Genomic DNA, 288,358 nt, shown 5'->3' on the forward strand with positions numbered 1-288,358 from the left:
TGATAAGGCCACCATCATCGGTAGGAGCTTGACCATAAGGACCGGCAGGTTGCGTAAGCATGCTTGACTATTAAGGCCACAATTGATGGAGTCACTCACTCATTCCAATGGGTGAGGGTGTGTTAGCACATTCGACTATTAAGGCTGCCATTGGCTCGAATGCTAAGGAGAGGGAGAGGAACTTTAGTTGCTCAACTGATAAGGCAACCATCATTGGTAGGGTGCGTAAGCATGCTCGATTGTTAAGGCCGCCATTGGTTCGACTATTAGGCTCGTGATGCTGCCATTTACCTTAGCAGGTGAGGTTCGTGATGCTGCCCTTTAGCTTTCATCATAGTTTTGAGATTGAACCAAGTTTTGGCAGCTGGAGTGGAGTGCAGATGTCAGTGGGAGACAGGCCTAAGTTCCTTAGTTCAAGTTTTCCATAATGGTATGAAGGTGGTTCCTGCCACCCAGTAGGATCGTAAAATGATCCCAACCATTTTCTCCGGAACACACTCTGTTTCAGAGTTGACGCGAGGGCCCATCTCGCATTTGTGACTATGTCTTTGCTCTCCCACCCATGAAGCATGGCTTTGGAATGCCATTTAGGTGTCAGGGTGTCCCCTCTCAACAATTGGATAAGCGCCATTTAGATTTCCTTATACACTCACTTATGTCGCCAAGATGAACCCAGACCTTGTTTCGATGTTGAAGGTATTGATTCTTCGACGCTTCGTGGAAAAGAAGGGAGGAAGGGAAGAGAATGAGAGAGATTGAGAGTAGATATGGGCATATGTCATAATGGGTTTGGTTCTCACCCATACCATGCTCTTCGAGTCTCGCTTCCCTTTTAGGTAGATAGAATGCTAGGGCTGTTTACGTCAAAATGTCAAAAAATAGAGTGTTATAAGACACTTGGCTTTAAAATCCTACAAAATGTGTAATAGAGTACAAGAGCTATCAAACTACGCGGTGCTCATTGTAGCATGCGATTGCTTTGATCACTTGGCCTAGTAGCCGATGCAGTGTCGTAGAGACTCCAGCTGTATGTCTCTGCCAACGCAGTAGAACATCGTTGATGGTGGCATAATCTGGAACCCCTCAGGTGATTGCCTCCAGATTGCGCTCCATCTCGGCTGAGGGGTCAACCCCTTCCTCGTAGTCTGCAGCCACTATCAGATGGGAAATAAGCCGTGCTATTGGCGACATGCCTGGTGGTCTCTATCGACCCACATCTACACATTTATCATAAGTTGGAGCTTAGATTACATTCTAATAAAAATCATAAAAACTTGAAAAAATTCAAAAAACAAGTTCTTACCTGCATTGGTCCAATGTTCGCCTAGTGGTAGAGGTAGATTTGGATCCCCTTTGAAATCCATGCTAGCATAAGCATAGTCATCCACAATAAGTAATTGTCGTTCAAGCCAAGTAAAGAACTATGGTGGGTAGTGCATATGTTGGCCCATGCCTACTCGAGGCATGAGATTGCTCCATCTCATGAGCCTCAGATCTTGGGGTGCAGGATGTGGTACTTCTACCCACTGATACCAAAAGAGCAGTATTTGCTCCAAGAAGAAGGTCACTAGTATGGAACCAAACCCAAACTACTTCAGGTGTCCATGCTTACCCTTGGTCAATTGTTGCTTCATGTTCGCCAAAAGACCTCCACACCAGTTGAAGATAATGGGGTTCAAACAAGCAATAACATACTAAAACTGAGACTTGGAAACCTCATGAAGGGCTTGCATGCTAGATAGATGTGCCATGGTGAACAATATTGTTCTCAGAACGAGGTTATTGGTGATTTTTGCAATATTCACCTTAACTTCGTTGGTTATCTCGGCTCCAGGACAGTATCTATGGACTAGAATACTGGTACTCTCACCTCTTTAGCGAGTTCCAAAGAGTTGAATGGCTTCTCCTTGACAAAACAATCCTGTGATGAAATAAATGCCCATTTCATCCAGTTCTAGTTCTTGCCCTTTGATGATGAAGATATCTTGATCCACATCCCAAAGGCTGATCAGATAAGGTAGCAACTCCATCTGTGCCCTCAACCCTGTGGTATAGAAGAATTTCAGTAGGCCACAATCCCTAAAATCATTTATGCATGCTAGATCTTGAGATGCTTGGTGCACCTCGGTCTCATGTCCTCTTTATTTTCACTCTAGGAACATATTTCTCTTGCAAACAACATTTAAACACTTTTTAATGCTTTTTCCATGGATAAAAATAAACTTTGGTTGCTTTAAAATTAGGTTTTAATCTCCAAAAATTTCTCTCAGCACCATCGCGTGAGCCTTTGGGCTCAAGCATGACCATCGCAGGTCTAATGACCATAACTACGATGGTCACTGATGACCTAAATCTTAAAAATACTCTTTCTAGCTTAAAATCCACCGTTAAAATTGCATAAAAAGGTAATGAAATGCAATAGGAGGGATGAGGCTCTTACCTTTCGTAGATGGATCGTGAAATGGTACTCCAGTTCTCCTATAGAAGCCACTAGAAAATCAAGGAAATTAGGGCACAAAAACACTTTCAGAGATTAGTTTGGTAAAATGGTAAAAAATGAAATTACTTTTTCTTATTTATAAGTTTTGAAAGTTTCACAACTTATTTATAAGTTGTGAACATTTTTGTAATATTTTAGTATTTTCTTAATATCAGTGATGTGTGCATTTGTTGTGCAGTTACAGGTGCCTTCAATGTGAACAGTGATCATTATTGACCGATTCTAGGAGTTTTATTTTATCTCCTTTTTGGACTCTTTAAATAAACGTAAAAGGAACCCCCCTGGAGTCATCTTTTAGCTCATTTTTGACTCTAAAAAGTGGAAAAGATTACCGATTACTTGTCATTTTGAACTCGTTAAAGTAAAAGAATCAATGTCACCTCAGTATACGTTTACCCCTTTTTTGTGCTGATATTGACTATTTATGAAAAAGGTACACCTTGGTTAACATGGTCAAGAGGTTCCATCGGATATTGTTTTCTACCTTTTTGGGTTCGAGGGACAAATTACGAAAAGGGACATGATGGAGTTTTCTTTTTTTGTTTCTTTTCCAAACTCTCTAAACATGAAAAAGATACCGATTTATTCTTACGTCAGGTTCGTTAAAATTTTGCGATGAAAGGCTCGTCACCATGACAGGACTGAGCTTCTCCTTCCTAGGGCTTGTAAAACTTACTAGGATGGATTCATTCGAAGAATGAACTTACATAAGAAGCATATGTTATCCCCTTCAAGCTCATGATAAAAAATAATTGGGGTACTTGCTAGAAATAGTGGGGGAAAATGAAGATGAGACATCCTTTTTATAGGCAGCATGACCATCTTGAACATGACACTCTTCTGCTCTCATGTTGGGTTTGGGATATCCTCACTTAGTCACTTGTCCTCCTGGGTTTGGGTGATCCATATTGCCTCTCATTTGACTATTCCACACCATCATCATGACCTTTAATCATGTGTTGAGTCAGATGCTGCCACACTTCGAAGTCATGTCACCAATATGTTCAAGAGAAGTCTAATCTGCAGTTATTTACCTATACATTGTTTGAGTCATTTCTATAGTTCTGAATATCATTCCAATTTATTCCTTATTTCGTGTCGATGACGGGGGATTCATCATTACCCTCCTTCGACGGGTCACTTCTTTTCAACTTCAGTTCACTATCCAGGAAGATGACTTAGGAAATCACTTTTAGTACCTTAGAGTTGGCATGCCTTAATGGTCAGTTCTTCGCATCCAATGATAGGTCTTCATTGTTGGCTTTCGCTCGGGTGATTCCATGAGTGTTCGACCTCAACTTCATGATCACATTCAACGATTGTATTATTGTACCTTGAGGGCCATTGTCATTATTGGTGGTTTCTCTCATGCTTGTTAATGGTCCACATCATTGGTCATTAATCAGGTGGATTTCTAGCATGTTTGACTTCAACACGTTTATTTACATGCTGAGATTCATACAATGATCGGGTCGGGATGGAGCGTGTTATCACTGTAAAACTTCCTTAAAACATTTGGACAACTTACATGGTTTCTCAATTCTTGTATCAGTCATAGTCAAGTCATGGTCAAGTCATTTTTATGTTTTAGAGTCTAAGTCATAGGGTTAGAGTCTCATGTCCATCTTCAAATAAAGTTTGACAGCCTCATTCCATGTCCTAGAAGCCTCACCATGTGTTTAGAGGTCATATCTCACATAATTTTGGAGAAATTTTGAAACTAGCTACGAATCCATCTTTTCATAGCGCAAAAAGTGTAAAAATCCTATTTTGCGCTTCGAAATCGGTGTTTTTGTAGCGCGCTACGAAACCCCTGAAAAAGCATGTTTTAGCACAAAAGTCTCTGTTTTCGGCTTTTACTAGTCAACTTCCAGAAGGGTTCCTGAGGAGCTGAGAACTCAATTTTGAAAAATGAAGGAGTCTTTTCTTCCTAACATTCCAAAATAAAAAATCCTCCTTCCGTTTCTTCAAATTCGTTCTGAGGTGGGAGGAATTTATGGTTAAACTTGCGCTACGAAACTGCTGAAAGTCAAGCTTGGTCTTCTGGTTTTAGCAGTATTTTTCAAGATTAGTTTCTGGTTACAGGAAACGTATTGTAGAATTATGAGGGAGGTTTCTCTTCATAAAATCTCCATCTACAATAACCTATCTCACTTTCTCTGTAAGTGTTTTCAGCTGGGAGATACTAAGCTTTAATTGAGACCCTAATTTTAGAAAATGGATTTTTCCTGTTTGAGACGTGTTTTTCAAGGACAGATTCTGGACAACTAGAGGAATGTTTTAAAAAACCATGAGAGGTTTTTGTTCTAGACAATGGGCTACCAAAAAATCTTTCAGTTTTGTAAAACTTCCTTAAAAATTTTTGACAAAAAGGTACACCTTGGTTAATTGGTTAATTGATACTAAGCTTTAATTGAGACCCTAATTTCAGAAAATGGATTTTTCCTGTTTGACACGTGTTTTTCAAGGACAAATTCTGGACAGCTGGAGGAATGTTTTAAAAAACCATGAGAGGCTTTGTTCTAGACAACATGGGCTACCAAAAAATCCTTCAGTTTCGTAAAATGTGTCATGGGCGAGGAGATAAAGGCTCTGTCCCACGTGCCAATTTTCAAGGATCTAAACCTAAAAACAGGGAAACATGTTCCCTAATTTCTAGGGTTTGTCATCAGCAGTTGGGTGACCACGTGGGAGGCTTCATAAAATTCGACTTCATGAGGTTTCAGCTGTCAAAGAATGCATTTAAATTTTTAGATAGGGTTTTTGTAATCATAATAAGGAGTTACACTCCTAGTTGTATTAGGTCTCTAGGACTACTAGTTAGCTGTCAAATGCATTTAAAGGTTTGTTTTATGGTTAGAATAGGTGTCACTGATGGAAAATTCAAATTCTCTTGATGAGGGATTGTTGTTGGGATATTCCGACACATAGGATATAGTTAAGTTCAACTTGGTCTAGTATAGAGTTAGGTTAGAGTTAGGTAAAGTGTGTTTCTTTACCGTTGTACATTTTGTAACTTACAATCCGACGGTCACGATATGTAGTGATCCGACGGTTCACTCTCACCTCGGTATTACCGACACTTGATCCGTGGCTTGACACCCGATTGGTCCATGAGTTCTATTTAAAGCGCATGGAGGGTCATTGTTCGGGTAATCCGTGCATGAGAGAAGCTTATGTAAATTTTCATTCTTTGATTAATAAATTGTCTGTACCCACGTTGGGACAGGCCGTGGACTGTTTCCCTCCTTGCACTCTGAGGGTTTTAACCACGTCAAAAATACTGGTGTATTGATTTGAGATCTGGTTGTGAGCGGTGTCCTCTTGGTATTCTTTCTGAGGAACTTACCCTGTAAATTCCTACATGGTATCGGAGCTATTTGAGGGCCGCGTCCGTTGGTGATCCAAATCTGAAGCCGGTAGAACTGCATGCGGCTGTCGTTTCCTAGATCTGCTGTTTCTGACTGCTTTCGGGCCGAGAGGACTGCTCTGTTGCGTTCGGAGCATCTGTTTTAGTGAGGAACCCCTTTCGTTTCACGCGAAAAGGTTTCCGGTAGCCCTAGCTGCGTCATTTTTCAGATCGGGAGGTATACAGTGTTTTTTTTGCAGTTTACTGTCATTTTCTCTCTGCTTATTTCGGTTTCGGTTTATTTAGCCTTTTTTTTCCGGATCTATACCTTTCATTTCTGCGTATGCTCTTTGCCCTGCGACTCTGTGCGATCTGGGCAAATCAGAAACAGAAAGAAAGGATTTTTCTCATGCGTATGCTCTTTTCCCTGCACCTTAGTGTGATCTCGGAAAATCAGAAACATTGAGAAAAATATTTAGTTTTTCGGCTAAAAGCTAACTTTGAGATTTTTTTTTAAATTTCTAGTTTTTTGGCTAAAGCTAACTTCGAGCCGTAAGGTTCGTTTTTCTTTGGATATTCGTGTTGGGTTTTGTGTTTTGTGTTTTGTAGGGGAAAAGAGTCTTCCCAAGGCAAGCACGCAAATCGAGGGCCCCCCCCCCCCCCCCCCCCCCCCTCTCTCTCTCTCTCTCTCTCTCTCTCTCTCTCTCTCTCTCTCAAATATTTTGTATAGATCAATTGGTTCAAAGACCTTTTAAGAGAGTAGAGGTCTTGGGTTCAAGTCTCCATTTTGTGGGGGCGGATTTTTTCATTCCCGCACATTCGCGCACTTTGCCGGCAACGTCAACAATTTTTTTTTCAAAAAGCCATAACTTCTTCATCCGGAAGCCTTTTTCAGAGCCGTTTTTTTTAAAACCGCCTATTTTTTCGAGATCTATCCATTGGACCACTTACTTTCAGCATCTTCAGCTTCAGTTGTTTTTCAAAAAATGGAAAGTCCATGCCAAGTCATTCTTGACAGCACTAACTACTTCCAATGGGTAGCCTACATGGGAGATTTACTTAGAAGTAAAGGTCTCTTCAGAATAGCCACAGACCAAGAGAAGAAACCCAAAGATGAAGACAAGGCCGAAAAATGGGAAAATCGACAAGATCAAGCACGTGGTTTGATAGGAATGTCTGTTTCTCCTGATCTTAGATTCCACATTGCAGAAATTGAAACTCCTCATGAAGCATTAGAAAAACTTGCTAAAGTTTTTGGGATTAAAAATGAAATTAGAGCCCATCAACTTGAGAATGAGTTGCTTACTTTGGATCCTAATAATTTTTCTTGCATTGAAGATTTCTTGTCCAAATTCAAGACCCTTAGATATCTCTTGGAAGGTGTTAAAGTTAAGAAAGAAGATGGTAACCTTATTTATTCCATCCTTACTAAGTTGGGACCAGCCTACTCTGTATTTGTTTCCACTTTCCATTCTACCAGGGAAGCTTTCATTTGTCAAGGCAAAGACTACAAGCCCCTTCCTTTGACTCCTTTTGTGATTCCTTAATAAGAGAACAAGAAAAACTCTTACACCTTGGTCTTCTTAATCTTGGAAACTCTTCCTCGAAAGCGTTAGCCGCCCAGCAGCAACCAAATTCAAAGAATCCTAAGAAGTCTTATCCTCAAAGGAATGGTCCTAAACCAACTCAGCCTCAAGATGAAAGATCATTTCAGCAATATGACAAGACCAATAAAAACAAATGGAAGAAGACTGACAGACATTGTAACTTTTGTAATCGAGATGGCCACTTAGAATCTAAATGCTTTAAGAAGATGGAAGCCTTGGAAGCCGCAATGAAGAAACATAACATCCATCTGGAGCCTACTTCAACTTCAACTTCCGGAACGGCATTTTCTGCATGTCATCGTCAATCATCTCAGTCTGGTTATGCATTAAATGTATCTTCTTCTTCTTCTCATTCTCATGAGTGGCTCATTGATTCTGGAGCCTCTTGTCACATGGCCAAAAACCAAGCCATGTTTTCTTCTTTAAATGATTGTAACACCAAAAATATATATGTTGGTGATGATAGATCTCTTAATGTTGTAGGGACTGGAACTGTTCATCTAGACAATGGTCAGTTCAATGATGTATTATGTGTTCCAAACTTATCCTGCAACCTTCTATCTGTCTATCAGATAACTCATTCAGGTGAAGGTAAAATTGTTGAATTTTCACCTCATGATGTTGTAATCAAGGATCTAAAAGATCCTAAACAGATTCTAGCTACTGGTCTTGCTGATGATTCCAAAAGGTTGTATAAGTTTCACAACTTTGGGTCATCCCATCTTCCCTCAGTATTTGTTGCTCATAATGATGAAGTGAGCAAACTTTGGCATGAGCGGTATGGTCACTTAAACTATCGCTCCCTTCAGCATCTATGTAAAGAAAATATGGTGACAGGTCTTCCTATGGTATCTTGCAAAGATGGTGTTTGTTCCGGATGTGTACTCGGAAAACATCATCGGGACAGTTTTGACAAACGTGCCTCTTGGCACGCCTCAGCCCCTTTACAGCTTGTGCACAGTGATTTATGTGGTCCTCTTCCTGTTGCTTCATTCTCTGGCTGCAAGTACTTCTTAACTTTCATTGATGATTTCTCCAGACGCACTTGGGTATACTTCTTAAAACTCAAGAGCGAAGTATTTACCACCTTTTTGGCCTTCAAAGCATTCGTTGAAAAACAATCTGGACATCAAATTCTTAAGCTAAGAACTGATAATGGTGGAGAATATGTTAAAAATGCATTCATCAACTTTTGCACCGAAAATGGAATTCAAATGCAACATACTGTTCCATACACTCCACAACAAAATGGTGTAGCTGAAAGGAAAAATCGCACCTTAAAGGAAATGGCTAATTGTATGCTGCAATCTAAAGGACTCAGTCTTAGTTTTTGGGCCGAAGCAATTAATTGTGCAAATTATATAATCAATCGCACTCCTACTAAGGTTCTAGAGAATATCACTCCAGAAGAAGCTGGAGTTCCATTAAACCAGATGTAAGTCACTTTCGTGTGTTTGGAAGTGAAGCATGGGCCCATATTCCAGATGAAAAGCATAAAGCCTTAGAACCTAAGAGTGAGAAATGTACTTTTGTTGGATATTCTGAAGATGTAAAAGGCTATAGACTTATTCCATTTAAGTCCAAAAATGTTATCATTAGAAGAGATGTAAAATTTGATGAAAATAAATCGGCCTGCGAGCCTAGTCCGGCGGATGTGCCACCTCTTCCTATCTCTTCTATCTTTGAAAACATTTCTTCTTCTGATGATGAAAGCGAGGATGATAATCCTTCCCCACCTTCTCAGGATCCTCAACTTCCAAGATGGGTCCGTGCTACTCGGGATGCAGCAGGTGATCTTGCCGGTGATCCTACAGATCAGCGACGTACACGTTCTCAGTTTGAAAGAGCCTCTTCTTTACTGGCTCAAGCTCCAGTAAATCATGATCCTGACACTTTTGCAGAAGCTTCAGGCCATCCACATTGGGAAACAGCTATGAATGAAGAATATCATTCATTGATGACAAATGATACATGGGATCTTGTTCCTCTACCAAAGGGACGCAAACTTGTTAGATGCAAATGGGTTTACAGAACCAAGTATGGACCAGATGGGAAAGTTGATAAACATAAAGCTCGTCTAGTTGCTAAGGGCTTTTCACAGGTTGAAGGCATTGACTACACTGAAACCTTCTCTCCAGTTGCCAAAATGAACTCTATCCGCCTTGTTCTTTCCCTTGCTGCCTCTTTAAAATGGGAAGTCCATCAAATGGATGTTAAATCTGCCTTCTTGCATGGGGACTTGCAGGAAGAAATCTATATGGAACAACCCATTGGCTTCATACAAACAGACTCCAGCCTCGTTTGTCGACTTAAGAAATCCCTTTATGGCCTCAAGCAAGCTCCTCGAGCTTGGTATGCCAAAATGGATAGCTTTCTTTTAGAATCTGGCTTTTCTAGGTGTCATTCTGACAATACTGTCTACACCAAGAAAGTGGGCAACTCTCTCATCATCCTTGTTCTTTATGTTGATGATCTTATTCTTACTGGTAGTGATCCCAACCTTATAAACCATGTGAAGTCCAGCCTTAAAAAGAAATTTGAAATGACAGACTTAGGACACTTACACTATTTTCTCGGTCTTCAAGTCTTGCAATCCCAAGAGGGTATTTTCCTTTCCCAGTCCAAGTATGCTTGTGATATTCTTCGTCATTTTCACATGGAAGACTGTAAGCCAGCCACTTCTCCCTTTCAGTCTGGAGTCAAACTTTCAGTCTCTTGTACTTCTCCTGAAGTTGATGCTACCTTATACCGTCAACTTGTCGGAAAACTCTTGTATTTAACCCATACTCGTCCTGATCTTTCCTTTGCTGTTGGCCTTGTTGCTCGTTTTATGCAAAACCCCCGTGAAAGTCATTGGAAAGCAGCTAAAAGAATACTTCGTTATGTTCGAGGTACAGTACAGTTTGGGATTCATTACAGTGCCAAAGCAGCTCCTCTGTTAGTTGGTTTCACTGATTCTGATTGGGCTGGTGACCTTGATGATCGGAAGTCTACTGCCGGTTATGTCTTCACTCTTGGTTCAGGACCTATTACATGGGCTTGTAAGAAACAGGCTGCCATTTCTCTTTCGTCAGCAGAAGCAGAGTATCGTGGTGCCGTGGAAGCTAGTAAGGAAGCCTTGTGGCTTCGTCAGATCCTATCAGAGTTTGGCTTTGAGCAGCAGCATCCAACCACACTTTGGTGTGATAATCAAAGTGCCATTCAGCTATGCAAAGATCCAGTCCAGCATCAGCGCAGCAAACACATTGAACTACACATGCACTTCATCAGAAAGCTCATTCATGACCATGTTCTTGAAGTGCAATATTGTCCAACAGATGATCAGGTTGCAGACATCTTCACAAAGGCTCTCACAGAGGCGAAGTTCACTAAACTTCGATATATGCTTGGAGTTCAGGAAGTTGTCACTAAGGGGGGATAGGCTCTAGTGCCTCCTTCCTTCTCCTATTGTGTCATATTTGTAAATCCTTCAATCCTATCCCAAGTTGTTCTTAAGGGGGGATGTTAGGATATTCCGACACATAGGATATAGTTAAGTTCAACTTGGTCTAGTATAGAGTTAGGTTAGAGTTAGGTAAAGTGTGTTTCTTTACCGTTGTACATTTTGTAACTTACAATCCGACGGTCACGATATGTAGTGATCCGACGGTTCACTCTCACCTCGGTATTACCGACACTTGATCCGTGGCTTGACACCCGATTGGTCCATGAGTTCTATTTAAAGCGCATGGAGGGTCATTGTTCGGGTAATCCGTGCATGAGAGAAGCTTATGTAAATTTTCATTCTTTGATTAATAAATTGTCTGTACCCACGTTGGGACAGGCCGTGGACTGTTTCCCTCCTTGCACTCTGAGGGTTTTAACCACGTCAAAAATACTGGTGTATTGATTTGAGATCTGGTTGTGAGCGGTGTCCTTTGGTATTCTTTCTGAGGAACTTACCCTGTAAATTCCTACAGGATTGTTGTTGGGAAAAGTATCCAGTTCGGAATGCCCCTATCCCACTCTAAGAGGTGATAGTGCCTTAGCAACAAACAAGGAAAGCTATCTGAGTATTCTTCTTTATGAGATGCAAATAGAGAAAGAAGGATGTAACTAACCGGTGTCTTCCGCTAGTTTGTCGATCCAATCTCTCTCTCTTTCGTTCGCTTCCCGCTGCCTGCTTGTATACTGGTCCAGCTTCACACAGTTCCTGCAAGATCACAAGAGAGGAAAACTACACGAAAGATACAGATTCACATTCATAACTAGTTTAGGATCAGATATAAACTAAATATGCAAATACAACAAAACATCATTGAAATACAAGCATATAGGAGAAACTCAAGTAGCTTTATTGATATGATAACAAGGTTCAAGAGGAGATACAACCAAGTGAGTCCCGATCTAGCATCTACCTCCCAGAAAAAGAATCCCTTCCTCTTCTCCAACAAAGCATAAATCACCCAATGTACTAATCTCAATCTCAAACCAACAACAATTCTCTGCAAATACAAAATTCTAGCCTCCTGAACCTCTGGGTGAGAGATCCATATATAGATGTGAGCAGAGAGGATGAGTCAGCTCATGTTTTGACTTGTGGCTTCTCACTGTCAGTTCTTGTTTCCACTTGGAGGTTGAGAACCTCTTACTTATCACTTGGTCGAATTCATTGAAGCAAGTGTTATTGAGGAAGATTCTGGAAGCTTCCAGGGTCTTTCCACCTCGTTGAATGAACTTTCCATTTGTCAATTCCCGCTCAGCGCACCCTGGTAGTGCTTCTACCTGCGTTGCAGTGCAAGTAGCCAGTGTAACCTCTGCATTTCAGCGCAGACAGCTAGTGGAGCCATTGAATTGATCCTGATTTGACCATTTCTGAGTTGTTTTTGGTGAAGAACTTCTGGGAGAAGCTGTGTTTTGTTGACCTTGTTCCTTTAGGGGTAGGAACAACTCTTTTAGGGACTTTGGATCCCTTGGATTATTGACATTTCATGCTCAATGTTGTAAGGCACAAAAATGTCTATAACAGTTTCCCCCTAAAGGATGAGGCCGTTTATCGGGTGAAATGCTTTATTAGGAGGATCCGAAGTTATTCTAATGCTAGGAGGAGACCTGTAATAAGATACAATACAATACATTATTTTTCATACTGCTTTCATGATCTAGCTGAGGCGGGCATTCCCATGCTCAGCTTTATAAATTCATTTTTCTGTACATAGAACAGACAACCGTCTAATGGTAGACTGATGATTTTGGCGAAATCATCATCCTTTTGGTAGGATGATTATCTGCTGCAATGCTGTACATGTCAATGTCTTTATTTTTCCTGAATATATATCGCAGCCCGGATGGATGGAACTAGATCTGGGGTCTTCAATCTCGTTCGATCTTCACTCGAAGTACAAGTCGATCCATGTGAGAAATGTTCTGAAGTCGAACATGGAAAGACATCGCTTGATTACCAGTCAATGATGTAAACTGTTAACAAGCGCGAGAGGAATCACCGATAATGATAATGACCCTCAAGGTACTGCAGTACAATTCACGTGGTGTGAATAAAGGACTTGGCGTCGAACACCACGCAAAATCTTTCGGTCGAAGGTCATTGATGTATACCTGTCGCCGGAAGTGAGAAACTTGCCATTGAGGCATGCAAGCTTCAAAGTACTGAAGGGGGTGTTCCTAGATCAACTTCTTGGATAATGAGCTGATGTCGACAAGAAGCGATCCGTCAAAGGAGGGCCTTAATGTATCCCACATTAGTGACACGGAACGGAGCAAATGATTTTGATGGAGGTGAAAACAATCCGATGATATATGGTTCAGGGTGGCGGTCATGAAAGGATGAAAGACAATGTATGGTAGTGGATGGGACACGGTTGACTTCTCTGGATGACTTCTCTTGAACATATCGGCGACACTTGTGTGATGGATTGGTAGCATTTACCCCAATGATGGATGGTATGGTGAGACCATGGCGATGTGACCGGTGAATGAAACAACCCAACCCGACTCAGGCACGGAGTGGAAGTGTCATGTTCAAGAGCGACTTGCTACCAATAAAAGTTCCTTGAGTTTCTTCCCAATTTTTCCCCAGTCATTTCTGACCAGTACCTCTTTATTTTTGTCAAGCTTGAGGAGGATAACATATGCTTGTTCTATAATTTGCCCTTCGGGGAAACCCATCGCTATGTTTTAACGAGCCTAGCGATAGTGAAACTCATTCTCGTCTAAAGACAAGTTTGTCGCTATTAATGTTTTTTAACGAGTCTAACAACAAAGATAACTTGGTCCTTTTCAATTTTAGAGAGTCTGAAAAGGTATGTAAAGGTAACTCCAAAGATCCTTTTTCGTCATCTAATCCCTTAAGTCCGAAAAAGTATAAAACGATACAGAAGGGATGAGTTTTCGATAGTTTTAACGAGCCGAACCAAACAAGCGCTCGATCTTTTTGTGTAATAATCCCTCAGGTCCAAAAAGATTAAAATCTAGAGGAGGGATAGCACTTTCGGTCGCTTTAACGAGCTGGAAGGCCAAAACTCGGCAATCTTTTCATGTTTTATGAGTCAGATGAAAAGAGCTTAAAGAAGACTTGTCTTTTGAGGAATGAGTGATGAAACGGGTTAGCAGCTGATTCCAGGTAAGCTTTGGAATTTTCCAATCACGGAAGTGTCACAAGGATGGCTAGTGAAATCACTCTTCGCAGCTGTTCCTCAAAATGGGTAAACAATCAAATGGAGATGAATGATCGGCCAATGGAAAAGTGGAGGTGACGGTGCAAACACGACGAAGGCTTTAATGGCTGATAACTCTACATTCGCAGTGGTTATTTACTGGGTAGTTCATTTTTTTAACGAGCTTAAACACGGGTTGAAACACTTGCTCGATCTTATGTTTATTTTTTAACGAGCATGAACTATGTGCTAAAACTGCTCGATTATCCAGTCATATGGTAAGAATGTCTCATATAAAAATGACAACTTTTAGATTTTTGCCCCACATCCTTTCTTTATGCAAGTTTGGAAATGACTAATCCTACGAGTTTAAAGGGTTAGACCTACAGGTTTAAAGGGAGGACCTAAAAATTTAAAAAATAAATAGCCGCCCCTTACTTGCACTCCAAAAGGTTTGCATGCCCCTAGGCATAAAATAGAGTTTCGAGGTCTCCCTCTATTCGAGCTGACAAAACATTTGTTTTATCAGGAAGGGTCACCCTCTATTCGAGCTGACAAAACATTCGTTTTATTAGGAAGGGTACTACCTCTTACAGGTTACCCAAAGATTGTTCTATCCGCAGTGAAAACAAAACATTTCTTCGGCGATGCCTACCGAAGCAGACAAAGGTGAGTGACTTAGCTCTGCCAACCCACATAACTTTGACAAAAGAATCTTATTCTAGAACAACCCCTCTTCCAATCACGGACGGGGTACGGACTAGTCATATTCTCCCGCGGAAACCTATCCTATACCCAAAGTTTTCCTGCCGAAGCAGACCAGGACGCATGCCCCCTGGGTTCCAGTCATATCCTTCTGAATCACTCGCGCTCATCGGGAGGATGGACTGTGGGTTGAGACATTTCTTGTGTGAAGAGACCATTTAGGGATGGTATATGACTATTTGCGATGCGTGATCCGAGAAATGAAAGTTGGTCCACGAGCTTGACCACTCTTCCTTCGTGCGGAAAACACATTACTCTAAAGAGTGAGGAGATGATGGCTCCCATGCAATATATATAGTCTCGTCCAAGGAGTAGGTTATAATCCAAGGGTCCTTGAATGACCATCACGTTCATTTGAACAGTCTTCCCTTTCAATGTTATGGGCACATTGGGGAGGATCCCTAAAGGTCGACTGGTTCCTTTATCAAAGCCTATTAGATTTCTCATTTCAGGCAAAAGCGTTGGCGAACCAAGCGCTTTCCAAGCAATAGAGGAAAGGATACTCACAGATGCCCCCTCATCAATGATGGTGCCGGCCATCACCATTCTGTATATTTGAACGATAATTCGGAATGGTATGCTGGCTGGAAAGTGGGGTCTGCCTAGTTGGTTCCAGTCGAAGGACACAACCGGGTTGCTTGGTGGTGGGACCGAGTAGATGGCCGGATATCGCTCTGATGAACTTCCTTCCTGCGATAAAGGAATGGGTGCATTGCCCCCGTGTTCGCCAGAGTCTGTGTTGATGAAAAGAATCTGGATGGTGTCATCCTTATCCTCTTCAGTAACTGTATCATTCGAAGATAAATCCTCTGAAGGCAAGACCGGGTCAACTGCCGCCTCGACCTTTTGACTTTTGTCTGGTATGGATTCAGTCAGTTTATCCTCAATGATAGACGCTTCAGCTGACCACTTGAGTGGGCCAGCTGGATTCTCAACTAACGAAGGACTTGGCAAGAGTTTTTGATATCCAGGAGGGAGTCGTAACGGTGATACCGGACGATCTTCCAAGACTCTTTTAGCCTCGTCTAAGAAGGGACAACGGTGGAGGGCATGGTTGCCTTCGCACAGTCTACAGGGAGGTCTAGCCCTCCCTTTTTTTCCAGGGACTTCACTTTCGCTAGTTGACGGTGTACTTTCAACATGGCTATCGGAGGTTGATGACACCGAATTGTGCAAACGGGGAGACCAGTCCCTTAGTATCCGAGGGATGCAGGGACAATCTCTATGAAAGTGGTCTCCCTTGCAGATGACACATGGTGATTTAGGCTTGGTCAGTGCTGTGTGTGGATTTTCATCAGACGACACTTGTTTTCCCTTATTTGCCTTTGGCTCCATCTTCTTTTTCTCTTTCTTCTTCTTTTCCTTCTTCTCCTTAGGAACTTGGTTTTTAGTCTTACCAGTTCCGTTACGCGAAGAGGAAGGAAGAGAGGAAGAATTATAAGAAGTAGAAGGTTGGTAGGAAATTCTAGATTCGTCTAATTGTTGATTCGACTGTTCAGGAATAGTGGTGTTCTGAACGACATTGGTTGAGAAAATCCAGACCGGTAGACCAATTGTCAGTCCTGGAAGCAACAATGTGGCCATATGGGGCGCACCAACATCTCCCCAAGAGGAGAAGGGACTAGGATTTCCACCAAGGGGAATTCCTTGGTTGGTGGGCTCCATTTTCTCAACCTAAAGATCAACGAAGGAAAAAGGGGTGATTGTTCCGTTTAAAATAAATTTTTAACGACGCTTAGACACAACTTGCTTTTTCAATTTTAAAGAGTTGAGAAAAAGCTAAAGATGACTCTAGTCTCCTTCGATGTTTTAACGAGTCCGAAGTGACAAATGCTCGGATGGACTTTTTCTGTTATAGAGTCTAAAAAAGGCCAAAAGGAACTGTTTTGGAGTTCTAGGTAGAGGGTGTGCCAAACTTTTCGCAAAACCGCAGAATACTTTTTAGGGTACGGGCGGTCGATCTTCCTGAATGCTGTGTTCAGTGCATTGCGATCAGTAGGGCGGCCGACACGGCTTCCTATGGATAAAGGTTTTATTCCTATAGGGGTTTCCCAATATATACGCGACGGTACGTGGGAGCACAATCCATACTGGCACTTATCGTCTCTCAGGAGGAATCACCCAACCATCAGTGAGGCCACCAGTGACCAGGTTTTACGACGTCGAAACACGTCTCTAGCCTAGACCTCTATGTTGTGCGTTATGTTACAAAGCGTTGTTAAGTTCATTCAATTTATTTTAGGTTGATCTTTTTTAGAAGTTTGCCTTTTTGGATCACCACGAGATGTATGATACAATTCCTAAATGCAGTCTAAAGATGATAAGCAAGCTTTTATATCTTTTCAACAATGAAAATCCTAGCTACAAGGGGAAAAGAAAGACACCATCTTTTCTCAAGGAGCATAGAGCACACAGTAATGCACTTTTCCCTAAATCAACATACAAACTGTCAAAATGAAAATGCACATATGCATGTATTTGTTTTCGCTTTCTTAATATTGATGCCTAAAAAGAAAGCTGTTATATAAATTTGAATTCGATTTCAAGTGAAAACACAAACAAGTTCCTTTTTCGAAATAAAAAGGACGATTACGACACTTTATGATTTACTTGTTTCGACACTTTGAAATGGATAAATTCAAACCAAAAGACAAAAGTAAAAGCTAAATCAACTGTGAACAACAAACAAACTCACTCCTAAGATCAAAACGACACTTATGACAGGTCTAGATCTAGGGGCGACAGTATGACTAGTTTACTTTTGTAATGGGAAACTGCAAATGATGTAACAAATACACAAAGAACAAATACAGTTTCTTTATATAACTGAGGCGGAATTGAGGCAAAGAAAAGGGGTTTCAGATAGGTACACTGATTGATAACAGGCTGCAAAAAACAGAGATAAAACTGAGCAAAAGGAAGCAGGGAACCACAATTGCACAAGGCAAAGACTGATCAGCGCACTCCCAACACAGAGGTTTTGACATTCAGCGTAGGTAGCCTTCACAGGACCTGCGTTGAAATGCAGAACCTCTTCACAGAGTCTGCACTGAAGCAGAAACGAGAGTTGTTTCTGGGTTCTGGGTTGCGGTTTGCAGTTTTTTCTACAGTTTTTGGCCTGATAAAAGCTATCAATTAGGTACAATTAGGAGGACTAAGATCTATCACAAAGGGCTGTTAGAGCACTTGTGGATCAACTTCTCAGATCATAAACAGGCCCAGTGAGAGGGCTAGAGTAGCTGATCTCTACTTTGCATTTGTAAATAGCAAATGCAGTTCGATTCGACACTCTTGAGTTTATGAAATGAATAGCAATAGAAACACAAGTAAACTAACAAGATACTGTCCCCAGCGGAGTCGCCAATTTGTTGTTGGGAAAAGTATCCAATTCGGAATGCCCCTATCCCACTCTAAGAGGTGATAGTGCCTTAGCAACAAACAAGGAAAGCTATCTGAGTATTCTTCTTTATGAGATGCAAATAGAGAAAGAAGGATGTAACTAACCGGTGTCTTCCGCTAGTTTTTCGATCCAATCTCTCTCTCTTTCGTTCGCTTCCCGTTGCCTGCTCTTATACTGGTCCAGCTTCACACAGTTCCTGCAAGATCACAAGAGAGGAAAACTACACGAAAGATACAGATTCACATTCATAATTAGTTTAGGATCAGATATAAAATAAATATGCAAATACAACAAAACATCATTGAAATACAAGCATATAGGAGAAACTCAAGTAGCTTTATTGATATGATAACAAGGTTCAAGAGGAGATACAACCAAGTGAGTCCCGATCCAGCATCTACCTCCCAGCAAAATAATCCCTTCCTCTCCTCCAACAAAGCATAAATCACCCAATGTACTAATCTCAATCTTAAACCAACAACAATTCTCTGCAAATACAAAATTCCAGCCTCCTGAACCTCTGGGTGAGAGATCCATATATAGATGTGAGCAGAGAGGATGAGTCAGCTCATGTTTTGACTTGTGGCTTCTCACTTTCAGTTCTTGTTTCCACTTGGAGGTTGAGAACCTCTTACTTATCACTTGGTCGAATTCATTGAAGCAAGTGTCATTGAGGAAGATTCTGGAAGCTTCCAGGGTCTTTCCACCTCGTTGAATGAACTTGCCATTTGTCAATTCCTGCTCAGAGCACCCTGGTAGTGCTTCTACCTGCGTTGCAGTGCAAGTAGCCAGTGTAACCTCTGCATTTCAGTGCAGACAACTAGTGGAGCCATTGAATTGATCCTGATTTGACCATTTCTGAGTTGTTTTTGGTGAAGAACTTCTGGGAGAAGCTGTGTTTTGTTGACCTTGTTCCTTTAGGGGTAGGAACAACTCTTTTAGGGACTTTGGATCCCTTGGATTATTGACATTTCATGCTCAATGCTGTAAGGCACAAAAATGTCTATAACAGGGATGAGGGAATCCTAATTGTAAATGATATATATAGAGAAATAGGTCGAATTAGCAAAGGGCTGAAGACTTTTTGGCCTAGCTGCTGCTTTATGCTATGAACTATGATCAATAATGCAGAGAGGTTTTTCTTAATAGATCTGAGTTCTCATGGGGTTAATGTTGTCTTGATTTATATGTTACTTTGAATCATTTGCATTAGATCTCATTGCTATTACTTAGAATTCATAACTATGTGCTCTGACTTCTTTTAGAAATGAGATGACTGTGTCTTTTTGCAGTTTGTGAGTAAACAATCTTTGAACTACTAGCAGAAAGTTTCATTACCATTACTCAGATTACATAACCCTATTCTCTGACTTCCTTTAGTAATGGAATTGTTGTGTTTATGTAGTAGATCTCATTCCTATTACTCATAATTCACAACCATGTACTCTGACTTCCTTTAGAAATGAGTTGATTTCATCTTCTACATTTTGTTAGTAAACTATCTTTGAACTACTAGCGCTAAGTTTCGTTACTATTACTCAAAATTCATAACCATATGCTCTCACTTCCTTTAGTAATGGAATTATTGTGATGACCTATTTCCTAGAGTGAATTATATTTGTTTGAAAACCCCATTTTCCTCAGCTTTCATGTCAAGAAACCTTGCCACTGAATTTATTGACTTGTTGACTCCATAGCCCAATGGTAGCAAGCCTTCATCTTTTCAACCTAGAAACACACAAAACCAAGATAGAGTTAGCCATCTATATTATCATCAATCAATATCATTAATACTTTGAGAGAGCCCTCTCAGGTTGAGGAGGCTAAGCCTTAGCTAAAAGATTGGTTTTAAATTGTTACACTAAGATAGTCTGATCAGCAGCCTATCAGGGTCCTATTTTGGTGATAACAGAGCGCAAGACCCTAAGTCCTGTCTGTTATGGCTTAGGCTGTGTGGAGTTTTCTGTTATTCATGATTGTACACATGTTTCTACTATACAGATGGTTGTGACCATACCAAAAGACTTAATATTTATACTGATCCTTGTTATCTGGATGGCTGCACCCATACCATGGATCTTTTATATAGTCTTCATCACTTGGTTGGCTGCATCCACACCATGGATTCATGTCTTGATCTCAAATATGTATATGTATATGCATCCTTGATTTTTAGGTATCCTAATAGTGTGTGCCCTCATCCTTACCAAAAGCTCATAAAGAATTTTAGCCATCACTCCTCATTCTACCTTCACGCTTTAGGGGGCATTTGTTACACAATATTTTTTCATGCCTCCTTCACTTCCCTGTGAAATAACATGAAGTGCATGAAAAATGATCATTATATAGTATACTCATCAATGTATACAACTCAGATCCCTCCTTTAACTTTTCTTGGAAGATATCTAGAGCTTTCCCTAAAGAAATGGCTCATGAAACCCTAAAATGAAGATCATCGCCCTTATGAATCTAAAAACCGCGATGATCGCCTGTTGCACCTTGTTGAGCCAGTGATGGCATCACTCTATTTTCTCTCATACCTGTGATGGTCTTAAAAAGGAATTTTTCCCAAAGAGGATGAGAAGCTTGGTGATCTAGAAGCTTCCAGAGCGGCGATCTGTAGGTGGTAGATGAGGTTGAATCCTCCTAATTTGACCTCTTGGTCTGATCCCTATGAGCTACCTCCTTATGATGTGGGCGTAATCCTATCTTTGGAGGAGGTCTAACTCTCTCTCCCAAGCTATAAATTCCCCCTCTACCATTCCCAAATCATTGATCTATGTCCATTTGCACCCCTATGTTGAGCTCGTGCTTAGAGGTTATTCATTAGACTTAGAGAAGGAGTGTTGGAGAGTTTCTTGGCTTGGACTAGGATTTCCACTCAAGGATTGCCTTTAAATATCAAGGCTATGGTTGTAATCTTCCCCTTTATTCTCTAAATAATAATACAACTACTGTTTCATCTTCCCAAAATATATATGTTCATGTATGTATTGGTTTGGCATTCCTTGAATAGCTAAATAGATGATTATTGGATTTTCTATTAGTTTTCGCATGCTTTCTTGTCTCTTGGTTGTTTGTGCAGGTACATAAGTGCTGAAAGAAGTAGGGACAAGACCTTGACAAAAGTAGTTCAAAGATCTCAACAAAGGAAATTGGATTAGCATCAGAGCAAGGTAGGACTTCTCTCTTGTTCTATTTTTCAATCATGATCTAGGAAGATGTCTAGTTGATTGTCCCTTCAGTTACTAGACCCACTCATTGGGCTAGATGGATCATCTTTGGCCGTAGAGAGGATTAACCTTGTCAACAGTTATTCCATCAGTCACTCTACTATGTTCCCTCATGCCTTTGTTGAGGATTCCTCATTGCCTTAACACTAGCAAGCTCTCTTTTGTTGACCTCATCACATTTATTCCAAAAGAGTAGTCTAGAGGGCAGTGTACCTTGGTTCCAGCTTTCATATTTGTTCGGTGCCCCAGATTAGGTAAAGGGACTCATTATTTCCTCTTGACTAGGTTGTTTCTCACGTGCTCGACATTAGCTCCTTATCGCACGATTGAGATTCACACGCTTGATGGTTTGGTGATCCAAACGATTGTCCTAGTGATTCCCAGGTGTGTGTGAGATGTTTCAGACCTCATGAGGGCGTGGCCCTTCAGGTAGCCCCTGACACACATGGATGTAAACAGATGTTGATACATCCTTTGACCCAGTTCTGCAGATTTGATGGGTTTGGTTTTCGACGCTTGTAGTTCCCACAATGTGCATGTCTCCTCCAGATGATCCATTCAGATTTTCAGAGCCCTTTCCTATTCAGCAGGGCTTCCTAGGTTGTGATCCCCCCTCCCTATATGTAATATTCCTAATTAGCCATGGCTAATTGGAATATTCGATTTTTCTCAATTTTGCCTTCTATAGTTATTTATAAATAAAAAGGTGAGGAAAGGGGGACATAACTCACTTTTTGAATAAAGTCACTCCCTAGTAGCACAACATTGTAACTTAAAAGGGGAGCCAAGGGGGCCAAAGGACCATGTAGAGAAGGGGGCCCATGTAGACACTTGGAGGGACTACGCAGATGGAGAAGGAGCACATGGCAAGAGAGAGGCTATGTTGGAGGAGGTGGGCCTTAGGGTTTTGAGAGAGGCCAACACTATATAGGAGAGAGGAGCCTCGTCATTTGGGGGGGATTATGTTTCATTTGATCTAGTCACTTCGACTTAGAGCATGCTGGATGTTTATCCTGTCTGCAGCATTGTTTAGTGCATCGAGTGTCTCTGTTCAGAGATCTCACCCTTAGCCCCGGGGGACTTCGAGTGCCTACTCGGGCAAGGTAGTTTCATTAGTATTTTACAGGAGGAGCGATCTATGGAGTTGAGGAGGAAATGAGCATTTTGATGACTACACAGTCTTGAGAGGGGAGGACACAATCTCTTTTGGTAGGAGCTCCAGATTGGGTTTATGTGGAGGATTTGAGCTTGGAGATTAAGAAAGGGATCAACCCTTACATATTGGAGGATTTTGGCAGAGTATCGGGTAGAGTTTTGGAGGATTCTCTTCACAGGTAATGTAGAGCCTTGAGGGATAGCGTAGATCCTCAAGGGGGAAATTTTCGGGGGTTAGCTATTTTAGAAAAGCTTTCTGGGCTTTTTTGGGTTTATTGAGCAGCGGTTGATTCTAGAGTTTCAACATTTTCTGAGGGGGGTGGGGGGGGAACAACCCCAAATCCTCACTTGATTCCAGCAGTAGCAGCAACATAGCAGTTCTTCAGCAGCTTGGACGCAGTTCAGAGAGAGGCCATTTCCTTACCATTCTGAGTGTATTTCTTCACTTTCCTTGTGCAAGTCAAGGTGCTATCTTTCTGATCACCTCTTGTACTCTTTCCATTACTCAGTATAATAAAATGGCTTAGCATTTCTCTCTGCATTTCTCGAGTATCTACTTATCTTCCATGTATAAATTATTGTATGTTGCACTACTGTTATTTTTTTTTTTATCTCTTTGAGCTCCCCGATTACAATACCACTTGTGTGTTTTTCTCCTATACTCTTAGACAGAGTATGGAAAGGGCCAGGTAGCCTCCAGATTTCGTCTTCTCTTCAGAGGCGACATATCTGGTAAACACTGTTGGGTCCCTATAATACTAGTGATTACCCCATTACTATTGTAGTTGTACCCCTTATTAATATTTTTATGCCTCTATTGTACCCATATTATTATTACTGTGCCCCATAGAATCCCTCTATTGTTATTTTTGTGGCTTTATATTATTATTGTTAGGTCGGCTGTGTTATATCGTGACTCCTTAGACTCCTATATATAGAAAGGAGGTTTTGTCATTTGAATCATCCAAGAATTGTTCATTTATGTAATGTAAAGGAGGTTGCCCCCTCGAAGAGGCTTAATTCTAAGGCGTTGATCTATATTTTCTATCTTTTTGTGAGCTGGTTTCATAATAAACACCCTCCCAGTTCATCTCTAGTTGGAGTTTGCTTATGTTTGAGGGATACCCCTAAAAAGCGATATTACAGTGGTATCAGAGCATAGATCTGGCTCAGCCTATGGAGCTAGCAGTCTATGAAACTGAGGGAGAAGCCCTACATCCGTTACAGAGGTAGAAAATACAGAGATATTGAGTGTAGGTTGGAGAACACCTATGAAGAGGGAGACTATGTTTGGGTGGTGGACACAGAACAGGAGGAGCCTTTGGTGGATGCAGAGGAGGAGGATCCGATGGCAGATGAGGACTGGAAGAGATTTGCGGACATCCTCCTCAAATCAATGCAGGATCTGTCAAGGCAGATCAAGGTGATGGGGTAGAGATTCATGGCGATGGATGCTAGACAGCGTGAGAACCCATGGGTTTTCCAGGTTGGTGAGGGATCGGGTACATCCCACCATTTGCTAGAGCAGGTTGCCATTCAGCGTGAGACTACTCAACAGATGGCCTCACATGCCCCTACACGCTCTACCATGTTGACTTTCCTGGGAGCAGACATGGGGGCCGGAGCCCAGCAGGAGGTAGAGCCCAGTCATATGGGTGATTATTTTGCAGAGTACCAGGTCTATGGGTAGGAGTTCAGGGATGCTCTCATTCAGAGACTTTGTTCAGCTCCAGTGGGATAGTAGACCCCGTGACCATCACAGAGGATACTGGCATCATCATGATGGAGAAACCCACCGCATAGCTAGTAGATTCCACTTTCCTACATTTGATGGCTCATCAAATAGTTCAGAAATGTCTTGGGTGGAGAAGCTGGACATCTATTTCCAGCTTAATCAGATGTCGGAGACAAAGGCCATCAAGGTGGCGACATTACATTTTGATGGTGAGGCCCAAGACTAGTGGTTCCATGGGATGGTTACACTTGGACACTCCACAATGATGACATATACCGAGTTCACCAGGAGATTGATAGAGAGGTTTGACTGGAGGGATCCGGAACAACACTTTGTTGAGCTGACAAGGCTCAAATAGACCGGGAACCTAGAGACCTACATTGCAGAATTCTTGAGGGTTTCAGTGATGGTGCTAGATCTATCCACGGCATGGAGGATCTATATGTTTTTTGAGGGGTTAGCAGAGCCACATCGGGGTCTAGTTAGATCCACTAGACTAGCCACACTCCAAGATGCTATTAGCAAGACCCGGGACTTATAGGATGCCTTACCCAAAACCCGGACATCTCACCCCCAGAGACAGGCTTTCCAGCCTAAGCGGAAGGATGTGAGGATTCCACCTCCAAAGGGGAATCCAGGATGAGCATAGATTGATGATGATGCTAGGAGGGAGCTGAAGAAGAAGTAGTTGTGCTTTACCTGTCAGGAGCCATGGGCATCGAGACATAGATGTGTTGCTGGCAAAGCACATTTTATTGAGGTCTTCTCTGAGAGTAGTGGGAAAGAGGATGAGGAGGATGATGTGGAGGCAAGAGATAGTCATGTCGTGCAGGATCCTTTTCCACCTCCACCAACAACAGCAGGTGGTGCAACTTTTGCACCTACTGGAGGGGCCCTTGCAGCATTGCGAGGAGTTCCCAAGTATTTGATGTTGCACGTAGGGGGGACAGTACGTGGCCAGGGAGTATCAATTTTGGTTGATAGTGGGGCAACCCACAACTTCATCGATGCATAGATGGTTGATTGGAGAGGTATACAGACAAAGAGCTTCGATGGCTTTTTAGTTTTGGTCCCAGGAGATCAGACCATGGTGTGTGCTCGTTATGTCCCAGAGTTATCAGTGACAATGGGCACCTACACACAGCCTGACCACTTTTTCCTGGTTAATATTCTGGACACCAACATGATACTGGGTGTTCAGTGGCTTATTACTCTAGGGAAGGTCACATCAGATTGTAAGGCTATAGAGATGGAGTGGGATGATGAGAAGATAGGGAGGCATGAGAAGATACGGGGACAACACACATATCCGCTTCAGGCTGTTTCGGCTCATTGGATGGAGGTAGTCTTCCAGAAGGGAGACATAGAGTGGGCAATGGAGCTGCGTGAATCAAAGGTAGGGACTACAGGGCAGATGGTGCACCCAAAGATATTGTCCATCCTTAACCAGTACGCCATAGTGTTTAGGGAGATTCTGCCAGGACGGCCACCGAACCAGGGGTTTGAGCACACCATTGAGCTTGAGCAGGGCATACAAGTAGTGATTACTACCCCCTATAGGCATCCCAAGGCCTATCGGGATGAGATCGAGTAGGCCATTCAAGAGTTGCTGACTCTTGGGCACATTCAGCTGAGCATGAGTCCTTTTGCTTCTTCTGTGGTGTTGGTGAAGAAGAAGGATGACACATTGAAGATGTGCATTGGCTATAGGGCCCTGAACAAGAAAACCCTGAAGAATAGGTACCCCATACCCAGGATCGATGAGTTGAGAGGAGCACAGTTCTTCTCAAAGATTGATTTGAGATATGGGTACCATTAGATTCGCGTGAGAGAGTAGGACATTCCCAAGACCACCTTCAGGTGTCACTATGGGCACTTTGAGTTTTTAGTGATGCCCTTCGGGCTAACCAATGCCCCATCTACATTCCAGTCCTGCATGAATCAAATCTTCCGCAGTCACTTAAGGAAGTTTGTGTTGGTGTTCTTTGATGATATTCTCATTTATAGCAGGACTTGGGAGGAGCATCTCCAACACATTGAGACAGTGTTGTGCATCTTGGAGGAGTAGTAGTTCTATGCCAAGCTCTCCAAGTGTGAGTTTAGGTTGATAGAGATGTTGTACTTGGGACACATCATAGGGGTGGACGGAGTGAGAGTCCACGAGGAGAAGATCAGGGCCATCAGAGACTGGCTGGAGATGAGGAACGTGACAAAACTTCTAGGATTCAACGGCATTTTTACTTACTACTGGAAGTTCGTCAAGAGTTTCTCACAGCTTGCTACACCCCTGACAGATTTGATGAGGAAGGGGGCATTCAGTTGGTTGGATACAGTGCAGTGAGCCTTTGAAAGGCTCAAGGAGATTATGAGTAGCTGCCCAGTGCTTGCATTGCTAGAGTTTTCGTAGCCATTTGTTTTGGAGTGTGATGCATCAGGAGAGGGGATCGACATAGTGTTGATGCAGGGAGGTCACCCTATAGCCTTTGAGAGCCGGAAGCTCCTTCCGCATGAGAGGTTGTATTCTATATATGACAAGGAGATGCTGGCCATTATACATGCATTGGCCCAATTCCGACAGTATTTAGTGGGTAACAGGTTCAGGGTGAGCACTGATCACAATAGCCTTAGGTTGTTTTTGGAGCAGAAATAGCTACAGGAGAGGTAGCAGAAGTGGATCAGTATGATCCAAGTGTATGACTTTGACATTGAGTATATCAAGGGTAAGAACAACGTGGTAGCAGATGCCCTTTCATGTAGACCAACCACGTTGTCTCTTATGAGTTTGGACACAGATTGGAGGGCTCGACTCTTAGTAGAGTACTCCAAGGACAGATTTGCATGTGAGGTTCTGAATGGGCAGGTGGCGGATGACAGGTACAGGGTAGTCGATGAGATCATCTATTATAGGGACCAGATCTTCTTGACTAAGGGATCTCAACTCAAGAAGAAGATACTTCAGGCATCACATGATTCACCATTGGCCGACCATCAGGGGTTTACCAAAACCTACAGGGCCATTAGAGAGAGGTTCTCATGGAAGGGCCTCAAGGAGGACGTACTCCAGCATATTTAGGAGTGCGATATTTACCAAAGGAACAAGGGGGAGATGAGCCATCCCGTGGATTATTGTAGCCTCTTCCCATTCCGGAGGGGAAATGGGAGTGTATTTCAATGGACTTCATCACAAGGTTGCCCATGGTCCAGGGCAAGGATTGTATCTTTTTCGTCGTTGCTCGACTGACAAAGTATGCATACTTTTTTACCATATCCGCACACTACACAACAACACATGTGGCTGAGCTATTCTTCAGAGAGGTCTTTAGGCTACATGGTCTTCCTAAGACCATCATCAGTGACAGGGACAACCGTTTCATGGGTGGGTTTTGGCAGGAGCTTTTCTGGTTGGTGGGGATGGAGTTGACACTGAGTACTAGTTATCACCCATAGATGGATGGGCAGACAGAGATAATTAAGAAGTGGCTGGAGGGCTACTTGCGTAACTATGTCAGTGGGAAGCATCAAGCATGGCTAAAGTGGCTGCATCTGGGGGAATACTGCTACAACACTACACATCACATGTCCATTGGTATGTCACCATTCTATGCTTTGTATGGATATCATCCTTTATCTTTTGTTGACGTGATGTTTGGTGCTAGCTAGGCTCCGAGAGCCAAGAATTGGATCCAAGAGAGTTAGGATATCCTTCGTGCTCTCAAGGATAATATGGCTACAACGCAAAACCACCAGAAGTTGTATGCTGACAGGGGTTGGGTGGAGAGACAGTTTGAGGTAGGGGACTTGGTCTACCTACGATTACAACCATACCGATAGTCATCACTAAAGCAGAAGGGAGCTGAGAAGCTCAAGCCCTACTTTTATGGGCCATATAGGGTGATACGCATGATTGGACAGGTTGCATATGAATTGGAGCTACCCCAAGACAACAAGATTCATAACGTTTTTCATGTATCATGCCTGAAGAAGGCATTGGGGTAGCAGGTGATAGTGACAGATGAGCTACCACCCACGGATGATGAGGGGCATTTGGTGTTGCATCCAGAGGCTATTATTGATACCAGGGAGAGGTAGTTGCGGAGCAAGATGGTCTGGGAATTCTTGGTGAGGTGGAAGAATTTACCAGATGAGGATGCCACTTGGGAGAGTGAGAAAATTTTGCAGTATCCATTACTTCAGTTGCTTGAGGACAAGCAACATTTTGCCAGGGGAGACTGTAATATTCCTAATTAGCCATGATTTTTCTCAATTTTTCCTTCTATATTTATTTATAAATAAAAAGGTGAGGAAAGGGGGACATAACTCACTTTTTGAATAAAGTCACTCCCTAGTAGCACAACGTTGTAACTTAAAAGGGGAGCCAAGGGGGGCCAAAGGACCACGTAGAGAAGGGGGCCAATGTATACACTTGGATAGACTGCGCAGATGGAGAAGGAGCACATGGCAAGAGAGAGGATACATTGGAGGAGGTGGGCCTTAGGGTTTTGAGAGAGGCCAATGCTATAAAGGAGAGAGGAGCCTCCTCATTTGGGGGGGGGGATTATGTTACATTTGAGCTAATCACTTTGAATTAGAGCATGCTGGATGTTTAGCATGTCTGCAACACTGTTTAGTGCATCGAGTGTCTCTGTTCGGAGATCTCACCCTTAGCCCTGGGGGACTTCGAGTGCTTGCTTGGGCAACATAGTTTCATTAGTATTTTGCAGGAGGAGCGATCTATGGAGTTGAGGAGGAAATGAGCATTTTGATGACTGCATAGTCTTGAGAGGGGAGGACACAATCTCTTTTGGTAGGAGCTCCGGATTGGGTTTATGTGGAGGATTTGAGCTTGGAGATTGAGCAAGGGATCAACCTTTACATATTGGAGGATTTTGGTAGAGTCTCAGGTAGAGTTTTGGAGGATTCTCTTCACGGGTAGTGTAGAGCCTTGAGGGATAGCGTAGATCCTCAAGGGGCGATTTTCGGGGGTCAGCTATTTTAGAAAAGTTTTTTGGGCTTTTCTGTGTTTATTGAGTAGAGGTTGATTCCAGAGTTTCAACATTTTCTAAGGGGGGGATCATACCCAAATCCTCACTTGATTCCAGCAGTAGTAGCAGCATAACAGTTCTCCGGCAGCTTGGATGCAGCTCAGAGAGAGGCCATTTCCTTACCATTCTGAGTGTATTTCTTCACTTGCCTTGTGCAAGTCGAGGTGCTATCTTTCTGATCACCTCTTGTACTCTTTCCATTACTCAGTATAATAAGATGGCTTAGCATTTCTCTCTGAATTTCTCGAGTATCTGCTTATATTCCATGTATACATTATTGTATGTTGCACTACTGTTATTTTTTTTTATCTCTTTGACCTCCGCGGCTACTATACCACTTGTGTGTTTTTCTCCTATAGTCTTAGACAGAGTTTGGAAAGGGCCAGGTAGCGTCCAGTTCTCGTCTTCTCTTCAGAGGTGACATATCTAGTAAACGCCCTCCCAGTCCATCTCTGGTTGGAGTTTGCTTGTGTTTGAGGGATACCCCTGATAAGGGATATTACACCATGTCAGCTTTAGGGGCATTATATCTCATGTACTTAGATCTTATTATATTCAGTCTTGACCTATGTTTTTTCTAGGTGCATATTTATATGGGACCCGTTGTATTATTTTCTAGGCCATTGATGCTAGTGTATCATTTATCTTATATCATGTACTTATAGCTCAACCCCACATTGCTGGGCTCATCATTTTTATTTGTACTCAGTTATCTCGGTGGGTATGGATATGCCTCCCCTGCCTCATTTGAGATAATGTACTACGACATAAAAGGAGAATTCTATCAATATTGTAGGTCTCGCCCCCTCCATTATTTGTCCATCCTTGACTTGCTTCAAATCTCTATGTCTCTCTCTCTCTGACTCCCCTTCTGGCATCTTGTGAAAGTGTAATTTACAATGTATTTTGGTCATATGATTTTCGCCTAACATTCATAGATGTGGGGACGATCTGTTATCACTAAAAAATGATCACCTAGCCATTTCTAACTAGGTGAATCAAAATAAACAATGTAGATTTAATTTCACCATAGCAAAATCACTTTCACTATGGAAAATAATTTAATAACCCACTTTTATTAAATTATTTTATGATTTAAATTAAAAAACCCCATGAGAATAATTAGATAAATAATTAATTATTTAATTTTCTCTAGGACTGATTATTAAATCATTATTTAATAGTTACTCCTTGCCACAATTGACTAAATCCCTTAGGAATATTTAAATAAATAATTATTTATTTGAATTTCCTTATTTCTATTATTAGAATAATTATAAAATCACTATTTAATAATTATTCTGATTTCACACCTTTCATGTTTCTCGTGAAATAATTAATAAATCAATTTATTTTTTAATTATTTCTAAATAAAGGTATTTAACCATTTTAAATACTTTTTCCCCCTCCAATAAATATAATAAAGTATTCCAAGTAGTTAGATCTGAATTTGGTCAATAATATTTTATTATTCTCCATTTTTGAGATTAACTCCATAATTTTCTATATAAAGGAGGGTTTTTCGTTCATTATTCACCATGATCATTATCATCGTCAACATTATCATCATTTTTCTTGAGCTCCCATTTTGAGTTCTTCACTTTTGTTTGGGTTTTTCACAATGAGAGAGAGAATTGATTTTCTGAAGTGTCAAGCATATCAAAGGACCCGTCCCATGGAGGGGAACTTACAGACCAATATGTAGATATCCTTCACCAGGTGTTATCAATAAAATATTAATTCATTTAAAATTGTATTTGCAATTGGGTTATTATACTAGGTTCTTTATATTACAGCCTTTTGTTTTGGGTTATATCTTCTTTTACTCCATGTTTTCTATTTGTGTTTCAGATTTAAGATGACAACAACCATCATCTTGTTATTAAGGTCACTTGTCACCTAGTGACTTAAGTGAAGTATTTTTTATACACCTTCAATGAATTTTCACACTAACACACGAGGTAAGCTCTTAAACTCTTTTAATCTTTGGATTAAGATGTTATTGTGTGAAAACAAGATTCTATGAATGCAGTCAGATTAATGTTTGGATGAACAAGAAATAAGTTTGAACCAATGTCTACACGAAGTGGAAAGTGACATACAATAGATCCGAAGAATTTTATTGAGACTGACTATTGCTCCTTATTAGGAGGATTTGAGACGAAGAAGAAATAAGTAACCCTTGTTGGAAATACTATGTGGGGGGTGAATCAATATTCCATAGCAATTAACACATTTAAATCTTTTCAAAGCATTAGTTAATCCTCTATTATTATTAATTTTTATGCAATAATAACAATAAAGAAAAGAACATAGTAGACACAAGAATTTTAGGTGGAAAACCCCCTCTGGGTCAAAAACCACCGAACACTTTTCTAATAAATTCTTTAATCTTCAGCCCCAATTGAAATGAAAGCAACAACTTCCTAGAATTCTAGAAAATCATTCTTTTGTAGCTCCCACTGGAAAGATGCCCCAACACCCTGGTTTCTTTAGTAGTCAACTGAATGGATGGTCCAACATCCTAGACCAACCTACCACCCTGAAGTGTTCACAGGCTCCAACCTGTAGGTGACTTCATGCACCAGCCTAGCACCTTCCTGCCACCCTATAATGACTGAAATGAGACACGAGTGTGGATTGCTGTACTAGGGACAACAATCCACGATACAATATGATTTACAATGATTTTGACTGAACACCCAATCACACTATAACCTGCAACCCAATCATGATATCATCCTTACAAAGACTCCTATACCTCCCAACAATGCCTTTTTGACTCTAGGCAAATTGACTCTTTACAATAATGACTCTTCCAATGATGACACTTTTACAAATGATTCCTTTACAACTTTACAATTATGACTCTTGGCCTTGACACTTCTTCACAATATACGGATGGTTGTCATGTCTTTAAAGGATGTCCCACTGCAATTCTTCCTTTGATTTGAAACTTCTACTCTTGAATTCTTGCTTGAAGTTTTTGAAAAATGTGCAACAAGAAATGCTAAATTTAGAATGTGCTAAAAATAGAAGTTCTAAAAATAGCATGTCTAAAAAATAGCAGTTTGGCTAGTGAGGTCATTGGCCACATTAGGTGAGAGGTGAAACTGCTAAAAATAGAAAGTTCTAAAAATGGCATTTTTTGGTCCCTTCCTATTTTTAGCAGTCCCTGGTCTAACTATAGGAAGTAAAAACAAATTTGGTCTTACCAGCAGTTTAAAATATTAATTAATTAATCTCCATGAGTTAATTAGTTAAGGAAAAACAAACTTGAAGTCTATGTGAAGACATGCAACAGTTTATCTATTAATTGATGAATTTATCCATCAGTTAAACAGATAAGGATGAGTTGTAATTAGTTGGCTCAGTTAACTGAGTCAAGTCCAATTAGATTAATTTAACAAGTTGTTAAATTAATGAGATTCAGTTTGTTAATGCTTGCATGCATGTAACAACTGGTATTTTCAGATAACTGAATATTATAGCTTAAATAACTCATGCATGTCAGTTCAGATAGAGACCCAATTGAGATCAGAGAAAGGACAGTGTACTATTAGTTGGATGAATATTTTTCCTAAAAAGGAAGCTCATCCATGATGAGGATTAATCTCCTTCAGGTTTGTGCAGTTATTTCAGAGGTCAGTGTTGTGTGTGAGGTGAGAATCACACAGGTTGCAGCTGGAGGACCCAGGAAAACTATGTATAGAAATAGGAGGCTTGGAGGGTAGAGGAGAAGGTTTGTGAGAAGCCTTTAACTGTCTATGAGCAATAGAGGGATTGTATTGAGAGCTAGATAGCTTTCGAGCTAAGGCTTTGTGTAATTCAGACTATATTTCCACTTGTATGATAATACAGAGATGGGGTTTTAGGCAGGTGCTTTCCCTGTGTAAATTCTTTTGTGTTATGTGTGATTGATTCCTTCTTATCAGTTATATGTGTTCTTATTGATGATGCTCATGGTTGATTAAGCTTTTGCTAAATTGTTTGTAGAAGTAGATCAAGTGTTTTGCTTTAGTACATTGCATTACCAGGTGATCTACAGGTGGGAGATTTCTACATGGTACAGAGCTAGTTGATTTGTAGAAAAAGTTCTACATGGTATCAAAGCTAGCTGATTTGTAGAAAAATTCCACAAAATTCTACATGGTATCAGAGCACAGGTGATCAAGCAAGAATAGTATACTAGCAGGAGAAATTCGAAGTTTATTATTCGGGATATAGATCTCAAGTTCTTATCACATGTATTTCATTGATGGCATTCTATGGTTTGAGGCTTGAGTATGCCCTTGATGGCAGCTCAAACTATATAGCTTGGAAGGATCATGGAGGCAGTTTTGGAAGATAATGGCCTTAAGGATTTCATTGATCAAGAAATTCCTAAGCCTACTGACAAGATTGAGTAGGTGGAATGGAGGAAGTGTGTGTCTAGAGCTAGGAGAGTTCTCTTGGAGGGAGTGCAAGATCACATTGTCTCGAGCCTCCGTGGGAAGGAGACTTCGCATGCAATGTGGAAAACATTGAAAAAATTATATCAGAATAGCAGTGATCAGAGGAAGTTGGCACTGAAGGACAAACTTCGAAAGATCAAGTGTGGGATGAGACGATCTCTATGTATCTGACCAAGCTCATCACATGCAGGGATGACCTTGCAAGTGTAGGGGTCATGACATCAAATGAGGATATGGTGAGTCTAGAATTCCTTGACCTTCCCAATAGCTAGCATAGCTACCACGACTCGGTGAATGGAAGGGAGAAACTGGCAAATTGGGAACGAATATGGTTGGATTTGATGCAGGAGGAGATCAGACGGAGCATCAGAGACAGTTCTTCATCCATGCATGATGAGGAGAACTGTGCCTTAGCGAGTAAGGTGAAGAAGGGGAAGGAGACAGTTTCTCTTTTTGAATTCGGTTCTTCTAATGATGGGAAGAAGGTTGAAAAATCGAAAGTGCGATGCTTTTTTTGTCATGAGGTGGGCCATTATGCTACAAATTATCCATGGAGGAAATCCAAGAAGGGATCCGTGGAAGGATCTGAAGGTGAGGCACTTGCTTCACAGTTTGAGTTGGATTTCACACTCTTCGCATGCATGGTTTCATCCATGGTGGGAAGTGGTTGGTTTCTTGACAATGGAGCTTCTTTCCACATGACCGACGAGAAGAGTTTGTTCAGTACTTTGGAGGAGAAAGATCTCCAGATACTCATAGCAATGGGTAATGATGAGACGTATAATGTCTCAGGTGTAGGCACAGTTATTTTTCAGAGGGAGCTTGGAGCTTGCCTTACCTTGACTGATGTCAAGTGTGTACTAGGATTGAAGAGAAACTTGATGCCAATTGCAATGCTGGAAGATAGAGGCTATGATGTAGTCTTCAGTAAGGGAAAGGTTTTCCTTAGACACATCATCACTAGATAGGTGAAGTAGATTGGTTCACAGGTCAAGAACCTGTATGCTATTGAGGTTCAAGATGCATGCAAAGCCTTGAGCAGCAAGGAAACTAATGGAGACTTGGTGGTTGAGAGGGAGGGTATATTACCTCTCAACATGCAGAGCCGGAAGAAGTCTCAGATGATTGTGAAGGAGCCATGATTGGTGCAGCAGCTTCAGGAAGTTGTGGAGTAGCCACAATAGGGGGAGTGAGTGGAGATCGAGTAGAGACATCTACTCATGCAAAGACCTCCAGTAGGGGGAAACTTCGAGCTAGGTGGGCAGAGGGATCAAATGTAGCCATACCTCTAGGTAGGAGGTGGGGTGATATAGAGTGATCGTCCCAAGGAGGAGGGGCAGGATCCTTGAGGTACCAAACCTCTTGGATGAGACCTTGCTACAGGAGCCCCGATGTGGAGTAGCAGGAACTGAATGATTGGTTAGAGAAAGATGCAGATGGAGTGGCAGAGAGAGCGATAGTGCAGGGAATCCTAGGACAACGCATAGCTAGCAGGTTATAGCAATGCGAGAGGCACAAGTGTTTTACACAGTGCTAGGTGGCACAGAGAGGTGTGCAATGGTGTGAGATGCATGGAGATGTTGCAATAATGCAGATGTCAGAGAGGGAGCACTTGTAAGCAGCAGGTAGAGTTTCAATATCAGAGTATATTCCTAGACCAATAGAGTGGTCAGTTGGGAGTGTTTTTGTTCCAAGTGTTGTTAGAGCAAGTGGACTGGGTAGATGTGTTGCATGCAGAACATTCCAGAGTTACAGGATCGAGTTCGAGAGGAAGCCTTTCTTGTTGAGAGGGAGTGTTGAAAAATGTGCAACAAGAAATGATAAATTTAGAATATGCTAAAAATATAAGTCCTAAAAATAGCATGTCTAAAAAATAATAGTTTGGCCAGTGAGGTCATTGGCCACATTGGGTGAGAGGTGAAACTGCTAAAAATAGAAAGTTCTAAAAATGGCATTTCTGGGTCCCTTCCTATTTTTAGCAGTCCTTGGTCTAACTATAGGAAGTAAAAACAAATTTGGTCTTACCAACAGTTTAAAATATTGATTAATTAATCTCCATGAGTTAATTAGTTAAGGAAAAACAAACTTGAAGTCTATGTGAGGACATGCAACAATTTATCTATTAATTGATGAATTTATCCATCAGTTAAAGAGATAAGGATGTGTTGTAATTAGTTGGCTCAGTTAACTGAGTCAAGTCCAGTTAGATTAATTTTACAAGTTGTTAAATTAATGAGATTCAGTTTGTTAATGCTTGCATGCATGTAACAACTGGTATTTTCAGATAACTGAATATTATAGCTTAAATAACTCATGCATGTCAGTTCATATAGAGACCCAATTGAGATCAGAGAAAGGACAGTGTACTATCAGTTGGATGAATATTTTTCCTATAAAGGAAGCTCATCCATGATGAGGATTTATCTCCTTCAGGTTTGTGCAATTATTTCAGAGGTCAGTGTTGTGTGTGAGGTGAGAATCACACGGGTTGCAGTTGGAGGACCCAGGAAAACTGTGTATAGAAATAGGAGGCTTGGAGGGCAAAGGAGAAGGTTTGTGAGAAGCCTTTGACTGTCTATGAGCAACAAAGGGATTGTAATGAGAGTTGGATAGCTTCCGATCTAAGGCTTTCTGTAATCCGAACTATATTTCCACTTGTATGATAATACAGAGATGGGGTTTTAGGCAGGTGCTTTCCTCGGGTAAATTCTTCTGTGTTATGTGTGATTGATTCCTTCTTATCAGTTATATGTGTTCTTATTGATGATGCTCATGGTTAATTAAGCTTCCACTAAATTGTTTATAGAAGTAGATCAAGTGTTTTGCTTTAGTACATTGCATTACCAGGTGATCTACAAGTGGGAAATTTCTACATGGTATCAAAGCTAGCTGATTTGTAGAAAAGGTTCTACAGGGTATGAGAGCTAGCTGATTTGTAGAAAAATTCTACAAAATTCTACAAAAGTTATACTTGAATCTTCTTCTACTTGCATGCAAAATTTTCCCAGCGAAACCAATCCAAAAAAAAAAAATACCCTTCAACTTACCTCTGCTTGAAAAACACATGTAAGTTCATAATAATGAATAAATACAAATGAAAATTACAATGTGTACCTGAAGTGTGCTTGTCACTTTTGTTGTTGACTTGTTGCAGCAGTAGACAAAGAATCCCACTCTTGATATATATGCCTGGACTCTATGCAAGACTATATCCAAAACTAACCTAAAGATATATACAATAAAAACTGATGATAGACCCTAGACTTGTGATGGACCAAGTGCTAAGTACAATAATAGAGACCACTCCATCAAGTATGAAAAGACAAGTAACATGAACTTACATGATCTAAAAATGGGGCACTATAGGCTTCTTGTGAGCTTACATAACCTCTCCCACTTCCAAAGCTTATATATTCCCAAGATTTATTGATTAACCAATGCAGAAATAATAATGTGCTTCAACATAGGTGTATGCTTATATTTGTTTTAAAACTGTTATGTACTGTAAGTTCACTTGCTTATGCTGGTATAAAATACATATGACAGTAAGTAAAGTAGGAAATAAGCAACACATGCATATCAGCAAGATGCAGCAATAAAACGACACACATAACAACAATATTAGTTTGGAGTTCACCCAAAACTCTTGGGCTACGTCTCCTTGAGCTCTAGTCAACTCGACTAGGCTCTCTGGGATTATGGCAGCAGTTATTTTACAAGCTCCACACTCAACTCCACTGGTTTACATAGAACACAATGGGCTTAGAGCACCATCTCATCCCTGACTCTGAAGCTCTCAGCTTTCTAGCTTTGGCTCTCGGCTTTGGCTCTGGCTCTGGCTCTGGCTCTAGCTCTTGGCTCTAGCTCTGGCTCTGGCTCTTGGCTCTGGCTCTGGCTCTGGCTCTGGCTTTAGCTCTAGCTCTTCGGCTCTGGCTTTTGCATGCCTTTGTAACTTGCTTGACCTCTAAGCGATTCTTCAGCAACAACTCACTATTGTCAATTGAGCTCTCTGGTTCACTCAACCTCTAAGTGGCTCTTGAAACTCTCTGCACTGCCTCAACAATCGTGCTCTTTGGCTTTTGTGAGGCCTCTTTCAGCTCTGTGGCTTCCCCAACCATTTCTCTGCATGTAATCACTCCTCTACAGCTCTGCGACTTCTTATGCTCCTTGTCTCTTCGATTGGCCATCTGGTTCTGTGACTTTGTGGCTCTCTCATCATTACAAATGCATCATTTCCTATAAAATTCCCACTTGTAGCATGGCACAATGATCAGGGGTAGTTACAAAGGAATCGGGGGCCGTTCTTTAGGTGAAAGCTCGAAAAAAACCCATATTTCCCAATACACAGAGATATATTGGAAATACATAAAAAAACGCCTTATGGATGTTTAATCGGACTTCAAATATTATTGAATCACCCCTAAAAACCCTTTTAGGTCCACCTTTTATGGCTATCGCAAGCCCACCATTGATCTGCATGATCGCTGATCCAACGACTGACAGTCCATTTCGGGTGGCTTATGTGCACGGAGGTTACTTGCCCAAAAAGGCAGTTTTCTCTCTCCTTAGCCCTGCTACATGTCGGCCAGTGTATGGGTTCGAGATGTGCCCATTCAAAACCACTTACCACCCGAGGCCCGATCGAAATCCTGCTTACCACAGATTTCAGAATTTATAGGGTTGCATTTATAAACCTTACAGGTCCTCCATTCTATATATGGCCAAAACCCAAATATATGGGAAATACATTGAAATTATGAAGTTCTCAGACTTGAAATTTTATGCTATCGGGTCCATAATCCTTATTGGGTCTGGGTCCTGATCGCTAATCACAATCGCAATGGCGCGGGGGTCTGCCATTTGGGTATGCGAACCGCCGATCCACCGATCTATTGATTTGTCGATCCACTGATCGCCCCATTTTCCAATCAACAATATCGAACCTCCCATATCGCATTGGCAAGGGTCTATGCCTTCTGCCCCTCCGATCACCGATCGGCCGATTGCTTTGATCGCCAATATCGCAATGGCATTATCACATTATCGCATTTCACCTTGTCTAGGGTCCCGATATTGGGTGAAGGCCTACCTTCGATTCGATATATCGAAGATCGCTGATCGAGGGTCCTTCCCTTTGGCCTTTTGCGATGCGATTTCCTTAAGGAGCCTGTTGTCGCGCAGATTGACACGACAACGCTCAGACCGGGGGCTGTCACTCTGATCCCCGATCCCTCCGTTTAAGCCTGTCTCCCACGGCTAAGGGGGGTAGACCCTGTGAGATGATGAAGACCAACTGTTGACCAGCTGGTTGGGAGACACGATAGGATAAGCACTAGATGGATTTAGAAGTTAAAAAGACCAGTGCCTTAAGAGATTGTTGTTAAAATGATTACTTGTTAGATGATATAGAAACATAAACCGTGAACAGCAATCATTTGTCATCAAAAGGTATCAGCTAAATCACAATGCTCTTAGAATGACCAAAACGATATCCAGCAACTGAGAATTTTGAAAAGATGAATGCTTTAAACCACCACGAGAATCGTAAATCATTAACCAGATATCATATTCGTATCTTGACTTGAAAATTTAGATCTCAGCATGAAAGATATAACATGATAATTCCCGAAAATAACTGAATCCGACAAAAGAGAGAATTTTCCATTTTTTTTTTTTTTTTTTTTTTGAATCTAAAGGAAAATGAAACTTAACCAAAAACTCTAAATATTTTTTGTTTTTTGTTTTTTGTTTTTGTTTGTTTGTTTGTTTGTTTGTTTTTATTTTTTTTAGGCCATTTTTTAGAAGAAATCCCTCATTTTCCAAAGGACAAAGGCAATCTTCTTTCTGCGATAACTTCTTCATCGAAAGTCCATTTTAGCCCATTCAAGTTGCAGTAGATTCAAAATGAAAAGATCTATGCAATGGGACTATTTTCAAGAGCATCCTTGGACTTTCATTTTCCTCTGTGAGGAACACCTTAGACTTAGAAGTCTATCTTAGATCCATTTTGGATCATACCTTCCCACTAAAAGAACTTTTGGTCTCCAAAAGACTGACATCCTAATCTAAACAGTAAATGAGAGTAACAACACCCTCTTCTTTCAGCCTCCATACACTTGCCTTGCATAGTGCCTCTGAACCAAAGCCTTTGACCGCTTTCATTCCTGGATGTGCTGGTCCTCTTGGGAAGAACTGGTTTCCTCCTTGACTTCATGCAGAACTCCTACTGAGATGGTCAAATAAGGTAGTTTGAACTTCTCTGCCTTGATCATTGATCCAAGCTGTCTCAAACAAATTTGAAGTTCATCTGCTTCACAAAATTCTCTTTTTCACCTGTTTGACAAGCTGTCAACAACAACTGTTAACAACAATAGAGATATAGACAACAACTGGATGGCCTAAACTCTTGCTTCAACAAAAGAAACATATTTTCACATTTTGTGAACACCTCCATGTCTTACATCTGCATACAAATGATGGACTAGATAACAAGCCCACAAAACATGCCTTTAAAACAAATGACCCTTCAAGTCAAGCATGTAGAAAAAGACCTCTAGGACTCTTTTTCAAAGATGAAACACTTCATCATTATCTCCATCTTGGAGACCAAGTTAACTTCTCCCAAGTCAACATTACATGCATGTTTACAACAAAGCAATCAACCCTTCAAGTTAATTACACATGCATGTTCAAATACAAGGAAATCATCAACATCCTTGTGTTCATGCACATCAAGCTCATGTATGCATTTCATCTTTCAACTTTCACTTAAGCACACTGTACTTTTGAATATGAAATGAAATATAATGTTGCAACAACAAAGTGAGTCTCCTACTCAACTTATCCATTCACCTTCTTGGTAAAATCCTTCAACTTGCATTCCATTAACAAAGAAATGCAAATAGATGCATCAATAGACATGCAATCTTAATTAGATAAGAACTCTAACCATTTCTTACCAACCCTTTTCAAAGGGCTTTCCTTTGTCTGCACATCAACATCAACATGTGAATCATCCTGAAACACATAATTCATGGAAACTTCCTTCCCATTTCTGCCATCTTCTCTTTCCATTTCTTAAGCTTTTGTGGAAGCATTGTTGGATTCAGAGTCCAACATTTTGCAACAAGATGTCCTTGATTATGGTAGTAAGTGCAACACATGTGCATCCTCTTGATAGCATGATTTTCCTTGTCCAATGGACCTTTGGCTTCTTGATTCCTTTCCTTCAAAAGTTTCCTGTATGTGGCCATTCTCTTCCAACATCTAGAAACATTATGGTTATCCAAACCACAAAAGGAACATGCAATTATTTTCCCATATCTATGTGGAAATTTACCATGTTGAACAAAATCAAAAGGAATATGGCGAGAACCAGATTTATACCTTTCTCTTTCACCTTTATTGCCTTCATGAGGAGGTGAATCAAATGAAGAAGTGTCTCTCTTTGGAACACCATCAATCTACTCAAGGCTATTAGAGTTTCCACAAATCTCTGGTTTAAGTGTGTGCTTCTAAACACTTGCGTCCTGCAAATGATGTTTCAAGCTATTCCATTCCTCCTTAATACAATCTTCACACTTGTGAGGTAGAAGACCTGCAAGGAAACTCCTTCTTGGAGCTATTTTAATGGTCTTCATGGCAACTTTGGAATTCTCTCCATAAGCTTGTCCATAGCCAAGACCCAAATACTTAGGCCTTTACTCAACTATTATTGGCTCAAAAATACCTTGTGCATGCTTACCCAAGCCTTTTCCTTCATAGCCCATCTTGGACATTAGCTTGGAACCTATGCCTCTGGTATGTTTTTCAAAAGAACCAATATAAGAATTCTTAGAATAATTTGAAGACAAACAAGAACTATTTACCTCTTCATCAAGCCGATACTTGACCAAGACTTCTTGTGCAACAAAGATATATGCCTCCAACTCTTGCATCCTTTCTAGGTTCATATTTTCAATATGAAGTTGCCTCTCCATTTCCTGCAATTTGTCAAAAAGAAACTACTTCTCTTCCTCCACGGAATTCAATTTCTCTCTAAGTATGCTACTCTTCCTTCCATCCTCATACATTTCTCTTACCATATCCATCATGGTGGACAAGTCTTCCTTCATGTATTCATCAAAGACTCTTGTGAAGAAAGAAGAATTTGACGATTCACTTGTAGAAGTAGTCATTATGCCAATGAATAAAATAACTTCAAACAAGATTAACAAAGAGCTTATTTAGCAACCTTTTGCAAAAAACCTCTTGTGCTTCAAGGATTGCCTTGAGGTCCTTTGGGATAGGAAGAATGCCTTCAGCCCTTCTTTCTTCTTGTCCTTCCTGGACTGAGCTATCAATAAATTTTCCTTCACCTTTGCATACTGAAACAATAGTTAGTTAGCAAACAAGCATACAATCAACCTTTGACTATTTAAACACCCTTCAGACAAGCAATCTTTGCTCTGTCAATCAAGCATTCTGATATAACCTTCTTTGAAGTTGGGGTTAATCAATCTCAAGCTTTGATACCACCTGATCTAAAAATGGGGTGCTATAGGCTTCTTGTGAGCTTACAAGAACCTCTCCCACTCCCAAAGCTTATATATTCCCAAGATTTATTGATTAACCAATGTAGAATTAATAATGTGCTTGAACATAGGTGAATTCTTATATTTGTTTTAAAACCATTATGTGCTGTAAGTTCACTTGCTTATGCTGGTACAAAATAAATATGATAGTAAGTAAAGCATCAAATAAGCAACACATGCATAGAAACAAGATGCAACAACAAAAAAACACAGATAACAGCAATATTAATTTGGAGTTCACCCAAAAATCTTGGGCCACGTCTCCTTGAGCTCTAGTCAACTCGACTAGGCTCTCTTGGATTATGGCAACAGTTCTTTTACAAGCTCCACGCTCAACTCCACTGGTTTACACAGAACACAATGGGCTTAGAACACCATCTCATCCCTAACTCTGAAGATCTCGGCTTTCTGGCTCTGGCTCGTGGCTCTGGCTCTTGGCTCTGGCTCTGGCTCTGGCTCTTTGGCTCTGGCTTCTGTGTGCCTCTGCAACTTGCTTGACCTCCAAGCGATTCTTTAGCAACAACTCGCTGCTGCCTATTGAGCTCTCTGGTTCACTCGACCTCTAAGTGACTCTCGAAACTCTCTGTGCTGCCTCAATAATCGTGCTATTTGGCTTTTGTGAGGCCTCTTCCGACTCTGTGGCTTCCCCAGCCATTTCTCTACATGTAATCATTCCTCTGTGGCTTTATGACTTCTTTTGCTCCTTGTCTCTTCGATTGGCCATCTTGCTCTGTGGCTCTCTCAGTGTTACAAATGCATCATTTCCTATAAAACACCTACTTGCAACATGGCGCAATGGTCAGGGGTAGTTAAATAGGAATCAGGGGCCTTTCTTCAAGTGAAAACCCGAAAAAAAAACCATATTTCCCAATACACAGAGATATATCCGAAATACACAGAAAAACGCCTCATGGAGCATTTAATCAGACTTCAAATATTATTGAATCACCCATAAAAACCCTTTCATGTTCACCTTTTATGGCTATCGCAAGCCCACCATTGATCTGCGTGATCACAGATGCAATCATTGACAGTCCATTTCAGGTGGCTTATGTGCACGGAGGTTACCCACCCGAAAAGGTGATTTTCTCTCTCCTCAACCCTACCACGTGTCAGTCGGTGTATGGGTTTGGGCCGCGCCCATTCAAAATGACTTACTGCCTGAGGCCCGCCTGAAATTCCGCTTACCACAGATTTCAAAATTTATAGGGCTGCATTTATAAACCTTTCAGGTCCTCCATTCTATTGCAAATCGCTATCGCATGGCGTAATGGCCAAAACCCAAATATATGGGAAATGCATTGAAATTCCAAAGTTCCCGAACTTCAAATTTTATGTAATCGGGTCCATAATCCCTATCGGGTCTAGGTCTTGATCACTAATTGCAATCGAAATAGCCTGGGGGTCTGCTCTTTGGGTATGCCGACCATCGATCTGCCGATCCGCTGATTCGCCGATCACCCCAATTGTCGATCACCGATATCACACCTCACATATCACATTGGCAGGGGTCTATGCCTTCTTCCCCTCTGATCACTGATCGACTGATCGCTCCGATCACCGATATCGCAATCACATTATCGCATTATCACATGTCACCTTGTCTGGAGTCCCTATATTGGGCGAAGGCCTACCTCCGATCTGATATATCAGAGATCATTGATTGGGGGTCCTTTCACCTTTGCGTTAAGTCCTTCCCTTTGGCCTTTTGCGATGCGATTTACTTAAGGAGCTTTTGAGGTCATATTTTAGAAGAAATGCCTCGTTTTCCAAAGGACAAAGGCAATCTTATTTTTGCAATAACTTCTTCATCCAAAGTCCAATTTAGCCCATTCAAGTTGCTGTAGATTCAGAATGAAAAGATCTATGCAATGGGACTATTTCCAAGAGAATCCTCGGAATTTCATTTTCCTTTGTGAGGAACACCTTAGACTTATAAGTCTATCCTAGACCCATTTTGGATCATTACAACACCATATAGGTTTAGCAAAATTGTTGTAGCATCAAGAATATGTAGCACAATATGTGTAGTATTAAGAATAGGACATCCAAAAAACTAATTGTGACATATAGAGACATAGAGATATAACCGAGAGACTGTATATACTTACGTTGTCCTGCAAAAACATATGTCAGAGATGATACTCAAAATTCAAATGTAAACACTAATCATACATACCTTGCTGTGGTAACCCTCTAAGTCCTCTTTCCAACCCCATAGGTCTGATCAAGAATGGAGTCTTCCATAAAGAGTTATGCCCAATCTCCCACGATGACCTGATTATAGAATGGTCCACTAGAGCAAACTTGTACGAAGTGCCACATCATTGTTGCGATCTTAGGTCCAAAAAATTCTAATCAACAAACTACAATCCATTCTATTTTTGTAACTATTTACGAAATTTGAATCCAATGCTCAGAGAGAAAGTTATGAAGATTTTCCCAACATTACCTGTTTGCAATGGAATTTGGGAGCCTGCAAAAACCCTAATTTCCTCATATCATATCTCGAAAAATATAGAAAAACAAAGATCAGAAATTTAGTCATCAGGTTCATCAAATTTCAGCTCAAATGGGTTTTAATGTCCATTTCTAAAGCTTCTCACAAAACCAGTCATAGAGAAAATTCCACAATGGCCCGTTTGAAGCCACAAAATCCCTACTAGAGGAGGATATGAGGGTCATTATTTATATGAATGTCTTGAGTTGAGAGGGTCCTCAAAAATTTAATTTTGGAGGGATTTTAGGAGAAATTTTATTATTATTATTAATTATTGACTATTCAATGCCCACAACCAATTATGAGTGCTATGCCACAACCCCATAGGGTTTTATCCCACTAACTGGGGTTACTACTTCAAACATGAATATCTCTCAAACTGTGAAGAATTACTTGGCATGCCACATATCAATGGAAACATCTCGATGAGTAGAATCCATAGAGAAGATCCTTGACTCATAATAGAGTAAGTTGTCAAGTTAAAATTCCCATGCAAGATTAGGGTAGCCCCTGGTGCTGCTTGGGTTGACATCAATGGCAACCATTGATCAACAATCTCCCCCTTTGGCATTGACGGCAACACAAGTACTCCCCCTACGATCATGACAACTCTTCCTACTTCCTTCTCTCCTACTTTTTCATCAATGGTAAAGGGTAACTCCCCCTGACAAATACCCTCCTGTGGACCTGTACACACCTACACTCCCCCTTTCTACTCGAGTAGATAAGAGGGAGAGTCTAATGAAAACTTGGGAGAATCCCAAGCTTTTCGCGAAGATACTCAAATGCTTTTTGAGGTAATGTGTTGGATTGATGGGCCCTGACCCAGGTTCAATGTTAAGTAGCCAAGCAATTCCCTACACTACTGGCCCTTTCGACATCAATCCGCGGAGAGTGGACTAAAGCCTCACTCGAAGCAATATGAGGGGATGCAAGAACCAAGTTTCCACACCCTGAGATAGTTGTGACGTTGTTTTATACCCTAACCCTTCCTTCGTGCAGACTGATAAGCCTTTTAGGGCTTATCAATGCACTTCTCTTATTTGGCTTTGAAACCTTCACGAAGGTCTGCGATCGTCCTTCACGGACCTTAAATAGGAAATTCAGATGCTTAAGTGCCTATGTAATTACTCTTACTTATGTGTCTACCCAGACTAGCTTAAGTATTGGCTAAATTCAACATGCAATATGATTATCTTCGCGTAAACAGATATTCTTACTTGCATTCATATGACAAAGTAAAACACATAGATTCACGCATCAATATATCATTAAATCATAAACCTAGTATTCAACATAACGTAATCATAAACATTCATAACAGAAGTAAAATAGCTCATACATAGATATCTCCAGAACAATTCTCTTTACTAATGGTTCAGATCTCCAGTACAAACTCTAACTTCCCTATGCACACAGCTGCAGGGGTCTGCGCACTCAGTGGTGGACTTCTACCCTAGGCCTCTGTGCACTCAGCTGCAGAGCCTCTTCCTATGCTAAGACTCTTCTCTCTTAGCTCTCACAGGCCCATTACATTAATCAATTACCAGAAACTTACTAAGAACTGAACTACCTTAGATTTTTCTAAGACTCCTTTTTATACATTTCCATGGTCCGCGGACCAAGGGTGAATCTCATCAAGCCGATACAAGCTATCTAAAATAAGGGCGAAAACCCTTTTTGACTATTTACATGTTCATGCTCCACGACCACAAAATGCGGATAATTTACATTCTTTATACAAAACTTGGACCTTTAGCCCCAAAAATTGGGCTTTTAACCCCAAAATTGACCCTAGGGGACCCGTTCCCAACAGGCCCCCAACAAAAATTTGGTGACTCAACCCGAGTCACTCGATCGGTGTAGAGATCTTGTTGCAAGGACCTCCCAGCTCGACCTGTACGACTGCAACCTTAGAGGTACACTACATCACTACCTGCTCAGCCTGTTCGACCAGCTGCTCCGTCGTTGGTTCTGTGCTATCTGCCTATATTTTCTTTAATGGAGGTAGTGAGTACATAGGCTTCCTCTATCCATGGCCCCAATCTAGCCTTCAATACTGCCTCCTTGCGCTGAGCTGCATCCACCTGTTCCTTTAGTGCCTTCGCTTCCTACAGCTTTGCCAACCTTTGTGTGATGGTGACGGTGCACACCATCATTTTGACCTCGTCGTAACTTTGTTGCAACTCCCGTGCCTCAGTTTCTAGTCTTTGTAGGTTGGGATTTTCCTACAGATTGGTAAATACTTCAAGCGCCTCCTCGAAGAACACAGTGCAATCCTTCACTGCAGTGTCGATAGCTGCAATGACATATTTGATAGCAGTCTCGCGTTGCTCTCTGACTTATGGTGGAGTCGAAGGCTGGGCCCTCAACTCAAGTTTCGTAATTTTAATGTTTAGTTCAAACTAAACCTTAGCCAGCTTTGTTCATGCCTCGCGCACACCTGTAGTGAGCTTCTGTATCCTTGCATCGACTGGTGCATCTTCAGGGATGTTCCACTATGGAACAACCTGGCATGCCTCAGCCACCACAACTATTTTGCACTTATTCTTTTCTGTGATCTTCTTAAGAAGATTAATCGTGGACTATTTTTTGACGAACATCTATGCATTTTTCACCTTCTGCTTGTTCATAACGTTCAAGGTGCACTGTTCCCGAGCCCATATTTCATGATCACACCATCTAGTAGGGTGTGAAGGGCTTCACTTGGAAGCGCGACCAATTTTAACCCAACTTTCTTAATGGTGCTAACAGTAGCCCTGTTAGCCTCCGTTTTTCGGTCAATGCACCATCCAGCAACGTGACAGCTCGAGGATCCATTGAATGGACCATCTCTACTGCATCTGAGGTTCCAGGTGCCAAATTTTTTGATGCCACGTTGCCCCGCCCTACAATGGTCTTCCCATGAGTAGCCTAGATCTGCTTCTCATGTAGACCCATTTGAATGTTGACCAAGGGCTGTTTCTGCTGCTGCTCAAACAGTTGCAGTAGTTCCGTTATCACGTCCCTCACTATTTCACTGATATCATTCAAATCACCCTCTGTCAAGGTGATTGGGTCTAGGGATGATTTTCTGGCCTTGGACTTCTTCCGCGGCCCTACTTTCTCCTGCTCCCTTATGCACTTAACCCAGAATGGAGTAGTCTTTAGGTTCCCTCCTCCCTGCTTTGAGCGCTACTCCTCCTCGTCTGTTTATGGAGAAGGCGACTTCTAACTCCAATCAGAGTCATGGTCATCCTCTTCCTCCTCCCCTTCTACCTGCGTTTTAGCTGCGCGCTCTACTTTGGCTTTGTCTTGAGGTTCCTTCCTCCATTTTTTGGCCAACTACTCCATCTTTAACCTGACCTCTTCTTTCTTTTGCTTCGTGACAAACTTACTAGACCCAGGTGATAAGTCTAAGGCCGTGCGCCATTCTGTCGGCTAACTCTCCAGAACTGCGGCGATTGCATCATCCATCTATAGGTATGGAAGATCATACCATTTTTGTGTAGGGTCCTTCCGTGTTCTGATGGAAACATTATGGAAGTTCACCTTGAACTCCACATATTCAGACAACTACTCAAAGACAATCAGTGAGAGCCATGGCTTGCAGTTGATTGTAGTGCAGATGCTTGATTGCATGAGAATCTAGAATATATTACTATCCTTGACCCTTTGGGGGTCCTTCATGGCCCAGAGTGAAGAGAACTTCGCTGCTTCTAGCATCTTTGGTGCATTCAAAGGAAACTAATTGTCCTTTAGTAAGTCCCATGCAACCAGTACAATCGACAACAGCATCCATGCATAGTGAAAAGTCTTGCTTTGATATTACGCTTCTCTGTAGTTCACGAGGAACTTATTGCAGAGGTAGCGTGCCCAATTAAATTATACGCCCTCCGCGCACTGGGCCGCTAAATATACCACCAGTGCTAACACTTCATCTATGTGACACTTCCTCATAATTTTCCCTACCAAGATCTGGGTGGCTACTTTAACCACAGGGTCGGTTATGCTAGAGATGGAGTAGCCACGTGCTTCTTGGAAATCATGAAATTGTCCTTCATTCATTCGGAGAAGTCATGCTCAACCATCTTTCCAACAAATATCATGGCCAGATTCAAGCTTGAGTACGGGAGCAAAGTGATTGTGTGGATCAGCATGTTAGTGATTGGTATCAGATCTCCTAACCACAAGCACCCATCGTGCACCAACCATAATAGCTACTTGATCACTATCAAAGTTATGGGCAACAGTTGTAATGCGATATCCATAGCAGGTTCAATAGTCCTACCTTATCCACCCCTTTTATCCATTGTCTTGGCTCCAACGTGGTCACACCAGAGTCTTTATAGAAGATGCAGTGCATGAATGTATCAATCGCCAAGTGGGGAAAGTGCTCTGTATCTGCCAAATCCCAGTCCTCTAGTTTCAAAAGGGGGATCCACGCCAAGCACAGTCCTTCAAATGCGATTTTGTTTGGGAGAAATGGGGTGAAAAGTGTGATTTTTTTCTCATCGATGTCCTTTGGTACCTTCGCCTTGCCTTGGTGTGGAGGGACATATGGTGGCATCTTGAAAATAGGTTCTTCCCCCTTAACGTCAATGACTTCTACTCCCATGTCAATGTCTTCCATGCCCACATCGACGTCCTCTATGACCTCCTCAGGTTCTAGGTCTACTACCTTGCGCTTCTCTTATGCAGTAGGCTTTTCTTTCTTCTGGTGTTTCCTTGGCGACTCACACACCGACTGTGTTGCTTTCTACTTATCATTCTTCATTTTGGGACCCTCTTTGGGTGGCGTAGGCCTCAGCCTGGGTGACTTCAAGGATTTGGGTACTTCTATAGGTATCTCTACACTCGCTATCTCCAGGGCAGCTCCCTTAGCTGCCATCACTTCTCCAACACTTGTACTCTCCATGAGTGCTGACATAATGCTAGATTAGAGCTCTTGAGTTTCCTTCGACAATTTCTCAAACACTGAACTCACTACCAAAGCCTTGAAAAAATCAAGGTTCATGCACGCCTGATAGCTCAACACCTCAATTCTAAAAATGCCAAGTGTTTTTCATTGGTCGACCATTTGTAATTTATATGAAATCTCGAATTTGAATCCGACCGCTCCCCCCAAAATCGGTTCATAAATGCTAGAGTGGCGATAGATTTTCAAAGATATTGCTCTTAAATTCTGACTTAATTGCCAACCCCCCACTCCATTTAGCCATTTTCCCATTGTCAAGTCATGAACAGTGACTATAATGGTCACTTTTTGGCTGCCCTGTGCAGTCTCTCCTTCAATAGCACAACTCCCCTCGCACTTCTACTGACACTGTGACAATCCTCCAATCCGTGCAATACCCCAACCATGTAGCTCTATAACCTAGGCAGTGTAGTTTATAGTCTTGCACCTCCTTTCAGCTGTCTAGAGTGCTAAGATTTTTCTTCCTCCATATAGTCATTTGGACAGATCCCCGGTGTTTGGCTTCAATCGGCTACCATTCACCTTCCCCGGGAATGGCTCTCCATTCAACTTCACCAATTGAACTACTCCACCATCGGTAATCTTCTTGATGACATAGGGCCCCAGCCAATGCATCCAAAATTTTCCTAGAAATTTATCAAACTTTCTGTTATATAATGACACTAAATCATTTACCTTGAAGGTGCATAGTTTGATGTGCTGATTGTGCCATGCCTTTTCGCGTTCCTTTTGAACTTGTTGATGGAATCTAGCCAGAAACCTATATTCTTCTATTTTTGCCAGTTGTGCGAGCCTTTCTTCCATGGCTCTATGATCTACCATTCCTATGAATGCCGCTATCCGCAGACTAGGTACAATGTATTCCATTGGTTTCATAGCTTAAATGCCATAAACCAGCCTAAAAGGTGTTTATCCAATTAGCTTCTTACAAGTTGTTCTGTAAGCCCATAGCTATTGGAAATAATACTGAGAGGGGGGGGTGAATCAGTATTATCACATTAATAAAACTTTTTCATTTCCATAATCAGATTCATATATGCTACTTCCACAACTTCTTATGATTAAGTTAATTGATCTTCAATGAGTGCATTAGAACATTATCAACCATATTATCAGATAACAGATGCCGTAATAGAGAATAGATCATCACACATAAGGCACACACATGAACACCATGATATAAGGTGGAAACCCAATGCGGGAGAAAAACCACCTGTTGCAAGTCATCTCAATCTTCTTCTTAATAAGAAAATCCTTTTACAATATTTGTACTAGTGCAGTCTTATACCAGTACGGGAGCTACAACCCCCTTTGCTCTTGTACTAGCCGATCCATTTACTAGTACGCAGGCTGCTACCTGCTACAATGCTCCAAAGATCTCCCTTAGCTTTTGTACTAGCTTAGATACTAGTACATAGGCGCTGGCCTACAATCTTCTCTCCTCCAGGTACCATGTTTCATCAATTTTCAGACTGGATACACTGAAGCACAACACATAATCTGAAAGGCCACTTTTCATCCAATTTTCATACTGGACCCAACAACAACATTGAAGCTCATAATCAAACAACCTTCTGAATCACCCAATCACTAGATCCATACATATACAATGATATTATGAGAGTTATCAACCAGATCTAGTACATAAAGATAAGTCATTAATCATGCTGTTATCTGAACTCAATACCAGTAACCAAACATCAGTTATACACCCAAAACCCTGCAGAATAGTCAAAGGCAGTTAAAACAAATTTTAAGCAGGGATCGCAACTTCACTGGTATAGATTTGCGGATATCTGTACTACCTCCGCACCTGCGCCTTCTGTGGTGCCGCGACCACCGCACCTGCGCCTTTTGTGGCGCCTCCGCACTGTGCCTTCTATGGCGCCTCTGTGGCGTCTCCGCACTGCGCCTTCTGTGGCACCTCCGCACTGCGCCTTCTGTGGCACCTCTGCACTGCGCCTTCTGGGGCGCCTCTGCACTGCGCCTTCTGTGGCGCCTCCGCACTGTGCCTTCTGTGGCACCTCTGTGGCGTCTCCGCACTGCGCCTTCTGTGGCGTCTCCGCACTGCGCCTTCTGTGGCGCCTCCGCACTGCGCCTTCTGTGGCGCCTCTGCACTGTGCCTTCTGTGGCGCCTCTGTGGCGTCTCCGCACTGCGCCTTTTGTGGCGCCTCTGTGGCGTCTCCGCACTGCGCCTTCTGTGGCGCCTCTGTGGCGTCTCCGCACTGCGCCTTCTGTGGCGTCTCCGCACTGCGCCTTCTGTGGCGCCTCCGCACTGCGCCTTCTGTGGCGCCTCCGCACTGCGCCTTCTGTGGCACTCGAGAGATCACCCTTCACAGATTCGCTTTCAACTTCCCTTTCATAGATCAAACTTTTAAAACAATAACCCAATATTTCAGATCTTAAGATATTCGATTTGCAAGAATGAATTAGCCAAGTGATCTCGTTTGCTTTATATAGGCTTAGGCCTTTCACAATACCACGGGCCAAAACCATAGGATCAAAAAACTGTTGGACTAATACCATGAACCAACCATGAAAGTACGTGAGATCAACACTTTTGATGAAGTACCATGGTCCAAAACCATAGGTTCAAATACCAAGGAATAACTACCATGGACCAAAGGTAAGTTCTCCAACATATACGCGCTTTTCCTCATAGGTTCAAATACCAAGGACTAACTACCATGGACCAAAGGTAAGTTCTCCAACATATACGCGCTTTTCCTCATAGGTTCAAATACCAAGGACTAACTACCATGGACCAAATGTAAGTTCTCCAACATATACGCGCTTTTCCTCATAGGTTCAAATACCAAGGACTAACTACCATGGACCAAAGGTAAGTTCTCCAACATATACGTGCTTTTCCTCATAGGTTCAAATACCAAGAAATAAACTTTTCTCTGCATAAAAGTGTGTGAACTTTTCTCTACATGAAATAAACTTTTCTCTGCATAAAAGTGCGTGAACTTTTCTCTACATGAAATAAACTTTTCTCTGCATATAAGTGCGTGAACTTTTCTCTACACTATAATTTATTATATGAGATGAGTGGGTTGCCATCAAGTACAACATATGTATCATAATGCCAACAATCTCCCCCTTTGGACTTGATGGCAACAACAACCAATCACTCCCCCCCTTTGACATCAAGGGCAAAGGGTTATGCTCCCCCTAAGAACATGCTCCCCCTGACTATAAACCGGATCTGCAAAGAAGAACCATAATCCATGACCATGAAAGAGATAGATTGCAGCAATAATCAGACCAGCATCCAAGATCTCCTTCTGTACGTCCTCCATAATGCCAAAAATGCATTATAAGCTCCCCCTGAGTACCTGTTGAAATCTCTGAATGAGCTCCCCCTTTGTATATGTCATGGTGCACCAATCTGATCATGCTCTTTCTGAGAACAAGCTGAAATGTCTGCTCTGCTATATAGTGCTGTTCATGCTCAGGCTCCCCCTGACTGTAAGCAAGGTCTGCAAAAGGATGTTCTACATCACAAATGACCTTCCTAAAAGATTCAATACATACATCCATCACCCAACCAAGTGGGGATATATCAGAAAAATGAAAACCAAATACATTACATCTTCATCCCAGGCATAGTGGGGAAACCAACATAGGTTGTTACATGACCTGAAGAGATGACACTATTACATCATGAGTCTTGATATGACATCACCTAAATAAGATGAACATCAGCAACAACACTTTATGATCTGCTCCATAGTATCTGTCAACAGCAACTAGACCAGCAACTTGTATTAGTGCATGAATCATCAAGGTATGTCCGCATCAACATAATTTCACATTCTATGTGAGAAACATCATAGCCATCCAGATCTACATGAATCAAGTATCATCAATTGGGAATATATGCATTAATCAACATATGTATGAAACAATCCTATCATCATATAGATAAGAGCTCATTATCATCATGTCTCCAACAATGCAACTTTTAATAATCATCCATGTATCCAGCCAACAATCCTCATCCATTTGTGCCAAGAATGAAAGGAATCATAACTGTAATATATGATCTTTATGCATATGATGACAGCAGCATATGAGTGACTCAACATCAAGAAGATGTGAATTCAAGCTAAGTGCTTCCCATGCAAGCATCATTAGAGAATCAACCATAAATCTGATCCAAGAACCATGTGAACAACTCATAACCATAGCAAGATGAATCATTTATCCATATAAGTATCATCACCAAGGACTATTAACCATAATGCCAATAATGCATTAAGTCCATATGCTCCCTCTAAACCTGTGCCATCTGTCTGATCATGCATATCAATAAGAAGTATCAAGACATCATCAATATCAAGTTAGAACCAAAACACTTCTAACCATCATATCCACACATCATTATTATTAACTAGAGCAAAACTGATCCTTCTCTTGAATCTGTCCCTACTGCCTTTCTTCAAACAATCATATACGCGACTGTGCAGTAACTAACTCGCGTATATATGCAACTTTCCTTTATGGAGTTTACATATGAGATTCAGGACACTGAAGTTTTGTACTTTCAGCTCCCTCTGATTCTGGTATGTCTGTACGTTGTGCAGTGCCGCCTTTTTCTGACTGTACTTCCTTTTTCCTCCATATCTTCAAGCATGATGATGACATTTTCTCCTTTTGATATGGTGCCCACACTTTGTTCCTGCATTCCTTAGCTATATGTCCAAGCTTGTTACATGCATAACATCTTACATGTTTCATATTCCTCCTGTAACAATCAGCAGCTTTGTGACCAAACATATTGCAAGAAAAGCAATATCCATAAAAGTACCTTGAATGTGATGATCTTTCTGCATAATGGTCTTGAACCCTTCTTCTTCTACATCTAGCTGCAACATGTCCAAGATTATGACATACATAACATTCAACATTATTCATAGGAGGAGTAAAGGATTTTCTTTGAGGAATCTCTTTTCTTGGTTGATGATGAGATTGATCTTTCATTTCTTCGTTGATCAATTTAGATTTCTCTTTAGAGTTCCTTGCCTCACCTTGTGAACTAGATTCACCTTCAACAGATTCATGGAAACCAAGACCAGTCTTTATAGCAGGAGACCTTTGACTACTAAGAATATCATCCAAGACTTTAGAACTATCTTGAAATCGTAAAAGCTTATCCTTTTCTTCTAGTTTACCTTTCAAGATATTTACCTCAACCTGAAGCTGTTCTTCCTTTTCAAGAGATTGCTTTTTCAAATCTTCTTCAGCTTTCCTTCCTTCTTCCATTTGTTCCCTTAGTTTGAGAATCTCCTTTTCTTGTTCTTCATTCAGATCCTGCTGCATTTGACGAACTCGGAAGGCACATTCTAGTTGAGATTTTAAGCTGGTGACTTCATTTTCTTGTTTTGCAATAGCTTGGAGTAGATCTGTATTCTACTTCTTTGATTCTTCAAGATCTCCTTTTAGTGAGAGGATGGTAGCTTCAAGATTTTCATAGTAGCTGGATCTATCTTTCAGTTTCTTGATGGTTGTGCTTCTTTCGTTGACTTCTTTTCTTAATGATGTCACTTCGTGCTGCAATTTTTGACATTGGTCTTCCTTGTCCTTGAGTAGCTTTCTTACCTTGTTTCCTTCTTCTAGTTGGGCCTTTAGTTTGGTAGCTTCTTCTTTGAAATCACATTCCCTTTTGTTCAATAGATCTTGTTGATCTCTAATTTTGTCTGTCAGCCTTTTAAATTCTGCCTCTATTTGATATCTTTCTTGTTCACCCATAAGAGCAAATTCAGTAGTTTCGCTATCACCTTCATCTCTTCCAAAAGGAAAGATAGCTGGAACATCAGAGGATAATATATTCATACCTGATAATGATTCTGAATCTGATTCTGAATCTGAAGAGCTTCTTATACCTAATCCCCAATCGATTCTCCCACTGTCATAGCTCTTCTGAGATGACTTCTTTTTCTTAGGTGCTTTCTTCTTAAGCTTCTTTCCCATTGTTCCACGGATCTCCTTCAAGCAATCAAGCTTCTATCAAAGGACCTGCTCTGATACCAATTGTTGGAAATAATACTGAGAGGGGGGGGGGGTGAATCAGTATTATCACATTAATAAAACTTTTTCATTTCCATAATCAGATTCATATATGCTACTTCCACAACTTCTTATGATTAAGTTAATTGATCTTCAATGAGTGCATTAGAACATTATCAACCATATTATCAGATAACAGATGCCATAATAGAGAATAGATCATCACACATAAGGCACACACATGAACACCATGATATAAGGTGGAAACCCAATGCGGGAGAAAAACCACCTGCTGCAAGTCATCTCAATCTTCTTCTTAATAAGAAAATCCTTTTACAATATTTGTACTGGTGCAGTCTTATACCAGTACGGGAGCTACAACCCCCTTTGCTCTTGTACTAGCCGATCCATTTACTAGTACGCAGGCTGCTACCTGCTACAATGCTCCAAAGATCTCCCTTAGCTTTTGTACTAGCTTAGATACTAGTACATAGGCGCTGGCCTACAATCTTCTCTCCTCCAGGTACCACGTTTCATCAATTTTCAAACTGGATACACTGAAGCACAACACATAATCTGAAAGGCCACTTTTCATCCAATTTTCATACTGGACCCAACAACAACATTGAAGCTCATAATCAAACAACCTTCTGAATCACCCAATCACTAGATCCATACATATACAATGATATTATGAGAGTTATCAACCAGATCTAGTACATAAAGATAAGTCATTAATCATGCTGTTATCTGAACTCAATACCAGTAACCAAACATCAGTTATGCACCCAAAACCCTACAGAATAGTCGAAGGCAGTTAAAACAAATTTTAAGCAGGGATCGCAACGTCACTGGTATAGATCTGCGGATATCTGTACTACCTCCGCACCTGCGCCTTCTGTGGCGCCACGACCACCGCACTTGCGCCTTCTGTGGTGCCTCCGCACTGCGCCTTCTATGGCGCCTCTGTGGCGTCTCCGCACTGCACCTTCTGTGGCGCCTCCTCACTGCGCCTTCTGTGGCGTCTCCGCACTGCTTCTTCTGTGGCGCCTCTGCACTACGCCTTCTGTGGCGCCTCCGCACTGCGCCTTCTGTGGTGCCTCTGTGGCGTCTCCGCACTGCGCCTTCTGTGGCGCCTCTGTGGCGTCTCCGCACTGCGCCTTCTGTGGTGCCTCCGCACTGCGCCTTCTGTGGCGCCTCCACACTGCGCCTTCTGTGGCGCCTCTGTGGCGTCTCCGCACTGCGCCTTCTGTGGCGCCTTCGCACTACGCCTTCTGTGGCGCCTCCACACTGCGCCTTCTGTGGCGCCTCCGCACTGCACCTTATGTGGCGCTCGAGAGATCACCCTTCACAGATTCGCTTTCAACTTGCCTTTCATAGATCAAACTTTTAAAACAATAACCCAATATTTCAGATCTTAAGATATTCGATTTGCAAGAATGAATTAGCCAAGTGATCTCCTTTGCTTTATATAGGCTTAGGCCTTTCACAATACCACAGGCCAAAACCATAGGATCAAAAAACTGTTGGACTAATACCATGAACCAACCATGAAAGTACATGAGATAAACACTTTTGACGAAGTACCATGGTCCAAAACCATAGGTTCAAATACCAAGGACTAACTACCATGGACCAAAGGTAAGTTCTCCAACATATACGCACTTTTCCTCATAGGTTCAAATACCAAGGACTAACTACCATGGACCAAAGGTAAGTTCTCCAACATATACGCGCTTTCCCTCATAGGTTCAAATACCAAGAAATAAACTTTTCTCTGCATAAAAGTGCGTGAAATTTTCTCTACATGAAATAAACTTTTCTCTGCATATAAGTGCGTGAACTTTTCTCTACACTATAATTTATTATCTGAGATGAGTGGGTTGCCATCAAGTACAACATATGTATCATAATGCCAACAATAGCACTGTGGGTACGTGCACATCCCAGTCATTTATTTATGTATTACAAACCTTCATGAGTGCGTTATCCAATATTTTATTAAATGCTTCTACCGTGCAATTAGCTTGCGGGTGATATGGTGTGCTCTTTTGATGGTAAACCTGAAATTCCTCCATCAACGCGCTGATCGTTTCATTAGGAAAATGCATACCACAATCGCTCATTAAAATTTTTGGACAATCAAACCTTGTCAACACATACTCAAAGATGAATTTTTCTACTCTCATACTTGTACAGTCCTTCACAAGATGTGCTTCCACCCATCTGGTTAAATACTCAGTAGCGGCGATGATGTACCGTGCACCCGTGTTCTTTCATGGAGGCTGAATTGGTCCCACAAATTCAATCGCCCACTTCTCGAAGAGTTGTAATGATATTTGTGGATTCAACAGAAGCTCATCCCTCCACGATGGTTTGCCAATCCTTTGGCATGCATCACATGCCCTACATTATGCTTTTGAATCCTTATGTAGTGTCGGCCACCACAACTGAGTGCGTAGAATCTTCTGTGCTATTGGTTTGCCCACATAATTTCCTCCCACGCCTCCTCCATGAGCCTCAACGAGGATGCTATTTTGTTGAAATTCTAGCACATAATGTTGCATTATTTCATTTGATCCCATTTTATACAAGTGCCCTTCAATGACAGAAAAGTCTGCCACATGCACCACCAATTTCTTCTTTTGTTGGCTAGTATATCCCTCTAGAGCCATTCCCGTCATAAGGAATTGTATAATATCTTCAAAGTGACTATTTGTGACATGCACCACAAATATCTATGCGTCAGATAGTCCTTCCTCCAAATTAGCAGGCTCCTCTCTTGTCTCAATGTGTGACAGATGATCCAGTCTGGCATTCAATAGTCCTGGTTTCACAATAACTTAAAAATCATATTCTTGAAACAACAACAACCATCTGCATATTCCCCCTCAACATAGGATTTTTCACCAAGTACTTCAATGCAAAATCATCTATATACATCTTAAAGTGTCCACCTAACAAGTAGTGCCTAAACTTTTGAAGCGCGTATATAATAGCCAGACCTTCACGTTCTGTCATTGAATAATTCTTCTCAGACTTAGATAGCTTCCTACTTGCGAACGCTATGGGATGATCCAATTCTCCCTCACCAGCCTGTGTCAGTACTGCTCCCAGTGCAATACATGACGTGTCCACATGCACATGAAATTCCTTCTTCCAATCTGGGAAGACTAGGATCGATGCGGTGACCATTTTCTCTTTGAGCACATCCAAGCTCTTCTGACATTCCTCATTCCAGTAGAATGTAGCATCCTTTTTTAACAATTTCTCCATTGGTGCGGTGATCTGGGCATAGATTTTGATGAACTTTATATAGTACCAGGTATGCCCCAACGTTGTGCGTAGATGTTTCACACTTCTTGGTGCCTCCAAATTGATTATAACTGTGATCTTCACAGGGTCTACCATCAAGCCTTGTCTGCATACTATGTGACCCAGCAAGATCCCAAAAGCGACACGGAATAAACATTTCTTCAGATTAAGTGTGATCTGGTACCTATCCCATGTATCTAACATCAAGCGCAGACTTTCTATGTGGCGCTTTACTAGTCCAAACACTGTCCAATCGTCAAAGTATATCTCCAGAAATTTGTGAATGAAATCTTTGAACGCTGCGATGAGTATGCATGAGAATATTGCCGAATCCAGCACCTCATCGGTGAACGAAGTTGGGAAGGGATCATGCACACAGGTGTCATTCAGCTTCCTAAGATCTATGCATATCCTTATCTCATCCTTCTGTTTCTTGTCCTAAACTACCATTGGGCTTACCCAATCAAACTCGATTGGTTCAATGATGCCTACTACAATCATTTTATCCAACTCCAAGCAGACCCTTTCTTTATACTTCAGATTGAGGCGGTAAGGTCTTTTCTTAACTGGCTTCATGTTTGGTTTTAGAATGATCTTCATGACACCCAAGTCCCCTACTATCCCTTTCAGATCCAAAAACTTCGTGGGGAAAAGATCTTGATATTTGCAGAGTAATTTGATGACCTTATCTATTGTCGCGCCTTCCTAGTAGTCCCCAATCTTTGCAAACTTTGGCTCTGCCTCCTTGCCAATGTTCACCTGTCTAGTTTTGATTGGCTCGGTGATGTTCGGATTCTCTACTTGTGGTCCTTCAACTTTGTGATGACCTTTAGTCTCTAGAATATTAATCTTCCTCGGGTCTTCGTCTTCTTCTTCTATTGTTATATTGTAGCACTCCAGCGCATGGCTCAACTGAGTAGCCCAATCAGGTTGAATCAAATATAGAGGATCCTGTGGTATCCTTAAGATCGCTGCCTTAACCACCTGCAACGCTTTGTCAATACATTCAAACCTATCCTCAAAGCTAAACGTCATAAAAAATCCTTGGCACAAAACATCCCATTATTTAGTGCCATGGGGGAGCTCTGTCTCCAAGTACCAATTCATCATAATAACATCCAAGGTATGAAAAACAGAAGTACCCACTCTGGCTGAGGCTCCGCTCCATACACTTCAGGCCATTTGGTCAAATGGTTGCGCAAGTCATTCCTCCCATCATATTTTTCTATTAGCCACACTTGTGGGTGACCAAACCACACTCTCATCATTTTTCTGTATACGCTCTAATCATCAAAATTTTCCTTGTGTGTGGCCCACCATCACGCAGGTGTAGCGTGCAGCCTAGTCCAGGGCTTGGAAGCAATGCTTCTCTGGCACTTCTCTCTCAAATTCATCCAAAAAGTGATCAAAATCAGTTAAACCATCATAGTAACGTAGATTAATTTCCTCTTATGATACACAATGCAACGAGTTGGTCAACATATTACAACGCAACATAGATACTTCATGCAGTCAATTTTTCCAGTGCTCCAGTTCTTCATCTGAATCTAATGTGAAGGAACTTTTGTAGTCCCATGCAATATGTCGATCTGCTGTCGGATTCACCCAATGCTGATCTCACGCTGTTATCTTGTAAATCTGGTCCAAATCGTCATCACTTTCATAATCGGAGATCGATTCAGTATAATGTGGTCCTTCTGCAGGGTCTAGGGGCACCACTACACGAGGCGATTTCTTCTCAAATATCATCTTCAGCTTCTTCAAATTGATTACCCCATTCATGTCAGTGGCCCAATCGATCCCAAGGAGTGCGGGGTAGGGATTGTTGTCATCCATAATCTCTATCACTTCAAAATTAGCTAGTGCACTTGTGCCTTCAATATCAACCGTTACCCCTTGCAACCTCCCCATTGGGATGATTTTCCACTAATTTTCCATCCTTAACTGAATTAGAGACCACTGTAGCATAGGTCTCCCCATTTTCTCCCATGTATGTTTCAGAAAAACATTCACATTCAACCCCAAATCTAAAATAACTTGATCCATCTCATATTCTCCTATCAATGCAGTAAGCCTCATCTCACACCCCGTTCTCGTCTTATTCTTACCAATCTTTCTGACTACACACAATTTGTCAGTAGCATTTTCCTTCCCAGTGGACCTATTGATTAGCTCTTGCAGTCCCTTCATAGCCTTGCTATCGCACAACGGTTTCATGCAAGTCTCCAAGAACGTGGTAATCATGGACGGGTCCATTTCTTTAGTCAACTTCTCCTGACTCCCTGAGGTAGAGGCCTCAAAGAAGCTTTTCTTCACTTCCATAAATGTTTCTTTTGTGCATTCTAGATCAAAGCTGGTCTCCTTTTTCTGGCTCTTTGTGGACCCACTCATTCTTCATGCTTCTTCCCCTTATCTTCGCCAGTCGTCGCTCCACTCCGCAACACAATATTTACCTTAGGATCTTCCTCGCAAGGCTCAGCCCTCATCATCTGTAGGTTCTGAGTCAGCTATTGAGGCTACACCCCCTTTTCTCGTATCTTAGCTAACAGTATAAGGAAATCCTTCATTGCATGGTGAAATTGAGTACAATAGTGGCATGATAGACACGTCGGATTCGGGCAGTCTCGCACGTAGTGTCCTGGTCCCCCACAGTTGTAAAAAATGACTTTCCCTCGACCTCTACCAGGTCCTCCTCCACCTCGGCCTCATCTGTGCCCTTGATACTTGCCTCGCGCTCCTCTAATGCCTTGGTTTAGAGGCCGGGTTGGTTTTCTATCCATCATCAATTCGTAACTGCGACAGTTTCGCTCATCATGACCCACCGATTGACAGAAGTTGTAGAAGAGCTATTGCGGTGTCTGTATGAATTTCTGCAGTAAATGGAAATTGTCTGTCGTATGCTTTCTAGATACTTGACAGATAGCACAGCATAACACAGGCCTCGTACTTGGCCCTGTTGGAGCTTCTGACCTCAGAGGCATTGGTCCCCCTGCTACAACATAATTTGCAAAAACCAGACAATGATCTTTGTCATGCCCCTGACTTTTGCACTTCAGGCACCAAACCTCTTCGTGCACCTCGGGCCGAGCTGTTCTATCTTTCTTCAGACTCGGTATTTCTAGGAAATGGTTCTGCAACTGCGAATGAATTTGCTGAAACCCTATATTAGCATCTTCCATAAGTGTCTCATGCAATCTCATCACAATTTCAGAGCTTCTGCCTGGGTCCCAATCTTTTGTTGTGATAGCGCAATGCTTAGATGAGGCAAGAGCGAAGCCAAAAACCATTCGTGGTAATACCCATCAGTCAGATTCATGTTAGCCTCATGGATCATACACTTCAATCTCTGATCCAAATCCCAGGGTGTATCACTAGGCTTCATCATGATCTCTTTGAATCCCACAATTGATTGCACTTCAGACTTAGGTATACTGAATTCCTTATTCAGCGTAGTCTGGATATCTACCAACACAGACATCAAATTATCAATGCAGTACTTAATGTACCATGTTAGTGCGCGATCATGAAAAGAACTAACCAACTTTTATTTATTCATTTGATCATTCGTGATACCCTGAGCTTCCCATACAGCCTTTGCGATGAACCAAAACTTGTTCGGATCTTCATTTCCCATTCCCTTGAACACAAGTAGCTTTATGGAGTTTTCCATATTGAATGGTGGCAGAGGTGGCAGTGGTGTAGGCAAAGGCGTATGCGGCGGAGGTGAAGATGGAGGCTATGTGGGTGGATGGGGTATTCATGGGAATCCTTGCTTTATTAACTAAACAATGGTCTATGGAGATGCCTATGCTGCTTCCTTGTTGTCACTCAGAGGAGGTTTAGTTAGCAGACTATATTCAGGGATTTCTCTTCCCTTGTTCCTAAATGCCCTTCCACTTCCCGTAGCCCCAAACATCAAGGTGGTTGCATAATATGCTTTTCACACAAGAGCATATTAATCCAAGTATTTAATGATTTTAAATACTTACCCTGCAGCCCCTTGAAGAAGCAGCGCTCTGCTTCGCTGTAACTCACCAAGGTATCGACCGCGAACTCTATCATGAACCCTCCTATGATACAATCGAGCCAATGATCAACATTGTGTGCGATTTTATCTTCAGAGGCTTCTAATCCCTGCACTAACTTCGGGGTCTAGACTATTGGACCGTCAAGCCTCCACCTTCGTTGGCCATCTGCCAATTTCGCGATCCACTCATACAACTCGACCGAGAAGGAAGATAAGATGATCTCATGTGTTTTCTGTGTACAGGTATCTGTCCAACCACTATTATTTCATCAATCGCGGATTCATGTTCTCTTGCGCTGCGAATTCATGGATCTTTCTATCCAACCAGTCTTTGATCTCCTTATTAGTTGGATTCCAATGATGTGACATCACACATCTCATTATGCAGATCTCAGTCCCATAAATGGAACCATTTTTGGCTTGATGGGCCCTGACCCAGGTTCAACGTTAATTAGCCAAGCAAATCCCTACACTACTGGCCTTTTCAGCATTAATCCGTGGAGCGCGGACTGAAGTCTTTGCCGAAGCAGTACGGGGGGATCCAAGAACCAAGTTTCTGCACCTTGAGATAGTTGTGATGTCATTTTATACCCCAACCCTTCCTTCGTGCAGACCAATAAGCCTTTTAGGGCATATCAGTGCACTTCTCTTATTCGGCTTTGAAACCTTCGTGAAGGTCTACGATGGTCCTTTGCGAAGGTCTGCGATTGTCCTTCGTGGACCCTAAATAGAAATTTAGATGCTTAAGTACCTCTATAATTACTCTTACTTTTGTGTCTACCCAAATTAGCTTAAGTATTGGTTAACTTCAACATGCATTTTGATTATCTTCACATAAACATATATTCTTACATGTGTTCATTTGAAAAAGTAAAACACATAGATTCACGCATCAATATAGCATTAAATCATAAACCTAGTATTTAACATAACATAACCGTAAACAATCTTAACAGAAGTAAAATAGCTCATACACAAATATCTCCAGAATAATTCTCTTTATTGATGGTTTAGATCTCAGGTACAGACTCTAACTTTCCTGCGCACACAACTACAGGGGTCCGTGCACTCAGCTGCAGACTTCCACCCTAGGCCTCTGCGCACTTAGCTGTAGAGCCTCTTCCTACACTAAGACTCTTCGCTCTTAGCTCTCACAGACCCATTACATTAATTAATTACCAAAAACTTACTAAGAATTGAACTGCCTTACACTCTTCTAAGATTCGTTTTTATACATTCCCATGGTCCGTTGACCAAGGGTGAATCTCATCAAGCTGATACAAGCTATATAAACTAAGGGCAGAAACCCTTTTTGACTATTTACATCTTCACACTCCGCAACCATAAAATGTGGAGACTTTACATTCTTTATACAAAACTTGGGCCTTTAGCCCCAAAACTTGGGCTTTTAACCCCAAAATTGACCCTAGGGGACCCGTTCCCAACATAATGGTTTGATAAAGATGTTAGCAATTTGTTCCTTTGTGCCAACATATTCAAGATTGATATTCTTTTCAATGGCTTGCTCTATAACGAAATGATATTTAATCGGAATGTGCTTTGTTTTGGAATGCATCACAGGATTCTTGGAGATATTGATGGTGCTAGTGTTATCGCAAAAGATGGGAATATGCATATCAAACTTGACATGAAGATATTGCAATGGGAGGAAATGTTTCTTCAAAATTGATTCCTTCAACCTATGCATATCCTTTGTAGACTAATCTTGCCTCGTTCCTAATAACTTGTAATCCTTCAACTGTTTTGCTCCCCCTGAACCTATGTTAAAATTGGCAACTAGGGCCAAACTCCATGTGGGTCATATTATTTATGGCAACTGATATTTTTATTGGATCCCTCTCATTGAGAGGTGTAGGATTGATCTAAAGATCATCTGATTCTGATAAGTATTTATGAAGTTATGAATTTATTTATGTTATGGACAAATTGTTAAGTTGGCCAACAACTTATGTAGGCTTAGAAGCCCAACAGTCATGTCTATTCAACCTCTATGTTCTAGTATAAACAGAAGAGGACTTCAAGTCATTTATACCCACACTTGGATCTCTTCGTCTCTCTACTTGTCTTTGGGTTTTAGTAGGAGGAGAGATCCTAAGGAAAAGTTGGAAAAGCTGAAAAAGCTGGAACTGCCGGAAAAGCCAGAAAAGCTGGAAAAGCTGGAACTACTAGAAAAGCCAGAATAGTCGGAAAAACCAGAAAAGCCAGAACTGTCGGAAAAGCTAGAAAAGCAAGAACTACCGGAAAAGCCGAAAACCCGGAAAAGCCAAAACTTCTGGAAAAGCTGGAACTGCTAGAAAAGCCGGAAATACCGGAAAAGCCAAAAAAGTAAGAAAAGCTGAAAAAGCCGGAACTGTTGGAACTGTCGGAAAAGCTAGAAAATCCAGAAATATCGGAAAAGCCAGAAAAGCTAGAAAAGCTGGAAAAGTTGGAAAATCCGGAAATGCAGGAACTGTTGGAACTAATGGAAAAGCTGGAATTGCCAAAAAAGCTGGAACTGCTAGGAAATGCCGAAACAGCTGGAGCATCTATCTTCGAAGGATGGCAACATGATGTATGAGATCATGGGTAGCATAATAAGCAACATGATGATATGAGCATGGGCCGCATAATGATGCATGATGATATGAGCATGGGTAGCATAATGATGAATGAGATCATGAGCATGGGAAACTTAATGACGAATAAGACCATGGAAGATGCAGCATGAAGATGAGAGCAACTCAGTCATCAAGGTTCAACACATGTGACAATATAGCAAGGTGACACATGGTAATGTGCAGTAAATAGACGAGATGCAACATTATGATAGGTGAAAAAGTCACCTTAGAGAATCAGTTGAAGTAATATGTCTTCAATTGATCTCATGCCGATATCAAAAGTCCAAGTGATTGACTTCTATTGCAAATGTACTATCTCTCTCACTTTCTCTGCTGAACTTTGAAGAACATAAAAGAAGAATTGATCAAGGGTTTCCCCACATTGGGGTTTGTCCCTAACTAGCGCCACATCTTGTGTCCTCTTGTCTTGGCTTGTCTTCTGCAATTTATATTTATGTTCTATCTGCAGTTTACTTTATGCTGATGTGATTGCTAATGTGGAAATGAAATTGAAATAAATTGCTCTAGCGTAGAACATACCTAAAATTTAACATGGGATCAGAGCTAAGGTGAAGACAATGCCAAAGCAAGAGTGAAAGAGCAATCACCAAAGACAATAGGGACAAGACAAAAGGATCAATGGGTTCCACATCTATCTTCTAAGTTCATAAAGGGTGAAGTCAAAGCAGAACATATTAGCAAAATGGCATAGCGGAAGTTTCTGATGGCCCATCTAAAGATCACTTCATTGGGAAGTATGGATCTAAGAGTGGAAGGAAAGGCGGATGCCTTGGTTGCAATAAGTTCGGCCATTATGTGAAGGAGTGTCTGAAGGTAATGCAGGTCATCAAGGAAATGGTCAACTCTTTAAAGAAAGCAAGGAACCCTGAATCACTTTTATGTACTCGATCGCAAGAAGAACCCGGTGTCCATCTCAGAAATGGAAGTCAAAGGTTTCAGGGTGGTACTCATTGATGGAAAGGTATGTGTTTGGAAATAGAATTTTCAAAGATGTTTTTGAGTTCAGGGTTGTATCAAATTGCAGGAAGTCCACTGGGGACCATGTCCATTGTCACGTAGCATCGAAGGTCTGTGAGTCAGATGGTGACAAGGATGCCTGAATTCAAAAGGAGCATGAAAGTACATGTCTGATATGTACCGAAGGAAAATCTTACAAGGGGACCATTCCCCTAATGTAGCAAGTCCACAGGTCTGCAACAACCCAAGGGGTCTGAGATTGATAATTAGGAATCTCGCATATGCAGGTGGAAGAAAGACCTCTATGGCTTGAAGCAAAACACCCTGGGCATAGTATGAGAGGATCGATAGCTGTCTGATAAATTTGAGATTCAGTAGGAGTGAAATGGATCCAAACCATTCGAAGGTTGTGGATGATAGACCTCTCATACCAACACCTTATGAGTACAACCTACTTCTAACAAGTGTAGACCCTCTCATTTGCAGAAGTAAGAAGGAGTTGGATTCCAGATGTGGAATGGTGAACTGCAAGCCTGTGACTACCTCAAGGATCTTAACTTTCAGAAGTTATATGGTAGTGATATTGGACCAGATTTGGGAAATGCCTCTGAATCTCATAAACTCATTTGCGTTGATGTTCTTGGTGAACTTCCATCCGGACATATGTTTTGTAGTTAGCATGGTGAGTTCATATTTGGTTGAACCTCACTGGATTGGTGCCAAGAATCTTCTGAGATGTATTTGGGGCACAATCTCTCATGGATTGAGATACACTGGCAGAAATATTAAACTGCATGATTATTCGAATGCTGATTGGGCAGGTAGTGTGGAGGATCACTAGAGCACTTCTTAGTGCTGTTTCTCTTTGGATTCTGCTTTGATATCATGGATGAGCAGGAAGTAGAAGCCAGTTGTTATAAGAACCATTGAGACTGGATACATATCTACGAGTATGATCTCGTATGACGCTGCCTGGTTGGGGAAGCTCTTCAAGTGAGCTGTTTGTACCACTGTGATTCTCTGTGACAACTAGAGGTGGGATTAGATTATTGAGGAATCCCGTATTCGATAATTGCTCTAGTAGATAGACATCGGGTACTACCTTATTTGGGATATGGGAAGTCTATAAGCAAGGAAGCTCCATCGCTATGAGATGATGTACAGGTCGCTACTCTTTGTCTAAGCCCCGGGGGAAAGATCAAATCTGTGATTTTCCCAAACGACTTGGAGTCGTCAAAAGACCCTTGTACAAGGGTCTTGCATGTTGTATACATTGAACTCTGGGAGCTCTGGGGGCTTGTGGTTCTTACTGGAGCAACATACAACCTCAGGGTGACTCACCCTCCCATAGTGGTGTGCACTGGGACAGGATGATTCGCTCTCCTATGGACAGGATGATTCACTCTCCTGTGGACAAGATGATTTGCTCTCTCATGGGACAAGATGATTCACTCTCTTGTGGGATAGGATGATTCACCCTCCTGCGGACATGATGATTCGCTCTCCTGTGAACAAGATGATTCGCTCTCTTGTGGGACAAGATGATTCGCTCTCTTGTGGGATAGGATGATTCGCTCTCCTGTGTAGTAGGATGATTAATTCTCCTGTGAGGTCTGGATGATGTGTTCTCCGTGACGATTGTGTAGCAGGATGATTAATTCTCCTGTGAGGTCTAGATGATGTGTTCTCCATGGCGATTGTGTAGCAGGATGATTAATTCTCCTGTGAGGTCTAGATGATGTGTTTTCCATGACGATTGTGTAACAGGATGATTAGTTCTCTTATGAGGTTTGGATGATGTGTTTTCCATGATGATTGTGTAGTAGGATGATTATTTCTCCTGTGAGGTCTGGATGATGTGTTCTCCATGGCAATTGTGTAGCAGGATGATTAGTTCTCTTGTGAGGATAGGATTGATTAAATTCTTCGGTCGAGGCATCCTACTCATGCAGTCTAGGACTCATGGGAAGTACCTCTCATCTGATCAATGAGCAGGGCAATGAGGATAGGGACCATAGTAGTACCAATGGATGCATCATTATATCTACCATACTCCCTATGCTAGGATGACCTTCATTGATCTGGGATCAATGATACTAGTCTAGGACCAGTGGTAGGAGTTGTACCCACTATGACAATGACTTTGGGTTGGTTTAGGACTGGTCTAGGACCAGTGGTACATACTCTGAGACTGACTTCGAGTCAGTATAGTACTGGTCTGGGACTAGTGGTAGGAGTTGTACCTACTATGACATTGACTTCGGGTGGGTTGAGGACTGGTCTGGGACTAGTGGTACACACTCTGAGACTGACTTCGGGTCAGTAGAGAATGGTATGACACACTCTCGATCAATTCTTCTTCTTCATGGTTCAGTAGAGCTAAGTTGAGTAGAGTAGAGCTAGCAGAGCTGAGAAGAGCAGAGCAGAGCCAGTAGAGCTGAGTAGAGCAGAGCAGATCCAGCAGAGCTGAGCAAAGCCAACATAACTTGTAGAGCAGAGCAGAGCCAGCAGAGCTGAGCAGAGCATAGCAGAGCGAAGAGAGCTGAGCAGAGCCAGCAGAGCTGAGTAGAGCAGCGCAGGGCACTGATTGCAGAGATAGTATAATTGGACATATGGATCAATGGATGGAGTTCTCCATAGTTGAGTGGGAGTGTTAAAATTGGAAACTAGGGCCAAACTCCATGTGGGTCATATTATTTATGGTAGCTGATATTTTTATTGGATCCCTCTCATTGAGAGGTGTAGGATTGATCTAAAGATCATCCAATTTCGATAAGTATTTATGAAGTTATGAATTTATTTATGTTATGGACAAACTGTTAAGTCGGCCAGCAATTTATGTAGGCTCAGAAGCCCAACAATCATGTCTATTCAACCTCTACATTTTAGTATAAATAGATGACGACTTCAAGTCATTTATACACACTTGGATCTCTTCCTCTCCCTACTTGTCTTTGGGTTTTAATAGGAGGAGAGATCCTAAGGAAAAGCAGGAAAAGCTAAAAAAGCTGGAACTGCTGGAACTGCCAGAAAAGCGAGAAAAGTTGGAACTGCCGGAAAAGCCGGAAAAGATGGAACTACCGGAAAAGCCGGAAAAGTTGGAATTGCTGGAAAAGCTAGGACTGCTGGAAAAGTTGGAACTGTTGGAAAATCTGGAACTGTCGGAAAATCCAGAAATACCGGAAAATCCAAAAAAGCTGGAAAAGTCGTAAAAGCCAGAAAAGCCAAAAAAGTTGGAATTGCTAGAACTTCTAGAAAAGCTAGAATTGCCGGAAAATCCGGAAACGTCGGAAAAGCCAAAAATACCAGAAAAGCTAGAAAAGTTGGAAAAGCTGGAAAAGCTAGAAATGCTGGAACTGTCGAAACTGCTGGAAAAGCCAGAACTGCCAGAAAAGCCAGAACTACCGAGAACTGCCGAAACAGCCGGAGCATCTGTCTCCAAAGGAACGCAACATGATGTTTGAGATCATGGGCAGAAAATAAGAAGCATGATGATATGAGCATGGGAAGCATAATGATGCATGATGATATGAGCATGAGCAGCATAATGATGGATGAGATCATGAGCATGGGCAACTTGATGGTGAATAAGACCATGGAAGATGCAGCATGATGAGTAGCATGAAGATGAGAGCAGCTCAGTCATTAAGGTTCAACACATGTGACAGTACAACAAGGTGGCACATGGTAATGTGCAGCAAGTAGACGAGATGCAACACTATGATAGGTGAACGAGTCACCTTAGAGAATCAGTTGAAGCAATATGTCTTCAACTGATCTCATGCCAATATCAAAATTCAAAGTGATTGACTTCTATTGTAAATGTACTATCTCTCTCACTTTCTCTGCTGAACTTTGAAGAACATAAAAGAAGAATTGATCATGGGTTTCCCCACACTGGGGCTTGTCCTTGGCTAGCGCCACATCTTGTGTCCTCTTGTCTTGGATTGTCTTCTGTGATTTATATTTATGTTATATTTTCAGTTTACTTTATGCTGATGTGATTGCTAATGTGGAAAAGAAATTGAAATAAATTGCTCTATCATAGAACATACCTACAATTTAATAATCTATAATGAAACTTCCATCTTGTTCAAACTACCTTCCTGTCAATCATAGACTTGTGCCATATACTGCTGCATAGACTCCTCCTATACAAAAATTAAGGAGTAAACAAGCCAGATTGGTCAAAATAGTGAGTCACCTAATGGGCCATCTTGACTCGTGTCATTATCTAAAGCAACTGCTAATTCCTCATGACCTTTTTCTTTTACAAATCCTCAAAGCATAACTGTTGAAACCTTGTTATCTACTTTGTCTTCCTGTACCTGTTTCCTTTTCCAGACCTTCTTATTCCTACAATCTCGAGCCATGTGCCCATATTTATGACACTTTAAGCGTTCAATGTTGTCCATAGGTGATTCCGTCTAATATCTGTAATCGCGAGCGCTATGGCCATAGTCATGGCATTTGAAACATTCAATATTTATCCCATATAGCATGTATTCTCTTTTGAAAAAATCATCGCGGAACCTGTCTCGTGATCCTGCAACTTGCTTCTAGGGTTTTGCAAATAATGGTTGTACTTGTCAAAAACTTCACAATCCCTAGCCATATGTCCGTAGTTAGCACATAAAAAGAAATAACCATTAAATAAATGAACATACCTCGAAGATTTTTCATTCTTATTTGGAGGCAGTGTTGTAGTTTTTTGTGGTCCTTTGTTCTTGATTGCTTTGGTCTTGTTCTTTGGATTTTCACTTTGATCAAATTCCTTCTTAGAGTCATCCTGCGAAGATGTGTAACTTGTACCTTTATCACATGGAGCTTTACCATCTTTAATTGCCTTCATTTTTGCTTCCTCATCTATCTTGTCTTGTAAGTGTTCTTTTTGCGATCCCTTGAGGTTTTTGATCTCATCATTGGTTGCATCAAGTTCTTCTTGCTTTTGAGCAATATCTTCTTGAATCCAACTTTTCGAGATCTTCCTTTTTCTTTTTTCTGCCTCCTCAACCTGTAGCTTGAGAAGAGTGGTCTTCTCTACTTCTCTATTGAGCCTACTTATTTCTACTAAAGATGTTTCTAATTCCTTTTGCTTTTGGTCAACAACGGATATGTATCTTTGATAAGATTCCTTCCTTTCAATTTCTTCTTCCTACATCTGTGCAAATGTTGTGTCAAGTTCTTTTTGTTTTTGTTAGAATTCTCTCTTGAGGTCTCGTGTCGCTGTATTCTTGATTTCTTCCAAATGATTTCTAAGACTTCTAATCATCTTCTCAAACTCTTCATTTTCTTTGATGAGTTCTTTTTACGTCTTCAATTCTGCTTCCAAAAGTCTTGTCTTTTCCTTTTGAATTTTGAGTTCCTTTATCACCTTGATCACTTGATTTTGAAACTCTATTTTACTCATTTGTCCATTTCTTCATCATAATTAGAAGAATCTGAATTTTCAATAACATCTTGACCTAATTTATTTGTTGAATAGAGATTATGAAGATTTTCCAAAAGAGCTTTAGTTGTTGAACATTGACCAACTTTTGGTTTCACAGAATTTGGAAAAACATTCAAAATTACATTCATGGCCTTTGAATTGTACCTTTTAGCTTCGTCTGTAGATGTGTCTCTAGAAAAAATTGATTCTCATACTCCATGTGCCTGCAAATGTACTTCCATCATGGATTCCCATATCCAGTAATTATCTGTAGTAAAATCAGGGGTTGGTACACAATACTCACTTTCTTCAAATTTTGTTGGAAATTGACTTCCAGTAGCTAAACTGTTACTGAAGGAACCAAGCTCTGATATCAATTTTTGGAAATACTGAGTGGGGGGTGAACCAATATTCCTTAGCAATTAGAACTTTTATATATTTTCAGAGAATTAGTTAATATTCTATTATTATTAATGTTTATGCAGTAATAACAGTAAATAAAAGAACATAGTAGACACAGAATTTTAGGTGGAAAACCCCCTCTAGGTCAAATACCACCAAACGATTTTCTAATAAATTCTTTAATATTCACCCCCAACTGAAATGAAAGAAAAAACTTCCTAGAATTCTAGAAAATCATTCTTCTCCAACTCCCACTAGAAGGACGCCCCAACACCCTCGTTTCTTCAGTAGTCAACTGAATGGATGCCCCAACATCCTAGACCAACCTACCACCCTGAAGTGTTCACAGGCTCCAACTTGTAGGCGACTTCATGCACTAGCCTAGCACCTCCCTGCCACCCTATAATGACTGAAATGAGACACGAGTGTGGATTCCCATACCAAGGACATGATCCTCGATACAATATGATTGAAAATGATTTTGACTGAACACCCAATCACACTATGACCTACAACCCAATCATGACATCATCCTTATAGAGACTTCTATACCTTCCAACAATGCCTTTTCGACTCTAGGCAAATTGACTCTTTTATGATAATGACTCTTCCAATGATGACACTTTTACAAATGACTCTTTTACAAATTTACAATGATGACTCTTGGCCTTGACACTTCTTCACAATATACAGATGGTTGTCATGTCTTCAAAGGATCTCCCACTGCAATGCTTCCTTTGATTTGATACTTCTTCTTTTGAATTATTTCTTGAAGTTGTACTTGAATCTTCTTCTACCTGCATGTAAAATTTACCCGACGAAACCAATCCCAAATCAAAACAAAATACCCTTCAACTTACCTTTGCCTGTAAAACATATGTAAGTTCATAAGAATGAATAAATACAAATGAAAATTACAAGGCGTACCTAAAGTGTGTTTTTCACTTTTGTTGTTGACTTGTTGCAACAGTAGACAAAGATTCCCACTATTAATATATGCCTGGACTCTATGCAAGACTATATCCAAAATTGACCTAAAGATATATGCAATAAAAATTGATGACAAAACCTAGACTTGTGATGGACCAAGTTATAAGTACAAAAACAAAGACCATTCCATCAACTATGACAAGGCAAGTAACATGAACTTACAACATCTATAAATTTAGTAAACTTGGTGTAGCATCAAGAATATGTAGCATAAAATGTTTAGTATCAAGAATAGGACATTCAAAAAACTAATTATGACATATAGAGACATAGAGATATAACCGAGACACTGCATATACTTATGTTGTCCTACAAAAACATATGTCAGATATGATAATCAAAATTCAAATGTAAACACTAATCATACATACCTTGTTGTAGGAGACTTACCCTTGACTATTGATGTGTGGTCCTTATTGCAGTGATCCTTGAATGCATGTTTTTTCTTGCCTTCTACGATCTCGATGTTGATGTTCCTGTTGTTTCCTTCTATTCTATGCCAACGTGAGGTTATCCTTTAAGAGTTGGAGAGCTTTTTGATACTCGATGTGATGTTCCACTGGTTGAACCTTAGAATTTTCTCTTATATATGATGTGATGGATGGTGGATGATATCCATAAAGTGCCATAAATGGGGTCATTTTTGTTGCAGTATGGAAGGAAGTGTTACACCACCATTCAGCCAGAGGCAACAAATATATCTGTTGGGTCCCTATAATACTAGTGATTACCCCATTACTATTGTAGTTATACCCCTTATTTATATTGTTGTGCCCCTATTACCCCCATATTGTTATTTCTATGCCCCATAGAATTCCTCTATTGTTATTATTGTGCCCTTACATTATTATTGTTATGTCAGCTCTGATAATGTTATAACCCCTTAGACTCCTATATATAGAAAGGAGGTCTTTTCATTTGTATCATCGAAGAATTGTTCATTTATGTAATGTAAAGGAGGTTTCCCCCTCGAAGAGGCTGAATTCTAAGGCGTTTATCTATCTTTTCTATCTTTTCTTGAGCTGGTTTCATAACATTTGGTATCAGAGCTTTGGATTGTAGGGTTTCGCTGCTCCAAACAGGTCATCGTGGAATTTTCGCTATAACTTTGTTTCTGTGATGTTTCAGAAGTCACAAAAAAAACCCATTTGAGAAAAAATCGCGTTGAACCTTGGGTCTTAATTTTAGAACTTTTCACGCGATATTTGCGCAGATATGATTTGAGGAAGTTGGTCTTTTTGCAGACTCTTGAATTACATTCAAAACTGGTGACCTGGGGAAAATCGTCATAACTTTCTCTCTGGGGATCGGATTGAAATTTCGTAAGAAGGTACAGAAAGAGGACGGACTGTAGTTTCTTGTATGCATTTTCAGATCCAAAGGTTGAAACAGTGACACGTGGCACTTCATACAATTTCTCTCTTTTGGAAAGGTCTATAATCAGGTCATCTTGGGAGATTGTGCATAACTCTTTCTTAGAGAATCCAATTTGAATCAGACTAGTGGCATTGGAAAGAGGACAGAGAGGGATACTATAGTTCACAATTTCAGAACTTAAAGATATGAAAGTACAGAGTTACAGTTGTTTCAAGGTCGAGCTCCTAAAATCAAGAAAAAGCAAGATGAGGAAGTTTGATGGCAAGGATCCGGTAAATTGGATACTTCAGATGGAGCAATATTTTGATCTACATGGTGTACAAATGTTACAAAAGGTATGTATTGCATATTCATATTTAGAACCAGATCAATTTTTATGGTATGAAGGGCTTTGTTCTCGTAAAAAACTTGTTACGTGGTCAATTTTCACGGAGGAAATGATAGCACATTATGAGGATACAAAGAGAATCACCTTCTCTAGAGCAACACCACAACAATTGGAAAGAGTAAAAGGGCTTTGTGACATAATGGAAAGCAAAATTATGGAAACTAGGAAGTCTACCCCTCACAACTATAAAGACGGAAGTGTTGTTTCTCCTAGCCTTCCACAACCTATAAGGGTTACACCACAACAATTGGAAGAAAAAAGAGTAAAAGGGCTTTGTTAGAATTGTGATAGCAAATGCACTAAAGGTCATAAGTGTACTAAGAAGAAATTATTTTACATAGAATATGAAGAGGAGGAAGAAAAGGATCAAGAAACATCAAAAGAAGAGGATATACGCCAGGACACCACCCCAGAGAAAGAAGAAATGAATCAGAACATATCTTGTAAAGCATTGGCAAGAATTACCACTCCTCAAACTCTCAAGATAGAAGGACATATCAAGAAGAAAAAGGTGCAAGAAGTGAAAGATCACATCGAGAAAGAAGAAATGAATCCAACCATATCTTGTAATTCAATGGACGAAATTACCACTCCTCAAACTATCAAGATAGAAGGACACATCAAGAAGAAAAATGTTCAAGAAGTGAAAGATCACATCGAGCATCAAAAATGAATCCGACCATATCTTGTAAAGGACTGGAAGAAATTACCACTCCTCAAAAGATAGAAGGACATATCAAGAAGAAAAAGGTTCAAGCAGAGAAAGATCACATCGAGCATCAACAGCAAGTTCTCCAACTTTTAAAGGATAACGCCACTTCGGTGCAAAATCAAATGAAACAACAGGTAGATCAACATCGTAGTGAAAGAATTTTTGATGTAGGTGATTGGGTATTCCTACGGCTACAACCATATAAGCAAATGTCCCTAAAGCAAGCTAAGAAGGATAATAAATTATCACCAAAGTATTATGGTCCGTACAAGGTGTTGCAAAAGATTGGTACTATGGCATACAAATTGGAGCTTCCTGCAGCTTCTTGATTGCACCCAGTTTTCCATGTTTCATGTTTAGAGAAGGTTATAGGTGACAAGCTTGTAGGAATTTACAGGGTAAGTTCCTCAGAAAGAACACCAAAAGGACACCGCTCACAACCAGATCACAGATCAATACACTAGTATTTTTGACGTGGTTAAAACCCTCAAAGAGGGAAACAGTCCACGGCCTACGCCAACGTGGCTACTACAGGCAATTTATTAATCAAAGAATGAAAATTTACATAAGCTTCTCTCATGCACGGATTACCCGAACAATGACCCTCCATGCGCTTTAAATAGAACTCATGGACCAATCGGGTGTCAAGCCATGGATCAAGTGTCGGTAATACTGAGGAGAGAGTGAACCGTCGGATCACTACATATCGTGACCGTCGGATTGTAAGTTACAAAATGTACAATGGTAAAGAAACACACTTTACCTAACTCTATACTAGACCAAGTTGAACTTAACTATTTCCTATGTGTCGGAATATCCTAACATCCCCCCTTAAGAACAACTTGGGATAGGATTGAAGGATTTACAAATATGACACAATAGGAGAAGGAAGGAGGCACTAGAGCTAGGAATTTACAGGGTAAGTTCCTCAGAAAGAACACCAAAAGGACACCGCTCACAACCAGATCACAGATCAATACACCAGTATTTTTGACGTGGTTAAAACCCTCAAAGAGGGAAACAGTCCATGGCCTGCGCCAACGTGGCTACTACAGGAAATTTATTAATCAAAGAATGAAAATTTACATAAGCTTCTCTCATGCACGGATTACCCGAACAATGACCCTCCATGCGCTTTAAATAGAACTCATGGACCAATCAGGTGTCAAGCCACGGATCAAGTGTCGGTAATACCGAGGAGAGAGTGAACCTTCGGATCACTACATATCGTGACCGTCGGATTGTAAGTTACAAAATGTACAACGGTAAAGAAACACACTTTAACTAACTCTATACCTAACTCTATACTAGACCAAGTTGAACATAACTATTTCCTATGTGTCGGAATATCCTAACAAAGCTCCCAATTCAAACAATATTGCCAGAACTTGACGAGGAAGGAAAAATTATATTGGAACCGGAAGCAGTCACAGAACCAAGAACTCGACAGCTACGAAATCGATCAATTTCAGAGTATCTTATCAGGTGGAAAAACTTATCCGCTGAAGATTCCACATGGGAGGATGATAATTTTATGCAGAAGTATCCAAAATTACTCAAGCGTTGAGGACAACACTTTTTTGAAGGAGAGGGGCATGTTGGGTCCCTATAATACTAGTGATTACCCCATTACTATTGTAGTTATACCCCTTATTTATATTTTTGTGCCCCTATTACCCCCATATTGTTATTTCTGTGCCCCATAGAATCCCTCTATTGTTATTATTGTGCCCTTACATTATTATTGTTATGTCGGCTCTGATTATGTTATAACCCCTTAGACTCCTATATATAGAAAGGAGGTCTTTTCATTTGTATCATCGAAGAATTGTTCATTTATGTAATGTAAAGGAGGTTTCCCCCTCGAAGAGGCTGAATTCTAAGGCATTGATCTATCTTTTCTATCTTTTCTTGAGCTGGTTTCATAACAATATCCTTCCAAACATTTGTTTACTATCTCAGTTTTCCAATTAGATTGAAGATGATAGGATGAGCTATGAGCTAACTGAGTACCGAGACAAGATAATAATTATGTCCAAAAATTTCCAGTGAAAATGGGATCTCTGTCGCTTACAATAATATTTGGGTTTCCATGTAGCTTTTGAATTGTTTCCATAAATGCAGTAGAAATTGTACTGGCTTTAAATGGATGCGATAATGCACAAAAGTGTGCATACTTGGTAAGTCTGTGAACTACCACCATGATGATACTCTTTCCTTCGGACTTGGGTAAACCTATGATAAAATCCATTGAAACCTCCTCCCAATGTTAGCTTGGAATGGATAAAGGTTGTAATAGAACTGGGGTCTTAATTGTTTCAACTTTATTTTGTTGGAAAACCAAACATTCCACCACAAAATTTTGAATATCCAATTTAAGGCCATCCCAAAAAAATTCCTTCTTAACCCCGTGGTAAGTTTTTAAAAATTCTGAGTGCCCTCCTAAGGGAGAAGTGTGCAATTCCATAAGAATATTTTGTTTGAGTTGGGAATTCTTACATAGGTATAAGTGATCTTTATACCATAACGAATCATTTTTCCAGCTAAATGTATCAGATGTACTAGGATCTTGTTGTATCTTTTGAATGAGTGCCCACACTTCTTGGTAAGGCCAAAAGGCATGACCAAAAATTCATAATGACCCTCATGAGTTCTACATGCTATTTTCAGAATGTCCTCAGTCTTCATTCTTATTTGATGATATCCTGAATGAATATCCAACTTGGTGAAGTAAATTGATCCATGCAATTCATCCAATAATTCATCAATGACAGAAATGGGAAATTTATCTTTAATAGTGAGCTTGTTGATCTCCCTATAATTCGAACACATGTGCCATGATCCATCCTTCTTGCGCACCAATACTATTGGAGCAAAGAAAGAACTTTGACTAGGTTGAATTATACCAACCTCTAGCATTTTTGCAACCATACGTTCAATTTCAATCTTTTGGGCATAGGGATATCTGTACGGCCCAATGTTTGGAGGAAAACTTCCTAGAATCAAATGAATAGCATGATCATGATCACAAATAGGTGGGAGGCCTTTGGGAGTCTCAAATACCTTAGAATGATTGTCCAAGACTTTTTGGAGATCTAGAGAAATAGATGATTTCGATGTGGGAACCTCTAGCGAACATAATTGTGCAATTACACCTCGTTGTTCCTTCTTTAGAAGCTTTCTCATACTGTTAGAGCTGATTGTCTTTTCTGGTTTCAACTTCCTTTCCTTCTGCACAAAATTTCATGAAAATTAAAAGCTATTGTACCCAAGGATTGTAGCTATTGGACTCCTAGTACAACATCAGCACCACCCATTGGAATGGAAAGCATTGGGCTATTCAATAAATATTCTCCCATTGATAGCTTGATATTATGACACTTTCCAAAGCAATTAATGGTTCCTCCACTTGCAACCATCACTTGACACTCTGGTGCTAGATATAGGAAGCAATTCAATTCCTTGGCTATCTTACAATGAATAAAATTATGGGTACTTCCCAAATCAATAAACACTATTACCTTTTTCTTCTTGATATGTCCTTCTACTTGATAGTTTGAGGAGTGGTAATTCCAGCCAAAGCATTACAAAATATGGTTGGATTCATTTATTCTTTCTCTAGGTTTGTTCCTGGTGTATATCCTCTTCTTTTGACGTTTCTTGTTCCTTTTCTTCCTCCTCTTAACAATCTATGTAGAATAATTTCTTCTCGACACACTTATGACCTTTAGTGTATTTGCTATCACAACTATAACAAAGCCCTTTTGCTCTTTTTTCTTCCAATTTTTGTGGTTTCAACCTTGTATGTTGTTGAAGGCTAGGGGAAACAACACTTCCATCTTTATAGTTGTGAGTGGTAGGCTTCCTGGTTGCCATAATTTTGCTTTCCATTTTTCTTGCCAACCTGAATGCCTTCTCCAATGAATCAAGTTCCCAAAGGCGAACCTCATTTTGGATGTTATCCTTTAAAGTCCCTATGAACACATCAATCCTATGCTCCTCTGGAATATCTTTTACCCTTATGTTCAATTTTTGGAAGTCCTCCATGTGCTCCATCATTGAACCCTTTTGTTTCAGATTTATCAATTGGCTAAAAAAGGTGTTGCTTTTTGTATCCTCATAATGTGCTATCATTTCTTCTGTAAAAATTGCCCAAGTGACAATTTGTTTATGAGAGCAAAGCCATTGATACCATACAAATTGATTTGGATCCAAATATAAAGTTGCAATATGTACCTTTTGTGTGTTTTGCACATTATTGAGATCGAAAATTTTCTCCATTTGTAGTATCCATGTTTCAGGATCCTTTCCATCAAACTTCCTCATATTGATCTTCAGAACATGGTGGGTCTTGAATCCAATGTTAGAGTCTATGAAATCATGATTAACATTTATTTTGTTCTCATCATGAGTTTCCTTTACTACCTTTTCTCCATTCGTAAATATTTATTGTAGCAACTTTGTCAAATCTATCTTCAAATCGTCCATTTTTCCTTCCATCTTAGCTTCCACGTCATTCATTTTAGCTGAAAAGCCATCCATCTTAACTTCCATGCCTTTCTTTAAACCATTCATCTTATCTTCTGTTACTTTTTGTGAGAGTTAATTTTGTTGCACTTGGTCTCGTAATTTTGATATATAATGTTGCATTTCTTCCACTTCTTCATGAGATATGCTAGAGATTTCAGGTTGCTTATGAGGTGTTTCCATTTCCTTTCTTCAGGGCATCAATTGATGCTAATAATGCTTCACTATGCCCTTTGAATTCCTTCAAACTAATCTTTCAACCCAATCTTATGAAAAATTTAAAAAAACTATACACCTTTTTTCACTTTATAAGAGCTTGATATTGAATCTGTTGTATCTCTGTAATTGCATATCTCCAAGATCTTAAATTGTGTCTTGTGTTAGCGCTCTGAGTCCTCTTTCTAACCCCACAAGTCTGATCAATATTGGATTCTCCAAGGAATAGTTATGCCAAATCTCGCATGGTGACCTAATTATAGACTGGTTTAGTAGAGAGAAATTGTACGAAGTGACACATGTCACTGTTTCGACCTTAGTACATAAAACTATTATACAAAAAGCTACAACCTCCTCTTTCTAAAACTTTATAAGAAATTTCAATTTGATGCTCAAAACAAAAGTTATGACGATTTTACCTAGGTCACCTGTTTGAGATATAATTTTGGATCCTGCAAAAACCCTAACTTCCTTGGATCATATCTCTGAACATGTAGTGAGAAAAGATTTGAAATTCAGACCTGAGGTTCCAAGAGATTTCGGCGCAAATGGGTTTTTTTGTAGCATCTTAAATGTCGTAGAAAAAAGTTATAGCGAAACGTCCATGATGACCTGTTTGGAGTAGTGAAACCCTAGAATCTAAAGCTTTGATACCAAATGTTATGCAACCAGCTGACAAAATAGAAGAAAATATAGATGAACACCTTCAAAATAAGTCTCTTTGAGGGGGAAACCTCCTTCACATTAGACAAATGAATAATTCATGTATGATACAAATGACTAAACCTCCTTTCTATATATAGGAGTCTAAGGGGTCACAATATAATCAAAGCCGACATAACAATAATAACATAACATCACAAAAATAACAATAGTGAATTTCTATGGGGCACACTAGTAACAATATGGGGACAATAGGGGCACAATAATAAAATTAAGGGCTACAATGACAATAGTAATGGGGGAATCACTAGTATTATAGGGACCTAACATGCCCGCAGGGACCTAACATTGTATATATGTAATTTCGGATCTACTGGGTCTGAAATTCTATCCTCTGGTAGTCCTCTAAGTCCTATTTCCAACCCCATAGGTTTGATCAAGATTGGATTCTTCAAGAAAGAGTTATGCCCAATCTCCCATGATGACTTGATTATAGACTGGTTCAATAGAGAGAACTTGTACGAAGTGTCACGTGTCACTGTTGCGACCTTAGGTCTTGAAAACTCTACTCAATAAATTACAATCTATCCTATTTTTGTGACTATTTATGAAATTTAAATCTAATGCTCAGAGAGAAAGTTATGACAATTTTCCCAATGTCACCTGTTTGACATGGAATTTGGGAGCCTACAAAAACCCTAACTTTCTCATATCATATCTATGAAAATATAACGAACAAAGATCTAAAATTTGGTCACGAGGTTCATCAAGATTTCAGAACAAATGGGTTTAATTTTAGATTCTGAAGATTCACACAAAAATAGTTATAGTGAAAATGCCACAATGACCTATTTGAAGCCACAAAATCCCTATTAGAGGAGGATATGAGGGTCATTATTTATATGAATGTCTTGAGTTCATAGGGTCCTCAACAAGTGAACATTGGAGGGATTTTAGTAGAATTTTTTTTTTTATTAATTATTGACTACTCAAGTCCCACAACCAATTATGAGTGCCATGCCACAACCCCATAGGGCTTTAACCCACTAACTGGTGTTACTAACTTCAAACATGAATATCTCTCAAACCAAGAAGAATTACTTGGCATGCCATATATAAATGGAAACATCTCGAAGAGTAGAATCCATATAGAAGATCCTTGACTCAAAATAGAGTAAGTTTTCAAGTCAAAATCACCATGCAAGATTGTGGTAGCCCCTGGTGCTACTTGGGTTGACATCAATGACAACCACTGATCAACAACCCTACAACCCCACAATATTCCTGTTGAAAATGCAACAAGATGATGGAGCTTAGTGGAAAGGAGTCGCCTTCACTAAGTGTGCCCGCAGGCTATTTTTGGCGCACAGTCTATTTTTAGACATATGGATCATGGTCTATGAGTTGTAGGTTGCTATTTGTGGATGACTGGTCATGTTGGTAAAAATAGACGAGCTTCTATTTTTAGACATATGGGCGGTTTCTATTTTTAGACTACCAGGGTAAAAATAAAACAGTCGAATATTATTAGCTCTTAATAATATTTGGACTATAAAAATTATCTTATCCTCTTGGAGCACTTCAGTTTGAGCTACAGATGTGGCACATGCAGCTGTTAGAAGGAAATACACTTTTCTTGTGGGTCAGTTGAGCTATTGCATGCAGGACTTCAGTTAAAACTCATGTGGTTGAGTTTGGTGGAGTTGATTGTGGAGTTGATGGAGTTGTGTTCAGTTTGACTTGGTTGAACTAGTTGTATTTTAGTCCAACTAAAGAATAGACTAGTGATGAGTTGTGTGAATTAATTATTAATTAATTCACTAATTATTAACTCATAAAGCAACTGAAGAATACATCATTTAACTCAGTGCATGTACGGTTCAGTGGAGACAGGTGTTAGAGGTTGAGATTGCTACCAGTTGTGACTATAGTTGTGCATGAGATTTTGCACATGCATGGATTGAGTATTGCCAATGAGGATTGTGTGGTTTAGCCAAGTAAATACGAGTTTGCTTCAGCCATTCATCATTATTCTCATGCAAGATTGCGTAGTGGAGGCAGGCAAACAGTGGAGGAGATTTGAGGCATCAGATTTGAGTTAGTTTGTGTGTAACAGGTGGAGATAGTACTAAGTACTTGTGAGGAGTATTGTACTATGTATTGTTACATGTTCTCAATCATTATAATATATAGATAGTGTGGGGTTTTCAACTGTATGCTTTCCTTGGGTTACATACTATGTTAATATGCGCATGCAATTGATGTTTCATTATTTTTAATGCTGCTAAATTGATGATGAACGTAGAGGAGGTTATGTATTATGGTTGTATTCTGCAAATAGTGTATAATTGGGATAATCTCTGCGAATAAGTGTTTAATTATTCAAAATTTCTACATGGTCTCAGAGCAGAGTTGATCATCGGATCTGTTATTCAGAAAGTGTTTACATTTTATTTCTTCAGGTAGAGTCTGTAACTGGGCCAGGTAGCCTCTGGATTCATCCTTCCTTTGGAAGGTGAGATATCCGGTAAAAGCCCATACAGTCAATCTTCGTACGAGAAATAATTTGTTCTCACGAATTTTAGATCAGAAGTGGTTGAGTTTTGAGCTGGTGGAATTCGAATTTGCAGCAGTGTTTTCTTGGTGTCAAAGTTGAAATGTCTTTCAACGGATTGTGATTGGAGTATGCTCTTGAAGGCAGCTCGAATTATATTGCCTGGAAAGACAGGATGGAGGTGGTGTTAGATGACAATGGGTTGAAGGATTTCATAGAGGCTGAGGTCCCAAAGCCTACTGATGCTACTCACGTTGAGGTTTGGCAAAAGAAGGCAGCAAAGTGTCGAAGGATTCTGTTGGAGGGCATGAAGGATCACATTGTATCCAGCCTGCATGGAAAGGCTTCTCCATACTTGATGTGGAAAGCATTGACAGATCTATTCCAAAGCAAGAGCGACCAGAGAAAGTTGGCACTCAAGGATAAACTCAGAAACATTAAGTGTGAGAATGGAGACAGTATGCCTAGGTATCTCACAAAGTTCACCCAGTGCCGGGATGAGCTGGGAAGTGTGGGGGTCACTGTCGATGATGAGGACTTGGTGAGCTTGGCTCTCCTTGGTCTTCTGAAGAGTTGGCATTCCTATCAGGACTCTATCAATGGTTGGGAGAAATTGCCAGGATGGGAGAGACTTTGGTCGGATCTTGTGCAAGAGGAGATCAGACGGAGCACCAGAGATAGTTCTTCATCCATGCATGATGAGGAGAACTGTGCCTTAGCGAGTAGGTGAAGAAGGAGAAGGAGAAGGGTTCTCTTTCTGAATCCAGTTCTTCCAATAATGGGAAGAAGGTTGACAAGTCGAAGGTGAGATGCTTTTGTTGTCATGAGGTGGGACATTATTCTGCAAATTGTCTATGGAGGAAATCCAAGAAGGGATCCGGGGAAGGATCTGAAGGTGAGGCACTTGCTTCACAGTTTGAGTTGGATTTCACACTCTTCGCATGCATGGTTTCATCCATGGTGGGAAGTGGTTGGTTTCTTAACATTGTAGCTTCTTTCCATATGACCGGTGACAAGAGTTTGTTCAGTACTTTGGAGGAGAAAGATCTCCATATACTCATAGTGATGGGTAATGATGAGAAGTATAATGTCTCAGGTGTAGGCATGGTTATTTTTTAGAGGGAGCATGGAGCTTGCCTTACCTTGACTGATGTCAAGTATGTACTAGGACTAAAGAGAAACTTGGTGTCGATCGCAATGCTGGAAGACAGAGGCTATGATGTAGTCTTCAGTAAGGGAAAGGTTTTCCTTGGACACATCATCACTAGACAGGTGAAGCAGATTGGTTCACGGGTCAAGAACTTGTATGAACTTGAGGTTCAAGATGTATGCAAAGCCTTGAGCAGCGAGGCAACTGATGGAGACTTGGTGGTTGAGAGGGGGCGTATATTACCTCTCAACATGTAGAGCCAGAAGAAGTCTCAGACGATTGTGGAGGAGCCACGATTGGTGCAATAGCTTCAGGAGGTTGTGGAGCAGTCACAACAAGGGAAGCTGAGAGGAGATCAAGTAGAGACATCTGCTCATGCAGAGACCTCCAGTAGGGGGAAACTTCGAGCCAGGTGGGTTGAGGGATCGCATGCAACCATACCTCCAGGAAGGAGGTGGGGTGATGTGGATTGACTGTCCCAAGGAGGAGGGGCAGGATCCTTGAGGTACACAACCTCTTGGATGAGACCTTGCTACGAGAGCCCCGATGTGGAGTAGCAGGAACTGATTGATTGGGTAGAGACAGATGCGGATGGAGCAGTAGAGAGAGCGACAGTGGAGGGAATCCCAGGACAGCAGATAGCTAGCAGGCTATAGTAATGCGAGAGGCACAAGTGTTTTGCACAGTGCTAGGTGGCACAGAGAGGTGTGCAATGGTGCGAGATGCATGGAGATGTTGCAGTAGAATAGATGTTAGAGAGGGAGCACTTGTTAGCAGCAGGTAGAGCTTCAACTTCAGAGTATGTTCCTAGCCCAACAGAGTGGTCAGCTGGGAGTGTTTTTGTTCCAAGTGTTGCTGGAGCAAGTGGACTGGGAAAATGTGTTGCATGCAGAACATTCCAGAGTTGCAGGATAGGGGTTGCAGATAATCCATATATTTTTGAGAGGGAGTGTTGAAAATGCAACAAGATGATGGAGCTTAGTGGAAAGGAGTTGCCTTCACTAAGTGTGCCCGCAGACTATTTTTGGCGCACAGTCTATTTTTAGACTATGTCTATTTTTAGACATATGGATCATGGTCTATGAGTTGTAGGTTGATATTTGTGGATGATTGGTCATGTTGGTAAAAATAGATGGACTTCTATTTTTAGACATATGGGCGGTTTCTATTTTTAGACTGCCAGGCTAAAAATAAAACAATCAAATATAATTATCTCTTAATAATATTTGGACTATAAACATTATCTTATCCTCTTGGAGCACTTCAGTTTGAGCTATAGATGTGGCACATGTAGCTGTTAGAAGGAAATACACTTTTCTTGTGGGTCAGGTGAGCTATTGCATGCAGGACTTCAGTTAGAACTCATGTGGTTGAGTTTGGTGGATTTGATTGTGGAGTTGATGGAGTTGTGTTCAGTTTGACTTGGTTGAACTAGTTGTATTTTAGTCTAACGAAAGAATACACTAGTGATGAGTTATGTGAATTAATTATTAATTAATTCACTAATTATTAACTCATAAAGCAACTGAAGAATACATCAGTTAACTCAGTGCATGTATAGTTCAGTGGAGATAGGTGTTAGAGGTTGAGATTGCTATCAGTTGTGACTATAGTTGTGCATGAGATTTTGCACATGCATGGATTGAGTATTGCCAATGAGGATTGCGTGGTTCAGCCAAGTAAATACGAGTTTGCTTCAGCCATTGATCATTATTCTCATGCAGGATTGGCAGTGGAGGCAGGCAAATAGTGGAGGAGATTTGATGCATCAGATCCGAGCTAGTTTGTGTGTAACAGGTGGAGATAGTACTAAGTACTTGTGAGGAGTATTGTACTATGTATTGTTACATGTTCTCAATCATTATAATATATAGATAGTGTGGGGTTTTCAGTTGTATGCTTTCCCAGGGTTACATACTGTGTTAATGTGTGCATGCGATTGATGTTTCATTATTTTAATGCTGCTAAATTGATGATCAACGTAGAGGAGGTTATGTATTATGCATGTATTCTGCAAATAGTGTATAATCATGATAATCTCTATGAATAAGTGTTTAATTATTCAAAATTTCTACAATTCCCCCTCCCATCCTAAAGGCACATGGAAGTTAGGAGTTGAGAAAAATTAGGGTGCCTTTGGGATTCCCCATCCATCCACCTCCCTTACACCCTATTCCCCTCCCCATCCTTACAACCCAACCCCCTCCCCGTCCACCTGCCCCCTTGAGAAGGAAATGGACCGATGAAATTAACTTGCCTATCTTTAAAGGACTTGGATTAGAGGATCTTGACCAATTTTGGTTTGTAGTCGATGCAGTATCGACAACAAGACAAAAAACTAGTGATGACATAAAGAAGATGCAACTTGTCACATCCCTGCAAGAAAGAGCACTAACATGGTATATGAAATACTCTATGACTAATCTGACTGCTTCGTTTGATGAAGTTATGAAAGCATTGTTATTAGAAGTAAAGAAGTCGAAATCAGAATCACAGTGCATCACAAAGCTAAAATCAATCAAACAGGAAGAAACTGAGTCTATGCGAGGGTTGGATCAATGATTCAAGGTGTTAATGGGACAAGTAAGATTTATCCTATCTCTAGAAATGATTTATCCTATCTCTAGAACAACATAAGGAATGGTTCATAGTTGCGCTACTGCCACATATTAGGTTATTGTTGACACAACAGAAGATCGAGACTCAAGCTGAAGCATTGGAGATTACGATGAAGCTGGAAGCTTCGCTGATTTTAGATACCCATGGAGGAGTACAACAAATTCAGAATCAACTAGTCAATTTGACCTTGGAATTGCAGGATCTCAAGAAAGGTAAAGAGATCATATTAGAAGTATGGTGCATAAAATTCAAAGCAGAGGGTCATTATAAGGATCAATGCCCTATGTTAAGAGATTATTTATCAAGTGGGCCACTTAATCCAATAAACCTAGGGCTATGGTGAGAGATTTGTAGAAAGAGAGGCCAACATTTCTCTGAAGATTGCTACCTATTGCAAAAGTACGTGCAGACTCCGAAGTAGCTGTTTTGCAAATTTTGTAGGTCAGTAGGTCATGATGAGAAAAATTGTCAAAGTTATGACTTGATGATGGAACACACTGATGATGCTTATAGACTACAAGCTGAAGGACATACACATGAGGAGCCAGGCCAACACACTAGTTGAGGAGGATTTCAAGGATGAGGAGGAGGAGTTGGTCGAGGACACGACCAAATTATCTATTATAACTATGGATAGGAATGACACTTTTCAAGAGATTGTCAGAACCCTACGACAACCTGTAGCTACTGTACGTCTTTTGATCATGTGATAGAAGAATGCCCTAGCATAATCCTGAAGATACAAGAGAAAAGGAACCATCAACCTCCAACAAATATTCAAATGATGACTGCTGAGCTAAGAGAGGACTAAGAGAGGATGAACCACACATCAATATGGTAATGAGAAATGGAGCTGCAATGGGGATGATAAAGCGGAAGGGAAAAAGGAATATGAAGCTACATGGATAAGGAAAACTACTGAAAAGGATCCTGCCTTCGATATTCAAAAGGAAAAAAAAGTGTTCATGGAGGTGAGGTGAAGCTTTATGGATGATGGGGCCTCAACCTCTACCACACAACCTACTCAGAAGAATAACTGTGAGATAGTACTAGTTGCGACACAAGATGTGGATCTAGATATCTTGAATTCTTTTATGAAGACTGCATGGAGTTGTTAAGAAATCAGAAGGCCGTCAAGGGATTGAAAGAATTGATAGACTTTTTTGATTCTAAAGAGGTACCATAGAGTGAGATGCACACAATGAATAATATAGATAGACACAAAAAGCAGATTGGAAAGGAAATGAGGCTTACAACGTAGATTGGAGAATACGACATGGATCAAGTTATCTTGGATCTAGGATCTGATGCCAATGTCTTGTCGAAGTAGATTTTGGAATTGATGGGTAAGCCAAAGTTACAATGGTCAACTATTCAGCTAAAAATGCAAATAAACAAAAGATTGTTCTTCTAGGAAGATTGTGAGGTATCATAGTATACCTTGATGGAGTGCGCACTACCACTGACTTTGAAGTGATTGAGATTGTGGATAACAGTAATCCCTACCCTGCATTGCTTGGATTGGATTGGGAATTTTCTAACATGGCTATAATTAACTTGAAGAAAAGGAAAATGATATTTGAGAGCAACAATATGAGATTTATTGTTCCATTAGATCCATTAGAGGGAGTGAGGTATACTGAACCTGTCAAAGAAGAGTACAATGTGGATGACTTCGAAAACATTTATCAAATAAAAAAAAAAGAAGAAGAATGGATTAACCCTACTACAAATGGAAAGATGACTTGGGAGAAAGATAGTTCTTGTACTTCAGATTCAGAAGAGGAATTGGAAAACTGGCAAAACAAGTTGCATGAAGTGTCTACAAGGCGAATTGCAAGGATCACTAAAGTAGTGCATTGTATGACAACTGAGGTATGTGATTTAAATTTGTATGATGGTTTGGGTAATATAAATTCCTTCTTTAGAGATTATGAAAAATAGGTACCTGAATTTCAAAGATTGTTAGCTCTGGATCAAGCACTGAGGGCTACTCTTGCTAGATGGTGGGGTACTCATAAGAAGAATGTAGGAGATTGGCAACAATGTAGAAGTTTGATGTGGGTAAAGTTTGGTGAAGTAGAAACGGGGCTCGTAGATAAGTATGATGACCAGAATGATCCTAGAGACCACATACAACTCTGTATGACAACTTGGGGAGAAATTTCGCGAGAAGAATTGGTGTATGGCTTCATCCATACTCTGGAGACAATTCCTTAGAATTGGTATATGGAAACAGAGATTTGACATGGTACTTCTAGTTGGGAAGAAATGGTTGATGGACTTATAATGACATTTAGATTTGAAGATGATTGTCCACTTATAGATGCAACTCTGAATATAGTTAAGAATACGATTTTTGAGAATGAAGTTCCAGTTATCCGGAAACCTAATTGGGCTGCACATATATGTAATGTAATGGAATCCCTGATAATGGATCCTAGTTGGGATTTGAAACGTTGGCATAAAAATGTTCATACTGTGGATTCTCTGGTAACTGAGTCAAAAGATACAAACCACAGATCTCTTAAATCCAGAATGTAATGGAATGCTATAATATCACCATGCAAGAGGATGAAGATCCTCACAATATTGACATCAAAGAATTAGAAGGTCATCGTGAAGTAAATGGACTTGAGATAGATATGCCTGATATAACAAATCCATTGAAGACAAAGAAGGTGAATATAGGGTTAGAGGTTGAACCAAAGTATGAAACAATAGGAGATTATTGGGATGACGATGATGAGCCTCATAAATGGGTAATTATATGGGCTCATTTTACCTCCTACCCTAGTCAAATAAACCATTCTCTTAGCTTATTGTATGATTTTCTGATTATATTTATGCTTATAAGGTGAGTTGAGTTAGTTATTATGCCATGTGGTCTAACATATATTTAATGCAAATTATTGATGGATTTCGAGGTCAACGTCAAGGATCTAGTGGTCAAACTGTAGCAATAAATTGAAGTAGATAGAGGAGAGGACTTCTAGGAGGGAATTCCCCTCATTTATTTCTCCTCACTTCGAATTCCCCTTCATTTAGCTCGGAGTACAAGCAGCCAAATCATGCACTAGAAGGAAGCTGAGCAAGTGGAAGATGATTGATAGTTATCTCAAGTTTTGGGAGCAAAGCCTCCCTGATTTTAAGGAAGATGTTGGTCGCTTCAGATGTATAAGTAGAGAGGCTTAGGGCCTCACTAGCGTCGACCTTTTTTTCTTGTCTAAACTCTGCTCAAATTTTGAGCCTACTATTTTATGACAGTTTTATGTAATCTTGCTATTTTGTGATAATGAAGATAGAATCCTTTTTGAGCTAGCACTGAGTTACCTCAGAAGGATGAAGCTCTTGGGTTAGGGCTCAATCCAAGTAGCCAAACTTCTCTTTACTTGTATTTGTATGCTTTAATTCAGTTTGTAGATTAGTTTGCTGTTAGATGTATTTCTCTTATGGTTAAGAATAGGTTGCTTTTGATGATTTAGTAGCTTGCTTCCATTTATGATTTCTATAGCAGGTTAAGCAGTGATTAGAGAAGATTCAGAAGGCTAGAAACAGTGCCTTGAACTCTTTTCCTCCCTCTAGGACCATGATTTGAGGCAAAAACTCTCTTGCTGCCCCAAAAACACATATTTTCCTCATTCCTAGGACTTCTAGTGTTTACAGCTCTCTAGTAGGTTGATAGTCCAGTTTTTCTTTGCTTTAGATCTTCTTTATCATGTTCACTTCTTGATTTTCAATAGTCCTTTTGCATGCTTTCCTTTCTTACAACATTTCCCAGCATTTCCTTCTATACATCATAGTTTAGGCCATTTTAATGCAAAACTTTGTTTTTCCTAGGATACACTCATTTCATTGGTTGCTTAATTTTCTTGGTTGACTGTCAGTTTCTATGCAACAGATATCTTCCAGCAGTAGGCCAGCTTACCAGCAATCACACCCTCCATCTGATCCATGCCCTATAGGTCTCCCAAAACTCACCTCAATTCTGCCCTAGTTTCCTTCATTTTTCATAGAACTTCTTCCTCTCTCCTTGAACAAACCCAATCATCTTTCTCTCTCCTGGTGATCCATGGTAGACCTTAGGCACCCTAACGCCTCATTCCAAACTTCTTCCACCTTTTCCACCCACTCTCACACCCTAAAAACAACGAAAATTTCTCTCGGCCTCCTCCTGTAGGCCTCCTATAGTTTCCTTGTTTTCCTCTTGTAGTTTTCCTATGTCCTCCTGTTGTTTTTCCTGTAGGCTTTATTTTGAAGGCCGAGTGTGGGAAAAGCCTCTAGAAGGCCACCTAAGACATGCTAGGACTCATCCACACTATCCTACATCCTACAAAGCTCCAAAACCACCCTCTAACTCCACCTATTCACTGCCACACTCACACACAATAAATTAGATGCATGTTAAATTCACCTAAAAACACATAAAAATCCAAAAATATGTTTTTTGCTTATTTAATTCCAGAAATAGCATGGTTAGATGTTGTTTACTTCCTTGAGTAGGTAATGGCATTTATTTCATTGTTTTCATAGTGTTTTTTGGCAAAAGTAGAATTAGCTTGTTAATTAGGGTTTACTAGGTTTTGCTTTACATTCCAGTCTTTCTCCTTTCTGCAGTTAGAATAGCATATGTAGAGTAATCTTTCTTTCCTTTCATAACATATAGAGCTTCTTCTGAAATCTATAGAAGTTGGCTCGAGCTCCTAGTGATCTCGTGCTAGCTGATTAAGTGACAACTTGCAGTGAGAACTAGTACTTTTGCATATAACATCGACGCTTCCAAGTTTGTTTCGAACTGTCGGGTTGATAAAAGTAAAGTTGGTAGCCCATGAGTTGCAGAATTCTTGCTACAATACTAGCTCTCACCACTTTTTGGCACCAATTTTAGGGAAGTGTCAGAGTATTTTGTGATTACTTCTTTCTTCTATTTCCTATTGCAACATTTTGCTAATAGTTTATTTCGACAAAAGTAGACTAGTCATTTCTTTTCTTTCAGTTTTGCATTTCCTTGATTTCCTTTTCAGTTCTGCAAATTTCCATTCAGCAAGTTCATTTCATTTAGTTGAAATTTGTTTTGTTCAGTCACAATTTTAGTTTATGCAGGTATTTTCAGTGTGGGGAAAAAGAAACAAAAAACCAACCAAAAATATTTCCTTTCATGCCTCATAGGAGTAGAGATAACTTAGGAAAATTTTTGCCTAACACCCCCACTGCTTCACATAGCCAACCTTCTCTCTATTCGGTGGTTTCAATCAATAAGAACCCTTAGGTGAACATCCAGACATATTTGAAGAACCTATAAGGGAAGAAGAAGAAGAAGAAAACATTCCTTTGGAGCCAATCGCTGAAAACAGAAATGATAGGGGAAATGGAGAGAGAATAGAGGGTACCTTCCCCATTCAAGAGACCAATGGGGACACCAAAATGAAGAATATAAGTCTTTCAGCCCTACCTCACTTCCATGTTCTGACTACAGAATATCCTGACACCTTCTTGTTCGAGTTCGCTGTCATCTGTCAAACTTATGACTATGCAGAAGACAAGCAAAAGTTGAAACTGTTCCCTTCTACTCTCAAAGACGTAGCACTGTGCTGGTTCATGGGATTACTTGGCAGTAACATCACAACTTGGGCTCATATGTAGTAGGCCTTTAACAACAAGTACCGAGACTATTGTAGGTCAAAAGATACTAAAGAAGAAATCTTCCGAATGACCATAGGAAGTGATGAGTCCTTGGAAGACTATGAAGAGAGGTTCTAGCTCAATTACAAAAAGGCCAGGTGTACACTTGACCCTGAGTCTCTGAAGTTGGTCCTGCTCAGGGGAATTCGGGAAGACCTTTTAGACACCCTCCATCTACTGGCTGGGGGAGACATCTACCAACTATCCTATGAGGACATAAAGACTATTTTTAGAAACCATTCTAGAGTAGCCAGAAAGAAAGGTAGGGGTAGTCAACCCATAGCTAGTACCTCTTCTTTGTTTTCATCCATTAAAGGTGAAATTGGAAACATGCTGGAAGAATTCAAGAGTGAGATGTTTCAGACTCTTGCCATGCAAATGGATACCTTACATATCAAAAGAAAACAAGAGGAACTAGAGAGGTATTTGGCTTTTTTTTGCCCTAGATGCACCAGGAGGCATGCTAGGAATGAATGCCCATTGAACTCTATAGAGGTTTGTTCAGTCTGTGAAGAAGATCATTCTATAGATAATTGCCCTTCCTTGCCTGGACTTAAAGTTGTATACCAAGGGGCCGAAGGAGTGACTGAATAGATCTATTACATAAATCAAAGGAGGCTGCATGGAACTAGACCATACCAGTAGGGGATGCAAGGGACATCTCAGGCATACTCAAACCCCAACCAAGTCACCTACATACCTTCTTGGGGCCCCCCTGCTCATCCTTCCTGGTCCACGGCTCCTCCTTGGTCCTTCACATCTCAATGTCATTCCCAAATAGCCACCCATTCATTTCAATCCTATGCTCAGCCGCAACCTCAGTGGAATTCATCTCATCAAGGGTGGAGACCCCAATACAATTCTCTTCCCGCTCTTCTGCATTCACCACCTGCCCAACCACAACCGTTACCTTCTATTCCACCAAGGAAACCCCAATTGCCTACCCATCCAAATCCGAACCCAAACAACAGACAGGCTCAGCAAGTGTATAGTGGGGAACCATCATGCCCAACTTATGCTATGGAGATTCAAAAAATTAACTTGCGATCCGGGAAAGTTCTCATAGATAGCCAGCCTCCACCCAGGGAGGTTGAGAAAGATAAAGAGGAAATAAAACCTAAAGCAAATCCACCCTTTCCTGAGAGAATATCCATGACAATCTAGCCTACCCCAGAAGAGACTGAACTCCTGGGAGAATTGAAACATTTATGTGTGAAGATACCACTTCTCCAAGCCATAAAAAATGTGCCCACGTACAATAGGTTGATCAAAGAGAAGTGCTTTAGGGATCCAAGAAGGCACAAGAGAGATGCCCCAACCATCAATGTCATAGGACAACTGTCCGACCTGATGTTGGGGCAGATAATCTATCCAAAATATCTAGACCCTAGAAGCCCAGTAGTTGATGTCCAAATTAATGGCACAGTGGTCCCACATACCTTGATTGATCTGGGAGCTACCATTAATGTGATGGCAAAGGACACAATGCTCAAACTTAACCTCCAAGGCTCTTTGAGGAAGACCATGATAGTGATGCAGTTATCAGACCACCCCACAGTGACCCCAGTGACCCTTGAGGGGATTGTGGAAGATGTGATGGTCTCTATTGATTCTTGGGAGTACCCTACTAATTTCTTAGTTCTCCAACCAAAGGCAAAGCTCACTGGGTATCCTCTCATTTTGGGAAGACCCTGGTTGGCTACAGCCGATGCCTACATCAGCTGTCGAGCTGGGAACATGACCATAAAGAATGGGCACATGTCAAAGTAGTTAATCCTATATCCTCCTGCCTAACCCTTGCTAGAACATGATCTACCTCTTTGGTTGGAGGAGGAGGATGAGGATGAAGTTTATTCTACACCACTTTGTACATTAGAAATCACCATGGGGGGAAAACCACAAGATGAGGATGATATGATTGAAAAATTGATGCAGAATCCACCTCCCAGTGTATCACCATTAGAAGACATAGTAAGAGAAGCCCAAAGAAACCCCTCAACTGATCTCTGTGTTGCTGACCTCACTTCTCTCTGTGTTAAAAATGTAGAGTTCGACCCAGAAAGAACATTGAAAATCAATCCATCCCTATCTACTTCCCAGGAGAAGGAGCTATGCAGCATACTGAGAAAAGATCTAGATGCCTTTGCTTGGAGTTATAAGGAGATAAAGGGAGTACTCCCTTCAGTATGTGCTCATCATATATACATCAAGGAAGATTGAAAGCTAGTCAGTCAACCTCAAAGGAGGATGAACCCAACACTTAAAGATATTGTTAAGGAAGAACTGCAGAAATTGCTTGATGTAGGATTCATCTATCCCATCTCTGATAGTGAATGGGTCTCTCCTTTGGTGCTAGTGCCAAAGAAAAATGGTAAGTGGAGAATCTATGTCGACTATCGGGAATTGAACAAAGCCACTAAAAGGACCATTTTCCATACCTTTCATAGATCAAGTGTTAGATGGTCTCGCAGGGAAAAAGTTTTTCTCCTTCCTAGATGGGTTTAAGTGTACAATCAGATTCAAATCAGCTTGGAAGACCAAGATAAGACCACTTTCACTTCTCCTTGGGGTACCTTTGCATACTGGGTCTTTCCTTTCGGTTTGTGCAATTCTCCAGCCACTTTCCAAAGAGCAGTATTGAGTATATTTTCTGAACTGGTTCATGATGCAGTAGAAATATACATGGATGATTTTACTCCTTATGGCTCTGATTTTCAAGAAGCTTTATCTAACCTAGGAAAAGTTCTAGATAAGTGTATTGAGATGAACTTGTCCCTCAGTCTGGAAAAATGTGAATTTTTGGTCACTGAATGGACCATGCTAGGTCATGCAACATCTCAACAAGGACTGCAAGTGGACCTCAACAAAACTGCCATCATCCAAATGGTCTCACCTCCTCAAAAGGTGACAGATGTCAGAAGCTTCATAGGCTTAGCTAGATATTACAGGAGATTCATTAAAGACTTCAGCAAGTTATCCTCTCCTTTGTTTGGCCTCCTAGGCAAAGATGTAGAGTTCATATGTTTGGGAAGCTGTCAAGAAGCCCTAGATACCTTGAAGAGCAAGCTAGTGATTGCCCCAATTCTCAGAGGCCGAAACTGGGCCCTACCCTTTCACATTCACATAGATGCCTCGAACAAAGCAATAGGAGCAGTCTTAGGACAAATTGATGAAAAGTTACCTTATGTCATATACTTTATAAGCAAAACTTGTCAAAGACAGAGTTAAACCATACAGTGACCGAGAAGGAACTCCTAGCTGACGTGCATTCCTTAAACAAATTCAAACATTATATCACAGGTTGTCAAACCTTTGTGCACACTGATCATGCTGCAATTAGATATTTAATGAACAAACCAGATGTAAATGCTCGCATTATTAGATGGTTTCTTTTACTACAACAGTTTGATCTGACCATTATTGATAAGCCTGGTAAAGAGAATGTTGTTGCTGACTTTTTGTCTAGAGTAAATTTGCCTACAGGTGAAGAAGGAATGGTGGATGAACAAATTCTAGATGAACACCTATTTTCTATATCAGTACTCTCTCCATGGTTTGTTGATATAGAAAACTACTTGGTTTCAACATAGTTCCCACCACACCTATCCTCAAAAGAGAAGAAAAAGATAATAAGGAAAAGTGCCCCTTTCACTTGGATTGGAGGAAATCTCTTCAAACTTGGCCCAAATCAGATCTTCAGAAGATGTGTCAAGGAGGAGGAAGTCTTTGACATCCTCCTAACCTGTCATGACGAGCCTTGTGGAGGTCATTTTGCAGCAAAAAGAACTACTTTCAAGATATTGCGAGAAGGTTACTACTGGCCCACTTTTCATCAGGATGTGAGGAGATACACAATCCAATGTGATTGGTGTGAGAGCATGGGGAAACCCACTCCAAAGGATGAAATTCCCATGCAACCTCAAGTGACCTTTGAGCCATTTGAGAAGTGGGGCATGGACTTTGTGGGGCCTATCAACCCCCCTTCAAAGCAGAAATAGAATATCATTGTGTGCACCGACTACTTGATAAAGTGGGCAGAGACAAAAGTAATCAAAGCAGCGACAGAGGAAAAAGTAGCTGAGTTTTTGAGGGAAAACATATTCTACAAGTTTAAGTATCCGAGAGAGTTTGTCACAGACCAAGGCAGTCAGTTCACTTCCAACCTGATTGAAGACCTGCTCACACATCATAAGATCAAGCATAGGACTTCCACCCCTTACCATCCACAAGCCAATGTACAAGTGGAGGTCACTAATAGAGCATTGGAAGGGATCCTAACCAAGGTAGTGAGCAGCAACAGAAGAAACTGGGCAGACAGATTAGTTGAGGCCACTTGATCCGAATTGGATCCATGGAAATTATCAAAGTTCTATGACTGTATCAAATCAGGACAAAATTCAAAATTTGTGCACAAAGAACTATCAAGAAGACCTCTGGACAGTAACAGTTTATAGCTAGCAAGGAACAATGAGGACTTCGGTCAAAGTGCACTGATCGAGGCCCATGGAGACCGTGCAAGAAGCAAACTAGCAGTTAGAAAGTCCAGATCAAAAAATGGAGGCTGTTTCTGATGTGCGATTTGGGCGGTAAGCGGATTTGGGTGGAGAACGAGCGATTCCATACATCGCACAACACGTGTCCAGTGGATGAGAGAGAAAACCACCTCTCATCGTGGGCTAACGGTCGAGTAAGTCAAACGTACGATAAGAGAGAACACTATAGGATCTTAGGGCTCTAGATCTGACAGTGGAGATTGCGCTCGATGGAAAACCAGATTTGACGGGAGAAAATAAACCATGAAACATAAAGGTTTGAAGTCCAATTTGATCACTGAGTTGGCAGATGAATCATTTCACAATGTAACCGAAATACCCAACCGTTTGAGGAAGAGCTGGCGTAGTTCGTGAGAGGACAAGTGGCCACTTCCCTGTGAGACGTTACACAGTGGTGATGATGCAGAGGCAGGGAACTCCAAGTGAAAAATAGTAGGCAATCAGAAGAGGCGAAAGAGGAAGTGAACAGTCAAGGACGTCTTGGCTTTAAGCCATGAACAGGTAGAGAACAAAAAAAGGAAGAACCGAAGAAGGGGAACAGTGAAAAAAAGGAGATGAAAGAGACAGTGAAGCAAGAGGCAGAAAAATAGAGAGCTAAGCTGACCTGCAGCGTAAGGCAACATCGAGAAAATAGAAGGCTTGAGAAGTTCAAGCGATACCCAAGAGGATAGCTGTCGGGAATTGAGCACCAGATTGAACTCATCCCATTAAAGACCGGAGAGGTCAAGACTTGGAAAGGAAAAGAGTTTGTGCACTCTAGTGGCTTGGGGAATCCAAGGACGACCCTACCAAGCATTATCTATTCCAGTAGACTCAAATTGAGCTCCTCATTGTAAGTATCTACTTTAAAGACACAATAAAATAAGACCACCACTGAAAGCTGGAACGGAGACGTAGCCCTGGAGAATAGGGTGAACTCCCTATTAATGTGTTGTGTTCTTGTATTTTCTTACTGTGTTCTCTTAGTGTTTTCCATTTTCCAGTGTCTGTGTATTTTGCAATCTGATATATCTGTTTCCTAAGATAACATAGACACACACCAGCACATGAGTCTGTAATACCTTCATCCATTAATTAATTAACTGAGATCACTCACGAGTGATTTTCAGATCACCACTTGGGCCTACAACACAACATGGAAGACCACCATTGGGTTCACACGCTATGAACTAGTCTATGGGAAGAAGGCTTTGCTGTCAATAGAGTTTGAATTCAATACCCTAAGGATGGCAGCTCAGCTGGACCTAGATCTCAGCCATGCACAGAAGGAGAGATTACTTCAGTTTAATGGATTGGATGAATACAGATTACAAGTCCTTCTCCATACAGAGGTAGTTCAGCTTCAAAGAAAGATATGGCATGATAGAAATATCAAGGAGAAGCAATTCCAAGAGGGAGATTGGGCACTACTCTATGATTCAAGATACAAGGATTTCAAAGGCAAGCTGAGGACAAGATAGTTGGGACCCTACACTGTGGATAAATGCAATGACAATGGTTTAATTCTGATCAGAACCATTGATGATGAAGCCATCCCCATGCTTATCAATGGACATCGGTTGAAAGTCTACAAGAAACCCCTCTCCAAGCAAGATTTTATTGAAGATTTGAATAAAATAGTGATGGTAGTGGAGCATGTCTTAGCTTCCACTTCATGCACTCACTGAAGAAAAAAGAGAAAAAATAAGGACTCAAGTGAGAACCTCCATGAGGCGCTTGAGTCCCATCATTGGATTGAAAACATTTGCTGAGGTGGCCCAGTGATGTCAAAAAAAAAAGGGGGAAAAGAATAAGATCCCTAGGTGAAAACCTCCCTTGGAGGCACCCAAGGCAGGCAATTAAGGTGAAAACCTCTCTGAGGCGCCCTAGTTGTTTTCAAAAAAAAAAGGAAAGCAACAATGAATTTTCATTGCATTGCAGGTTTGCAGGAGGACTACAGGGAGTAGAAGAAGGTGCCAAGGGGACCCTGACATTCATACCAGCATCCATCTCATCTTCTCCATGCCTTCCTCCATCATTTTTGGCATCTCTTTCACCCTACTGTACCTCTTCTTCCAAAACTGTGTTTTCTATAGGAGGCTCTGTTTTTTCTACAGGAGGTTCTTGTGGGAATTACAGAGAGCCAAAAGTGTCTACAGGAGGCAGTTTGAGGGACAAGAAAAGCTTCATGAGGAACCTATAATCCCTCTTACCATCTACAAACCTCCTTCCCATCATTTCCAAACTTGCATCACACTCCAAGCATCATTAATTTTTTTTTTTTCCTTTTCAAGAAAAAAACATAGAAAAATAGTTTTTCAGTTTTGAAAAACAAAAGCCAAAACAAATATAAAAGGAGGAAAAGGCATCATTAAATTTACCTGAAGCTTACCTACTATCCCTCCATTATCCATCTCCACCTCTGGCATCATTCTTGAGCTCCAAGAACAGGGAAATAAATGAAGTTTCAAGGGGAGAAGTAGCTACAGTAGCTCCTCTAGGAATTCCTGTAGCAGTTGATCCCATAGAAGTCTAGCAACAACAGCAAGGGACAACACATCTGAAGGTTGAAAAGGCACATGCAGCTCATCTCTAGCAAAAGAAGAACCTGCAAAAACACACAACAACACATTAGCAAGTAGAGACAACATGCAGGAAGGAAAATGAAGGCATGCAGCAGAGAAAGCCACAACACCTCACAGTCGATGACAACAAATACACTTGGATTACAGGTAAGTAGCTAAGTCATTCCTCTATCTGTATTTGTGTAACTAGGAATCATATGAATGCAACGAAATGGTTGAAATCAAAAGAGGGAAAGGTGGCCAGTTAACTTGGCCACCTTCATTTAGTTGACTCCACTTAACCGAGATATCACCCACACGTGCGCACAGTCAACTCAAGCAAAAGATGCGAAGGACAGGTAGTGGGAGGAAGAGTTAACTCTGATGTAGTAATGAGGGGATGATTACAAGGGGGGTCATGATGACCAAGCAGGTGGGGACCAACGGTCCTAATCTGGGCAATGTACACCTTGCCAGCTCAGCACTCATAACCGAAAACAACCATAAAAGGTAATGAGCACTCCTCCCTGCACATTCTCACCACCTTTTCTTCAGTTTCTCCTCGTAACTCAACCACACAATAGTCTTCTTATGCCCCCATAGCCTCGTATCCACCATCCTCCATCAATTTCCTCTGTATTTGTTCTCGGCATTTTCTATAGGAGCACCTATAGGAAATCTACAAGAGGGACAACGAGGTTCTACAGGAGGGGAAGTTAGTCATTTTGAAGGGAGAAAATTTTGGCATGAATTTCAATTTGAAGAGGTAGGGTTCATGAATGCCATCTGTTGAATATCAAAATGTGAAAGAGTTGGTCTCAAATTGAAGATAAAATGAGTCTTTAAGAGGGTAGAAATACATTAAAAAACAAAAAAAATCTGTTTTAAAAAAAACACATTCCCCTCTGTTTTTCTATTTCACTCAAAATTCTTTGTCTCCACCTCCATATCTAGTTTTTCAAAATAAGTATAGGCAGTATGACAAGGGGGTTTATGAGAAAGGAGCCCACTAACTCCACTAGACTCCATGCACATCCTCAAGTGGTGGAAATATTTACAAGGGAAAACTGGATGAATTTCTTTGAGAAGTTTAGAGGGTTTGATGATGAAGTTGCCCATGAATTTTCTCTCTCTCTAGTCCCTCTCACAAGAATTCATGCTACTGTAACCATTAGAGGCATCTCCATTGAAATAACCCCTGATTTCATCAGTAGGGTCACTAGCCTTCCTCTTGGGCTGCATTGAAGTAAAGATGAGAAAACAATTGGCAAAGCTGCCAAGAGGAAAATTTTCCAAGATAATGAAACCCCATTTGAAGACAAAAAAAGAATTAGGAGGGCTAGTGTACCATATCCCTGGGATGAGGTTAGCTACCAAGTGGTCAAATACATTTCTTGTGAGGGGAGACACAACATTTTTTATGGATATCATTTCAGAATCCTCCAAGACTTGAGATATGGCATGGATACTCTAGCACATCAAAAGCTTAGTATCCCTTACTTTCTCCTTTAGTCCCTCATTAACTCCAGCACCAAGGTACAGGAAGGAAATTCACAACAGCTAGATCACCATGGCCTAATCAAGATCCTAGTAGAAGAAGCCCTCCATACCCTTACAATCCCCATAGCATGGGAAGTTTTTAGAAATATGATAGTTGAGGATGACATCAAGGCATTAACCTATGATGTCAATCCCACTATCAGTGAGGAGGGAAAACAACAAGGAGGAGAAGATGAAGCCAGTGGTGACATAGCAGAGTAAGGGGGGAAGGAGGAAAGAAAAGAAATAGAGGAGGGGAGAGTTGAATAGACATAACAAGAGGTAGAAAAAGAGACATTATAGGAGGAGGAAAAGGAGACAGAAGAGGGAGGAAAGGAGGCAGAGAGGGTAGAGCAAACATAAGAGTCCCCTGAAAATCTGGAAAGATAAGCAACAACTACCCTCACTGCCCTCAGTACACCAGTTAAGTAGAAGCAGAAGGGGAAAAGAAAACCCTCCATGTATTTTAGGGCAAGGAAGAGTACTAGAATTAAAACAGGCAAACCTCAGCCCTCATCAAAGACTCCCATTAACATTGAAGATGCACCATCTGCCAAGGTGAAATAATATCCTTCCAAGACACCCATAACCTATGAAAGAAGGACTACAAGATCTTCTACATGGAAGGGAAAGGAAATTCTACAGGACCCCAAACCAGACCTACAAGAGGCTAAAACAGTCCTACAGGAGACACTGTCCAAACTACAGGGGACACAAAAACTTGAGGAAAAGATAGGAGGATAGCCAGAGGTGAAAGAGGAAGCACAAGAGATACAAGAACCTAACCCCTAGCCTAATCTTGACTCCTATTATAGACTACTTGAGGGAGGCAAGATAATCACACAGAAATTTGCAATTCCACTATTTTTCGAATTTGAAAAAGAGAGAGTGAAAATGCATAGGTGGATGTAGATAGCCAAGTCCAAAGGAGTTGAGGACATTAGCCACATGGAAGACAAACTTAGGGAAATGGGTAGGGAGTTGAGTGCTCTCAGAGATAGAGAAGCCATTATGAGAAGCAACCTTGAGAATGAGAATGAATTACTAAGGAGGCAGCTACAGGAGAAAGAGACTCATTTGGCATACATGGCCAACTTATCCATAGAAGCATTACAATGCAAAACACCAGCCAAATCTTATGACCTCTATTTGAAGGATCAATGGCTTCAATTCCAAATAAAAACTTTGGCACAAAGATGCATAATGCCTTTCCAAGACTACAGGTAGTTCATGGATTTGTGTGACCAAAGCACCTTTGAGGACAAAGAAAAGATGATAGAGTTCTATCTACACGACATGGCCCTCACAGAACTGAATGTGTGGGACCCCAATGCCAAGCTAGGGGATCTACAATTAATGGCCATGGCATCATGGATGAACCATGAAGAATTGAGAGCAGCAGAATTGAAAAGATTTTTTATGAGATATTTTCGGCATAAATCACATGATATTTCATTTGTCAGAGAATTGAGTCATCTACATATCTTTTCAAGCCTAAACTTTGGAAAAGATATGTAGATGACACAAATGTCATCTGGTCTCATGGCCAAGAGGAGTTAGATCTCTTCTTCGATCATCTCAACAGTCAATCCTTAGCCATTAAGTTCACCAGGGAACAAGAAGTCGATGTTTGACTCCCTTTCCTTGATATTATTATTTCAAAGAATAATGACGATTCCCTTTCCCACCAAGCGTTTAGAAAGAAAACACATATGGAGCAGTATCTTCATGCCAGTTCCCACCATTTCCCGATGTAGAATTTGGGTATTCTCAATACCCTCACTACTCGTGCCCTAAGGATCTTTGATGAAAAGAGCTTTGAGAAAGAGAAATCCCATCTCCTTAATGTCTTTGTTGAAAATGGTTATAGTAGATACCTAGGTCAGAAGGATTTCCTAAAAGCTACCAAAAATTTGTTAACTAAAAGAGAACCTAAAGAGAGGGTCCCAGGTGTCCATATTCCATTTTTGTAGGGGACCACTGATAAGATTGTGAGGATTCTTAAGAAGCATAATGTTCCCTCGACCTTTAGACCCCTTAACACCATTCGTAAGTCCCTCAGATCAGTGAAGGATCCTATCGACCCTAAGGACATGAAGGGGGTCTATATTATTCCTTGTTTTTGTGGGACGCCCTATATTGGTGAGACTAGACGCTCCATTAATTAGAGGATTAGTGAGCACGCAACTGAACTTAAGCATAGGAGAACCAAGTCTTTCGCTTTAGCAGAGCATGCAGAGAAAACCAAACATCATGTTTGTATCGAAGAGGCTAGTGTTGTTGCTAGAGTCTTGCAGTTCCATCGCCGTAAATTTAGGGAAGCCCTTGAGATTGAAAGAAGGCCGAGCAATCTCAATAGAGAAGATGACTAGAAGATCATTAGTTGCTGGATCCCAGCCCTCACTTCCTAGTCGTGTTCCTCACTTCCTCCCCTCTTTTTTTCCTTTTAGCTTGTTCTAGTTTTCTTATAAGTTAGTTTCCCCTTGTTATTCTTTAACCTTCTCTATTTTACCTTTGTTCTTTGATCCTCTTTGTTGGGTTGTTTATTTAGTATAAGATTCTTTAATATCTTTTAGTTTAAGCTATTAGTTATATACAAAATGTTTAACTTAAATAATAAAGAAAAACAATTACTTTGATATTGAAATCGATCTATGATAATATGTTTTTATTAATTTATAATTAAAAAGAATTAAACAATTTAACAATTAAATAAACAATTAAATAAATGTTTATTCTTACTATATAATACTTAAATTAATTTATTCTAATATATATATCTATATATATATATATATATATATATATATATATATATATATATAGATAATTAAAATAAATATTGAATTGTTAATACCTTTTAATTTAATAATAGTATAACTATTAATTTAATAATTATTTAAATCCATAACTTTAACTTATTTTAATTTTTAATTTTTAATTAAATATAATTATGCTCCTTTTTCCTTGAGTCCGGTCCAACTAACCGTTTCCTAGTCAAATATAGCTATTAGCTAGTCAATATAGTCGTTGCCTGGTAAAAAATTAGAGTCGTTGGATGTTCTGGTCTATTTATTTAACATGCAACCTGGATCTGATTCTTCAACTTGTCTTGACAATGAACCACACTAGTTGGTTCGAAACACGTCGACAAATGAAATATCATGTGATTTACACTAAAAAATCTCTCATAAACTTGATATGAATCACAGAAGCCTCAATTCAACAATGAAAATATTGTTAATAAAAGAGCACAATGAACCATTGATGATAAGAGCTGAGCCATCAGATCCTATGGCACTTATCAGCACACACAACCTGCTTGCCAATGACCCTCAAATTTCCCCTAAATATCTAGCCAATTAGGAACAAGCCATTGCACACTTTGAAGATATGCATAGGCTACTTGGAGATGACTGTGTGCATGCATGCATGAGAAGATGGAACACCATACCCCACAACTTGCAGATCAGAGAATACCATTCCCCCATGAGGCTGAATGAGGCATTGGAAAGAGTGCCAATGTACAAGGCTCCATGCAAAGGCTGAAGGTCAACTAGATTGGCCTCAAACTGAGTCCTCCACTCATATTAGGCATGTTGGAAGGCATAAGAGAAGAAGAAGAGAAGGAGCAGTCGAAGGACATAGACAGAAAGGCAGGATTTTATGGAGAACATGGGTAGACCATATCAGAAGCTTGGAATGCTAGGGAGGCCACTAGGGCCATGAAAGACCAAGATATTGACTAGGTTGCTCAGAGGATGAGAAACACCTTCAGTAGAGGGGTGATGATGAGCCTCATAAATGGGTAATTATATGGGCTCATTTTACCTCCTAACCTAGTCAAATCAACCATTCTCTTAGCTTATTGTATGATTTTTTGATTATATTTATGCTTATAGGGTGAGTTGAGTTAGTTATTATGCCATGTGGTCTAACATGTATTTAATGTAGATTATTGATGGATTTCGAGGTCAAATTCAAGGATCTAGTGGTCAAACTACAACAATAACTTGAAGTAGAAAGAAGAGAGGACTTATAGGAGGGAATCCCCCTCATTTATTGCTCCTCACCTCAAATTCCCCTTCATTCAGCTTGGAGTACAAGTAGCTGAATCATGCACTAGAAGGAAACCGAGCAAGTGGAAGATGATTGATATTTATCTCGAGTTTTGGGAGCAAAGCCTCCCTGATTTTAAGGAAGCTGTTGATAGCTTCAGATGTATAAGTAGAGAGGTCTAGGGCCTCACTAGGGTTGAATTTTTTTTTCTTGTGTAAACTCTGCTCAAATTTTGAGCTTACTATTTTATGACAATTTTATGTAATCTTGCTATTTTGTGATAATGAATGTGGAATCCTTTTTGAGCTAGCATTGAGTTACCTCAGAGGGATAAAGGGTTATGGCATAATCCAAGAATCCAAGCTTCTCTTTACTTGTATTTGTATGCTTTACTTCAGTTTGTAGATTAGTTTGTTGTTAGATGTATTTCTCTTATGGTTAAGAATAGTTTTCTTTTGATGATTTAGTAGCTTGCTTCCATTTGTGCTTTTTGTAGCAGGTTAAGCAATGATCAGAGAAGATTCAAAAGGCTAGCAACAGTGCTTTGGCCTCTTTTCCTCCCTCTGGGACCATTATTTGAGGCAAATACTCTCTTGCTGCCCCAAAAACACAGATTTTCCTCATTCCTAGGACTTCTAGTGTTTGCAGCTCTCTAGTAGGTTGATAGTCTAGTTTTGCTTTGCTTTAGATCTTCTTTATCATGTTCACTTCCTGATTTGCAATAGTCCTTTTTCATGCTCTCCTTTCTTACAACATTTCCTAGAATTTCCTTCTATACATCATAGTTCAGGCCATTTTAATGCAAAACTCTATTTTTCCTAGGATGTACTCATTTCATTGGTTGCTTGATTTTCTTGGTTGACTGTCAGTTTCTATGTAGCAGATCTCTTCCAGCAGTAGGCCAGCTTACCGGAAATCACACCCTACATCTGATCCATGCCCTATAGGTCTCCCAAACCTCACCTCAACTCTACCCTAGTTTCCTTCATTTTTCGTAGAACTTCTTCCTCTCTCCTTGAGCAAACCCAATCATCTTTCTCTCTCCTGGTGATCCATGGTAGACCTTAGGCACCCTAACACCTCATTCCAGCCTTCATCCACCTTTTCACCCACTCTCACACCCTCAAAACAACAAAAATTGATCTCGGCCTCCTCCAGTAGGCCTCCAATAGTTTCCCTGTTTTCCTCCTGTACTTTTCTTGTGTCCTCCTGTAGTTTTTCCTGTAGGCTATCTTTTGAAGGCCGAGTGTTGGAAAAGCCTCCAGAAGGCCACCTAAGACCTCCTAGGACCTATCCACACCATCCTACATCCTCCCAAGCTCCAAAACTGCACTCTAACACCACCTGTTCGTTGCCACACTCGCACACAATAAATTAGATGCATGTTAAATTCACCTAAAAACACATAAAAATCCAAAAATATGTTTTTTGCTTATTTACTTGTAGAAATAGCATGGCTAGATGTTGTTTACTTCCTTGAGTAGGTAATGGAATTTGTTTCATGGTTTTCATAGTGTTTTTTTGGCAAAAATAGAATTAGCTTGTTAATTAGGGTTTACTAGGTTTTGCTTTACATTCCAGTGTTTCTCCTTTCTACAGTTAGAATAACATTTGTAGAGTAATATTTCTTTCCTTTCATCACATATAGGGATTCTTCTGAAATCTATAGAATTGGCTTGAGCTCCTAGTGATGTTGTGCCAGCTGACCAAGTGACAACCTGCAGTGAGAACTAGTACTTGTGCATATAGCACCGACGCTTCCAAGTTTGTTACGAACTACCAGGTTGATAAAAGTAAAGTTGGTAGCCTAGGAGTTGTAGCATTCTTGCTGCAATACTGGCTCTCACCAATTTTTGGCACCATTTCCAGGGAAGCATTAGAGTATTCTGTGGTTACTGCTTTCTTCTATTTCCTATTGCAACATTCTAATAATATTTTATTTCGACAAAAGTAGACTAGTCATTTCTTTTCTTTCAGTTCTGCATTTCCTTGCTTTCCTTTTCAATTCTGCAAATTTCCATTCAACAAGTTCATTTCAACTAGTTGTACTTTGTTTTGTTTAATCACAGTTTCAGTTTCTACAGGTACTTTCAGTGTGGGTAAAAAGAAACAAAAAACCAACCAAAAATATTTCCTTTCATGCCTCGTAGGAGTAGAGATAACTTAGGAAAATTTTTGCCCAACAACCCCACTGCATCACACAGCCAACATTCTCTCTTCTTCGGTGGCTGCAATCGAGAAGAACCCTTAGGTGAACATCCAAACATATTTGAAGAACCTATAGGGGAAGAAGAAGAATAAGAAAACATTCCTCTAGAGCCAATGGATGAAAACAGAAATGCTAGGGGAAATGGAGAGAGAATAGAGGGTACCTTCCCATTCGGGAGACCAATGGGGACAACAAAATGAAGAATATAAGTCCTTCAGCCCTACCTCACTTCCATGGTCTGACTATAGAAGATCTTGAAACCTTCTTGTTCGAGTTTTCTTTCATCTATCAAACTTATGACTATGCAGAAGACGAGTAAAAGTTGAAATTGTTCCTTTCTACTCTCAAGGACGCAACACCGCGCTAGTTCATGGAATTACCTGGAAATAGCATCACAAATTGGGCTCAGATGTGGCAAGACTTTAACAAGAAGTACTGAGACTATTGTAGGTCAAAAGATACTAAAGAAGAAATCTTCTAAATGACCATAAGAAGTGATGAGTCCCTGGAAGACTATGAAGAGAGGTTCCAGCTCAGTTACAAAAGGGCTAGGTGTACACTTGACCCTGAGTATCTGAAGTTGGTCCTGCTCAGGGGAATTTAGGAAGACCTTTTAGACACCCTCCATCTACTGGCCAGGGGATACATCTACCAACTATCCTATGAGGACATAAAGACTGTTTTTAGAAACCATTCTAGAGTAGCCAGAAAGAAAGGTAGGAGGAGTCAACCCATAGCCAGTACCTCTTCTTCCAATTCATCCATTAAAGGTGAAATTAGAAACATGATGGAAGAATTCAAGAGTGAGAGGCTATACACTCTTGCAATGCAAATGGATACCTTTCATATCAAAAGAAAACAAGACGAAGCAGAGAGGGCTTTGGCCATTTTTTTCCCTAGATGCACCAGGAGGCATCCTAGGAATGAATGCCCATTGAACTCTATAGAGGTTTGTTCAGTCTGTGAAGAAGATCATTCTACAGATAAGTGCCCTTCCTTGCCCAGACTTAAAGATGTATACAAAGGGGTCAAAGGAGTCACTGAATAGATCTATTCCATAAACCAAATGAGTCTTGTCATGTGGAGACCTTATGGATTGAATCCAAAATACAAGGAGAAGGTGAAAGAAAAATTAGACAAAATGTTAGCAACTGGGATAATCAAACCTGTCGAAGAGTCTGAATGGGTAAGCCCCATGGTGATTCAACAAAAGAAGGAAAGAGGGGAAATCAGAATTTGTGCTAACTTAAGGAAATTAAATGATGCATGCTTGCATGACCCCTTCCCTACACCATTTACAGATGAAGTATTGGAGAATGTAGGAGGACGGGAGGCCTATTCTTTGAAAGATGGATTTTCAAGATACCATCAGATTAGAATTGTGCCAGAAGATAGACATAAAATGACTTTTTCTATAGAGTGGGGCTCTTACCAGTACACGGTGATGCCTTTTGGATTAAAGAATGTGCCTTCTATCTTTTCTAGAGTTGTAGTTGCGAACTTCAAAGAATATATACACAGGTTTTTGGAAGTATACTTCAATGATTGCACAATGTTTGGGCTATCGAAGAAGCATGTGGCAAGCTTAAGGTTGACGCTAGATACATGCAGGTAGTACCAGATCTCATTGAACTTGACGAAGTGCATCATTTGTGCACCATTTGGTATGCTATTGGCACATGTAGTTTGTAAACAAGGATTAATGGTGGATCCCATGAATATCATAGTTATTGTGAACCTTCCAACAACGAAAATAGTGAGACAAATACGCATGACACTGGCACACACTAGCTATTACAAAAGGTTTATAAAGGGGTATGCACAAATAACTTCATCAATGAATAAATCGCATAATAGCAAAGAGTGCCGAAAGATCCTGGACGTACTAAAGGAGAAAATGGTAATCACGCATATTCTAGTTTTCTTGGACTGGAAGATGGAACTCCATGTACATGTTGATGCATATTGCATAGCATTAGGTGTAGTGCTAGCACATCTAGGAGTAGGAGAAATTGATAATCCCGTATAATTTGCAAGAAGAAAACTATCCAAGGTGGAAAAGGACTATAGCACGATAGAAAGAGAGGGATTAGCTATGGTATATGAATTACAGAAGTTCAAGCACTACTTGTTGGGAGTGCATTTCAAAATGTTCACTGATCACTCCACGCCAAAATATTTGGTGAATAAGCCTGCTTTAGGAGGAAAGATATTTCGATGGTTGTTATTATTTGAGGAGTATGACTTCAAGGTTATAGTGAAGCCAAGGAAATTGAATGCTGAGCATGATAATATATCAATAATAGAGACATGAGAAGAACCCAAAAATATCCAAGATAACCTGTCGATGCACAACTATTCACAATTAGAGTCATAGATAATGAATTCACGAATATTATTTAGATTCTGGCCATAGGAATGGTGCCCGTGGAGTACACTATGAAGCAAAAGAATTGGTAGATTGAGTAGTTGATTTCTCATTGATTGTTGGACACTTGTACAAAATGGGGCAAGATGAAATACTGCATAGATACATCCCTAAACATGAAAGACAAAGTATTCTGACAAAATATCATGATGGGTTGCAGGTGGGCACTATGCAGGAAAAGACACTACATAGAAAATCTTGAGAGCTGGGCTATGGTGGCCCATAATACATAAGTATGAAAAATAATTTTGTCAACCATGTGATGTATGTCAAAGAACATGAAGGCCATCTAGAAGAGACAAGATTTTGCTAGTACCACAAGTAACTTTGTAAGCTTTTGGAAAATGGACTATTGACTTTGTTGGACCTATTAGCCCACCAGGAAAGAAGACTGGTGCAAGGTATATAATCAGTGCAACTGATTATTTGACAAGATGGATCGAGACACAACCAGTGAAGGATTGCAATGTAAAAACTATTGCGAAGTTCATATTTGAATTTATACTATCCAGGTTTGGCTATCTCAAGATATTGATGAGTGACCAAGACACATTTCTTGAATAAAACCATTGAAGCACTAATTGAGGAATTTTAGGTTTACCACCAGAAGAGCACTCCTTATCATCCTCATGCAAATGGAATAGTGGAAGCTTTCAATAAAATTCTGGAGAATGCATTGACCAAGCTATCCAATGTGAATAGAGATGACTGAGATTTAAGGATTCCAATGGTGTTATGGGCATATAAAACAACATGTAAGAAATTAACCGGGAAACCACCATTTAGGTTGGTATATGGAAAAGATGCGGTTATGCCTATGGAATACATTATGCCAAGTTTGAGAATTGTGACAGTCACATATATGAAAAACCTTGACATTATGAAGGAAATAATGCTGCAGACACTAGCTCTAGAAGAAGATAGGTTCATAGCAGGGTTCCATTAGCAAGTGTTGAAAGCAAGGGAGAAAGCATGGCATGATAGGTATATCAAGAAGAAGACATTTTGGGAACGATATCTTGTATTATTATATGACAAAAAATTTGTGAAGTTCCCAGGAAAATTTAAAATACACTGGTTATGATCATATATCATCAAGCACATATCTGATGCTAGTGCAGTTCATATCACAAACTTGAATGCTCAGCTGATTCTAGGAAGAGTGAATGGTAGAAGATTGAAGGTATATAAGGATGAATCTTTCCCTAGAGCTTCACACTGAAAAATGAAGGGAGGAAATTCTTAGTGCCACCTATAGTTGAAAATGGGCACATGACTATAAACTAATCTGTAGGAAAGGGACTTTGCTGAAGGAATATTACTGCCCAATACTCAAGAGTATGACGAAGCCAAAGGAACTACGAAAATGAAAAGGTGATTGCACTAGGAGGGAAGATTCTTAGAAGTTGGTTGAAAATATGACAGTTGGAAGGAAAAAGCTACCGTTAAAAGGAAATTTCTGTTAAGGGGCACAAGAGAAGAGAATTTATGAAGCACAACTGGTTGTATCTAGCCCCATAATTGGAGGAAATGAGAAAATATTGAACCAATCATGGGGTTGGGAATTCAAATTCATTAGAAAAACCATATCCCATGCCACATTTTACAATTTTCTTTCTAAAGAATTTCAGAAGTTCCATCTAAGTTTGAAAAGAAGAGAGCTACTATAAGTCTGAGAGGAGTTTTGAGGAACTTGTTAGAATATTCGTAGAAAGAGGATTAATGGGTATTACATAGGCACAAGCAGCGAATTTACGCATGTCCCCAAGGCACGTGAGGTCACCGAGAAAGAAGGTACCCATAGAACCAAAACCACAAAAGAAGTAGGAGAAGGGACCAACTAGAGTCTCTAGGGTGGAACTAAGAACATCCTTGAGGAAGAAAAAATAGAAGGAAGTGCACATGAAGAAAAAGGAAGATAAGGGGAAGAAGCTGATGCAGTAGAAGGTGCCTCAACAAATCAATGATAGTGAATAGGAGGCTGCATTTCACCGGATGGGGACATGGGATGAAGCGATTCCTACTATGCTCCTACCTTACATGCCAAGCTGGTTAAGGATCCAAAGGATGGAAAATTTGGCATGTTCACTCCATTGATGATGGAGGAAGTGTCGTTTCATGGCAAAGTGTTGGAGAAGATGCCACAATTGAATATGGAAGACTGGGACTTTAACGACTAGAGAAAATACCTGCAATTTGAACCAAGTAGATATCTGAAGTAGGTCCAGTAACCAAAAAGTGGAGTCATAAGGCTGGACCCGCACCAATGGGCTGCAAGATTGCAGAGAGTGGGCCTTTTGAACATGCTGAATGTGCCACACTTTGGTAGAATCACATCCAGTACAACTAGTGTGCAACATATCCTCACATTGATAGATCATGGATGCCTCTGGCTAGGGATGAGGATCTCGATTAATGAGATGTTAATCAAAAGAATCACAGTGTTGTCTCATCAAGGAAAAGATCCCGTGGAAGAATTTGTGGGAAAAATAAGGACAAGGAGATGGCACAAATGATGAAGGAAAAATTTGAACTATTGAAGAAGTCATGAGGATTTGATATCAATTCCATCAATGAACAAGGAGTGCATTCCAATGCGCACATCTTGGTAGGTAAGCTAATAAGGAAGTGCAGGGCCAATGAGGTACCTACAGTTGTAGTATCTTTAGCTGTGCAGTGTAGTGCATGGGTCTAGTTTAACTGGGCTGCCTATCTTTACAAGTATTTTTTAATAGATTTCAGGGAAGTACAAGAAAAGGGGAAGACATTCCACTATGCTTGGCTGATAATCCTCATCGCGCTAGTTGTGATGAAAGAACCAGAAGACTCGCAGTTTCCATTTGTCAAGGTGGATATTTGTGAGGTAATGAGGTATGCCTCCCTTTGGTTTACTAAGGAGCTGACACGTGCAACAAAGAATAGGATTTTGTTTGTGGTGATGTTAATGGATCTACGCATGGTAGTGAATCAACATCCAAGGATGTCACCTAGTTTATATAAGAAGTATTGTCATGTTGCAGACTTCAAAGTGGACTATCATAGAGAAAATGTGAAGGAAATGAAGGACTTGACTAGGACATGGCACCCATTGCCATACTTAGTAATCGAAGATGATTTTCTCGCAGTAGTACAACACTGGTTGGAAGAATGGATGATTGCACCTAGTGGAGCGGTTGGAACAAAGAAGGGTACCCTGTAGGATGCAGGTAGAAGTGGAAAGGATGCAGAGATAGAATCAGAGTAGGAGCATGAGGAACCCCTTAGTGATGTAGGAGTATTAGAGGAGTCACCTTTTATTTTCAAAAGGAGAGTACCAACAATTGCGGCGGGCAAGAGGAGAATGTATAAAATAGATAAGTCCAAGGGTGCAGTACCACTTGTCCTCACTGATGGGGACATCTACAATATTTGAGAGAAGGTCTAGGAAATCACAACAGAGACCTGGGACAAAATTGACAATCGCTATAAAGTGATCTTGGCTGAGGTATAATAGGGAATCACAGAGTTGAAGGCATTGATGTAAATAGTAAAACAACCAGAACAAATAACTCAGCCACTACAGTGTTTCCTGGAAAACTAGTGTCTTTTCAATCTGCTAGTCCCACTAAGACGGGTAGCTATCTTAGAAACAAACAATCAAAGAAATTTGCGATTTACTTTATGTATGAAAGATAAGAGAGAAGCGAAGGGGACCGACTTGGATCTTCTGCTTGACTCCTTGCTTGATTCCTCTCTCCCTTGATAGAGCTTGCCACTCCTCTCCTACTTGTCCCGATTCAAAGAATACCTACAGAGTCAAAGTAACAAAACACCATCAAAGCATCTCGATCTATAATATCATAAAAAATGCAGAATAAAAAATACATTGACCATACAATTGCATTCACAAATAACAAGATTCATAAATACACGATTATATGGAGGAAAACTCAAAGAACTTTATTAATAGTAGAATAGAGGATTATAACCCAGCTGTCTAATCCAGCATCATCCTCCCAGCATCAAAGCCCTCTTCACCTCATGAAAAGCAAGATCACCCAACAATACAATGTCTCTTCTCACAAATAAACAAACAACACTTCCTTACAAATTACAAAATTCTAGCCTATAGATCTCTCAGATGAGTGATCCATTTATAGACGTCTTGCAAGGGTATGAGTCAGCTCTAGGTTTCTAATTAGTGTCATTCCACTGATAGTTCTTGGTTCTACTTGGAGATTTCATTGATCTCTTAATCATCCCTGGGTGAATTTAGAGAGGCAAGTGTCATGGGAGAAGTTTCTAGAAGATTCCATGATCTTCCACTTCGCAAATTGTCTCTGCCATTTGTCTATTCTTGCTCATCATACCCTACAGAAGGCCTTTTTAGTATGCATTGCACTTGGCTAGTGTAGCAGCCAGTATGCATCGCACCTTGACCATGGAGCAGTCAATATGGTCTAGTTTTGGCCAGTTTTGAGTGGTTTTTCAGGTGGAACTTCTGGGAAATGATGTAATAAGTTGACCATGATCCTTTAGGGTATGAAACAACACTTTTAGGGGTTAAAGAGCCCTTGGTTTATGGACATATGAGTTTGGGGTTGCAGTGCCCAAATATGTCGGGTGAAATGCTTTATTCATGAGGATCTAAGGTATTCGAACTAGAAGGTGACCTGTATAAGATACAATACAATACATCATCATCACATTATTTTCATGATCTAGCTGAGGTAGGAATTCCCATGCTCAGCTTTATAAATTCATTTTCATGTACATAGGACAGACAATCGTCTGTTGTTGCAGATTGGTGATTCTTCACATGAAGAGTCATCTTCCCTGGATCAGATGACTATCTATGCAGCTTCTGTGTATAATTGATGTCTTTATTTTCTTGAATCTATCGTAGCCTGGATGGATGAAACTAGATCTGGGGTCTTCAAACTCGTTCAATATTTTCTCGATGTACAAGTCGATCCATGTGAAAAGATGTTTTGAAGTCAAACATGGAAAGACATCTCCTGATTACCAGCCAATAATGTAAGCTATTAACAGGCGCGAGAGGAATCACCGATAATGATAATGACCCTCAAGGTACTGTAGTACAATTCATGTGGTGTGAATATATGATCTGATGTCGAACACCACGCAAAATATTTTGGTCGAAGGCCATTGATGTAAACCTATCGCTAGAAGTGAGAAACTTGCCATTGAGGCATGCAAGCTCCAAAGTACTGAAAGGGTTGTTTCTAAGTCAACTTCTTGGATAATGAGCTAATGTCGACAAGAAGTGACTCACCGTAGGAGGGCCTTAATGTATCCCACATCTATGACATGAAATGGAACAAATGATTTTTTGGAGGTGAAAATGATCTGGTGATACAAGGTTCAGGAATGGCGGTCATGAAAAATGAAGGGTGAAGGTATTGCAGTGGATGAGGCATTAGCTAGATGGTGAATTCTCTGAATGACTTCTCTTGAACATGTCGGTGACACTGAGATGGATTGGTAGCGTTAACCCCAAAAGATGGATGGTACGGAGGACCAATGGTGATATGACCGGTGAATGGAATAACCCAACCCGACTCAATCATGGTGATGGAGTGAAAGTGTCATGTTCAAAAGCGTCCTGCTACCAATAAAATTCTTCAAGTTTTTTTCCCCTTTTCCCCAGTCATTGCTGACCAATACCTCTTTATTTTTGTTAAGCTTGAGGAGGATAACATATGCTTGTTCTATAATTTGCCCTTTGGGCAAACCTGTTGCTATATTTTAGTGAGCCTAGCGATAGTGAAACTCGTTCTTGTCTGGATGGACAAGTTTGTCCCTATAGTTTTAACGAGTTTAACGACAAAGATAACTCAGTCCTTTTCATGTTTAGAGAGTTTGAAGAGGGATGAAAAGGAAACTCCAGTAGTCCTTTTTCGTAGCATAATCCCTTAAGTCTGAAAAATTATAAAATAATACGAAAGGGATGACTTTTCGATCGCTTTAGCGAGCTGAAAAAACAAGCACTCGATCTTTTTGTTTGATAATCCCTCAGGTCCTGTTAGAGCCGGTTTGGTCATACCTCCATCAGAGATCAAAAACTCTTTGTCGCATTTCATTTTTTAGGTGTCTCATTCATCCGGTCAGTTGCATTCCATTAGAAGCATCGATTTTCTGACAGATGGTTCTTGTGTTTCAATTTCCCTCATGTCATGTATATGTTGGTTCGTGTTTGATCATCAAAGTTTATCAAAATCAATTTTACAGTCATTCATAGTCATGGATGGTTTCTTGCTAAGAAAAGAGTCATTTCAGTCAGTAGGTCTAGGGTTTTGTTTTTAAAGTGTCCAATAATGCCAGCAGATGCATGAGGGAGGTTTCATAATAAGTTTTCATCACAAATTTCATCATCGCAATCTTTGATCATGACTTTTCTTCAAAACTCTGTTTTGAAGAAATCATCATTTTGTTCTTTGTAATAAATTTCCATGTATATCTTCAAGGTTTTTTAGTTGTCAAAAATCTTTAGGCGTAGCTCTAGTCACCTTTGCAAAATTCTAGGCCATTCATCCCTGCAAGACAAGCGAAAATCAAACCATTCAGTCCAAGAGCAACAAAGAAGAAAAACAGAGTTTCAAAGTGAAGTGTCAAAGTTTGCAACATGAAAAATTGGTTTTTGAAATCAAGAGTTAAATCCTTGGCATATATATCATTTTTGTGTTCTAAGAGTTCATTTGCATACTAAATACATCAAAGAGCCAAAGTGGAAATGTGGAGGAGCAATGCAATCAAATTGAAGGCAAACTGTGTGTAAATTTGGGTGCGTGGCACGTTGTCTAAGTGGTGCGACGCACTGGGCGCACGCGGCGGATAGGTCCATTTTTCGCAGTGTAAAATTACACAGGCGCGACGCACATGGCATGCACGACGCGTTGGTTTCATGCGCGGCGCACAAGCCTGAAACGCTAATTTTCAGTCATTGCTTCCTAAAACTCAAATTGACTCAGTTTTTTCTACTCAAATGAGTTCATGTGACCCTCCAGTTGTCATTTAAAAATGTTTGAGATTGGTTATGAGGATTTGCATACCAAAACCAAACTCTATCACCGTGTTGATATTTGCTCCATGGTTTTGAAAGTAGAGTTTTAAAGTTAGTTTTGGTGCCAATCTTTTCTATTCCTCACTGTTTTCTTTTCCTCCCCCTCACTGTTATTATTACCATTACACACCTCCCATATACTTCCCTATCAATATCACTCTCCCATATCACTTGCAAAGAGTCCCTAATATCCCAAGTCATTTCCCATTATTCTCCTTTTCCCCATATCATTTGTAAAATTCCCAAAACCTCAAGTTACCCAAATAGTACCCAAACATTTAAATAACTGTCCATTTTTCCTACATTTGTCAAAATTCTAAAGGGAAAATTATCACTTGACAAGACCCCACTGTCCACACTACCCTATTTCCCATAGTCCCTCCCACATTTCGAAATTGCACCAAATTCTCATTCTTCATCTCATTGAAGCCAAACAGACTTTGAAACACCATGGAGACGAACATAGATTCATCATACGAACAAGACAATGATTCCATCACTGAACTGCATGCACCAGAAGGGCACTGAAACGCCATAAAGGGAGGATAGACTCCAAATATTAGCCAAAGCCTCTTTGGCTAAGCATGATACTTGATGAGGCACCTTCAGTCCAAATTTCAAGGAATTTGGAGAAAATTTTGTCATGTTTGATTTTTTTTGGTCACAAAACAGAGTTTTCTGCCCAACGCATAGCGCCACTTGGTGCGCGCTTATGATTGGGACATCTTCTAGAGGAAAAATTGATATCTTTGGGTATTCTATGATAAATTATGCATGCTCAGGAATTTATGAGAGATTTCATCAAGTTCTGGGTGGCCTAAAGGGTCAAAAACACCTTGAAAATGGCCTTTCTGCCACTTTTTCCACACACAGGAAGAATTCTTGGAAGATTGGGTATTTGGAGGGGTAAATGACATCCAAATCCAGAAATTCCACTTGGGTTGGAAAGTAGATAGGTAGGGATTTCCAACGAGCTATCTTGTGCTCAATTTGGACTTCGAGAAGTGCCTCAAAATTAGCTCCAAAGTGGTGCGACGCATAGAGAATTTGGGCGCGGCGCATAGAGAAATTTGGCCTCATTTTCACTCTTCAGCTCAGAAATTCGCCCAGTTTTGACTAGTTTTACTTTTTGATGTAACTATTGATCTACCATGATGTAATTTGATTACCATGATGTAATATTGGCACATTTTTACTTGTTCTGGAGGATTAATTCACTAAAAAGTGAAAATTAAATGAATGAATCAGTTTCCTAGCATATAGAGGCAAGTTGTTTCATTGCCTATTTTTTAGTTCCTTGTTTAGATATGGTTGAAACAGCCCCTAGAATGATGCGCTCGACCCCTAGAGGCATGGGAATGAGTTAAGCATGCCTATATCATGTAATTTCTCAGTCATTTTCATGATTGGACACTAGGGATTGCTTGGCACTCCATTGTACATTTGATTTCTGCATTTTTGGCAAAGGAAAGACCAGGATTTTGCAGCACTTGTTGGGATCCTTGTGGCTCTTTGTTTTGATGGTGTTTTTCTTCATGCAATTGTAATTTCATTGATGTTTCATGTATGCCATTTCCCTTCTCTTTGCTTCTAAAATTAAACAAATGAGTGACAAAAGGTAGAATTCATTAGCTTGATGTGCTCTGCCTGTTAGTTTGTTTAAATTTTCAATGTTTTCTTTAGTTTGAAGAGGATTCTTGGTACCTTCTTGCCCTCTTCAGCTCCTCAGCAGTCTTTTCTATCCATTCATTTAATATAAAGCATCATAACTACTGCCTACCTTGCCCCAACCGTAATTCTGCAAAAATTTGGCCTCATCCCCAGACCCAAATTTGCCTTTCCCTTTTTTCCAATAAAACCCCCAAAAAATCAAATCAAATCCTTGCACTTCATACCTAGCCTAAAATTAGTTGTTAAATCAGTCATCTCAAGCCCCATCGATTATATTTTGGTGAGATTGACCTGGAGAGAGCCCTCTCCTGTCCTCGTAGGGCTAGCTACGAGGCTGAGCGTGGTTTGATGTGGACCTAGAATCTTACCTTTTCAGCCTGAGGTAAATCTAGGCTCTAACATAGTGGCGACCATACTAGGGAAGAAAGTTTATTTTCATTGTTTGAATTTGTAGACTATAGACGGAGCCAGAAGTTAGCCAGGTAGCCTTCGAAATGCTCTTGTTGTGCATTAACGAAAGTAGATAAAAGCTACTTCAGTCAATCTCCGGTCTAGTTTATAAACTAAACATCTGATCTAAACGATCACCCCAGTACATGTATCAAGTTAGATCTGATGGTTGATGGTGGACAACGATCAGACATAAGAAGGCTGAAATCATTCACCTGGTGACTCCTATAAAGATCCACTGGAGGACTAACTCTTTCTCTGAGAAAATGGAAGGATCTTACAAAAAGTTCGGGTATCCAAAGTGGAATGGTATTCAGGATCTAGTCTTCTTTCTTGTAAATTACTTCTTTGCCATTCTTGAAGCTATCCTGAAAGTTTTTCAAAATTTGTTGTATGATAAAGGTGATCAAAATATTCACTCGACCTATTCAAAAAGTGTAAATACTGAGTTTCCCTTTGATCCTGGCCTCCTTACTTTTCCCACATTTTATGATGACTCTCTTCAGAGTGATGAGCTTAAAGAAAACAAAATTGATCCCATAGCTCTTGTATATACTCCTACACCTTTTATAGTCTCAGATAGGTATAAACCTCTTGTTTTACCCTCTGTTCTCCATGCTTTCCCTGCAAATTATTACCTATATTTGCCGAGATTTGACAGTGAATGTAAGAATGTCAACGCTGAGCAACATGTGAAGAATGTTGAGACTTTTCTAGACCTTTTTGAAGTTGATGAAGAAGATGTCAGTATTAGGATTTTTTCTCTTTCTTTGCAAGGAAAAGTCAAGAGTTGGTTCAAAATCCTACTTGATGCGAGCATCTCAGATTTCCAGTAGTTCATCAAAGCTTTCCTAGACAAGTGGGTGATCATCCAGAACCTTTTCTTGATTATAGAAGAGTTTAACTAGCTGAAAAGACTGCCAGGGGAGACAGTACAATAGTTTTCTACCAGATTTAACGAAGTTTATTATTCAATGCCAGTTGATATAAGGCCTCCTCCTAGATCCGCTCTCTTGCACTACCCGGCTGCCTTTGATCCAGAAATGGAGTTTCAACTGAGGGAAAGGAACCTTGCAACACTTGAAGAGATGCAGAACAGTGTAGTAAATGTAGAGGCTCATTTGATGATCAGAAGAACAAGGTTGAAGGAAGAAGACATGAAAAACGTGGATCCAGAGAAATTGACACCTTCAAGGAAAAGCTTGACATTTTGGTGAGTGCAGTAGAAGAGATGGTGTAGAAAATGAATACAAAAAATGAAAATGACGTTCATGAACAAGTTGCTAATCTAAAACATCTTCTTTATTATCCCAATTGTCATAGATCTGATAATGATTGTTTTATAGATCATCTTGGAGAAGAGAGATTTGTTGATTTGACATGTATGCTTGATGATATGTTTTATACCGATGATTTGCCTCAGTTTGATCAGTATGATGATGATTATGTTCTCCAAACAGAATCTAATCTTGCAGACAAACAAGCAGCTAGTTTGTGGGAGGAAGAAATCCACTTTTAGCAACTCGAGTACAGTGATCAACCGATACATATCAGCTATGGAAATGATGAGGAAAGTGAAGCAAATTGTGAAGTAAGTGAAGGATCTTTACCTTTTTGTTTTGATTCGTTTCAGTTCATCAGAGACTACATTCATGCAATTAGAAATCTATTGTTGACAAGTCTTGATCTGGACCATCTTGCGGGCAATGAAAACCTTGTTCCAGACTTCTCATATTCAGATTTGCAGTCCCTGAATGCCATTGATTGTCAAGTTGCAGATGAAGACATGGAAGCTGGCACATGTGATCAAATGATACAAGATGATTCCATACCATTTTGGTTTGAATCATTTCAGTTTTTGAACATTAATTGTATAGTAAATCTTCAAATGAACAGCTTGTAGGAAGTCAACAATTTCTCAGTTTTAATGTTGAGGATGAGATAGATGGAAAAATTCTTGAGCAAGTTGTTAATGAAAAATCTTCCCCTGAATGACTGATGTAATCATTTTGAATAAAAAACCCTCCCTAGCACCAGATTTGTAGCCACTAAACGCAATTGAAGGTCAGATTATAGATGAAGGTGTGGAATCTGAAATACATGATCTAATGATGCAAGAGGATTCTGTACCCTTTTGTTTCGAAGCATTTCAGTTTATAAGGCAGAATCTTTGTAATATCTCTAAAGTAAAAGATGAACAGCCAGTAGGATGTCATACAGTTTTAATGGATACATCGCAACAGTCTTCTCAAGTTTTTGATGATCTTATTGTTCGTGTGTTGGATTCTGTTTGTTGTAAAAGTTCTTCTCCATCAGCTACCCATGTGACATAAGAGAATGTTGATAATAATCTTATTCAAAAGTCCCCTTCATTGTTTTGTTTAACAGATTGTTCATTGCATATCCCATACCAAGGTTTGCAGTCATATGAGGAGATTGATAAAGGAGACTTTTGTTTTGTTTGGAATCAGCAACAGAGTTTGGTTATTCACGAAATTCAGGATCCTTTTGACAACCTGCTGCTATCACCAAAGAAAGACGGCACAGATGTGAGGAAAATCTTAATATCTAGCTATGAAGATTACTTGGACCAGAGCAATAATGTGTTAATGGAAATCAATAGTGATGTTTATGAAGATCCTTTCACAGTATTCTTGAATTCATCTAGTCAATTCATGCTTTGCAAGTTTATCAGTAGTCAACTTCATTCCGACTTTCCATGGGAGTTGTTGTTAAGTAGTTTTCTCTTGTTGTTCCTAAGCGAGCACTTGTGGAGAATTCAAATAGCAGCTAGGATGCTTACATGGTTGCATTGGTTGTTCCATTTCACTTGATCGAGTGGTGAAAAGAACACTTAGAGTAGGTTTGTTAGTTATGTTTTAGTCATGTTTGGTTTTATTATGGTTTTCAATTTTAGTTGTGAGCCCAATTTTTAGTCAATAAATGAGTCAAAAGTCTTGTGTCAGTTTGTCAAGTTATCGACACCATAGCCCAATGGACAAAGGCACTGTCTATCTCTCCCAGAGATCTGTAGTTCTTGGCACCTCCAAGGAGCTACCATCCCCATTGGAGCCAATGTTAGAGTCGGTCTGGTCATACCTTCGCCAGAGATCAAAAACTCTTTGTCGCATTTCATTTTTTAGGTGTCTCATTCATCCGGTCAGTTGCATTCCATTAGAAGCATCGATTTTCTTATGGATAGTTCTTGTGTTTCAATTTCCCTCATGTCATGTATCTGTCGGTTCGTGTCTGATCATCAAAGTTTATCAAAATCAATTTTATAGTCATTCATAGTCATGGATGGTTTCTTGGTCAGCAAAGAGTCATTTCAGTCAGCAGGTCTAGGGTTTTGTTTTTAAAGTGTCCAATAATGCCAACAGACACATGAGGGAGGTTTCATAATACGTTTTCATCACAAATTTCATCATCCCAGTCTTTGATTATGACTTTTCTTCAAAACTCTGTTTTAAAAAAATCGTCATTTTGTTCTTTGTAATAAATTTCCATGTATATCTTCAAGGTTTTTCAGTTGTCAAAAATCTTCAGGTGTATCTCTGGTCACCTTTGCAAAATTCCAGGCCATTCATACTTGCAAGACAAGCAAAAATCAAACCATTCAGTCCAAGAGAAACACAGAAGAAAAACCGAGTTTCAAAGTGAAGTGTCAGAGTTTACAACATGACAAATTGGTTTTTGAAATCAAGAGTTAAATCCTTGGCATATATATCATTTTTGTGTTCCAAGAGTTCATTTGCATACTAAATACATCAAAGAGCCAAAGTGGAAATGTGGAGGAGCAACGCAATAAAATTGAAGGCAAATTGTGTGTAAATTTTGGTGCGCGGCGCGTTGGATAAGTGGTGCGACGCACTGGGCACGCGCAGTGCATAGGGCCATTTTTTGCGGTGTAAAATTACACAAGCGCGGCGCACATGGTGCGCGTGGCGCGTTGGGTTTGTTGCGCAGCGCACAAGCTTGAAATGCTCATTTTCAGTCATTGCTTCCTAAAACTCAAATTGACTCGGTTTTTTCTGCTCAAATGAGTTCATGTGACCCTCCAGTTGTCATTTAAAAATGTTTGAGATTGGTTATGAGGATTCGCATACCAAAACAAAACTCTATCACCATGTTGAGATTTGCTCCATGGTTTTGAAAGTAGAGTTTTAAAGTTAGTTTTGGTGCCAATATTTTCTATTCCTCATTGTGTTTTTTTCCTCCCCCTCACTGCTAATATTACCATTACACACCTCCCCTATCATTCCCTATCACTATCACTCTCCCATATCACTTGAAAAGAGTCCCTAATATCCTAAGTCATTTCCCATTCATAGAATCATTTCATTTCCCATTATTCTCCTTTTCCCCATATCATTTGTAAAATTCCCAATACCTCAAGTTACCCAAACAGTACCCAAACATTTAAATAACTGCCCATTTTTCCTACATTTTTCAAAATTCTAAAGGGCAAATTATCACTTGACAAGACCCCACTGTCCACACTACCCTATTTCCCATAGTCCCTCCCACATTTGGAAATTGAACCAAATTCTCATTCTTCATCTCATTGAAGCCAAACAGACTTTGAAACACCATGGAGACGGACACAGATTCATCATATGAACAAGACAATGATTCCATCACTGAACTGCATGCACCAGGAGGGCACTGAAATGCCATAAAAGGGAGCATAGACTCCGAATCTTGGCCAAAGCCTCTTTGGCTGAGCATGATACTTGATGAGGCACCTTCAGTCCAAATTTCAAGGAATTTGGAAAAAAAATTGTCATGCTTGATTTTTTTTTGGTCACAAAACAGAGTTTTCTGTCCAATGCGTAGCACCACTTGGCGCGCGCTTGTGATTGGGACATCTTCTAGAGGAAAACTTGATATTTTTGGGTTTGTTATGATAAATTATGCATGCTCAGGAATGGCCGAGAGATTTCATCAAGTTCTAGGTGGCCTAAAGGGTCAAAAACACCTTGAAAATGGCCTTTTTGCCACTTTTCCACACACAGGGAGAAGTCTTGGGAGATTGGATATATGGAGGGGCAAATGACATCCAAATATAGAAATTCCACTTGCGTTAGAAAGTAGACAGGCAGGGATTTCCAACAAGCTATCTTGAGCTCAATTTGGACTTCGGGAAGTGCCTCAAAATCAGCTCCAAAGTGGCGCGATGCATAGAGAATTTGGGTGTGGCACATAGAGAAATTTGGCCTCATTTTCACTCTTCAGCTTAGAAATTCACCCAGTTTTGACTAGTTTTACTTTTTGATGTAACTATTGATCTACCATGATGTAATTTGATGAAAATGATGTCACATTGGCACATTTTTACTTGTTCTAGAGGATTCATTCACTAAAAAGTGAAAATTAAATGATGAATCAGTTTCCTAGCATATAGAGGCAAGTTATTTCATTGCCTATTTTTCAGTTCCTTGTTTAGATATGGTTGAAACAGCTCCTAGAATGATGAGCTCGACCCCTAGAGGCATGGGAATGAGTTAAGCTTACCTATATCATGTAATTTCTCAGTCATTTTCATGATTGGACACTAGGGATTGCTTGGCACTCCATTGTACATTTGATTTCTGCATTTTTGGCAAAGGAAAGACCAGGATTTTGCAGCACTTGTTGGGATCCTTGTGGCTTTGTGTTTTGATGGTGTTTTTCTTCCTGAGATTGTAAGTTCATTGATGTTTCATGTATGCCATTTCCCTTCTCTTTGCTTATGAAATTAAACAAATGAGTGACAAAAGGTAGAATTCATTAGCTTGTTATGCTTTGCCTATTAGTTTGTTTAAATTTTCAATGTTTTCTTCAATTTGAAGAGGATTCTTGGTACCTTCTTGCCCTCTTCAGCTCCTCAGCGGTCTTTTCTATCCATTAATTTAATCTAAAGCATCAAAACTATTGCCTACCTTGCCCCAACCGGAATTATGCAAAAATTTGGCCTCATCCCCGAACCCAAATTTGCCTTTCCCTTTTTTCCAACCAAACCCACAAAAAATCAAATCAAATCCTTGCACTTCATACCTAGCCTAAAATTAGTTGTTAAATCAGTCATCTCAAACCCCATCGATTATCTTTTGCTGAGATTGACCTAGAGAGAGCCCTCTCCTGTCCTCGTAGGGCTAGCTACGAGGCTGAGCGTGGTTTGATGTGGACCTAGAATCTTACCTTTTCAGCTTGAGGTAAATCCAGGCTCTAACAGGTCCAAAAAGATTAAAATATATAGGAGGGATGGCACTTCCCTTTACTTTAATGAGATAGAAAGGCCAATAGCACGACAATCTTTTTATATTTAACGAGTCTAAAAAGAGTTTAAAAGAGACTCGTTTTCTTAGGAACGAGTGGTGTTTTCAGGTAGCAACTGGTTCGAGGTAAGTTTGGAACTTCTCAAAACATGGCAATGTGAAGAGGGTGGCTAACAAGACCACTTGTCATTGTGGTTCTTGAAAAGGGTAAACAATCAAGTGGAAGCGTATGATCGGCCAAAAGAATGGAGGTGACAGTAGGAACACAACCAAGGTTCAAAATGTTGATAGCACGGCAATCACAAAGGTTATTTATTGAGGGTGGATTCATTTTTTAATAAGCTTGAGCTCGGAGAAACTATGCTTATAGGCAGGTTTATTTTTTAATGAGCTTGAAATTTGCGGAAACATTGCTCATAGGCTGGTTTATTTTTTAATGAGCTTGAACCTTGCGGAAACATTGCTCGTAGGCAGGTTTGTTTCTTAATGAGCTTGAACCTTGTGGAAACATTGCTCATTTTCCTTTTATGTAAGCTAGGAACAACAAAACTATAAGGCTAAAAAGCTAAAAATGCTAAAAAGCTAAAAAATGAAATTGGTCATTTTTGCTTGCATAAAAAGTTTTGCATTCCCCCCAACATAAAAAAAAAAGTCTTCAGTAACCATATGGAAACTTATTGTGGTTAAGCAGGATGATTTTCTATCAATACTTAGACAAAACACTTCCTGCACTTTGTTTGCCAAATATACAAAGGTGAAAGGTCACCCGGACCGATCACATAACTTACAGGGAAACTTATCTCTATAGTTGGGTTGGTCCGCAAAATAGACAAGGGTGCATGCCCCCTAAGCTTCGTTACATTCACCGGACTACTCATGGTAACTAGGTGGATGGAATGAAGGTTGAAGAGTCATACTTGACTCAAATAGACCATATAGGGATGATGTTTGACTTGGAGCTATGTTTGAACTGGGAAATGAATGTTGGTCGATAAGTTGGGAAACTTTGCCTTCATGCAGGAAACACATCACTCGAAAGAGTGTGGAAACAATAGCTTCCATGCTATAAACATAGTCACGTCTAAGGAGTAGATTATAATTTAATGACCCTTGGACCACCATCACGTTCAAGTGAACGTTTTTCCTTCTCAAAGTTATCAGCAACTTAGGAAGGATCCCTAATGGTTCACCAGTTTCTTTGTTAAAACCTAATAAATTTTACATATCAGGCATGAGCGATGGTGAACCAAGTGCTTTCCAAGCGGTTGAGGAAAGGATACTCACTGAAGCCCCTTCATCTATGATAGTGCCAGACACGATCATTTTGTAAACTTGCACTATGATCTAGAACGGTACATTAGATGGCAGGCGGGGTCTTTCTAGTTGATTCCAATCGAAGGAAATGACTTGATTGCTTGGAGGGCTTATCGGATAAACGGTTGAATGAACCTCTTGAACTGGGGAATTTTCCTCCTGTTGTAAAGGAATGGGTGGATTTCCCCCAAGTTCATCGAACTCTAAAGTAACAAAAGAATTTGAACAGTACCGTTCTCACTTTCTCAGCCACTTGGTTACTAGTATCGCTATCCTCACCAAGCGAAGAGGAAGAAGGGGATGGAGACAGGTTTCCACTATGGCCACTTTCACCATATTACTTGGAGGCGGGAGGGAAAAAGTACCCATTAAGGAAGGGTCTTTTAGGAGACCTATTCCGACATTTTGAAGCGATAGAGAACTTCCATGGATCAATGGAATGCTTCTAGTAGCTTGTGAACTGTTGGGGAAAAAGGTTAGTTGGTCAACGATTGTAATTTTACCTTAGAAGGGAAATGCAATCTTTCTAAAATATGTTGACACAACAATGGCCATAGCATAAATCTAGGGCCTTCCTAGTAAGATATTGTAGTCAAAATTTCCATCAATGACCTCAACTTCAATTTCTACTGTCTTGCCCCCTAGTTCAACTTGCAAGTTACTTAATATCCCATATGGTGTGTATGTTCTTCCATCAAATGATTTTAATGTCGTTGATGATTGTGACAAGGGTGGTGAGCCTAAATTTTTCTAGCAACTCATTGACATAATATAAGTAGATGCCCCCTCATCAATGATTGTTCGATGAATAGTTTTGTTGAGGGCTTTTACCTGTATAAGGAAAGTGAGCTGGGCAAGTAATTGAGGCTTGTGTCCTTTATGATTAAAGGCCACCAGATTGGAATTTGCTGGATCAATCCCACCTATCGCTGATAACAAAGCTTGATTTTGGGAGGGGAAACTCTGCAGTACTTGAAGTGTCGACATAGCGGATGGCAATTGGGCCAGATCCTCCACTATATTATAATTCTTTGCTGCTTGGGCACGAGGATTAAATGTCAATTTATGTACTACTCCCTTTGGCAGTTTTATAGTTAATTTAGGAATGATAGGTGGAACAACTTCTGTCGAAGTTGTTGTCGAACTACTGGGTTGATCTATAGCCTTGTTGTTCGACGACTGTGAACTTCCATAATGTTTATTCCTTGTTTATATCAAAGCATCATTTTTTTGTTTCGAAATGGATAGCAAAAGCACTTGGGATGGGGAAGCACGATCAATAGCAACCAGATTTGTTTCGGGGTTTGTAAACGGATCAGTCAATACCACTGAGGTATTTGAAGTCTTTAAAAACTTCATGACCTCAGCTCGATGTGGACAATCTCTCGTATAATGGTCCTCATCACATATGAAACATGGCTGATTAGGTTTCTTTCGCCCAATAGGGTTTCCAGAAGATTTCTCAGGAGTTGAATCTTCTTGTTTCTTCTTTTTGTTTTTCCCTTTCTTCTTGCCCCCTGGTTGCTTTGGTTCTTTACCCTTGTCAGATGACACGACATTAACCTTCGAGGCAAGAGGTTCTTCATTTTCTTTTTGACTAGAAACTGCAAGGGCTTTCTTAGATGTAGCCTTTGCAGTTTTCGTGCTTGTGGTACCGATCACGCCATCACCGGCATGAGAGTCCGTGTTTGATTTAGGAGGGGGAGAACTGAAAATTCTGGTCTAGGAGCGTCAGGAATTTTTTCGTAGAGTGTGCTAGACTGAGTATAGATTAAGTCTAAATATTACGCATGAGCAATGACTTGCTCGTTGGTGACAACTCCTCCCTTAGCCACATCCTCTGTAATAGAGGGAAATAATGAATTTATAAACCATTCAGTTAAAATTTGATCAGGAACATACGTCTTTACCATTTGACGATGACGCTGCCACTCATGAATACGATCAGATATGTGAGTGGCTTTCGTCTGTTTAAAGTTGGTAAGGAGTTCTTTCCCTGTTTCGTACCTTATGGGTAACTGAAAATGGGTTAAAACGGTAGTGGCAAGGGTGTTGAAGTTATCGAACGAAGCTTTAGGCAATTCAATATACCATTTTGTTGCTAGACTAGTTAGCGTTCGTTGAAAAATGTGAAGCCTAATCGAATCATCATTCAGGGTGTTAGATGAGCACCACAAATGGAAGGTCATTACATGATTCGATGGATCTTCACCTTGATTTCCATTGAATTTAGGAATATCAAAGGGAAGTTTATGAGGAATCGCTGGCCACCAAGGGGTGTAAATAATTGGATCATTCGTCAGCCATTTCAGATCTGATAATTCTAGAGTTGCTACAAAAGGCAACTGTTGATTCAGGTTAGGCGAAGCATACCCAGGATAAGATGGAATCGCTGGAGCAGTAGGTCTTTACATACCAGCATAATGTATCTGATGTTGGTAACTTTGATAAGGTTGATGGGGATAACCATTATAGTATGGTTGTTGATAACCAATTTGAAAATGCGGTTGCCCGTTACTTACAAAGCCTTGTTGCTCAGGTCCTTGGTAAGATTGCTAGAATTACGGTTGTTGATATTGTACCAGCCATGGTTGTTGGACCATTTGCTGTTGAGCAATACCAGATGATTGACCAAGTTGTGGAGTGATCGTACCTGTTTGAGCCTGAGTCGTTCTAAGTAAGGAGGCACTAACTTGAGGTTGTGATTGAACCACAGAGACAAGAGGCTATTGTATTGCAACCTGAGAGACTTGAGGTTGACACACAATAGGTAGTGCTTGTACTTGCAATATAGTCACAATAGCAGGTGTAGTGGAATATTCGACATAAGTTGGATTGGTTGCATTGAATATACAACCCTTTGTTGTTGAGGAAGTATTGGTACCCAACCAATGGATATAATTCTAGTTTGACCTGAATTTTGTTGTAAACTCTCATATGGTTGTTCTCCAGGAGCGAACAATGAAAAGGCATACTACCCCCCATATGGTGGAAATCCAGTGCTTAAAGGATAGATCAACCTTTAAAGACTAGACTACCCAAATTGATACTAACATACATGATCAATTTGTTGAGTTCCAACATAAGAAATACCAGATGAGACTCCAGATGAAGAAATAGGAACAGACCATGTCATTGAAACAGTCCCTAAGTGGACTCCAGCTAGTGGTCCATAACTATCCAGGACAGATGGTATACTAGAAAACATTGTAGGAATGGTAGCAGGAAGCACTATTGTAGCTGTGTCAGTTGACACAGTCCTAGCTATTGGTGGTTGTTCAGACGTATTTAGTCTGTCCAAAAGATTTCCTAGCGATTCGACAGGAACTTGTGATGAAGGATTATTAAGAGAACTAACTTTAGGATTAGAAGGATATATGTGGATCCCAGTTCTAAAATGCAATGGAGTACTGGATTGAAGATCCTCTACTATCTCTTCTATGGCAATTAGTCCAGGTGGAAGAGGTAGACTGTCAGGTCCGTAAAATATTTCTGGAGCCGAAGAAGGTATAGCTTCTGTAGAAATGAATATTGGAGGGTGGCACCTTCTGAATTCTGGAATTCAACTTCTAGATGTTCAAGTAAGTGAACTTCAGTCCTTGGTTCAACTCTATATGGAGTTGTCTCAGGTATAAAAGTGTCTAATGTTACACTAGGATCAGTTCTAATGTCCTCTTGAAACCGCAAAGCTTCTTTTGTAAAGTTAGATGCACCAGAAATGATCAGAGTAACTGTAGTCTCTGACGATGTTGAAACACAAGTTTCAAATAAATCAGGTGAATTGGACTCGCTAGTCTCTATGAATGACGGGATTTTGATTGACTTTCTTCCACGATTGTGGATTACTTGATCAACTCAAAATTAAGGGAAAAAAATGTTCCATATTTAAATAAATTTTAATGACGCTTTGACACGACTTTGCTTTTTCAATTTTTAAGAGTCGAGAAAAAGCTAAAGATGACTCTAGCCACCTTTGATTTTTAATGAGATTGAAGTAACAAGTGCTCAGATGGACCTTTTCTTTTAAGGAGTCAAAAAGGAACGAAAGTGACTACTCTGGAAATATAGACAGAGAGATTACCAAACCAATTGCAAAACTGCAAAATACACCTTGGCGATAAATTAAAGAGAAATTACCAAGGACTTGTGTATGGTAGTTAATCTTCCCGAATGCTGTGTTCAGTGCATTGCGATTGATAGGGCGTTAGACACGGCTTCCTATGGATAAAGGTTATCAGCGTATTGTGGTCTCCCAATATATACTCGATGGTACGGGGAGCACAATTTTTTACTGGCACTTGTTGTATCAAAGAGGAGGAATCACCCAAACTTCGATGAAAACGATAGTTACCAGGTTTTACAACGCTGGAACACGTCTCTAGCCTAGATTTCTAGATGTGTTGCATTAGGTTCCAAAGTGTTTTTATGTTCATTGAGATTTATTTTAGAGTTGATCTTGCTTAGAATTTCGCCTTTCAAGGTTCACCGCATGATGTAAATGTAAAATTCCTAAATATGCAATCTAAAATGATAAACATTCATTTATTTTCTTTTAGCAATGAAAATCCTAGCTACCAAAGAAAGAAGATTACGATTCTTTCAACAGAGAGCAAAGAGAACACACTAAATGCACTTTTCCTAAATCATTTTCGCACACAGTATAAATTCAAATGCAAATACATGTATTTGTTTTTCGTTTCCTTAATGTGTGAATGCCAAAAAGGAAAACTAATGATAGATCTGAACTATTTTCTTCAAAGCGACATTTCAAAAATTTCTTTTCAAAAAAAAAAAGGAAGACTAAAATGACATTTTTCAATTTCGAATAGAAATCTGCTTTCAACACTTCAAATATTACCAATTCAAATCAAATACAATGACAAAAGTACAATCAACTATCTAGAGGAGGAAGACTTTATGACAGTCTTCTTTTTTATTCAAAATGACAGTTACAACACTTTTTTGCATAAAAAACGACAGTTCAATTAAGCTACTTTCGAAAAAGGAGGACTGTAAATGATTGAAAAATGCATAAAAACATTTAAAAATCCTAATTAATGGAGGCTGAAATATGTAAAGGAAGGAGGCTTCAGCAATAAGGCACTGATCATGAGTAGCAAAACTACTAAATAGAGCTAAAAACAAGGAGGAAAAATACCAAATTTCAAAGAGAGAAACAGTATCACTCAATCATCACACCTGTCCTTCAGGGAAACAAGGATGCATCTCGCCTACAACACACAGGAGGTGCGATGCATATAGGCTTCCAGTTACAGATAGTGTGATGGGCTAGGGAGTGAAACTGAGTTGGGTTTTTGCTCAAAATTTGCAGCTAAGTTCAGTGATTTAGGTTGAGCTATGATGGACAGTAAAAGCAAAGTACAGGGGTATGATCTCAAGAGGTTATTAAGCTACCACAAGGACGCTTAGAATGCTTGTAAGTCAGATGTTCAGTTCATAAACCAACCGGGAGATTGATTGAAGAAACATTCATCTACTTCGCAATTTCATAGCAAAGGCGGTTCGAAGGCTATCTAGCTAACTTCAGGCTTCGTCTGTAGTTTATAAAGAAAACAACAATAACAAAAAACCAAACTATTCACTCCCCAGCAGAGTCACCATTTTGTTTCCCAGAAAACTAGTGTCTTTTCGATTTGCTAGTCCCACTAAGACAAGTAGCTATCTTAGAAACAAACAATCAAAGAAATTTGTGATTTCCTTTATGTATGACAGATAAAAGAGAAGCAAAGGGGACTGACCTGGATCTTCCACTTGACTCCTTGCTTGATTCCTCTCTCCCTTGATAGAGCTTGCCACTCCTCTCCTACTTGTCCCGCTTCAGAGAATACCTGTAGAGTCAAAGTAACAAAACACCATCAAAGCATCTCGACCTATAATATCATAAACAATGTAGAATTAGAAATACATTGACCATACAATTGCATTCACAAATAACAAGATTCACAAATACATGATTATATGGAGGAAAACTCAAAGAACTTTATTAATAGTAGAAGAGAGGATTACAACCTAGCCGTCTGGTCCAATATCATCCTCCTAGCATCAAAGCTCTCTTCACGTCATGAAAAGAAAGATCACCCAACAATACAATGTCTCTTCTCACAGATAAACCAAAAACACTTCCTTAGAAATTACAAAATTCCAGCCTCTAGATCTCTCAGATGAGGGATCCATTTATAGATGTCTTGCAAGGGTGTGAGTCAACTTTGGGTTTCATATTTCATGATTGACTGTTAAAATGCCAAATATGATCATCCTTTCCATGATGCAAAGGTTCCATATTTAAAAAAAAATCAAAAGATTTAAAAAATGTAAAGAGGGTATGCCCTAAAAGAAAAATGAAAGGGAAAAAGAATGAATTGGTCAAGAAAGAAAGAAAATGAACCCCAAACAAAAGACCAGGAAAGTGTGCTAGTCAAAATGCCACTACTGTCCTATTTTTTGCAAAGAAGTTCAAAAGGTGCAATCAGTGACTTCTGTCACACTTGATGGATGGCCCAACAGCTCAATCTTGGCCAAATCCATGTTTAAATTTCCTGTTTTAGAACTAGAGAATAAGATCTCTCCAAATAGTCCAAGCTTGGCAGATCAGTAGTTAGGTAGAGAAGCAAGGGTGCTCAATAGCTGAATCTGAGCCCCTGGAAGAGATAAGGGTAGACTTAGATAGGAATGCACTCAAAAGAAAAAAAGAGAGAAAGGGTTTGCTATTTCAAATGCACCCAATCAAAAGGAAGAAAAAATGTTAGGTGTATTAGGCTAGGTAGGCAGTTTGGTGTTGTAGAAGCAAGTTTGTGATCAGTTTTGTCTTTTTCAAGATACTGTATCTCATGGCTATCACAAATGCCATGGAAAAGTGGCTGCATAACAACTGAAGCATGGCTAATTTCCCCTCTTATTTCTCCAAGAACATTTACTAATTTCCCCCCAAGGACATTGGGATCTGCTCAGTGGTCCTAGTTCACTTCATTTTATGAGAAAGACTAAGTAAAACTTTGTGTTTACTTAGGCAAAGGAAGCCACATTTCTTGTGTAAAAATACTTTTGATCCATTCTACCAATTTTTCCAAATCCATAACTAGGAGACCTTTCACTCCCCTAAGCCTAAGATTACACCTTTTACTTAGTGCTTTTGGTCTATAAATAATGCTCATTTTAACCTATTAACACTATTCTATAGCTCCTACATATATTTCCCCTCCCATACTATGTAAAAATACATAAAAACCACAAAAACTTAATATCCCGCCCCAGGCTTGATAAAGCCATATGTTAATATTTACGGGGGTCCAAGGTTTACCCGAAACCTTGTGGAAAACCCTTCCCCACGTGCATATAACATTGGGATTTATTCAACGTTTGGTTGAATAAATAATCGCGCCCGAACATTTAACCAAAGTTTCAATACATGAAAAAACATTACAAAATGTTAAAAATTAACGTGGGTCCCATACTCCATACGCCTCCGCCAACTCCACCCGTTCGTCAACCGTCCAATCCGGGCTTTCCCATCGGACGATCCATGTAGATATCGTTGTTGGCATTATGATTCTGGTATGGCTCTATGTTACAGATGTTGTACTTGATGGCAACACCCTCAAGTGGAAATGCTCTATTCAGGCTCTCAAAATGATGGAAATTAAAAGGTACGCAGGTGAATGGTTCAAAAGGAGCGGACCTGCAGGTACGCTGGCCAGGAAGTGCATTCATACCCGCAGGTTACCGGTTCATGAGGTGCGTACCCCCAGTTCACTCACTTCAAGGCAGAGAAGCGCGCTCACGTGGGGTTTCTTATCTTTGGCCCATGGTATTTAGCCCGCCGTTCTTGATTCTATGGTTTTGGCCCATGGTATAGGATCTACTTTAGCCCCGGTTTGGATCCCTTGTTTTGGTTATTTGATGGTTTTGTCCCATGGTGTGAATGAGGGCTTGACTATAAATAGGGAAGGAGATCACTTGGCCAAGGCATCTTTTGCAAATTGAATATCTTAAGATCTGAAATATTGGGTTATCGGTTTAAAATCTTGATCTATATAAAATTGAAGATGAAAGTGAATCTATGAAGTGTGATCTCTCGAGCGCATGATCAGATCTGGGCATCTGACTATTTGTGGCACACTGGGGGATTGCCAATTCGGCCCTAATCAGAGGTACGCAGGTGATTAACAGTGCAAGTGCGTGTGTACGCACAACAAAAGAAGACGCAGTGCGTGGGTACGTAGAGAAGAAGAAGGCGCAGTGCATGGGTATGCAGAGCAGAAGAAGGCGCAGTGCGTGGGTACGCAGCGTGACAGAGGTTCAGGTGCGGAGGCACAGTGAAAGTACGCAGCGCTATAGAAGCTGCAGGTGCGTAGGTACGCGGCGCGATAGAAGCAGTGGGTGCATGGGCACAGTGAAGATACGCGGCGCGTTTGAAGGGACAGTGCGTGGATACACAGTGCAGTTCAAGGCTCTCTGAGGGGATACACAGAGGCGCAGAAGGTGAAGTGCGTAGCAACGCATGCCAGATAAAGAAAAATTGCGTACCTGTCTTAAGGCATTTATTTGACTGACTTTTCTCTGTTGATAAGGTGTTCTGGGTTTAGTTTACTGTTACTATTGATCTGGTTACTACAGTTGACTGGGTGATTTACTTGTACTTGATGATCATTTGATGTTCATGGATCCAATTTGAAAATTTATGAAAAGTGGTCCTTCAAAGAAAAGAAGTAAGGGGGTTGTAGCTCCCTTCCAGGAGAGACTGGAAAACGAGAGAGAGTTGTAGCTCTCTGCAGGTTGCAGCCTGCGTACTAGTAAAGGACTGCACCAGTACAAAATCATTGTAAAAGAAGTTTCTAATTGAAAGAAGATAGAGACATATTGCAGTAGGTGGTTTTCACCCACATTGGGTTTCCACCTTACATCTGGTGTTCTTTGGTGTGACTATCTATTTTTCTTGTTCATGCTCATTTTTTTATGGTACTGACATACAAGAATAATTCAAAGTATAAATAAGGAAGATTTATTAAAAAGAACTAGATAATACTGATTCACCCCCCCCTCTCAGTATTATTTCCAACAATTGGTATCAGAGCAGGTCCTTCTGAGACGCTTGATCGCTTGAAGGAAGATCATTCATCATGAGAAATTACGAGAGGGAAGCATCAATCAGGCCACCAATTTTTGATGGGTCAAACTTCAATTATTGGAAGGTAAGAGTTACTGCCTATCTTCAATCTCTTGGTACAGAAGTTTGGGATATCATAGATACTTTTCCTTCAGCTACTCCTATAGATTCGGTCGAGAAGAAGAAATATGAAACAAATGCTAAAGCAGTCAATACTCTGCTAGGATGCTTATCTCAAATAGAATTCGTAAAGGTTATGCAATATAAATCCGCAAAGGAAATATGGGATAAGATTGTCTTGAGCTACGAAGGAGATGAACAGGTAAAGCGTGCTAAACTTCAAACCCTCAGGATTCAGTATGAGAATCTCAAAATGTATAATGATGAAAGTGTGGCTAACTATTTTCTTCGGGTAGACGAGATTGTTAATTGCATGAAAAACTTGGGTGAAGAAATAAAAGAGGCTATTGTGGTTGAAAAAGTTTTAAGATCATTGTCCCCCAAGTTTGAATCTAAAGTGTCTGCAATAGAAGAAAAGGAAAATCTACGAATTCTTACTATGTCTCAGCTACACGGAATTCTAACTGCTTATGAAATGGGAAAGGGAGGTCCATCAGACAGGAGAGAAGCTGCTTTCAAGGCTTCAAGCAAAGGAGACTACTATGAAGCAAGTCACATGCCAGAAGAAGAAGAAGAATCAAATTTTGTCAGAAATCTTCAACGGGGTACTGGAAGGTTCAGAGGTAAGTTACCTTTTAAATGTTTTGCTTATGGAAGAGTAGGTCATTATGCTGCGAAATGTCTGCATAAGGATAAGATTGAGAAAGGAAAGGAACCTGCTAGATGGAAAAAGAAACAGAATGCAAATAAGAAAAGCTACTACACTCATGAAGATAGTGATGGTCTATCAAATAGTGATGAAGATGAACGAGGTAATGACTATAAACTTTTAATGACATTTGAAGATGATGATTACATGGATGCTATAGATGTGGATAGCTTTTATGAAGAAATTTCTAGACTCAAGACATGTATAGAAGAAAAGAATATGATCATTGATACCCTACAATGCCAAATTGATGAAAAAGAAAAATATCTTGAAAAGTTAGAAGGTGAAATTGTTGGTCTTAGAAAAGAGATTGAGAAAACAAAGGCTATTAATATTAAGTTTGTCAAAGGATCTGAAACTCTGGATGAGATCATCAATGTACAGCGTTCTCCTCTAAACAAGACAAGTCTGGGCTATAATGGAGAAACTTCTCAACCATCCACCTCAAAGAGTTATCTTGATGCAGCAAGAAGGAATGAGCAAAAGCACAATGAAGATCACCAGGTAAAGCAGGGACGAATTACATCAAACAAGGACTATCAGATAAACCAGGGGCAATCCGTCCTAAGGATGAACAAAAGCTACAACCAGCCACAGGTAAAATCCTCTCAATTTGCTTCAAGAATGGATGACAATAGAAATTACAATCATTTGGCCGGAAGATTTAATAACCGCAGAAGTTTCTTCAATGGACAATGCTTCTCTTGCCATAACTTTGGTCACAAAGCAGCTCAATGTGTTGCATATAAAACAATCATGACTAGAGAAGCTCAAAACCAAAGAAGTATGACCGGGATTACAAAAAGGACCTATAACAACTTTTCGGCTCTTGAAAATGAAGTTGAATGTTCTATTTGCAATAACTTTGGTCATGAATATTCTGAATGCAGGAGCAGGTTTCAGCAGACAAAGGAACAAGCCTCAAGCACCAAAACATGGAGAATAAAGGAACCACAAACAGAAAGATGTGGGATAGCATTTTATGCAGAGGGACAGGAAAATCTATGGTACATTGACAGTGGATGTTCGAAGCATATGACAGGTGATAAAGAAAAACTTGAATCATATTCTGCTTTAGAAAAGGGAAAGAAAGTTTCTTTTGGAAATGATACTCCTGCAGCTATAAAAGGAAAAGGCACTGGTCAGTTAAAAGAAAAAGTCAAAGCTGGAAATGTTTTGTATGTTGATGGATTGAAGCATAATCTTCTGAGTGTCAGCCAGATGTGTGATCAAGGAACCGAGGTGATATTTAGATCAAATGGATGTCTTGTTCGTGATCTTGATACAGGTAAAACGTTAATCAAAGGTAAAAGAACTCCAAATAATCTATACATATTTGAAGAAGGACAACAACAATGCTATCTAAGCAAGGATGATGAACACTGGTTATGGCACCGGAGGTTGGGGCATCTAAGTTTTTCACAAATAAGGAAAGCATGCAAATATCAGGCAGTTCGCGGTCTTCCAGATATCAAAATTCCAGACAACACCATATGCAAATCATGTCAGTTTGGAAAGCAAACCAGAACTAACTTTCCAGAGAAGGAAGGATCAGCTAGCATGCCTCTTGAGCTTGTACATACAGATGTATGTGGACCATTCAAGGAAAAGGACACCTCGAGGAGAAGAATACTTGATATTATTCATTGACGATTTCTCCAGGTTTGTCTGGTTAGGACTTATGAAGCACAAAGATGAAGCATTCGAAAAATTCAAATCCTTTAAAGCCTTGGTTGAAAATGAATCAGGATACAAAATTAAGTGCCTCAGATCCGATAGAGGTGGGGAGTTTACCTCAAATGAATTTTTCGATTTCTGTGAAGAACATGGGATAAGAAGAGAATTCTCTACAGCTAGAACTCCTCAGCAAAATGGAGTAGTGGAAAGAATGAACAGAATAGTCCAACAAATGGCTCGTGCTATGATTGATGAGTCTGGAACTCCCGCAACTTTCTGGGGTGAAGCTGCATATGCTGCGGTTGTTATTCTCAACAAAACAAATGTCCGGGTAAACAACACTCAAACTCCTCATGAGCTCTGGTATGGTGAGACTCCTTCGGTAAAGCACTTCAAAATCTTTGGGAGCAAATGCTATATTAAGAATACTGATGAGCAACTTGGCAAACTTGAACCTAGAGCAAATGAAGGCATTCTTCTTGGTTATTCTCCACACAGCAAAGCATACAAGTGCTACAATAAAAGACTTGGAAGAATTGTTGACAGCATTGATGTAGTGGTTGATGAGAAGGGATACATTCCTAGGCAAGTAAATCATGAAGATATCGAAGAAGATGAAGACTACCCTCAAAGACAGAATGATGAAGAACCTCAAGAAGAACCAGAGGAGCAGACAAGGATAGAAGAAAAGACTCCATCCAGATATGTTCAAAAGAATCATCCAGAATCTCAGATTTTGGGGCAGAAAGAAGCAGGTGTAAAAACAAGAAGAACAATTGCAGAAGCTTCAAGCTATTTGGAATTACTCTCTTCCACTGAACCACAAAATGTGAAAGAGGCATGCAAAGATGAATGTTGGGTCAAAGCAATGGATGAAGAACTTGAGCAGATCGAAAAGAACAACACTTGGGAGTTGGTTCCTAGACCAAAGGATAAGAATGTTATAGGGACAAAATGGGTCTTCAAAAATAAATTGAATGAAAATGGAGAAGTAATTAGGAATAAGGCCAGACTTGTTTGTAAAGGGTATGCGCAGCAAGAAGGAATAAATTTTGAAGAAACTTTTGCTCCTGTTGCAAGACTTGAGGCCATCCGAATGTTCCTTGCTCTCTCAAGCTTTCAAAACTTCAAAGTATTTCAAATGGACGTGAAATCAGCCTTTCTGAATGGAGACTTGGAAGAAGAAGTATACATTGAGCAGCCAGATGGTTTCATTCTTGGAAATGATCCAAATCTTGTATGCAGATTGAAAAAGGCTCTCTATGGTCTCAAACAAGCTCCAAGGGCTTGGTACTATCGTTTGGACAAATATCTTCATCAACAAGGTTTTTCAAAAGGATCAGCAGATAGCAATCTTTATATAAAAGTTGAAAACGACAAATTGCTAATACTTGTTGTGTATGTAGATGACATTATCTTTGGCAGCAATGAAGAAGCTATGAGTCAAAGCTTTGCCTTGGTAATGCAGAAAGAATTCGAAATGTCCTTGCTGGGAGAACTGATATATTTCCTTGGTTTGAAAATCCAACAAAAAGAAGGAGGGATTTTTTTGTCTCAAACCAAGTATCTCAAGCAGATTGTGAAGAAATATGGCATGGAAGATGCAAAACCAGTATGTACACCCATGGTCACAGGATGTAGCCTCAGTGCAAATGATGAATCAGCAGCAGTGCATCAACCAACCTACAGATCTATGATTGGAAGCCTACTTTATTTGGCAGGTACCCGACCAGACATAATGCATGCAGTAGGAATAGTTGGAAGATTTCAGGCAAATCCAAAGGAAACTCATCTTCAGGCAGTAAAGAGAATCTTCAAATATCTTCAAGGAACTCAAAACTATGGCTTATGGTATCCTAGAGATACAGATCTCACACTTCATGCTTATACAGATGCAGATTGGGCCAGAAGTGTGGATGATAGGAAGAGCACAAGTGGTGGTGCATTCTTTATGGGTTCCAGATTAGTATCTTGGTTCAGCAAGAAACAAAGTTCGATTGCCTTGTCTACAGCTGAAGCGGAATATGTTGCTGCTGCACCTTGTTGCACTCAATTCCTTTGGATGATGTAGACCTTGCAAGATTTTCAAATCACTTGTATTCCACCCATCTCCATCTTATGTGATAATACAAGTGCAATCAGCATTTCAAAGAACCCAGTCATGCATTCAAAGACCAAGCACATACCAATCAAGTATCACTTTCTCCGGGAACAAGTGCTTGAACAAAAGGTCAAGTTGGAATATGTTCCTTCTAAGGAACAAGTTGCTGATATACTCACCAAACCATTGCCCAGGGAGACTTTTGAATACCTCAGGCAAAAGCTGGGGGTTGTTGATGCATCATCATATTGTTGAATCTCTTCTGATTGTTGGTTGTATGCAAGGATCATCTGGGGCATATGCGTACATGTGTTGGGTTGCGAATTGGTCGAAGATCGAATGGCACAGGTTCAGGGGTAGCATATAATGCATTGTTGGCATTATGGAGGACATACAGAAGGAGATCATGGATGCTGGTCTGAAGATTGCTGCAATATGTCTCTATCTCTCTCATGGTCATTTAAAGTGTTTGGTGAATTATGGTTCTTCTTTGCAGATCTGGATTATAGTTAGAGGGAGCATGTTCTTAGAGGGAGCATAACCCTTTGCCCTTGATGTCAAAGGGGGAGAATGAAGTTGAGGATCTTGAGGTTGCCATCAAGTCCAAAGGGGGAGATTGTTGGCATTATGATTCTGGTATGGCTCTATGTTACAGATGTTGTACTTGATGGCAACACCCTCAAGTGGCAATGCTCTATTCAGGCTCTCAAAATGATGGAAATTAAGAGGTACGCGGGTGAATGGTTCAAAAGGAGCGGACCTGCAGGTACGTTGGCCAAGAAGTGCGTTCATACCCACAAGTTACCCGTTCATGAGGTGCGTACCCCCAGTTCACTCACTTCAAGGCAGCGAAGCATGCTCACGTGGGGTTTATTATCTTTGGCCCATGGTATTTAGCCCGCCGTTCTTGATTCTATGGTTTTGGCCCGTGGTATAGGATCTATTTTAGCCCTGGTTTAGATCCCTTGTTTTGGTTATTTGATGGTTTTGTCCCATGGTGTGAATGAGGGCTTGACTATAAATAGGGAAGGAGATCACTTGGCCAAGGCATCTTTTGCAAATTGAATATCTTAAGATCTGAAATATTGGGTTATCGGTTTAAAATCTTGATCTATATAAAAGTGAAGTTGAAAGTGAATCTATGAAGTGTGATCTCTCGAGCGCATGATCAGATCTGGGCATCTGACTATCTGTGGCACACTGGGGGATTGCCAATTCGGCCCTAATCAGAGGTACGCAGGTGATTAACAGTGCAAGTGCGTGTGTACGCACAGCAGAAGAAGACGCAGTGCATGGGTATGCAGAGAAGAAGAAGGCGCAGTGCGTGGGTACGCAGAGCAGAAGAAGGCGCAGTGCGTGGGTACGCAGCGTGACAGAGGTTCAGGTGCGAAGGCACAGTGAAAGTATGCGGTGCTACAGAAGCCGTAGATGCGTAGGTACGCGGCGCAATAGAAGCAGTGGGTGCGTGGGCACAGTGAAGATACGCGGCGCGTTTGAAGGGACAGTGCGTGGATACGTAGTGTAGTTCAAGGCTCTCTGCGGGGATACGAAGAGGTGCAGAAGGTGAAGTGCGTAGCAACGCATGCCAGATAAAGAAAAATTGCGTACCTGTCTTAAGGCATTTATTTGACTGACTTTTCTCTGTTGATAAGGTGTTCTGGGTTTAGTTTACTATTACTATTGATCTGGTTACTGCAGTTGACTGGGTGATTTACTTGTACTTGATGATCATTTGATGTTCATGGATCCAGTTTGAAAATTTATGAAAAGTGGTCCTTGAAAGAAAAGAAGGGGGTTGTAGCTCCCTTCGAGGAGAGACTGGAAAACGAGAGAGAGTTGTAGCTCTCTGCAGGTTGCAGCCTGCGTACTGGTAAAGGACTGCACCAGTACAAAATCATTGTAAAAGAAGTTTCTAATTGAAAGAAGATAGAGACATATTGCAGCAGGTGGTTTTCACCCACATTGGGTTTCCACCTTACATCTGGTGTTCTTTGGTGTGACTATCTATTTTTCTTGTTCATGCTCATTGTTTTATGGTACTGACATACAAGAATAATTCAAAGTATAAATAAGGAAGATTTATTAAAAAGAACTAGATAATACTGATTCACCCCCCCCTCTCAGTATTATTTCCAACAATCGTGACCCCTCCGATGACAGAACGATAGCATCCAGGAAATCGGCGGTTTTCCTGCCGTACACAATCCACGCGTCGCCGCCAGGTTTATCGCATCCACTCTGCCCAAAACCACCATTGTCCAATAAGCGGTGCGATAAAACCATATACCGCCCCCGCTCCCCGCTGCTGATGTCGTCGCCCACATCAGCACCCACGTCGGCTGCCACCTCACCACTGTATCATCCTTCGTGTCTGCCACGTCACCACTAGGTTAGCTTCTGTACCCTCACTACCCGACAAAGATGACATCATGCTGATGTCACCTGATCAAAGCATGCCAAAATCAAATTATTGTTAAAGGGTCATTAAATGTCGTTTTTCGTTCATTTCTCTTTGTTTCTTCTGCGTGATTTTTGCATGGTCTTTTACATTCAAAGCTGAATTTCCACTGCACAGTCCACCACCCAGGGAAATTGACTCTGTAGCTCGGTCTCTCAGCTCGGTCTGCCACCCACATTTCACACAGGGTGTCCACAAAATAGGTATTTACCCGAATCTTGCTCCTAAACCCTGTTTTTCTAGCTTTCTCTGTCAAAATCGCCCGAAGAACCCAAATTCGAATTGAAATCGCATTGTTTCCTTCAAACCTCTGCATCATAGCCACTGTTTTATCCATTTTTCCAAAGAAATCCCGTGAACTCTATTTCCCTCTGTGAATTCGCCCATTAAGCTGAATTTAAGCTCGTTTCCACCTGCAATTTCCGCAGAAAGGGCCCAAAACTACTATTTTACCTGCTGCTACTGCATAAAACCCACAATTCAAATTCAAAAATCACCAAAGACTATATAATGGAGGCTCCAGTGGCCCTGAATGTTGCCCCCTTGAATGCACCACACAAAGAATTGGAATGGCTGCCCCTTGCTGACAGAGATTTCCAAATTAATGATATGGTTGGTGACAAGCCTCACCTTCAAGCTTTTTGTGAAATTAGGAATAGCTACAGAAGCAATACTGATGTCTTTGGAATTTGGGAGTCCAACATGCCCATCTACTACCTCCCTTCAATAAATGTGCTACCCGATATCATCCATTTATGCTGTGCCAATTATGACCCCTCTCAAAGAGCAGTTTTGGCTCCATCCAGGACTGTCTTGTTTCACATTACCCCTCAATCCATAAATGAGATGTTGCACTTTAATTCAACACAACCTCTGACTCCTCTCTCCATGGGATTTTTGCTTGACCAAGGTGCCAAACTTCCCAGCTCAGAGATAACCAGAATTGCTCAGTTATTCAAGAAATCAAATTGCCAGCCACAACAACCTCCTCCTTATCTGCATTCTTGGTTCAATGAAGCAGGGAGATTCATTGTAAACATGATATCCTACATCTTAGGATTCAAAACTAGTGAGTATATTGATGAGACTACCTTAGTTTTGATGTCCATATTTACTCCAAGACAGCCCCCTGCTGTCAAATATGATTATGCCACCTTCATATCTAATAATATCCATGAGCAATTCATGAGCCTGGACAGAGAAAGAGTGTTCAAATACACATCATACATATATCACTTGCTGTTGTACAATCAACCTGATAGTTTTCAAATTCCTCTTAGAAAGTTGGATCTCAAAGGAGAAAGGAGGTCGGTGATATTTTGGACCTCAGTATTCCATATAGTCTATAACTCTCCTTATACTTATTGTGAGTTCATTGACCTGTTCATCCATCCAGCCACTTCTTTATTGTTGATAACTCCTCCTACCAGACTCTCTGCTGAAATGCAGAAAATTTTGCATCTCTCAAAAGACTATAGTATTGGTGACTGGTACTTTTACCAGAATCACACAAAGATCAGGATTTATGGTTGTGAATTATGCCCCTACAAGCTGCCAAAGTATATACCTATGAGATTGTTTGCCCTGGAATACTTCAAGCAATTTATTAGTTCAAATTTGACTCATTTCTATGGTGCTAGGAAAAAGGCACAGCTTAAAATAAGAAATCAATTGGGCCCTTTTATCTTCAATAAAAGGGAAGCCTGGGAAGAGGCTGATAAGATTTTAGGGGAGAAACTTAAGCTGAAACAAAGTTTTTATTGGGTACCATATGACCCTGAACATTTCATAAGTTATAGGAAAGTGAAAATTAGCTTATAGCATATGTTCACCACCAAATCCCTGAAATTCAACTATATGCCAACCAACAAGAATGGGTAGAAGGCACATTAGTTGAAGAAACTACTGAAGAAGAAAAATTGGAAAAATCCATGAAAGACCTTGAAAAAACGCTTGACCTAGACTCTTTTGGACATGTATCCTTCAAACTTCCCCAACACACAGGAGGTGATACATCTTTTGCAAGAACTTCTCAGCAGCCCACACAAAAAGCCAGCACAGGGTTAGAAAAAGGAAAAAGAGGTAATAGATCCAGAGCAGGACATAATGACAGACCAGCCAGCTACATCAAAGGAACAAGGCCAAGGGCAGGTCCCCCCAGCACAAACAAAGGTCCCAGAAATCCCTATACTACAAACTCCTCTAAATGACGAGAGAGGCAAGAAAAGGGACAGGCAAGAAGACACACCGATTAGCGGTCCTGAAGAGCAACCAGGGGAGAAAAGGTAGAGATTGAACCCCCATTCAGAGGGGGAATTCATTCAGGAGATCATAGACAGTCCAAGGGAAGAAAGAGCAGTCAGCCAGGATACATCTCCAGTCACAGAAACATCAGCCAGTTCACATAGGCAGGAGATTGGAAGACAACATAGTGCGGAATTCTCTTATGCCAGGCAGCAAAGTAAGCAAGGCTCAAACATTAAGAGAACATTCAATGAAATAAAAGCAAAGAATGAGCCAATAAGGATTCAACTCTATAATCACTTGCTAAGGATGGCCCCCACAAATCAACAAAGGTTAATGTTAGCATATGACATCCAAGAAGGGAAGATGATCCTAAGTCACTTCAAGCCCAAAATGCTGCAGCCACAGTCAGCTGCTGATTACATCAGGACCAATCTAGAAGTATTAGCCAAGGATATCCAACCAATGGACCAAATTGAATTACATAAGAAAACAGGAGAAATGGTATACTCCACATTGGAAAACAAGGCATTGCTGGCCCACAAATTGCAGAATTCTTTAAATAATACTTCTGCCCAATTGGAATTGGAAAAGGCTTCCTCTTTGGCTAAGGATAACAGAATTAAATCCTTAGAAGAGATTATCATAGAGCTGGGACATGATCCCAAGGATCCCAAAGGCATCCAAGCATTAATAAGAAAGAAAGAAGAAGACATTGCAACTCTTAGGAAGCAGCTCAAGCTGCCCATTACCATGCATCCCAAAACTATAGAGATTGTTGAACAAAAATCACAGGAAGATGCAATGGAACTGCTGATGAAAATGAATGAGAGATTGGCAGAAACAGAGAAGGCATTGGAGGAAGCACTACAAGGAAAATAGGGAGAGTTGGCCTCTCAGCCATCTCAAACAGCTCCAATTGTTACAGCTGCTCCTTCTACAGTCACAACAACAGTCCCTCCCACTGTCCCAACATCAACAACACCAAGCACTTCAAAAACAACAGCAGCAGGTAGCAGCACTACCATGTCTACTGAAGAACTGGTAAAGGCCATGGAGGATTTAAGACTGCATGTGTCAGAATTAAAGGGTGCCAAAGAGCAATTGGCCAAGTTGGAAATTAGTTATGATAAATCTAAAATGACAGTGGCAAAAAAAACAAGGGAAGTGAAAGCATTGGAGAATAAATTAAAGGCATTGGAAAAGGACCTCTTATTAGACAAACCTCTGGTAGAAATAAGGAGCTTTTTGTGGGCCAACATTAGCCAATCCATCACTGATATGTGGAAATGAATACAGATAATTCGTGAGCAGATTGATTTGGTAGCAGCAGCTCAAGAAGAAATGAAAAAGGCCCAGGATGCATTGGGAAACATGCCCGAACAGGCCAATAGGCTAATATATTTCACAAACACCCACACCAAAGAAGATCTAGCAAAACTGGATATCAGGGACAAGACAAGCACTATTTTAATAATTAAAAGGGTCTTGACCATGAGGAAATTCATACAAAATCTAGAAAGGAAGTGCCAGGAAATGCAAACGGAAATAAATGCTTTTACACAAAAATTTAGAGTTTTGGAGGAAAAGGGTCTACCCAATTTGTTAACTGATGACTACAGACTAATGTCACATGCAGCCTATGTACACAAATTAAATACATATGTGGATAGTCAGGCTACAACATCATCAAGTTCTACAGGAGAGAAAGCACTCCCATCTGGACAGAGCCTATATGACAATTTGGAGAATTTGTTTTTTATTGAACATGAAGTGAGGAATCCATTCACAGTCCAGCCCACTTTTTCAGGTACACAGATGTAGATGAAACTCTAATTAAAATGCGCAGGCATCAATTACCAGATGATGAATGGTGGCAGAGTATGCTAGAAATTCTGTAGGCAGATTTCAAAGTTTTGTTTAATTTTTCAGAACATAATAGATGCCATAAAATGAAGAAAAGAGTAGGTAAAAAGTCGCACTAGGTAGCAGTCAATCAAAGCGCAATCAAAGCACCTAGGAAAGCAACACCAGCAGCGCAAAGTTTCACCAAAAGTACCATCTTCCGACTCGATGAGCAAGTGATCAATGCATTTCACCAACAAAATGGCTAGCACAACATTTCTTATTTCTGCATTCATTTCTCTCTGTTCCCAAGAGCATTTACTACTTGTATAGAGTAGGTGAAAGAATTTATAGCAAGATATTATCTCCTTTGAGATATTTTGTAAAATTTTGTACAAATACCTCCCCAAACTAAGTATTAGGGGTTGATGAATATCATTCTGGATATGCACTGTAAATTGGAGAACTCTTCTGAATAAATATTGTTGGAATGCTTTGCTGATGAACTCTCTGGTTATGGAATTGATGGCAGAAGCCCATGTTGCAGAATTCTTGAATTATCTCATGGATCAATAAGTCTTTTTAACTCTTGTTTTACTATTTTTGTGTTTTATATATCATCTAAGTATCATGCTCTAAATTGCAGGAAAAAAGAATAGCCCAGAATTTACTTTTTTGTACTTTGTGTTCAATTCTTGTCATTTTCATGTTTTCTTCAGGACTAGCAAAGGCAGGAATTCTTGACTGCTCCTATCTCCCTGGTTCTTAAACCCTGAATATAATCAAGGAATTCTTAACTGCTCCTTGGTAATATTTGCCCACTTTCCCTCTGTTAGCATGATGAAAGATTCTTAATTTCCTTTCATCCCCTGACTCCATTTCACCTGATTCCAGCTTGAAAATTGTTCCATGTTTAATTATCTTGCTCTGTAGTTCCTCCTTTTGTCAAAGAAACCATACCCAGAAGTTTATTTTCATTGACTCCATTAACCCAATGGTCTGAACTTCTCTTACTTTGTAGCCCTGTTCTATTGAATGTCACCATCCAAAAATCAAACAAATACTTGTGCTTCATAACTAGCCTAACATACAGCAAAACAAAGCTAAATCATATAGAGAGAGCCCTCTCTGGCTGCATATTGGCTAGAATCTACATCTAAAAGATTGGTTAGTGGTTACCTCGGCTGTATTCCATTTTCTCACAGCTTTTGGGGAACAACTTGAGTGATAACACATCCCTGGGTGAATTCAGAGAGGCAAGTGTCATGGGAGAAGTTTTTGGAAGATTCCATGAGCTTCCACTTAGCAAACTGTCTCTGCCATTTGTATATTCTCGCTCATCGTACCCTACAGAAGGAATTTTCAATATGCATCGCACCTGGCTAGTGTAGCAGCCAATATGCATTGCACCTTGACCATGGAGCAGTCAGTATGGTCCAGTTTTGGCCAGTTCTAAGTGGTTTTTCAGGTGGAACTTCTGGGAAATGATGTAATTAGTTCACCATGATCCTTTATGGTATGAAACAACACTTTTAGGGGTTAAAGAGCCCTTGGTTTATGGACATATGAGTTTGGGGTTGCAGTGCCCAAATATGTCTATAACATGCAGGTAGAGCGAGGAATAGAGACACAATTCAGCGTTAGAATTTTCCAGGTGCTATCTAGGGCACTATAGTTCAACACACTAGAGGAAAAAGAATGAGCCAAAGCATGGAAGACCATCAACATGAATATTTCCATGCTGCCCATTCACGTGTTGCATGAATTCCATCAAAATTTAACAGTCGACCTACAGGAGTGGGAACAACGAACCTCAGTGTTGACAATGCAAGTGGAAAAGGAGAAAGCTGCGCTCAAGAAGGAGTTGGAGTAGGTGGCTAAGAAAAGAGATGATGCATGGAAAAAATGAAAACAGTTGGAAATCCATCGAACATACTTGTAGCACCGTCTCGAATGTGAAGGTCCATGATGAGGAACCACTAGCAGAGAAGGTCACGAAGCTCGCTCTTGCAATCAAGGAATCAAAGAATATACTGGAAAAGATGAAATTTGAGTATGAAGTGTAGATATCAAAGCTACAAATAAGGCTATAGCTAGCCATGCCACTAGAAGTACGGGAGGAGTAGCAGAAAGACTTAAAAGTAGCATTGAAAGGCATCTCCAACACAGTGGCAGAGTGCGGGAAACTACTAGATGACACGATTCAGATTTGGACCTCACTGCAAGAGGATCCAAACATCTAGAAGATCGAGGAGAAAGTATAGGTGAAGCAAAAGCAGTGCGACAAGATCTTGGTAGTTGTGAAGAACCTACCAGTTTTGTATAGGCTCGCCAGTATTACCGAAGGAAAGAACCTCCAAAATTAGATAGATGATCTTTGGAGGAAGGAGGAAATTTTGTAGGAGAGAACTCAACTGTGGAAAGATGATGCCCTGCAACTTTCTCAGGCAGTTGACGAAAGGCTCAAAGAATTGGAGAAAAGGGAGATAGAAATACTATAGAATGCTTTTGGCCCAACCACAGAGGCATTGTTTGTAGAGGTGCGGCAAGAGGAGAAACAAATGGTAGAGACAATCCATCAGTATAATGTAGCCTAAAATGGAATTGTAGCGAAAATCAAGGGAACTGTAGCTGAGTGACTTAGGACAAGTCACGTGTGAGTTTCAGGGGCCTGTTGGGCGCAACCCAACTTGGTCCAAGTTTTGGCCAAAGACTCCACATTTTGAGGATAGGAGTGCACATAAATGGAGAAGTTCTATTCATCACACAATGTTTAGGGGCTTTGGGGTGGGTCAAAGTCCCTTATTTTGTAATGGGTATGGGGTATTAGTCCATTATATTGTAAGATCCATGGTATGTGGACCATGATATTGTAGTAAGGAAACCTATATAAGAAAGTACAATACTTTTGCGATAGAGAACAAGAGATAGAATTCATAGATTGATCATAATTTCCGTATTTGTCTGTATTTTTGGGGAAGGCTCCACAACTGAGTACGTGGAGGCCTTGAAGATTCTGCAGCTGAGTGGACAGACAACCTGCAGGTGGGTGTATAGGTCAGAGAAGTGTATGTATTGAAGATATTTTTTAATAAAGAAGAAGTTTTGGTGAAGTATAGAGTATCTTGATGTGTTCATTATTTGTTGTTATATATATCGTCATGTACGCTTTTTACCGAATTCTGCGAAATAATACATGTTATACTTTTCTCTGTTATGTTTATGCGTTAAGTACCGATCTATGAATTTAATCATCAACACGAAGTTATTCATGTATTCAAAGTTGTATATAGATATAATACATAAGTGAACACATGGACTCCACAACATGAATATCTCTCTGGTTGTAGAAACCTAGTTTTGCAACCTCCCATAACCACTTCGGGTGAGATTGGGATCTGCTTGTAGGTCATTGTCGAAAGGGCCTGTGGTTGAGGTTTTTGTTGGTGCATAGTACACTTTGAACCTAGGCTAAACCCCCTTAAACCAAAAATGTCTTAGTTTTTAGTTGCAGCGGTCCAGGGGTGTGTCACTGCTAACTAGAAGTGCATAATACGCAGTAGAGAGGGAGTCCGAGTAGGTGCTTTGTGTAGTGGGAAATTATAGTGGACAAGGGTTGATGTTTTGCTGATTAAAACTATGCAATGCATTGTGACTAAGAGACAAACTAAAGTTTGTGCACAATTTTCTTTTGCAAATGGTGTAGGGAGGCTAATGAGAAGTGCCCATAGTGTAGTAGAGGGGTGATCTAAGGAAATATCTTGCACAGTGGGAAAGTTTAAAAGCCAAGGGTTGAAACACTGCTAATTGAGACTACACGATGCATAGTGAAGGAAGGGTAGGCTTAGTGTACTATGCAATTCTCTTTAGCAGTGATCTAGAAGAGGCTGAACTATCCACTAGAATTGCGACATGCACTAGGGAGGATGTTATCGCCCAAAAAATGATCACCTATCCATTTCTTACTAGGTGGATCGAAATACACCATGAAGGATTAATTTTACCATGGTAAAACCACTTTCACCATGAGAAATATTTTAGTAAACCATTTTTCGTAATTTATTTCTCATTAAAATTCAAAAACCACATGAGAATAATTGAATAAGTTATTATATATTTAATTTTCTCTAGAAATAATGATCAAATCACTATTTGATAATTATTTCTTAATTAATTTTGACTTAATCACCTGGAATATTTAAATAAATCACTATTTATTTATTATTCCTTATGTATTCCATATTTTCCTTATGTAATTATCAAACCACTATTTAATAATTATCTCTTTCTTAATTCTCACAAAGTGATTAATGAATCAATTTTATTTGTTAATTACTTCAATAAATTTCTAAATAAAGATATTTGACCATTTTAAATATCTTTTTCCTCTCCAAAAAACATAATAAAGTATTCACAATGGTTAGATTTTGATTTGGTCAATAATATTTTATTATTTTCTAATCCCTAATTTAGCTCAATACTTTGTTATAAATAGAGGGTTTTTTCCATTCATTCATCACCTTCACCATTATCATCGTCACCACTATTGTCTTATCGCATTTGAGCTCCCACTTGAGTTCAAGTTATTTTTGTTTGTTTTTCATCCATTGCAAGTTGAGAGAGAGAAACAGATTGCTGAAGCACAAGGACATCAAAAGGACCCATCCCATAGAGGGGGATCTATAGACCCAATTTTGTAAATTCCCCTCACTAGGTGTTTCATTTAGATTAATAAATGTTTCTTATTTATATGATCCATTGAGTTTCTACAGTTTCATTTGTGCTATTATATGTTTTGGGTTGCATATGATCTTTTGCTGTAGGGTTTTGCTTCCTTTTTCATTGTAGATCTGAAGCATAGATACCCATATTTTGTTGTTAGGGTCACTTGTCACCAATGACTTAAGTGAAGCATTTTTGGTACACTTCTCAGAAATATTTACACTAACAAATACCTACTCCACTGGTGTACTAATTTAGAACCTTTGTGATTGTTGTTTCAGCTATCTTCATAGTTTTTACAGCTAATTTTAGCCCTCTCAATTTTTACTTTTAGATATAGTCTCTTTTCTGGAAAATTTTCCGCTTTTGTTGGGGTTTTGCATCATTCCGCAGGTCACATGAACTGACCGAGCAAGAGATGGAACATTATGGGTCTGATTTTTCGAGTGAGATAAGTGGGAGCATAGCACACTTTTTTGCCCATTAACTTGGCCCAACACAATTTTCTACCCATAATTTGCGCCCAACACACTTTTCAGGTCGATTTCCACACTCTCTAATTTTTCAATTTTTTTTTCAAATTTTTCTAGTTTTGTCGAGACTGTTGCATGTGTTCTGGGAGGGGTTCCTATTATTTCCTAGTCCACCTCTAGGCCTATATTATTTTAGTAAATTTTCATTGAGGAAGGAAAAATCCCCCTAGGGTTTAGAGTGCAACTCCACGATTTAGGAAGACAATTGTTGAGCTAAGGAATCTAGTGTACAACATTTTCAGCCAAATTTTTTTAGGGTTTTGTCCACTATTATGCATCCCTTTTGGACATGTTTTTTCAACATTTTACTCCCTTTATAGTTTGGTGTTGCCTTTCCTCCTTAAGATCCCCATGTGTGTCCTCGTTTTTGGAGCTTCTTGCTTGTCCATTTCAAGCATCATTGCACCATTTTCAGAATATTGTTTCCTCTAGATCCCAGTCCCTTAGACATTAGATATTTTGCCATTGTGTGTGTCCTTGAGTTTCTTGTTTTCCCTCTTTTATTTTTCCGCTTGATCTCGTTCTTGGGTGGGGCGTTGCATGCTTCAATTTACTTTTCATTTTTAATATTATTTACAATTTATGCACTTTTATTTTCAACAACATTGACATCATCAAAACATGCTCAATTATGTCATCCAATTGATGCATTTGTCACAGACACACACCCCCTAAGTGAATGTGAGCTTGGTTAACACCGCCAAGCCAAGACTTGAAACACTACACCCTAATAATTCAACTCTCATAAACTAAGCCCACTTTGGCACTAGTGCCAAAACAATCTTTGTAGTTAGTGTAGGATTAGTGGGATAGTCTTCCAAAAACACCCATTGATCGCTTACATTGAGAAATATAAATTTGACATACTAGGGAGCTTAAAATCCTTCACCATTCCAAAGTCCAAAGCCAAAGTGTGTCAGAAACCCGATTTAGAGGGGGTTAGGCTAGATCACGGTGTGAGAGGTTCTCCCCAGGGCTACTGAACCTGTGGTAGGGAATTCCGTGTCGTGGTTAATCACCAAGAAGCTCAAGACTCGACCACCCTTGTGGGACGAAGGTAGCCTTAGTGGCTGATATTAGGAAAACACCCTATAAGACTAGATGTGGGTAAGCCGTTGGTCCTCTACCCACATTTCTCTAGATAACTATGCTTGGAGGTATCAAAATATTGTCAAGTAAGAAGTCTCTTGGAAGGTCACTTGAAACAATAGATCTAAGACTTGTTTGAGGTCTTAGATCATATTTAGGCTAGAGGGCATTTTTTCTTTGATAGGATGTGTTTTCTTGAATTATAGTAGCATATCATTAAAGTTAGTTTACACTTGGCACCACTGCATTAGGTGTTTTCTTGTTGTTTGTTACTCTTTTCTCCTATCATCACCCTTTAGTCTATTCAATCATATTTATTTTGACACCATTGTGCCCCATAGGAATTTTTTGTTGAGACTTCATGGCCTTCGCCCCCAGTTTCCTTTAGGAAGTCTTACTCCCTCTCATTGAGTTCGAATCCATCCTCTTAGTCCTCTATTGAGTCCGCATACTGACTCTAGTTGTTCTGATTCTTTGATTTCTTACTCCGATTTCGCATCTTCCCATCCCTACATCACCAACATGTTAGGAAAAAATTTGGGTCATGGAAACCTAGATGGTAACCAAGGTAACCCAACCTAGTACCGTTCCTCTTCTCCATAACCCAAATTGGCCTCCTATTCCTACCAAGCTTCCTTCCTACATCCCCAAATTTGAAGGTAATCTTGGAGAAGAACCCACAAATCATATTTTCTATTCTCGCATGTTGTTTTCATCAAATTCCATTACTGAAGAATCCATTCATCTTCGTATTTTCCAACGGACCCTAACTGGAGCTACTACCAAATGGTATATGGACCAACCACATGCCTCCCCATTGCAAGTTGAGAGAGAGAAACAGATTGCTGAAGCACAAGGACATCAAAAGGACCCATCCCATAGAGGGGGATCTATAGACCCAAGTTTGTAAATTCCCCTCACTAGGTGTTTCATTTAGATTAATAAATGTTTCTTATTTATATGATCCATTGAGTTTCTACAGTTTCATTTGTGCTATTATATGTTTTGGGTTGCATATGATCTTTTGCTGTAGGGTTTTGCTTCCTTTTTCATTGTAGATCTGAAGCATAGATAGCCATATTTTGTTGTTAGGGTCACTTGTCACCAATGACTTAAGTGAAGCATTTTTGGTACACTTCTCAGAAATATTTACACTAACAAATAACTACTCCACTCGTGTACTAATTTAGAACCTTTGTTATTATTGTTTCAGCTATCTTCATAGTTTTTACAGCTATTTTTAGCCCTCTCAATTTTTACTTTTAGATATAGTCTCTTTTCTGGAAAATTTTCCGCTTTTGTTGGGGTTCTGCATCATTCCGCAGGTCACATGAACTAACCGAGCAAGGGATGGAACATTATGGGTATGATTTTTCGAGTGAGAGAAGTGGGAGCATAGCACACTTTTTGTCCCGTTAACTTGGCCCAACACAATTTTCTACCCATAATTTGCGCCCAACACACTTTTCAGGTCGATTTCCACACTCTCTAATTTTTCAATTTTTTTTTCAAATTTTTCTAGTTTTGTCGAGACTGTTGCATGTGTTCTGGGAGGGGTTCCTATTATTTCCTAGTCCACCTCTAGGCCTATATTATTTTAGTAAATTTTCATTGAGGAAGGAAAAATCCCCCTAGGGTTTAGAGTGCAACTCCACAATTTAGGAAGACAATTGTTGAGCTAAGGAATCTAGTGTGCAACATTTTCAGCCAATTTTTTTTAGGGTTTTGTCCACTATTATGCATCCCTTTTGGACATGTTTTTTCAAAATTTTACTCCCTTTATAGTTTGGTGTTGCCTTTCCTCCTTAAGATCCCCATGTGTGTCCTCGTTTTTGGAGCTTCTTGCTTGTCCATTTCAAGCATCATTGCACCATTTTCAGAATATTGTTTCCTCTAGATCCCAGTCCCTTAGACATTAGATATTTTGCCATTGTGTGTGTCCTTGAGTTTCTTGTTTTCCCTCTTTTATTTTTCCGCTTGATCTCGTTCTTGGGTGGGGCGTTGCATGCTTCAATTTACTTTTCATTTTTAATATTATTTACAATTTATGCACTTTTATTTTCAACAACATTGACATCATCAAAACATGCTCAATTATGTCATCCAATTGATGCATTTGTCACAGACACACACCCCCTAAGTGAATGTGAGCTTGGTTAACACCGCCAAGCCAAGACTTTAAACACTACACCCTAATAAATCAACTCTCATAAACTAAGCCCACTTTGGCACTAGTGCCAAAACAATCTTTGTAGTTAGGTGTAGGATTAGTGGGATAGTCTTCCAAAAACACCCATTGATTGCTTACATTGAGAAATATAAATTTGACATACTAGGGAGCTTGAAATCCTTCACCATTCCAAAGTCCAAAGCCAAAGTGTGTCAGAAACCCGATTTAGAGGGGTTTAGGCTAGATCACGGTGTGAGAGGTTCTCCCGAGGGCTACCGAACCTGTGGTAGGGAATTCCATGTCATGGTTAATCACCAAAAAGCTCAAGACTCGACCACCCTTGTGGGACGAAGGTAGCCTTAGTGGCTGATCTTAGGAAAACACTCTATAAGACTAGATGTGGGTAAGCCATTGGTCCTCTACCCACATTTCTCTAGATAACTATGCTTGGAGGTATCAAAATATTGTCAAGTAAGAAGTCTCTTGGAAGGTCACTTGAAACAATAGATCTAAGACTTGTTTGAGGATTTAGATCATATTTAGGCTAGAGGCCATTTTTTCTTTGATAGGATGTGTTTTCTTGAATTACAGTAGCATATCATTAAAGTTAGTTTACACTTGGCACCACTGCATTAGGTGTTTTCTTGTTGTTTGTTACTCTTTTCTCCTATCATCACCCTTTAGTCTATTCAATCATATTTATTTTGACACCATTGTGCCCCATAGGAATTTTTTGTTGAGACTTCATGGCCTTCGCCCCCAGTTTCCTTTAGGAAGTCTTACTCCCTCTCATTGAGTTCAAATCCATCCTCTTAGTCCTCTATTGAGTCCCCATACTGACTCTAGTTATTCTGATTCTTTGATTTCTTACTCTGATTTCGCATCTTCCCATCCCTACATCACCAACATGTTAGGAAAAAATGTGGGTCATGGAAACCTAGGTGGTAACCAAGGTAACCCAACCTAGTACCGTTCCTCTTCTCCCTAACCCAAATTGACCTCCTATTCCTACCAAGCTTCCTTCCTACATCCCCAAATTTGAAGGTAATCTTGGAGAAGAACCCACAAATCATATTTTCTCTTCTCGCATGTTGTTTTCGTCAAATTCCATTACTGAAGAATCCATTCATCTTCGTATTTTCCAACGGACCCTAACTGGAGCTACTACCAAATGGTATATGGACCAACCACATGCCTCCCATCCCACCTTTGTGACTCTCGCTAAATATTTTCTTTCCTATTTCGAGCTACCTTTCCAATATGACATAGGTACCAAACTCTTGACCTATTTTGGCCAAAATTCTGCCACCCCTGTTTCTGATCATGTTCAAGAATGGTACAAAAGGAGAAGCATGTGTAGAGGCCTTGTGTTTGAAGACCATGTATATATGGATTGGTTTTTTAGAAATAATTCCCCCCCATAGGTAAAGACGTCATCTCTCACTTCCCCCAGACTAAGGAATAAGCTCTCAAATTAGCCTTAAAATATGATCTCATCTATGCATAGTCAAGTTATGTTTATATTGTCCACCCCGATCTGCATTGGCCTGGTGCAATTAATATGTCGGGGGCATACAATGTCACTGACAGTATCATTGGATCTCTTTCACACCCTCGACCATCACCATATCCTCAAACTTCTGTGAGTTATGTTCAATCCTGGGGGGCCTAGTTCCACTTACATCTATCCCCCTCCTGATCCTTCATGTGTAAACTCTTACCAAGGTACAAGCACATCACATGCATATCCCAATACACATATGTTGATGCTACAACCTCAACCTAGTTATCCAAACGTTTCTATGAATCCTCACTATCTTTATGCACTGCCTAGTGCTCTAGCCCCAATGGTACCAACATCTCATCCTCCCATGCATTCGCCTCCTGTTCCTCGAAAACAACCACCTCCACAGAAACAAGTGTATGCTTAGCAAAGTACTACCAATCCCCCTAACCCTGTTAGTTTTAGGTATGTTCTATGCTAAAGCAATTTATTTAATTTTTCACAGTTAGCAATCACATTAGCATTACAGTAAACTGCAGATAGAACATGAATATAAATTGCAGAAGACAAGCCAAGACAAGAGGAAAAAAGATGTGGCAGTAGCCAGGGACAAACCCCACAATGTGGGGAAACCCTTGATCAATTCTTCTTTATGTTCTTCAAAGTTCAGCAGAGAAAGTGAGAGAGATAGTACATTTACAATAGAAGTCAATACTTTGACTTTTGATATCTATAGAGATCAGTTGAAGACATATTGCTTCAACTAATTCCTTAAGGTGACTTTAGCACCTATCATAGCGTTGCACCTTGTCCATTTGCTACACCTTACCATGTAGCACCATCATGTTGCATCATGCATCATCATGTTGCTCATGATCACTATGCTACCCATACATCATGATGTCCATGATCTCATACATCATGCTACCCTTGCATCATGTTGCCCATGATCTCATCTATCATGCTGCCCATGATCTCATACATCATGCTGCTTGCAATTCATCATGCTTTAGTTCATATACATATCAGCCTTAGCTTCTTGTTGTGGATTGCAGCCTAGCAAAGCAACTATGCTATAGTTCCACGCAATCCCATTATTGAGTCAGGGTTGTGTACTTCACACAGTGTATTGGTATTCCTCTTGGTAGCTACAAGTTTCCTTTCATTGTTGCATATAATAATTGGCAATGCTACGTTTGACTGCAGCTCCATCAAGTCTCCTTCAAGTATTTCGAGAGCCCAGAACGTATGATAATGTTGTGTTTGACTGCGGTTTCATACATATACCCAATACATAGATTTTATGTTGTTCTTTTTGCCTTCTTCCACGATGTCTTGAGCCTATCCTTGTTGCAGCTCCTTCATGTATGATCTACGGTTACCTAAGTGATTATGACTATGGCTCTGCCTTCATATTTGGATGTGGTTCTGACTGAGGAATGACGGCGTGGAAAGCATTGTATGTACAAGTGTTTCCATGGCTAAGTATATGCTGGTATTTCCATCCACGATGTGTTCCTTCCCTTACTGCGGCTGACAGTGTATATACATATTGCGTATATGACAGTGTGGCCATGATGTGCATGAAAACGTATATATATTGCAATGTATATACTATTATTTCCATCCACGTTGTGTTCCTTCCCTTATATCGTATGAATGTTTTTGTGTATATTGCTAGGGAATCATCCACGTATAAGCTAGGGCATCATCCAATGTATCTTCTTGTGTGTCTCTCCTTCACCAAAAACCAAAGACGTGGTGAGGAGGAGATCACATGAAGAGTGTGTCACTAATGACTCCAAATCCTCTCTTATTTATACTAAAAACTTAGAGGTTGAATAGACACGTCGGTTGGGCTTCAGAGCGTATGTAAGATGTTGGCCGACTTAACAATTTGTCTATAACATAAATAAATTCATAACTTCATAAATACTTATCGGAATCGGATGATCTTTAGATTAATCCTACACCTCTCGATGAGAGGGATCCAATAAAATATTAGCTACCATAAATAAGCTGACCCACCTGGACTTTGGCCCTAGTTTCCAATTTAACACTCCCTCTCAACTAGGGAGAACTCCATCCATTGATCCATATGTCTGACTGTACTATCTCTACCATCAGTGCCCTGCACTGCTCTACCCAACTCTACTCAACTATGCTCAGCTCTGATGCCTCTGCTCAGCTCTGCTTAGCTCTGCTGGCTCTGTTCTGCTCTGCTCAACTCTACTGGCTTTGCTTTATTCTACTCAGCTCTGCTGAACTATGAAGAAGAAGAATTGATTGAGAATGTCTCATGCCATTCTCCACTGACCCAAAGTCAGTCTCAAAGTGTGTACCACTAGTCCTAGACCAGTATCATCAGTCTCTGAGTGTGTACCACTGGTCCTAGACCAGTCTCAACCAACCCGAAGTCAGCGTCATAGTATGTACCACTCTCACTGGTCCCAGACTAGTCTCAACCGACCCAAAGTCAGCGTCATAGTAGGTACAACTATCACTGGTCCCAGAATAGTCCTACACTGACCTAAATTCAGTCTCAGAGTATGTACCACTAGTCCCAGACTCGTCTCAATGGACCCAAAGTCAGCGTCATAGTAGGTACAACTCCTAAAACTGGTCCCAGACCAGTATCATTGATCCTAGATCAATGAAGGTCATCCTAACATAGGGAGTATGGTAGACACAACGATGCGTCCATCAGTACTACTATGGTCCCTATCTTCATTTCCCTGCTCATTGATTAGATGAGAGATACTTTCCATGAGTCCCAGATTGCATGGGTAGGATGCCTCGACAGGAGAACTTAATCAATCCTATCCTCACAGGAGAACTAATCATCCTGCTACACAATCGTCATGGAGAACACATCATCCAGGCCTCATAGGAGAGCTAATCATCCTACTACATAATCGTCATGGAGAACACATCATCCAGACCTCACAGGAGAACTAATCATCTTGCTATATAATCGTATCTAAACAACTCATTGAAGAGATTTCGTAACCAAACCACCTCTCAGGTAGCTATGCTAGCAGAAATATACTCTGCCTTGGCGGTGCTCTAAGCCACCGACTTTGCTTCCTTCTCATCCAGGATATCGAAGTAAATCCCAAGGAGAACCAGCACTAAGAAGTGCTCTAGAGATCCTTCACACTGCCTGCCCACTCAGCATTTGAAATATTCCAGGCAGTGTATCTCAATCCATGAGAGATTGTGCCCTAAAGATATCTCAAAAGATTCTAGGCACCAATCCAGTGAAGCTCAACCAAATATGAGCTCACCATGCTAACTGCAAAAAATATGTATAGATGTTCACCAAGAACATTAACGCGAATGAGTTTATGAAACTCAGAGGCATTTCCCAAATCTGGTCCGACATCACTACCATGTAACTTCTGAAAGTTAAGATCCTCGAGGTAGTCACAGGCTTGCAGCTTATCTTTCCAAATTCGGAATCCAACTCCCTCTGTTGCCTACAAATGAGAGGGTCTGCACTTGTCAGACATAGGTGCTGGTATGAGAGGTCTATCATCCACAAACTTCAAGTAATGGTTTGGATCGATTTCTCTCCTAGTGAATCTCGACTTCATCAAACAACTGTTAATCCTCTCATACTATGCCCTAGGTGTTTTGCTTCAAGCTGAAGCGAAAAAAGTTCCTTCTATAGATTGATTACTCCAGAAGACTTGGAATATAATGATATCCATGAGGATACAAATATTATATATTAAAATGAATGAATAAGAATGAATGATTTACAATGAGAACAAGAGGCTTGCTTATATATTAGGCAAGTGTCTCTTCATGAAGAGTCATGTCCTATTAGACATGTCTCTTCAGCCTAATTACTAGCTTAACTAATCATTATTTATGATTATTATTGTTTACAATTATTTTACATTATTTATATATATTTTATTCGTTACATTGCCTCCTTCCTCAAAAAGATTTGTCCTCAAAGCTTGTCAATGAAAAAGGCTTGATCTCTTTTTCGGCTTCGAAAGTCTTCATGTCTCGGAATAGTCATCCTTGTCAATATAAGTTGATATGATATTCTTAGTGACAAACAAAATTGTTGCACTTAGAAGGGTTCAGACCATCCCAGATTAATCTTCTGCATAGTATTCTGATCACTGGAATTTTTTAATGACTTGTTAGCATAAGACTGGATTGAGGTTACATCACTATTATCTGGAACATCAATTTGTTGTTTCTGGTCTGAATGGTACCGATACGTAGCATGGTTGGTTGGTCTAATCTTGTGATTTGGATGCCGATATGGGACTTTACTTTCCCTTATTGGGCATGTGGTAATTTTTAGGTTTTTTTCTGGCAAACATTCACTGGGGATGTCCATTGTTTGAACTGCAACATCCAAGCTCGTATTTTCTTCAACTTTCTTGTCTTCTTCCTAAGTTGTGACGTTCACTGAATCGGTATTTGTTGTTTTGTCATCAACTTGAATTCCTACATTTGATGCTTCCTTCTTGATAAGTTGTTGTACTTGGTTTTCTAATGACTTCTTATCCTTCTTAAGTTTCCTAATTTGTGTCAGCAATTTTTCACTATGGTTTTTAAGTCGGGAAACTTCTTCATTTTTGTCAACAATGATTTTATTAATTTCATTTTGCATATTTTGTAATACTTTTTTACCTTCTTGAGAAATTACTTTTGAAATATCTGAGATATCTTCTGGCATCACTGAATTTGGTTCCAATGTAAAATCTTGGAGTGTTATTTTCTTCTTTTTGTAAGAAAATGTCAAAAGTTTTTTTTTTTTTTGTATTTAGAATAAAGAAACCTATAGTTTCCATCCATGGTGATCCCAAAACAATGTCACTATCATTAGAATATAAGGTTTTCACGGTGAATTGTGAGGTAAAAGTGTAATCTCCAATACTTAGGTGTAGATTGCTTATGTCATATTGTTTGTCATATTCACCATGAATATTCTTTTCAACTATATTTGATTCAAGAATCACCAATTGATTAGCACATTTAGGACTAACATAATTACTTTTTTTCAGCAGGACTGATAGTGATTATGATATCTCTTCCTGCAAGCGATCCTTTGATTTTAAATAATATATCAATATATCTACCAAAGGTTTCAGGAAACCTTTTATTTTTCATTTTTTAACTACATTCAATTTCTTTATCATCAATGGTTGACTCCATTTTTTACTTTGTTAAGACGAACTTGGGATTTTTATTTTTTTTTTAAGTAATTCCTTTATTTTTTATATATCTTTTTCAGATATTCTCCTTTAATGTGGATTGTTAAAAACTTGAATACCCTTTTATTAAAAAAAATATTCCTTTATATTGTTTCCCTCTATATATGTATGTATTTCTTTATATTAAGGCCCCTTTTCAAAATAACTTTATTATCTTATAATAATAATAGTTTCACTTCTTCTTTTTTAATAATAAATTGGTCCCCTTTTTTATATACTTAATTACTTCCTTGATAAATTTTAAAGATCACGTCTTTTCATATGACACGGTCACGATGTTAAAATACCATGGGCGATTACCATGGGTTGTTTTTAAAACCTCTGTTAAAATGTTCTCCATGTAAAAAGTAAAATGTATTCCTTTTGTTTTTTGTTTTTTGTTTTTTTAGCTTTTTAAAATACCATGGGCTGTTTGTAAAACCACGACTTCTCCACGTAAAAGGTTTTAAATATACTTGGAAAGATTCCCTCTTATCTTTATTATGCACTTATTTTTTCTTTTTTTCTTTTTTTGAATTTGATTTTTTTCTATATTTTTTTAATCTCTTTTTTTATGACTTTTTTATTATTGATAATCTTTATTAATATTTTTGTTATATATATATATAGCCAAAGGCCTGGTAGCGAGACGAAGAAACCACAAATATTTAGCAAAATGCTTGAACTCCAACAACAATAAATTTGACGAAGAGTCGATAGCCAAAGACTTGGATCAGAGAACTAGCTTTGTGCACCGGTTAAACAACTTAAAGGACCGAACTACTCCAATACCACATGAAGCGAACAAAGTTCCTTCTACAGATTAACTGCTCCAGAAGACTTGGAATATAATGATATCCATGAGGATACAAATATTATATATTAAAATGAATGAATACGAATGAATGATTTACAATGAGAACGAGAGGCTTGCTTATATATCAGGCAAGTGTCTCTTCATGAAGAGTCATGTCTTATTAGACATGCCTCTTCGGCCTAATTGCTAGCTTAACTAATCATTATTTATGATCATTATTGTTTACAATTATTTTACATTATTTATATATATTTTATTCTTTACACAAGCCATATAGGGCTTTATTTCACTTGTATACATGAGATTCCCGATCATGAATCTCAAACTCCTCGGGTTGTTCCAAACCTATGGACCTGCTGCGTGAGTGGAATGGTCCCCCTCATAAGATTTTCCATCGGTACATTTCAGACATGTACCTTCATGCTCTTTTTGAATTCAGGCATCCCTGTCACCATCTGACTCACAGACCTCCGGTGTTGTGTCAATGTAAATGGTTCCCAATGGACTTCCTACAACTTGATACAACCCTGAACTCAAAAAAATATTTGAAAAATCTATTTTCAAACACGTACCTTTCCATCAATGAGTGCCACCCGGTAACCTTTGACTTCCATTGCTGAAATGGACATCAGGTTCTTCTTGCAATCAGGTAAATAAAAGATATTTTGTAAATGGATAGAGTTACCCTCATTCAATTGAGGGGTAACATTCCCTACACCCTTTCTGGGATAGGTGGCATCGGCTCCAAGTATAATTCCACGATTGTTTCCATCTCTACCAAATTAGAGAGTGCACCCATCTATATGATGAAGTGCCTTGAGGTACTACAATCAATAAGCTAGATTCCCAAAGAATCTGAAGGAGAGGGCCAATACAAGACAACACTTCTTTATCTTATCAGAAACAACGTTTGATTCTTCATCCCTAGGGTTCCTTCATTTCTTTGAAGAGTCGACCATTTCTCCTTGATGAACTATATTACCTATCATTCCCTTGACCCTGGAATGATTTGTTTATCTTCATCAAGAGAAGTGTCTTTGCCATTCAGACACTCCTTCGCATAATGACTGAACTTATTGTAACCAAGGCATCTGTCTTTCCTTCCACCCTTAGATCCGAACTTCCCAATGAAGTGATCTTTAGGTAGGCCATCAGAAACTTTTACTGCGCCATTCTGATAATATTATCTGCTTCGACTTCACCCTCGGTGAATTATGAGGAACCCATTGATCCTTTTTTCTTGTCCCACCTATTGTCGGTGATTGATCTTTCCCTCTTGCTTGGGCATTGTCTTCACCTCAACTCTGATACCATGTTAGTTTTAGGTATGTTCTATGCTAGAGAAATTTATTTAAATTTTCACAGTTAGCAATCATATCAATATTAAAGTAAACTGTAGATAGAACATGAATATAAATCGTAGAAGACAAGCCAAGACAAAAGGACAAAAGATGTGGCACTAGCCAGGGACAAACCCCACAATGTGGGGAAACCCTTGATCAATTCTTCTTTTATGTTCTTCAAAGTTCAACAGAGAAAGTGAGAGAGATAGTACATTTACAATAGAAGTCAATACTTTGACTTTTGATATCTACAGAGATCAATTGAAGACATATTTCTTCAATGGATTATCTAAGGTGACTTCTTCACCTATCATAGTGCTGCATCTTGTCCATTTGCTGCACCTTACCATGTAGCACCATCATGAATCATCATGCCACTCATGATCATTATGCTGCCTATACATCATGTTGTCCATGATCTCATACATCATGCTGCCCATGCATCATGTTGCCCATGATCTCATCTATCATGCTGCCCATGATCTCATACATCATGCTACCCATGATCTCATACATCATGCTGCCCATGATCTCATCTATCATGCTGCCCATGATCTCATACATCATGCTACCCATGATCTCATACATCATGCTACCCTGATCTCATCTATCATGTTTCCCATGATCTTATACATCATGCTGCTTATAATGTTGCCTGTTCATCATGCTTTAGTTAATATACATATCAGCCTTAGCTACTTGCTATGGCTTGCAGCCTAGAAAAGCAACTAGGCTATAGTTCCACGCAATCCCATTATTGAGTCAGGGCTGCGTACTTCACCCAACGTATTGGTATTCCTCTTGGTAGCTATAGGTTTCCTTTCATTGTTGCGTATAATCATTGGCAATGCTGCGTTTGACTGCGGCTATTCCACTGTGGCTTCATCAAATCTCCTTCAAGTATGCTGAGAGCCTAGAACGTATGATAATGTTGCGTTTGACTGTGGCTTCATACATATACACAATACATAGATTTATGTTGTTCTTTCTTCCTTCTTCCACGATGTCCAGAGGCTATCCTTGTTGCGGCTCCTTCATGTATGATCTACGGCTACCTAAGTGATTATGACTGCAGTTCTGCCTTCATACTTGGCTGCGGTTATGACTGAGGAATGACGGCGTGGAAAGTATCGTATGTACAAGTGTTTCCATGGCTGCGTATATGATAGTATTTCTATCCATGCTGTGTTCCTTCCCTTATTGCGGTTGACAGCGTATATATATATATCTATATATATATATATATATATATATATATATATATATATATATATATATATATATATATATATATATATATATATATATATATATATATATATATATATATATATATATATATTGCGTATATGACTGCGTGGCCATGCTGTGCATGACAACATATATATATTGCTGCGTATATACTAGTATTTCCATCCACGTTGTGTTCCTTCCCTTATATCATATGAATGTTTGTGCGTATATTGCTAGGGCATCATCGACGTATAAGCTAGGGCATCATCCAATGTATCTTCTTGTGTGTCTCTCCTTCACCAAAAACCCAAGACGTGGTGACGAGGAGATCACATGAAGAGTGTGTCACTAATGACTCCAAATCCTCTCTTATTTATACTAAAAATATAGAGGTTGAATAGACACGTCAGTTGGGTTTCGAAGCCTACATAAGATGTTTGTCGACTTAACGATTTGTCCATAACATAAATAAATTCATAACTTCATAAATACGTATCGAAATCGGATGATCTTTAGATCAATCCTACAACTCTTGATGAGAGGGATCCAATAAAAATATTAGCCGCCATAAATAAGCTGACCCACATGGAGTTTGGCCCTAGTTGCCAATTTAACAAACCCCAAGAGAAGGGAAATGGGGAAAGGTAACTTGAATTAACAACCTTAAGGTAAATAGGGAAACCAAGGTCAAAAACCTAATTCTCCTAATGATGACTAGCCTAATCCCACCACCTAGCAATAAGGTAGACAACCCAAGAAAGCAAGGATCTTAGAACCAATAAACCTTATGCCTATTGTGGAGTTTTTGGCCATTATAATGATGAATTTACCTCAGATGCACTAGACATGGGAAGCTGAAGTAACTACTTCTAGAGGAGTTTAGCCCATGGCTCGACCTCCTCCCCCTCTTGCTTCATCACAACTGACTGTGCTTACAAATACTTTTCCCTATCAATGCTATGTGGTTTCCCAACCCACTAGGGTATTGCAGCCCCTCAACCTTCGCAATCTGGCCAGAAAAATTACCAGATTCTCATGATGAATTCCGAGGAAGTCAAGACCAAACAAGTTAATATCCAGACTTAGTCATGCTAATATGACAAACCTCCTATGAAGTCAATGACTGATTCCCATCCGAAAGTTTCCATTGAGCCTCTGTCATCACCAAATGGTAGCTTATAGATCCCTCTCCCTAAACTTGATGTTTCCCCCAATATTCCTAAAGGTCCATTACATTGAAATGATGCTTCTTCTAAATCCTCCCATAAATATAGCATAGTAGATGACTTGGTGAAGTTTTTTGTTGCCCTGTCAATGCTAGAAGTCTTCCAGACATGCCCATCCCAATGAAAAGCTCTACTACTTTGGGCATTGTGGACCCCTCTGATGATCGTATGATTGTCTTTGATGTTGATAAAGTGGAAAATCCCCCCTTTCTTCATCTATTTCCTTTCAAATACCAGTCTCCATAAAAAAAACCACTATCCAATGATGTATAATTGATGATGGCACCTCCACCTGCGTGATGGACACTAGTGTTTGTGGAAGCAAATTGTTTCCCCTAACATATCACCATCCACTATCACTCTTTATGCTTAGGATGGTCACCCCTCTTAGCCCCTCAGTTTATATCACAACTTACCCATCATTATCACTGGCAAGACAACCTTGATTGATATCAAAATAATTGGTGTCGATTGATATCAAAGTCAGTGATGCCAATTTTTATCAAAGTCATTGATGCCCCATTAGATTGTAACATCTTTTTGGGTCGTATTTACACATATTCCATGTTCTTTTTCGTATCTGCTGTCTTTCACAAGATGTTCTTTCCTGACAATGGAAATATTGTCACTATCAATTAGTTGAGTTACTATGACCCTCAATCTCAGACCTCTCCTCAAACCGCTATCTCATTGATTACTAGAAATAAGACTATCCCTTCCTTAAACGATGTTTCTCCTGGATTCTAAAAAGATTCCATGCTATTTGGGGCATACTATGGCCCACCGTGTACTCCTTATGAGTGTATCTCTTCCAATATTTGCATGCTTCAACTGTCACGGGCTGTAGGCAAGTGGTATGGTACACCTTCTCGGTAGTCAGCTCCCTTGCAACCTCCTGCTCAAGATTCAACTCATCCTTCAGGTACAATTCTTCTAGGCCATTTTCCTTTTGCTGGTATTTCTCCTAGTCCTTTTCCACTTGGAACCATTCCCTTGGGTCTCTCCCATCCTAGAGAAGTTTCTACAGGTTATTACCCTTTTTTTCTAATACCTTTCTTGTTCCCATCACCAAGAATTTTTTCTACACTTGTAATGACTACATTGAGTCTTACTAACATCACCTTGGGGATCTCATTTTTGTAGATTGATCCTCCCTCAAACACTCCTACTGACCAACACAAAATTTATATAACTTTGACTCTGATTCAACCCATTGTAACCACCACTTCCTTTTCTCCAGTTCTAAAACAACCTCAAAATCCATCCACTACTATTACGAAAGAAACTGGTTGGGGGGGGGGGGGGGGGGGAATTACAAAAAGAGGGGAACAAAGACAAGGAACCCAAGGCAACTCCCACTCCTCCTAAACCTCCAAAGCCTTCTCCTCCATGTGCTTTGTGTGATGTTGTTGGGGATGCCACTAGTAATTGTCACGATCTCCCTCATATTAAGAATGTTCTCTCTAATACCTTTCCTGACTCTAACATTCTTGAGGTCCACATTACCTTACCTAAGTCAACCAAGAAGAAAAAAACCTTATGCACAAATCACCCTTATACTTTGTGTGTCCTCTAGATCCTAGTCCCTTAGACATTAGATCAGATTGTTTCCTCTAGTTCCCTGTCCCTTAGACATTAGATATTTTGGACACTGTGTGTGTCCTTGAGTTGCTTGTTTTCGCTCTTTTCTTTTGTCGCTTGATTTCCTTCTTGGGTGGGGGTGTAGGAATTTACAGGGTAAGTTCCTCAGAAAGAACACCAAAAGGACACCGCTCACAACCAGATCACAGATCAATACACCAGTATTTTTGACGTGGTTAAAACCCTCAAAGAGGGAAACAGTCCACGGCCTGAGCCAATGCGGCCACTTCAGGCAATTTATTAATCAAAGAATGAAAATTTACATAAGCTTCTCTCATGCACGGATTACCCTACAAATGACCCTCCATGCGCTTTAAATAGAATTCATGGACCAATCGGGTGTCAAGCCACGGATCAAGTGTCGGTAATACCGAGGAGAGAATGAACCATCGGATCACTACATATCGTGACCATCGGATTGTAAGTTACAAAATGTACAACGGTAAAGAAACACACTTTACCTAACTCTAGACCTAACTCTATACTAGACCAAGTTGTACTTAACTATTTCCTATGTGTCGGAATATCCTAACATCCCCCCTTAAGAACAACTTGGGATAGGATTGAAGGATTTACAAATATGACACAATAGGAGAAGGAAGGAGGCACTAGAGCCTATCCCCCCTTAGTGACAACTTCCTGAACTCCAACCATAAATCGAAGTTTAGTGAACTTCGCCTCTGTGAGAGCCTTTGTGAAGATGTCTGCAACTTGATCATCTGTTGAACAATATTGCACTTCAAGAATATGGTCGTGAATGAGCTTTCTGATGAAGTGCATGTGCAGTTCAATGTGTTTGCTGCGCTGATGTTGGACTGGATCTTTGCATAGCTGAATGGCACTTTGGTTATCACACCAAAGTGTAGTCGGATGCTGCTGCTGAAGGCCAAACTCTGACAAGATTTGACGAAGCCACAAGGCTTCCTTACTAGCTTCTACGGCACCACGATACTCTGCTTCTGCTGATGAAAGAGAAATGGCAGCTTGTTTCTTACAAGCCCATGTAATAGGTCCTAAACCAAGAGTGAACACATAACCGGCAGTAGACTTCCGATCATCAGGGTCACCAGCCCAATCGGAATCAGTGAAACCAACCAATAGAGGAGCTGCTTCGGCATTGTAATGAATCCCAAACTGAACTGTACCTCGAACATAACAAAGTATTCTTTTAGCTGCTTTCCAATGACTTTCACGGGGGTTTTGCATGAACCGAGCAACAAGGCCGACAACAAAGGAAAGGTCAGGACGAGTATGGGTTAGATACAAAAGTTTTCCTACAAGTTGACGGTATAAGGTAGCATCAACTTCAAGAGAAGTACAAGTGACTGAAAGTTTGACTCCAGACTGAAAGGGAGAAGGGGCTGGCTTACAGTCTTCCATGTGAAAATGACGTAGAATGTCACAAGCATACTTGGACTGGGAAAGGGAAATACCCTCCTTGGATTGCAAGACTTGAAGACCGAGAAAATAGTGTAAGTGTCCTAAGTCTGTCATTTCAAATTTCCTTTTCAGGCTATACTTCACATGGTTTATAAGGTTGGGATCACTACCAGTAAGGATAAGATCATCAACATAAAGAACAAGGATGATAAGAGAGTTGCCCACTTTCTTGGTGTAGACAATATTGTCAGAATGACACCTAGAAAAGCCAGATTCTAAAAGAAAGCTATCCATTTTGGCATACCAAGCCCGAGGAGCTTACTTGAGACCATAAAGGGATTTCTTAAGTCGACAAACAAGGCTGGAGTCTGTTTGGATGAAGCCAATGGGTTGTTCCATATAGATTTCTTCATGCAAGTCCCCATGCAAGAAGGCAGATTTAACATCCATCTGATGGACTTCCCATTTGAAAGAGGCAGCAAGGGAAAGAACAAGGCGGATAGAGTTCATTTTGGCAACAGGGGAGAAGGTTTCAGTGTAGTCAATGCCTTCAACCTGTGAAAAGCCCTTAGCAACAAGACGAGCTTTATGTTTATCAACTTTCCCATCTGGTCCATACTTGGTTCTGTAAACCCATTTGCATCTAACAAGTTTTCGTCCCTTTGGTAGAGGAACAAGATCCCATGTATCATTTGCCAATAATGAATGATATTCTTCATTCATAGCTGCTTCCCAATCTGGATGGCCTGAAGCTTCTGCAAAGGTGTCAGGATCATAATTTACTGGAGCTTGAGCCAGTAAAGAAGAGGATCTCTCGAACTGAGAACGTGTGCGTCGCTGATCTGTAGGATCACCGACAAGATCACCTGCTGCATCTCGGGTAGCACGAACCCATTTTGGAAGCTCAGGAGCTGAAGGAGGATCCTGAGATGGTGGGGGGGGATTTTCATCCTCACTTTCATCATCTGAAGAAGAAATGTTTTCAAAGGTAGAAGAGATAGGGAGAGGTGGCACATCCGCCGGACTAGGCTCGCAGGCCGATATATTTTCATCAAATTTTACGTCTCTTCTAATGATAAAATTTTTGGACTTAAATGGAATAAGTCTATAGCCTTTCACATCTTCAGAATATCCAACAAAAGTACATTTTTCACTCTTAGGTTCTAAAGCTTTATGCTTTTCATCTGGAATATGGGCCCATGCTTCACTTCCAAAAACACGAAAGTGACTTACATCTGGTTTGGTTGAACTCCATGCTTCTTCTGGAGTGATATTCTTTAGAACCTTAGTAGGAGTGTGATTTATTATATAATTTGCACAGTTAATTGCTTCTGCCCAAAAACTAAGACCAAGTCCTTTAGATTGCAGCATACAATTAGCCATTTCCTTTAAGGTGCAATTCTTCCTTTCAGCTACACCATTTTGTTGTGGAGTATATGGAACAGTATGTTGCATTTGAATTCCATTCTCAGTGCAATAGTTGATGAATGTGTTTTTAACATATTCTCCGCCATTATCAGATCTTAACTTAAGAATTTGATGTCCAGATTGTTTTTCAACAAAGGCCTTAAAGGCCAAAAAGGTGTTAAATACTTCACTCTTGAGTTTTAAGAAGTATACCCAAGTGCGTCTGGAGAAATCATCAATGAAAGTTAAGAAATACTTGCAACCAGAGAATGACACAACTGGAAGTGGACCACATAAATCACTATGCACAAGCTGTAAAGGGGCTGAGGCGTGCCAAGAGGCACGTTTTTCAAAACTGTCCCGATGATGTTCTCCGAGTACACATCCGGAACAAACACCATCTCTGCAAGATATCATAGGAAGACCTGTCACCATATTTTCTTTACATAGATGCTGAAGGGAGCGATAGTTTAAGTGACCAAATCGCTCATGCCAAAGTTTGCTCACTTCATTGTTATGAGCAACAAATGCTGAGGGAAGATTTGATGACCCAAAGTTGTGAAACTTATACAACCTTGTAGAATCATCAGCAATGCCAGTAGCAAAAATCTGTTTAGGATCTTTTAAGTCCTTGATTACAACATCATGAGGTGAAAATTCAACTATTTTACCTTCACCTGAATGAGTTATATTTAATGCATAGCCAGACCGAGATGCTTGACAACCACATGTAGAAAGTGCCATTCCTGAAGATGAAGTTGAAGTTGAAGATTGCCCCAAATGGATGTTATGCTTCTTCATTGCTGCTTCCAAGGCTTCCATCTTCTTAAAGCATTTTGATTCTAAGTGCCCATCTCAATTACAAAAATTGCAATGTCTATCAGTCTTCTTCCCTTTGTTTTTATTTGTCTTATCATTTTGCTGAAATGATCTTTCATTTTGAGGCTGAGTTTGCTTAGGACCCTTGTTTGGTTTAGGACCATTCTTTTTAGGATATGAATTTTTAGGATTCCTTGAATTTGGTTGCTGCTGTGCGGATAACGCTTTCTTGGAAGAGTTTCCAAGATTAAGAAGACCAAGGTGTAAGAGTTTTTCTTGTTCTCTTATTAAAGAATCACAAAAAGAGTCAAAGGAAGGGGGCTTGAAGTCTTTTCCTTGAGAAATGAAGGCTTCTCTTGTAGAATGGAAGGTGGAAACAAATACAAAGTAGGCTGGTCCCAACTTAGTAAGGATGGAATAAATAAGGTTACTATCTTCTTTCTTAACCTTAACACCTTCCAAAAGATATCTAAGGGTCTTGAACTTAGACAAGAAATCTTCAATGCAAGAAAAATTATTAGGGTCCAATGTAAGCAACTCATTTTCAAGTTGATGGGCTCTAATTTCATTTTTAATCCCAAAAACTTTATTGATTTGTTCCATTGCTTCATGAGGAGTTTCAAGTTCTGCAATATGGAATCTAAGATCTGGAGAAATAGACATCCCTATCAAACCACGTGCTTGATCTTGTCTATTTTCCCATTTAGCAGCCGTGTCTTCATCTTTCGGTTTCTTTTCTTGGCCTGTGGCTATTCGGTAGAGACCTTTACTTCTAAGTAAATCCTTCATGTAGGACAACCATTGGAAGTAGTTGGTGCTGTCAAGGGTAACTTGGTATTGACTTTCCATTTCAACAGAAACTGAAGCTGAAGATGCTGAAAATAAGTGTTCCAATGGATAGATCTCGAAAAATTAGGCTGGTTTAAAAAAAACGGCTCTGGAAAAGGCTTCTGGATGAAGAAGTTATGGCTTTTTGAAAAAAAGTTGTTGAAGTTGCCGACGAAGTGCGGGAATGTGCGGAAATGAAAAAGTCCACCCCCACAAAATGGAGACTTGAACCCAAGACCTCTACTTTCTTAAAATAGCTTTGAACCAATTGATCTATACAAAAAATTTGAGAGAGAGGGAGAGAGAGAGAGAGAGAGAGAGGGGGGGGGCTTTGGGTTGCGTGCTTGCTTTGAGAAAGCTCTTTTTCCCTACAAAACAAAAAACACAAAACCCAACACGAACATGCAAAGAAAACTAACCTTGCGGCTTGAAGTTAGCTTTACCCAAAAAACTAAATATTTTAAAAAATTGAACCTTGCGGCTCAAAGTTAGCTTTAGCCGAAAAACTAAATATTTTTCTCAATGTTTCTGATTTTCCGAGATCACACTAAGGTGCAGGGAAAAGAGCATACGCATGAGAAAAATCCTTCCTTTCTGTTTCTGATTTGCCCAGATCGCACAGAGTCGCAGGGCAAAGAGCATACTCATAAATGAAAGGTATAGATCCGGTTAAAAAAAAGCTAAATAAACCGAAACAGAAATAAGCAGAGAGAAAATAACAGTAAACTGCAAATAAACACTGTATACCTCCAGATCTTAAAAATGACGCAGCTAGGGTTACCGGAAACCTTTTCGCGTGAAACGAAAGGGGTTCCTCACTGGAACAGATGCTTCGAACACAACAGAGCAGTCCTCTCGGCCTGAAAGCAGTCAGAAACAGTAGATCTAGGAAACGGAGTCAGATGCAGTTCTACCGGCTTCAGATTTGGATCACCAACGGACGCGGCCCTCAAATAGCTCTGATACCATGTAGGAATTTACAGGGTAAGTTCCTCAGAAAGAACACCAAAAGGACACCACTCACAACCAGATCACAGATCAATACACCAGTATTTTTGACGTGGTTAAAACCCTCAAAGAGGGAAACAGTCCACGGCCTGAGCCAACGCGGCCACTTCAGGCAATTTATTAATCAAAGAATGAAAATTTACATAAGCTTCTCTCTTGCACGGATTACCCTACAAATGACCCTCCATGCACTTTAAATAGAATTCATGGACCAATCGGGTGTCAAGCCACGGATCAAGTGTCGGTAATACCGAGGAGAGAATGAACCGTCGGATCACTACATATCATGACCGTCGGATTGTAAGTTACAAAATGTAAAACAGTAAAGAAACACACTTTACCTAACTCTAGACCTAACTCTATACTAGACCAAGTTGTACTTAACTATTTCCTATGTGTCGGAATATCCTAACAGGGGGTTGTGCTCTTCAATTTACTAGTCATTTCAATATTATTTACAATTTATGAATTTTGTTTTTAAAAAACATTTCCATCATCAAAACATACTCAATTAACTCATCCACTTGACATATTTATCACACACACACCCTAAGCGAATGTGAGCTTGGTTAAAACCATCAAGAAGTAAGAAGTCTCTTGGAATGCCACCTGAAACAGTAGATCTAGGACTTGTTTGAGGATTTAAATCATCTTTAGCCTAGAGGTCATTTTTTCTTTGATAGGATGTGTTTTCTTAAATTAGAGTAACATATAATTAAAGTTAGTTTACACTTGGAACCACTGCACTAGGTGTTTGCTTGTTGTTTGTTACTTTTTTCTCCTATAATCACTCTTTAGTCATTTGAGTAATCTTTGGTTTGACACCATGGTGCTCCTAGGTGTTTTTTGCTGAGACTTTGTGGCCTTCTCCCCCAGTTTCCTTTAGGAAATATTACTCCCTCTTGTTGAGTTCGAACCCATCCTCCTAGTCCTCCATACTGACTCTAGTTCTTCCTCTAATTCTGCATCTTACCATACCCACATCGCCACCATGTTTGTAACAAATGTGGGTTTTGGAAAACTAGGTGGTAACCAAGGTCTTAAGCAAGGTAAACTTGCCTATCAATGATACTCTTCTCCATAACCCAAATTGGCCTCCTATGCCTACCAAGATTCCTTCTGACATCCCCAAGTTTGAAGGAAATCTTGGAGAAGACCCCACAAATCATATTTTCTCTTTTCACATGTGGTGTTCATCAAATTCCATTACCGAAAACTCAATTCATCTTCGTATTTTCCAACGCACCCTAACTAGAGTTGCTGCCAAATGATACACATGCTTCCCATTCCACCTTTTCATCTCTCACCAGAATTTTTCTTTCCTATTTCTAGCTACCTCTTTGATATGACACAGGTACTGAACTCTTGACCTCTTTTTGTCAAAATTCAGCCACCCGCCTTTCTGACCATGTCCAAGAATGGAGAAGAAGGAGGAGAATGTTTAGAGGCCTTGAGTTTGAATACCATGTATGTATGGATTGGTTTTTAAGAAATATTTTGGCCCCAATAGGTAAATATGTAACCCATCACTTCCCACAGACTAAGGAATAAGCTCTCCAAATAACCTTAAATTATGATCTGATATATGCCCATTCAGGTTATGTTTATAGTGTCCTCCACGATCTGCCTTGAACTAGTGCTGCTAATGCGGCTAAGGCATATAATGCCATTGATGGTATCATTGGATCTCTTTCACACCCTCAACCTTCACCATATCCTCAAAATTCTATGAGTTATGGTCAATCCTAGGGGGGAGGAGTTCTACTTACATTTATCCCACTCCGGATCCTTTGCATGTCAACTCTTACCAAGGTAAAAGCACATCATATGCATATCCCCATCTGCATCTATTGATGCCAGGTCCAGTTGTTGCTAAAACCAATTATCCAAATGTTTATGTGAATCCTTACTATCCTTATGCAGCACCTAACACTCCAGCCCCAATGGTACCAATGCCTCAACCTCCCATGCCTTTGAATCCTCTTCCCTAATAACCACCTCCACATAAACAAATGTATGCTCAGCAAAGTACTACCAATCCCCCTAACCCCAAGAGAAGGAATAAGGGGAAAGGTAACCATAATCAACAACTTCAAGGTAACCATGGAAACCAAGGTCGACAACCTAATGCTCCTAAGGGTGACCAACCTAATATCGCAACCTAGCAATAGAGCAAACAACCCAAGAAAAGCAAGGCTCTTAGAACCAATAAACCTTATGCCTATTATAGAGTTTTTGTCCATTATACTCATGAATGTCCCCTTTTACCTTAGATGTGGCAGACATGGGAATCTGAAGCAACTACTTCTAGAGGACCTCATCGCATGGCTCAAACTCCTCCACCTCGTACATCATCACAACCGACTATGCTTACAAATCATTTTCCTCATCAAAGCTATGTGGTTGCCTAACCCACCAGGGTACTGTAGCCCCTCAACCTTTATAATATGGCCAGAACAATTACAAAATTTTCATGATGAATTCCGAGGAAGTCAACAACAAATACATTAACATCCAGACGCGGTCGTGCTAATATGACAAACCTCCTGTGAAGTCAATGACTAATTCCTAACCCAAAGTTTCCACTGAACCTCTATCATCACCAAATGGTACCTTACATATCCCTCCACCAATAGTTGAGGTTCCCCTCAAGATTCCCAAAGGTCCATTACATCAAAATTATTCTTCTACTAAAGCCAACCATACCTATATCATAGTAGATGACTTGGCATAGTCTTCTGCTGCCATGTTAATGTTGGAAGTCTTCTAGATGTTCCCATCCCAATGGAAAGCTCTACTATATTCTTTGGGAATTGTTGATCCCTCTAATGATTGTATGATTTTATTTGATGTTGATAAAGCAGAACATCCCACCTTCCTTCATATGTTTCCTTTCAAATTCTAGTATCCATAAAAAATGGCACTATACAGTGATGTATAGTAGATGAAGGCACCTCCACCTATGTGATGGACACTAGTGTTTGGAAGAAACTTGGTTCCCCTAACCTATCACCATCCTCTATCACTCTTTGTGCTTGGGATGGTCACCCCTCATAGCCCCTAAATTTATATCGAAATCATTAATGTCGATTGATATCGAAGTCATTGATTCCACTTGATATCGAAGTCATTGATGACCCATTAGATTATAACATCTTGTTGGGTCATAGTTACACCTATGCCATGTTTTCTATCACATTCGCTATCTTTCACATTATATTCTTTCCTCACAATGGAAAGAGCATCATTATTGATTAATTGACTTACTATGAACCTTAGTCTCATACCTCTCCTTAGACCACTATCTCATTGATGAATAGAAATAAGACTATCCCTTCCTTAACCAATGTTTCTCTTGGAGTCTACAAAGATTCCATGTTGCTTGGGGCTTATTATTGCCTACTGCCTACTCCTTATGTGTGTAGCTCTTCTAGTGTTTATGTTGAGCAAGCTACTCCTACTACCATAGAAAAATATTGGTACGTAGATGTGTGTCAATACCTTGAGGATGACACCGTGCCCTCCCATTTATCTGCATGACATAAGAGGGCCATCAGACTTAAATAATTATCTTACCAGTTGGTGCATGGGGCTCTAAATTTCAAGAAGTATCATAATGGAGTATTACTCAGGTTCCTAGAAGTGGATGATTCAGAGAAAGTATTGCGCGATCTCCACAACAGACCAGCCAGGGGAAACTTTGCGGGTAACACAACTTTGCATAAAGTCATGCAGGGTGGTTTCTTCTGGCCTACATTATTAAGATATGCTCATACTTATGCCCACAAGTTTCCAGTTTGCCAAAGATGCACCGACCGAAACAAGAAGTCAGCTGCTCCATTGCAACGTATCGCAGTGGAAGAACCTTTTCAACAGTGGGGCTTGGATGTCATTAGAGAAATATTTTCACATTCATCAAAGAAGCATCATTACATTCTCACTGTGATAAACTACTTCACGCAGTGGACTGAAGCACTTTCGCTCAAACATGTGAATGATAAGAAGGTCATCAACTTCCTCAGGTAGAATATCATTTCCAGGTTTGACATTCCAACTTCACTTATTTTCGATAATGCAACATATTTTTCATCGTTAAAATTATATGATTTTGCATTAGAAAATGGAATTGTATTGAAACATTCTGCTAATTACTATCCGTATGGGAATGGTATTGCTAAGTGCACAAATAAGAATCTTATCCATATCATAAAAAATACCATATTCTCAGAAGAAAGGAATTGGCACTCGGCTTTGGTAAATTCCTTATGACCTGACCGAGTCATGCCAAAGCCCTCTTTGAACACCTCTCCTTACTTCCTAGTGTATGGAAAAGAAGCCATCCTTCCTCATGACATCTACTTGCTTGCTATCCAACTTTTGCAAGAATCCTAGGGTAAGCCATGTTTGTTAGTTGAACATAGGATGGAAAGTCTTCACAAGCAATAGGAAGCAAGGCTCAAAGAAAAACAAATATTTTCCCTTCACCAGAGTCATATCAAAAGGTGGTTTGATAATAAGTATGGAAGGAAAAATAACCTTAGTGTGGGTGACTTAGTCTTGAAGAGGGAAAAAGCCCATGAGGACAAAGGAAAAAACCCCAAGTTTCAATACCTATTGATTGTACCATTAATTATTCACGAGTATCTTGGCCAACACACATATTGTCTACAATCACTAGACAAGAGGATTAACTCTCTCCCCATTAATGGCGAAGACTTAAAACATTATTTTCAATGATGATCTAGGGATGTGCCCTACACTATGTACATAATGTTTTCTTATTTGCCTGAATAGAAAGAGAGTCTTGTGACACTTCAACATTTGGCTAACCTTTGGTCCATATTCCTTGTGTTGGTTATATCTTTTGGTCGATGAAGTTATGATGGAGAATACAAACCATCGTAAGGAGTTTTTTTTGTTAAACCATGTGTTATCACTCCGTAATTTCCCTAGGCTGTGGAGAGAAAACTAGAGGTAACCACAAAACCACTTGCAAAGCTAGGATCTAGCCCTTCTAGCTTCAGAGAGGGATCTCTCTTTCTGATTTAAATTATGTCTTAAGGTATTAGGCTAATTATTGAGTTTTGGGATTGGTTTTTCAAATAAAATTGTAGGGAATGTCCATTGGGCATGGATTCATGAATCTTAGGGTGATCAAATACAAAAATAATAGAGAAGCTGTAACAGAGCAGGATAGGAAAACTTTTGGATCTTTTAAAGTATCTGTGGAGTGTTTAGGATGAAAATGAATTAAGTTCAATGAAATATAGAGCATTTTGAGATGAATTCTATACTTAAAATCAAAGTGAGAAAATTAATATTGTTTACAAGCCAAAGTAGAGTACATTTAAGCAAATCCAACCCTTAATCTTCTTGAAACAATAAAGATAGAAAACATATGGAAAACTGAGAAAATAACAATTTCACATGAGAAAGTACATCACCAAATGGTTTGACACGGGAATCCTGGAACAAAAACTCTCTGTATTATTGCAAATTGATCACTTCAGTACAATGCACAACTTACATCAAAATGTGGCTCCTTTCTTCATACAAGTTCCAACCTTTTCTAAGTCCTTTTACTAAGTATTTATAGAAATTTTTTACATCTCAGATCAGACTTCAAAATAAAATAGATTTACAAAATAATATCTGTTAAAGACACAAATATTTTAGATATAGAAGAAGAATATAAGGAAAATTTCGTAAAATTTGTTGCATTGTTGAGGCTTTGAAGGAATTTGGTGCTGACTGTGGCCATTTTGCTACAAATTATATTTCTCTGCCAAAATTTCAGGGCTTCAGCTGTACTTACTCAATCAACTCTAGCAACTGGTCCCACCTTTCTTCATTTGGGATAGAAAAGTTTATCATGTTTCTAAACCTTTCATCCACTTTGGTGTAAATGTAAAAAGTTGGCTTATTGACAAAAAGGTGATGAATCTCATGTTGAATATTTAAATCAAACTGTAGGCCTTCTATAAATGCTTCTCCACTAATAACTCCTTTGGCCTTTACAAACTTTGAAGCATCAACATCTATGTTACACAACTGTTCCTGGTAGTTTTATAATGGAATCAATTTGCAATTAGAATTCCTCAAAGTAGGTAGACCGTTTTCTTGTAGTAGTGTGAACATTCCATTGAATCTTTTGACTTGCAACTCGAGCTCTTTACATTTTTTCTCTAGTTGTATCATCAAATTATTTTTTATTAAAACTCTTTTAACCTCCATTATTTTTGTTGTCCTATCTAAAATGTTTAGGTCCTCTTATTCATCCTCAGTCTTGGAGTTTAACATCTTAATAATATTTTTTGCCTCTTCTGGTTTGTGCTCCAAATCTACTTTAGTATTTTGTATTTCTAACTGAACTCTTTGCATGCGTTCTTCCCTCTCAAAAACAATTTGAATTGATGGCCACATATCTGTTATATTAGCATTTATATTCTGCAAAATGCTATTTTTGGCCTTTGCCAACATTTGGACGATGAAAGACTGGTCTTCATATTTCTGAATTTTCTAAATGAGCTTGAACTTTTTCTGCACTTCTGTTAAATATGCATTATCAACTTTAATTTTATTCTCCTCCATTCGAATCAATGCTACTAATAATTTCTCTTTCTATGACTTAACTAATGATAATTATTCCAAAGCTTTAGCAAGTTTTTCTGTAGAATCTAAAGATGTTTCCTTTGCTGAAGTCTCTTCTGCTATACTTGTGCCTGATATAGATGTTCCTATTGCTTCCCATAATTCTTTTTCTCTTAAAAAGGTTTCCATGTCTTGCTACATTTTCTGTATTTTTGGATTCTGCTCAACAACTATTGTAAATAATTTTTCCTTTCCATTTATATGCTAGAAACTTCTTTAGCTTGAAGATCTTCCATGGATGGTAGCTTCAATTGATTTCTTAATGCTTGAATATCTACCTCTTTTCTCTTTATAAACTCTTCTTCTACCTTGATATTAGTAGGGTCATGTCCTAACTTTATTATCAAATCTTCTAAAGATTTGATTCTGTTATCTTTAGCAAATGAGGACATCTTCTCAATCTTCAACTAAGAATGTATGTTGTTCAATGATGACTGTAATTTGGAAATAGTCATGGCCAAACTAGTATTTTTTGAAAAGATCAACTCCCCTGTTTGCTTGTGTAAATTGATTCTATCGATTTCATGTATCTTCTTTGTATCAATTGAGGAAATGGAAGCTTTGTAGTCTTGAACACTCCTAGGGGCTAGCACTAAGGGTTCCATGAAGGCATTTGGAACTATACTTTCTCTGAGTTGAATGTAGAGATCAATCTATGTTGTGTTTTCGCTGTCTTCTTCCAAAATTATGTGTAAGTTGAAGCCTTTAAAGCTTCATTTTTCAACTTTATCTCCTTGTGCCTTGAAAATATACTCTGCTGAGTTGAAAATTAAGAACTAGAAGATATTCGAAAATGAACTGTTGGTTCTATAGTAGGTGACTGAATTGTTTCTTCTTCTTGGGGAAAAGGAGTGATAGGAGTTCCTGTCAAAACTACAGTGGGAGGTTGCTGTGTATCCATTTATTCTAGAGATTCATCTTGGATAGCAATCACCTGAGGATCAACTTGAGGGTCTGATTGATCTGAATTTAAACACGAACGCAAAAAATTATAGATATAACCATAAATACATAGATGCAACAGAAATAACACTTCCTTTCATCAATATCAAATAATGAAATATGCTTACAATCAAAATGGAAATGAGACTAGCTCGGGCGATGGTAGGTTATATATTAGAAGAGATGTGGCGGCTACAAGCCTCTGAACTGAGTTACAATGAGGCTCAAGGGCCTTTTTATTATTGAACATAAGAGAAAACCACAAACAACCAAAACCCTAACCCGAGGAGATGTAACACCAAGAGTTTATGGGCCCTGTTGGGGTTAGTTGGGCAACTAACTTCCTAGGGTCGTAACTTGGTCATATTATCTCTGTTTGACGTGCCTGATACCTTGTTGGAAATATATATCCAAGGACTACAACCAAAAAGAAAATTTCAATTAAAATGGTCAATGAAATATTTCCAAAAAAACTCTTTAAGGGCCTCAAAACGACTCCGAAAGTTCACGACCCGAAAAATTTGCCAAAAATAGTAAATTGTGCTACAATTAAGGAAACTAAAAAACTAAAAGAAACAATGGTGGGGGTCCAAGTGGAATAGGAAGGTGACCACTCATATCCACCTAAATCAATCCTCCCCCTAGGAAGAAATGGTCTCCATTGCGTTGAGTTCCTCCATGAGATGAGGAAACTTCTGCTGAACTTGTTCCCTAGTGAGCCATTTTCCTTGGTGCAGGAGTTGGACAACTTTGACAACTCAATAAAGTTGGATATTCCATTGGAGAGTGTTCTTGATCTACATGTCCATTATTCGATCAGTTGAAGCTTGTTCCATGCAGTATGGATTTAAATATGTTGGTGTGAGCTGTTCTACAATGTCGGATGTGTCCAGTAATGGTGGAAAGTATGGCCAAAAGTGATCCACATTGAACATTGGGTGAAGGCCAAGGAATGGGGTAATGATGAGCTCAAAAGCAATATCTCCCATAGCATTGGTGATGGTGTATGGCCCGTATCAAAGCATGCGAATCTTTTGGTGGGGCCCAATGAGGCACTCCTACAAATGTAGCCAAGCTTTGTCACCTACCTGGAACTTGTGTGGCACCCGATGCTGATCATGCCACTGCTTGTGCTTAGGTTTGGCTTTGTCCAATATGTCATGGACCTGTTGGCAGATGTGTTGAATATGCTCAATGAATCTATTTGCCTTGTCGGCTTCGGACAAAACATGAGCCGAATCTGCCCAAGTCGCTGCAAATGGTATGGCCACATCAATGGGACATAGTGGCTGGAATCCCAAGCCCAGATGAAAAGGGCTGTGGCTAGTCGAGTTGTGGAGAGCCCGGTTGTAGGTGTGATGGAATAGGGGAGGCTCTTATCCCATGTGTGTGGATGCTTTGAGTTGTACATGTGCAGAATATGTACGATCATCCTCTTGATGACCTCTGTCTAGCCACCAGTTTTGGGATGGAAAGCTGTGGAATTAGTGAGCTTGGTGTCCAACATCAACCAGAGACTAGACCAAAATGTACTATGGAACCTACTATCCCGATATGAGATGATAGACTGTGGGATCCCAAAGTGTACCCACACTTGTTTAAAGAAGAGTTTAGCAGTGGATTCTGTTGTGATACTCTTCTTGCAGGCCACCACAATGGCCATCTTCGAGAATTTGTCGACAACCAGAAAAAGCATAGTAGAAGGAAGGCCTGACATGTAATCAATGGAGATGGATTCCCAAGGTCGAATAGGGGTAGGCAGTAAAGGATAAAGACCTTTCTTCTTGATGGTAGATTTGGCAATGGCACAGGCAGTGCAGGATCTGATGTACTTCCCGACATCCTATCGAAGATTCAGCTGATAGAAATACTTTTGTAGTACTCCCACCATTTTCTCGACCTTGAAATGCCCAACGACTGATTTATAGTGAGCTTCAGAAATCATCTTCGCACGCTCGCTTAAAGGAACACAAAGGTGTCCCAGGTGGCATAACAAAGCGTCCTGGAGGTGAAAATATGGAACATGTTGACCTCCAAGAGCATATGGTATGTGTGACTGAATTCTGGGTCGCTTTTGTAGAGAAGTGTCCAATCAGAAGTCTAGTGCCCACAAGAATTGAGCACGGTGGTTAACGCCATGATCGATGGTCGGCTAAGGCAATCTGCAACATTATTTGTGCTTCCCTTCTTGTACTTGATATTCAAATGGAACTATTATAGGTATGTGGAGCACTTATGATGGTGATCATTCTGCAACTTCCCTTGCATTTGTATGAACTACAGTGGTTGGTGGTCTATGTGGATGACCGTTTCCTTCCCTAAAATGTAATGCTTCCATTGTTGGAAGACCTGCACAATGGAATACATCTCTTTGTCATAAGTGGGATACTTCCGAACTGTGTCTGAAAGTGTCTCACTATGATATGCCACTAGATGCACCTATTGAGTAAGGACTACCCCAATAGCATATTCAGAGGCATCTGTCTCGATCTCAAATGGTTGTTGTAAGTCTGGTAATATGATCACTAGTACAAGGCAGAGGCAATGTTTCAACTCTGCGAATGCCTTCTATTGAGATTGAGACCAAAACAATTTTTATTTTGTTCCTCCTTTAGTGACTTGACTCAAGGGCCAAGTGATATGTGAGAACCCCAACACGAACCTGCGGTAGAAATTTGCAAGACCTAGAAAGCTGCAGAGCTCTCTCAGTGTGATTGGGGCTGGCTAATCCTGAGTGACTTGGATCTTCGCTGGATCCACATGCACCCCCCTTTCATCAAAAATGTATCCCAGATACTGAACCTGGGTCATGCCAAAAGTGCATTTCTCCAAATTGGCACACAACTTGTGTTGCCGTTGTGTTTGGAGAACCTATCGGATGTGATGGAGGTGCTCTTCCCCAATATGGCTGAAGATTAGGATGTCATCCAAGTATACCAGTACAAATGAGTTTGTGAATGGTTGCAAGATGTCATTGATCAACCTCATGAAGGTTGCAGGAGCATTCATCAACCCAAAAGGCATAACCAACCATCTAGACTTGGTACTTGGTGATATCCAAACTTCAAGTTGATCTTGCTAAAATATTTTCCCCCCTTGAGTTGGTCTAGAACATCATCAATCCATGGGATCAGGTACCTATTCCAGGCAGTGATCTTGGTTAGCGCCCAATAGTTAATACAAAGTCTCCAAGTCCCATCCTTCTTCTGTACCAACACGATTAGGCTCCCACAGGGCAATGAACTTGGCCAAATGTGACCTCTGCAATAGCTCCTGAATTTGCCTCTTGATTTCATCGTTCTCTAGAATGAAGCACTGATAGATTGGTCCATTGGATAATGACACAACTGGGGTCAGATCGATGGAGTGCTTGACCTGACAGTGTAGAGGAACCCCTACGGGGGAGGTGAAGATGTCCTCATACTCCCCCACGACCTTGTCCATCTGTTGTTGTCATGTGGAGGGGCCCTGTCTGGAGGTTGTGACCACCATATTCTTCTTTCCTTGAGGGTGTATCATCAGGAAAAAAAAATTCTGGTTTTTGAAATGATCTTATTGCATTGTTTTGCAGTAACCAGAGAGATGGCGGTAGGTGATGCTACTTATGGTATCATGTACAACTTATTTCCCAATGTAATAATAACAACGTGAAGCATAGAATCATACACAACATGTCACTTCCACAAGTATGGTTGGCTTAATAATACATCACAAACATCAAGGGGGAAAACGTCACATAATACCTCATCCATGAAGGGCTTGATGCTGTATGGAAGAAGACATTGTTGGCTCATGCACAAATCCCATCCTTGATGAAGCCACCCAATGGTGTATGGTTCTGGGTGTGCTGTGGTCGGTAAGCCCAACCACTTCATGACCTCTGCTGCAATGAGGTTATTTTATCTCCCGCTGTCGATAATGAACTGTAACTAGGAACCCTTTATGCACATCTTGGAGTGGAAGATACGCTCTTCCTCCTTTGGATATTCGGGTTTCTCCTTCTAGATCTTTATGGTGGCAACAGTGGCGTTGGGCTCCACATCAATAATCTGCTTCCCTTTGTCATTCCCCTTCTTAAGATTTGACTCAGAATCATAACATGCATCTGATTCTGAAGCCTTCAGCTCATCCACCAGTGATTGCTTGGCCCAACACTCACTTGTGTTGTGGGCGGAGCTCTTATGGAACTCACACCACTTTTACGTGTCCTTCTTTGGCTTCGCAATGTTGACGTTTGCTTATGGCCTTAATGGGTTGTCCTGGGCCATCCTACCTTGAATTTTCCCTTTGCTCTGTCGTTTGGGGGCACCTTTCCCTTTCTTTGGTTTTGCAGATCCAAAGTCTCGCTTCTTCTGTTTAAACTTCTGCTCAATCTTGATAGTGTATCAGGACACTGTGCCGAGAGAGGAGATGTCCAAGAACTCCATCTCATCCTAGATGTATCTATGTAGGTAGCCGCGATACTTGAGTACCAAATTTTTCTTAGAATCCTTGATACCCAACTTCGCGTGAAGGGTATGGAAAACACTGGTAAACTCCGACACATATTGGTCCCTTCCCTGACGTAGCGTGGTCCACTTTATGCATTTGTCCTCGTAGCTCTCAACAGGGTAGTACTGCTCTTTGATGGCAATTTCAAAATGAATTCCAAGTGGGAGCGGCTGAAAACAGTGAGGTCGTACTTTCATCCTTCTATTCACAATAGGTTTCCCACCAGTCCTTGAGGTGGGGGGCGACTTTGAGAAGAGAAAAAGTAATCTTTTCTCGGTTGGAAAAATCATGAATAGAAAAATATCCTTCTAGTAGATTCATCCATTTATCTACAACATCGGCATCTTTTTGGCTCTCAAATATGGGAATGTCAAAGCTTACTTGTACCTTAAAAGGTTTGGAGCCTCCAGAGTGGCTATTGGATGTGGATGCGCACCGATGGGCAACTGTTGAAGGATTTGGGAAAAGTTATCCATCATCACGCTCCTTTGTTTCTGGAGGTCCTCCTCGAGCAATATTTTTTTAGGATCTCCTGCTCCCTCATCTTTCTTTTCTTCCCCTATGGGAGGTAGTCGGGATTTACGATGCTGGTCTTGTAAAGGTTCGACCAGTTCGAGCCGTAACTCCTTTATCTGGACCTTGCTAGGGACATGCAAAGAAAAACATAGAAAGATCAGATGTTCTAATACCACTGATATAAATTTAAAAAAGAACACAACAAATTATAGATATAACTATAAATATAGAGATGCAACAAAATTAACACTTCCTTTCATTAATATCAAATAATGAAATATGCTTACAAACTGAATGGAAATGAAACTTGCTCGGGAGATGGTAGCTTATCTCTGAGAAGAGATGTGGCAGCTACATGCCTCTGAACTGAGTTACAATGAGGCTCAAGGGCCTTTTTATTATTGAACAATAAGAGAAAACCCTGAACAACAAAAACCATAACCTGAGGAGATGTAACACCAAGAGTTTATGGGCCTTGTTGGGGTTAGTTGAGTAGCCAACTTCCCGGGGTCGTAACTTGGTCATATTATCTCCATTTGACGTGCATGATACCTCGTTGCAAATATATCTTTGAGGAATAAAACTAAAAACATGATTTCAATGAAATCACCTAGAGGAATACTACCAAAAAAACATCGTTTAGGGAGTCAAAAAGGCTCTGGAAGTTCAGGCCCTGAAAAACTGCCAAAAATAGTAAACTGTGCTACAATTAAAAAAAAAGAAAAATTGAAAGAAACAATGGTGGGGATCCAAGTGTAATAGGCAGGTGGCCACCCATATCCAAATGTATCACTGATTTTTGAGTATTGTTTGGGTCCTTTTTCTTTTAAAAGCAACAAATTCTACATCTTGTATTTCAGATTCAATAGGGGACATGGCCTCTCTCCCCCTTTTGACCTCCTTTTCCTTAGGAATAGGTGTTTGCATAGATGACTGAGTAACCAATCATTATTTCGCTTCTTGTAAAGTTCCTTGAGAGAACTTGGTTCCACCAACCCTTCCCGCACCATTACTACATAATGAAACTTTAAATTAAAATTTGTGCCTCTGATATATAAAGAAATGTTATGGTGTATTGGTAAAGTTTTGTAGTTTCAACCCAAGTGTCACGGGTTTGATCCACACCTTGGAATTTTGACCTCTCTACTTAGTAGTTTGAATGCCACATGCCCTATTGTGATACTATCACGTGCCTTGTTATGAGACTTCCACGTGCCCTGTTCTGAGACTACCACTTGGCCTCCTCCGACCCATTTTTTGCTTGTTTGAACAAAACTTCAGAGTGCGTTTTCTACCTCATACAAAGGCCATTTTGAAAACCAAACATACCACCAGAATCAATGTAATGAGCTCTTCTTCTTGGCACTGGTTTCATGAGCATATGAGACTATAAAATTTTGAGCATTTTGAGGATCCCTAGCATCACCTAAACCAAAGAACAAAGGACAAAGCCAAGGCGGGGTGACCCAATAAAACCCGTTGAAGCCGCAAGAAAAGAACAACACCATAGAGTTAAAGAAGGACATAGGAAAGTGGTGTGAGTTCCAAAAGAGCCCCACTCATAACACAAGTGAGTGTCGGGCCAAGCAGTCGCTGGTGGTTGAGTTTAAAGCTTCAAAATTAGATGCATGTTCCGACTCTGAGTCAGAACCCAACAAGAGGAATGAAAAAGGGAAGAAGATTACTGATGCAGAGCCCAATGACACTGTTGACACCACAAAGATCCAGAAGAATGAGCCTAAAGATCCAGAGGAGGGGGCATGTCTCTTCCACTCACATATGTGGGTGAAGGGTTCTCCAATGTAATTCATTATCAACAGTGGGAGCCAAAAGAATATCATTTCAGTAGAGGTCATGAAGTGGTTGGGCCTACCGACCACACCACACCCACAACTATACAACATTGGGTGGCTTCACCAAGGATGAGATATCTGAGTTAACCAACAGTGCCTCCTTCCCTACAACATCAAGCCCTTCAAGATTAGTATTGTGTGATGTTGCTCCTCTTGACGTTTGTGATCTATTATTAGGAAAACCATACTTGTGGAAGCAAAATGGTGTATATGGGTTGAGACCTCGCTCTATTTTTTTTTTTTTGGGTAATACGTTATACCGGATACTGGAGCTAGCTCCGCCTACCACCATCTCTTTGATCTTTGCTAAGAAATGCAGTAAGATCATCTCCCATAATAGGAAATTTGTTTTCTTTCTAATTCACTCGCAAAATAAGGGGAAGATCATAGCCACATCCATGGCCCCTTGGAAGGGTTCCTCCATGTAGCAAAAGTAGGTGGATACGCTCATGGAAGTATACAAGAACATCTTCTCCTCACCCACAAGGGTACCCTTACACTGTCAGGTCAAGAATTCGTTTGATCTGAATCCCGGAGCACCTCTACCCAAAAGGTCTATATATCACTAATCCATTATGGAAAATGCCAAGTATAAGAAGCAATATGATCAATGTCGAGTTCCACACAAGTTTCAGGTGTGTTGGCTTACTACATCCTCACCCCGGTTCAGAGTTAAGTTAGCCAAACAAATCCTGGTACTACTGGCCCTTTCAGCAACAGTCCATGGAGCATGGACTGAGGTCTCACTTGAAGTAGTATGGGAGGGTGCTAGAACCAGGTTTTCGCACCCTAGAGATGTCTGATGAGTTCAAGTGGTCCGCGGTTCAACCCTGTGCGCACGTCACTACGCACACTTTCCCATACCTCACAGCTTGAGATGCTACCTTCACGCAGCCCTACTCAAGAGCTGAATGTTGTGCTTTTGCATTATTACCCAAGACTTCACTGATATTCTACTATTAGTTGATTAACTTAGCCTACTTTCATATTTTATATTATACTTAACAATATAAACCATTCATATAGGTGCACAGAGTAAATAAACAATATATTTGCAATTTATATCAAACATGCATTAACCCAAGAACAGATACACAAATTGGTAACAAAAATTCTCTTTATTAATTCTTCATCGGTTACAGATTTGACTCCGCCCTACACACTCAGCTGCAGGGGTCTGTGCACTCAACTGAAGATCCTTCTCCTACTCTATGACCCAAAGATACACTTAGTCACTCAGAATCTTTCTCCTCTCTACTACTTCACTTTTTTTTTCTTACACTTAGAGCCTCGCTCTATTATACAACCGCCGAAATTACATTACAAAACTAGGGCGGACAACCTAGTGACTCTAACATACTTCCGTGCCCACAATTCGCAGAGATTTACAAAACCATTCGGTCAAAACTTGGGCTTTGAGCCCCAAAACATACCTTGGGTGGATTCCATGCCCAACAGGCCCCCAACACAAACATCATGACTCACCCTCGAGTCACTCTGTTGGCACGACGATCTTTGCATGGAGTCCCTCCAGCTGTTCTCGAACTGTGTTGAGGTCAGGAGCACACTGAGATACTGCTTGCTGGATCCGCTACATATGTTGTTCCAAGACTTCTGTATCTGAACTGCTTCCCTACATCTATATCGTTATGTGCTGCATATGTTTATAGTCCCATGCCCTTGTCCAGATCCTTGGAACACGAAGACTGTGCTTCTGCCAGCTAGTTAGATAGTCGGCCCACCCGTGTAGGGCTTCAAGCAGATGCCATTCACCTTGCCTAGGAAAGGTTCTCCATTTAGTTTGACCATCTGTATTGCGCCTCTGTCTGTGACCTCCTTAACCACGTATGGTCCTAGCCAATGCATTATGAACTTTCCCGTGATTTTTTCAAACTTACTGTCATATAGAAACACTAAATCATTTACCTTGAAGGTGTGTAACTTAATATGGAAATCGTGCCAAGCCTTTTCATGCTAATTTTGTACCTGCTGATGAAAACCAGCCAAGAACCGTTCCTCCTCAAGTTATTCCAATTACGCGAGCCTTTCTTCCAGAGCTTCGCGGTCCATCATACCTATGAGCGCAACTATTCGTAGACATATACTCCATTGGCATGACAGCTTCCACACCGTAAACTAACCGGAAAGGTGTTTGTCCCATCAATTTCTTGCACGTTGTCCTCTAGGACCATAGTATTGTAGGTACACATAGATCCCAATCATTTTGTTGTGCATTGTACACTTTGGTTAGCACAATCTCTAGTATTTTGTTGAATGCTTCTACTCTCCCATTAGCTTGTGGGTGATACGGTGTGCTTTTCTGATGATACACCTGGAACTCTTCTATGAGCGCATTAACAGTTTCATTTAGGAAATGTGTACCACGATCACTCATTAAGATTTTCGGACATCCAAATTGGGTCAACATGTGTTCAAACAAAAACTTTGCAGCTGTAGTGGCCATGTAGTCTTTGACCAGCTGCACTTCTGCCCATCGTGTTAGGTACTCCGTCGCGGTGATGATGTAGCACGCACCTATTTTTCCCTGAGGTTTGATAGGTCCCACAAAGTCAATTGCCCATTTCTCGAATGGTTGTAGTGTCATTTGTGGATTCAACGGCATCTCATCCCTCCGTGATGGTTTTCTGTTCCTTTGGCATATATCACAAGCCTTACAGTGTGCTTTCGAATCCTGGTGAAGGGTTGGCCACTACAACCCTACACGAAGAATATTTTGTGCCGTTGCTCGTCTTGCATAGTGTCCTCCTGCACCAACCTCATGTGCTTCTGCGAGGATCTGACTTCATTCAAATTCAGGTACGTACCTTCGCAATATCTCATAATTTCCCATTTTATATAGGTGCCCCTCGATGCCAAAAAAATCTGTTGCGCGCACCACCGATTCCTTCTTCTGTTGGACGGAGTATTCCTTTGGCGTGGTCCCTATTGTTAGAAAGTGGATTATATCTTCGAAGTGTCCTTCCGCGATGCGCACAAGCAAGAGCTGTGTGTTACGTAATCCTTCCTCCAAACTAGTAGGTTCCTCGCCTATCTCAATATGTGACAAGTGGTCCGATCCTGCATTTAGGCGTCCAGGTTTTACCACGACCTCAAAGTCATATTCTTGGAACAATAAGAGCCACTTACATCTGCACCCCCCAACATAGGCTTATTGACCAAGTACTTTAACGCGGAATGGTCTGTATACATTTTGAAATGTCCTCCTAGCAAATAGTGCCAGTATTTTTGGAGAGCGTACACCATCGCCAACCCCTCGCGCTCAGTTGTGGAATAGTTCTTCTCAGCTTTGGACAATCTATGACTTGCAAACGTGATAGGGTGATCCAAGCCTTCTTCGCCTTCTTGTATGAGCAGTACTCCTAGCGCGATACACGACGCATCAACATGGACATGAAACTCCACATCCCATTTTGGGAAGACCAGGATTGGAGTGGAGGCCAATTTCCCCTTTAGGACATCCAAGCTCTTCATGCAATCATCATTCCAGCAAAATGTGACATCCTTTTTCAATAGTTTCTCCATTGGTGCGGTGATTTGGGCATAGCTTTTGATGAACTTCTTGTAGTACCCTATGTGTCCCAAGGTAGTGCGCAACTGTTTAACACTTCGCGGTGCTTCCAAATTTAGAATCACTGCAATCTTTGTGGGGTCCACCATCAGTCCCTGTTTGTAGACCACATGTCCCAATAGGTTCCCAAAGGGAACAAGGAATGTGCACTTCTTAAGGTTCAGCGTAATCTGGTGTCATCGGCAAGTATCCAGCATCAAGTGTAGGCTTTCTACATGGTGCTTAACCAATCCAAAGACAGTCTAATCATCTAGATAGACCTCCAGGAACTTGTGGATGTATTCATTGAATGCGGCAACAACTATGCACAAAAATATTGCTGGCGCGTTCTTCAACCCAAACGGCATAACGGTGTATTGAAAACAACCCCATTCCATTGCGAAGGTCATCTTGCTCTTGTCTTCTGGCATGATTTTGATCTGGTGGTACCTTGGGAACCCGTCCGTGAAAGAGTATGCTTCTTGTCCCCCAACATTTTCCAATACTTCATCTGTGAATGTTTTCGGGAATGGGTCATATACACAGGCATCATTCAACTTCCTGAGGTCCACACACATTCTTATCTCACCCTTCTGCTTTTTCTCTTGCACTACCATAGGGCTCACCCAGTCGGATTCTTCCACCGGCTCAGTAATTCCGGCTGTGAGCATTTTGTCTAGTTCTACACAGACCTTTCCTTACACTTCAGATTCAAGCGGTAAGGCCTCTGCTTAACCAGCTTCACGTCGAGTTTTAGGGCGATCTTCATCATCCCTAAGTTGCCAACTATCCCTTTGAATTGTGTAATCTTGGTCGAGAATTAGTCTTGGTACTCGCGGACTAACTCAACGACCTTATCCATTGTGGCATCATCCTAATAATCACCAAGTGTTGCATATTTAGTTCAACCTCCATGCTAATGTTTACATGCTTTGTTTTTAGTGGCGCGATGATGTCAAGATATTCAATCCAAGGTCCTCGAACCTTGCGATAGCCTTCAGTTTCTGGAATGTTAATTTTTCATGGATCCTCATCATCCTCCTCAATATTTACATTGTAACACTCCAGCGTGTAGCTCAGCTGGGTCGCCCATTCCGGCTAAAGCACTTCCATTGGCTCCTAGGGTATTTTGAAGATAGCTTCTTTTACTACTTGTAGTGCATCATCAACAGTATCCCACCAACGATCCTCAAACGTGAAGGTTAACAGGAATCTTTCGCGTAAGATATCCCATTCTCTTGTGTCATCGCAGAGCTCCATCTCAGTATACCAATTCATGGGTATGATATCCAGGGTATGACAGAACAGATGCACCCACTCAGGTTGTGGCTCTTCCCCGTAGACCTTGGTCCATTTCGCGCGGTGTGCACATGGATCATCCTGTTCGTCATAATTGTCTCTTAGCCACATCTGAGGTTTCCCATATCGTAGGCACATCATCCTTCTACATTCTCGCCAATCCTCAAAACTCTGCTGGTGCATACCCCACCACCTTGCGGGCATAGCATGCAGTGCCCATTTCAGAGTGTCTAAACACTGCTGTTTTGGTACCTTCAAGAAATCATCCACCTCGTTCAACCCATCATACATAGGCAGATCTCTTGCTTCCATTGCTACACAACATAGTGACCTTATCATCATGCTGCAGTTGAACGTGGTTACCTCGTTTAACTGGTTCTACCATCGTTCTATCTCTTCGTCTGAATCTAAGGTGCAGGAGATTTCGCGATCCCATGAAATCCTACCATATGTTGTTGGATTCACCCAATCCTACTCCCACATGGTTATCTTGTAGATAAAGTCTAGATTTTCGTCGCTGTTGCGTCGTGCACCGACTCTATGCAGCGCGATCCCTCCGCAGGATCTAAAGGTACCACTATGTAGAGTGACTTTTTCTCAAAAATCATCTTGCGCTTCTTTAGACTGATCACTCCATTCATGTCAGTGGCCTAATCTATTCCCAGTAGTGCAGGATAGGAATTGTTATCATCAACAATCTCTATCACTTCAAAATCTGCAAGCGCGCTCACACCTTCGATATCCATCGTTATTCTTGGTAGTCTCCCCATAGGTAGGAGTTTTTGCTAGTTCACCATTCGCAATTGAATAGGAGAACATTGCAACACGGGCCTACCTATGCGCTCTCATGTATGCTTTGGTAGGACATTCGCGTCTAATCCTAGATCCAAAATCACTTGATCCATCTCATATTCCCCAATTTGCGCAGCCAATCTCATCTCCCTTCCTATTCGCATTGTGTGCTTTCCGAGCTTCTGGACTATGCATGGTTCTCCTAGTCCAGCACATCTAGTGATGAGTTCTTGCAGCCCCTTCACCACTTTGCTGTTGCGTAGCAACTTCATGCATGTCTCCAAAAAGGTAGTGAGCATTGATGTGTCCATCTTTGGTTCTAGTTTGTCTTTACTACCTAAAGTGGAGGCCTTCATGAAGCTCTTCTTAGCTTCCATGAATGTCTCCTTAGCATGCTCCAAATAAAATTATAGCTCCTTTATTGGAGCCTTGCGAACCTAGGCACTCTCTTCGAGCTACTTGCCCTTGTCACCTCCTATCGTGATACCGCTTCGAAGCACGATGTTTACATTTGGGTCTTCCTCATGCGGCTTAGACCTCAACATTTGTAGGTTCTGAGTCGAGGGAGGTTGGAGTGTTCTTTATCGCACAACCTCGCTATCAGTGTGGAGCAGTACTCCATCTCATGATTAAACTAGGCACAATATAAACATGATGATCTCGTTGGATTTTTACAATCGCGAGCATAATGCCCTGGCCCTCTGCAATTGTAATAGATCAACTTTCTGTGACCCCTTCCTAGCCCCATTCCACCTTGACCTTGTCCGTGCCCCTGAAATCCAGGCGTGCCATCCCTACATTTTGATTGAGGGCTTGTGTTTCGGTCTGAACTCTATAGGTAGGAGTCTGATACATCATTAGTTCATAACTCCTACAGGTACACTCATCATGGCCTACTGACCTACAAAAGTTATAGAACAACTATTGGGACATCTGTGTATACTTCTGTAATAGATGGAAGTTACCTGTAGCATGCTTCCCTCTTATTTGACAAATAGCGCACCATAGTGTAGGTGCTGCACTCAGTCCTGCTTGTGCCTTTGGTCCTAATGTCATTGGCCTTCCCCCCGCCAGGCAGTTTGCGAAGACTGGACAATGGTCCTTGTCATGTCCCTGGTCTCTGCACTTTATGCACCAAACCTCCTCGCGCGCTTCTAGGCAAGTTGTCCTGTCTTGTTTCAAGCTCTACATCTCAAGACACAATTTTTTCAACTACACGTGGATCTATTGGACTCCCAAGTTAGGATCTTGTATCGAGGTCTCATGCAGTCTCATTGCGATCTCCAAGGCCTCAGCTTGAGTGGATAGCTTCTATTGTGACAGTGTGTTCCTTAGATGTGGCATTAGTGATGCTACAAAACATGAATGGTGTTGCCCATCCATCAAGGTCATATTGGCTTCACGAATCATAGACTTCAGTCTGTGATCTAGCTCCCACAGGGTCTCTCTTGGAAGCATCATGGTTTCCTTAAATCCAATAATCGACTGTGTCTCTGATTTTGGCCTGCTAAATTCCGTGTTTAGCGTAGCTTGGATATCCACGACCCTGCTTTTAGATTGTCATTGGAATGCATAATGTACCACATCAGTGAGCAATCCTGCAAGGCACTGACCAATGTTTCCTTCTTTATATTGTCATCTGTGACTCCTTGTGCTTCCCATACAGACTTTACCACGAACCAAAATTGGTTCGGATCTTCATTCCCTACTCCTTTGAACACTGGCAACTTTATTGTGCTTGCCATATTGAATTGTGGTGGTGGTGGAGGTGGTGTGGGCGAAGATGGGGGTGAAGATGGTGAAACTAGTGGTGGTGTAGGTGGGGGTGGTATGCGCAGAATTTTCTACCTTATTAGACTGATCGCACTTCTTGGTGAGACTTTCGCGAGCTCCTCCTCACTCTCCCGTGAAGGTGAAATCAAGGGACTAGTCTCTAATTCTTCACTACCTTCATTTCTGTAGATCCTCCAACTTCGTGTAGCCACAAACATCAATTTATTCACATAACCCACTTTTCATACAGTAGTATTTTGATCCAAGTGTTCAAAGATTTAATGTACTTACCTCGCGATCCTTTGAGGAAGCATCATTCTGCCTCGCTATAGCTGACTGAAGTATCTACCACGAAATCGGTGATAAACCCTCCTATAATTCGATCAAGCCAACGGTCCACAGTGTGTATGATATTATCTTCTAATGATTATAGTCTACACACCAACTCTGGAGTCCACACAAGAGGTTTGTCGAGCCTACACCTTCCCTGATTGTCTGCTAGCTTCGTGATCCACTCGTACAACTCAGAGGGGAAGGATGCAAAGAAATTTTTGTGGATTTGTGTATATAAGTAGCGCTCTAACCACTCTTTCTTCGATACTCGTGGATCCCTGTTTTCCTACACCGCTAACTCATGAATCTTTCTATCCAACCACTTTTCAATTTCTTTCCTTGTTAGATTCCAGTGACACGACATCAGACATCTCTTATGTAGATCTCGGTCCCTGCAACGAAACCATCTGTTGGCTTATTGTGGCCTAACCAGGTTCTGAGTATGGGAGGGTGTTAGAACTAGGTTTCCGCACCCTGGAGATGTCTGATGAGTTTAAGTGGTCTGTGGTTCGACCTTACGCGCACGTCGCTACGAGCACTTTCCTGTACCTCGTAGCTTGGGATGTTGCCTTCACGCAACCCTACTCAAGGGTTGAACACTGCTCTTCTACGTTATTACTCAAGAATTCGCTAATATTCTACTGTTAGTTGATTAAAGTAGCCTACTTTGGTACTTTAAATTATACTTAACAATATAAACCATTCATACAGGTGTGCAGAGTAAATAAACAGTATATTTGTAATTTATATCAAACATTCATTAACTTGAGAACAAATAAACAAATTGGTAAAAAAACTTCTCTTTATTAATTATTCCTCAGTTACAGAGTCGACTCCACCCTGTGCACTTAGCTGCAGGGGTCTGCACACTCAGCTGCAGACTACTAGGACTTTGTGCACTCAGCTGCAGGGGTCTGCACACTCAGCTGTAGATAGGCCTCTGTGCACTCAGATGTGGAGCCTTCTCCTACTCTATGACCCAAAGATGCACTTAGTCACTCAGACTCTTTCTCCTCTCTAATACTTCACTTTTTTTTTCTTACACTTAGAGCGCCGCTCTATTTATACAATCCCATGGTCCACGAACCATGGGTAGGCTATCATTACATTACAAAACTAGGACGGACAACCTAGTGACTCTAACATCCTTCTGTGCCCACAATTCACGGAGCTTTACGATACCATTCAATCAAAACTTGGGCTTTGAGCCCCAAAACATGCCTTGGTGGGATTCCATGCCCAATAAGGTGGGTGACAAAGTTTGGCTAAATTTGCAGAAAGAACACCTTACCAGAGCCCATCAGAAGCTTAGACCACTCTGATATCGTCCTCACACCATTACCAAGTCTATGGGAGACAATGCATTGGAGCACAACATTCCCCCATTCCTTGGCTTGCACCCAATGTTCAATGCATACTACCTTCGACCATGCTTCCCATCATTACTGGACACATCAGACATTGCAGAACAACTCACACTAGCAAAAGTTTTCCCATCTCATGGAGGCACCCAAAACAATGGGGACCATTGCTTCCTAAGGGGGGAGGATTGATCCAGGTTGATGTGGGTGGCCGCCTGCCTATCCCACTTGGCTCCCACCACTGTCTCTTTCAGTATTTTAGTTTCCTTAATTGTAGCACAATTTACTATTTTTGGGAGTTTTTCGGGTCCTGAACTTTTGAAGCTGTTTTCAGGCCCTAAACGACATTTTTTGGGAAAGCCAGGGAAAAAACACCCACTTAACTAGTGTTGTTCACTCAGAAGTTGTATTCCTCGGATAGATCTTTCTAACAAGTTATTGTGCATGTTTTAAAGAGATCATATGCCAAAGTTATGACCCCGAGAAGTTGATGTACCAATTTACCCAAATGGGGCACATAGTTTTGGCGCTTCATCTCCTAGGGTTAGGTTTTTGGATGTTTAGGGTTTTCCATTGTTTCTTAGTAATAAATAGGCCTCCAAGCCTCATTGTAACATAGTTCAGAGGCATGTATCTATCACATCTCTTCTTAGAGATAAGCTACCATCACCCGAGCTAGTCTTATTTACGTTCTGTTTGTAAGCATATTTCAGTTTTTGTGATCTGTTGTTGAATGTTAGTTATGCTATACTAATTTCAAGTTCAGAATTAAAAAAACTACTTATCATTTGCTTCATGTGCATAGGTTTCCCTTATGGTGTTTGTGAATGAACAGGTAAAATTTTGTCAAGTTTTATGTCAAATTCATGAGAAAAATAGCATGAAAGTAAAGTGTTGAACAATAACAATCAAATGTATAGAAAACCATGAAAATGAACACTTAACACAATGTGTTGATGAAGGAGTTCATGCTTGCTAGGCTACATATCCTTGGTCCAGCTTCCATGGCTTGGGCCTCTGTATTAGATCAAATGGAAATAAGTGTTGTTTAAAATTCTCTACTACTCCTGAAACATGCTTCAATGTGCTCAGAACATCAAAATAATCTAGGAACGCCTTTTCCTGATCCCAATTTAGTCGAGTTTTGCAAAAGTTATGGAAAAAAGTGTTTCTCTTAGTAAAACTCCTCTAAAACTGGAGAACTCTAGTTAGTCCCACTAAAACTGGAGGAATCTCTGAATTTATTAGATCCATTAACTTCTCCACCAAGTTAACTATGGATTAATTAAATGTTAAGTGGAGATTAATTACACATTAATTGGTGGTTAGCGCTAATTAAGCATGTTTTAATGGCACAGTTATGCTAACTGTTAACCCTCTGGTCTTCATGGTAGTGGACATATGGTGGCGGTAAATGCCATGGTTATGCTGGCCGCCGGTTCTACTAACTCTTGGCTGGCGGTTAATTGGAGTGATCACATGGGAGGGGGTTGGCCTGTAGGCTGGCTCCCTCCTCCCCCCAACTGTCAACATATATGACTTCAAATATACACGGTGAGCATAGTATGATAAGAACCACAATGTGGGTATAATGGTAGGAATTGGAGTTTATTCGGGCGAGGTCATGGGTTTGACTCTGTCAACCCACCCAAAAATTTTACACTATGTGCCGATGCTTAGCTTGACCTTTGGGTAAGGACACATGGTGACCTCTAGGCTTGCCACTTGTCCCCTTCTCATTGGTCCATCCTTATCCAATGAAAACAAGCCAAATCACCAATGTTTAAACCAATAGCAATGCGCCACTTGGCAAAACCTGATTGAACGTTGACCATCCCATTGACTTGCTAAGTCAGCTGCCACGTCAACAGTATGAACTACTAATTGTGTAGTGAATGTAGCTTTTTTTTGTAAAAAATTCTTTTGTTTGACAAAGCAGAAAAACTGTGATATCTTCCTCATATGAGCTCAATTTTGAGTGAAACAAGTTTCATTGGGATCGTATCACCGAGACAGATGTGGTAGTTCAAGTTTCGAGTGATCCTGAGAACTTTTATTTTTTAGCTAAATACTGAGCACCTAATCATTCCTCCCCATTGGAAGCCTTTTGGACCCCAAAAGATACTATCAATTGTTCAACAGGTGAGGGTACATCTCCCTCACCTTCTGAATCTGTAACCATTTAGACTTAGAAGGTTTCTGCCCCTTCAGTCCCACTCGAAGGTATTCAACATTCCCTCTCTTTTAAGTTCAGGTTCTTTTGTCAAGTATGAGATCTTGCTGAAGTTCATTGAGATATTCTGGCGAGAAATCATTTATTTATGGTAGCTGAAAATGCTCTCCTTTATCATCAATCAAAGGAGGCTCAAACAATCTCAAATTCTCAACATTAACAACAGAGTATATTTGCATGTAGGGAGTCAAATCTAGCTTAAATGCATTGTTACCAATTTTTTCCGGAATTTTGAAAGGACCATAATGGATTGGATTAAGAATTTCTCCTTCCCCTTGAAGTCTCTCTTTGCTAATATATAACCAAAATTCATCTCCAACTTGAAATTTATGATCGACACGGTGTTTTTCATGCCTTGCCTTGTAGCTTCTTTGACTTCTTTCAAGCTGTTCTTGCATTGCATGATGTATCAACTAAATTTTCTCAATGAACTTCGTTTCCTTATCAATGTTGCTATGACCATCGATGGCAACATATTTCTCAAAGATGAAGTCCAATGGAGATCTTGGAATGTACCCAAATCATGCCTTAAAGGGCGCTGTGTTTGTGGAAAAATTTTTTTCCTTGTTGTATGCATGCTGTATGTAATGCAACTATTCATCCCACAACTTGGGATGTTTGCTGCAATATCCTCTAAGAAGATGAATGACTGTCCTGTTGACCACCTCAATTTGTCCATCTGTTTGCGGATGAAAGCATGTACTCTTCTTCAACTTAGTGTCCATCATGTCCCACAAATTTGACCAAAAATTCCCAACAAATCGAGAATCTCGATCACTTACAATGGAAGTAGGAAGACCAAAATGAACCCAAATATTTTGAAAGAAAAGATGAGATGTTTTTTCAACTGTAATTTTATTTTTACATGGTTTTAGAATACACATCTTGTTGAACCTGTCTACAGCTACATACAAGTAATCATGACCTTTCCTTGACAATGGAAGACCTCCTACAAAATCCATTGAGATACTTCCATGGATGTGAAGGTACCGGAAGTGGAGTGTATAATCCTAGTTTCCTATTGTTAGGCTTACTTTTTGCACACAAAGAAAATCCTCTAATGAAATGAGATACATTATCAAACATGTGTGGCCAATAAAAATACATTTGGATATTTGCTATTGTCTTGCCTACACCAAAGCATCCAGCAATCAATGAAGTGTGTGCCTCCCTTATGATACTATTTCTTTCTCCCTGTGGAATACATAATTTGCCCAAGTGACACAACACACTATTATGTACATGGTAATCTAACTCTTTAATTTGGTTTCCTTGCCTCAATCTTGCATACACATCTTGAAAGTCATCACAGGCATATTGATCAATGTAAATTTCATGTAGAACATAATTGTGCATGAGTATAATAGATGAATTTACAATAGGCCTAGAAAGCATATCAACTACCTTATTGTAGATTCCATTTTCGTACTTGATAACCAAATGAAATTTTTGTAGAAAACCCATCCATGCGAAGTGTCATGATTGCTGAAAATTTGATTGTGATTGTAAGTACTGCAGTGGTTGATGGTCGGTATGGATAATGGTCTCCTTCCCCATCAAGTAGTGTTTCCATTTTTGGACACTTTGTACCAATGCATAAAGTTCTTTTTCATAAGTGGGATAGTTAGTCACGACACCATGAAAAATTTCAGAATGAAATGAAATGGGCTTATCATGCTACATAATAACTACTCCCCTGGTGTAATCACTAGCATCCGTTTGAATATCAAATGGCTGTCTAAGATCCGAAAGAGCCAATACCGTGCTAAACTGATCTTTTGTTTTAAAGAATCAAATGATTTCTACTGTACATCTCCCCAATGGAAGAATTCCTTGACACTAGTAAATTCATGTAGTGGTGCTGCAATGAAAGAAAAATTAGCAATAAATTTCCTCCAATATTGTGCTACCCCTAGAAAGCTTCTTACCTATGTAACTGTATTGGGCTTGGGCCAATTTAGAATGACCTCAACCTTAGAGGGTTCTATCTTCAGCTCACCTCCTCCAACAATGTGTCTGAAATACACTAAATAAGTCTTGTCAAATTCACACTTCGACATCTTTAAAAACAACTGTTCTTTTCTTAGGACATCAAGTACTTGGTCATATGCATGACATGTTCATCTCTAGATTTGCTGAATATGGGAATATCATCTAAGTAAATAATGAAAAATTCTTCTAGAAATTGTCTCAATACATCATTCATAACTCTCATGAAAGTAGATGGAGCATTTGTAAGACCAAAAGGCATAACAAGCCACTCAAACATTCCTAGTTTAGTTTTAAATGCGGTTTTCAAGATGTCCTCTTCAGCTATTCTAACTTGATGATAACCACTTTGTAAGTCTAACTTAGTGAAATACTTTGCATAGCTCAACCGATCAAGAAAATCATCAATTCTTGGGAGTGGATAATGATTCTTTACTGTTATGTTGTTCAGTTCATGGAAATCCACACACATACACCAAGTCTCGTCCTTATTTGGCACCAAAACAATGGGTGAACCACATGGAAAAGTAGATGGGTGTATGATACCTTTGATCAACAATTCTTGAATTTTCTTCTTGATTTCCATACTCTCCATAATCAACATGCAATACATGCCAATGTTTGGAAGTGGAATGTCCTGCTGCAGCTGTATCTCATGTTGAATTCCCCTCTTGGGAGGTAACCCCTTTGGTTCCTAAAACATCTCGCCATGCTTACTTACCACATCAAACAAATCAGATTTTAATTTTTCATCACAACCTTCAAAAGATTCATAATCAATATCATTCTTTTTCTCAGAAAGAAAATAATTTTCAAGATGACACTCAGCACACATTAGAAACAATGGCATGTCCACATCATCAAGAAGTCCATGTTAGAAGTGTCATGTCATGAGTTTTCACATGCCACACCATTATGGTGGATTATATAATTCATGTTTCGAAAATTTATTGTAAAGTGAAAGTCCAAGGGACATGTATGGAATATGAAGAGTCATGTAAAGTTGAAAAGTCACAGGAAGTCAAACATTCATGAGGGTGGATGAAGAGTCACAAGGAAGGTGAAGCATCACCTCCTCACTATTATATATACACCCTCATTGTAAGAGAAAATGAATTTTCACCTTGGCTCCTCCCGCAAGGAATTAGAGAGATAAGCTAGTTCTTTTGAGGAGCAAGGAGTGGCACCAACACTGCACTATTGGAGCTAGTGGTGTTCATTGTATACATGTGTCTTAGAAATTCTACTTAATATCAAAAGCCTAATGTCCAACACGTTCTTCATGAATGGATTATGGATATTTGCAAGACTATTTTTTGAATGTTTGTAATTCATGTTTGATTTCATCTATGCTTAAGTAGTTGAAATATTTCGGTTATTTTGGTACTTATAATATTGGGAATCGAATGTAATTTCTATTATCATTGGCACATCCTCATGGACTATTCTGTTGGATATTAGACATATCTTCCTTGTTACAATTGTTGTAATGATAGTTGCATCTCTGTGGACTATTATGCTTGATGTTGTACGAATTCTTCTTGTTTATGTGTGTCTCTACTAAGATGGTACTACTCCTCTATCTTAGAGTCTCACTTCTCCTCCCCTCCAGAGTGAAAGAAATTTTACACACATACGACCAAACACTCACCAGGAACACCCTCTTTCCTTTTAAAGGCACATTTTCACTCCTCTCTCTTGATGATAGTTAGAGCTAAGGCATATCTTTAAGATAACTGACAACCGGGCCATATTTTGGATGCGGCTCTTATCCCAAATGGTGTGAGGTATAATTGGGACCTCATATCAGGGATACCCCTTGAAAGTTGGCAGGTCCAACACCATTAACAGATCATATTAAATTTTCACATATACCAAGAAATCAAAATCATATAGTTGATAACATAGCTAATCAAATACTAGAATGGCATGTATCACACATATACCATCATCGAGACACATAGATCATAGACATGATATCCATCAATAAATGCAAAAATGCATAACCTATATAGAGGAATGTACATCATAACACATCATGAAATCCGTAAAAAATACATATCTCATATATATATATATATATATATATATATATAGATAGATAGATATATCAAAATATATGTGTACAAAAAATATACATTCGCTGGCACATGCCAGAAAAAATAAGTCATCAGATAGGGGATCATCCTCATAATGGGTGTTTTCCCTGGTACATACATCCAAAAATATCTAGCGATGAGGTCCCCCACCCTTAGCGCCCCTCTCCTAGGCCCCCCAGGCTTATTGCTAGGATCAAACAAGCAGTCACCACTACCATAGTAATACGACAGATAGTCGGATGCCATGCTCTATCTCGAGCCATGATTGTCTCCACCATCTCCTCTCCCAACACCACCTATCCCTCCTTAGGAATCCCCCTCACCAGGGTGGTCGCTTGACCCCAAGCCTCTTTTGCATCCATCCATTATGCCTCTACAGCAGCCGTACGAGCCTCCAGAACCTCTGCTCACTTCCGTAGCCTCGTCGTATCTAAGGGGACAAAGGAACTACCTCCCCCTCTAAAGGGACCACCTAACTCCATGTGCCAGCACTAAGTTGGCCTCTCAGGGTCCTAAATTGTCATCCCTCCTCCACTGCGGCATAGCTGCCGCACTAACTCTAACCAAATGTCAAGGATCATTTCTCACTAGGTAGGCCAACGGTCATCTACAGGCCCAACATCCACAAGAAAACATAAATGATGTCAACATCATCATAATTACATGAAAGTAAGCACAACTGCATAAAACACAAACCACATACGTGCTGGCCCCTAGGCATCTGTAGGAGGAAGTCCCATGTCTAGGTCATGTTTGAAGTCTACACTATGGTAAAGGTACTCTAGAATCATTTGAGGGTTGGATATAAACCAACCCTCCATTGTCGGATTCTAATAGCACCCCACCTCACCCCCACCTACTCGTGGCATCATTGGAGCCCACCGCCATATATGTGGGTTTCTCGCAGGCCCTAGTGGCACCATTACTAAGGGCCGTAACATCACAACCCTCTCATACATGATGCTATACAAGATGTTCACATAGTAGAAACTTTGGAACTACTCTTGACACACTTGCATAAGCTGTGACAACATCCCTCTGTATAGGAAGTTAGCCTATTCAAAGAAATAACATGTATTCAGTCTGTCTAGGACAACGATCTACGACCCAAACACTCGATGGGGGTGGATGACCCAGAAAGGCATATGAACATCACCAAGGAAACCCGCTCAACTAGATCTATAATAATCATGTTTTAGATGCCCCCCTAATCAACCGTATGGGGCCCATAATGATCCCTCGCCCACTCATGTATATCTACCAGCCTCGTCGGAAGCGACATCCTCAAAACCTCTCCATGAGGCACCAGACCTGTAACAAGGTAAACATCCATGGCTGCAGTAATGGGCAACTCTCTGCCCCAGATCCAAAACACTTCATGCTCCAGGTCCTAGCACTGTATAAAGAAATGTAGGAACTCATTCTTTTGACCTCAATAGGGGGATCTGAGCGACCTTCAATAACCCCCATCGTTCTAGTGTAGCGCTCACCACTGTCTCACATACAACCATGATGCAAAGAGGCTCCCAGTCAAACTCTCTCCACGACATACCAATCTTGCCAAAAAGGATGCAAAAATAATAAAATTAGCCTTAATGGCCCTAAAAACAACCCTTTCTACTCTCTAACACTTGTTACCATAACATGTGCATGATCATGCATCTATTTCTCTCACAGGCACTTGGCACACTGTACAATGGACCATTTAGACACATACTCAACCTGTCTATTAGCCATTATGCTGTAGGGACTTTGGCCCCACCATCGTGCGTCTTTTCGGTGAGCATACATGCAGAGAGTATGGTTGTGTCTTTGACAGTTGGACACATGGCACGTCTTTCACCATGAAAGTTGTAGGGTCATCAATTCAAAGAACCCACAACTATCTTATTCACAGTTGCAAAAAATGCGTGGATTCATTCTCGTTATCCATGAGGAGCCTGCTCCTAATTCTAGGTCACCGACGAGGACATCACGATTGTTTCGTAGTTGCCCACGTGATCATCCTTTTAACCTAAAAGTAGAATCATAAATTCGACCCTGTAAAATCTACCTAACCTAACCTACTAAAAGCACAAATTTAGGGTTATTATCTCTTACCCGTCTCTCCTCACACACTTCCTAGGTGCATAGGTTGACCTCAACACAAGATAACATCTTTTGGAATCACTCATAAATCCAATAGAAACAAGTACAAATAAGGTGGCATATGGCCCACTTTGTGCTATATATTTCCCTATTTGTCATTTTCCAAAGCCCAATAGAGGAGCTTAGGACCTTTGTTATCAAAACTGTTAAAGACTTAAGAATTAGGACCATGTCATCTTTGTTGAAGAAAAATTTAACTAGGTTCGGTATTTGTAAATGTAATTTTGATCTTTGTACTTGTCAAGAAAAAGAAATATTATTTTGGTAGATTATTCGAATGAGTTTCTTGCTCATTCCATATGTCTAGGAAAGTCAAAGAATCAAAGTCATGTTAAATAGCTCTTCTTGTGCATGAATATGGGTCAACCTAGTGTCAAGTAACCCTCCAAGACAAGCACCATCCTCCAAAGAAGAAGACTTCTAGAAAAACGATGTGAAAGATAGTCAAGTCGGCTTCAAATTATATATAGATGACATGTCAGCTCAATAAAAGGATGTAGATACATGGACTAACACCTATAAATACATAGCTGGAGTAATCAAAGGAGGACATAACTTTGGATCACTCTGAAACTTTGATGGCATAGTAAGGATCTCAGTGACAAACACAGTGACATATTCGAATAATATCTCTGAAATCTGGGGCAAGCACAATGACACATAATCTCGGGTTTCTCTAAGATTTGTTTGTTGGAAAAAGGACTTCGGATACCTCTACTATCTTTGGTGATGATCACAGTGAAATATAACAGTCTCATGACCAGAGTGTCTTCTCTATTTCAATGACTACTGTCTCAAAAGTTATAGTCTCGGGATGCATACAAAGAACCTCAGTCATACTCTGTCTCATCTTATATATATATACACAGTCACAATCCTGATCTCGCAATATTGATGTATTTACAATGGAGAGGATCATATAGTCTCGGCATATCATCAAGACATAGTCATCATCTAAGTATAGTCACTACCATGGTCTCAGGAATATCCCTATAGTAGTGCAACAAGATGACACAATAATGATGGTGTAGTTGAGACAAGGCAACAATGATCTATGTGAAGATGGAGTAATGGTGCAGAATCAATGATCTCATTGTCATAATGAGTATCTCAGTAGAGGCAAAATAATGTTCCTACTGACGAAAATATCAAGGAAGATCTCAGTGGTGTAGTGATGATGAACTCAACAATGACGAAGAAGAGTATTTGTGTCTTGATATTGGAGCGACATTATAGTTCAAGGGTCATGGTCTTGATATTCGTCAATTGGAATCTCTATAAGAAGAATTTTGTACCGTTTTTCCTCTCCAAGAGGGAGGGGTTTTTGCCCTGGCATAATGCCAACATATTGTTCTCTTGTATCTTTGTTTTGGTAGCTATTTTATGAATTAAGAAATACACACACTAATTATATCAAGTAAAAGATTGTGCTAATAAGCTAAAGATAAAATACTTGACAAATAGTTATCATGCTAAGAAGAATGTTATGAAACCAGCTCAAGAAAAGATGGAAAAGATAGATCAACGCCTTATAATTCAGCCTCTTCGAGGGGGAAACCTCCTTTACATTACATAAATGAACAATTCTTGGATGATACAAATGAAAAGACCTCCTTTCTATATATAGGAGTCTAAGGGGTTATTATATAATCAGAGCCTACATAACAATAATAATGTAAGGGCACAATAATAACAATAGTGGGCTTCTATGGGGCACAATAGTAACAATATGGGCACTACATGGGTACATCAGTATAATAAGAGGGTTGTACTAATAATAATAAGGGGTTACACTAGTAGTATAGGGGCCTAACATGCCCCTCTCCTTCAAAAAGTGTTGTCCTCAACGCTTGGGTAGTTCTTGATGCTTCTGTATAAACTTATTGTCCTCCGATGTGGAATCTTCAGCGGGTAAGTTCTTCCACTTGATGAGATACTCTGAAATTGATTGATTTCGTAGCTGTCGGGTTCTTGTTTCTGTGACTACTCCAGGTTCCAATATGATTTTTCCTTCCTCTTCAATTACTGGAAATATTGTTTGAATTGGGATATTTTGAAACTTTTGAATAAGTGGCCATACTTCTTCATCCTTCTTTGATTCATCCCTTGCTTCGTTTATCCAATCTGGTTGGATAATAGAAATAGCACGAAACAATGCTTCCAAATCCTCATCCTTGAAGTGTCTTCCCATTTGGTAAGGTCGCCATTTTTTAAGTGCATGTAGTATTGCCAACATTTGCTTCTCATAAATAGATTGCTTGGGATGTAACAGTAAAAATACCAAATCACCTACATCAAAACATTTTTCACTACGATGTTGATATACCTGTTGTTTCGTTTGATATTGCACCAAAGTGGCATTATCCTTTAAAAGTTGGAGAACTTGTTGTTGATGCACGATGTGATCTTTCATCACTTGAACCTTTTTCTTCTTGATATGTCCTTCTATCTTTAGAGTTTGAGGAGTGATAATTTCTTCCAATCCTTTACAAGATATGGTCAGATTCATTTCTTGATGCTCGATGTGATCTTTCACTTCTTGAACATTTTTCTTCTTGATATGTCCTCCTATCTCGATAGTTTGAGGAGTGGTAATTCTGACCAATGGTTTACAAGATATGGTCTGATTCATTTCTTCTATCTCTGGGGTGGTGTCCTGGTGTATATCCTCTTATTTTGATGTTTCTTGATCCTTTTCTTCCTCCTCTTCATATTCTATGTAAAATAATTTCTTCTCAGCACATCTATGACCTTTAGTGCATTTGCTATCATAATTGTAACAAAGCCCTTTTTCTCTTTTTCTTCCAATTGTTGTGGTGTAACCCTTGTAGGTTGTGGAAGGCTGGGAGAAACAACACTTCCATCTTTATAGTTGTGAGGGGTATGCTTCCTGGTTTCCATAATTTTTCTTTCCATTATGTCACAAAGCCCTTTTACTCTTTCCAATTGTTGTGGTGTTGCTCTAGAGAAGGTGTTGCTCTTTGTATCCTCATAATGTGTTATCATTTCCTCCGTGAAAATTGACCACGTAACAAGATTTTTACGAGAAAAAAGCCCTTCATACCATAAAAATTGATCTAGTTCTAAATATGAAGATGCAATACCTACCTTTTGTAACATTTTTACACCATGTAGATCAAAATATTGCTCCATCTGAAGTATCCAATTTACCGGATCCTTGCCATCAAACTTCCTCATCTTGCTTTTTCTTGATTTTAGGAGCTCGACCTTGAAACGACTATAAATCTGTACTTTTCAATCTTTAAGTTCTGAAATTGCAACCTGTAGTAGCCTTCTGTGTCCTCTTTCTAATGCCACTAGTCTGCTCCAAATTGGATTCTCCAAGAAAGAGTTATGCACAATCTCCTGCAGTGACCTGATTATAGACTAGTTCAGTAGAGCGAACTTGTATGAAGTGCCACGTGTCCCTGTTTCAACCTTTGACTCTAAAAAATATATAAAAGAAAACTAAATTCCGTCCTCTTTCTATAACTTCTTACAAAATTTCAATCTGATGCTCAGAAAGAAAGTTATGACGATTTTCCCCAGGTCACCTGTTTTGAGTGTAATTAAGGAGTCTGCAAAAAGACCAACTTCCTCAGATCATATCTCCGAAAATATTGTGTGAAAAGCTCTGAAATTTGGACCCAAGATTCAGCATTATTTCTTCTCACATGGGTTTTTTTTGCGACTTCTGAAACATCACAGAAAAAAAGTTATAGCGAAAATGCCACGATGACCTGTTTGGAGCAGCGAAACCCTAGAATCCAAAGCTTTGATACCAAATGTTATGAAACCAGCTCAAGAAAAGATGGAAAAGATAGATCAACGCCTTATAATTCAGCCTCTTTGAGGGGGAAACCTCCTTTACATTACATAAATGAACAATTCTTGGATGATACAAATGAAAATACCTCCTTTCTATATATAGGAGTCTAAGGGGTTATTATATAATCAGAGCCTACATAACAATAATAATGTAAGGGCACAATAATAACAATAGTGGGCTTCTATGGGGCACAATAGTAACAATATGGGAACTACATGGGTACATCAGTATAATAAGAGGGTTGTACTAATAATAATAAGGGGTTACACTAGTAGTATAGGGGCCTAACAAAGAATCTAATCAACTCTAACTGCCCTAGATTCTTCAACATGGTATCATATCTATGGTTACAGTTAAAGGAATGGCATAAAAAATGCATTTCAAGGATCAAATTTCTAGAAACCAGGACATCAAGATCTACATTAAAGAAACAAACCATGATCTTGATCAAACCCTAGCATTCTACAACAACAATCTACATCAACAACTTTTTTCTATCCAATCAAGGAGACAATCTACAACAACAAGAAATTGTGTCTCCATTGTCTTCATCAAAAGGCCACCAAAACCCTCATCAAGATGTCTACAAAACAAGACAGCTCGAAGGATTTCAAAATGAAGATCACATCATCTTGGAGAAAGTTGAAACCCTAGCAACAATCCTGATCTACAAAAGAAGGCAAAGCATATTGAAGGCACTATCATCTCCAAGGTTATGAAATCAAGCAAGGATCATCTCCTTTCCCTAGAAGAAGACCATCCGAGGAAGCAACAAATCATCCTCATCAAAAGGGAGAAACCTTTTCTATTTAAGGAAAGGATTTCTCACTTGAAAGAATATCATCCAAGAAGAAGCCCTCATACATCTTCTTCAACCATCATCCACATGATCAAGGTGAATATTTCATCTTTGTTGGGTGCAGGAATTGTAGTTCAGCAAACTCATTCAACACTTAATTTGTCAAGCCGAGGCTACATAAGATTAGAGGCATAGCATAGGAAATACCAAGAAATGATATGAACCTTCACTAAATCTTTTCTTATCTCTATTAATTATAGTTTTTAGAATCAAAAAGATCACATGGAAAATAATATTAATAGAATTCTGGTGCTAGAATGAAAAAGAAAGTATTTTGCAGAAACTCAATAAAAGTAACTTCATGTCAATCCTAATCAATGAATGATAAATATATGAGATTAATTTCAATGTAGTCATAGGACAAAGAAATAGTTAAACTATTAAGTACATTTGTCTTTGTTAGAGATTTTCCTTCCTGCACCACAACAATGTTCCTATACTGGAACGATGTTCCTACACTGGAAGTATGTATTTTGCCTGCATTGAATATTTTGACCTTTATACAAGAGCTCTGGATTCCTATACCAGAGCACTTTGTTCCTGTACTAGGATATCAATTCTTGTATTGGAGCACTCTGTTCCTGTACCAGGATATCAATTCCTATACCGAAATAGAGGTTCCTGTACCAAGAAATCAATGTTCTTGTACTAGGTTTCCAAACCACCTGCAAAAAATGAAAAGGGTGTTAACTAAGAATAATTTGCAAGGTGAAAAAGTGTTGAGAAAGAAAACACTCATAAGAAAAAGACCCTTTAACTAATCATGCATTCAGAAAGGAAAGATACTTTTAAAGTTAACGAGAAAATCCTTGCCAAAACATGGAACTTCTTTCACGTGAAAAATAACTATCTGATTCAAATACTAGTAGGCTTCTTCCTAAGATGACTGTTGTTGTGTAAATTAGATCTGCACTTATTATAAATAAAATTTTTAGCTTAAAGGTCCCTTTAATAATTTCAATGTTAAACTGAGTTACTTCCACAAGGGAAACAAGTGCAAGTACAAATCTATATAATGAAAACAATGTTTCATTAGAGCTCATAACGATAAATTCATTCTAAACTGAACTTTCATGCTAAGAATGCTTGGAAACTCACTCAGAAATAAAACACAATTTGCAAAAGAAAGCAAATGAATCTTGCAGGAAATAAAAGATCTTGCAGAAGTAAACTAAGCAACTTTCACTTGCAGAAATGAAAACGCACCGATGTAAGCAACCAAAACGCACTCATTTTGTAAAAAGGGAAATTAAAAATGCATCAAAGGAAAGCAGGGTTAACCCAAAAAGTGGGAAATAAACAAACCCAAGCCCGCACACATTAGATCTTAATCACACAGCTTACATAGAAGTCAAATCTTGCTAACTATGAAAGAACGAATTACGATATGCTCAAACCTTGCATAAAAAATGAATTTAACACATTATACGAGAAAAGGAGAACGACCTGGGTTGGCTGGGCCCTAGCCAACTAGCTTGTTTCCCTACTACGAGATATGGAACTTCAGGTACTCAAATAACACATTACAAACACATTAGAATAGGAAATTGCATAACTAGCGCAATCCTTTGTGTTAAACTTCAAGAGTTGCAAATATACATTGCGGATTCCAGTTCCAGCCTAGAAAATATGGAGACACAAAAATATTACAATTTTTGTCAAAAATTCCTCAGTGCATCGCTGCCTAGCTTCCACTAGAAATCCTATTAAATATACAGTCTTGGCTCAAGGCCACAATAGAAAGTAAAACAAGAGTTTAACTTGGGCCTCTCAGCCATTAAAAAAATACTAAACAAGGGCTCTCAGTTCAAACCCTGGTCTTCACATCTCACGTATTCCTATATGCTCCGAGCCCATCAAGGATGACTAATCTGTTGGCAAAGAATCCGCATAGTTTTTCAAGCTTTCTCGGTCGTAAGCAGTGAACGAAGTTGAAGTTGACAACTGCCTTGGAAGTGTAAGAACAAAAAACGGTACAAGAATCATTCCTGCACCAACCCATCTTCCACATTGATTAATAATTTGGCCTTATGGAATAACCATAGGAAGGAGAACATATAAGTTGCAAAGGCAAATAAGATATTAAATCTATTTAATTAACAATTAAGTTCATATATAACCCTTAATATGAAAACCATGAAAGAAGTGCAGGAATCAGTAAAATTTTAAGATAATTGTAGAAACAAAGAGGCTTCCAAGATTGAAACAAAGGCTTAGGTAGGGTGTTTAAGATAGGATAAAGGTAAAACTAGGACAATTCTACTAACCAACATCCTCCCATCCCCATCTTGTTGTGTGTCATCACACAACCTTACCTTCTACAAAAATGGCATGGAGAACTCCCTTTAATATTGTATATGAATATTGATCCCTGTCTTCCTTGTATTTTACTTCTAACTGGAAGCCTTCTTAATTTGTTTGACCACTTTCCTAAGGAAACCATAACATTTTAGATGCTCAAAATTTCCACACCTTTTCTCGACGCTTTCGCTCTCACACCTCCTCCATTAATTCAACATTCCTTCTCTGCAACACCATGCTTTGTTCCTTCATAGCCTGGTTAAATATCTAAAGTCCATAAATATGTTGTTTCAGTTGTTCGACTTGGCTATTCATGTAGACAGCAAGATATTCCTTATTAAACTCCTCTTGTGCTGAAATTATTTCAATAGTTGACTCATAACAAGTGTTAGTGTCATCAAGGGCAATGCCACCTTGTGTTTTAATAACCTTTGTTTCAATGTGACCTTAATCCACTGCTGGTTTCTTCCCTGCACTTGCATCAGGTGTCCCCAAAGTATTCCTTTTCTTCATTTTCCCAACAAAAATTGACAGAGGAGTATTATCCTCCTCCTCCATATAACTTGCACTAAACACCAAATGAACTGCAAGATATGTAAGAAGAGAGAGAGATTGTTTTCATTTGGTGAACTGGGTTGTGAATCTTCTATATTTATTAGAGAGGTTGATATAGTATGGTCTCCCTTTGAGGAAGAAAACCTCTTTTTGATAAAGTTCCTGGTTATTCTTTTGAAGGCCCTGGGGTTTCAATTATGGGTTTCTGCTTTTCCTCCCATACTAGTTCCTTGGACGAGGTTTTCTTCTCCTTAGTCTTACTAGTCGGCGAGGTTAAGGGTTTACCCTTTTGGTCAGGTCTCTCTTGAGTGACCTCTCTCTTGTTTCCTGATGACTTCACTATGCCCCCCTCTTGGAACTCTTTCAGGAACTCTTACCAAGTCATATTCTTCCCCTCTAACTCCTTTTTAACCAGAATTGCAATCAACCCATAATGACATAATTTGTACCCAGTTTGGTTTTCTCGACTTCTCTAGATGCTTTTAGACATATTTTCTAAACTATTCAATGAGAAATATGTAAAGTTAATTAACTTACCCGATTCAAAATGTAGTAGCAAATGTGGCACAAGAAGGTTAATGAATACCAACGTTCACAAGTGAGAAACTTTTGCAAGATATATAACAAATGCTTCCACTTCTCTATCATTGCATTTCACTGTAACCCAACCTTCCAGTCCACCTTTTGATTCCTATTGACCATGAATCAGTGCCAAGATCCTTTCATGATTTTTTCCTTTTTGAACCACTGCTCTCCCATGGCCGCTAATCCTGTAGCTTTTGAAATAGATTTCTCAGTCACTTCGAACTCCAAGGACCCCACCTTAGCTCTTCTTCCATCAAAGGTCTAGGAAAATTCAAGTGCAACAGCCGAATCAAAACCATCAAACTTGAGCAAGAAGGGGAGAAATCCTGATTCCTATAGCAGAGACAAACTATCCTTGTATTCGTCTGTCTACTCCAATTCTCCTATAGAGCACAGTTCAATTCAAACGAGTGCCATAACTGTTCAAGCTTTACTTGATTTCTCAAAATTCTGAAAAGTACTCAGCAGGAGATTTAGGACTATGTCTGAAAGAATTTGTAGTCACCGAACTAGCTATACGCTACTGTATCGAAATTCTTCAACGTTCACACTCTCATCATGGAAATTTCAGTCTTGAAAAAGATGTAATATGACAACATACATGCAGAAATGATGATTGGTAGAGGGTGGCGGTCATGGAGAAAAAATGTTATATAAATAACATAAGGTGTCATATAGGATCAGGTCATCATTAATTATCAACAAGGCTCAAGGGTGAAAGATTATGAGAAGGTAAAGGAACCCAATTTACCCTAGGCTAAACATTGGAAAGCAAAGTATGCTACCAACTAGAGTCTACAAAATTTGATTAGGATGCAAGAAACCCCTGATGGCTCTCCAATTTGGAACCTTGCTAGAACTAATTGGCACATGATTCAAGAACAGTGCTTCTGGGAAGTCCGAGATGGTAAGACTGCCCTATTCTAGGAAGATGCTTAGCAGCAATTACCTAAGCTAGAAAGCCTTGAATTCTTAAACATTCAAAGAGGAAGCGAGGAGCTAGGGAGGACAATAGTAAACCATTACTGGAAACCTAATGAAAATGACCAAGCATGGAGAAAATGGTTATTCAGTGATACAGAACCGTCGGAAGGGGAAAATAATAGTATAAGGGCACTGAAGACAGAGCTGGACAAAAGAAAAATAAGGAATGCACTGGATGCTGACCAACTACGTTGGGGAAAGCTCGAGGGGGCCAAATTCTCACTCAAAGAAGCAAGAATCTATATAGAAGGAAATGAACAAAAGGAAACAGTCAAGTGGTACAGTAAAGTTTGGGATGCTCAACTTTGGCCGAAGATTAAAACTTTCCTCTGGCTCTTGATGCACCGAAGAACACTTACCTGGGAGAACCTTCGGAAAAAAGGGTTCATAGGTCCCTCACATTGCCCCCTGTGTGGAATTGAGGAGGAAACCATGAATCACCTCCTCAACACTTGTGAATGGACAGATAGCCTCTGGAATTGGATAGAAACCATATTTAAGAGGACAGACAGGGTAAGAAATTCAATTCAGGAAAGTATAGAGAATTGGAGAGGCAATTTCTCCAAAACCCAAATGGTTAATACATTATGGAAACTTATCCCAGGGTTTATAGTTTGGAAGGCATGGAAAGAAAGAAACAAAAGAGTGTTCCAAAATGAAACCAGAAGCATAGAACTTATTAAAGGCACAATTATGCAAAACATAAGAGAAACTGTTCTCACCAGAGGGAAAGCAGAACAAAACAAGGATTTCTCAGTCTGTGACTTGCAAATTCTGAAGGCATTTGGCATTGAGATAGGAACCATCATTGTTTCTTCAAATCAGCGACAACAACAAGGCACCTCCATGAATGCCTAGACTCCTCCACCAATAGGCTTTCATAAACTCAACTTTGACGGGGCTTCTCGGGGAAATCCGGGGCCTGCAGGTATTGGAGGTGTTATTCGAGATTACAAAGGGGAAATACAACATATTTTCAGTCAATTTTTGGGTGAAGGAACCAATAATGAAATGGAATTTGCAGCTTTAGAGCAAGGATTAAGAATTCTCAGGCGCCTGAAAATAGGAGCCATCGTGGTGGAAGGTGATTCTCAATTGGCTATCACTGCAGCAAGTAGAATGCAGATGGGGGCGAAACCGAGTAAGGTCATGGAGCATTGGAGGCTGGCCAAGGTCATAGAGCTCATAGCGGAGCACCTCTCCTGCTTTGATGGAATCATACTATAAGCAGTGAGAAGAAAGGCAAACATAGTAGCTAATCATCTGGCCAACTACGGAATCTATAACCACTTCACCTACTCAGACACTTGTTAGCAGGAGGTCACATGCACTGAACTTCGGAGTAAGTGTACACTCCTCTCGAGACAAGACATAAGTTAACGGTATAAGTGGTGCAGAGGTATGAAAGATTTCGCCTTAATAGTGAATGAAGATAGCCAATTGAAGGAATATCAGATGACAGACCCATGAAGGACATGAAGAGAAGTGGTAAATCATCCACAAGGACAAAGTACATCGAATGAGGTGTAAAACCAAAAGAAAATATGATCAGTGCCATCAGCAAATCACAAGGCAAGACACATGGCATTCAACAAATAGGCTCAAGCATGGCAGAGTTAAGACTAAGGATACGCATAATCAACAGGTATTGGGAATTTGTAACAACAGTTATTATGGTAGGATTAGCACCTATCCGACGGCAAAGTGGGAGACCTTGGGCTAGACCTGGCCACCATCTACTATATCTAAAGCCTCCCACCAGAAGATCGGCACACAACTCTCCCACAACTTGCAACATAGAAATCGATGTACTACCAGACATTTCAGTGTTTCTGCGTTCTGCAATAGCAGTATGGTGCGTGAAGGTAGTCGAAATGGTTCAGTTAACCAAGACTTGAAGAAGGCCCGAGAGGCCTATGACACCCGGGCTACCCAAATAGAAAAGCACAAAATAGAAGAGATCGAGGTGGTGGTAATAGAGGAGGAAGAACATCTAGAAGAGAAAGATCTGGAGAAAGAAGTGGAATGGCTTCGTGACCCAGGCACTGCAAATACTAGAGCAACTCAATTTGTATGCACCCAGGGTGAAATGTGGAGGATGAAAACTATGCTAGCCAAGGCACTTAGCATGCAGAGTGAAGTAATCAAAAAAGCACATCATGCAACCTTTCTCGTTTCGACAAAGAAAATGGCTAGACTGGATAAGTCGGAGTCCTCTCAAAGAAACTGAGTGTCCTCATCAGTCTCCTCAGGCAATCCATGTGTCAGGGATCCATGGCTGCAATGGAGGTCACAGAGAAAGCAAAAAATACCAGTTAGGGGAAGTGGCCCACTCCTCAGTGGAATCCTCAACTTGACAAAATGACTACTACGGCCGGCGCGAGTGCGCCTAGTAAAGAGTATGTAATCTTAAAGTTGTAATGGCTTCTCTGTTGTATATTTCTCTTCTTGTTTTGGCATGTTTTTTTCCTAGTTTCTAGAATACTGGTTTCTTGTAACTGATGAGGACCTCCTGGTCCTCCTGCTTTCCTTTTGGTACCACTATGATGTCACCCAGGGTGATGAACTATTTTGCTGTTTCAAGTCCCTTTTTAGGTAATCCTGCGTGGTTAGCGTTGGAATCAGGAAATCATGTTTTTGTGGCTCATAAACATTTTGAGTGGGCAAAGAAGTTTTAGTGTTGTCCGTGCATGTAGACCATTTTGTATCTTATGTATTTTATGAAGTAATATAAAACTGTTGATTTACAAAAAAAAAAAATTATGAGAAGATTTCAACACACCCCCAATCAAGTCATGATTTCACATAGGGTACATATGATACTTATATAGAGATAAGATTTCATAACTAAATGCCTTTGTACTTAAAAATAAATTCTTTCCTAATTAGCAATGATAAAACAAAGTCTAATCAAATGTAGGAAAAATTAATGCATGCTATAATTTAAAATAGTGCATCCATTTATGCCTGAACAAGATCCCTGTACTGAATGAAGTTAAACTTCCCTTGTTCCTGGACTGAACTCTTGTTCCAAGCATGCATTCCTGTACCGGACATTCCTGTACTACAATGCACATTCTTGCACTCAGGAGTCTTTGGTTCCTACACTAAGACACACATTCCTGTACCAAGGACTACCATCGTTCCTGCACCAGAACACATGTTATTTGCACCAAAGAGCACACAACAACACGTATTCCTGCATCAAAAATTCCAAAATTATTTCACTAAAGCACACATTCCTGTACTAAGGGATATCGATGTTCCTGTAATCGAAAATGTTGCGGCATATCTGAAGAAAGAGGTTTCTAATAAAAATACATTATACGTCTGAATCTTGAAAAATTTGTAGAGTTTTTCAAAGGAGATTTTATTTTCCAGTTCTTGGTATTATCATGTGCCTTCCGATCTGATCCATGAATTTTTATCAGATCCTACAATATAGTCCATGAAGGAAAGAAAGAAGCAGGAAATGGATAAATTTCAGAATGGGAAGGAGATCAATCAGGGAATTCAAGAGTGAGACCAATCCAAGAGGGATATATGGGAAAAGGGATAGGGAATTTTTTTTAGGGAAAAGAGGGAAAAAAAAAATTGGATAGGGACAATATTTTTTAAAGAAAGGGATGGTAAATCTCAATAGGACAAAATAAGAATAATTATAGAGGAACATTTATGAAAAAGGAATAGGAGAAGGGAAAATTTTGACCTCAAAATCTGCCTGAATAGTGTTGAACCAAAAATAACTACAGTGGGAATTGAGTGTTGTTTGCATAAAAAAAATTATATGTCAGTTATGCCCAACATACATAAGGGCTCAGTTCCTGCACTTAAAAATTTATTTCTTCTCGGTGATAGTTAGCACATACAAAGATCAAGCAACATTCCCATTTTATTAAAATTTGATCCTCCCACCAGCATGATAGTTTTCAAGCTAATCCTTCTGTGATCATGTCAGTAAACTGATTTTCACCACCATAGGCAAAATATTTTTTTTCTTTTAATTTTTTGTCATTTTTTAAATTTTATTTTATTTTTGGAAAAGAAAGAACCAGATTTGCAATAGGTTGGCACAACCACCTACCATGTTTAGTTCAGATTGTTGTTGCACTTGCTGCATGAAATATTGCTTTATGAGAGGCTGAAAATATACTTTAAGTCTATGCCCATTTACAATGAATACTAAGTCTCGCCCATCAATAGTTTTTATTTCTACAACCTTGTTTTCAAAAAATTTAACCACTTCATAAGGTCCCATCCAGCGTGTATGAAATTTCCCTTTAAAATGTTTAAATCTAGAGTCATAAAGAAGTACCCAATCACCTGGTTGGAACTTCTTATTTCTGATCAACTTATCATGCCACTTCCTGCGTTGTTGTTGCACTAACACATTTTGTTGAACAACATCTCTTCGAAATTCATCTAACTCATTTAATTGGAATAGACATTGCTACTATGATTTTGAGAGATCTAATCCCAATTGAATTGTATTTCGGAAAGTTCTTATCTATAACTCGATTGGAAAAGGACTTGTTTCCCATATACCAACTCATATGGTGTATGCCCAGTGTTGTTCCTCCAAGTGGTCTGATAAGCCCATAAGGCTTCAGGTAACCTACTGGCTGTTATGCGGAATTTTACATCTACAGATAAATACTAATTCCCTAGGTAGTTAGTTATACCTAGAACATCATATTTAAAGAGCTTATCATTTTTCTATAGATGATAAATAAGAAAAAGGGGCTCAAAAGACCTACTTGTTCTTTTTCTTTCCTTTTGTCTCCTTTGTATGACTCTCATCGCTCTTTCTCAAACTTAACTCACTCAAAAAGTACCTGCAAGCATAAACAGAAGACAGAGAACCAATCAAAGCAAGAGAGCTATCGACTATAAGTGAATGGAATCAGATACATTCACACATATAAACATCATATATGAAGATAAGCATATGGAAAAAGGCGTAAACAACTTTATTAAGTAGAAGGAAGAATTACAACCATGAAGTCTGATCCATTGTCACTCTTCCAGCTTGGGTTCCAACCAACATCACATCAATAGCACAGAACTCCAGCAGCATAACAACACTTTCTTATACTCTCAATTCTCACACCAACACTATCTCCTTACAAGTTCTCAAAGTCCAACCACTGATCACTTAGGTGAGTGCTCAATTTATAGGCAGATGGAGGAGGTTTTGTCGTAAATGAGGGTATTGAATGGCCTTCCATACTTAGAGTTAGTTTCCATGGAGGAAGGGATGAGAGGATAGGAGGTTACCTAACTCATTCCCTATCTAATTTCAATCTCATAGGAGATGATAAGTGTGGGAATATTCTAGATGGCTCTGGAAGATAAGAATATTCCCAGAACCCTATGTGAATTTCGTTCAAACTTGCCCAGTGTAGGTCAAAGTGGGCCTAAGTGCTTTGCAGAGCATCCCTGCATGGGCTTAAGTGCTCTGTAGAGCACCCTTGCATGGGCCTAAGTGCTCTGTAGAGCACCCTTGCATGGGCCTAAGTGCTCTTTAGAGCACCCTTGCATGGGCCTACCTATGCTGGTCCCTCTAGGAGTCATTTCAGGATGTCTTGAAGCCATGAAACTGTCAGGGAAGGAGGCATTCAAAGTGTTGAATTGTATAGGGAATGTAGCAACTGAATTAGGGTTTGATGGGCCCTAATAGTCCTGATCTGGATGATGGGAGTGATGTGCCCAAATGGATCTATAACACTAGCCCAATCCTTTCTATGAAGGTTCACTGTTTTGGTAAGGATGGATTCGATCACCTTGTTGGTAGATTCCACCTGGCCATTTGCTTGCAGGTGATATGGTATGGTCTTCTTGTGCCAAATTTTGTATTGATCCATAACTTCCTGCACCATATTAGAAACAAACTACGGTCCATTGTCAGAAACAATCTCTCTAGGAACACCAAATCTAGTAAAAATTTCACTAAACAAAAATTCAATGACTTTTTCAGTAGCAAAAGAAACAACTTTAGGCTCTACCCATTTTGTAACAAAATATGTACAAACCAAGATATGCCTTTTATTCAAAGATGTTGGATTTATAGGTCCTACAAAATTAATAGCCCATTTTTCAAAGGGATCAATTATAACCTGAGGACATAAAGGCATCTCATTAGCTTGGATAGGTTGACCCATTCGTTGACAATTATCACATCGCTTGACATACTATTTGGCATCCTTAAACAAGGAGGGCCAAAAATAGCCAGATCATAAAATTTTATATACAGTTCTCTTATCAGTGACATGGCCACCACAAGGTTCATCATGGGAAGATTTCAAAATGTCAAACACCTCTTCCTCTCTTACACATCTATAGATAATGGGATCTAGTCTGGTGTAAAAGAGGTCTCCCTGAATCCAAGAATATGCAACACTTTTCTGTATGATATTCTGCTTTTCACAAGCGAATAAGTGAGGTGGTGTTTTTTTAGTGACTAAATAATTGGCAATGTTAGAAAACCATGGGGATTTTGTTGACACAACAAAAATATGTTCATCGAGAAAATCATCATCATCAGGAATTACTTCACCAAGATTATTTAATATAGAAATATAATCAGCTACAACATTAGATTTTCCTGGTCTATCAACAATAGTAACATTAAATTCCTATACAAAAGTAACCACCTAGTCACTCTACAACTAGTCAATGGTTTATTCATTAAATATTTTATAGAAGAATAATCAGTATGCACAAAGACTTCATATCCTGTAATATAGTGTCTAAATTTATTTATAGAAAAAATCATGGCTAAAAAGTCCTCCTTAGTTACTGTGTAATATAACTCGGTAGGTGACAAGTTTTTACTGACGAAGTACATAACATAGGACTATTTTTTCTCTTCTTGTCCTAGAGCTACGACAATGGAAGTATATGAGGCATCAGAAGAAATATGAAATGGTAGGGACCAGTTAGGCCCCTGCAAAACTAGTGCTTGTATGAATTTTTCCTTTAACGTCTCAAAAGACTGTTGGCAAGTTGTGGACCAAGAGAACTCACTATCTTTACCTAATAATTGGAAAAGGGGGATAGCTATCCTAGAAAAGTTCTCAATGAATCTCCAGTAATATCCCGCATGTCCGAGGAATCCTCTAACTTCCCTTCATGTTTTGGGTGCAGGAAGATGCAAAATAAATTCTATTTTATTCAGGTCTACCTGGATACCTTTGTCAGAATTCAAACAACCAAGAACTATGCCTGCTTTTCACATTAATCTGCATTTTTTAACACTAAAATCAAAGTGAGCTTCTTGGCAATGGAGAAGTACTTTTTCTAAGTTTTTGAGGGCTTCTTCGAATGAGTCACCAAACACTGAAGAATCATCCATGTAAATCTCAACACACTTGAGATCAATAAAAATAGCTAACACTACCCTTTGAAAGGTGGTTGGGGCATTACGTGCCCAAAGGGAAGCACCCGTTAGGTGAATGTCCCCCATGGGCATGTAAAGTTGGTTTTGTCTTAATCTTTGGGTGCGATTATATTTGGTTATACCCGCTAAAGCCAACTAGAAATAAAAAGTACTTTTTACTAGTAAGGGTATCTAGCACCTGATTGATTAAAGAAGGGGAAAATAGTCCTTGAGAGTGGATTTATTCAATTCTTTGTAATCAATGCAAATGAACCATCTCCCATCATTTTTTGGAACCATCACCAATGGAGAGACCCATTGGATATTGAATATAGGATAAATGAAATCAATGTCTAAGAGTTTTTGTAATTCTTCTTTCGCAATTTCTCTTAGCACAAGGTTCATGCACCTTTGGGGTTGTCGAACAAGTCGGCCCCCCTCCTTCATATAGATATGATGAGTACAAGTTTTGAGAGGTATGCCTTTCATATCTTTCTAACACCATGCAAAGGCATCAAGGTGATCTCGCAACAAGCTAACAAGCTGCTCTTATTGGGATGAATCTAGGTCTAAGCTGATGTGTAATGATTTTCCTTTACTAACCTCAACAAGAGTGGTCTCGGCTCAAGAGTACAGGAATATGTTGATAGATTCTATGATGAGGGAGGTTGAGAACTATAACTTTCTTGAAAGTATAGACTAAATATTTGACGAAGAATATCGAAATTTGGCATTGTGTCTTGATTGTTCAAGAAGTCCCGTAACGCATCCTCCTGGGTGGACCTGATATGATGATGGATCAAAGACACAAATCGAGTCTCCTCATCACTATTGTCATAATCTAGCCATAAGGTATCTTTGAGCTCCTGAATGGATCTAGCAGGTGGGTACAAGGTGACTTTCTTCCTATTGTCTCCATGGGAAATGTACATATCACCAGAGCAACATCCAATATGATCATCAGTTGTGGCAAGCCATGGTCGTCCTAGAATCAAGGTCGATGTCCACCCACAAGATTTTTAGGTTGAAGAACAATAAAATCCATCGGGTATTCCCATGAATAAATAGAAACAACCACATCATCCAACACACCTTTTGGCTTGATTTTAGATATATCTGCAAGTTCTAGCATAGTAGGGGTAGGATGAATATGAACCAACCCAAGTTGATCCATGGTCTGCCTAGTCATCACATTAATGGCTGCCCCCAAATCTATTAATACATTGGGGACAATGATATCACCTATTTGGATAGAAACAACTGAGTTTCCAGGATCAAAATATTTCTCTATTTGTGCACATCTCGTCGTCAACTCGGCTGCTCTGCCAATAAATTGAATGGTCTAAGGTTCTACTCTCTTCCTTCCTAGCTTCTTAAGACATAGTTCCCTAATGATTTTTCCACAGATGGGGATCTCTTTAATATCTTGTAGCAAAAGGACCTTTATGCAAATATTCTTAAGCTCGGAAGATAGACTAGACTCGGGAGTGGGGTCATTTTTCTCCATAATTAGCCTCTCTAGATAGGGAGGTCGTTTTGAAGAAGATGGAAACTCTGAATGTGTGGGAATGGGTCGAATAGTGACATCTTCTTTCAAACAATCAGGAGTTTCCTCCTCATTTCTCTCCTCGATAATCACCGTGGATTGTTTTTATTTTTCTGGTTGTACTACCCTTCCTGATCTCAATTGAAGCTCATGGATCCCAACCGGAAATATCTGATAAATGGGAGAAGTGAGCGGTCCAATAGAATGAATCAACTATACCACTTTATTATTAGGATTCAGTACCGGTTGAGCAGGTAGTTGGAGTGGTCGAACATGTGGTGGTAAATGTGATGTTGGCATTGGTTGAATTTTCTGAGGTAAGGAGGGTAAAGATGGTCGTGACATGGGATAAGGTGTATATGAAGTATTATATGATTGCATATGTGCAAGATGGGAATAGTGCGAATAATTTAACCCTCTCCATCCTTATTGCCAAGGTTGAGGAGGTTGTCATATTGAAAGTGATTCCCATGCTGCCAAGGTTGAGAGTGGCTTGCATTATGACAGGAATATGGTGCTACATTATAACCATAAAAATGTGGTGGAAGTTCAAGAACCATACCTACACCTACCTAAGGCCAATTTCTTTGTGATCCCATAACATGCAATGGATCAGGTTCAGATTCCTCTCCTTCGAATGCTGCTTTCAGTCCCAGTATAGAAGGGTACTCCTCGGTGGCATGTTTTCCTCCACAAATCACACATCTATTAGCACCTTTAACATCGGCAGGACATTATCTTAAAATATGCTTTTTCCTAAACTTTGGACAATAAATAGACAATGACTCTTGTTCTTCTACCAATTTTTGCTGAAATTTCAAAGAGTCTATTTGTTTACTAACAGTATTCATAATTTCAATTTTCATGTTGTCCATTTTATTTTCCAAACCAATAATCATAACGTTTGTAGATCCAGTTTTATTAGTTCTACTTCGATTTCCTTTATGGGACATAAATTGGTTTCGTGAGAGCTTCTTGTACAAGCCACAAATTTGATCAAATTTTTTTTGAGAAATATCCCCTTGTCCTAATAAATTTAAATTATGTCTAGAATCTTCAGTGAGCCCACGTAAGAACAAGTTTTTAATAATGCTTATGTAAAATTTATGTTTTGACCTTTGGAGGATGTATAAAAACCTCTCTAAATAATCCCCCAAGGTCTCATCATCAGCTTGCACAATAGTGAAGATTTCGTCTTGCATTTCTCTAGTTTTACAATATTCCTGATATTTGGTCAAAAAGACTCTCTTCATTTGGTCCCAAGAATTTATAGTATCTCCTCCTAATTCCATAAACTAGTGTAAAGCTAAATCCTTGAGAGTTGTGGGAAATAACTTTAATTTTTGGGCATTTGTAGAGTAATCATAGCTTCTGCATAATATATCAAATTCAAATAGAAAATAATCTGGATCCTCATGTACCTTACCATGGAAATAAGGAAGAGCTGATGGTGGGATATTCTTCATTTGTACAGTTGTTCCCGAATTCACAATTGGAAACCCAAAGGTGGATTGTTCCTCATTTAATTGATTCTCACCAGTTCCTTTAGCATGGTCCTCATTTTCTTCCATTTTCAGACTTACAATTGGACCACTCCTAATAGAATCAGAAGGTTGACTATGGTTTAAATTAGTCTTTTGATCATTGTTGGGGTTTCAAAATGTCATGCAAATATCACTCATTACCATACGTTTTTCACCTATGCTTCCATTATATCACTCACTATTCACCACCTTGTCACTCCATTTTCCTTATTATTCACCATTAATGGGTCTCATTTATATTTTCCAAATATTATTTATTTTTAAGCATTTTTGAGATAAATTCTTGATTAAATATTAGAAAATAATATATTTTACTTTATATATGGAAATTGGGTTGTTTTTGTGACATGTGTAGGTGCCAAGGAAGCTTCCAAGACACCTTTATGTGGCCTTGAAGGATCAAATTCGAATTTGAAGAGATAAACCTCATGGAGAAGATTATGATCTCATGGAGAAGATCAAGGACGAAAGGGGGTTATGTGTCTAGATGGTTGAGAGATTTATGGAACTAAATGAGAGATTAGTGGATGATCATTATGAGTTTGTTACTCATCCCATTGTATAAATAGGAGTACAATCTCCTCCATTTGTAATGTTGAAGTTTTTGTAATCTTAGAATCTTGAAGTTTTTGTAATCTTAGAATTTTGGAGTATGTAATCTTAGAAGCTTAGAGTTGTAATCTTAGAGTTGGTTTGTAATGGAGATTTTGGAATAAAGCATCATACTTCAATTTTTCTTCTACATTTGAGTCTCCATTGAAGTGGTGTGCTTGTGGAGTTATGGAGGGCCCCCATGGCCTCACTTGCATGCTTATTTGCTTATTTTAGGTATAATTTTTTTTTATGTTTTTTTTGTTTGATTTCATCTTTCAAGTTTTATTAAATGTTCTAATATTGGAAGGATCTTATTTGAAAGTGTTTTTGTAAAAGAACCATAAGATCTCATACAATGATTAGATCTAGGTTTACTTCATTTCAGCTTTTAAGTTCTTATTAGATGATCTAATTTTTGGAAGAGATCTTGTAGAGTATGTTCTTGTAAGAGAATCATAGATCTCAAACAATTGTTAGATCTAGGTTTGATTAGTTATTGAAAGAGATCTTAATGAATATGTTCTTGTAAGGGGACTTTAAGATCTTGGAAAAATTAGGAATCTTTCTAGATCTATATATTTTAGATAGGCACTTCTAAGTTTACCTTCCTGGGTTGACATTAAATTAAGCTCTAATTGACATCATCAATTGGAACCAAACAATCGCCACTAGTTTCCTTCTTCCCCTTTTTGGGTTGTGTCACACCTGAACTGTTGTTTCTAGAATCCAAGCGGATAGTTCCCACATGGTGGGTCTGTGTCTGTTTGGACTTTCTACTTGCAAAAGAAGGCCCAAAATGAGAAAAATCTTCAGATTTATCAGTGTTTCTTTGGCCCTTATTAGGCTTCGGACCCCAACCCTTTTTAGGCATTCATCTTAAAATTATTAATCAAAAGAATGACAAAACTTTTAAATTAAAAAAAGAATCTCAAATCAAATGTTGTGAAATAAAAGATCAGCACTAAAAACCCTTCCAACAATAGAAGCACATTGTAGAAAAAATAATAGTAGACTTACGCCTACTGCAAAAAATTTATAAAGTTCTTACCAATCTTAAACACCTCCCCAACAATGGCCCCAAAATGTTGGGTGCAGGAATTGCAGTTCAGCAAACTCCTTCAACACTTAATTTTTCAACCTGGGGCTACATAAGCTTAGAGGCGTAGCACAGGAAATGCCAAGAAATGATATGAACCTTCAATAAATCTTTTTCTATCTTTCTTAATTATAGTTTGTAGAATAAAAAAGATCACACGACAAATAATACCAAGAGAATTATGGTGTTGGAATGAAAAATAAAGTATTTTGCAGAAACTCAATAAAGGGAACTTCAATTCAATCCTAATCAATGAAAGATAAATATATGAGATTAAGTTCAGTGCAGTCATAGGACAAAGAAATAGTTAAAATGTTAAGAACATTTGTCTTCATTAGAGATTTTCCTTATTGCACTGGACCATCATTCCTACACCACAACATCGTTCTTATACTGGAACGATGTTCCTGTACTAAAGTGATATTTATGCATTGGAAATATGTATTGTGTCCACACTAAAGATTCCAAAATTTATACAAGAGCTCTAGATTCCTATACTAGAGTACTTTGTTCCTGTACCAGGATATCGATTCCTGTACCAAAATAGAGGTTCTTATACCAAGAACTCAACTTTCTTGTACTAGGTTTCCAAACCACTTGTAGAAAATGAAAAGGGTGTTAACTAAGAATAATTTGCAAGGAAAAATAGGGCTGATAAAGTAAACACTCATAAGAAAATGACCATTTAACTAATCATGCATTCAGAAATGAAAGGTACTTCGAAAGTTAAAGAGAAAATCCTTGCCAGAACAAGGAACTTATTTCATGTGAAAAATAACTATCTGATTCAAATACCAACAGGCTTCTTCCTGAGATGACTGTTATTAGGTAAATTAGATCTACAATTTTTATAAATACAAGTTTTATCTTAAAGGTCCCTTTACTAATTTCAATGTTAAAATGAGTTACTTCCACAAGGGAAACAAGTGCAAGTATAGATCTATATAATGCAAAAAATGTTTCACTAGAGCTTATAAAGATAAATTCATTCTAAACTGAACTTTCATGCTAAGAATGATTGGAAATTCACTCAGAAATAAAAAATAATTTGCAAAAGAAAGTAAATGAATCTTGCAAGAAGTAAAAGATATTGCAGAAGTAAACTAAGAAACATTCACTTGCAGAAATGAAAACACACTGGTGTAAGCAACCAAAACACACTTGTTTTGCAAAAAGGAAATTAAACACACATCAAAGGAAAGTAGGGTTAACCCAAAACGCAGGAAATAAACACACCCAAGCATACACACTTTGGATCTTAATCAAACAACTTACATAGAAGTTAAAGCTTGTTAACTATGAAAGAATGAAATATGATCTCCTCAAATCTTGCATAAAAAATGAATTTAACACACCTTACAAGAAAGGGAGAATGAGCTGGGTTGGCTAGGCCCTAGCCAACCAGCTCGTTTCCCTGCTACGAGATCTGGAACTTCAGGTACTCAAATAACACATTACAAATACATTAGAACAATAAAATTCCTAACTGGTGTTGTCCTTTGTATTAAACTTCAAGAGTTACAAATATACATCGTGGATTCCAGATCCAGCCTAGAAAATACGACGACACAAAAGGATTACAATGTAATGTAAAAAATTCCTCAAAAGATCTCTACCTAACTTCCACTAGAAACCCTATTAAATATACAATCTCGGCTAAAGGCTGAAATAGAAAGTGAAACAAGAGTTTAAATTGGTCCTCTCAGCCATTAACAAAATACTAAACAAGGGCTCTCGGTTAAAACCATGGTCTTCACATCCCGCGTATTCCTCTATGCTTCGATCCTGACAAGGATGACTAATCTTTTGGAAAAGAATCCACATGGTTTGTCAAGCTATCTCAGCCATAAGCAATGAACCAAGTTGAAGTTGACAGCTTCCTCGGAAGTGCAAGAATGATGAACGGTACAAGAATCATTCCTGCACCAACCCATCTTCCACATTGATTAATACTTTCGCCTTATGAATTAACTTAGGAAAGAGAACATATAAGTTGTAAAGGAAAATAAGATATTAAATCTATTTAATTAACAATTAAGTTCATATATAACCCTTAATACGAAAACCATGAAAGAAGTGCAGGAATAAATAGGCTTCCAAGGTTGAAATAGAGGCTTAGGTCGTGTGTTTAAGTTAGGATAGAGGTTAAAAGTAGGACAATTCTGCTAACCAACAATCTTCACATGACAAGTAAGTATCATTTCATTCTATAATTAAGTTTGGTAAAATGATTTCATGATTGTAAGGACATCTATAGGTTGGATGGGTCATCAAGATTCGTTGCATGAAGAAGGAGGATAATCATAGTCCTCTAAGAAGTTGAATTCATTAAACATATCAATAGGTCTCTGAATTTATGGAGAGGGATGGTTATGAAATATCCCCTCGCATAGAAGTATTAGAGACATCAAAGTGATGTAGATGATAAAATCATTCTCTAAATATGCAATGAAGAAGGTCTCATGAAATCTGATCTACATGAAAGTAAAGGGTATCAAAGGATGTAGGATATCTTCCATCTACAAGACCTAGAAAGAAAGATAACCATAATGCACTAATAGATAATCAAGGTAACAAATATCCATGGGATAAGAAAGTTACCTCATTTGAAAACTTATGGTTTCTATTCTAAATAAACAAAGACAAGTGGATGGCAAAAGTATTGAAGAGTAAAGGACTAAATCATGTGCAGAAAGAAAAGGGAATTTTGGTCCTCAAACAAGGCATACTAGGTATAGCTAAAATTATGGAAGCTCATATCACCAGATAGATGGAGGAAGCTAAAGAAAAGGGCCAAGGAAATAGGGAGAAAAAAATATTTGTGATTGGGATAATATCTGTCACAAAAGGGTCCTATCACAAGCTTCTATTATAAGATATGATAGTGATGATAAGATGCATCATAGCATCATGGAAGCATTAGAAACAAGAGATCATGCCATCACCATGGGCATCATGAAAGACAAAAATAGATGATAGATAAAACATGAAGGATATAACTCTTGGGAACCTCAGTCGACATTTAACGAAACATCTACCAGTTGGAGATATAAAGATCATCAAAATTATCTGATGGAATTCTCATCATAGGGTTCACTGATCTAGAGAGGAAGTAAGTGTTTCAACAAGAACTCCAATTTATGGAATCTATGATATGATGGTGTGATGACATGAAGCAAGTCAAGGGATTGGAGATCTTTAAATCAAGGAAGCTGATGGAAGAAGCCTCGATGACTTGAATGTAAAATATGGTATGTGTTCTTGTGTTTAATATTATAATGTAATGTCATATGGTTTCAGGTAATAGGGATCATTTCTTCTATCTTAAGAAGCATGATCAAGAGAAAAAGGATCTCCTCCTCTAAAACGATGCAAGAAAACACAAAACACACTAGATGAAATCAACATAATTGTCCTCATATGAAGTATGAGGTGGTTGACCACAACCAAGAAACTCTTATTAAAATCACCTAGGATTTGAATATGTAAGGAAGGAAGAGATCGTGAGATATGCAACCATGATGAAGGCAATCAACATCCAAAAGATCAAGAAGACTTGACTAGAAAATCTCCTAGAAAGATATGAAGACTCTGATGGAAAAGACATTGACCCTTGACAATGGATATCTTTGGGAAAAGTGTCAACGTAATGCAGGATGCTGATACCTACAGTTGTATGTCATGATGAAGAGCCATATAGTAAAGAAAGATTTGATTTAATGATATATTTGATTTCTTGAATAATATCTAGATAAGTTCATGTAAGGCTACTTACAAGTACAACTAGCATTCATGTGATGAATGGAAGAAGCACGATGAGAAAGGAGTAGTCATATGACAAAGGTTCCAAATATGAAGAAGGCCACTTTCCATGAAGAAAGCAATGACATGACAAACTAAGGAGGAAAGTGATCGGTGGTTGTTGCCCTACAAGAAATAAGATCAACTATTTTACATGACATCAAGGAGAGAAGTTGATCAAGCAGCTAAAGGACCCACAAATATGAAGTTGTTGATGTATGGAAGAGTCCCTAGCTAAAAGGGAGCTCTGACTGGTCCCTGATCAAGAGGGAGATCAGATTAGATCACCCCTATTTAAAAAGGAGTGACAATTGTGTTTTCCTATTTCATGTGTCATGCACTAGATCACGACTAACATCCGTAAGTCTAGGTGAAGGCCATGAATGGAAACATAGATACATGATAGACACAACATTCTTGTCTTCACCTAGGAAGAAAGAATGGAGGATTGAGTAATCAACTGGTATCCAATGCTCTTTAAGGATGTGTAGGGAATCCAAGATAAGAGTAGGCAATTGGACCGATATTCTTTGAGGGCTGGGAACCCAAGATAAGAATAGTCCTAGAAGGTCATACTCAGTGAATACTCAAGTGGGTGTGTACCTTGAGAGACAATGATGAAGGTGTCTATAGTCATTGGTCTCACCAACATTGTAGTCATGGTCTCATGGAGAGATTGAGCTGTTAGTCAAGGCCTTGCACTGTGAAAATGCTGGTTGATATGATGCTATACAAATGGGATTGCCAATTTGATTCTTCTTATTACAAATTATTCAAATTGAGAATGACCAAGTACCATTGTAAATACCTCCCTAATTAAGAGGGAGTGTTGAAGAAAAGTGTAACTAGCTTCCACATTTGTAAATTTAATTTTGATCTTTGTACTTGTCAATAAAAAGAAATATTATTTTTTTAAATTATTCAAATGAGTTTCTTGCTCATTCCATAGGTCTAGGAAATTCAAAGAATCAAAGTCATGTTAAAGAGCTCTTCTTGGGTATGAATATTGGTCAACCTAGTGTCAAGTAGCCCTCTAAGACAAACACGATCCTCCAAAGAAGAAGACTGTCAGCAAAATGATGTGAAAGACAATCAAGTCAGCTTCAAAGTATATATAGATGACATGTTGGCTCAATAACGGGATGCAACAGTTCACTAAGTTCACGTTGGCTTGCATACATCAACTAACACCTATAAATATGTAGCTGGAGTAATCAAAGGAGGACATAACTTCGGATCACTCTAAAACTTTGATGGCACAGTAAGGGACTCGGTGATAAACTCAGTGACATCTTCGCATAAGATCTCTGAAATATCAGGAAAGCACAATGACACATAATTTTGGGTTTCTCTATGATTTTTTTGTGGAGAAAGGACTTTAGATACATCTGCTATCTTCAATGATGATCGTGGTGAAATATAAAAGTCTCATGACCACAGTCTCTTCTCGATTTTAGTGACTACTGTCTCAGCATGCATACGAAGAAAACATTTTCCAGTGTGGGATATACAATATCCTCAAAATTTTTTGATGGAATCCTCATCATAGGGTTCACTAATCTAGAGAGGAAGCAAGTGTTTCAACAAGAACTCCAACTTATGGAATCTATGAGATGATGGTGTGATGACATGAAGCAGATCAAGGGATTGAAGATCTTTTCAATTAAGGAAGATGCTAGAAGAAGCCTCAATGACCTAAAGATAAAATAAGATATGTATTCTTGTGTTTAATACTAGAATGTAATGTCATATGGTTGCAGGTAACATGGATCATTGCTTCTATATTGAGAAGAATGATCAAGAGAAAAAGGATCTCCTCCTCTGAAAGGATGCAAGAAAACATAAGACACACTAGATGAAATCAACATAATATGTCCTCTTACTAAGTTTGAGGTGGTTGATCACAACTAATAAAATCTGATTAAAATCACCTAGGAATGGAATGTGTAAGGAAGGAAGAGATTGTGAGATATGCAACCATGATGAAGGAAATCAACATCCAAAAGATCAAGAAGACTTGACTAGAAAATCTCCCAGAAATATATCAAGGCTCTGATGGAAAAGACGTAGACCATTGACAATGGATATCTTTGGGAAATGTGTCAACATGAATGCAGGATGTTGATACCTACATAAATATGTCATAACGAAGATCCATCTAGTAAGGTATGATTTCATTTAATGATATAGTGATTTCTTGAATAATATCTGGATAACTTCATGCAAGGAAACTTAAAAGTAAAACTAGCATTCATGTGATGAATTGAAAAAGCATGATGAGAAAGGAGTAGTCATATGATGAAGGTTCCAGATATGAAGAAGGCCACTTTCCATGAAGAAAGGAATGACATGATGAACTAATGAGGAAATTTATCGATGGCTTTTGCCCTACAGGAAATAAGCTCAACTATTTTTCATGACATCAAGGAGAGAAGTTGATCAAGCAGCTGAAGGACCCACGGAGAAGAAGTTGCTAATTTATGGAAGAGTCCCTAGCTAAAAGGGATCTATGACTAGTCTTTGATCAAGAGGGAGCTTGGACTAGATCACCCCTAATTAAAATGTGACAGTTGTGTTTTTCTATTTCATGTGTCATGCACTAGACCAGGACTAACAACCATAAGTCTAGGTGAATACCATGAATGGAAATGTAGACACATGATAGACACAACATTCTTATCTTCCCCTGGGAAGAAAGAATGGAGTATTGGGTAATCATCTGGCATCTAATGCTCTTTGAGGATGTGTAGGGTATCCAAGATAAGAGTAGGCAAGAGGACCAATATTCTTTGAGGGTTGGGAACCCAAGATAAGAATAGTCCTAGAAGGTCATACTTAGTGAACACCCGAGTGGGTATGTACCTTGAGAGACAATGATGAAGGTGTCTATAATCATTGGTATCACCAACATTATAGCTCATGGTCTCATGGAGGGATGGAGTTGTTAGTCAAGGTCTTATAGTGTGACAATGCTTGTTGATATGATGCTATACACATGGGCTTACCAATTTGATTCTACTTATGAGAAATTCTTCAGATTGAGAATGACCAAGTACCATTGTAAATACCTCCCTAGTTAAGAGGAAGTGTTGAAGAAAAGTGTAACTAGGCTCAGTATTTGTAAATGTAATTTTGATCTTTGTACTTGTCAAGAAAAAGAAATATTATTTTTTTAAATTATTCGAATGAGTTTCTTACTCATTCCATTGGCCTAGGAAAGTCAAAGAATCAAAGTCATCTTAAAGAGCTCTTCTTGAGCATGAATATGGGTCAACCTAGTGTCAAGTAGCCCTCCAAGACAAGCACCATCCTTCAAAGAATAAGACTACCAACAAAACGATGCGAAAGATAGAAGTCATATTCAAAATATATATAGATGACATGTCGGCTCAATAAAAGGACACAACGGTTCACTAAGTTCATGTTGGCTTGCATACATGGACTAACACCTATAAATACCAAGTTGGAGTAATCACAGGAGGACATAACTTTGGATCACTTTGAAACTTCTATGGTAGAGTAAGGATCTCGGTGATAAACACAGTGACATCTTCACATAAGATCTCTGAAATCTCAGGAAAGCATAGTGGCAAATAATCTTGGGTTTCTCTATGATTTTTTTTGTGGGAAAAAGGACTTCAGACACCTCTTCTATCTTCGATGATGAACAAAGTGAAATATAATAGTCTCATGACCACGATATCTTCTCAATTTCAGTGACTACTGTCTCAGAAGTTACAGTCTTGGCATGCATACGAAGAACCTCAGTCATACTCTGTCTCAACTTATATATATACATAGTCACAATCCTCATCTCAAATTCTTGATGTATCTATGTTGGAGAGGATCATACAGTCTTGACATATCATCAAGACACGGTCATGATCTAAGTATTGTCACAACCATGGTCTCAGGAAGATCTCTATAGTATTACAGTAAGATGACACAGTAATGACGGTGTAGTTGAGACGAGGCAACAATGATCTATGTGAAGATGCAATAATGGTGCAGAAGAAATGATCTCATTTTCATAATGGGTATCTAAATAGAGGTACAATAATGTTCTTAGTGATGACAACACCAAGGAAGATCTCAGCGGTGTAGTGATGATGAACTCAACAATGATGAAGAAGAGGAATGGTGTCTTGATCTTGAAGTGGCATTATAGGTCAAGGGTCATGGTCTTGGTATTCGTCAATTGGAATATCTATAAAAAGAATTTTGTGCTCGTTTTCCTCTTCAAGAGGGAGAGGTTTCGGCCCTATCAGAATGCCAACATCTTGTGTTCTTGTCTCTTTGTTTTGGTAGCTATTTGATGAAGTAAGAAATACACACATTAATGATATCAAGTAAAATATTTTGCTAATAAGCTAAAGATAAAATACCTGACAAATAGTTATCATGTTAAGAAGATTCTAATCAACTCTAACTGCCCTAGATTATTCAACAATATTCATCCTACATTCCATTTCAACCCCAAACTCATTTTTTGGGTCTGCCACATGCTCAAATTACCCCTTCAGGTTTTCCATCTCATGTTCTTCATTTCATCTTGTTCATCACATTTCACCTTATATATTATTTATCAAGATGTTTTCACTTGGGGTATTACTTGTCGAAGTTGCAGGTATCTCACCAACTTCTTTCTAGAATTAGTACCCTAGTGATCGATGAAAATGAAGTGATCATTATCCACAAGGCATGATAGGCTTCCTAGAAATATTTTCATATATTGACATCATTTCTTCGAAATGCACCATAGGGTCCATCATCTCGACCGCGTTTACTACCACCTCCCCTTGCACATGTAAACATCCATGTCGGTCGATAGAACTTCCATATTCATGGATCACCCTATGTTGTAGACCCCTCACACAATTGGATCCATGACCATCCACTTAGGCTTCAGATCCATCTCACTCGCATACCTTTAAGATTAGCCTCATTCTTATCTTCTTCATTTATTGCATATCAACCCTACTCCTAGGCCACCTCATTTATTTTTTATGGATCAAGTCGAATGCACTACCACGTTCTACGTTTGGCCTATCATCCCTCCATTTTCATATGTCGTTTGCATCACTTCATATGCCTCATCAACCCCACATCGAGACCAAAAAATGGGGCCTCCCTCCCTTTGCACAAAACATATTATCTTCATCATCATGCAGGTCACTGTTTTTATATGGCACCTGTCTCTGTGTTTGTACATCCAAAACCACATTTACATTCTTTTGGAAAGTGTACAAATATTTTTTAGGAAAAGGGTTCCCACCCATGTTTTCATGTCTCATGCTGAGTGATAGTCCCTGATTGGAGCTCTAATCACCACACCATCCATTGATCATTCATCACGCTAATCAAAACTCGCTCACACCTACCCTAGATGTCCTATCATCTCCAAGGATTCCCCCCAAAAGAATTGCCTGACTGTCGCCACTCACATTAAAAATCCAACCTCAGGTAATTGAACGTATCCATTCATACTATTCACTTTCATTATCATGCCTTGTTGACCCACCATATTACACTCATCTTCCTCCATCATGATTCCCAAAATCAACATTTCAAGGGATTGATGCCTTTTTCCTATCGACTTCAACACCCATCTTCTAGGATCAAGGCAGTACCTTGGGTGCTCCACACCTTATAGGACATTCTTAGGTGGCACAATGGGAATCACTATTTCCCATTGATGTCATCAGTCCCCCTGACAGTTGACACAAACATAATCTTTCATGTCAATGTGCTATCATACTTCATGGTCATTGCAGTTCTTTCATTTAGTCGAATACCCATGCATCGCTTAGAACCTCTCTCAAACATGCTTAAATTTTGATGCATGGGAGGTACCCTCAGTCGAAGACCCATGCATCCATGAACACCCCACTCAACATTGCTTCACCTTTTTTGATGCATGGGGTACCTGATTCCATCTATTTTTCATAAGTGCCCTTGAGGGCGTAAGCAGTTATCGTCATCAACCATCAGACCACTACAAAGCTGACTCGATAGGAATATTTCCTGTATAATTGTAATACTTAGTCACTATTCATCACAATGAGCATAGGACATGCCTACCTCATATAGATACTTTTTTATGAGCATGGTTATCTTTATTCTTAGTCAAGGTTTTTCCCTACTCATCTCTACAACAAGTTGTTCTCTCTCTCAAGAATTTGATTAGGCTCTCAGTCAGAAAAGGAAAACGTGATGTATTTCAATTGTACGTCTACTCCTAACCTCATACATCAGGGGCCAACTGTTAACACCAGAAAGCCATACACACATTTGTATAATCCAGATGGAACCCAAAGTCATCCAACATAACATACAGGTGACTATTTTCCAGCTGAAGACATCATCAAAATTCAAAAATTTTAATTCTCCAAAGGTGTCACATATAAAATTGAGCTCTATGGCCTATCTAAAGACTAAAATTGACAACCCTGAAACTTTTCCTTCGATAGTCATGAGGTCAAAGAAAAATGCTACTCAGTGATTCGAGACCACTTGACACACTTGGAAGATGGGATTCTCTAATATGTTCTGGTCAAGGATAGATGGATTTGAGTTGCCTTCGAGATATGTAGCCCCCAAGGGATCCTCTTGTCCTACTCATGGGTCATTTTATCATTGATGGATCAAGAGAGGGAAGAGGGATTCAAAATTATATATAAATAGGCCATTGGAGGACGAAGGACAAGGAAATGTTATGCTGGAAAAAATGTCCTCAAACAATACCACATTTCATTGTTGAAGAAGAAGTAGAGAATTATTGTGTTGGCAAAATTGTTTTTCAATAGTCCAACACTCTAGTGTAGAGAGGATTTCATGATTGAGAGAGCTTGATACCTCTTTGAGAGAGAGGAGAATCTTGCAAAGAGAGTGAAGAAAGGAACCTCCTTGTTGAGGATTTTTTAGCACCATTGCTCAAATAATTCTATGCAAGTGTTTAGTATTCATCTATTGTATTCATATTCTACTTTTAGCAATCAATAAAGGGAGCTCTTTTCCATTATGTTATTGACTTATTTTTCTTCATCAAGCATTATCTATGTGTTTCATTTTTTATTTTTTAGTTTATGTTATGTATGAGATGTTTTCATGATTTTCAATGCTTTGTTTCTTATGTTGGTCCACTAACAACAACCAATTTTATCTGTGATTTCTTTGTAGGAAACAACTAACTTCTAAGAAGGTGCCTTTTGATACCCCATTGCTATGAAAACATCAACATAGAAGTAAGTTATGGTTGATGGGGTCATTCATTGGTTTGTGAAGATCTGGGATAACTAGAGTAGCCAAGAAGGGCAAAGGTGTAGGTGTCCCCAAATCAGACCAAGGTAGTGCATGATGACTTGAAGGACTAGGAGGTACTCCCATCAACTAGTTCCTAGAAGGATACATAAGATGCATTTCATAATAGTTTCCTAGTGGTGGGGGTGGGGTCATATAAAGTGGTGGGCCATATGACATACTAGGCTCGGTGGAAAAAGATTGATTTCCCCTAGGATAGAATTCCCGCCCTTGACTCAATGGTGGTTGAGTAGGGGGGGCCAAAATCGATACAAGCAGACCCGGTTGAGGGATATTTTTGGCCATATAAGTTGTATTAGGAGTGGGACCACCACCAATAGAGTGTTCATTGGGAGGAAACAAATCAATCAGTGAAGGACCGAGTTTTCCTATAGGTGGTATGCGAATAGGGATGCCCCCAATAGGTATGTGCATGATGGAAACATTTCCCCTAGGCATTTGTGCCCGGGGGTTAGAACATAACAAGGGATTCCAACCAAATGGATTGTTGAAGGTAGTTGTACTAACAACACCACTATGGGTTATAGTCAGAGGTCCAAGAGATGACACAAAAGGAATAGAGATAGGAAGGTACTAGTCTCGCCATTGGATCAACATATAAAGAATGAAAGTATCAATATCATGACATAGACAAAACATGAGTAGATCTATATTATTAGTTCTGAGAAGAATGATTACAACCATGATTTTTGTAACAAGTCTTCCCTTAGCTCCTAGCTCCTCTATCTATCTTAACAATGTCTCAACAACATAACATTGCACAAATTTGGATCCATATTATGCCTAACCTCCAATATATATGTGATGGGAAGCTTAGTTTTTGCTAATTTCTTCACAAGTTCCCTTTAGGCAAAAGCTAGATATTGTCTCTAACTTATTTCTCTTTCCTTATTTATTTTCTTCTGTTAGGATAGACAATTTATGAAGACAAGTTGGAGGCAAATCTTTCCATTTTTTTAGAGTCAACATTGAGTTAAAGATGGAGTGTCACTAAGTTAACTCTTGTTTTATCTTTCAGAATCTCATGAAAATCTAGAGCATTCATCCCTAGGTAAACGTGGTCATTTGGGACATGTAATGTGTTAGCACAATTTATGACTATTTCTAAGGTGTGTTACCCTATAAAATAGGCCTATAACTTAGGTTTTCTTTGAGTTCAAGTTTTTCTTCTCATATAGAGATGATGATGAGGTAATTTCCTATATAACAACACCACTATCATAATATGTGTCAATGAAAACATTGTTAATGTCATTGGTTTGATTAGATTAAGATTAAGTATATAAAAATCTTGATGAATAGAGCATTTAGATGCATCAATAAGAAAAATCCCTTGATCATTTAGAGTTGTAACACCTTCCTCCTAACTTATGAAATATTTATAGTTAAACAGATAATAAATAATGGATTGAAGATTTACATCCTCTGGTTGTAGGATCACACCATCCTATACCTGATTGCAATCACGACCAATAGGACAAAGATCTAAATTATTTAGAGTAACTACTGGTGTAACAAACTTACCAAACATATCTGGGTACAATGAATAGTATGCTAGAGGTGAGGAAAGATGAAAATACTCAGGAGGAGAAACAACAGTTGTAACTAAATCAAATTGGGCTTGTAGGAACAATGGATCAATATGCATGCTACACTCTATGAGATTAATTTCATCAGCATAATAGTCAAAGAAAGGCATACCAATGTGACATTTAGATTGAATTTTCTTTTCTTCAATAGGGTATACAAAAGATTCAAAAGCCTAATAACTTACCTTTTTAGGTTTGTCATATAAATATGTATGGATCAAACAAATTTCAAGATCATTATGAATTGAAAGAGTATCCCAACCCATAAATGGATATTGTAAACTATGAGAAATAGATTCAGGATCAATACCTTGCAAATATAAGTCCTATGAAGAAGACAATATATCATCCCATTTACTTGGTCACTCATCAACACATGCATTAGTGGAAACATGGACATTAAGGTAATGGTTTTCCAAAGTCTCAACTTGAATGAAGGGTTTGGAATCACTTGAAGATTATACAATCGGTGATAAAAAAAAATGGAATATTATCATCTTGAGAGAGGGAAGAAATATAGGAAAAATATTCAACACTTTCCTCCTATACATGTGAAATGAAACTATCTTGTTCTTGATTAGTACTTGAAACAACATGTTGAAAATCGAGAGATTTTGAAGTAGGTTGATCAAGAGGATCATGAAACAAGTAATCATGGGACATATGCAGTAGATGTTTTTGGGTATCCCTGGAGGTAATCATGTTTTCAAATTGATTTGATTCAAGATTGGGATTATGTACATTGATGTGATATTGAAAAACCAAGGGATCAACTTTCACATTAGGCTCCATGTAATTACTAAACCATTCCAAGTTCTCCCCTATAAGGTCTAGAGTGTGGGAAGTACATGAAAGTTGAAAAGGTGAAGAAACCAATAAATAAAATCCTCTAAATATTGACAATAATTCATTCTAAGCTGATCAATCCTTTTATAGACATCTTGATAATCATACCTATCAAAGGCTTGATGAAGCTCCATAAAGAGTTGTTCAAATGAATGAATGGAAGCAGTTGGTAAAGTATACCACCATTTATTAAATCGGCCTTAAAGAGTAATGGTGAATTATTTACAAGAAGCATATTCACAATTGATTTCATGATATTCACAAAATTTGAGAAACAAAGATATATGTTCAACTATGAATGTCTCACCCTTTCCATCAAACTTCAATTAAGTTAAGTCATCAATTAATTCCACTGAGACTTTAATATTAGATCTATTAGAAAAGCATCCTAGTATTATGATTTTGGAATGAACCATTCAAGAAGAGAGATTTAAAATAGACTCAATAGGCTCAAATTATTGTCTGGCCCTCCTTCTAGTGCCAAATGTTGATAGTGCTAGAATTTCGTCAAGTAAGGGGGTCTCCCCAGTATGAAGTCCCAACTAGATCTCACACCATTTGGAGTAGGAACCCCATCCAGAGTATTGGCCTGGACACCATAACTCAAAGGTTTTCCTTGGCTTCAAGGGTAACATAAGATATGATACACATAAAATTTGAAACAAACAAGTTGACACTGTGAAACTGCAATTGCAATGTATAAAATGAGGCTTTCATGAGAGGGGAGTAAAGAGTGAGCATCTAGAAGGAAAGTAATAGTACTATCCTAAGAGATACACATGAGCGAAAGAAAATATTCATTAATTATATAGAGAAGTAGTTCACATAGACGCAACAATCATTAAAACAAATACAACACACATTCAACAATATGAGCACCAAAGTCAATGAAATAGTTCAATTTCTTTGATACATATGAACACAACATATAACACAAACATCCAAATAATAGTCTTACAATATTAACAATACATGCATGAAAATGTGTTAGCTTATCGAGCTTTTGATGATTAAGTGAAATATCCAAGTACACAATTACAATGGTGAGACACTAGCTCCAATATTTGAACATTAAGTCACTACTTGATCCTCCAAGGAATGATCTTGTATCCTATGCCAAAAAAGAGGAGCCAAGGCTAGCTCTCAAGAGTCCTAGCCTCCAAAATCCCTTTACTTGATATATGTGGGTGTATTTATAACAAGAGGAATGACCTTTCATATCCCCATGACTCTTGAATTCCCTCATGAATCTTGGACTTCCAAGTGACCCTTGAACTTCTAAAAGACCCTTGGACTTTTCCCATTGATAAGTTTGTCCACATGTGACTCTTAGACTTCCAGATATTTACATTTTCTCATTTTCTATTGAAAATACATAATTACAATTCCAAATCATGTGGCCAATTACATGGACACCATGGAATTTGTGATGACACCTTGAGAGGCCATCATTTGACAACTATGACGTAAGACTTGATTGTGATGTATCCATGCAAAGTTTCTCTCTTTGCTGCTATGTCTTTCATTCTTCATAATAGATATGATCTATACTTCATATTCACCATCCAAAAGGTCTAGTTTAGAGCTAGAACCTTCCAAGTAATCAATGCACGACTTGAGAGAATTGGGCAATGCACTATTCCTCAAGGCTGCGTAGACACTATTATCAACAACTACACAGGAACTGTTCTCAATAACTGCATAATGTTTGTCTTGAAGGATATACATTCATTACTGAGCTTTCTAGGATGAGGTTTTCTTGTGAATGCTTTGAAAGCTACACATATTTAAGCAAGTGGTTTAGACAATTGGGATCACAGGAAGAAGACTTAAATGATTTGAAAACATGAACTGGCCATGAAGTGACTATGATCAATTTGGAATGATAGATCAAAAGATTACAAGGAGGATTCGAAATTCATGCATAGGAAAAAAATTGGGGGGTGCTTTTCATAGTGATAACATGCCTTTATTTCACCTGTAGTGCTACTTTTACATGTTAGCTCCCTTCCATACAACCACATGAAACATTGTGGTTAAGCCCCTTCACTCCACATGATACACTCTACATCAATTTCCTTTAGTGGAATCATGGTAGATGGAACATTAAATACCTATAATGGACATTAGAGACATTTTGTACTCCTCTCTTGAACTTCCCAGTACCAGTATGGTCACTGAATCTAGTAGATAGAACCTCATATAATGAACCTCTTCATCCTTCCTTGCAATTTATGAATTGTTGTTGGGAAAAGTATCCAATACGGAATGACCCTATCCCACTCTAAGGGTGATAGTACCTCAGCAACAATCGAAGCAAAGCTATCTAAGATTTCTTCTTTATGAAAGTAAAATAGGGGAGAAAGAGATCCACTAACCGATGTCTTTCGCTAATGGTTGGTCCAATCTTCTCTCCTTGCTGCTTGCTCCCAGCTCCTTGCTCTTTCACTGGCCCAGCTACACCAAGATCCTGCAAAATGGCAAGAGAGGGAAACTACAAGAAGCATACATTCATAATTGATTCAAGGATTAGAGTAAATCAAATACACACGTATAACAATACACCATTGAGACACATGCATATAGAAGAACCTCAAATGCTTTATTAATGGAAGAAGTAAAGTTCAGGAAGTGATACAACCATAAAAGGCCCAATCCAGCATCACCTCCCACCAGAAAGAAATCTCCTCTTCACCTCCTTCAAGAAAATCACCCAATAGTTCTATACTCAAACCAACAGCACTTCCTTACATTCACAAGATTCCAGCCTCCCTAGACCTCATGAGAGAGCTCTATATATAGGAGTTTTGGAGAAAGGATGAGTCAGCTTGAGGCTGGCATGAAGCTGACTAGTGTCCTCTCCCACTTCAGTTATTCTTCAGTTCTTGAGTCCACTTGGAGGTTCTTGCTTCCACTTGGAGATCTAGACCCTCTTACTCATCACCAGTCGAATTCCTTGATCCAAGTGTCATTTTGGAAGCTTCCTGGGCATTGACACCTTGAGGAATGACTGTGCCACTTGGCCAAACTTGCCCAGCGCAGGTAGCCTTCTATGCAGTTGACATTCAGCGCAGGTACACAGTGGAGCACTTGACATTCAACGCAGATGCTTAGTGGAGCAGTTGACATGATCCAGAATTAGCTTGTTTTTGAGTGTTTTCAGGTGGAGAACTGATATTCAGTGCTGTGGTTTGCTGACCTTGTTCCTCTAGGGGTAGGAACAACATGTTTAGGGACTTTGGATCCCTTAGATTATTGACATTTCATGCTTCATGCTGTAAGGCACAAAAATGTCTATAACAGTTGCCCCCTAAAGTATGAGGTCGTTTATCGGGTGAAATGATTTATCAGGAGGATCCGAAGTTCATTCAATCGCTGAGAGGTGACCTGTAATAAGATACAATACATTATTTTTCATTCTGCTTTCATGATCTAGCTGAGGCGGGCATTCCCATGCTCAGCTTTATAAATTCATTTTGGTACATAGAACAGACGATCGTCTGATGGTAGACTGATAATTCTCTGCTGAAATTATCATCCTTTGAGTAGGATGATCATCTGCTGCAATGATGTACATGTCAAATGTCTTTATATTTCCTGAATATATATCGCAGCCCGGATGGATGAAACTAGATCCGGGGTCTTCAGACTTGTTCGATCTTCACTCTAAGTACAAGTCGATCCATGTGAGAATTGCGCTGAAGTCGAACATGGAAAGACATCGCTTGATTACCGGTCAATGATGTAAACCGTTAACAAGCGCGAGAGGAATCACCGATAATGATAATGACCCTCAAGGTACTGTAGTACAATTCACGTGGTGTGAATATAGGACTTGGCGTCGAACACCACGCAAAGTCTTCTGGTCGAAGGTCATTGATATATACCTGTCGCCAGAAGTGAGAAACTTGCCAATATTGAGGCATGCAAGCTTCAAAGTACTGGGGGGGGTTGTTCCTAGATCAACTTCTTGGATAATGAGCTGAAGTCGACAAGAAGCGATCCGTCAAAGGAGGGCCTTAATGAATCCCACATCAGTGACACGGAACGGAGCTAATGATTTTAATGGAGGTGAAAACAATCTGTGACATATGATTCAGGGTGGCGATCATGGATGGATGAAGGATAATGTATGGCAGTGGATGGGACACGGTTGACTCTTTCTGAACAAAATCTCTTGAACATATAACGACACTGATGCGATGGATCGGTAGCATTACCCCAAATGTGGATGGTTTGGCGAGACCATGGTGATGAGACCGGTGAATGAAACAACCCAACCCGATGTGATACGGAGGAAAAGTGTCATGTTCAAGAGCGACTTGCTACCATTAAAGCTTTGAGGTTCTCCCAATTTTTCCCCAGTCATTTCTGACCAGTACCTCTTTATTTTTGTCAAGCTTGAGGAGGATAACATATGCTTGTTCTATAACCTGCCCTTCGGGCAAGCCCATCGCTATGTTTTAACGAGCCTAGCGATAGGGAGACTCGTTCTCGTCTAAAGACAAGTTTGTCGCTATTTAATCATTTTAATGAGTCTAACGACAAGGAAAACTCGGTCCTTTTCATTTTTAGAGAGGCATGCAACTGGAAAAGAAAGAGCTAGGGTTTAGCTCCTACTTGGTCCAGACGGCACTGAAAATTGTCCGCAGAATCTCCCGGAATCAGCTGGTGAAAATCAAGGGGAAAGAGGCACCTCCAGAGCTCCAACAAACCAAATGCAAATGAAATGGTAAATGAGAGGTAAAAACACCTTTTAATGGCTTTTTACGTAGTTCAAAGTGAAATATTAGGGTTATAATCTCATTTTCATGCAAATATTATTCATTTCTAACAAAGTTTGTTGCAGCAATTGAGAATGCAGTACTATCCTTGAAAAGAAGAGAGCTAGTAATGGTAAAAAATCAAAATTTGACCATATAATCGAGCAGTTTTACCGTGGAATTTATGCTCGTTAAAAAATAGAAAAGCGAGATCCGAGCAGTTTTAGCACATAGTTCATGCTCGTTAAAAAATAAACATAAGATTGAGCAGTGTTTTTGGTGCATTCAAACCCGTTAAATAAAAAGTGAACCTATCCCAGTAAATAACCATTGTGATCGTAAATTTATTAGCCATAAAAAGCCTTGGTCGTGTTTGCACCTGCCACCTCCATTCCATTTGGCTGATCATTCACCTCCATATGATTGTTTACCCATTTTGAGGAACAGCAGCCAGTGGAGTCGCCAATTTGTTGTTGGGAAAAGTATCCAATACGGAATGACCCTATCCCACTCTAAGGGTGATAGTACCTCAGCAACAATCGAAGCAAAGCTATCTAAGATTTCTTCTTTATGAAAGTAAAATAGGGGAGAAAGAGATCCACTAACCGATGTCTTTCGCTAATGGTTGGTCCAATCTTCTCTCCTTGCTGCTTGCTCCCAGCTCCTTGCTCTTTCACTGGCCCAGCTACACCAAGATCCTGCAAAATGGCAAGAGAGGGAAACTACAAGAAGCATACATTCATAATTGATTCAAGGATTAGAGTAAATCAAATACACACGTATAACAATACACCATTGAGACACATGCATATAGAAGAACCTCAAATGCTTTATTAATGGAAGAAGTAAAGTTCAGGAAGTGATACAACCATAAAAGGCCCAATCCAGCATCACCTCCCACCAGAAAGAAATCTCCTCTTCACCTCCTTCAAGCAAATCACCCAATAGTTCTATACTCAAACCAACAGCACTTCCTTACATTCACAAGATTCCAGCCTCCCTAGACCTCATGAGAGAGCTCTATATATAGGAGTTTTGGAGAAAGGATGAGTCAGCTTGAGGCTGGCATGAAGCTGACTAGTGTCCTCTCCCACTTCAGTTATTCTTCAGTTCTTGAGTCCACTTGGAGGTTCTTGCTTCCACTTGGAGATCTAGACCCTCTTACTCATCACCAGTCGAATTCCTTGATCCAAGTGTCATTTTGGAAGCTTCCTGGGCATTGACACCTTGAGGAATGACTGTGCCACTTGGCCAAACTCGCCCAGCGCAGGTAGCCTTCTTTGCAGTTGACATTCAGCGCAGGTACACAGTGGAGCACTTGACATTCAACGCAGATGCTCAGTGGAGCAGTTGACATGATCCAGAATTAGCTTGTTTTTGAGTGTTTTCAGGTGGAGAACTGATATTCAGTGCTGTGGTTTGCTGACCTTGTTCCTCTAGGGGTAGGAACAACATGTTTAGGGACTTTGGATCCCTTAGATTATTGACATTTCATGCTTCGTGCTGTAAGGCACAAAAATGTCTATAACATGAATTTTTTTCCATCACACCAAACTAATCATATTGGAGGTTCTAACCTATAGTTCATTATGTTTCTTCTATACTTCGGTACCCTAGTAGAAGGCCCATAATGGCTAAGGCTTTGGATATGTGATTTGTGGACCATAACCCTAGTTTTTGAACTTTTAAACAAAAACAAAATAAATGAGAAAACTTTATCAAACACAGTCCTAGCACAAGTACCAAGACCTTAGGGTCTACCATGTAAATCCACAATGAACCAATTATTTCCCTCCACGTGTTTCTATTGCCATGTATTCTACCACATCATTTCTTCCATGTCATATTGGATACCAACCTTGATGCCAATATATAAAAATGAACTTTTGTGCCCGGTGCTCCAATACCCTGGTACAAGACCCAACACTACTATGTCACATGCCATGTCAACCTACCACTTCACCTACTATGTCATATGTTGTGACCAATCAATTCCTACCATATGTATGAATGATGACATCTACCCATGATGTGTCACCTACTAATAATCCTTTTGGCCATTCAAATCGACCAAAAATTAGTGCCACGTGTCACTTGCCACTGCTGCCATGTCTCTAGATTTGCAACCTATTGTCCATGTCGTACCATGTCATACCAAATATTGGATCAGGCATAGACCCATACTTCAATTATCATGCATGTGTGAACCGGATATAGATTTGGGTCATTGGATTGATGCATTCTTAGCTATTGGATCCATTGCATGCACAAGTATACTATAAAATTTGCATATGTTGTGATCCTGATATTGATCTAGGCCATTGATCTTCTTAAATTTTGAATCAACATGATGCCTATTATTGCTAATAATGGTTTAAGCATTTTTAATCACAAATTAGTGGGCAGGATCTAGTGTTTGATATGACTAATCACACTAAAGAAGTTTTGTGAGGATAGTAAAAGTTTAATTTTTGTTTTAATCATTAATTAGTTAGTGGGATTAGATGAATTTAATTTTGCAAAAAAATGACTAATTTTAGTTATAAAGGTTTTCAGTATTATTTCATATATGAAACCACACCTTGACTTATAGTACACGAGTACCATGGGCCATCTACGCTTTATGCTAGATCCCACCTAGGAAACATCAAATCTCGTTCTAGACGCATCCACCTTCTACTAGTTGATATTTGTTTGGTTCCCCCTAACCTAAACATCAATGAAACTACATAAATTGAAATAAATGATGACAAACACTACCAACAATCTCCCCTTTGGCATTAATTTTAATACTAGACATAGTCTAGTCGTCGATGGATTACAACTATTGAGAGATCAATGTTGAGAACTCCCTGTGTTTGTTGGCATTTCTCATGATATCGGGTGCTCACTATCACTATAAAATTATCCCCCTTTGACATCAATGACAAAATGGATGTTGAGGAATGCCCTTATTTGCTATATCTCCTTATATCTACAACTAGGCCCCCCCAGACATATGCTTCTTCTTAGTATCAACTGTCCCCTTGAACTAATGTATATTCTGATACCAATTATGTAAATTCTAGAACATTTCCTATTCATCATTCTTTTCTTACAACTCACTTTCTAAAGTCTTCCTATGCTTGACTATTTTTAAGGATATATCATATGTCATACTTATAATAATAATGATATGGAAGAGATATCATTTCCAACTTCTATCTGAGATATTCAAATTGTTGCCTTGGAACAGGTTTAGTAAATATATATCCAATTTTTCCTTAGTAGGTACATATTCCAATTTAATAGTTTGATCCTTTACCTGTTCTCGGGAAAAGTGGTATTTAATATGAATGCGCTTTGTTTTGGAGTGCATCACTGGATTTTTAGAGAAATTAATTACACTAGTATTATCATAAAAAATAGATAGTGGGTAGGCACAATCTACCTGAATCTATTTGAAATTTTTCTTTATCCATATAATCTAGTTACAACATGATGTTTTTGCAATATACTCTACTTTGATAATAGATAAAGAGATGGAATTTTATTTCTTGTTGAGCCAAGAAACAAGACAATTTCCTAGGAAGAATGGTCCACCACTAGTGATTTTTTTCATCAATACTACCTGCCCAATCAACATCAGTATAATATTTTAATGCAAAATATGTATCTTTGGATACCATAAACCAAAATCCAGTGTTTCTTGAAAATACTTAAAAATCCTCTTGATTTCCATCATATGAGTTTCCTGTGGGTTTACCTAAAATCTTCCTTCCAAACCTATTGCTTGCCTAATATGTGGTCTAGATGTTGTGAGATAAAGTAGGCTTCCAATCATAGACCTATACATATGCTAGCTTACCTTTGGAGACTCATCATCTTTACTGAGTTTACAACCCATTATCATGGGTGTACTAATAGGTTTACATTCCTCCATTCTAAATTTCTTCAATATTTATTTGAGATTTTTAGTTTGAGAGATAAAAATCCCTTTCCCTGTTTGTTGAACTTGCATTATCTTGAAGAATTATAGTTCCCCAAGCATGGACATTTCAAATTATTCTTTTGTATTAGATCCAAAACTTGTGAAATTAACATCACTCCCAAAAATTATATCATCAACATAAACAACAATTATCAACAAATTGTTCTTCTCATATTTCATACAAAGATTGTTTGTTGTGGTTCCTTTCTTAAAACCTTGTTGCTGCAAGTATTTGTCTAGCCTTGAGTACTAGGCCCTAGGTGCATTTTTAACTCATAAAGACATTTGTTTCATTTTCACACATGGAATTTGTATTCTAATAGTTGAAATCCTCATGGCTACTAAACATATCCTTCTTCTTGTAAGTCTCCATTTAGGAATGCTGATTTAAAATCCATCTAATAAACTTTAAATATTTTGAAGAATGTAAAAGCCAAGAACATTCTTATGGCTTCAATTTCAGAAATTGGTGCAAAAGTTTCCTTAAAGTCAATTCCACCTATTTATGCATACCATTTGCATACTAGTCGATATTTGTTCCTGCTTACTTGTACATAATCATTTAACCTATTGTTGAAGACCCACTTAGTTCCAATCACTTTCTTGTCTTTGGGTCTGGGTGCAATTTCCCATGTCTTCTTATTTTCAATTTGGTGTAGTTATGCATTAATAGCCTTAACCTAATGTTCATCTTGAATAGCTTGTGAAAAGTTTTTGGTTTTCATCATGGACAATAGGGAACAAATTTCATGAGTTGATGTTCCTATAAATTTTCTTCTAGTTTGAACTTTTGATTCTTTATTTCCAAGTATTTTAATATCTGGATGGTGTTTTTGGACATACTTGGATGGAGTTTTTGTATGTAGTGATTCTTCCTCAGGTTCTTCATGTTGTTCTTCATAATCCTTTTCTTCTTCCTCTTATGAGTATTCACTTACTTGTAGTTGAGTTTGAGGCAATGCTTCATCTACTTTTACGTCAATGCTTTCAACTAATTTTTGGTGCCTTTTGTTGTAACATATATAGCCCTTTATTTTGTATTCATACCCAATAAAAATTTGTTCTTATTTTATGGAATCAAATTTTCCCAAATTGTCTTCATTTATCTTTATATAGAATTTCATTCCAAAAACCTTGAAGCGTTTAACTGTGGTTAGTATGCTCTTCCATAATTCATAAGGTGTCTTTGTGTTTTTTACTATTATTTGTGCCCTATTCAAAATGTAGATAGTTGTGTAGATTGTTTCTCCCTAAAATTTATCAGGTAGATTAGATTCATTGAGAATTGTTCTTTCCATTTTTTGCACTATTCTATTCTTTCTTTCAGGAACTCCATTTCATTGTGGTTTCATTGCAACAGATAGTCATCATCTAATCCCATGATTTTCACAAAAAAATGTTAAATTAATTAGAGGTAAAATAACCTCCTCTATTTGATCTCAAACATTTGATTTTCATATCAGTCCAATTTTCAACAAGAGCCTTAAATGTATTAAATCTCTCAAATGCCTCTAGTTTTTCTCTAAGAAAGGTGTAATCATCAATGAGAAGCATAAAATGTATCTCACCCTATAAATTTTGTGTTTTGGTTTGTTTGCAAAGGTTTTTATGAATGTGTTGTAATGGCCTAGATGTGAAGTGCTTTTTTTTTTAAATAAAACATGGTCTACTTCCCATACGGACATGTCTTACAAATAATGTTATCTAGGTTTTTATATTTTTGGCATATTTCTTATAGCTTGTGTTTTTATTATTTTATTATCTTTTCAAAGCTAAAATGATCAACCCTCCTATGCCATAACTAGCTCTCATCTATTTTACCTACAAAACACTTTCCATGTTTTTCTCCATCAAGAATATACACATTACTTGAAGTCTTATTTTCCATTTCTACTAGTTTTCCTATTTGTTCTTTTCTTATCTCACACCCTTTAGAGTGAAATGTGAGATAATATCCTTAATCACACATTTTACTGACACTTAAGTGATTGGGTTTCATACTTTCAACATATAGGACATTATTGTCTTTAATTTTTTCATTTTCAATATTGATTATTCCTTTTCCAACCATCCTTGCTAACACATTTGTTTCTAAGTATAACGTTTCCTCTATCTTCCTCTTTTAGATTAAGAAATTTACTTTGGTATCCTATCATGTGCCTTTAGAAACCACTATCAACATGCCATTTCTTTCTTCATTTTGAGCATCAAATGCAATGCCACATTCTTCCTACTTCTTTTTGTTCTTTTCCATACTTTGGGATAGTGTTCCTTATCCTTGAGTATGCCTTCTTCGATGTCTTGGTTTAGAGGCCTACTTGAACTATTTTTACAATATTGTGCTTTGTTCCCATAGTTAAACAACTTATAACATTCAAATTGATCTAATATAGGATTAAATTAGTTATGATTTCTAAGTTTATTTTCATTAAAACTTTTAGTTTTTCTCTTCTCATAGTCACTCTATGAATTCTCATGGGATTGTTTATTCTTATTTCTCAGATGATCAGATCTACAATTTATTTCCTAATGATCAAAATTATTGCAAGCATAACAATAACCCAACAAAATATTTTTGTACTTGGAGGAGAGTTATCTCCTTGAGGAAATAAGTCTTCTATATTGGTTTTGATGGAAGGAAGATTCTAATCTCTACTAGAATGCTTCACTCTATTTCTGAATTTGTTGATAGAATAATGTTTTTGTTTAGTTATAACTTTATTCTTGAGTATATTAGAAAATATCTTAGGAAAATATTTGCATTCTTTTTCTAATGTCTTTGGGCTTGACAGCCCCTTTGGGTTTCCATAACTTTCTTTATAAACAAGACTTGTTTTGATTAAAGGTGACCTTTGACAGTCGAGAATACGATCTGACATTTCAATTCCTTTTACAAACTTTGAAATTTGGTTCATTTGGGTGGTAGCTTTCTATATTTCCCCTCTCAAGGAGGCAACATCAACTTCTATCTTTTCATAACCTATTTCCTTTTCATTTATCTGACTTGCTAATATTTATTTTATTCTTTTAATCTCTTGTAGTTCAGTTTTTAAGGGAGTTATCAATAATCTGTCACAACCTTCATTCCAATACTTTTGTAGTTGCTCTTTCAATAGCTTCAGCTTTTTCCTTAGAATTTTTATTTCTTCCAAGTTGCTTACAAGTTCTTGTTCAAGGTCTACCTCTCCTTCAGCTTCTTCTTTAGAATTTGTTAGGTCACTATACTACTAGTGTAACCCCTTATTGTTATTAGTGAAACCCCCTTATTGTATTATTTTGCCCATATAGTCCCCATGTTGTTATTATTATGCCCCATACAAGTCCATTATTGTTATTTTTGTGCCCCTACATTATTATTGTTATGTAGGATCTAATTGTATTGGGACCCCTTAGACTCCTATATATAGAAAGGAGGTCTTGTCATTTGTATCATCCAATAATTGTTCATTTGTGTAATGTAAAGGAGGTTTCCCCCTCAAAGAGGCTGATTTTTAAGTCATTGATCTATCTTTTCTATCTTTTTGTGAGTTGGTTTCATAACATTTGGTATCAGAGCTTTGGATTCTAGGGTGCCGGTTCTCTAAACAGGCCATCATGGCATTTTCGATATAACTTTTTCTATAAGAAGTTTCAGAAGCTAAAAAAAACCCATTTGAGCTGAAATCATTCTAAACCTTGAGTCCGAATTTTAGATCTTGTATCGCTATATTTTCGGAGATATGATCTGATGACGTTAGGGTTTTGTAAGCTTGAGAAGTCCATCGTGAACAGGTCATTGTGTAATTTTCACTGTAATTTATTTTTTGTGAAGTTTCAGACTTTGAAATTAAAACCCATTTGCATTGAACTCTTGATGAAAAGTAGGCCTAAATTGTAGGTCTTGTTTTGCTACATTTTTGGAGATATGGTCCAAGACATTTATGGTTTTGGCAGGCTCCCAAATTACATCTCAAACAAGTGACCTGGGGAAAATCGTCATAACTTTTTCTCTGAGCATCAGATTGAAATTTCATCAAATGTTTTACAAGGAGGAAGGTCTTTGGTTTGTTTTATATCATTTTCAGGTCCTAAGGTCAAAACAATGACACATGGTAGTTCGTACAAGTTCTCTCTACTAAACCAGTCTATAATGAGTTCATCGTGGGAGATTTAGCATAACTCTTCCTTGGAGAATCCAATGTTGATCAAAATTGTGGGGTTGGAAAGAGGACTCATAGGGCTACAATAGGACATAATTTTAGGCATTGGAGAGCTGAAATTATAGAGATAGAATAGATTCAATATCGAGCTCCTACAAAGTGAAAAACGATGTGTAGTTTTTTTAAAGTTTTAAATAAGTTTGGTTAAAATATTAGTTTGAAGGAATTTAGAGGGAATGGAAGCTAAGATGGATGGTATAGAAAAAGAAATTAAGGGCAACATGGAATATTTGAAGTCATATTTGACAAATTTTCTGGGAGAAATGCTTACTAATGGCGAAAGGGTAGTAAAGGAAACCTGTGATGAGAACAAAAGAAATGTTAATCATGATTTCATAGACTCTAACATTGGATTGAAGACCTACCATGTTCCATAGATCGATATGAGGAAGTTTGATGGCAAGGATCCCGTAACATGGATACTACAGATGGAGCAATATCTCAATCTCCATAATGTGCAAAACACACAAAAGGTACACATTGCAACTTTATATTTGGGACCAAATCAGTTTGTATGGTATCGATGGTTTTGCTCTCGTAAACAATTTGTCACCTGGGAAATTTCTGCAGAAGAAATGATAGCACATTATGAGGATACAAAAAGAAACACCTTTTTTAGCCAATTTATACATCTCAAACAAAAGGGTTCAATGATGGAGCACATTGAGGACATCCAAAAATTGAATATAAGGGTAAAATATATTGTAGAGGAGCATAGGATTGATGTGTTCATAGGGACTTTAAAGGATATCATCCAAAATGAGGTTCACTTTTGGGAACCTGATTCATTGGAGAAGGCATTCAGGTTGGCAAGAAAAATGGAAAGAAATATTATGGCAGTAAGGAAGCCTACCACTCACAACTATAAAGATGTTCTTTCTCCTAGCCTTTCACCACCTACAAGGTTGAGACCACAACTATTGGAAGAAAAAAGAGCAAAAGGGATTTGCTACAATTTTGATAGAAAATACACTAAAGGTCATAAACATGCTGAGAAGAAATTAATTTACATAGACGGGGAATAGGAGGAAGAAAAGGAACAAGAAATGTCAAAAGAAGAGGATATACACGAGGAACCAATCCCAAAGAAAGAAGAAATGAATCTGACCATATCTTGTAATGCATTGACAAGAATTACCACTCCTCAAAATCTCAAGATATAAGGGTATATCAAGAAGAAAAATTTAATAGTGTTGATTGATTCGAGTAGTACCCATAATTTGATTCATTGTAAGATAGCCAAGGAATTGAATTTCTTCCTATATCCAACACTAGAGTGTCAAGAAATGGTTGAAAATGGAGGAACCATAAATTTAACTAGAAAGTGCCATAAAATCAAGCTATCCATGGGAGAATATGTCATGAATAGTCCAATGCTTTCCATTCCAATGGATGGTTCAAATGTTGTACTAGGAGTCTAATGGATACGATCTTTGGGTACGCTAGCTTTTAATTTTCAAGAAATTTTCTTGAAATTTTTTTGGGAAGGAAAGGAGGTTGAATTAAAGGGTATCGAAAGGAAACCGGGAAAGATAATAAACTCTAAAAGCATGACAATTTTTCTAAATAAATAATAATGGGGTGTAATTGCACAATTATGTTCACTAGAGGTTCCCACATCGAAATCATCTATTTCACCAAATCTCCAAAAAGCTTTAGACAATCATTCCTAGGTATTTGAGACTTCTAAAGGCCTCCCACCTATTCGTGATCATGATCATGCTATTCATTTGATTCCAGGAAGTGATCCCCAAAACATCAGGCATTACAAATGTCCATATGCCCAAAAGAGTGAAATTGAATGTATGGTTGCAGAAATGATAGAGGTTGGTATAATTCAACCTAGTAAAAGTTCTTTCTATGATCCAATGGTATTGGTACATAAGAAGGATGGATCATGGCACATGTGTTCGGATTATAGGGAGCTCAACAAGATTAGTATTAAAGATAAATTTCCCATTCCTGTCATTGATGAATTATTGGATGAATTACATGGAGAAGTTTACTTCACCAAGTTGGATCTTCATTCAGGATATCATCAAATCAAAATGAAGACTAGAGACATTCCAAAAACAACATTTAGAACTCATGAGGGTCATTATGAATTTTTGGTCATGCCTTTTGGCCTTACCAATGCACCTTCTACATTTCAAGGTTTTATGAATTCCATTTTCAAAACCTTCCTTAGAAAATTTGTGTTAGTATTTTTTGATGATATACTAATCTACAACAAGTCTTGGAAGGATCATGTTCAACATGTTGATAGGGTGATCAAACTATTGCAGGAGAAAAAATTATATGCAAAAAGCTCCAAATGTTTCTTTGGAGTAAAAGAGGTGGAATATTTGGGTACTCAGTTAGCTCATAGCTCATCTTATCATCCTCAATCTGATGGGCTAGTTGAGATAGTGAACAAATGTTTGGAAGGATATCTTCGTTGCTTTGTATATGATAAACATACACAATGGGCCAAGTGGTTGCCTCTGGCTGAATGGTGGTATAACACTTCCTTCCATACTACAGAAAAAATGACCCCATTTATGGCACTTTATGGATATCATCCACCATCCATCACATCATCTTTAAAATAAAATTCTAAGGTTCAAGCAGTGGAAGATCACATCGAGCATCAATAACAAGTTCTCAAACTCTTAAAGGATAACCTCACTTTGGCAAAGAATAGAATGAAACAAAAATCATATCAACATTGCAACGAAAGAAGTTTTGATGTAGGTGACTAGGTATTTCTATGACTACAACCATACAAAAAAATGTCCCTCAAGCAAGCTAAGAAGGATAATAAATTATCACCAAAGTATTATGGTCTGTACAAGGTGTTACAAAAGCTTGATACTATGGCATACAAATTAGAGCTTCTTTCATCTTCCCAAGTGCACCCAGTTTTCCATGTTTCATGCTTAAAGAAGGTTATAGGTGAGAAGATCCCAGTTTAAACAATATTTCTAGAACTTGATGAGGAAGAAAAAATCATATTGGAACTGGAAGCAGCCACAGAAGCAAGAAATTGAGAGCTACAAAATGGATCAATTTTAGAGTATCTCATAAATTGGAAGAACTTACGCGTTGAATGTTCCACATGGGAGGATGAGAATTTTATACAGAAGCATCCAGAACTACTCAAGCATTGAGGAAAAAACTTTTTGAAGAAGAGGGGCATGTTAGGTCCCTATATTACTAGTGTAACCCATTATTGTTATTAGTGCAACCACCTTATTGTATTATTATGCCCATATACTCCCTATGTTGTTATTATTAGGCCCCATAGAAGCCCACTATTATTATTGTTGTGCCCCTACAATATTATTGTTATGTAGGCTCTGATTGTATTGGGACCCCTTAGACTCCTATATATAGAAAGGATGACTTGTCATTTGTATCATCCAATAATTGTTCATTTGTGTAATGTAAAGGAGGTTTCCCCCTCGAGGAGGCTGATTTTTAAGTCATTGATCTATCTTTCCTATATTTTTGTGAGCTGGTTTCATATCAGAATTTGGGTTTTCATTTTGATCATTATGGTCAATATATTGATCATTCATATCTATGAACAAGACTTATCCCCTTTCATCATTAGACACAAATTCATCACTTCCATTAGTTGAATCACCATTCTCTTTGGAATAAAGACTCTTATTTTTGATATACCCTTTCCTTTTATTTAGATATTTGATTTTATTATTATAACTCCTTTCATTGTCACCATTATTTAATTGTACATAAGGAAACTTAGATGCATAATGTCCTATTCTACCACACTCAAAGCATTTTAATGGAAGATTACCTTTGTTGGAAATGAGCTTACTACTGAGAGGGGGGGAGGGTGAATCAATAGTACAAGGGATTATTAGCTTTTATTTTATTTTTTTATCAAAACAACCAATAATCAGTAACCCATAGACTAATATGTAAGATAGACATAAAATCAACATGTCAAAGCACCATGAACATTATAAAAAATATGCACATAAGAGGACACAATTATTTTGGTGGAAAACCCCCTTCGGGGAAAACATCTGCCAACTAGTATCACTGCTCAAATCTTCTATTAATAGTTGAAATTTTTTATACATGGAGTAGCTAGAACTGACTAGTTAGAATACTCGACTCCTACAATAATGTGTTGGCATCCATAAACTAAAAGTTCCTACTTGAATGACTCTATAGATAATCATCTATTGGAAGCCACCGCAACCAATGAGCCTCACCCAACATCCATTGCACTACCCAACTACCATTTGATTGAGAGTCTACTCTTTTAATCATTGTCTACTAATATCCACAAGCATGAAGTCTATATGCCTCCAACTCCTCCATGTGGATCACATTTCATGCATTTTCAAACTGAGCTCTCAAACCTGTACAACATGAGCAACCCAATAGCCTTAGTGATCTAAATATGTAATATGAAAACACCATACTTAACATAGCTACATATATACAACATGTTAGGCAAAAATTTGTAGCACACTCTCACACTCTCACTCCATCAATCCAACAACTCAATATTCTCACACAAGTCTGCCAAATTATTGGACACCTAATCCTCAATGGGTTAGTGTGGAAGCCGAATAGACAAAAGGAAGTCCAAGAGACCTTGGGATGTGAAACCCAATGGTCAAACCATGTACTATAAATGTATATGTTTTGTTAATAAAAAATGTATTCTCATGTTTCATCTTTTAGATTATGTTGTTGCCATGTGTGTGTTTAACATGGTATTAGAGTAGGCGTATTCCTACCCTGCATAATTTCTTTGAGCCATTTGTTTTATGGCCTTTTTGTGTAGGCCATTTTTGCCATCAATTCTCCATTTCATGAATATTTTCTCAGCTAAATTTTAGCTGCAACTTGTTATTTCTCCAGCGCCATTTTTATTCACCTGCATATAAAAGCACTGCTCCTCTGCTTTGCTCTGACATATAATACCCTGCTGGTACACTGCCCATAACGTTGCTGGTATTTTCTCTTCTCTGATCTATTTTTTATAATCACCTGCATGTAATGCTGTGCTACCCTAACATATAATCCTGATACATATAACGCTGCGATGCCCTGACATGGTATAATCCGCTGTTCATTACTATTCCTGTATTGTCTAAGTGGAATCCAGTGCTACCTCCTGAGGATTGTCGGTTCATCTTTGATGCGGTCAGTTCAAACACTGCCTTGAATGCCTCTCCTCCTAGGCTGTGCTACTCACCTCTACCATATGCTGTCATACCTATCATATGTGTTTAATATGTTTTTTATTCTAGTTTCAGAGCATTTGTCAGAACAGAGGTAACGTATCTTAGCTGAAGTCCAAGTGAAATCATATCTTTGGCATATGCGTTTGATATCAGTTATGAGCGTTTTGATGAACCTTTCTCTGCACATCAGTTTTGTCTATCTGAACTGCACCTAAGTCCTCTGTCATTCCTCCACATACTTCCTCTATCTATCATCTCAAGTAAAAAACTCTGTGCATGCCAGAAGATCCACGTTAAAACCCTCTAGAGACCTTGCAGTATAGAACAAAGCAACAACAGAGTAATGATAGCGGCAAGAACGCGACAAATATGACATTGATATTTCATAAAGAATGAAATATGGTAATGGTGCACATAAGAAGGGGTAGATTTCCTAGACAATAAACAAGTGCAAAAGGATTGGTCTGTGGGAATCCTTGACTGCAAGCAATCAACATGGCTCAGATCTCTGAGTGCAGAGGCTTTGTTATTCTTATGAGCTAAGGTGGTCCCAGATGAGAATGATAAATACACTTGTGTTTATGATTCAGACATGGGAACTATTTAGAGTGGGTACAATTCAATTCGTGAAACTACCTTCATAGAATTATTAGGTCACATGCCCAAATTTAGTTTATTTCTACTATAACTCTGGCCACTCACTGCTACACATTTTCCCTAATTTTGGTGCATTGGTCCTTTGCATTTTTCTGAAACCCGTGGCTCCAAGAAATGGTGGAAAGACCGTGTAATGGTGGCATAAGGACGACTGTAAATCTGGCATGGTGAAATATTTGCATTTAAAAATGGGTCATATGGATATTGTTTATGATGCATTGAGTATGCATTGATTAAATTATGTGAGTGCGTTGAATTTTTGGAGCCTTGAACATTGGTCGAAATGATGTTGTGGTAAATGTTGGTCCAACCTAGACTCCTCTCTCAACACCATCGAAGAGCTAATTCCATGAACTGTTGTGCCCTATAGAGCCTGTGGTACATTGATTCGAGCCGCTCTAAAAATTGTGGTGTGTTGGTCAACATGACTATGCATTGAAATACTCTGGTATGTTGTGATATGTGCATTGGTATCATATATGGTTGTTTACGCTACCCCATCCATATATATTTCTTGAATGCTGAACGCTGGTTCCATTGAAGTTTGAATAGTTTCTTGAACATTGATAGTTTCTTGAACACTAGTTATATTCAACATTGTGTATTACGTTGTATTTACACTCACCATATATTGAATGCTGGTATATAATGTTGGAATTCTGGTTTCCATGCGCTTGCCCTGTGACTGGATCTTTCTTTTGTCCCCATTACCACCGGTCCTACTGTATACCACCGGTTTCTCCTCCATACTCTGCGTTATATATTCCTCCATACAGTCATCCCTTGATTCTCACCTCTTGGACCTCTTATGGAATAAATATTGGGTGAATACTCTTTCATCTTCGCCACTCTTAGGGAACCAAGATTATGTTGCAGGTCAAATTTCAGATCTTGCGAAGAAGCTAGAGCAAGCAGAAATTCAATTGGCACATTCTGATATTTCTGTGGGGGGCATTCCGAGAAATATCATATATATATTTTGCTAAACGTTGCTATGCTTTTGGTGGAAGACCATGGATGATGTTGGAGTGTTGATCACTGCTATAGATGTGAAAGTCTGGAGAATCAGAAGCACCACAGAACAGCTTCGTAGTGGCATGGAGAGCAGAGAGACTCGCACAAGAGAAGTTGTGTGTTAAAGCAACGAGCTGGTCGGTTCATCTCTGTGCGTTCATACATGCATGAACATGTGGAATAATCCTTTCATTGGTGCGTAGCTCCTACAAGTGGGTCACTGTTGTGTTCATCATTCTTATTGGAATACTGGAGGTATCGTTGACTCTTTATATATTGCATTCTGGCATATGTGTTGTTAGCTCTCCATAAATTCTGTGTGATATATGAGGGCAGATTGTTTTCTTTGAAGAAGTGGCAAGATCAGAGAATATTTGTTCGTACCCTAGTCAAAGCATTTATATATGAGCATTCAAGTCCTATCCATAACATGGTGCTATAGTTGTTGAAGTTTTGACGACCATCATTTTTGCTTTGAAAGTGAAGGAGTATTTGAAGGATCCAAGCAAGTTTGTAGTTGTTGTTGCCCCAGTTGTGGCATTGTATTTAAAACTCATTATATTTTTTGTCTACATATATATGCATTGATTCCTTGATTCGACTGTTGCATAATAGTTTGGTGGGCTGTATAAGAGCAATGATTATTTTGACAAATAAAAGTAATCTTTTGTGGAGAAAAGTTTAGTTAGTTGTATTGTCAGAACATAGTGTTGGTCATGAGTAAAATCTTATTTTTATGTAATGGATTTTAATTGGTGCTTGCTGGTTGCAAAATGATCATTTGCTGCACATTTATAAAGGATATTGTTGTGTACTATGAGTGGGTATTACTTTTCTGCATTTAGTAGTAGTTGTGATTCTGACATTAAAGAAAAAATGGCCAGAATCAATGAAGTGTTAGAGTTCCTCAAAACTCTGATATTGTCTACTGCTCATGATACATTAAAAATAAGAAAAGTTTCTCTCACAGACATTCAAGTCTGTCTACAAAATGCACAAGAGAAAATTGATTTTTTGCAGCTCGAATCTCAACTACAACAAGAAGAATTAAAATAGAGGATTCATTCTGAACCTGTTTCTGTTCAAAAGATTGAAATAAAATCCCATAAAGCAGCAAGGTTACATGCAGATGCAGAATTTCAACTTGCACTTCCCAAGCCCATCATTAGACCTTGGGAAGAGCTTGTTCACAACAAACACTGAACTAGCCTCGGATATGAGAAGGACTTGTCCTTTCATATTCCAGACTACTCAAAGCCCATTCAGTTTCAAAGTGTTGGATTCCTTCATGACAGTTCACATCCAGCTATTCTAGATTTGGCTCCTCTTCCATAGCAACAACAATAGATTATGAAATGCCAACACTGTGACTGAGTTGGCCATTTGAAAGATCATTGTTTTGATCTTCATCCATGTAAGCACTGTCATAAACCACCCATTCTTCACATGGATGCTTTAGAAACAAACGTCCTGCAAGAATAAAGATTTATCTTGGATGGATTGCTTCTTGGCAATGGGCATCAACAGCCAAGAAGATATTCCAATCACATGTCAGAACTTGTTCCAGAGTATTGAACAGTCTTGCAGTTGAGTTTCTCCATCATCTCACCTTGTATCTGACAGGGGGGGAAATGATGGTCATCTGCAAGCTTCAAAGTCACATCAAGCGAGCTTGAGCCACAACCTACCACACCAGTTTCAGAGTTGTAGCCAGAAACAAAGATGCCCCTGAACATTCCTTCAGTTGGTAATCTGGGACACTTCCTTTAGCAGAAGACTTCAGCTTCTTGCTAGTTTCGGAAGAATTCCAGGAACAAAATTGAGAACACTTCCTCTAGTAGAAGACTTCATCTTCTTGCCAGTTTTGGAAGAGTTCCAAGAATTGGATTAAGTATTATAGATTTTTTGGTCATCCTTAAACCATCACAGGTTGATACTTCCCTTTTCAGGTTGAAGTTCTCCCTTTTATGTGGGGTGAAACCTCCCTTTCATGGTTCAAGGTTTCCCTCTTCAAAACAATAGGAGCACTTTCTCTAGCAGAAGACCTCAACTTCTTACCAGTTTTGGAAGAGTTATGGGAACTGCACTAAGCATTCTGGTGTTGGTGGTCATCCTTAAACCACTGCCCTTTATACCAACATTTCAGAGAGCACATTCAGCCTAGTGCTACCATGAATTTTTGCACATTTTTTATTACATCTCTCTTCTTGGACTCATACATAACCCTTCGGATTAACGGGGGGAATGTTGGACACCTAAGCCTCAATGGGTTAGTGTGGAAGCTGAATAGACAAAAGGAAGTCCAAGAGACCTTGGGATGTGAAACCCAACGATCAAACCATGTACTATAAATGTATATGTTTTGTTAATAAAAAATGTATTCTCATGTTTCATCTTTTAGATTATGTTGCTGCCATGTGTGTTTAACACAAATTATCCTCAACAGTCTCCAAAGAAATACCATAGGAAAACACCATGGTTATGCCAATACCCATGACACTTGTACCATGGTAATACCAATACTATGGTGATACCAATACCAAGGCCACCTATACCAATGTAATACCAATACAATGTGTCAACTTGCTCCACACACATACCAATACCATGGTAATGTCAATACCAAAGGAAAATACCAAGCAAGCTAGAACACCTCATTCAATTACCATGGTAATATCAATACCAAGTGAAAACCTACACATACCAATACCATGGTAATGTTTTTTCATAATTAAAATGACAACCACATGCATAAAACATGAAGATCTCGACTACAACTACACACATAAGGCTGCATCCATGTGATTAAAGACCTAGAACCACATGCATAAGATTGGGTCCATGCAATTGTGGTAGACCATAGAGAAATAAAAACACTTCTTAGCCCAACACTCTTCCAATCTACTCCACAACTTTCCAAACACCCGCTTAATTGTCAAAGCACAAACAAATAACAAGCCAAACATATCCCATAGCAACACAACATTGTTGAAAATAGCAATAAGAAATGATTAAAATAGAATCCAGAATATTTCAATTTTAATTTGTCCTTGAATTAAAATTGTGAATTAAATTCGAATTTAGTCTCACCAGCTACTTGGAATTAATTAATTAATTCATTATGGATTAATTAGTTGCGGAATTTCAAGTTAGAAGACTTTCTAAAGTCATGCAAGAGTTATCCCTTAAATTAAGCAGATTATCCCTTAATTAAGGACATAAGATTGAGTTATATTTGAGTTGTAACTAGTTATCTGAGTTTACTGAGTTAAGTCCAGTTAAATTAGTTCCAAACTGTTTGAGGAACTAATTGTGAGTTATCAGTTAGTTGATGCATGCATGCACTCAACAAGTGTACTCTAGATAACTGAAGATTCTCTCATCAGAAACTCATGCATTTCTATTCTGACAAAGACCCAGTTGAGCTAAATGTCAATGATAGGTTACTATCAGTTGCATGTGTTTTCCTATAAAGGAAACTCATCCATGCAGTCAAGGTAAGGTTCCTTGAGGATTGTGCAGTTGTGACAGTGTGTGAGAGCAGTCTTACACTAGGTGAAGGAGATCATCCCAGAGGTAACTGCACAAGGAAATAGGAGCTTAGAGGGTAGAGGAGAAGGCTTGTGAGAAGCCTTGCTTGCTTGTGAGCATCCAAGAGGATTGTACTGAGAGCTGGCTAGTTCTGAGAGCTAAGGCTTTGTGTAATTTTGATGTATTTCCACCTTGTATGATAATACAAATAGTGGGGTTTTTAGCTGAGGCTTTCCCCTGAGTATTTTCTATGTTTCATGTGCATTTATTCTTGTTCTTATGGTTATATGTGTTTAGCTTTGATTCAGCTCAATCTTTAAGCTTCCACAAGTTTGATAGTAGAAGTAGATTATAGTATTTTGCTTTGGTATATTGCATTATCAAGTTAATCTACAGTCAGATTTTCTACATAGATGTCAGAGCTAGATTTGTAGAGAATTTGTAAGAAATTCTACATGGTATCAGATCCTAGTTTATCAGAGCAGTGAACAGTATACAGAGAAGTGAATTCGAAGTTTGAAGTTCAGGGTTGCAGGTGTAAATCGAATTCTTATCATACTTCAAGGTTGGCCAATGTCATTCTATGGCTTGAGACTCGAGTATGCCTTGGAAGGTAGCCCAAATTACATAGCATGGAAAGATCACATGGATGCTATATTAGAAGACAATGGCTTGGAGGATTTCATTGATCAAGAAATCCCAAAGCCAGGTTCAACTAATGCACAAGAGTTGGCTGAGTGGAAGAAGTGTGTGGTGAGGGCGAGATGGATCATCCTTGAGGGAGTTCAAGACCATCTTGTCTCGAGTCTCCATGGGAAGGATACTCCGTATTCAATGTGGAAGACATTGAAGGACCTCTACCAGAACAGTAGCGACCAGAGGAAATTGGCGCTCAAGGATAAGCTTCGAAGAATCAAGATGGAGAACAACGATATTATTTCCACATATTTGAACAAGCTCATCACTTATAGATGTGATATTAGAGGTGTGGGAATAACCATTTCCGATGATGATATGGTGAGCCTCGCTCTCCTTGGCATTCCAAAGAGCTGGAATAGCTACTAGGACTCTATGAATGGAAGTGATAAATTGCTGGGTTGGGAACGACTGTGGTCGGATCTCATGAAGGAGGAGATCAAGAGGAGCACATGAGATGGTTCTTCATCCAAGGATGATGATGAAGAAAATCTAGCCTTAGCAAGTAAGGTAAGGAAAGGGAAGGGGAAGGCATACCATTCTGAATCGAATTCTTCTCATGGAGGGAAGAAGTTTGACAAGTCTAAAGTGAGATGCTTTAATTGTCACGAGATGGGACATTATGTGACTAATTTCCCATCGAAGAAGTCCAAGAAGGGGTCCTCAGAAGGATCGGAAGGTGAGGCATTAGCCTCTTAGTTCAAAATGGACTTTACCCTCATTGCATGCATGGTGTCATCGATGATGGGTTGTGGTTGGTATCTTGACAGTGGAGCCTCATTCCACATGACCGGTGATAAAAGTTTATTCAGTGCCTTGGAGGAAAAATACCTTAAGATGTGCATAGAGATGGGTGACGATGAAAGGTACAATGTTTCAGGAGTGGGCATGGTTGCTTTTGAGAGGGAACATGGAGCTTCTATCACCTTGACAGATGTGAAGTATGTGCCTGGACTGAAGAAGAACTTGGTATTGGTCACGATGTTGGAGGACAATGGCTACGATGTTGTCTTTAGTAAGGGAAAGGTTTTCCTTAGACACATCACCATGAGACAGGTGAAACAGATCGATTCAAGAGTTAAGAACCTGTATGCTGTTGAGGTTCAAGATGCATGCAAAGCCTTGAGGAGCAAGGAAAATGTTAGAGACTTGGTGGTTGAGAAGGAGAGTAAATTACCTCTCAACATGTAGTCCCAAAAGAAGTCTCAAACAATTGTGGAGGAGACACAATTGGAGAAGTCAGCAGAGGGATCACATGCAACCATGCCTCTAGGTGTGAGGTGGGGCGATGTGAAGTGACAGTCCCAAGAAGGTTGAAATAGGGGTAGGATCCTTAAGTTACCTAGCCTATTTGATTAGACCTTGTTATGAGAGCCCCGATGAGGAGTAGCAGAACTGGTTGAGTGGGTAGAGACAAATGTGGATGGAGTGATAGAAGGAGCTTCAACATCAATGGGTGTTTATGTAGGTTTTAACCCCGTACAGAAATTACCTACATATGAATTCTAAAACACAGAAAATAAACAATGCGAGGGAATAACACATAAAACACATATACATAGATATTTTCCCCTAAATCCCAAAACCGCAACTACCAGCTTGATTTTTCATTATGTTCCTTTCAATGTTATAATACATATTTATACATGCCGAAGCATCCAATACCATGGACTAAAAACCATTGTGTCCAATACCATGGACTAAAAACCATCGCATCCAAAAAAAATGTGCAAAAACCATAGGTGGGTCCGCCCAACCTAACATAGGGTCCAAAACCAAAAATTTTCGGGTTACTACCCCGAACCCCATAAAGTGGGGTTACGGGTACACCTACACAACCGATGCAATGAAGGGGGCTCTGGCCCCCCTCTAACCCCCCGGTTAACTGTGTGGGATAGTCGTGGAAAGAATATAACACAACCCAACATTCTCCCACTTGTTGTTTTCTTTCCACAGTGGCCCAAAAGAGAGCTTAGTCATGTTTCCAGCCCTGAAACAGCCATTGTCTCTCTACACCAAGAGAACTTCTCAGAGCTCACAAATTTTGTCAATGCATCTGCAGTATTCTTCAAATTATCCACCTTTACCAACAACACCTTTTTGTCTTCTATCATATCCCTCACAAAGTGATACTAAACATAAATGTTCTTTGTCTTTGAATGATATGTGGGGTTCTTTGCCAATAAAATTGAACTTTGGCTTTCACAATCTATCCTTATAGCTCCCTGTACTAACCCCATACTTGAACACAATCTCTGCAACCAAATTGCTTCCTTGCTTGCATGAGTGGCTACCATGTATTCTGCCTCTGTAGTTGATAGTGCCACTACAGATTGTTTCTTACTGATCCAACTAACTGCACCTCCAAATACGTTAAACACATACCCACTTGTAGATCTTCTCTGATTCAGATCTCCAGCCCAGTTTGCATCAACAAAGCCACGAATATCCAATGCTCTATCCAATCCTAGTCTTCCTTGGTAGCACAAAACATAATCACTAGTGCCATGCAAATACCTGAAAACCTGCTTCATTGTTGTCTAGTGCTCCTTCCCTAGTTTTGACATAAACCTGCTTAATACTCCTACTGCATGTGCAATGTCTAGTCTAGTATAGACCATTGCATACATCAGGCTACTTACTGCACTTGCATATGGAACACGGGACATGTCCTCTTCCTCTTCTTGTGTCTTGGGACACTGTTCAACAGATAACCTCACACCTATAGGAATAGGAACCTTCACCGGTTTATTATCCCGCATATTAAAGCTCTACAGTATTGTCTTGACATACTTCCTCTAATTTAACCAGAGCTTCCTCTTTGCCCAATCTCTTTTAATTTCCATGCCCAAAATATAGTTTGTAGCACCAATATCTTTCATGTCAAATTTGGAGGACAATTGGGTCTTCAAATCCTGGATAATTTCTTTGTCATTTCCAACCATAAACATATCATCCACATACAAGACCAGATAAATAACACGGTCACCAATTAATTTAAAATACACACAGTGATCTGCTTTGCTTCTAGTGAAGCCAAGTCCCCATATAAATGTATCAAAATTCTGATACCACATCCTTGGTGACTATTTTAACCCATACAGAGACTTGTTTAACTTGCATACCAGTGCTTTCTTACCCTTCACTGTAAAGCCTTTAGGTTGCTTCATGTATATTTCCTCTTCCAGATCCCTGTGAAGAAATGTTGTCTTCACATCCATCTGTTCTACCTAAAAATCAAAAGCAGCAGCAACAGATAAAAGTAATCTAATAGAAGTTACCTTAGCAACAGGAGAAAAAATATCACCAAAATCAATTCTCAGCACTTAGGAATAACCTTTTGCTACCAACCGAGCTTTGTATTTCTACACCTTTCCTTTTGCGTTTGTCTTCTTCTTGAACACCCATTTGCTGCCAATGGGTTTCCTTCCAGCCGACAACTCCACCAAATCCCAAGCCTCATTTTTGTGTAAAGATGTCATTTCATCAACCATTGCCTCTTTCCAGAGTTTGCCATCCTCTGAATCTACTTCTTCCTTCATAGTTCTAGGATCATCGTTAGTAATAGATAAAGAAAAATTTGAACAGAAAGCAGGTGGACTATACATTTCTGGTTGCCTTCTTTATCGAACTGATCTTCTCACACCTGGAGTTTGTGGCTCTTCATCTTCTGATTCCTCCTCTGTTGTAGAGTTTGATTCTTCCTCCTTAAGCTCAAACTCTATCTTCTCAGGTTCCTTTGGTTGGACTTCATGTTTAATAACATCTTTTACCTCTCTGAACACCACATCTTGGCTATACACAACATTCCGCGTGACTGGGTTCCAAAGCATATAACCCTTTAAACCATCCTTATACCCAATAAAGATGCACTTTTCAGATTTACTATCCAACTTGGTTCATTTCTCCTTTGGAACATGTACATATGCATCACATCCAAATACCCTCAGATGTGAAAGAGAGGGTTTCTTACTAGTCCATACCTCTTGTGGAGTCTTATCATCCAACGCTAATGAAGGTGACCTGTTGACAAGGTAACATGCAGTATCCACCGCCTCTGCCCAGAATTGTTGTCCTAACCCGACACCACTGAGCATGCTTCTTGCCCTTTCCATCAACGTCTTATTCATTCTTTCTGCAACTCCATTTTGCTGAGGTGTATATGGAGTAGTCTTCTATCATGCCATACCACACTTCTTACAGAATTCTTCAAATTCCTTGCTGCAAAACTCTCCACCATTATCTGTCCTCAACACCTTTATCTTCTTCTTTGTCTGATTTTCCACAAGAGCCTTAAATTATTTAAACCTGTCAAAGGCTTCAGATTTCTTCTTAAGGAAATATATCCATGTATTCCTTGAGAATTCATCTATAAGTGATACATAGTACACAGACTTACCCAGTGATGGAACCTTCACAGGCCCAAACACATCACTGTGCACAAGCTCTAATATCTATTTCACCCTCTTACCACCAGAGGGGAAACTCACCCGATTCTACTTCCCATATACACAATTTTCACAGAAATCAAAATCCAGAGAGTTATTACTCATACCTTCTACCATACCTTTACCATGAAGTATTCAAAGGCCCTTCTCTCCAATATGTCCAAGCCTTTAATGCCACAACATGGTCTTCTCTCAAGAGACCACTAGAATTTTTGATCTACTTTCAGTAACCATAGAACTGTTGCACCCATCAATAACAGTGATACCTTGTAGCTTGTATAGAATTCCAATCTAAACTCCCCGCATCAATACCAGTGCTCCCGGAACCATCTTGTAGGTATCCTTCTCGAACACTGTTTTTACACCTGCATCATCCAACTTTCTTACAGAAATCAGATTTCGTGCTAATGTAGGAATATGCAGAACACCCGGAAGTGTTCTAACCCTTCCACCTTGCAACTTCAACTTTACTCTTTTGCGACCAATGATTCTAGCCTTCCTATCATCCCCCAATAATACATCGCCACCATCATATTTCTCATACTCACAGAACCACTCTCTATGGGAAGTGAAGTGAAAGGATGCACCTGAGTTAATCAACCATGCCTCATGATCTACATGTGTACTTGAAGAAGCCAAGTACACATCCCCACCTTCATTTGAGGTGGTTTTCACCTATGTAGAAGGAGCATCATTAGATCCCTTTCCTTTATCAGGTGCTTTAGATTTACAGTCCCTTTTGTAGTGCACTTCCTTTCCGCATTTCTAGCACACCACCTTTATAGGTTTTCTTGGAGATTTAGATCTCCCACTCGATGACTTATTTTTGTTTCTATTCTGGGACCGTCCTCGTACAAACAAGGCTCACCATTCTGGCTCTCCATATTTTTCCATCTCATCTCCTCTCTCAGCAAGGATGAGACTATTTCATCAAAATACAAGGCAGTTGCATTGCTACCTATTGCAATAACCAGACTATCCCATGAATCTGGTAGAGAACACAACAAACTGATGCACTTATCTTCATCTAAAATTTTAATATCAACAGATGATAACTAACTTAGCACAATATTAAATGCGTTCAGATGTTCTGTCATCGAGTCTCCATCTTTCATCCTCAGGTTATACAACTATTTCTGCAGGAACAGTTTATTCACCAGAGACTTAGATTAGTACAAAGTCCCTAACTTTTCCCACAAAGCCTTCGTCGTAGCTTCCCCTGATACATTTAGAAATAATGAATCTGAGACACACAATCGTATTGTGCTCTTTGCCTTCCGATCAAACTTCTTCCATTCTTCATCGGACACTCTCGTTGGTTTAGTACCCGGATCTACCGCGATCCACTGATCTTTATCCACCAACAGATCCTCCATCTTGAGTTTCCACAACTCAAAACTCTAACCATTAAATTTCTCGATCTCTATCTTTCCACCGCTTGCCATCTTCTTTCACCACCAAAATCAATCTCGAAGATATCCCACTGAACAAGGTCTACCACAGGCTTGAGTGAAATCCCTCAACAGCAAAGGTGTCCCCTTGAAGCCAAAACTACTCTGATATCAAATGTAGGTTTTAAACCTGTATAGAAATTACCTGCATACGAATTCTAAAACACAGAAAATAAACAATGCGAGAGAATAACACATAAAACACATATACACAGAGATTTTCCCTTGGATCCCAAAATTGGGACTACCAGCTTGATTTTTCATTATGGTCCTTTCAATGTTATAATACATATTTATACATACCAAAGCATCCAATACCATGGACCGAAATATATCGTGTCCAATACCATTGGCTGAAAACCATCGCGTCCAAAAAACATGTGCGAAAATCATGCACAAAACCATAGGTGGGTCTGCCCAACCTAACATAGGGTCAAAAACCAAAATTTTCTGAGGCCCTGTCTTGGACCCCATAAAGTGGGCTTATGAGTATGCCTTAAACCCCCTGTGACCCCCCCTCGCTACTCAATCGGTGCAACGAAGGGGGGCTTGGCCCCCCTCTAACCCCCCGGTTAACTGTGTGGGCTAGTCATGGAAAGAATATAACACAACCCAACAGTTTCTAGCCTAACAGGGAGGTCAGTTGGGAGATCAGTTATTTACTTCTCAGTAACTGAGTTGCAGTGCAGCAGTGGGCAGCACGATGCAACATGATGAGAGGAGGTGCAATGCGGATGCAGTGCTGGGAGAAAGGACCAACAACAACACGGATGCAGTGGGAGGAATAAGTGGGATTGATGTAGTCAGAGATCAAAGTGATAGAGGCTAGAGTAGTCAGATACTGAAGAGCGTAGAAAAGGATTGACAACAGTGTAGAAAGGCAGAGTCAACAAAAGTGCGGAGTTTTCAGTTGACAGAGGAAATAGTAGTCAGAGACTTTGAGGACAGATGTATCATACTAATTCAGGCTGGATGTTTTTTTTTTTTCTGGAGTTGTTAGAGCAACAACACTTGAGAGAAGTGTTTCATGTAGAACATTCCAAAGGTTCAGGATCAGGATCGAGTTGAATTCCTTTCTTGTTGAGAGGGAGTGGTGAAAATAGAAACAAGAAATGATAAAAATAGAATCTAGAATATTCCAATTTTAATTTGTCCTTGAATTAACGTTGTGAATTAAATTTGAATTTAGTCTCACCAGCGGCTTCGAATTAATTAATTAATTCATTATGGATTAATTAGTCGGAGAATTTCAAGTTAGAAGTATTTGTGAAGTCATGCAAGAGTTATCCCTTAAATTAAGCAGATTATCCCTTAATTAAGGAGATAATATTGAGTTATATTTGAGTTGTAATTAGTTAGCTTTGTTTACTGAGTTAGTCCAATTAAATTAGTTCTAAACTATTTGAGGAACTAATTGTGAGTTATCAGTCAGTTGATTCATGCATGCACTCAACAAGTGTACTCCAGATAATTGAAGATTCTCTCATTAGAAACTCATGCATGTCTATTCTGAGAAAGACCCAGTTGAGCTAAATGTCAAGGACAGGTTACTATCAGTTGCATGTGTTTTCCTATAAAGGAAACCCATCCATGTAGTTAAGGTAAGGTTCCTTCAGGATTGTGTAGTTGTGACAGTGTGTGAGAGCAGTCTTACGCTAGGTGAAGGAGATCATCCCAGAGGTAACTGCGCAAGGAAGTGGGAGCTTGGAGGGCAGAGGAGAAGGATTGTGAGAAGCTTTGATTGCCTGTGAGCATCCAAGAGGATTGTATTGAGAGCTGGCTAGTTGTGAGAGCTAAGGCTTTGTATAATTCTGATGTATTTCCACCTTGTATGATAATCCAGACAGTGGGGTTTTTAGCTGAGGATTTTCCCTGAGTATTTTCTCTGTTTCATGTGAATTTATTCTTCTTCTTATGGTTATATGTGTTTAGCTCTAGTTTAGCTTGATCTTTAAGCTTCCGCAAGTTTGATAGTAGAAGTAGATTATAGTATTTTGCTTTGGTATATTGCATTATCGAGTTAATCTACAGTCAGATTTTATACATAGATCTCAGAGGTAGATTTGTAGAGAATTTGTAGGAAATTCTACAATCATAACATTTTTCATAAGCCAAATTTCCACCTACAACACAGAAATATGCCATACATGCCAAGATTGACATCAGTGCCAACCATCAATAACTACAACACAAAATCGATGCCAACAATCTCCCCCTTTGGTATTGATGGCAACCCCAACTAAACCATCCAACTGATACTGACCTTTGAAACTTATGTTCACAAGGACTCCCCCTTTAACATTAATTGAAAAAGGCTAATGTAATTAATGGTAGAGAAAACCATATACTCAATAAATCCCCCCTCAAAACTATTTGGATCTTATCATAACGCAACAATAAAACAACATTGTCTCTCCTAGTGCAGTAGTAGAAACCTAGTGTAGTAGTAGAAAGTCAATCAACAACTCCAACAATAGAAACAAACACAAACAATAGCCCCATCTAACTAACCACACTTTCAAGCATAGGATGACCATCAACAACAACACCAAGAACTCTCTGTCTCCTAAGGCAACAACAACAAAAATAACGAACAACTCCATCCATGTCAACATCATTCTCAAACCAAGATAGCAACAACACATCATAAGCACTATTAACATCAATAAGACTTCAATTTAGCAGCAACACCAACAACATCAACATCAACTTAGGAGTAGTAAAAATAACTAGCAACTCCATCCATATCAACATCATTCTCAACCAAAAGAACAACAACATACATATAACCATCAAGCAACAACATCAAAGTAGTAACAAAATACAAGGCATACTCCCCCCGAGCATGATAATCATCCTGAAATGAAGACCTCCTTGCTAAAAGTGACACCTCATGGACCCACATATTGACTCTTGACTGTTGAGGCAAATTAATTACCTATCATTTAATTTTCAACAAGTGGGTTTCATAAAACTTGCGAAGCATGCATGCACTATATATGCTAGAAATTAAATTTCAATTTAGACCAATCTAACTACGAAACCAAATAATGAAAAACCAAATTCACCTATTCTAAGTCATCACTCAATTCAAAAGAAATTATAGTACAACATGCAGAATTGAAATCTTAATCTTTCAATCTTGCAGGAACTGAAAAGCACACCACTCTTTTAGAAATGAAATAAAAAATAATCATTCTTAACCTCTCATAGGAAAAGATATGAAAGAAAATAAAAACAAATGCTCTTAACTTATAGGTAGAAAGAAAATAAAAACAATCACTCTTAACCTCTCACACAGGAAAAGATATGAAATCAAATAAAAGCAAATGCTCTTAACTTCTAGGTAGAAAGCAAATAAATATAATCACTCTTAACATCTCACAGAGTAAAAGCTATGAAAGCAAATAAAAACAAATTCTCTTAACTTCTAGGTAGAAAGAAAATAAAGACAATCACTCTTAACCTCTCACAGAAGAAAAGATATGAAATAAATAAATCTTAATCTACGAAAGTAATAAATCATAATCTATGAAAAGCAATAAATCTCACACATTGTAGGTGGCCAATCCAAAAGCATGAGAGATGGAAAGTTGAGAGGCTCCAAATGCAAGCATAACCAAATCAAGGTGAACATCACTCATGAGCATGGTGCCAAATCCAAATTCTATATTCAAAACATGAGCATTTCCCCAACTTTACACATGCCTTTCAAAGGAGAAGGCTCTCATATTTATACAAAAACATAAGAAGCTACCTCATTAATGCAGGTCCATTATTCTCTCCCTAGTGTTATCACTCAGGTTGTCTCTAGGTTGGGGTAAGGGATACGGCCGAGGTAACCACAAACCAACTTTGGATTGCAAGTTCTAGCCCACCTGCAATCAGAGAGGGCTCTCTCTTTCAGATTTAGCTATGTTTAAAAGGATTTTAGGCTAGGTATTGAGTTCAGACGGTTTTTGTTTTGTTTTGGTGGGAAAATTGATGTTTCAGGTAGAGAGGCAGAGCACAGTCTGAGTGTTTCAAACCATTTGGCGTGGAGTCGAGGAGGAGGACTGCTGGTGCATTTCCTTGGTTACAATAAGGGAAAATGGAGCGAGATAGTTGCGCATGAAACAATGTTTCAGATTTAAATGATGGAAAGAATGCTAAGTAACGAGAGGCAGTTAAGAATCTCTCAATCAGCTTAATAGATGTAGGTAACAGAGCTCTACCTAGGGGCATTTAAGAATCCCTAGATAATTGGAAAACACAAGTGAATAGGGGTAAATATGAGCCAGGAGGAATTCATATTCATAACCAATTCATTCAGAGGAAAACATAAGGAAATAGCAGAAAATGAGCATAGAGTGTATTTAAACAAATTCTAAGCTATTCCTTCTTTCTACTATTTAGATAGTGGTAAACAATAAAACAGAGGTAAGATGCACTTATTGTTTCAGGCTGTAGCACAAGAATTCCATCTTCATTTCTTCAAAACATTCATTAACAACAGGCAGTTTTCTCTCCAAGCTTTCAGTAATCTTTGGTTATAGAAAAAACTCAGGTATACAATGTGAGTCTCTAGTGAAAATTCTCAATTGACCGACACTTGAAACAATGTAGAGAGCGGTATATATAGGGAAAAACTCTCTACAACTTCTTTTATTACATCTTGACCTAAAATAGGTCATAAAAAATGATCAATTGACCTAATTCTATTAGAAATAAATGCATGAAAATATCTCGGGCTGTGCTGAGGGCGGCTGTATCAAAACTGAATAAATTATGTTGTCCTCGGTGGCTTGGTGCAGTGTTTTCTGCAATAAATGTGTATGGGTTTCTGCTTCTTTGCTGTCTGTCTGCATTTAAAGATTTAACTGTGATTTGAGGGCAAGGATGGGCTTACACCTCTTAATTTGACTTTCTAGGGGGCTCATTAATGTACAGGTGCTTCGAGCCCCTAAAAATCTTCGGCTGATACTCTTTGGCTCTTCTTCTTCTCTGATACTCTCTAACAATAAATTGGGATGTTGTTCTGATGTGCTATGCGTTAAATCAACATTTAATGGCCGCTGTTCGGCTCTGTCTTCCTTAAAATGTCTTTGGCTCCTTCCTGAATGCTTCGTGAAGAGAAACGGGTCATTCGGCGCCTCTCAGGCTTGCTAGGGGCTGCGTAATGAAAAGATTCCCCATTTTGGCCTAATTTATCGAGCGATGAGCGATTTGTGCTAGGGGCAATTCGATCATCAAAAACTGCCTCAGAAACTGATTCCGGGGCTCTAGAGTGCGGTTTTCGCCCTTCGCGCTAAAACTGATGATGATGTCAGCATGATGGGACTTTGTACGGAGGGTGACATCAGCAATGACATCAGCAAGATGACATGGCAGGATGATGTCAACATGATGACGTCATCACGTACGGAGGTGACATGGAAGTATGGCAGATCTGATGATGTGGCAGGTGACTCGGCTGTACAGTGGCAGGAGGGCCACGCAGGCAGATGATGTGTCATGGTGACTGGGCAGGGGGGTGACGCAGGCAGGTGACGTCATTGCGCAGGAGTGGTAAATGGTTTTGGGCGCACCGCCTTAGCGCCTGGGCGGTTTTGGGGGGAGGGGCTCCGCCACAGCCCAGAAGGCGATGCGTGGCAGGAGTACGACGGCAATACCGCCCATCTCCCAGACGCTAAGCTTCGGTCTCGTCGGGGAACAGGAAGGCCCGCCAGTCGTTGATCTGGGCACAGGACGATCGGACAGCTGGCGGGAAGGACGGGGCGACGGCGGGTTAGTGGGCAGGGACATTCGTGGGAATATTCCAATTTTAATATGGCGCGGCGGTGGGTTTTTAGACTTAGGGAAAGTGGGTTACAGGGTTTAATGAGCGCGGGTTAATGTATTTATGCACAAAAACTTAGGATAAGGGCGAAGTGTGGGTTTTTTGAGGGTTTTTAGGGCTAGGGAGGGAGGTTATTAGCATGATCAGGTGTCATCTAACTCCTGCTATGACACGGATGGGCTAAAAATAGCCCCAGATGGACTATTTTTCCCTGGACTTAGAAGAAATATGGCTATATTGCCAGGGGGGGGATATTTACATAGGGGGGTTTTATATACATTTTTTAGTAGGGGAAGGGGAAAAACTGATGGGGAGTTATATACTAGAGTTAGTAGTTAATATGGAGATGATAAGAAAGCACTAAGGTAGGGGAACTTAGGCTAATTTTTGAGGGAAAAGTGACTCATAAATGAGAAATCCTTGAGTGAAGCAGATCTTCACCAAGACAAATGACATGGAAAATGATGAAACTAAGAGGAATCAAGTAGATCTTGACCTCTTTTTGGGAAATTAGTAAGTGACTTGGGGAATTAGAAGAAGGGGAAGTTAGTGATGTTCAGCTTGAGCTCCACCAAATGAAAGACTGCCTGCAACTATGATCTGGAAAGATAAAACACTTTGTAACACAAAATTGATCATAAGTCATCATTCTGCAACCTCACAGCTACCTACCCAGCCTACTCACCAAACATTTTTTCTTCTTTTTGGTTTGGGTGCACTTAGACTTGCAAACCCAGCTTTACAATTTTTCTTTTGAATGATTTCCTATCTAAATCTACACTTGTTTCTGCCAGGGCCCAGATTAAGCAGTTGGGTGCCCTTGATTCTCTACCTATATACAGATCTGCCAAGATTAAACTGTTTCGTTAGATATCATTCTCTATATTCTAAAGATCGAAACTGAAACCTAGGGAGACCAAGATTAAACTGTTTGGACCTCCCTTAAATGAAAACTCTTCAAAACTGGAACAACTCATCAAAATTGGAATACAGCAGCGCCTTTGAACTAGCACACTTCATGGCATCCTGTGGAAATATGGAACACTGCAGCCTGCAAAGTATGACATATTTGGCATGTAAAAATGTCAATCATGAAAGATGAAACCCTATTGCAACAGGAGGCTAACAGTGGCTCCACTTGGGGATGGCTTTTCCTTGTGAAAAGCCAAGAATAGCAGGTGAGACTGCCTTGATCTTCTATTTGTTGCTGTAGACTGGAAACATTTGTTCTGGCTGCTGAAAATGTAAAACTTTGAACTATGAACAACCTCCTCCTCAACTGAATTACTGTGAACTGTGCAGCATCGCCTGCTTTCTTATGCATGCTTGATAATTATGCACAAAGACTACAAATAGTTCTTTTCTACCATGAATTGCTTGTAATGTGACAATTTTTTTCTCTTGATACTTTGTTGAAAACTAGTGTAGAAACAGAGCTTTAAAAACTGTGTCTTTCGCAAATTTACTGCTTTTCCTTAAACAATCGGCCTGCTTATACAAAATGAAAACAAAGTGCTGATATATACAAAAAAGATTGTACAAAGATATATACAAAACTACATTGTGTCCCTTAAAAGGGGTCATGGTAATGTTTTAGCATACGGCCATTGACAGGGCCTTCTTCAGCAGTGCTGTCCTCTATAGATCTGAGAAAATATGTGTTATTTCCCTGAACAGCAGAAATAACCAATGGTCCTTTCCATAAAAAATCAAACTTGGCATGTTTGCCCTTGTCTTCCCTTCTTGAGTCCCCTCTTAGAACTTTGTCACCAACATTGAAATCCTCAGCTTTAGCTCTCTTATCAAACATCTTCTTAAGCTTTTCTTGCAAAATTTGAGCTCTGTCATAAACTTGTTCTTTGGTTTGCTGAAGATGAATGGTCTGATTGATTCTTCTTTGAATGTCATTTGGTTCAGCCTGAATTTCTTGTAACAATTTGATAGTAGGAATGCCCAAGGATGAAGTAAATCTAGCCTCCATGCCATTTACTAGCTCATAAGGACTCATCCCAATGGATCTTTTGCTCGAGAGTCTATCTGCCCATAGGGCATTTACTAGCTTTTTGTGCCAGTTCTTCTTGTTTTCTTCTAGCACTTTCTTTATGATGTTGATGAGGCTTTTGTTAGATGATTCGGCCAAGCCATTACCTTGGGGGTAATAGGCCGTAGAGTGGCCCAAGGTAATATGAAATCTGTGGCAAAAATTGATCATCTTTTTGGACTTAAAGGCAGCGGCATTGTCAGTGATGATTTTCTCAGGGCAGCGAAATCTAGACAGGATATTGCACTCAAGGAATTGGATAATGATGGTGTCATTGGCTTGTCTGCAGGGCATGGCTTCAACCCACTTAGTGAAATAGTTAGTGGCTATTAGGATCCATTTGTGCTGGCATTTGTGACATGACATGGCAAACTTCTTTACATCTACAAAAAGAGAGGGCCAATAGAAGCCATCCCTTAGAATTTTATCAGCAGTGGACTTCCAGTATAGATGTCCTCCACAGTCACCTGCATGGAATTCTTTCATGACATTGTTAGTTTCATTCATGGTTAAACAATTAAGCAATATACCTTCATGATTTCTCCAAAATAATGCACCATCTATAATGCAAAACTTTAAAGCCTTCAATTTCAAAAATCTTTTCTTGGTCCTGGACAATCTTGGGGGAGCACACAGGTTTAACAATACAAAGAAAATATCAGTGTACCAAGGGCATTGCAGAAATATTTCACTGATCTGTGGAGTCGCCAGCTCCGGTTCATTGTCCAGCTGGTTTATGTCTAGGGCTTGAAAGTTTGTTTTCGGACATCAGTTTAGCTAAACCTTGTCCCTTTATCAGCTTGGTTGGTTTTATTTCTATATCATACTCAAGGATGCTTGCAATCCACTTGCCTCTTTTGCCTTCTAATCCCTCTTGGGTCAATATATCTTTTACAGCAGCGTGTGGGACATAGGCAATCACATGTGAACATAAAATGTACACTCTGAAATCCTTGATGGCCTTAACAAGTGCGTAGGCCTATTTTTCCATGATTGGGTATTTCAAAGGGGCGTCTCTTAAGGCTCGGGTGAAAAATGCAATCGGTTTTTCAGCTCCCTGTTCATTCTTCTGTAAGAGGACAACTGCTATCGTGTGATCAGATGAAAACGAAAATATGACGAAATCTTTGTCAAACTGTGGACTGGTGAGTACAGGGGTTTGTGTCAATGCTGATTTGATACTTTCGAATGCTTGCTTGGTTTCCAGGGACCATCTTACCTTGGCATCCTTCTTCAACATGTTGCTTAACAATCTTATTAATTCAGCTAGATTTGGGATAAATCTTCTTAGGAAGTTGATTTTCCCAAGGAACGCTTGTAGCTCTTTTATGTTTCTTGGATATGGAATTTGGAGGATGGCTTGGATTCTTTCAGGGTCAATTCTGATCCCATATTTTGATATAATGTGGCCAAGTAACTTGCCTTCTTCGAGGACAAATAGGGATTTCTTGGGATTCAAGGAAATGCCATATTTCCTACGTGTCATAACAATTTGCCTAAGATGCTTGAGGTGTTCTTCATCAGATTTGGAAAATGGGGTCAAGTCATCAAGATAAACAACTAGGAAGTCATGTATTTCTTTGGCAAATGCAATGTCCATTGCTCGTTGAAAAGTTGCACCAGTGTTTTTATTTCCAAATGGCATCTTCACATACCGAAATGTTCCCCAGGGTGTGGTAAAAGTTGTTTTGTCTTGGTCGTCCGGGTGAACAAGTATTTGGTTGAAACCTGAAAAACCATCTAGCAAAGAAATTCTAGATGACCCCACTACTCTCTGCAAGATGTGGTCCATTTTAGGCAAAGGGTAATGGTCTTTTAGGGAGACTTGGTTTAAATTTCTGAGATCTACACAAAGTCTGATTTCACCTGTCTTTTTTCTCGTAGGAACAAGATTGGATACCCATTCAGAAAATCTAATGGGTGCTATAATGCCTGCTTCAAACATCCTCTTTACTTCCTTCTCAATTGGGGGAAGAAGCATAGGGTTGATTCTTCTAAGTTTCTACTTGAAGGGTTTCTGGTTTAGTTTTAAGGGGATTGTGTGCTGGATCACCGAGGTGTCATAGGATTTCAAATCCTCATAGCTCCAAGCAAATACATCTCGGAACTCTTTGAATAGGTCAATGTACTTGGGCTTTTGATCAGGTGGTAAACTTTTGGATAGTTTGATCATTTTTGGATTCTCTTTCATCCCTATGTTGTGTTCCTCTATATCAGTGTTTATGGGTTGCAATTTTGGCTTTCTAGGAACGTCATTGGTGTCGAACATGTCTTCTAATGGGGTTAGGCCAGCAGGCAGAAAATTATCCTTTAAGTCAATGATCTCTGCCTCTGTTTTGTCTACTTCTTCCAAGTGTATTTGTTTCAGCTGTTCTATGTTTTCTTTGTCAAAAATAGTTGGTTTCAGGATCTGTTTGGCTATTGCAGCTGTTACTGTTTGCTGATTCTCATTTTTTTGCTATTCTGGATCTGTCATAGCATCCAAGTCAATGTTGATATTTGAAAATTCATGCTCAAGGGTAAGGAAATTATTAATCTGGACGTCATTTTCAAACACTTGCCAATCTATGATGTTATTTGGGACAGCGGGCCTATGCTTTATTTCAGCTGTGAAGTGATGGTTTGGGTCAAAAGGAAGCTTGCATGTACTAGCAAAGGTGGCTAGGATGTGCGCATGAATGTTGTGATTTCTGGAAATCTTGTCAAGCTTGAATTCAGTGAATGCATTGAGTATATTAGTGGCAGCAATCCTATAGGCTCTCATTCTATTGTCGCTGGTAACAAAATTACCTTTCCTTTGTTGTATGATTAAATCAGAGTCTCCTAAAATAGACACCTTTGCAGCTCCTAGAGCTTTGAGTAGTTTAAGGCCTAGCAGCAGAGCCTCATACTCTGCCATGTTATTTGTGCATTTAAAATTCAGTCTGTAGGCATGACCTTCTGCATGGTTTTTATATGTATTGTGAATCCAGACACTTGCCCCTGCTCCTAACTTGTTAACAGAGCCATCAAATTCTAAATACCATGTGATTTCTTACTTGTGGTTGATGCCTAAAGTGTCGATCAACTTAGGATTGGGCAGATTTGAAATTTCTGTTTGGGGAAGTTCTTCTTGCATGCTGGTTGCAATAACTGTTGTGACAGTTTCATCAGTGTGTGCAACCGATTCTTCATTGATTTGTGCTTGTTGTTCTTGGGCCAAGGGCTCATTCTTGGTTGGAGAATTTGTGTCTTCATTAAACAAAATAAAGGAATCCATATCGTAATGGATTGAGTAAATGGGAAAATTTTCTGGCTTGCTCTCACTACTCACCACATATTTCATCAGCGTTTCTCTGTACAGTCTCTTTGGTTGCCCAAAGACTGAAATGGTAGCGTAGGAAAGGTCTAATTGAAGGGATCCTTGAAGCTTTTCTCCCCATGATCTTGATAGGAGCATACCGTACTTTGGTGGAATGTCAGCGACCACTACATCCATGAGGATGGTCTTATTCGGATATTGAACTAAAGAGACACACAAGTCTTTGATGAGGCCTAGACATTTCACCTGACTTGAGTCAAATGAGTATAAGTCTTTGTAAGGTCTTGTAACGTCAAGGTTCAGTTTTTCCATAACTGCTTTGGGCATTAGATTATGCGATGCCCCTGAGTCAAACATAACATTGTGCAAAACATTGTCATGTATATGCAAACTGACATAGAAGGGTGGGACAGGTCCATGTGTTGACTTTCCATTGACTTCTGGACCAAACAACAGTTCAGGGGAATCATCCAAAACATTTACATCGTCCTTGTTTTCTGGAATTTGAAGTGACCTTTGAATTTGTTGCCTATATACATCGTGTTTGGCAAGTTCTGAGAGGGGGATGGATATTTTCAACTTAGATATTTCTGCCTCTAAATTAAATGGTTTTTCCAATGGAGTCTTGTTGTTGATAAAGGCAGTTTTTTCCTTTTCATTTAAATTATCTTCGATTTTCTCTTGTTTATCAGTGTTATGGGGACTGATAGCTTGCGGTTTTTTAGTTTCAGGAAAGTTTTTTGGAACACTGTTCGAACTTTATTTCGAGGAAGAAGGTGGCAAAGTCTGATCTTTGGAAGGCTGTATTTCTGTTATGTCTTCTACAGTCACTTGATGCGGGTTTGGAACATTTGTATCAGCGGGTTCTGTTATGACAGCCTTGCCTTTGGTCTTGTTGGGTTGTTTGCCATCGTTTGTTTTACTAGGTTCCGAAATGTCAATGGTCCTAGTTCTCATCTTATATTGTTTGTGTACTTCATACACAACAATATCATATCCTTGTTTAAAATCAAAAGACTCACCAGATTTAGTTTGAAACTGATTGTAATCGAGTTCATTTTGGTCATCTTGGGACAGGACAGTTTGGTGCTCACCCTTTAGATCCATTAGGTTCATGTGAGTGTCCTTTATGGGTTCACTAGAAGTAGATCCTTCAACATAGTTATCTTGAAAAGGGGGTCTTATGTCATGGTCTTGGGTAGACCTACCAGCATTTGTGTTTTGAGTTTTCCTAAAATTTGGATTCCTTATGGTATTGGACTGTTGTCCTTCCCATGATGCTTTTCTCTCAACATTTTCTACTCTTTCTCCTAGCCTTTGCAAGCCATTGATAATAGCATCAAGCTTTTGATCAAAGGCTGAGGGTTCTTCCTTAAAGGTGGTTCTTCTTTCCATTCTAGCTCTATTTCTCTTAGCAATTAAGTTAGCCTCAACATTGACAGCAACATTTTGCATGTCTGCAAGGGTCTGACGAGCTCTTTCTTTTAACTGATATGCCATATCAGGGTCAAAACCATCCGGAAAGTTGTACAAGGCCAAATCAGGGGGAGGCCTTAGGTTCTGTGGTATTTCATTGTAAACATTATTGAATCTTGCACAGTACTCCAAAACAGTCTCTTGAGGACCTCGTTTAATCATATCATATTCAGCTAGTATGTGCAAGGGGTCTTTCTTTTTCTCCCATCTGTTGGTAAAGGATTGGTAAAGCTCATCTGGGGTGGTTATTGAATTTGCAGCAAGTGATCTGAACCAAGTTCTTACATCACCTGTTAGACTCTGAACAAAAATTCTCATTCTCACGCTATCATCATCTATCTCGTAGTTTTCAAAATAGTCTTGCATCTTTTTGCTATGCTGAATGGCAGTAAAAGGACCGGTGGAATCAAAATATGTAATTTTCGATTGGTACTCTTGAGGTAAAGCCCCAGCATTAGCAGGTAATTGCAAGGGTGCATATCTATTAGCCATATCGGCAGGGATAAGTGGGACAACGGGGATAAATGGAACAACTGGAGTAACGGGGATCACAGGAGTAACTGGAACGCTGGAAACAATAGTAGTGGTAGTATGTGCAGTGAATGAAGGTGTGGAAGGAGGAGTTCAAGGTGTAGATGATGAACTAGGGGAAACAGGGGACGAACGAAACAAAACCTTGACAGGAGTCGGAATACAGCTAGGGTAAGTTGTTTCAGGACTTAAATCAACAAAATTGTCCTGTCTTTCTTGCTTCCTAAGGATTTTCGGGATTATGTTAGGGTTTTCAAAAACAGCTGGAGGGTTTGGATCGGGATTTGACCTTGTATATCATGGATTCTTCTTGGGAGCCAGCTTTCGATTTGTTTTTTGGGTATTTTTATGGGAATATTTTTGTAATTAACAAGGGATAGATCAGATTTTGGAATGGCTATGTATATCTTAAAACTAGCATGAAGATTGACTGAAGTAGCTTTTATTTACTTCTGCTAATGTAAAACAGAAATAGTTTCAAAGGCTTCCTGGCTGACATTCAGGCTTCATCTGCAGTTTTAAGAAATATACAGCAATTAGAAAATTGACCTTTTTAGGGGATCTTTCCAACCTTCTTCGTGAAATTAACTGAGGAGGTTCCCCAGCGGATTAACTGAGGATGTCCCCAGTGGAGTCGCCATTATGTTATCGTGAGATTAACTGAGGAAGTTCCCCAGTGGAGTCGCCATTATGTTATCACTCAGGTTGTCCCCAGGTTGGAGTAAGGGATACGGCCGAGGTAACCACAAACCAACTTTGGATTGCAGGTTCTAGCCCACCTGCAATCAGAGAGGGCTTTCTCTTTCAGATTTAGCTATGTTTAAAAGGATTTTAGGCTAGGTATTGAGTTCAAAGGGTTTTTGTTTTGTTTTGGTGGGAAAATTGATGTTTCAGGTAGAGAGGCAGAGCACAGTCTGAGTGTTTCAAACCATTGGGTGTGGAGTCGAGGAGGAGGACTGCTGGTGCATTTCCTTGGTTACAATAAGGGAAAATGGAGCAAGATAGCTGCGCATGAAACAATGTTTCAGATTTAAATGATGGAAAGAATGCTAAGTAACGAGAGGCAGTTAAGAATCTCTCAATCAGCTTAACAAATGTAGGTAACAGAGCTCTACCTAGGGGCATTTAAGAATCTCTAGATAATTGGAAAACACAGGTGAATAGGGGTAAATATGAGCCAGGAGGAATTCATATTCATAACCAATTCATTCAGAGGAAAACATAAGGAAATAGCAGAAAATGAGCATAGAGTGTATTTAAACAAATTCTAAGCTATTCTTTCTTTCTACTATTTAGATAGTGGTAAACAATAAAACAGAGGTAAGATGCACTTATTGTTTCAGGCTACAGCACAAGAATTCCATCTTCATTTCTTCAAAACATTCATTAACGACAGGCAGTTTGCTCTCCAAGCTTTCAGCAATATTTGGTTATAGAAAAAACTCAAGTATACAATGCGAGTCTCTAGTGAAAATTCTCAATTGACCGACGCTTGAAACAATGTAGAGAGCGGTATATATAGGGAAAAACTCTCTACAACTGCTTTTATTACATCTTGACCTAAAACAGGTCATAAAAAATGATTAATTGACCTAATTCTATCAGAAATAAATGCATGAAAATATCTCGGGCTGCGTTGAGGGCGGCCGTATCAAAACTGAATAAATTATGTTGTCCTCGGTGGCTTGGTGCAGTGTTTTCTGCAATAAATGTGTATGGGTTTCTGCTTCTTTGCTGTCTGTCTGCATTTAAAGCTTTAACTGTGATTTGAGGGCAAGGATGGGCTTATGCCTCTTAATTTGACTTTCTGGGGGGCTCATCAATGTACAGGTGCTTCGAGCCCCTAAAAATCTTCGGCTGATACTCTTTAGCTCTTCTTCTTCTATGATACTCTTTGACAATAAATTGGGATGTTGTTCTAATGTGCTATGCGTTAAATCAGCATTTCATGGCCGTTGTTTGGCTCTGTCTTCCTTAAAATTGTCTTTGGCTCCTTCCTGAATGCTTCGTGAAGAGAAACGGGTCATTCGGTGCCTTTCGGGCTTGCTGGGGGCTGCGTAATGAAAAGATTCCCTAAAGATTCCCCATTCTGGCCTAATTTGTCCAGTGATAGGCGCAAATCGCTCATCAAAAACTGCCTCAGAAACTGATTCCGGGGCTCCGGAGTGCGATTTTCGCCCTTCGCGCTAAAACTGATGATGACGTCAGCATGACGTTAGCATGACGGGACTTTGTACGATGGGTGACGTCAGCGATGATGTCAGCAAGATGATGTGGCAGGATGATGTCAGCATGATGATGTCATCACGTACGGAGGTGACATGGCAGTACGACAGATCTGATGATGTGGTAGGACACGTGGCAAGTGACTCAGCGGTACAGTGGCAGGAGGGCCACGTAGGCGGATGACGTGTCATGGTGTCTGGGCAGGGGGTGACGCAGGCAGGTGACGTCATTGCGCAGGGGTGGTAAATGGTTTTGCGCGCACCGTCTTAGCGCCTGGGCGGTTTTGGGGGGAGGGGCTCTGCCACAGCCCAGAAGGTGACGTGTGGCGGGAGTACAGTGGCAATACCACCCATCTCCCGGACGCTAACCTTCGGGCGCGTCGGGGAACAGGAAGGCCCGCCAGTCGTTGATCTGGGCGCAGGACGATCGGACGGCTGGCGGGAAGGACGGGGCGATGGCGAGTTAGTGGGCGGGGACATTCGCGGGAATATTCCATGGCGCGGCGGTGGGTTTTTAGACTTAGGGAAAGTGGGTTACAGGGTTTAATGAGCGCGGGTTAATGTATTTATGCACAAAAACTTAGGATAAGGGCGAAGTGTGGGTTTTTTGAGGGTTTTTAGGGCTAGGGAGGGAGGTTATTAGCATGACCAGGTGTCATCTAACTCCTGCTATGACACGGATGGGCTAAAAATAGCCCCAGATGGGCTATTTTTCCCCGGACTTAGAAGAAATATGGCTATATTGCCAGGGGGGATATTTACATAGGGGGGTTTTATATACATTTTTTAGTAGGGGAAGGGGAAAAACTGATGGGGAGTTATATACTAGAGTTAGTAGTTAATATGGAGATGATAAGAAAGCGCTAAGGTAGGGGACCTTAGGCTAATTTTTGAGGGAAAAGTGACTCATAGACGAGAAATCCTTGAGTGAAGCAGATCTTCACCAAGACAAATGACATGGAAAATGATGAAACTAAGAGGAATCAAGCAGATCTTGACCTCTTTTGGGGAAATTATTAAGTGACTTGGGGAATTAGAAGAAGGGGAAGTTAGTGATGTTCAACTTGAGCTCCACCAAATGAAAAATTGCCTGCAACTGTGATCTGGAAAGATAAAACACTTTGTAACACAAAATTGATCATAAGTCATCATTCTGCAACCTCACAGCTACCTACCCAGCCTACTCACCTAACATTTTTTATTCTTTTTGGTTTGGGTGCACTTAGACTTGCAAACCCAGCTTTACAATTTTTATTTTG

Source organism: Pinus tabuliformis, chromosome J, assembly GCF_031772625.1.
Source record: "Pinus tabuliformis cultivar Carrire ecotype Pingquan chromosome J, CPIR1, whole genome shotgun sequence".
NCBI lineage: Eukaryota > Viridiplantae > Streptophyta > Pinopsida > Pinales > Pinaceae > Pinus > Pinus tabuliformis.